Source organism: Musca domestica, unplaced genomic scaffold (genome assembly GCF_030504385.1).
Source record: "Musca domestica strain aabys unplaced genomic scaffold, Musca_domestica.polishedcontigs.V.1.1 37, whole genome shotgun sequence".
Lineage (NCBI taxonomy): Eukaryota > Metazoa > Arthropoda > Insecta > Diptera > Muscidae > Musca > Musca domestica.
The window spans coordinates 818,508-1,052,914 of record NW_026712321.1 but is presented as its reverse complement, the minus strand read 5'-3'; the positions used below and the strand labels follow the sequence as shown (position 1 = coordinate 1,052,914).

At 34.6% G+C, this 234,407-nt stretch overlaps 19 protein-coding genes across 31 annotated transcripts; 10 read left to right on the top strand and 9 right to left on the bottom strand.

The window, feature by feature from the left end:
• The first annotated feature begins 2,332 nt into the window (after positions 1-2,332).
• Positions 2,333-23,283, top strand: LOC101898487 (mucin-2). Of its 3 annotated transcripts, none has more exons than XM_059126221.1 (6): positions 2,333-3,312; positions 7,440-7,679; positions 15,532-15,669; positions 15,739-16,636; positions 16,766-17,318; positions 19,953-23,283. In XM_059126221.1, exons 2-6 carry the CDS (start codon positions 7,634-7,636, stop codon positions 21,006-21,008), a joined length of 2,691 nt encoding a protein of 896 aa, XP_058982204.1. In that variant the 5' UTR covers positions 2,333-3,312; positions 7,440-7,633; the 3' UTR covers positions 21,009-23,283. The 3 variants fall into 3 exon arrangements, with proteins under 3 accessions (XP_058982204.1, XP_058982206.1, XP_058982205.1); XM_059126223.1 differs by having other exon boundaries at positions 7,437-7,679; XM_059126222.1 differs by having other exon boundaries at positions 7,376-7,679.
• A 2,346-nt stretch (positions 23,284-25,629) lies between these two features.
• Positions 25,630-29,135, bottom strand: LOC101898189 (uncharacterized). 2 transcript variants are annotated; one of them, XM_005181884.4, is made up of 5 exons: positions 28,843-29,135; positions 28,741-28,750; positions 26,696-26,725; positions 26,100-26,142; positions 25,630-26,002 (listed from the first exon to the last, which is right to left on the bottom strand). In XM_005181884.4, the coding sequence occupies exons 1-5, from the start codon at positions 28,903-28,905 to the stop codon at positions 25,801-25,803; spliced, it is 348 nt and encodes a 115-aa protein (XP_005181941.1). In that variant the 5' UTR covers positions 28,906-29,135; the 3' UTR covers positions 25,630-25,800. The 2 variants fall into 2 exon arrangements, with proteins under 2 accessions (XP_005181941.1, XP_058982159.1); XM_059126176.1 differs by lacking the exon at positions 28,741-28,750 and having other exon boundaries at positions 25,631-26,002; positions 26,606-26,725; positions 28,843-29,133.
• An 8,770-nt stretch (positions 29,136-37,905) lies between these two features.
• LOC101898015 (23 kDa integral membrane protein) lies at positions 37,906-43,557 on the bottom strand. Its single transcript, XM_020036182.2, has 6 exons — positions 43,450-43,557; positions 42,896-43,272; positions 42,324-42,512; positions 42,031-42,216; positions 38,284-38,484; positions 37,906-38,205 (listed from the first exon to the last, which is right to left on the bottom strand). Exons 2-6 carry the CDS (start codon positions 42,959-42,961, stop codon positions 37,990-37,992), a joined length of 858 nt encoding a protein of 285 aa, XP_019891741.1. The 5' UTR covers positions 42,962-43,272; positions 43,450-43,557; the 3' UTR covers positions 37,906-37,989.
• Positions 43,558-46,142: 2,585 nt separating this feature from the next.
• LOC101897851 (small ribosomal subunit protein eS26) lies at positions 46,143-46,893 on the top strand. Its single transcript, XM_005181882.4, has 3 exons — positions 46,143-46,250; positions 46,415-46,592; positions 46,676-46,893. The coding sequence occupies exons 1-3, from the start codon at positions 46,164-46,166 to the stop codon at positions 46,834-46,836; spliced, it is 426 nt and encodes a 141-aa protein (XP_005181939.2). The 5' UTR covers positions 46,143-46,163; the 3' UTR covers positions 46,837-46,893.
• Positions 46,894-49,228: 2,335 nt separating this feature from the next.
• LOC101897680 (E3 ubiquitin-protein ligase RBBP6) lies at positions 49,229-56,859 on the top strand. 2 transcript variants are annotated; one of them, XM_011293525.3, is made up of 13 exons: positions 49,229-49,784; positions 49,858-50,092; positions 50,157-50,333; positions 50,400-50,545; positions 50,615-50,776; positions 50,840-51,306; positions 51,650-52,083; positions 53,306-53,443; positions 53,518-53,931; positions 53,990-54,064; positions 54,125-54,190; positions 54,385-54,474; positions 54,542-56,859. In XM_011293525.3, the coding sequence occupies exons 1-13, from the start codon at positions 49,619-49,621 to the stop codon at positions 56,832-56,834; spliced, it is 4,863 nt and encodes a 1,620-aa protein (XP_011291827.2). In that variant the 5' UTR covers positions 49,229-49,618; the 3' UTR covers positions 56,835-56,859. The 2 variants fall into 2 exon arrangements, with proteins under 2 accessions (XP_011291827.2, XP_019891732.2); XM_020036173.2 differs by having other exon boundaries at positions 49,230-49,784; positions 51,662-52,083.
• Positions 54,507-228,885, bottom strand: LOC101892536 (protein 5NUC). Of its 3 annotated transcripts, XR_009342866.1 has the most exons (8): positions 228,711-228,869; positions 210,423-210,699; positions 210,190-210,340; positions 209,868-210,124; positions 209,534-209,810; positions 209,165-209,465; positions 208,363-209,094; positions 54,507-54,517 (listed from the first exon to the last, which is right to left on the bottom strand). XR_009342866.1 is itself a non-coding variant. In XM_059126200.1 (7 exons), the coding sequence occupies exons 2-7, from the start codon at positions 210,668-210,670 to the stop codon at positions 208,472-208,474; spliced, it is 1,857 nt and encodes a 618-aa protein (XP_058982183.1). In that variant the 5' UTR covers positions 210,671-210,699; positions 228,782-228,885; the 3' UTR covers positions 208,271-208,471. The 3 variants fall into 3 exon arrangements, 2 of the variants coding, with proteins under 2 accessions (XP_058982183.1, XP_058982182.1); XM_059126200.1 differs by lacking the exon at positions 54,507-54,517 and having other exon boundaries at positions 208,271-209,094; positions 228,782-228,885; XM_059126199.1 differs by lacking the exon at positions 54,507-54,517 and having other exon boundaries at positions 208,271-209,094.
• On the bottom strand, positions 57,522-59,697 carry LOC101897285 (UDP-xylose and UDP-N-acetylglucosamine transporter). The gene is made up of 6 exons (XM_005181878.4): positions 59,480-59,697; positions 59,029-59,129; positions 58,748-58,964; positions 58,557-58,688; positions 58,258-58,449; positions 57,522-58,199 (listed from the first exon to the last, which is right to left on the bottom strand). The coding sequence occupies exons 2-6, from the start codon at positions 59,109-59,111 to the stop codon at positions 57,792-57,794; spliced, it is 1,032 nt and encodes a 343-aa protein (XP_005181935.1). The 5' UTR covers positions 59,112-59,129; positions 59,480-59,697; the 3' UTR covers positions 57,522-57,791.
• Positions 60,942-63,151, top strand: LOC101897103 (THO complex subunit 5). The gene is made up of 5 exons (XM_005181877.4): positions 60,942-61,124; positions 61,190-61,906; positions 61,967-62,173; positions 62,241-62,792; positions 62,856-63,151. The coding sequence occupies exons 1-5, from the start codon at positions 61,038-61,040 to the stop codon at positions 63,087-63,089; spliced, it is 1,797 nt and encodes a 598-aa protein (XP_005181934.2). The 5' UTR covers positions 60,942-61,037; the 3' UTR covers positions 63,090-63,151.
• LOC101896929 (cofilin/actin-depolymerizing factor homolog) lies at positions 64,578-66,670 on the bottom strand. Its single transcript, XM_005181876.4, has 4 exons — positions 66,510-66,670; positions 65,326-65,516; positions 65,062-65,167; positions 64,578-64,961 (listed from the first exon to the last, which is right to left on the bottom strand). The coding sequence occupies exons 1-4, from the start codon at positions 66,510-66,512 to the stop codon at positions 64,815-64,817; spliced, it is 447 nt and encodes a 148-aa protein (XP_005181933.1). The 5' UTR covers positions 66,513-66,670; the 3' UTR covers positions 64,578-64,814.
• On the top strand, positions 68,675-90,792 carry LOC101896758 (serine/threonine-protein kinase Genghis Khan). Of its 6 annotated transcripts, XM_011293524.3 has the most exons (17): positions 68,675-68,802; positions 69,397-69,639; positions 69,709-69,980; positions 70,038-71,282; positions 71,348-71,973; positions 72,032-72,174; positions 72,235-72,412; positions 78,985-79,091; positions 83,986-84,098; positions 84,371-85,123; positions 85,180-85,885; positions 88,297-88,500; positions 88,576-88,761; positions 88,828-88,921; positions 89,013-89,227; positions 89,368-89,480; positions 89,679-90,792. In XM_011293524.3, the coding sequence occupies exons 1-17, from the start codon at positions 68,787-68,789 to the stop codon at positions 89,727-89,729; spliced, it is 5,265 nt and encodes a 1,754-aa protein (XP_011291826.2). In that variant the 5' UTR covers positions 68,675-68,786; the 3' UTR covers positions 89,730-90,792. The 6 variants fall into 6 exon arrangements, with proteins under 6 accessions (XP_011291826.2, XP_058982177.1, XP_058982176.1 ...); XM_059126194.1 differs by having other exon boundaries at positions 88,576-88,921; XM_059126193.1 differs by having other exon boundaries at positions 72,032-72,412; positions 84,371-84,542; positions 84,600-85,123; positions 88,576-88,921.
• Positions 94,757-103,544, top strand: LOC101896222 (G protein-coupled receptor kinase 1). The gene is made up of 16 exons (XM_059126198.1): positions 94,757-94,943; positions 95,294-95,578; positions 95,683-95,759; positions 95,828-95,901; positions 95,980-96,081; positions 98,403-98,477; positions 98,545-98,606; positions 98,671-98,722; positions 98,781-98,972; positions 99,048-99,203; positions 99,270-99,596; positions 99,740-99,840; positions 99,930-100,148; positions 100,214-100,420; positions 102,978-103,140; positions 103,211-103,544. The coding sequence occupies exons 2-16, from the start codon at positions 95,466-95,468 to the stop codon at positions 103,391-103,393; spliced, it is 2,103 nt and encodes a 700-aa protein (XP_058982181.1). The 5' UTR covers positions 94,757-94,943; positions 95,294-95,465; the 3' UTR covers positions 103,394-103,544.
• LOC101895952 (coiled-coil domain-containing protein 25) lies at positions 103,973-106,591 on the bottom strand. The gene is made up of 3 exons (XM_005181869.4): positions 106,427-106,591; positions 104,556-104,647; positions 103,973-104,490 (listed from the first exon to the last, which is right to left on the bottom strand). Exons 1-3 carry the CDS (start codon positions 106,497-106,499, stop codon positions 104,032-104,034), a joined length of 624 nt encoding a protein of 207 aa, XP_005181926.1. The 5' UTR covers positions 106,500-106,591; the 3' UTR covers positions 103,973-104,031.
• LOC101899859 (uncharacterized) lies at positions 108,238-118,870 on the bottom strand. Its single transcript, XM_059126103.1, has 10 exons — positions 118,861-118,870; positions 113,228-113,634; positions 111,098-111,234; positions 110,936-111,032; positions 110,685-110,875; positions 110,528-110,610; positions 109,321-109,368; positions 109,181-109,268; positions 108,976-109,094; positions 108,238-108,373 (listed from the first exon to the last, which is right to left on the bottom strand). The coding sequence occupies exons 1-10, from the start codon at positions 118,868-118,870 to the stop codon at positions 108,282-108,284; spliced, it is 1,272 nt and encodes a 423-aa protein (XP_058982086.1). The 3' UTR covers positions 108,238-108,281.
• On the top strand, positions 120,460-128,567 carry LOC101899685 (hemicentin-1). The gene is made up of 6 exons (XM_011293522.3): positions 120,460-120,860; positions 121,006-121,482; positions 125,163-125,612; positions 125,890-125,967; positions 128,014-128,148; positions 128,218-128,567. The coding sequence occupies exons 1-6, from the start codon at positions 120,662-120,664 to the stop codon at positions 128,556-128,558; spliced, it is 1,680 nt and encodes a 559-aa protein (XP_011291824.2). The 5' UTR covers positions 120,460-120,661; the 3' UTR covers positions 128,559-128,567.
• Positions 128,838-146,490, bottom strand: LOC101895656 (neural cell adhesion molecule 1). 2 transcript variants are annotated; one of them, XM_059126203.1, is made up of 8 exons: positions 146,348-146,490; positions 145,584-145,752; positions 133,894-134,091; positions 133,355-133,677; positions 132,276-132,671; positions 132,058-132,219; positions 131,779-131,962; positions 128,838-129,182 (listed from the first exon to the last, which is right to left on the bottom strand). In XM_059126203.1, the coding sequence occupies exons 2-8, from the start codon at positions 145,672-145,674 to the stop codon at positions 129,007-129,009; spliced, it is 1,530 nt and encodes a 509-aa protein (XP_058982186.1). In that variant the 5' UTR covers positions 145,675-145,752; positions 146,348-146,490; the 3' UTR covers positions 128,838-129,006. The 2 variants fall into 2 exon arrangements, with proteins under 2 accessions (XP_058982186.1, XP_058982185.1); XM_059126202.1 differs by having other exon boundaries at positions 146,334-146,473.
• On the bottom strand, positions 155,957-187,549 carry LOC105261721 (uncharacterized). The gene is made up of 3 exons (XM_059126205.1): positions 186,916-187,549; positions 175,007-175,225; positions 155,957-162,391 (listed from the first exon to the last, which is right to left on the bottom strand). Exons 1-3 carry the CDS (start codon positions 186,983-186,985, stop codon positions 162,093-162,095), a joined length of 588 nt encoding a protein of 195 aa, XP_058982188.1. The 5' UTR covers positions 186,986-187,549; the 3' UTR covers positions 155,957-162,092.
• Positions 191,333-192,147, top strand: LOC101891906 (anaphase-promoting complex subunit 10). The gene is made up of 2 exons (XM_005175595.4): positions 191,333-191,830; positions 191,891-192,147. Exons 1-2 carry the CDS (start codon positions 191,473-191,475, stop codon positions 192,100-192,102), a joined length of 570 nt encoding a protein of 189 aa, XP_005175652.1. The 5' UTR covers positions 191,333-191,472; the 3' UTR covers positions 192,103-192,147.
• On the top strand, positions 192,965-194,542 carry LOC101892081 (cytochrome c oxidase assembly protein COX15 homolog). Its single transcript, XM_005175596.4, has 3 exons — positions 192,965-193,131; positions 193,207-193,484; positions 193,542-194,542. The coding sequence occupies exons 1-3, from the start codon at positions 193,021-193,023 to the stop codon at positions 194,392-194,394; spliced, it is 1,242 nt and encodes a 413-aa protein (XP_005175653.1). The 5' UTR covers positions 192,965-193,020; the 3' UTR covers positions 194,395-194,542.
• On the top strand, positions 202,369-203,811 carry LOC101892255 (procathepsin L). The gene is made up of 3 exons (XM_005175598.4): positions 202,369-202,737; positions 202,796-203,004; positions 203,076-203,811. The coding sequence occupies exons 1-3, from the start codon at positions 202,528-202,530 to the stop codon at positions 203,776-203,778; spliced, it is 1,122 nt and encodes a 373-aa protein (XP_005175655.2). The 5' UTR covers positions 202,369-202,527; the 3' UTR covers positions 203,779-203,811.
• Positions 228,886-234,407: the final 5,522 nt, after the last annotated feature.

Sequence of the window (234,407 nt, the reverse complement as noted above, 5' to 3'; positions counted from 1 at the left end):
GCTGCCATTTTTTAGACATATGTGGGAATTAATTTTATTTCCAATATAAGGCTTCCAAAACAAGGCTTGAGAACATTGATATGCCAAAAATATTTGATATTTTTTTTCAAGATATAAAAAAAAAAAACATTTTTTACATTTTTTACAAATTTGAATAATTTTTTACTCAAAATATTCACATTCAAAATTAGTTTCCTTCCTGTATTCTTCTACCATGAAAACATCTAAACTGGCATTTACGCGTTATTACCCGTTTCGATACAAATTATCTGGATTAACCCTCTTTACCATGATTTCTTAGTCCAGATTTATTCAACCTGACTTAGATACAAAATTTTATCCGGATTACGGGATTTTTTATGTTGCACATTGACGACATTTCAGTTGTGAAATACATGAGTAAAGTACATACATACATTTTCGATCACAGCGAGACCTATTTTCATCGGAAAAATATAATACAATCAAAAGTGTTGTTCGTTTGTTTTGTGTATTTCACAACAGAAATGTCGCCCATGCATCACACGTTGTGCATGGCTTCTACATATGGAAAATTTGACACTACATATGTAAAAAACCATATCGTCTGATAGAGCCTTAATCAGATGCTGTCATGGCAGAAGAATACAGGTAGATGCATCAACGCTTGGGAGCATTGATATGTCCAAAAAATTTAAATGTTTTTGCAAATATACGTAGATTTTTATATGTTTCCTTATACTACGTCAGTCGGAGGCTATTAAAATTCACGTTTTTCAAAATTTTTTATAAATTTAAATAATTTTTCATTCAACATTTTCAATTCCAAAGTTGATTTGACAGTTCATTGTCCTAGCAGCTGTGTCGACGCTTCTACCTATATTCTTCTACCATGGATGTTGTAGTAAAATAATCGTAGTAGATTCACTACGTTCACATTTCATGTTAATCTATCTATCGGTGATCCATGGTAAAGATAGGAAGGTAAAGTCATTTCAAATAAGACTACCCATGTCTGCATTTTCTGTAATTAATTAAATTTCACTGATTTTTGTGTATCCAATGGATTTATAAATATAAATTTCGACAATTAAATGTTGTCAAATGAAAATTTTTGAAAAAATTGTAAACATATGATTGCATGACTTTACCTTCTTAATTCTACCACCTTGATTTGGTCGCACAACTTGTGCAGAATAAAAAGTTATAATCTTGTTTATGGATTGAAATTCCCGTTAAAATTATAGATCGCAAAAAAAAAACACGGATCGCAGAATAGTAAAAAATAAATATTTTATATATATATGCTATAATGACTTGATCAGATTTTTTACTGTATTTATGTCATTACTTATTATTTTACAATTTTACAAAAAAATATGAGAGAAAAACTGTAATTTTACGATAAAGTCATGGTAGAATCAAAAAGGTAAAGTCGTAAGTTTACAATTTTTTTAATTGTTTATTTGACAACATCTCACTGTCAAAATATATATTTATAAATCCACTGTACATACACAAGTCAGAGATGGAAACCTGCTGTCCATGAAGTGAAATTTGACAAGCTAAATATCAGAAAATGCAAAGATGGGAATGAAATGACTTTACCTTCTTAATTTTACCGTGGATAAATTAACTTGATCAGATTTTTAGTGCATTTATGTTAATAGACACATGTGTATGTCATAAAGCAAAGAATTGCTCCTTGCAATCAACGCGAAAAAGTCAGCTGCAGTTATTTTTTAATATTTAAAAAAATGCCACTCGTTTTACGTAAATAGTTATGGAATAAATCACGGTACAATTACCGAAGTAATCTCTTGCCATCATACGATTACAAGGAACGCCGAAAATTAATGATAATTTTTCTTTTTCAAAATCTGCCACTCGTCATACGTAAATATTTTAGATATGAGAATAAATTTTATTTGTAAAATGAAAAGATCGAGTTCGTTAGATTTTACGATTTGGCATTAAGATTACATCTTTAATTTTGCCATGGAATAAATATTAAAGTTATTTGAAAATGATAGATAAATTCCAATATGAAAAAGGGTTGCCATTACCGATTTGTCTGATGAGATTATCTTGTTAATTCTTGCATGAGATTGTCAATTCTCTTGTAACGGTCTTTTTTCATTTGAGATTTGGAATAACAAATTGAGAAGAGAAACTGTTACAAGAATTCTTCTTTGCTTATTTCTTTTGCTTGCATTTTCCCCCCATTTCTATTCCTTGTGTGCCACCTTTTTTCCACCAAAACCAGATAAAATCTTTGTAGACTTTCAATTTCGTTTGCTGTGAACAAGATTTCCGAACAAACTACAAAAAAAGCTTAGAATGGTAAATGGTTTTTGTTTTTATGTAATGTGTTCTTGTGTTATTGTTGCAATAGTTTTACTTTTTGCAGAAAAAAATAAGAAACGTTGTATTGTTGCTTGGTTGGCCCAATGATTGTGTGATTAAAAGAAAAAAAAAAACCTTTTTATGGCTGGGAAAAAATGCTGTTTGCTTGATTTTAAACAACTAACAAATGCGCTCCCCCCACTCCTGTTCACATAACAGTTTCAGGCAATACTTTTCATGTTCATTTGAACACCAATACATTGAATGGATGGATTTAATATAGAGAAGGCAACAACAAAATACCAAATGTGTGGAGTTTGGAGCAGAAAAACAGATGAAGGAAAAAAACAACAAAACAAAACACAAAGCCATAAAGCAGTTCAGCAGCTCGCTGTTACTTTTTTTTTCATACATCGTCATCGTCAAACCAATAGTGCAATTTGTTTATGTTGTAACTAACGACGCGCTTGCTCTATGGTTTGCAAGGCGAGAGCAGCAGCAAGTTAGCTAAGTTAAGACGCTCTGTTTATTGTGGCTGTTTATTGTTGTTATAATGCTCACGCCAACACGGCGCTGCGCAGTTGCTTTGGCCTAACGCTTTGGCTCTGCATACGCTTTGATATTGTGAGCAAAAATTTAGCTGTTAGTTGAAGCACGTCAGTAACAGTAACACAGGCAACAACGAACGAAACAACGCGCAAAATCGGCGGATCACAATTAAAGTCCGCCTTATAAACGACGCTTGTAAAAAAAAAACAAATATAAAAAATTACTTTTTATAACCATAAAATAAAACTCAAAGGAGAAAAAAAAATAGATTTCTAATAACAATAACAACAACAAAAAACTGTGAAAATAACATAGAAAAGATTTATTTGCAGTAATTAATTTGCCAGACCCACAACAATACTTTTACTTTAATTTATGCTTATAACCAACTTTAAAAATGAGCCGTTATTGAATGGTTCTAAAAAAACCTCAAAGAAGGTAAGAAAGCCATTCCTTATACCCCCCATTCAAATGCCATGTCAACACTCAGCTATGTGTGCCTTTGGGCGCCAAATACAGAAATGCAAAGTGGCAACCCAAAAAAAAAAAAAAAACGAAAATACCACTCAACAACCAAAAAAAAAAAACATTCTTAACACAAACACCCAAAAAGAACAATACGGAAGAAGGAGGGCGTAACGTTAATTATTTCTGACCAAAAAAAAAAAAAACAAAAAATTGTTTCTGGTGGCAGTACCCCCACATTGGTGTACCCACAAACTCAAGTTGGATACTTGGCGTTCGCTTAAACCTTCTTTCGAAACCAAGCCAATGGTATGATGTTAAACTTCGAGTCATTCAGTGTCGCGGCTATGTCTGTCTTTCTGTCTCTTGACGTTAATATTTCAATTTGAACACACAAAACAACAACAAGAAAACATTTTCAAGAAAAAAAAAATAATATAATAATGATACATACCTGTGTGTTTTTTTTTTTTTTTTTGTTTTTGCTCGATGTATGTTTGAAAGTACATAACCTTGAGATAATGTTGAGTTGAACAACAATTATAACTGAAAAGCAACAAAAAAAAAAGCAAATGCCATAATATTGCCGCTGCTGGTGGTTGGTAAAACAAAAACAACAACAAAAATAATAACAAAAATACTTATTTCACAGAGTGGCGAATTATTTGAAACGGACACTAAACCAAAAAAAAAGATAGAAAAAAAAACGTTATAACAATATCATGTATATTGAACTATTCAACAGGTATTGTTAACTTTAATAATAATATTATTGGCCGGATCAATGAAATCCTTTTAAATTACCTACTACACAGTGCAACAATGTTTTGAGACACGAAATGAAATAGATTATACAACTTGGTGGGACAATTGAAGCATTTGAATTAACCGACTCATAGCTACCTATAAGCCTTTCACGGCAATGTGACATTTTGGTTGGCATTTTTGACAACTTAAGGTTCTATCAGACGAAATGTGTTTTTTTCATATGTTATGTCAAATTTTCCATGTGTAGAGGTTGCACATATCGTGTGATACATCGACAACATTTCAGTTGTAAACTACATGAGTAAAGGACATACGTACTTTTTCGATCACTGCGAGCCCTATTTTTATAATTTGATTAAAAGTATTGTTTGTTTTGTTAAAATATATAAAATGAAATTTGCGGTAAAAATACATCCATAAAATATTGAAATTCGTTATAAAACAGATTAAAATCACAATATAAGCAAATCAATTTAAAACACATATGCAAGTAAAATGGCAACTTTGACGTACACATGGATAATAAAAGTGACAGCAAATATGTAAAAGCCGTTTTGACTGATAATTTTTTTAGGTGACAAATGTTATTATTATAAGAATATAGGTAGTCCATGGTAGAAGAATTCAGGTAGATGCATCAACGCTTTGGAATATTTATATTTCAATTTCTTTAATGTTTCTTCACAAATAAGTATACTTGAATATGTTTTCCTATACAACGATAATCGGAGGTTGTTAAGATAAGCATTTTTTAAGAATTTTTACAAATTTGTATAAATTTTCATTCAAAAATTTCAATACCAAAATTGGTTTGACCACATGTATTATTACGTCTACATGTATTCTTCTGTCAAGAGGAAGTCGCATCGACACAGCTGCTGGGGCAATGAACTGTCAAACTAATTTTTGAATTGAAATTTTTGAAAGAAAAATTTGTAAAAAGTGTTGAAAATGCATATTACGACAGTCTCAGATTGACGTCATAAAAGAAAACATATAAAAACAATTTAAATTTTTAACATATCATTGTTCTAATGCATGGATTCTTCTACCATGGATGTTAACCATGATAGAATTAACAAGGTCATATCATTTGCCAAATAGGAAATGGCAACCTTTTGTATATCGGTACTCACCTATGATTTTTAAATATTTTTAAATTAAATCCATAACTATTAACGAAAGACAAGTGGCGTTCTTTTCGTTTTTCTCAAAAATCTCTTCAAGTCATTTTATCGGTAAAAGCATGGTAAAATTATGAAGGTAAAGTCATTTCAGATAAGCAAATCCATCTCTGCATTTTCTGTAATTTAACTTGTCAAATTTCAGTGCATGGAAAATAGGTTTCCATCTCTGATTTGTGTATATGCAATGGATTTATAAATATACATTTTGACAATTCAATTTTGTGAAATGTAAAATTTGGAAAAAATGGTAAACATATGATTGCATGACGTTTCCTTCATAATTCTACCACAACTGGGTAAAAGTAAGCTTTTTTCTATTCTACTATCCATGTTTCTCTCGCGTACTTTATTTGTTTTTATAAATAAACAATTATAAAATGCCACGAATTTGAAACCATAATAAAGTTTATAAATTTTGTCACAAAACACAATTTGTGCGTACATTTCAAAGGAGGTAGCTATCATTTCTGATTTTAAATGAAGGATGTTGTCAATGTCATACTATGAACAAATGTGAGATCATTTTCAGACTGCAAAATCCATTTCCATTGATTTTAAATGTCATCTCCATAGCGTATACGTTACTTAAATCGTATTTATAAATCCAGATCCAAAATGTATTTGATTTGATGATTTGATTTGGTAAATCTAAATGTACTTTTAACATGAGATTACCTTATATAATTTTACCGTGGATGTAAACAAAGACGTTTTGCACTTGTAAATGGATTATAATTATTATTGAATACCTTTTGAAGCAAACATAACTACCATATATTTCCATTATTTTGACGTAAAATACGTGAAAGTAAAGGTAAGAATACATAAAATGCTCATTTGACTAGCTTAAGTCATCGACTGGCTTCTTTGGAATAGAACAAAGGAGGGTAGGGCGAAAATCGAACTATGTCAACCTAAAACTCCTTTGACACAAGTCAAAAAAGTGTTTTATGTGTTCTCACCTTAAGAGGGACACTTAAAGCATTAACCTTACGTTTAGGAAAGGCAAGTGAACTGAGCTCACATATTCTACAGATTCGTTTAGAGAGTTAGAAGATCAATTATTAAATTTTGACATTGACATTAGTAAAAGAACGTAAGAAAAAAAAAAACACAGAGAGAAAAATTCTTGTTTATTATTATTTCTCTTTCGAGACGAGATTTTTTTTCATTTTTATTCATTTCTCAAGTATTTCTCTCTTTGCTTTTTTTCTTTCTTTTACTAATGTCAATGTCAAAATTTGTTACTTTTTTTGTCATTATTTGGAAAAGATTCAAAGAAAATGGTAATAAGATTTATTAAAACATCTCTTATATAAATAAAGTCTGTGTTTGCGACTTAAAAATGTTCAGACAGAATAAAAGCTTCGTCTTGGGCATTACGTCACAGATTACATTCTCTCAATCGTTTTCTCGTCAAACAACTTGGGCTGTTCTCAAATTGACTTTGCTCAGCATTGAAAAGGTTGAGAAACACATCCCTGATCGATCATGTGTACCCTACTTTATAGTTAAATTATGCTCTCTGGGCATACATCAAATTATCATACCTTACATGCAAATCATCAGAAAATTTATAGTTTTTTCTTAAAGTAACCATATTCAAGGGCATTTTGTCAACGAAAATATATATTTGAACTGAGTTTTTATACACTTTACGTAAAATAAATCATTATGGAGCTCATGATCACAGTAAAAGAATCACAGCATTTATAAGTAAAACGTGCCATTAGATTGTCATATCTTTTTTAAAATGTGTGTGACTATAGCATTCCGGAACCACGCTTTAAAGTATTAGCCATATTTCATTTCTTTCTTTTGTTGCCCTGTGTAAAGTAATCACCGGATAAATCTTTCCCTTTGGCCATATAAACGATATTTTAATAATCAATCAGCTGTATTGCTATTTAAAGAACAATAACAACAACAGTAATCCAGTATTGTTATAATTTTCAAAATCTTAATTGTTTTTATTGTTTCAATTACTACTTATCCGTTTGGCCAATCCAATTCAATCCAACGAACGATCTACTATGTGTGTGTGTGTATTTGTGTGCAAATATTTTCCAACAAATGGCCAGTAAATTATTTGAACTCTCGTTTTACCAATAAATTAAATCATATTTAATCGTTTGAAAAAAGTAGCAGTCAACAGCAAAACCACCAATAGCCAATAACTGGAGTACAACAACGACAATAACAAACGATTTGAACGACGAAATAGGACCAACATCACCACGCAACACAACCAACAGCAGCAGCAGCAGCCGCCAACAGCCGCAGCCCAATCAACGCCGCCGCCGTCACCACCAACAGCAACAACAACATCATCTCCAACAATGAAGAATTACTTAACAACAATTTTTGTATTTCTAATAGTTAATGGTAAGTCAAACTTAGATTATTGTTTTATTGTTTTGGGGAGGGGGCCGTTTGGGGATATGTATGATTCAAATGTTGAGAGTTTAACATTTGCGGGGGCCAAAGCCAAAAAAAAAAAGCTGAAAAACCAAAAGATTTCTTGACATTTCAAAAGTGAACAACTATAACAACAACAACAATAATAATAATAATGAAGCATGAAAACGAAATCACAAAACAACTGCTCTTGTTTGGCAACATAAAAAAATTAATGTTTTTTTGTTTTGTTTTTTCTTTTTTTGAAAAGTTAAGGGTTAAAGTAACTGATATTTGACCGACCCTGTGAGCTGAAATTTGAACATTAATTAAACACAAATACTAGGAAAATGTTATTTGTTGCTTTTGTTGTTTTTCTCATTGGCCATGTTGTTTTGTGTCAAGACATCTCTTGTAGGTAATTCATTTATTAATGAGTTGATGTTGGTTTGCGTCCCCCAAATATCATAACTCGGAAATGAAAGAGAAAGACAATTACCAGATATTAGGCAAATTTTAAAAATATTAGGCAATACATTATGAAGGGGGAATTTGAAATGGTCTCCAGCCAAAGTGTGTCATTGTTAATATATTCATATCATAAATATGTGAAAGGCGTCTTAATTACACAGTGTTTACACTTTGTATATTTACATTCAAATTATATATATATATATATATATATATATATATATATATATATATATATATATATATATATATATATCAGATACACAAAAGTGTATAGACAAAATGCATTATACAAATATAAGGCCTTTTGGTGCATTTTCGAAAAGCTGCATAAATTGCGCAACAGCTGTTGTCGATCAGCTGTTTGCAGCTGCTTATTTGTGGCTCAATTTGTTTGCAATAAATAGAAAAATCTATGATAAATTTAGTTTGTGAATTGAAATTATTATTCTAGCGAGTCTAAGCTGTGTTATTAACAGAATAAGAGGATTTTAAAATATAAGGTCTGTTCCAGAATTGCAAGAATGTAAAAGTTTTTACAACGATAACCGATTTTTCCTTTACGATATCGAAGAAATATGGCAAAACTAGTATATTTTTGAAGGTATTGGAACAAAGCAAAAAAAAGTGGAATTTATTACCACAAGAAATTTGCAGAAAGATATGAAAAATTCCAAAAGTTCACATTCATGAACAAACTTGCACTGTATACAAATTTTTCAAAATTATTCATTTGACAACATCTCATTGTCAAAATGTATATTTATAAATCCATAGTTTATACACAAATCAGAGATGGAAACCCTTTTTCTATTAAGTGAAATTTGATGAGGTAAATTACAGAAAGTGCAGAGTTGGATATTTTTATTTAAAATAACAGTAACTTCTTAATTTTACCATGCTCTGAATGTGCAGATACTTAAATTTGTAAATGTTCTCACTAGCATAAGCCATTGCCAGACTTCCTCTAAAACTACGAGCCGAAATTGAACTACGTCACCCTAGGACTCCGTTGTTATTTTAGAAAGAAGACAACCGACGACTTAAGCCAGTAAATGGCATCTACCTCCACCCTAAAAATATTAAAAACAGTGAAGTTAATGTAATAGGTTTAATACTATGGCTGAGAACACATAAAAGGTTTTTATAGGTGAGAATTCATAAAAGGCTTTTTTGACTGGCTTTTTCTGACAAAGAAGTTTTAGGTTGACTTAGTTCAATTTCGGCCCTTTTGCGAAGAAGTCAGCCGATGACTTTAAGGTGAAAATACATAAAGATGACAATACATAAAACGCTTTTTTGACTGGCTTAAGTCATCGGCTGGCTTCTTCGTAGAGGAAAAAAGGAGTTTTAGGTTGACTTAGTTCGATTTTGGACCTAGGCTCCTTTGTTCATTTCCGAAGAAGCCAGCCGATGACTTAAGCCAGCCAAATAAGCGTTTTATGTATTCCCACCCTAAAACGCTTTTTTGGCTGGCTTAAGTGATCGACTGGTTCTTTTTAGAGGAATAAAGGAATTTTAGGTTGACATAGTTCATGTTTTGACGCTTAAGCCAGTCAAAAAAGTGTTTTATGTATTCTCGCCTTTACTCGATGCAATGCATCACCCATGCAAAGGCATTATTAAACGAAATGGGCTTTACATATGTGCTGTCACATATCGTATTCATGTGTATTTCCGCGTTTATGTCAAAATTAATATTTTACATATGACTCATAATATTTGCTATTACACACTTGCATATGTTTTTCATATCCTTTGATTATATCATGGTTAAAAATTAAGAAAGTAAAGTCATGCAATCATATGTTTACGTTTTTTTTTTTTCAATATAATTCATTTGACAGCACCTCATTGTCAAAATGTATATTTATCTATCTGATCTAATGTACATACACAAATCAGGGTTGCGAACTTGTTTTCTATAAAGTGAAATTTGACAAGAAAAATTACGGAAAATGCAGAGATGGGGTATGTTTATTTGAAATGACTTTACCTTCTTAATTTTACCATGGATTATATTGTATTTTGTAAAAAATCATAGATAGATAGATAGATAGATAGATAAAAAAGTGATGTTCTCGGACACATAAATCGTTTTTCGTTCATATAAGTTTCATTTAAGTATGAACTGTCCGATAAGCAAAAGGTCAGACCATCTTCCCTTTATCTTTTAACATAAAGTTTACAGAATTCATGTTGCCATATTTTTCATTGATAATATGGCAATAACAGCTAAATTTATTTAAATAAAAAAAGGATAACGCAAATCGTTTATTTTATATTGAAGAACTGAATTGTAAATTTATTTCACGAAATTAATTACAAATTCGTATTTTGTTTATTATTTTTAAACTAAAAGGAAGATATCATTGTGAAAAAATGCAATGAATACCAGTTACTTTTAAAAACAGCTTGCCATATCTCTGTAAAAAATGCATATATTTTAAAAGAAAGAGGTGTAATAATAAGAACCTGATAATGTGAACTTTATACTATAATATTTTATGTGTGAATGTTTGCCTCAAATTTAACTTTTAAAAAACAATTTTGATTAAATTATATTTTTCCGATGAAAATAGGGCTCGCTGTGATCGAAAAAGTACGAATGTACAATGGTAGAAGAACACAGCTGTTGGGACAATGAACTGTCTAACCAATTTTGGAATTGAAAAATTTTGAAAGAAAAAATTATTTAAATTTTTAAAAATTGTTGGAAATCTATATAATAACAACCTCCGATTGGTGTCGTATAAGAAAACTAATAAAAAATATACATATTTTTCTTAAAAACATGAAAATAAATTTGAAATATCAATGCTTCCAAGCGTTAATGCATCTATCTATCTGTATTCATGTAGCATGGAATGTACTTAACTCACGGTAGAAAAATACAGACAAACATTGATACGTCAAAAAATTTTAAATGTTTTTTTTTTAATATGTTTTCTTATACGACGTCATTCGGTGGTTATTATAATTTTCGTTTTTCAACAATTTTTACAAATTTAAATAATTTTTCATTCAAGATTTTCTATTCCAAAATTTGTTTGACAGTTGATTGTCCCAGCAGCTGTGTCGATGCGTCTACCTATATTCTTCTACCATGGAATGTACCATGGCAGAAGAATATAATAAAAGAAGAATGAACTGACAAACCAATTTTAAAATTGAAATTCCTAGGCGTTGATCCATCTACCTGAATTCTTCTACCATGGAATGTACTTAACTCATGTATTTCATAGCTAAAATATCGTCTATGTAACACACAATGTGTGAAATTTCTACATATGGAAACTCTGACATTATGTATGTAAAAACATATCGTCTGATAGTGCCTTTAGTTTGACAGATAATCACAAAAGGTGAAAATTTTCCCCCGCCTTTGTAGTTTGGTGTAACTTTTAAAAAAGTGGGTCAAGAAATGTGTGCCATATGTTATTTATGACACATATATATATGTGTCTGTACACAAGATCAGAATTCAATGTCAATTCTATTGCCTAGACACATTCTAATTATTTTCTACACGGTAGGCTTTTTACGTTTAATTTATACAAAATTTAATATTCATTCATTCATCGCCATTCAATACAAATACCTATTTAACGTTTTGTTTTGAGCTATTAAAGCTTTTTAATATGTATACTCTGCTAAATGCTATAGATCAAATTCACAAAACCAATTCGGTGTACAATAATCTAATCATTATTAATTGCTTTGATTTGATGCCTTAATTTTATTGTTGTTGTTATTATGTTTTTGATTTTGTTGTTTTGAGTGTTTTTTGTTTAATTTTTTGTACATTAGTCTATTGGAAGCATAATAACATCAACACCTTTTGACATTGGAAATAATCAGTAACGGAAAGAGATTTTCAATGCATTCGTTTAACGTTCGTAGACGACGTGGATGCTATCATCCCAATCTCCAGCATTAGACTAATTAATGAAATTGTTATCATCGATCAATTTCACAGCCACAACACACTTGTGCGCCAAAAACCAGATGTCTGTTGTCTTCCTTTTTGGTAAATATTATTGCAATTGAGAGAGAGAGAGAGTGAGGGAGAGAGTAGGAAGATATGAATAAGAGGAATTAATGTGACTCGAAACAAATATCTTTGTGTCAATGCATTTTAGTGATGGTAAAAAACTAGAAAAAGAGACTGTTTAGATGCTGCAAGTCTTAAATATGCAATTTCTAATTGCACTCAATTATTTTACTGTGGCTTTCAGGGGAAAAACTTGGCCGCTTCTTCGATTCTTATATCTTTTTTTCTTCCACTTTTTTATCCCTTACTTTAGGAAAACTAAAGAATAAAGTTCACATTATCGGGTTCTCATTATTACATATCTTTCCTTTAAAATATATGCATTTTTTACAGGGATATGGCAAGCTTTTTTAAAAGTAACTGGTATTCATTGCATTTTTTCACAATGGCATCTTCATTTTTTTAGTTTAAGAATGATAAACAAAATGCGAATTTGTAATTAATTACGTGAAATAAATTTATAATTCAGTTCTTCAATATAAAATAAACGATTTGCGTTATCCATTTTTTTATTTAAATAAATTTTGCTGTTATTGCCATATTATCAATAAAAAAAATATGGCAACATGAATTCAGTAAAAGTTATGTTAAAAGATAAAGAGAAAATGGTCTGACCTTTTGCTTATCGGACAGTTCATACTAAAATGAAACTTGTATGAACGAAAAACGATTTATGTGTCCGACAACATCACTTTTTTATCTATCGGCAAGGCTGTATCCTGTACTTTTGTATTGAATAAACTATCAAAAGAAAGAATATATGAAATTCCGTCTGGGGCAACTAGTTTGCCCAGGAAGTATGAGAGCGGGAACCTGGAAAATTCGTAAAAGTAAATCTAAATGTCTGTCGGTCTATTTTTTAAATAGTTTTACTTGTTCTCATGGTAAAATTAAGAAGGTAAAATCATTTCAAATAAGCATTCCCATCTCTGCATTTTCTGTAATTTACCTTGTCAAATTTCAATGCATAGGAAATAGGTTCTCATCTCTGATTTTGTGTGTATACAATGGATTTGATTCATCTTAAGGTGAGAATACATAAAACGAAAAAGTACAAAGGAGCGTAGGGCCAAAGTCGAACTAAGTCAACCTAAACTCCATTGCTCCTCTACGAAGAAACCAGTCGAAAACTTAAGCCAGTCATAAAAGCGTTTTATGTACGCTCTCCTTTAGTCTAGAAAGTCACAGCAAAACAATAGAGGTAGTCTCATTTGCTAAATGGGATATGGCAACCCTTTTTCAACAAACATGACCTTGTCATTTTTCAAATAAAAATTATTTTCGCACCTAAAATATTTACGTATGGCGGGTGACATATTTTACAAAAATAATAAATAATATCTTATTTTCGGCGCTACTTGGCATGTAAAACAGCGATTTTTGGGTTGGAAAACGATTTCCTAGCGAAAAGTTGGAAAAATAGTTGATTTCTGTCTTTCTGGATCGTAACTATAAAATATCACAATATGTCATTAGGGTAGATCACATAAGATCATATATGTGTCTGAATTATGTATGAAACGATCTGGCCATATGTCAAATATTTTGTTCATTTCATACAGACCAGAGTTGCTTGAGGCGATCGACACTTTGGTATTTTTTAGTGCCAACCTTGCTTTCCAAAATACTCTAGACACAATAGTCCGACGGATTGGTATCCGGAAATTTTGTGGCCATTGTGCACTGGAAATGAAGCGAGGGACCTCATTTTGTAACACCCCACCCTTAATACACCCTCCAGAATATTTTCGCGGTAACATTCGGCATTTATTCTGATGGCACGGTCGATTAATACGAGCGGAGGGCGACTATCGCCTGTTATGGCGGCCCACACCATCACCATGGCCGGCGCTTGAGTTCTGTTGACCAACCGAAGGTGCACATTTTCAGCTGACGTCTTTGGCAGGTAAACACTATCATTTTGTTTGTTTACAAACTGCTGGGCAACGAATGTTTTCTCTTCGGAGAAACCCAAATTAGGCAGCTCACCACTTTCGGCCAAGCGAAGCAACTCTTTAGATCTCTTTTGATCATATTTTCTTTCTTTTGCGGTGTAAGTTCTTGTACTTTTTGGAATTTCAACGGCTTTACCCCGAGCTCATTTTTCAATATTTGCCGAATGGCAAATTTTTCGGCCACTTCGACGCGGGTTTCGGTTGTGGAAGCAACTCTTTAGCTCTTTTGAGTCTATTTTCTTTCTGTTGCGGTGTGAGTTCTTGCACTTTTTGGAATTTCAATGGCTTTACCCCGAGCTCATTTTTCAATATTTACCGAATGGAATATTGCGATATGTTCATCTTACGAGCCATTTTTCGGCCACTGCGATGCGAGTTTCGATCAAGTCGCTTCTTTACTTTTCGAACCATTTCTGCTGATGTTGCTGTTTTCTTCTGTCCACTTCCTTGGCGCCAGCAGTATCACGGTAAAGAGCGATGGTACGAGAAACAAAAGATTTATTCACATTTAAATGCTGGAGTGCTCGAACGATAGCCATTTGTGGTTTTCCAGCCAAATATAAATAAATCACATTATCACGCTTGATTTCCATCACGAATAACATTTTTCCGGGAAAATTCTCACCAAAATGCTTTTGTACGCTTGTAAAGAATGTAATGTGCTGTCACTGGAATAATTTTAACAGCTGTCGGACGAGTGGCTTAGAAATGACAGCAGACTGAAGTTGGTTGCAGTTGTTTGATCTCACCCTATACTGCACCGATTGCTTTCAAGCATCCCCAAAAACAAAATAACTTAGTCCAATTTCGGCTCATAATGTATACCTGTTCACCCTACGCTCCCTTGTTTTTTTTTGTGCGGAGAAGCAGCCAATAACATAAGCCAGTTAATTTTTTTCTATGTATTGTCATCGTGCGAAATAAACCACCATAATAATAGCACGTTTACACACATACAATTGTCATAAAGATTTGACAAAATAAGCCATAAAACTTAAAAAACTGGGTAACTATGGCCTACGTTTTATTTATTGTACCATGAGTGAAAAAAAGATGGCGCCAAAGTGCCGGGTTGATAGAGTGGCTAGGCCATACATCAAATTATCTCTCACACAATTAATTAACGGTAAAAACATACTCAACTTTTATTCATTGTTCCATGAGTGAAAACATAGGTTAAGATTAAGTGAATTCATAGAGCGGCTAGGCCATACATCAAATATTCTCCACCACACAATTAATTGCGGGTAAAAACATGTCGTCATAGATTTCAAAGTTTGTGATTTGAACAAATTTTATATTAAAAACAAAGACATATTAAAATTAACGCTCTAAAAACCCCTCTGCATTCTTTTAACAGCTCAATTGGATTTGTCCTCTTGCGATGGAGTTCCTCTACTAACTCAAACCATATATGGATTTTTGGATTTTACAACGACCATTGGTAATACGGTTATGGTATTTTCGCCACAGAGTGCCCCACCGCCAACACCAAACAGTAAGTCATTTTATTCTCAAAAATTATTATTCAACTACTCCATTGGCCACATTTCCCTTTTCCGTTTAGGTCCTCCTCCACCAGTTACAACCGAGCCACCAATTTTGATTAAAACAAATCCCCTGGAAACTGTGGCGCCCAAGGAGGCTGATGAAACTACAATTAACCCAACTAAACTGAAATCTTCTTCTACCACCACGACAACATCAAAATCAAGCCATAATGAAGAAAGTACAACAAAACCAAAAGCTACGGAAGTGAAAACATCAACTACTACGGCATTGACGACAACAACATCGACCAATGTACCGGCATCACAGGTTAGCGCACAAGAGCCAGCAACAACTACAGCAAAGGCCAAACCTGTTCAGTTGCCCAAAAAACCAACCTCAACATCTTCGACGTCGCCAACATCAGCATCTCCAGCTGCAGCACCAGCATCATCATCATCACAGCCATCAATTGTAATTGACAATGTTGTCCATGATCCGGAATATGATCTACTTTCACGACAACCACCCCAATATGTGGAGGAAAACTATCGAGTGGTCAGCTTAAGGCCAAATAATAAAAATTCCCGGCCCGCCGTGGTTGTTACACCGGAAAAGAACACTGCCTCTACCAGCAGTGTTTTGGCCACCAGAGTAACGGCCTCAGCCGCTTCCTCCTCCTCCTCAAGTCGGGCACATAAAAATAAAAAACACAAAATAAGGGCTTCCTCAACATTGCAGGTCTTAAAGACCGCTGCCCCGGTACAACATCCCAAAGTTACTGCCAGTTCTAAAGCACCAAGCCATCGCAGCAGCAGCAGCGGCACATCCAGCTCAAGTTCAAGAAAGAGCAGCAAAAAAGGTTCGCATCGCACAACCACCACCACCACAACAACACCCCAGCCCAAAGAAGATGTGGTCATTGTTAAGTCATCGTCTTCATCATCATCATCGAGTTCCCGTAATAAGCCCAAAAGGTATAATTTATTGTTTTTGTTTCGTTTCTTTGTTTTGGTCAAGAGATTCCAAATATTATGTAATTAAATCTTTTTGTCTGCTTTCTCCGTTTCTCATCTTTCATTTTCTTTTTCATTAACACTTTTTAGGAAAAACAAAAACAAACACTCCTCATCATCTTCATCATCGTCGTCGTCGTCATCGAGCACATCCAAACCCAGATACAGCAGCAGCGGCACCACAACCACCACCACCGAGGCCAGCGTTAAACGGGCATTTAAACCCAAACTTCAAATTTCAAATCCCGATTTAGAAAGTAACAATAATTTACATATTACGAAATTGAATCGCACCCCCGGTCGTTGGCAATACAAAACATCACCAAAGCCACGTGTCTCAATACGCAAGCCCTCGGTGGAGGTAAACGGTCCATTGGGTTTGGCCAATGTCTCGTCAGTGTATCCGGAACCAAGTCTAAATGATAATTTCCCCAATAATAATTTCCTCAATGGCAATGGAATTTATAATCAAAGTGATTTGGATTTTGAGGGTTCACAAAATGGAGCCGTTCTCAATAATATCGCTCCAGAGGGTAAACAGAAGTATTTCACGGAAACGATAAATGTTGAAATTTCAACACCGGCTGATTTTAAGGATACCTATTATGAAATAGCCACAATTAAGAAGCCGTTTACATTCCAGGTAAGGACAAATAGGGAAAGGGGGATATTTTTTTTGGCTCAATTCCAGAACTGCAAGAAGTTATTACTACGATAACCGAGGTTTTCTTTATGATATCGAAAAAATTGCCAAAAACTAGTAAATTCTTGTAGTTTTGAAACAGAGCATTTTTTGATTTAAGTATATGAATCCAGCTGGGCAAGCAGCTCATTAGGTCATCAGCTTAATTTAATTTCAATCTATTTGACAACTCGCGTCAACTTTCAGGACTGTAAACTTAAGGCTCTATCAGACGATATGTTTTTACATATGTATTGTCCATGGTAGAAGAATATAGGTAGACACGTCGACACAGCTGCTGGGACAATGAACTGTCAAACCAATCTTGGAATTGAAAATGTTGAATGAAAGATTATTTAAATTTGTAAAAATTGTTTAAAAAAAGTGTGTATTATAATAACCTCCGAACGACGTCGTATAAGAAAACAAATAAAAATCTACTTATATTTGAAGAGACATTTAAAATTTTTTGACATTTAAAATTGGTTTGACAGTTCATTGTCCCAGCTACTGTGTCGATGCATCTACCCATATTCTTCTACCATGCTACATTCCTACTTTTTCGATCACAGCGAGCCCTTATTGCATCGTCAAAATGTAATTTATTCAAAATTGTTGTTTGTTGTGTGAAAATATATAAAATAAAAAATGCGGTAAAAATTAATCCAATAAATTTATTTTTTTTATAAAATAAAATGTCAACATCAGAATGTAATCAAAGGAAATAAAAAACATATTCAAGCGTGTGATAGCATAAATTATGAGTCATATGTAAAATGGCAATTTTGACACACACCCGGAAATACACATGGAAATTCCGCCTGATAAAGTCTTTAGTTGAAAAACAAATAAGTATATACGTACTTTTTCGATCACTGCGAGCCTTATTTTCATCAGATAAATGTAATCTATTCAAAAGTGTGAAAATTTAGAGAAAGAAAATCATCCAAAAAATACTAGGATTTGTTATAAATAACAGTATAATCAAAAGAAATAAAAAACATATGCATGTGTGTGATAGCAAAAATTATGAGCCACATGTAAAATGACAATTTTGACACACACCCGAAAATACATAATAAAAGATAATGAATGTAAAATAATAATAAAGATAAAAGATAATAAAAATGACATATAAAGTGACATAATAAAAGATAATAAATATAAAATAATAAAAAAGATAAAAGATAATAAAAGTGACAGTTCATATGTAAGCCACATCCCGATTGATAATATCTTTAGGTGTAAAACACATAAGTAAAGTCTATAGGTACTTTTCGGTCACAGCGAGCCCTAATTTCATCAAAAAATAAAATTTATTCAAAATTTTGAATTTTTAAATTTAGGGAAAAAAGTATCCAAAAATATTAAGATTTGATATAAAATGCAAATAATAATCAAAGGAAATAAAAACACATATGTATGTGTGTGATAGCAAAACTAATGAGCCACATGTAAAATGACAATTCTGTCACACACCCGAAAATACACATGGTATACAACACATAAGTTCATACGTACTTTTTCGAAAACAGCGAACCCTATTTTCATCAGAAAAATTATTAGTTTCATGTAAAAAGGCAATTTTGACACACAACCGGTAATATATATGGATAAAAGTGACAGCACGTATGTAAAACCCATTCCGTCTGAAAATGCCTTTACTTTTACTTTGGGCAGCATCCATGGTAGAAGAATATAGGTAGTCGCATCGACACAGCTGCTGGGACAATGAAATGTCAAACCAATTTTGGAATTGAAATTTTTCAATGAAAATTTATTTAAATTTGTAAAAATTTTAAAAAATTGATATCGTAACAACCTCCAATTCGTATAGGAAAACATATACAAGTTTACTTATTTTTGAAGAAACATTCAAAAATTTTTGACGTATCGATGTTCCCAGCGCTGGTGCATCTACCTGTATTCTTGTACCATGACAGCATAATTTTCATGCTAAGCTGTCTGGCCACATATAAAGTTCATTTTTTGTAAATGGGACAGAGAACTACTTTGTGCGGAAAATATTGGAATACAAAAACAGCCCCATAAATTTCTTTTACTCAATTTTTTGAATAGGTTTTATACGCCCGAAATTTGAAGTATTCGGATCACAAATCATTTTTATATTGAACTAATTTAACTGATTTAAAAAGTACAACTCTGTGATAAAGAACAAACAAATATCCATTGGGATATCCAGTTTTTTATATAAATATGAATTATTTACAAAAATATGACAAGGAAAAGTAATTGAATTGCAATAAAAAGGCTCCTGTAGAAGTTGAAAAAAAAACAACGAAACGTTGAGTGAAAAATGAAATAAATTGAGAATTAAAAAACTAAGGAGCGTAGGTCAAAATCGAACTAAGTCAACCTAAAACTACTTTGTTCCAAGCCAACCGATGACTTAAGCCAGTCAAAAAAGCGTTTTATGTACCCTCAACTTAAGCCAGACAAAAAAGCCTTTTATGTATTCTCACCTTTTGTTTTCTTCATGAATTTTTCAAAGAAAAAGCCGGTTATATATTATTATTTTATATTATATATATAAACACGAAAAAATAATTAAATTTTTTTTCTACTTCTTTTCAGGCTGGCGTCTTGAAAAAGACACGCTACATTACGGTAACTTCGACCATTGAAAAGTTCCTAACCAGTGAACCATCGATTGAACCGCGCAATGATGATGAGCCCCTTACGGAGAATATTTTGGCAGCCACCGAGAAACCTAGCAGCGGCATTTTGATGGGAAGTGTTAGTACCTTGGCACCTATTTACGTTAACAATGATTCATACACACCCTATTTGGAAACGGTAACCGAATCGTTTAGTGTTGTCAATCAAAAACTAAAAACACAAATTCTGCCTGTCATAAATGAGTTACATAACCTAACAACTTATCACACTTTGGTCCAGACGATCGATATGACAAGTTTAATAACCGTGGTTAAGACCACTTCACCCGACATGGAAACTAAAGATTTTCATGGTTTCCAAGATTTTGTAGGCAATTTGGATGAGGCAGGTTCTGAGATTAATTTAGATTTGGAATTCGGTGATGAGGGTAATAATCAGGAGGCTAGCCATGAGTCTGGACATAAACATCATTTGGATTTGGATGGTTTGGGTCATGGTAATAAAACGGCAGCCATATTGCCAACCCTTTCCTCGGATCAACAAAATCTCCTGCAAAATGTCATTACCAATTCACGGCCTGTCATTAAATTGGAAACACAATGGGAATCATATGTGGTGCCCATTACAAATGGACCATCCACCTTCTATCGTACGCTCTCCAAGGCAAAGGGTGTTGTAGAGAAGACAGAATATGTTGTTGACACCACAACTGTACCAGCACCGATATTACCACCGACCACCCTACCAAATCCATTCCTATTGCCACAATTGCAACAGTTCCAGACCATCACAACACCCGTTGTACAACAGACAATTGTTACACAAACTGAGAGTAAGGTTTTGAAACTGACATTTGGAGCGAAAACCGCCTACACCACATTGTATTCGACACAAGTTGTGCCCACTCTGCAGACAACATATGTAACGACATCGGTGCCTGTACAACCCACAGCTAATCCCTTCCCTGGCTATTTCCCACCTGCCTATAATCCATTTGCATATTTAGGTTAGGAAAAGAAAACAAAAAAATGATTGTTTACAGATATCGATACCTATAGGGATTTAAAGGCCGATTTCTTCTTCATTTCGAACTGCTAAATTGGACATTAATAGTTGGACATAAATTGATCATAAGAGAGTAGTGTTCCGAATAAAAGGGTTTCAATGCAAATTATGGTAAAAGTAAACATGTAGATGCATCAGCGCTTATGTCAAAAATTTTAAAATGCTTTTTCAAAAATAAGCAGATTTTTATTTTTTTTTCTTATACGACGTTAATCGGAGGTCATTTTGATATGCATTTTTCAAGAATTTTAACGAATTTGAATAATTTTTCATTGAAAATTGTCAATTTCAAAATTGGTTTGACAGTTCATTGTCCCATCAGCTGCGTCGATGCGACTACCTGTATTCTTCTATCATAATATAAACATGACCTTAAAGCACGTTTAGATTTATGAAATTCACTCGATTTCAAATGTCAATTCGGCAGCGTAAACGTCAAATAACATCCACTGGATTTATATGGTAGAAGCAATGGTAGAAGAATTTAGGTAGACGCATCGACACAGCTGCTGGGACAATGAACTGTCAAGACAATTTTGCAATTAAAGATTTTGAATGAAAATTTATTCAAATTCGTAAAAATTGTTGAAAAATGCATATCATAAAAACCTCCGATTGACGTCGTATAAGAAAATCTATAAAAACCGATTTATTTTTGACAAAATATTTTAAAAATTTTGACATTTCAATGTTCCCAAGAGTTGATGCATCTACCTATATTCTTCTGCCATGCTATGTCATGAACGATTTGAAGTATATTTTTATGCATTTCATATTAAATAGATCATTTCAGAGCCTTATATCATAACTTCAAAATATGTTAAATATCCGAATTCCAGCTGATTTAAACTCTAAAATAGAATTTGTTCCAGAACTGCAAGAATTTTATGATGTCAGAATTTTTTCTTTTATGATATCAGAAAAAAATTTCGAAAATAGTAGATTTTTGCAAGTTCTGGAACAGAGCAAGAATATCGGTTACTTTCTCAATTATCCATTGTATATGCCTTGGTTCCGAAGCCGCAAAAAATGTAAAAATGTTACTACGATAACCGATTTTCCTTTATGTTATCGAAAAAAGTTTAAAATACCAATAGATTCTTGCCTGTTCTGGAACAGAGCAATAAAACGTTTTAATATAAACCCCCTTCAAACCCTATAGGTATCGATGTAGCCTATAATGTACAATATTACATATAAATATTATCCTTTGTATTTTCATCGCGTCCTACAGACGAAAAATACTTTCCTTTCTTAATTTACTCACATGGACTTGTTGGTGGAGACACATAACCAAAATTGAAAAGTTGGCAGCATTGTATGCAGGTATTTCTTCATACAATGCTGCCAAGTATTCCATACTGCTTATGTGCCTCCATCTTTATGAGGAAGTCAGACACAGAAAATTTTAATGAAAGGAAATTTACGAAAATTGCAATGTTTGATTTCTGAGATTCAGAATCTCTTATTATAAGCATTTTATAGGTGTCTGGACACAGCATAAATTTACTCCAAGATGTTTTTATATTATTGAGCTATCTCAAACATTTGCGAAACGGCATCTTAAAAAGAATTGCCAGAAGCAAATTTATTATGTGACCGGGAATCTATGAAAGTTTGTGAAAAATTGCCCTAAAACACATATGTATTTTATTACTTTTAAAAATTTCACACACTCACACACAACAACAACAGCAACATAAAATACTCAATATTCACAAATTATCATGCATCTATTAAATTCATTTATATACATATTTTGTAAATTTTATTTTGTTTAATTTATTATTAAAAAGTAAAAAGAAGAGAATCCTGTAAATCGAAAACTAAAACTCCACACAAATCACATGCATTCTAACCACCACACATTTTCATTATCACCGACACATTTTAGCTATTAATGTTCTCGTTTTTATTTTTTGTACAGTTAGCAATACAAACAGCTAAATCTACTCCATATATAAAAAAATTAAAGTTATATATAAATATTAAGCAACGACAATTATTATTATACCATAAAACTGTATTGGCTCAATAAGAAAGTAAATTGTAACAAATTGGATTTATATTTCGCCCAAAATCCGAATTTAAAATTTCCATAATGTATTTATGTATTTAATTGCAATTATATGTATGTATTTTTTTTAAATGTTTTTTTTTTGTCATTGATTATTGGAGCTCAAATTATTGAATAAAATTTTTATTTGTTGAAAAATTTAAATTGTGTAATTTAATTCGAACAATTTATGCATATAACAATGTAACCTTAAAAGACTGAAATTCGTGCCTTTAAAAAAATCTATGGAAATGACAATTTTTAAGTATTTTTTAAACGATACTTAATGTAAACCTAGCATTAGTTTGCTATATTCAAAAGACTCAAAAGAAATGGGTTCATATTTCACAACCATGGTAGAAGAATACAGGTATATACCAGCGCTTATATATTAACGCTTGGGAACATTGATAAGTAAAAAAATTTTAAATGTTTTTTCAAATATAGGTAGATTTATTATGTTTTCTTTTATTCGGATTTTTCAACAATTTTTAAAAATTAAAATAATTTTTCATTCAACATTTTCAATTCAAAAATTGATTTGACAGTTCATTGTCCCAGCAGCTGTGTCGATGCGTCTGCCTATATTCTTATACCATGTTCACAACTAAACTAATTTTAAACTCTGTGATCGGAAAAGTACCTATGTACTTATGTGTTTTACAACTAAAGACACCATCAGACGGAATGGGTTTTACATATGTGCCAAAATTGCCATTTTACATATGACACACACTTCCATATGTTTTTTTTTATCCTACAACTAAAGACATTATCAGACGGAATGGATTTTACATATGTGTGTGTGTCATAATTGCCATTTTACATGTGACTCATAATATTTGCTATCACACACTTCCATATGTTTTTTTTATATCTTTTGATTACATTTTATTATATTGTATTTTCTACAAAATATAATACTTTCAGGATGCATTTTTACCACAATTTGAATATTATATATGTTCATACAACACTTATCAATAAATTATATATTTCCGATGGAAATAGGGCTCACAGTGATCGAAAAAGTACGTATGTCTTTTACTCATGTATATCACAACAGAAATGTCGTCCATGTATCACACGATAGGTGGAACTTATATATGTATATGAAAAATTGTGCATTCCATATGTAAAACACAATCCGTCTGATAGTGCCTTTGGGAATGATAGAAATTACCATCAGCTGATGGTTGATTATGTATACATTCACAACAAAGATCATGTAGGCATCTGCAAGGAAAATAAATCATATTTCAATGTATTAGCCACGCTTGATTTAAGAAAGAAACCATGTCGACATTTTTTTTTTTTTTCAAAATTATACATATGACAACACCTTCTGCCAATATGTATATTTCTAAATGCATTGTATACACATAAATCAGATCATAAATCTATGCTGTGGGATTACAACAATTTTGACAGTTGAATTATTGCGAGTTTGAAAAATCTTAGCTGTTGTTTAGGTGTCTGAGTCGAGTGGATCTTAACTATCAAATCCATAGCGAATACGTCAAATGAGATAATCTCTCAAATCCCGTGGATCTAATTTGACGTATTCGCAATAAAATTGACAGTATAAATCCACTAGATTTATTATGTGAGTACGGTGTTATAAACCTTTTCGCCATGGCTCATCTGTTGGAGCTTTATTTGTTTTTTTTTTCATGTAGGGTATACAAGGCGTGAGAAAGGCAAAATATTTCGTCGGAAAAAAATGAAAAAAAATCTTCCCAGTTTCCCGGCTATGGAAGAACCATGGTAGAATAATACAGGTAACCGTATCGACATTTTTATATGAAAAATTATTCAAATTTGTAAAAAAAATTAATAAATAATAAATAAAATATTTACAACACTACTTTTATTTTATGAAAAAAATGAATGTGCAAAATTTTGACATATCGACACAGCTGCTGGGATAATGAACTGTCAAACCAATTTTGGAATTGAAAATGTTGAATGAAAAATTATTTAAAAATTATTATATTTGAAAAAAAAAAAAAAAACATTTAAAATTATTTGACATATCAATGCTCCCAGGCGGTGATGCTTCTACCTGTATTCTCTTACCACGGGATGAAATATAAAATATAAATTTTACAATAAAACAAAAATTGTAGTCGTATGATTGCATGGGATTACCATTGTAATTGTACCATGGGTTCATCCATGGTAGAATGAAGTAGGTAGTCATGTAAACATATGTTTATAATTTTTCTTTAAAAAATTATTCATTTGACAACATCTCATTATCAAATGTATTTTTATAAATCCATTGTGCATACACAAATCAGAGATGGGAACCTGTTATTCATGCAGTAAAATTTGACAAGTTTAATTACAGAAAATGTGAAGATGAGAATGCTTATTTGAAAAGGCTTTACCTTCTTAATTTTACCATGGGTTTTTCCTTAATATAACTTAATATTCTGACAGTTTATTGGATATTTAAAAATGACAACAAATTTAAATTATTTTTATTTTTTTTTTTTTTTTCATTCCATTTTATTAAATATTTTGTTTTCTATGTTAAATGTAAATTCACAACGTTGCTTGACTAAAATAAAACTAATAAAAAAATACCATAAGTTGATCTGTAATATTACATTGGACACCATTATCATCTCGTATGCATTTCTTCTACTTCAAATGTTCAGTTCGGTGGACGGCAATTTAAATCAATTGATTAAGAGTGCTAAAGCTAGCCGAGGCCTTGTCAATTTCATCAAAATTCTTTTTGATCTTTGAACTGTCAGAGGGGATTTGTAGTTCGGGTGTAAAGTAGACTTCCTCCAAAAGATGGGAGCACAAGTTGCTGCGCAAAGATTTGTTTTGATTTTCACATTGCGCGATTAGTTTGGAAAGTAACATTCTTCTGCAAAAAATATAATTTTTTTTTTTTCAAAAATACACACATTATTGTGAAAGGAATAGAAGAAATTGTAAATTAAGTGTAATATTAAATATACTACCGTAACATTTGTGTGGAGTCCGTATTGATTGAATTCAGGTAAGCTAAGGAAGAGAATTTATTACAAGAAAAAAAAAATACAAACAAATGTTTATGTTTATGCTTGTTATATTTTTTGTTGTTTTTCTTTTACTACTATTATTGTCATGCAAATTACCAGCTCTTTTCATGCTTATACATATGTTTGTCTTTTGGTTGCTATACACAATGAAATAGATTATAGATTAATTATGTTATCGATAAATAAACAAAAAAAATTGAAAGAAAGAAAGAAGCTAAATAAATATGCGATAACTTATTAATTAGTCACATGCGACATGCTTTCGGGGCGTATCAATCATTAATTCATATTTTTTATATATTTTTTTGTAATCCAAAATCAAAAACTGTGCAACAGAAGTTTTGTGAGGCCTTAAATCAAATGACCACCGCCGATACTATCCAAGCTTCGTTTATCTACCATCCTTTTGGAATATAAAAATGACAGCAAATCATTGTCATTCAAACCTCGTAAAGCATCTAAGCTATGTCGTTGGTGATCATCGGTGCGTACGGGTGCAATAACAAACATCTGGTAACGATCATGCAGTGTATTACCTCTAATGGCGCCAAATTCCTCTTCGGAAGCTAAACACAATAAAATGGGGAAATGGAAAAGTATGGAGAATTTATAATATTTTCAAAAAAAAAATAGCATTTAAAAAAAATACTATTTTTTAAAAAAATATTATTTTCATAAAAAATAGTATTTATCACATTTTTATAATTTAATACATTTTCTATGATTAAAAAAATTTTTTTTCACTTAACTAACTGCAATTATTTCGTATGAACATACTATTAGTGTTTTTTGGCACTCAGACCACAACACAAATTCGATTGTGCAAACCCTTTTCATAAAAAAAACATTTTCATAAGAAAATGTTATTTTCATAAGTAAATATTATTTTCTTAAGATATTATTATTTTCATAAAAAATATTTTTTATGACTAAAATATTATTTTCATAAGAAATTATTATTTTTATAAAAAAACATAAAAAAATATTATTTTCATAGGAAAAAATTACTTTTATAAGAAAATATTATTTTCATAAAGAAATATTTTCCAAATTAATATTCTCAAAAAAAATTTTTTTTTCATAAAAAAATATTGTTTTCATATTGGAAAATTTATTATTTATCACATTTTCATAATTTAATACATTTGAGTAAATGTATTATTCAATAAACAATTTTTTTTTTCACTAAACTAACAGCAATAATTTCGTATGAACATACTATTAGTGTTATTTGGAGACTCAGGCCACAACACAAATTCGATTGTGCAAGCCCTTTTCATAAAAAAATATTATTTTCATAAAAAAAATAAAAAAAAAATAATTTTATAGAAAATATTATTTTCATATGAAAGAAAGTATTTTTTTATGAAAAAATATTATTTTTTAAAAAAATATTATATTTTAAAAAATTATTATTTTCATAAAAATATTATTTTCATAAAAAAATATTATTTTTGTAAAAAAATATTATTTTCATAAAAAATATTATTTTTATAAAAAAATATAATTTTCATAAAAAAATATAATTGTCGTAAAAAATATTATTTTCATATTAAAATATTATTTTCATATTAGTTAACACATTTCTATAATTTTAAACATTTTCTATGAGTAAATGTATTATCCAATACGAAAATGCATTTTTTCACTTAAATAACACCACTAAGTTCGTAGGAACATACTATTAGTGTTACATAGGCACTCAGGCGTCAACACAAAATCGATTGTGCAAACTCTTACTTAAGCCGTTTTGCCAGCTTAGGTTACACTTTATGGTAGGGTTGCCAAGATTATTATGAGAATATTATTTCATAAGAAACCCCTTTTTTTCATAAGAAAATATTATTTTCATAAAAAATAAAATTTTTATAAAAAAATAAAATTTTCTTAAGAAATTATTTTTATAAAAAAATATTATTTTCATAACAAAAATCATAAAAAATATTTTCATAAGAAAATATTATTTTCACAAGAAAGAAAATATTTTGTTTATAAAAAAACATTATTTTTAAAAAATATTATAATTTTCATAAAAAAATAATTTTTTTATGAAAAATTATTATATTTTAAAAAAATTATTATTTTCATAAAAAAATATTATTTTAATAAAAAAATATTATTTTAATAAAAAAATATTATTTTCATAAGGAAATGTTATTTTCATAAAAAATATTATTTTCATAAGAAAATATTTTTTTTTGAAAATATTATTTTCTTAAAAAAAAAATTATTTTTATAAAAAAATATTATTTTCATTCCAAAAATATTATTTTCATTAAAAAAAGTTATTTTCATAAAAAAAACATTATTTTCATATGAAAGTATTATTTTCATAAACAAAATATAACACATTTCCATAATTTCATACATTTTCTATGAGTAAATGTATTATCCAATATGAAAATGCATTTTTCCCACCTAAATAACACCAAATAGTCCATAGGAACATACTATTAGTGTTACTTGGGCACTCAAGCCACAAAAAATCAATTGTGCAAACCCTTTCTTAAACCGTTTTCTAGCTTTGGTTACATTTCATGGTAGGGTTGCCAAGATTATTATAAGAATAGCCCATACTTACATAAAGGGGTCTAAGGCGATACATGAAAAAGAAATCAATTAAAAAAACGTGTCATTATCTTTATCAAATTAAAAAAATCAATATCAATATCAGAACACTTACCTTTTGTGGCATGGCCATGGTATAGGCAGCCAACAATAATACTGATAATATATAGAAATTCATTTTGCTTCAGTCGGTTGTTGGGCGGCTTTCTGTCAAAGTTGCTTCAGAAATTTCAAGGATATTTCGTTTTCGCTTCGTTTAGCTGGTCGTTAGTTGGTTGTTACTTCTAAAAGTGAACACCGAACACTGCATGAATTTTCACTGTGACGCCGGGCATTTATATACCATTTTTGCTGCAGCCAAAGGAGATGACAGTCTGTTTCAATTAACACATCAAACAGAATGAGACTGTGCTCCCACCCACCCCCACCTCCACTCCCATTGGAGCTGCCTCACCACAAATGTGTGTACTGTGACTTTTGTTGTTTTAAGGATTTGTATCATTTAGTAACCACTAACCGACGACCATTTAGCCATATGATCAAACAAAACACTAGAAAATCCTCGCCATTGACACCATCATCAACAACATCTACACAATCTGGCGATAACTGTCTATCGTTGGCTACATGTGTAAACATACATTTGTGAGCAGTTGTTGTGCGTGTGGGTGGGTGGGTGGCCACCAAGTGTTAACCATGTTCTGTTAATAACATAATTTACCCCTCATTTGATTTTGTGGTTACAAACCAAACATTCCGCCTGGCTTCCAGATAACATTATTTGCCGCACAACAACTGCTATCGTGAAATATGCTTGGTGGTTTTTAATTCCATTAGTCCAATATGTTTTCGGTCAACATTAAGTAATTCATTAGAATTAACTTGGTTAGCATTGCTACGACTACGTCAGCTACTGGTGATGTGAAGTACTTCAATTCATATGCACAAATTATTGGCTTTAAATCCTGACGACACTTGTTGCTTTTATTATTTATTGCAAAATATCGATAGAGGAATTCAAAAGGTAATACGAAAAAAATTCCTGATTGAAAAAATTGTTTTTGGATAAACAGTTTTTTTTTATAAAATGGTTCTGAAAACAATCTAAGGTGGGAATACATAAAACCTTTTTTCGAAAAAAAAAAAACAAAGAACAAAAAAACAAAAGGGGAGAAAGGCCAAAATCGAACTAAGTCAACCTAAAACTCCTTTATATCTCTTCAAGGAAGCCAGCCGCTGACTTAAGACTGTCAAAAAATCCCTTTATGTACTCTCACCTTTAATGTTTCTCATTAAATTTTGTGCTTTTAAAATATTTTATTCGAAAAATTAGTCGAGTAAAATTAACTGATTGACAGCTCCTAATTGATTGATACGTTGATTTTGATGAGTTGCCATCTTATTTTGACATTTTGCTCTTTTATTATTGTTCTATCTAAAGGTGAGAAGACATAGAAAGTTTTTTTTTACAGTCTTAATTCATCAACTGATTTCTTCGTAAAATATATGTTTTTTACACATGTAGTGTCAAATGTTCCATATGTAAAAATTACACGCATCGTGTGATACATGGACGATATTTCAGTTGTGAAATACACATGGCAGAAGAATACAGGTAGATGCATCAAAGCTTGGGAGCATTGATATGTCAAAAAAATTTAAATGTTTTTTCAAATATAAGTAGATTTTCATATACTTTCATATACTACGTCATTCGGAGGCTATTATAATTCGCGTTTTTCAACAATTTTTACAAATTTAAATAATTTTTCATTCAGCATTTTCAATTCCAAAATTGGTTTGACAGTTCATTGTCCAAGCAGCTGTGTCGACGCGTCTACCTATATTTTTCTACAATGGAAATACATGAGTAAATTACTTATGTACTTTTTCGATTACAGCGATCCCTATTTTCATCGGCAAAAGTTTGCACACATCGTGTCATACATAGACGAAATTTCAGTTGTGAAATACATGAGTAAACCACTTACCATGGTAGAAGAATACAGGTGGATGCGTCAACGCTTGGGAACATTGGTATGTCAAAATTTTTCAAATGTTTCTTCAAAAATAAATAGATTTTTATATGGTTTCATTATACGACGTCAATCGGAGGTTGTTATACCATGCATTTTTCAACAGTTTTAACAAATTTCAATAAATTTTCATTCAAAAATTTCAATTCCAAAATTGGTTTGACAGTTCATTGTCCCAACAGCTGTGCCGATGCGACTACTTATATTCTTCTTCCACACCACTTACGTACTTTTTCGATTACAGCGAGCCCTATTTTCATCGGCAAAATATAATTTAATGAAAAGTGTTGTTTGTTTGTTGTGTAAAATTTGATTTGCGGTAAAAAGTCATCTGTAAAGTATTATATATTTTTTTAAAAAATACAATCACTTGCTCCGATCCCGTACAAGCAAGAATCTACTAGTTTTGCGATTTTCCTCTATATCATAAAGAAAAAAGTCGGTTATCGTAGTAAAAGCATTTAAATTCTTGCAGTTCTGGAACGGTGCAAAAATGTAACCAAAGGAAATAAGAAAAACATATGCAAGTGTGTGATAGCAAGAATTATGAGTCACATGTAAAATGACAATTTTGACATACATACGAAAATACACATGGATAATAGAAATTGGTCGGTTCCAGATTTGCAAGAATGTAAAAGTTTTTACTACTATAACCGTTTTTTTTTTCCTTTATGAAATCGAAGAATGTTGCGAAACTAGTAGATTCTTGCAGGTTCTGGAACAGCCCCAAAAATGACAGCATATATGTTAACCCCTTTTCATCTTATAACAGCTAAAAATAACAAAGGAGTTTTAGGTTGAATTAGTTCGATTTTGGACCATCCATCTACGAGTCTATTCTTTTACGAAGAAACCTGTCCATGGTAGAATAATACAGGGAAATGCATCAACGCTTGTCAAAATTTTTCAAATGTTTATTAAAAAATAAATAGATTTTTATATGGTTTCGTTATACGACGTCAATCGGATGTTGTTATAGCATGCATTTTTTAACAGTTTTAACAAATTTGAATACGTTTGCATTAAAAATTTTCAATTTCAAAATTGGTTTGACAGTTCATTGTCCCAGCAGCTGTGTCGATGCGACTACCTGTATTCTTCTACCATGGACCAGCCGATGACTTAAAGACGTAAAGGTGGGAATACATAAAGCGCTTATTTGACTGGCTTAAGTCATTGGCTGGCTTGATTGGAAATGAACAAAGGAGCCTAGGGTCAAAATAGAACTAAGTCAAACCAAAATTCCTTTGTGCCTCTACAAAGAAGCCAGCCGATGACTGAAGCCAGCCGATGACTGAAGCCAGTTAAATATGCGCTTTATGTATTCCCAGTCTAAGTGTGTAAGTACAAAAGAAGCTTGAAGTCATGGCTAGGCATATTTTGTGACATTTTATAAAGGGATTACAGAGCCGCACTAAAATACTGCCGTCGTTTTCCATTATAATTTGACATTAATATGCCTAGCCATGACTTCAAACTTTTTATGTACTTGCACCTTAAGTTCATAAAAAGCCTGAAGTCATGGCTTGGCATATTTTGTGACATTTTATAAAGGGATTACAGAGCCGCACTAAAAAAAAACTTCCGTCGTTTTCCATTATAATTTGACATTAGTATGCCTAGCCTAAACCGCACCCTAAACCGTTGTTTGAATTTTTTTTTTTTTTTTGGTTTATATATTTTCACCTTAAGAGGGTAAAGTCATGCAATCATGTGTTTATAATTTTATATAGAAACAGTACTGAATATACATTATTAAAATCTATTCATAAAAATACATTTGACAGTTGATGAGAAAATATTGAAAAACCTCCTTCCCTTTATTAACATCAAAACTTATGTAAAGTACTAAAACACTTCATGCGAGTGTGTATAGCCCTTGCTATATTTCCTATATTTCGCTGATTCCCTATAATAGAGGCTCAATTTCAGAATTTGCAAGAATCTTCTAGTTTTGCAATTTTTAGATATTATATGCTCTGTTCTAGAACCTATAAGAATCCACTAGCTAGGCAAATATCTTCGATATAATAAAGGATATATTGGTTCTGAGCTGTCAAATTCTCATGGTAGAAGAATATAGGTAGACGCATCGACGCAGCTGCTGGGACAATGAACTGTCAAACCAATTTTGGAATTGAAAATGTTGAATGAAAAATTATTTAACTTTTTAAAAATTGTTGAAAAACGCAAGTTATAATAACCTGCGAATGGCGTCGTATAAGAAAACATATAAAAATCTACTTATATTTGAGAAAACATTAAATTTTTTTTGACATATCAATGTTCCCAAGCGTTGATGCATCTACCTGTATTCTTCTACCATGTAAATTATACACAATTAAGTGTTGTATACATCATGTAACTCTTACAAAATCAGTAGCCGAGTTAATCCTGATAGTTGACCAATCACAAATAAATTTTAACTTTGTTTTCCATTGTAAAATATATTGTGATCGGGCAATTATCAGGGTTGAAGTACGTTTACATACAAAATCACTACTATGATTAACACTTATAGATGACCAATCACAATAAATGTTATGCATGTTTTGTGTGGTCAAATTTATTGTGATTGATCAATTATCAGTGTTAATCTGGGTAGAGTTTTTTTTTGTAAACGTATTTTTAACCCGGATAAAGATTTGCATGTAAACGTACTGTAAGTTTCGAATCCTGGCGCAATCAATAGATAATGTATTTTGCGCAGCTGATCGTCTAGATTAGTTGTCAAAACACTCATTTTGAATGGAATTACAGTATCATGGCCCAAGTCCAAGGTCCCCCCTTCCAAAGTCAGCTGGCTACCGAATTTAATGTCAGCATGTATTATTATGATTAGAACCACATAACAAAAGATAAACAAATAACCACAAAAGTAAACAAATTTTGACATTAAATCTGGGTTTTAAAATTAGCAGGAACACCTTATTATTGTGTCATGTACAGTATGAAAGATTTAGGGCGGAAATACATAAAACGCATATTTGGCTGGCTTAATAATGGGCAATTAATTATCGCCTGGCTTCTTCGTAGGTGAACAAAGAAGTTTTAGGTTGACTTAGTTCGATTTTGACCCTAGGCTCCTAGGTTCATTTCCCAAGAACCCAGCTGATGACTTAAGCCGATCAGATAAGCGCTTTATGTATTCCAACCTTTATGATAGAAGAATACATGTAGTCGCATGAAAACAGCTGCTGGGACAATGAACTGTCAAACCAATTTTGGAAGGGAACTTTTTGAATGAAAAACTATTTAAATTCGCATCATAACGAAAGGTTTTTGTTGTATAAGAAAACCTATAAAAATGTACTTATTTTTGAGAAAATATTTCACAAAGTTCGACCTATCAATGTTCCCAAGCGTTGATGCATCTACTTGCATTCTTCTACCATTGGTGACATAAAAAGGCTTTCCTGACTGGCATAAGTTATCGACTGGCTTCTTCGTAAAGGAACAATGGAGTTTTAGGTTGACTTAGTTCGATGTTGGCCCAACGCTCCTTTGTTCTTTTCCGAAAAAGCCAACCTTAACCAACGTAAGCCATTCAAAAAAGCTTTTTATATATTCTCCCCTCAATGAACAGTAAGCAAAATATTACCTTATATACTAGACCATGGTAGAAGAATACAGGTAGTCGCATCGACACAGCTGCTGGGACAATGAACTGTCAAACCGATTTTGGAATAGAAAATGTTGAATGAAAAATTATTTAAATTTGTAAAAATTGTTGAAAAATGCATTTTATAATAACCTCTGATTTGCGTCCTATAAAAAAAACATTTAAAAATTCACTTATTTTTTCATAAAAAATTTTAAAATTTTTGACATATCAATGTTCCCAAGCGTTGATGCATCTACCTATATTCTACTACCATGATACTAGACATTGTGGTCTATCAAAAGACATGTGTGTAAACAAGGCTTTATTTTTTAAAAATATCAATCTTTTATAATAAAAAAAACGTGAACCACTTCATTGTAGATCAGATTCTTATCGTTCCTGTACAAATTTTCCATTCGAGTGTGGTCATTTAACGCATGTTTCGCATTGTATCATGATAATCTGCATTATCTTGATATATGACGTACATTATGTGAAAATTTACGTCATAAAGTCCATGATAGAGTAATTGTCATGATAATAAATTATCATTAAAAAATTTACAATCGAAACGCATTTACAGCAATTGAAAAGTTATGTTGCGTCATTAAGTGGACAGAAATTTGTGACCATACCAGAGGCGAGAGAGCGAGATAACTCAACATGAAGTTGGTGAGGGAATAGACGCCAATTTGTCATCAGTTGTCAATAGCGAGAGACAGTAACCTGAGGTTTAAACGCGTACACGCATAATAAATCCAAATGTTTTTCAAAAGTCAATTCCAATGCGTATACGTCAAATAATGGTAGAAGAATATAGGTAGATGCATCATCGCTTGGAAACATTGATATGTCAAAAATTTTAAAATGTTTTATGAAAATTAAGTGGATTTTTAAAAGTTTTTTTTATACGACGCAAATCAAAGGTTGTTATAATATGAATTTTTCAACAAATTTTAATAATTTTTCATTCACCATTTTCAATTCCAAAATCGGTTTGACAGTTCATTGTCCCAGCAGCTGTGTCGATGCGACTACCTGTATCTTTCTACCATACGTCAAATGAAATCCACTGGATTTAAGATTTGACATATACGAATGGGATTGACACTTGAAAGCCACTGGATTTAAAAAATGTGTTCAAGCCTCAACAAAAGAAAAAATAAGTGTATCTAGTCACTTTTTCTGCAACAATTGTCCAGCAACACCTTTTGCAGAGAGTAAAGATGAGAGTACATAAAACGCATTTTTGACAGGTTTAAGTCATCGGCTGGCTTCTTCGTAGAGGAACAAAAGAGTAATAGGTTGACTTAGTTCGATTTTTGTCCAACGCTCCTTTTTTCTTTTCCAAGGAGCCAGCCGTTGATTTAAGCCAGTCAAAATAAGCTTTTTATGTACTCTAACCTTAAGGTAGTTTTATTCTCTTTTGCAAAAAAATAAACTGCAAAAAGTAAACAGACGGAATCCCTGACTTCCAAGCAATCAGCTGATTTGTCAAAACAAAGCCATTTGTGTGGCATTAACAGAAACGAAAAAATTAAAATGGAGCCGAAAAACAAAATATTTACGCTTGCAATTTCCAAAATGCAAAACATATGAATTGTTTGCCCAAATATAAATCACTGGAAGGAGAAGAAGAAGAGTTGCAAGTGATTGCATGAAAAAAATTGTCCAGAAATATTTTGAAATCTCTCAGTGAAAAAAAAACTTCAAAATTTGTCTTGAGTTAAAAAGCAAGTAACAATTTGCAACAATTATTACAAATTTTAAGGTAACCAGACACACCTATTATCTTTAATCAGAGTTGTATTTTACTACAACATACGTACGGATCCGGTAGTTTATTCATTTGACAAAATCTCATTGTAAAATTGTATATTTATAAATCCATCGCCAGAGATCAGAGATGGGAGCCTGTTTTCTATGCAGTGAAAATTTATCAGAATATGCACAGATGGATATGCTTACTTGAAATGACTATACCTTCTACATTTTACCATTGATATGTGCGTTTACATATTTTTTGATAAATTTTAATAATGAAATTGCAGACGACATAAAAATTGACAAAATAGTGCATTTGGCATAGTAAAATTAAGAAGGTAATGTCATTTCAAATAAGACTATCCATCTGTGCATTTTTTTTAATTTACCTTGTCAAATTTCGCTGAACTGGTTCCCATCTCCGATTTCTGTGTATACAATGGATTTATGAATATAAATTTCTACGATGAGAAGTTGTCAAATGAAATTTTTTTAAAAAATTATTTATAATTTTTAATTATTGCAAGGTAAAGGCTCCATCCGACGAAATGTGTTTTACATATATAATGTCAAATTTTCCATGTGTAGAAATTGCACATATCGTGTGATACATGAACGACATTTCAGTTGTGAAATACATGGGTAAAGAACATATCATGGTAGAAGAATACAGATAGTAGAATCGACACAGCTGCTGGAACAATGAACTGTCAAACCAATTTTGAAATTGAAAATTTTGTATGAAAAATTATTCAAATTATTAATTTTTTTTGAAAAATGCAAATTATACCAGCCTCCGATTCTTGTCGTATAAGAAATCTTATAAAATATACTTATTTTTGATGGAACATTTAAAAAAAATGGCATATGTATTCTTCTTCTGTATTCTTCTACCATGGTACATATGTACTTTTTCGATCACGCGAGCCCTATTTCCATCAGAAAATATAATTTAATCAAAAGCATTGTTTATTCGTTGTTTGAAAATATATAAAATATAAAATTTACGGTTAAAATTCATGCATAAAGTATAATAATATAATATAATATAATATAATATAATATAATATAATATAATATAATATAATATAATATAATATAATATAATATAATATAATCAAAGAAAATAATAAAAACATATATAATTACATGGTTGGAAAAATTATAAGTCATATTTAAAATGGCAATTTTGAAATACACATGGATAATAAAAGTGACAGCACATATGTAAAACCCATACCGTCTGATAATGCCTTAAGTGCCAAAAACAGACCGGATTACTTGAGTTCTTTCTCCCCCATGATTTTCTTTGTCTTTCCCCCCTCAAACTCTCATCCTTCCACCCAGAATTTCCCTTCAAATCATTTAAGGAAAGATAAACTACACTTGATTTGTTTTTTGTTTGTTTTTGTTTTGGAATTTGATGAAATTGAATTCTAATTCTATGAGTTTTCTTTTTTTCTTTTGAGTTTATTTTTTGTTCTTAATTGAGTTTTTCATTTTTTAGTTAAATTTTGGTTTTTCAATATTTTCTCTTATTTGCTTTCGATTTTTTTGTTTTGTTTTGTTTAGTTTTGTACATTGAACATGACAAAATAACAACAAACATAAATTGAGGGCCACATTTATTAATTTCCATCTCAAATTATAATTAGTGTGAATGTGTTCGTGTTAGTTGTTTAGTAGTAGTTGTTGTTGTTCTTTTCGTATTTCTTGTATATCTGTTGAGAGATATTAGAGTAATCTAAAACATTTCATTTTTTTTTTTGGGTTTTGTTGATTTTTTTGTAGTTTTTTTGTGATTTTTTTTTTAAATAGTTTTAATTCAATTGAACACTTAAAAGCTAATCGTCTGTCATTTTTTACCACCGGGTGCTGAGGTTTTTAGCACACGATGCCCTGGTGCTGTGGGTGACAAACTCAATGGTGATGGTATATCCTGGCGTTTATCTTGTATGGAGAGTGGCAGAAACTGTTGCTGGCGTTTCTTGCTAAGCTTATTATTATCATAGACGTTGTCGTTTTTTCCATAGAGTATGGCCAAATGAACAACACAAAACAGGCCCAAACTCTGTAAGAGATCATTTTTTTTTCAATGGAAAAAGGTCATCAAAATGTTTGGGTGACGAAGAGATCGACTAGAACTTACCTGGAATATGGCTATAATGGCAGCACCAAATGCAGTTATTAGTAGTGTATATTTTATTTGTTCGGAGACAACGGCTAAACAGCCTCGTTTATAATGAGTATCGCAGGCTGATTCATAGGCTGTTTCAGGTCGCGAGCAGCAGGACCAGGGCAATGATAAACGGCGATAGTCAAGTGGTCCATCAACACCACAGCATTGCAACTAATGGGTTAAGAGGTATAGATTAAAATTGAAAAATATTTAAATGTTATTGGGAAGATAAAATAATGCTTAGGGTACGTTTACATTAAAACCCCTTATCATGAGTGGTAAATTAATTAAAAAATTTACACAATGGCAGTTTGTTTAAATGTATGTTTAGATACACGAAATCCACTCGATCTCAAAGAGATAGTAGACGCGTAGACACAGCTGCTGAGACAATGAACTGTCAAACCAATTTTAGAATTGGAATTGTTTAATGAAAAATTATTTAAATTTGTAAAAAAAAAAATGTTGAAAACGCGAATTAAAATGACCACCGAATGACGTCGTATAAGAAAACATATAAAAATCTACTTATATTTGAAAAACATTTAAATTTTTTTGACATATCAATGTTCCCAACCGTTGATGCATCTATCTATATTTTTCTACCACGCTTTTTGCTTTTCTTTCCATTCTGGCTAGCAGCTGATACCCAAAAAAGCAATTCATAGCAATTTGGCAATGCGAAATATGTATTTCTATTTAGAATCTAATCATGGAAGAAGAATACAGGTAGAACTTTAATATGCCAAATTTTTTTAAATGTTTTGTCAAAAATAATCTTGTTTTCTTATGCGGCGCAAATCGGAGGTTGTTCTGATACGCACTTTTCAACAATTTTTATGAAATCCGATTATTTTTCATTCAACAAATTTCTATTCCAAAATTGATATGACAGTTCATTGTCCCAGCAGCTGTGTCTTCTATCAATAACTGGTTTCAAATGTGGTGTAAATACGCCATTAAACCACGTTTACATTTAAGTCAACGTTGCATTTTCTGCACTTTCATTCTCAAATTTAACTCTAATGAAAAAAATATTTCCATCTGTGATTTTTGTATATATAAATAGGATTTGTGAAAATACATTCTGACAATGAGATGACAAATGAATAATTTTGGAAAAAAAATTGTGCCATTGTTTTAATTGTGTCATGAGTTAAGCCCTTTAATGTTACTCATGATTTAATGCAGTACAATTTGACAATTGGTGTGCATGATAACTCAATATTTCTCATAAAATAATGCAAAATATTTGACAACCCAAAAGTGCAACAACTGTCAGCTGATTAAAAAAACAGCTGTTTTGCGACCGATGCAGAAATTTTTAGAAATTTCAAGCAATTGTTTAATTATTTTATTCACAAAAACAGAACTAAATTTCCCCCATAAAATTTTCAGTTTGTTTTGCGTTTCTCAACTGTTTAAAAGTGTTACGCATACATTTCGCGAAACAGCTGTTTTCTTGATAGGTTTTACAGAATGTCATTTTCAATAACTTTTCTCAAAATGTGCACTCGAGAGAGAAAAAATCTCTCATAACAGGTTACTTATTAGTTTTTTTTTACTGGAAAAGTCATCGAACATATCCAAGGTAATTTATAGAAAATGCAGAGCTTGATATATTTGGGTATATGTCAATTCCATTTGGGTATATGTCAAATTTAATTCACTGGATAGTATTGACAGTTGAAATCCACTGGATTTTGTATTTATAACAAAAATCTATAAAACCTAACAGCCTAGTTTTTGTAACACACTGAGAAGGTCAAGAGAAGCCAGGTTCCAACAGAAGAAGACGACAGAGAATGAAATAGAAACAGAATAATAAAGAATGTAAATTTACTTCCTGATATGTTTACAATATTTTGAATTTTACAACAGCTCATTATAAATCCATTGTGTATATAAAATTAAATTTGACAAGGCATTTTACAGGAAAATTCCGAGCTGCATATTATTATTTGATATGAGGTTACTTTGTTTTAATTGAATGAAATACTAAATAATTCATCGTCGGTACCTGGCATAATTTAATGTTGATTTTACTGCTTCATTAAAAAAATGAGAACTGGCTTCTTCGTAAAAGAATAAATGAGTGTTATGTTAAATTAGTTCAATTTCGACCCGTAATTTATACTTCACCCTACGCTTCTTTATTCTTCTTCGAACAAGCCAGCCTATGACTTTCGATGAGAGTACATAAAAGACTTTTTTTGACTGGCTTAGGACAACAACTATCTTCTTCGTAAAGGAACAAAGGAGTTCTACGTTGATTTAGTTCCATTTTAGTCCTAGGCCAAAATTTTGAATACTTAAACCATCGAAAACAAAAAGGTTTATACCAAAAAATATTTAGCATTTTTCAAAGACAGTAAAGGTGAGAGTACATAAAAGGCATTTTTTGACTAACTTAAGTCATCGGCTGGCTTCTTCGTAAATGAACAAAGGAGTTTTAGGTTGACCTAGTTCGATTTTGGCCCTAGGCTCCTTTGTTCATTTCCGAAGAAGCCAGCCAAATAAGCGCTTTATGTATTCCCAGCTTAAGTCTTCGGCTGGCTTCTTCGTAAAAAAAAGTTTTAGGTTACCTTGATTCAATTTCGGTCCATAGTTTATACTTGTTCATACTATGTCTCTTTGTTCTTTTACTAAGAAGCCGATGACTTAAGTCAGTAAGACACTTGTTCTTTGTTTTCTGACCCTTAAGGCAGATAAAAAAACCTTCTGTGTATTCTCACCTTTCGGGTTTTAGGTCATCATGATAGCTTTAGACTACGTTTAGATCGAAGCCCTTAAACGTGATTCAATTATTACGGTAAAAGTACGTTTACATACAAAATCTCTACCAGGGTTAACCTTGATAATTTATCAATCACAATAAATTGAATGTGTGTGTTCTATAGCCAAATTTATTGTGAATGGTCAATTACCAGGTTTAACCCGGATTAAGATTTATATGTAAACGTACTTTAAGAAACTTTAACATAAATTTATTTTAACAAAATTTCTCGAACCCTTATTGCAATTTTATTGTGAATGGTCAATTACTAGGGTTAATCCGGATTAATATATGTATGTAAACGTACTTTAAGAAACTTTAACATAAATTTATGTTAACAAAATTTCTCGCGGAATGCTTTTTCGTTTAAGGTAAAAATACATAAAAAGATCTTTTGACTGGCTTAAGTCATCGTAGAGGAAAAAAGGAGTTTTAGGTTGACCTAGTTCGATTTTCGCCCTAAGCTCCTTTGTTATTTTCCAAAGAAGCCAGCCGATGACTTAAGGCTGTCAAATAAGCGTTTTATGTATTCTCACCTTTACATTCACTTGGTTTTAATTTAATCACACTATGTCACTTAATTTGTGAAATTAATTACTTGTCATCCACTAAATTCTTCTTTTGACAAGTTGTAAAAAAATGTTTTTCCTTCAACCTTTTTTGTTTACAATAACAAAAACAACAGCTCTATGCAATTGGTTAACCCCAATTCGGCGAGACCTTGGATGTTATTGTTTTGCATGCGTTACAACCCAATGTACATACAAAAAACACACACATACATACTTTCCCCACACACAGACACACTCACACACACAAAATAATTATGTATAACTCAACTCAATGACAATTTCTTTGTGTGTAGGGATGTGTGTGTGTTGTTGTTGTTATTCTTGCTACTGCTGCTGAGTGTATTGTGCATGTGTATGTGTCAAGGTTACCTGTGATTGCATCCTATTCCATAAATGTAGGTTATCAACCTTGGTCCTGGAGAATTTATCCAAAAATTCGACAAATGAATCATCAATGTAAATCTCCACCGATGATGGTAAATGTTCACGCATAGCCAGGGACCAGCCGCACAATAAGAACTGTATTAGAATGTTTATGACCAGGAATGTGGCGAACTTTTGTTGTTTTGGAAGGCGTGAAATGAAAAAACAAAAACAAGGATAAACCAATTATGTTGTTTTCAGACCTTAAGGCTAGAGACAGCTATGACAATGACACTTACCAAGCCCAAAAGACATTTTTTCTTTTGATTGGTGGCCTGACAGCCAATCCAACAAAGAATAAACGTTCCGGGACCCAAACACAAGAGCAAGGCTGCTGGGGCCCATAGCCTATTTTGTACAACGCCATAGTGGCCTGAATGTCCCCACAGCAGGGAAGTGCCCAAAAATATTTGTGCACAGCCAGTGACCTAGAGTAAAGAGGGAGGGGAAAAAATTGAGAACAAAGAAAGAAAATAACAACAACAACAAAAACAACAATCATGCAAAATTGTGTTAAAGCAGAATAGTCATCATCTGCACTTTGGCCATTGTTTGTCTAATGTTTTTATTTACATTTCTAAGGATAAATGTGCACACACACACACATACATACATGTGTAAATGCACTTGCCTTTGCAAACATAAACACATGTAGATATGTGTCAAAGTTGCGCAATCATGTTTTCACTACAATCCATTTTTTTTTTGTGTGCCACAACGGGACTTTAATGAGACAGACAATAGGGATATTGCTATGCCTACATGTGTGTGCGTGTGTGTGTAGTTGGTAGGAAAATATTAGTCCACTTACCGCTAATAGGACAATGTAACAATATACCATATATTTGAAACATTTTATACGTTTAGTTAATGCCATTTCATAAGCTGAACTTGAAGGTGGCGTATGATTTTGTTGATAAGCTACCAGCAGTTTGGCTTTTTCTCAATTTGCTGCCGCTGCTGCTACTACTGATGTTTGTTTATTATTAGATGGGAGTAAATTTTTTTTGCTCTGTTGTGGCTAGTCCGTTGTCGTTGTTATCTCAAATCTCCGTGTAGGTTTTCTTTTTCGTTTATTTATTTTCCGTTCCTCAATTGAGTCTCACATAATGGCCAACACAACCACACAGCGAACACTACACAGTGTTTACTTTAATTTTTAGAGTAGGTTCCACACCAGCTTTTTAGCTTTAGGAATTCCAACGATTTTCGATGTTATTGTTGAGGATTTTTCCTCACACAATAGTTTGTGTCAGGACAGGACACCACAAAATTAAATTAGGAAAAAAACAATTCAATTGAACCAAGAGTAATAAAATTTTAAAGAAAGCAGTTGATGCTGAAAGTAACCAGACTTTTTCTTACATGACATTGTTATACTCTTCTGATTTGAACAGTCAACGCATTATCTATAACCAAATTTACGCAAATACTCCACCGTTGGATTTGTTGTGACACTTTGTCGAATGTCGAAAACAACAAAAGAGATATATATATAGGGACATGGTTGTTTTTTCCATGTGTCAAATGCCGGACATATGTTATGGAAATATTATCCCTAGAAAACAACCCCTAAAATGTGTAATGGCGGGAGAATTTGAAATATTTGAAAGAATTTCAAATATTTAAAAGTTTGATGTTCTGCCGGAAATAATTTCAAAGGGATTCTCTAAGCTGCAATATTTCGCTTTCAACCAATTTACTTCCCGAATTAGTAAAACTAAATTGAAGAAGTAAAGGTGAGAATTTGAAGAAGTAAAGGTGAGAATACATAAAACGCTTTTTAGAAAAAGGTGAGAATACATGAAACTCTTTAGGTGAGCATAAATAAACCCCTTTTTTGGCTAGCTTAAGTGATCGGCTGGCTTTTTCGGAAAAGAACAAAGAAGCTTAGGTCCAAAATCGAGCTAAGTCAACGTCAAAATCCAAAAGAGGTTTTAGGTCGACTTAATTCGATATAGGCGCTACGCTGCTTTATTCTTTTCCAAAGAAGCCAGCCGATGACTTATGTCACTCAAGGCATATTAATGTCAAATTATAATGCAAAACGACGGCACGATTTTAGTGCTCTGTAATCCCTTTATGAAATGTCACAAAATATACCTAGCCATGACTTCAAGCTTCTTATGTACTTACACCTTAATCGTGAGTTTTTTTTTATCAGTTTTAAGACGGAATTTCAGAGTTGTAGTTGAACTTTTTTAACAATATTTTATGAAGTATTTTGCTTTATGAAGACTTGTGTTCATGGTAGAATTAAGAAGGTTAAAAATGAAAACAAACAAGTTTTTTTAATGGCTCAAGTCATCAGCTGACTTTTTTGCAAAAGAACAAAGAAACATGGGGTAAGAAAGTAAAAATTATTGCCAAAATTTAACCGAGTCAACACAAAACTCCTTTGTTCTTTTACTAATAAACCAGCCCATGGTTCAAAGGTGAGAATACATGAAATGTTTTTTTTTTTTGACTGTCTTCTTCATAAAAGAAAAAAGGAGTGCAGGGTGTACAAGTATAAATTACGGGCCAAAATTGTACAAAGTCAACCTAAAACTCCTTTGATCCTTTACGAAAAAAGCCAGCCGATGACTTAAGCTTGTCAAAAAAGCGTTTTATGTAGTCTCACTAAAAACCTCTTTTGGGATAATGAAAAAGGTAATATTTTGCAATCGTCAATCAATTATTCATTTAACATCATCAGAGATGGGAATCTGCTTATTATGCAGTGAAATTTGACAAGGTAAATTAAAATTATTAATTCTACCATGGAAAACATGGTAAAAATTAGAAGGTAAAATCATTTCAAATAAGACTATTCATCTCTGCATTTCCTGTAATTTACCATGTCAAATTCCACTGAATAAAAAAACAGGTTCCCATCTCTGATTCCTGTATATACTATGGATTTATAAAATAAATTTTGACAATGAAATGTTGTCAAATGAATAATTTCGAAAAAATGTAAATATATGATTGCATGACTTTAAATTCTTAATTCTACCATGATGGAAAATATAAAATTAAAAAACAATTAATTTTCCATCTCTTTTATAAAAATGTTCATATCACATTCTCATAGAACAAGAACTGAGCGCCTGTAGTTTTGTTTTTTTAAAGAAGTACTCTGGAAAAGCTGTCGATTTGTTTTCTTGAATGATTTTCATTGAAAAAGATATTGCAGATATTGCACGTCTATTGTTTACTTTTATGTATTCTGATAAGAATTTGACAAAAAATACACCTTTTATTTGACATATGGAATGATATTTTTGACACATTCGTTTGTAAACCGGCTATAATTTTTTATGGCCTTACCATGATTTATTTTATTCAAATTGCATAATAGAATAATACAGGTAGATGCATCAACACTTGGAAACATTGATATGTCAAAAATTGTAAGATGTTTTTTTTTTCAAAAATTAGTAGATTCTTATATATTTTCTTATACGAAGCCAATCAGAGGTTGTTATGATATTTATTTTTTAAACAATTTTAACGCATTTACATAAATTTTAATTCTAAATTTTGATTTATTTTATAAAATTTTCCATGGTAGAAGAATACAGGTAGTCGCATCGACAGCTGCTGGGACAATGAACTGTGAAACCAATTTTGAAATTGAAATTTTTGAAAGAAAAACTATACAAATTTGTACAAATTGTTGAAAATACATATTATAACAATGTCCGGTTAACGTTGTAAAGGAAAACATATAAAAATCTACTGATTTTTGAAAAAAAAAAAAAAAATAAAAACATTTTAAAATTTTTGGCATATTAATGTTCCCAAGCGTCAATGCATCTGCCTGTATTCTTCTACCATGTTATAAATGCAGCGTCTACAACATTTTGTACGAAATCTAGGCAATATGGTATTTTCCCCCATTTAATACCATTTTAATTAATAATTTATTATTATTATTAGTTAAATTACCTATAGAAAATTACCTATATTCTTTAATCTATATGTATTTTCATTTTCTCAAAAGAACTACCTAAAAGTGCTGCCAAGTTGAGCAAATACCGGTAATCATTTACAATACTAACGAATAACCACATGCAAATCTATTACAATACCAAATGTCAAAATGTGACAAACTACAACCAACTTCACTCAATAGATTTCTTTCTTTTTCTTTCTTCCGGCCAAAGGAGACTGACAAAATGGTGCGTGCAAAACCAATTATTTATTCAATGGAAATATGAAAAAATGTGATAAAATAACAAAAAAAGAAAACAAAAATGCCATAAGCAATGTGGAATATATAAACATAGTGTTGATGTGTTGTTTATTAAACATGCGTTTTTATCTCTTGAAACATTAATTGCAGACTAAGAAGCGTCGTAACGGAGGTCGCTGCAAGCACAACAGAGGTCATGTAAAGGCTGTGCGTTGCACCAACTGTGCCCGCTGTGTGCCCAAGGATAAGGCCATCAAGAAGTTCGTTATCCGTAATATCGTCGAAGCTGCCGCTGTTCGTGATATTTCCGAAGCCTCCATCTGGGATTGTAAGTTGTTTGAAATCGGCTGCGCCCCTTTTGTGGGGATTGGGGAAAACGAATACTAATTACTTTTGTTTTTCTTATTTTAGCTTACACTTTGCCCAAGTTGTACGCCAAATTGCACTACTGTGTATCCTGCGCTATCCACTCTAAGGTCGTAAGAAACAGATCCAAGGAAGCTCGTCGCATTCGTACTCCTCCAGTAAGAACCTTCCCCAAGGATATGGCTCGCAACCAACCAAGAAAGTAAAAATGCTGTTCAAAAGCATTAATAAACTTTAATTAAAAAAGAAAAAAAAAAACCAAATGTGTTCTTAATGGATGTGGATAGTATTGGTCTCATAGAAGATTGGCGCCCTCAAGAAAGGGTTATGGATGCTGTGGGCTACATGGGATAAGCCGTTTGGTATATCAATGGGCAGAATTGAAGGGAAAGCTTGGCTTTCATGGAATCTAAAAATTATTCAAATTGAGACACTAGTTCTACATAAACACTTTGTCAAAAATTTTAAAGTTTTTGGGTCTCGTTTGCAACATGGAAATGCTTTGTACTTAGAATTTTAGGTCATTTTCGTATGTAACGATGGCCAGGTGGTAAAATATACAAAAACAAGTTTTTATTTTTGAAAATCGCATGTCGATAACTCCTTGTGGTGTAGATTCTCATGAAGGGGAGAACAGGTGGCTAATCTTCAAAAAAATGAATTAATTTTAAACTGACAATCACTCAAATTTGAATCCAAACATGTTGATGCCGATGTGTTGCCATTGTTGTTGGTTACATTAAACTGTGCCGCTTATACAACAATTGCTTATTAGTGAACCCATTTTTGTTCTTAGGACCACTTTTTTTATACCCTCCACCATAGTATGGAGGGTATATACATTTTAGACCCCACAAAGTATATATATTCTTGATCAGCATAAAAATCTATGTCGATTTTGTTCGTCTATCTGTCTGTGGAAATCACTCTAGCTTCCGAACGGTATGAAGTAGATTTAAAAAATCTTACTCAAATGTATATTATGTTTGCAGGACTTTTGGTATTGAAAATGGGCCATGTAGGTTCACGCCCCCATATAACGGTACCTCCCGATATTCGGTAATTTGATGATTTTAGCGACATTAATCACCGGAATTGTTTCAAATTTGGCATTTGAAGTTCGTAATGGATACTATGACAGAAAATTGTCTGTGCAGGTCTACGTTTTGGTATAGCCCCAATATAAAATGTTCTCTTTATAACAGTATTTTGATGATTTTAGCGACATTATTCACCGGAATTTTTTCGAATTTGGTATTTGAAGTTCGTACAGCCTATGACAGAAAATTATCTGTGTACATCTTCGTTTTGGTATAGCCCCCATAGTAGTACCTCCTTATATTCGGTGTTTTGATGATTTTAGCGATATTATTCACCGGAATTGTTTCAAATTTGGTATTTGAAGTTCGTACTATAGCCTATGCCAGAAATTTATCTGTGCATATTGTAATGGCTTGTCACGTCGTATAGGCCCTACATTCGGTATTTTTAAAATTTTAACAGAATTTTTAACGGATTTTATTTTTTTGAGAATTGCCAAATTTATTTCAAATGGTGGAGGGTATTCAACTTTATTACTTATTTCATTTGAGATTGTTAAAAAAGTTTGTTTTACACAGTCTCTATACATCAATTTTTACATTTTAATAATTATGGTACCTTTTAACCTCCCGTTTTTAAGAATTTTGAAGAATGATTTCCATAAATATTAGTTATAAAATAGTATTTCATGCTCTCAGAGAATAAAACCCATCTGGCAGAAAATTGTCGATATTGATCGGCAGATCAAACTAATAATTTCCAATAGAATGGGCTTTAATTTAGTCTTATAAAATGGAATTTTTTTAGCGTTGCCTCATTTAACTCCTGTTTGCATTTTCCGCTTGAAATGTCTAAAGAATTGTAACCGTCAGGTTTCAATTTCGTACTTCGGATTTTTAAGAAATATTCACTAGCTTTGAAACATCGAAAATTTCATTTAAATTAATGTAATCAATGACTGTTTGAAATAACAAGCCATTCTAGAACTTCTGTTTGTATTAAATACCCATTTCGTTTTTTCAAATCCAGATGTTAGGTCTATAGAAAATGTTAATCACTATATTATTTTCTGACGTGTTAAAAATATCAGATATATATCCATTTGTAATAAAAAGACCTAACAGCTTCCTAAAACCTGAGTTACAATAATAAATAAAAAATAAATAATAATAACAAAAAAAAATAAATAATATAAAAAAAATTAAAAATTAATCATTTTCCATTATTTAAGTTAAGCAGGTACCATTTATCCAATACTTTTAATAAGAATTACACATACGAAAAGAATTCCACAAAAAAAAACTATAAGTTTAAGTCTTTTTATTTATTCGGGCATTTTACTAAGAAAAAGAATTCCACATATCATTCAGGCTTTTCGAATAATACTGATATTAATATGGGAAATTTAGTTAATTCTTATATTTCAACAACATTAAATGAATCACCTTGCAACTCTACACAACAGGGTGTATGATTTCATGCGTTTTCATTCCATTCATCTGGCAACTGTAAACATATTCTCATCAACGTGGCAACATTCCATTTTCTCCTAAAAGTAACCACTCACTTAGTGACTGGATTCAGTAGTTTGGGAAAAGGCATTTTTACAGATAAAACATTGGACATAATTGTGAACAACCTGTGAATTTTCCATTAGTTTAGCGGCATATTGGGATATTCATTGAAAGCAGTTTGCGGCGCTAAATATCGATTACAACATTTAACAACGCATGCGGCCGCAACAATAGTGATTGATGTGTGTTTGTGATTACTAAATACATCATTTTAATTTTTCTTCACATCACTAGAATTGTATTTTTTACACAATGAAGCAGCAGAAGATTTCACTTCTGAATTTTTAAGGGGCCGATTTGTTAACAAATTATTGCTATTTTTGTGAAAAGCTACAAGAAAAGAGTGTTGCGGTAATTCATTTCCGGCCACATAATGTCGGTACATTATAAATTCAAAAGTACCCTGGACTATGACACCATTACATTTGATGGCCTGCATATATCCGTGGCGGATCTCAAAAAGGCCATACTTCAACAAAAACGCTTGAGCAAAATAACTGATTTCGATTTGCAAATAATCAATGCACAAACAAAAGAAGGTATGCATAAAATTAACTAAAAAGTTTGTGCCTGAGTGGTTAATTAATGTTGGGAGTTGTTTTTTTTTTTTAGAATACCCCCATGATACAAGTCTCATACCGAAAAATACCTCCTTGATTATATCTCGTGTGCCGCTAACAAATCAGGCCAAGAAATCTTGGGATACCGCAAATAAACCCATACAGCCACGCATTGTTCCTAAGCCGGTGGAAAAGACAGATTTTGATCTGTCGAAAATGGAGGGTAGCGAAGAGGAGAAAATCCAAGCCATGATGATGCAAAGTACAGCCGAATATGACCCCAAAAGGTAAGCGAGAATGATAGATAGAAGTGATAAAATATTTTATTTCGGCTGTTTTCATTTCCCAAAGTTATCAAAAAATTCGTGGTTTCTCTCAAACGGGTGAGGTGCCACCCACTTATCGCTGTAATAAATGTAAAAAAGGTGGCCATTGGATTAAAAATTGCCCCTTTAATATAAGTAAGGAACACACTGAAGTGAAAAGGACAACAGGAATACCCAAATCCTTTATTGACAAGGATGAAAGGTAATTAAAAGCAACACTTTTAAAACTATAAAGGGCAACTATTAAAAATTCTTGAATCTCACCCAGAGCATTGATGATTGAGAGCCAGGAACCATTGCTGGAGGAGGAAAAGAAGCAAGAAATACCTGAGGATTTGGTGTGTGGTATATGTAATGATCTCTTTGTGGATGCCGTCATGATACCCTGTTGTGGTAGTTCTTTTTGTGATGACTGTAAGTAGAAATTGAAGCATAGCAGATAAAGAAAACCAAACGAATATAACCTAATCTTTGCTTAAACAGGTGTGCGCACCGCTCTATTGGAGTCCGAAGATAACGAATGCCCTGATTGCAAGGAAAAAGGCAGCTCACCGGGTTCTCTAATTCCCAATCGTTTTCTACGGAATTCGGTTAATGCGTTTAAAAATCGCACTGGCTACAAAGCCAGCAGTCAAACAAAAAAAGGTAAAAAATTATAAAATTACTTAAACTTTTGTTCAAAAATAATTAATTCTCAAATCAATTTAGAAATTAAAATTGATCCCCCACCACCAGCAGCAACAGCAGCAGCAGCAACCGAGGACGACAATGATAATGTGGCGGAAGAAAAACCCCAATTGGATGTAATTAAGAAAACAGAACCAAAAGAAGAGGCTAAGGAGCAACAACCAGAAGAAGAGGAACGAAGGGACAATAATGAGATTACAAAAGCAGTTAGTGATAACGAGCCAAAAGAGCTTGATATAAAAACAAAGGACGAGCATGTTGATGTGCCAAGCACAGATGTAAAAGAAGAAAAGAACGAACAACACCATCATGTTGCCCCAACTCATTCAAGTCCTGCTCATGAAGATTCTGATTATGAGGATAATATTGTGGTTAAGGTACCATCTGCTTCGGATACTCGCACTGAAAAGTATCTTAGCCGTCGTCATGCATCATCGCATCCAAAACCACCTGGCCTTGAGCCTCATTCGCCGAAAAGTAAACCACAGGTAAGAAAAATATTGTTTGTATTTATACTCATGTATATCAGACGCTGATTTTATTATGGATGAGAGATGAGTTTTAAATAATGTTGAGTCCGGTTAGAATTTCATTAAAATAACATCTTTCAACCTTGTTCCCTTGGTTGTCAATCTAAATTGTTGGTTGAAATTAAGAATAAAACTGTTTCAAGATACCACTAGCCTCTAACGAATTAAGTTTGCGACTCAAATGACCACAATTTCACTGTAATAAAATTAGCTATTGATAACTTCACTACTACTTTCCTGGTATATATCATGTTTGTTTTTGCCAATATCATTTAATGCTTCTTATTTACTAATTGTTTAGTATCCTCAACAGGAAAGTAATTCTCATCGTTCCCACGATCGTCCAAGCTCAAAAGATTGGGATCGATCACCCAGAGATCATGAGACTCCGACAACCGACCATTATGGCTATGAAAAAAATAGCCGACCGATCTCAACAACTAAACCCCCTCTGGAAAATATCCCACCACCTGGTGCGGCACCAGGTTCGGTGCAAGTACCACCACTTTATCCTCCCCATCAAGGGGGCTATGATATGCAACAACGTCCGATTAGGCCCATGAACATGCATGGAGGATATCACAATCATATGCATCGTCCACCGCTGTATCCACATCCGAATATGCCACCTCATCCCCATCCGCAAGTGGGGCCGCCACCATTACGTATGCCAATTGCTGCAATGGGCTCCTATGATCAACCACCCTACAATCCCATGGGCAACGTGGTACCAGGGTAAGTGTGAGACACATTGTAGTACAGTTTGTCATATTTCTTAGACGTATTTCAAGCAAAATTGGCCCAGAAAGCTACTATATATATAAACAACCAACCTACCTACACACATTCTTAGCTGCCATATTAATATTCTTTTAAGTGCAAAAAAGGAGTGCAGCAGGTGTGCCTTTGAATCCCCCAATATATACATATCTACTTCTGTATCTATTGCTCCGGAAGGTACAAATCAATACGAGTTGTTAATTTTAACAAAAAAAAAAAGAAAAGAAAAAAAAACAAACAAAATAACTTTTCTATTATCTTTGACCTATGTAAAGAGGATAGATAAAAAATAACTATATTCCTAAACTATTGTACTGCTAAGTTGTTGTAAATTTTTATTTTGTGATAAAATCAAATTTTATCCTTAAAATTCAAGAAGTAGACCACATTTTTGCACACATTATTTTGTAAGAAGAAACAAATGAATGTGATAATGATGATGATGATGATCTCTCAAACAAACCTTTTTGTAGACCAGTTTAAATTGTAAGCAAAACATAGAATTGTAGTCTAAGCTGTAAGCAAAACATACCATACCAATACCAAAATGAAACAAAAATCCAAGTTATTTAAGGATTGCTGATTGCATTTGTTTTTATAAATTGTTTATGCCATGTCTTAATTAAAAAAAAGCAATAAAAAGACTGATTGAACTCGTAATTATTTGTTATTGATATAAAATTTTGTAAAGAAAGTCATGAGATCGAAGATGAAGAAGAAGAAGAACAGGACAGGATATACAAATATCAGTTGTAACTAAATATTAGCATGGATTTGTGGTCTCACAAACTGAGGAATTTACGTGCAGCACGAAGAGGAAATCAAAACCAAACTCTTGGACCATGGAAGACTCATGTGGCCTCCCAAAGTCGTTATTGTGAAACACCATTTATTGCCCCCCATCTGCCTTGTTTTTCATGAGCCCATTTTGTTGTAGCCCTTTTGCTGATGGGTAAGTGTTTCCAGGTCTGTTTTGTCGTATAAAATCAGTCGCTGTTACAATGATGCGTTGCGGTTCCAACTAGGAGGACACAATATTTATCCTTTTGAATTGAAAGAAAGAAAATGGATTTGTTGGTATACGGTTTGCGAGCTTAACAATGAAAAACCACCTCCTCCATTTGCTCAGTTTCATAAATTGTTTTGTACCATTTAGATGTGCTTTTCTATTCCACAGATATCAACGTTTTCCTACCGCTAATATGCCCAATCGTTTCAATTATCCTGTAAGAGAACATGAAAACCCAAATCAAATGCGCCCCTTTAATAGCATAGCATCTGTGTATGAAGTGGTACAAGCCAAGGTGGGATCAGGGTAAGTTTTTAAGCTATACAAACAAAAAGGGAATTGTGACAAAATGTAATTGATTTCTCCATATCCATTGTTAGGATCATTGATGACCCCCTGGAGGCCTTTAATCGCATTATGAAAGAAAAAGAGAAAAAGAAAACCGAAGACAGACGGTCGCCAGATCGACGCCGCCGATCGAAAGAGCGACACATTAGAGGTAATTTTCGCACATCACCATATAATAATCGGAATTCTAAGGACCATGGAGGCGGCGGTGGTGGTGGTGGCAACAATAATAGTAGTGGCGGTGGAGGTGGTGGCTATCATGACAAAAGAGGTCGTTCCCGTGATCGTGATAATGATCGTCGTTGGCCACGCTATGAAAAACCAGGAGATAAGGAACGTGACCGAGAACGCGACAGAGACAGAGAAAGGGAAAGGGAACGTGATCGCAACAAAGATCATCTCTATAGGAACAGCAGACGTTCAAAGTCTTTGGAAAGAAATTCAAGGTATACCGAAAATTTGCAATTTTTAAAATAGGTATTCTCAATTAATATACCTTTCCAGATCGAGATCACATTCTCCCCCCAATAAACGCTATAGATCTCCGTCTAATCACAAGAGTCATTTCAATCAGGATAAGTAAGTATTTTAGCCATTGACAACGGTATTCGAAATAAAGCAAAATATGCATTTTTTTAGACATCCCCATCACTATCATCCCAAGTCACGGCCAGAGGATCATGAGGACACTATGCACAGTAACAGGTAAGAGTAGAAACGAATATATATCTAGGGAAACCCTTTAGACAATTTAAAGTCGTTTTTATTTATAAAAGGCACCCAATATGCCTTTAGAAGTTCAAACTTCTGATGAAGATATGTAGAAGAACTTCTGAAGTATAGAACATCTTGATATTAATTTTTTATATATTGTTCATCCTCTCCTTTACCACAAACAGACACAAACGTGAAGGCAGTCGGGGTCGTCATATCTCGAAACCATTTGAACCCAAGGGCATGCTCAATGATGATAGAATGGGGGATATGAGGTAAGTAGACTCATAGAAAAACTTATCATAAACCTCAAATTAACTAACAAACAAATCTCCTTTCCAGGAAACACTATAACATGAATGATGAAAACTCAGAACCACCGCCACCTGGCTTTGAGATACAAACCTCACGTAATCCATTCCATAGCAACATTTCAGCATCACCGTCAACAAATCTGCGCGAAATTCGTCGTAATCCCACACCAGATCTATATGAAAAATGTGTCTCGCAGGATTTGGAGGAGAATAAACTGTATAGCAGCAACACGGGAAATCGATCCGAAAGAGATTTACGATCGCGCTCACGATCAAGAACCAGATCAAGGTCTCGTTCAAGTGTTCGAGCCGCAGAGAAACGACGTAAAATGCAAAGGAGTACCACACCGAAAGGTAAGCCGGCATCATCGACATCCGATCACCATCATAAGAAGGATAAAGAAAGGGGCTCATCATCACATCGTAAACACAAAAGTGTTGATCGATATCATCCTCAAAAGGATAAGGAGTATCATGATCATGATTTTGATTCGAAAAGACGTAGTATGACGCCGCCACGGCAAAAGGAATCATCGAGCAATGTCAATGAACATAAAATTGTTAGTGGTGGCGAACATCCATCTTCTCCCGAGGAGAAATCAGAAAAGAAATCGGAAAAGAAACTCAAGGAACGCAAGAAGAAACGTAAAGACAAAAGTGAAAAGAAAAAGGTTAAAAAAGAAAAGAAGTCCAAAAAGGAGAGACATAGAAACAAGTCGGAAGATCGTCATAATGATGATGCAGCTAACGAGGAAGAAGACGAAGAAGATCAGCAGCAGCGGCGTGACGAAGAACACCAAGGTGAACACGACGACCAGCAACGTGGTGGTCATGCTAAAGAAGCAAATGACTCCAAGAATAGCAATGAGGAATTGAAATCATCCGACAAGGAATTCCATTTGTATGACGACCTAGAGGAAGAAGGAGAATATAGGAGTGTGGAAAAGGAACTGCAGCCCAATTCCACACCGAAAAATAACAACACAGCAAGTCCCCCGCCCAGAATGGAAGTTGTAACACCCAAACAGATGAAATCTCTTGATTATGGCGACAAGACACCACCCTCCTCGGATATTAAGTGCTTTGATGCAGTTCTGGACATCCATGAATATGAAACCGATTTTGATGAGAGTTTTAAATACCAGGACAGTGGCAACAATAAATTAGTGGCCCCCGAAACTTCAAAATGGGAATTAGATGACAATCTTAATAGCATGGGTGGTGCTGCGGGTGGTGGGCCTGACCATATGGGTGAGGATAAAAATGATGACAACTATGCCCACAACAACAACAACAATGGAGATAGCAAGGTGACCAATGAGGTAATTGTGCGGGCTGAAAAGGCGATTTTTGCCAGGGCTATCAATGCCATTCGGCCGATTGAGTTACACAAGAAATCCTCGTCAAAGGAGAGATCTTCGTCATCCAAAAACTATCCTGATGATCATGATAATATAAGGAATATTAAAATAACTTTGCCCGTTAATATTAGTAACGAACGTTCGGTGGAAGTGAGAGGTGGTGGAGGTGGGTCCGAAGGATCTGGTGAAAAGAAAAAATCCATCAAGGATAGATTGGGCAGTAAGGTGCAACAACCTCCAAGCTATGAACACAATGATCGCCACAGTAGACGTGGGCTGAGTGAGAGCAAATCCTCAAAAAAGCTGGGCGATAATGAGAAAAATAGTCGAGAACGTGACAGAGAAGCAGGAAGAGGTGATAGAGACCGTGAACGAAGAGACCGGGAACGCGAGAGGGAAAGGGAGAAAGAGCGAGAGCGTGAAAGAGACAGAGAAAAGGATAGAGAACGTGAACGTGAACGAGAGCGAGAAAGGGACAAGGAGCGTGAAAGGGAGAGGGAACGCGAAAGAGAAAAAGAAAAGGAGCGGGAAAGGGAGAAAGAACGCAACAAGGAAAGAGAGCGTTTGAAGCAACGTGACAGCGGCGGCAGAGATCGCGAAAGAGAACGTGACAGGGACCGAGAACGGGAACGAAATCACGATTACGACAAAGATCAGCAGCGTAACAAAGATTGTAAACCAAAAGAAAAGTCTGACAAAAATCATCACCCGCAACGTGACAACGATGGTCCGGCAATGTCGTCTCAGAAACGACATCATCACTCTCCTGTGTCACGCAAACGTAGTCCATCTACATCATCCTCGGACTCCGAAGACAGTGATGTTGAACGCAAGCGCAAACATGCCAAGACAGATAAAAAATCCCGCAAACGTTCCGAATCACCGGACAGCGATAGTAAACGGTCTAGCAAAAAGAAAGCCAAATCGGACAAGAAAAAGAAGAAGAAGAGTAAAAAATAAAACATAACTGTACTAATTGTAAAAACAAATAGAAACAAAACAGAAAAAGAAAAGCAGGAAATTAAGAAGAAGTTAAAGGAAATGCTCATTTTCAGCATTTACAATAAATACACACATACAAAGAATGAAATTTACAAATGATTACCCCCAAAACATAACATATATATATATACTTACTATATAGAAACAAGATTTCATATATATAAATATTTAATTTATACATTAAGGAAATTTGATTTTCTTTTTAATAAAAAAAAAAAACAAACAAAAAAATCTAAGAATCAATCCCCTTAACATCATAATTTCTTTTTAAGTGAATGATGTTTCAAAACAAACAAACAAACAATAATAAAAGAAAATAATAATTAATTAAAATGAATTCTCTCTTTTATAACATCAAACAAAAAAAAACACACACACACATTTAAGAACCTATTTTAGTAAAAAATATTGAAAATTTGTAAAAAGTTTGGTAAGCAAGGTCTATTTTTTAGTTGAAAAAAAACATGAAGTAGTTATATTTTTATAATTTTTTTTTATTTAAAAAATTGCATTTTTTGTTTACTTATGCATGGCTAAAAATATTTTCATTGAAAATTTATCAAGACCAATAAATTTTTGTTTTGGTTACAAATTATTTTAATAAAAAAAAAATTGTTTTCTCTTGGTTTTTTAACAAAAAAAAAAAAAAAAAAAAATAATAATGCAATGTAGTGGGATATTTGTTCTTTTCTTTTTGGATAAATGGGTAAAAAATGTAACTTGAACTAGGTATATAAAATATTGTCCGAATAAATTTTCTCTCTCTCTCTCCCTTTCTGTTTCTTCTAAATTCTTAAAGCACGGACATTAATTTGTGTTAATTTAAAACCTATTTGTATATATATACAAGCTTGTTAGTTGAGCTATATAATATCATAACAAAACAAAAGAACCAATAACAAACTGGTTTCATATCTAAGATGCCTTAACTTTTTTGCTAGCCTCTTTTTGTTCCTTTTTCATAAACATAGACTTGGGATAGGACTCAGTAAATATCATGGTACCGGTAAACACTAAAATTGTGCCAATCCAATGGTATAAAGTAAATGAGTTTTTAAAATACAATATCGAAAAGACCAACGATACAAATTTACGCAACGTAACAACTAGGGTGACCGTCAATGAGCTACATTCAGCCGTTAGGACATAAACGGAGCTAATGCAAACATATTGTGTTATCATATTACATATTAAATAGATTATTTGTTCCGGCACAAAGGTGTTGACACCCAACACCATTAGAGGTTCACTGGTGGCGCTAATCACAAGATGTTGCCAAATGTTTGAACCCATCAAAAGGAAACCGGGTAGGGGTAATAAATGCTGTAAAAGACAATTTTTTGGTCAAAAGAATTCAAGTTTGTTTAAAAATTCAACTCACCGTATAGTACAAAGCCTCTCTAGAACGTTTGCCATGTTTTTTATAGAGTACCTCTTGATAAATGCCCATGCAGGCTGAAATCAGTAGGGCAATAGTTAATATTCCAATGCCAACACACCACCAAAATACAACCGAGTAGGTATTTTCCTCGGACGGGGTTTCTTTGCGCAGTTTAGGATTACTGGTGTCTTCCTAAAATAGAGAAGGAAAAGTTAATATTAAGGTATATTCCATAAGAAAGCCACATAGCCTTGGATAAGGTTGTATACCTATAAAGAACTAAAAACTAGACAACATACCACTTTAGAAGCCGATACCATGGTGCAGGTAATAATACCAATTGTAATTAATATTACCGAAATATACTTGGAAATGCCATATTTCTTTTTAAGTATTAAAATACCCATAATCATGTTGGCCATCAGAGATCCCTAGAAAATAACAAAAAATACAGTATTTCTTTCCACCAAAAAAGATAATGTCAACTTACGGCCCGAAAGATCATATGCAATGGCATCGGTATATTAAAGTCAAATGCATAATTATTACAAACGCTGGTGACGAAGAACATCAAGACCAAAATCGCATAATCCTTAAAGCCAATTACCGGTTTGACCTTGCCGAATTTCGAAGTAAATATAAAACCTTCTATGGCAATGAATAAAAATTGTGAGAATGTTATGAGATTCCCCGAACCAGAGTCATATCTAACAAAAAAACACGAATTCAATTAATAAAAATTATTCTATTCATATGGATGTAAAAACATACTTGACAAGAAGCTCCAGGAATATGACATTACTGCAGCATCCTATAAATACTCCCAGTACTGCTGACCAGGCCTTTAGATTCATTCTCGTACACGTTTACTCCTAAAAGTGAGAAGGAGAAATGACTTTCTGTTAAAATGTTTACTGCTTACAAATTAAGTGCTACGTTAACATGATTCAGCCATTTTTCAATATTTGTTAATCTTAATGATCCAACAAACAACGAAAAATTACAACAACATCACAATCTAATAGCACATTAGATTGTTATTGTATCTGCCTGAGAAGATGGTTCGGTACGTGATAGTTTATATTGGGTGTTTATCTTTGCGTCGCCTTATCACTGTGTCCCAGCTGGTCGCTGGTCAATCACGAACGATATTGTATTGTAAACAATATTATTTTATTATGTAATTTTATAAAACAAACGAAAATATCACAAAAATATATACCGATAATAAAATGTGAATTTAGCAGCCAGATTTTTTCTCGTTGAAAAAAAACACACGTATTGGGAGCAATTGGTTAATTGAATAATTTGAGTTTGACAACACACGCAGAACAAATAGTATTGAAGTATTGTTATTGTTGTGTATAGCACAACAACATCTTAAAAGAATTAATAGAATGTTGAGAATTCCAAGGTAGATCTAAAAGGTAACCGCATCGGCGAATTGCTACAACAAAGCAACTTTTGCGGTACCCTCAAATGTCAAAATTGGCATCTAAGGCGAAAAATATATATTCGCCATGACATTTAGTTGTTACACTTCCTTTACACGGTGGCATTTTTAGCTGGCATTTTTATCAATTCTCTTTTAAAATTTCTGCGTAAATCTTCGCGCCTTTACACGGTAGCATTTTATGATATTAGTGCTGGGCATTTTTTCTGACATTTTATTTTATTCAGTATTTCGTATAGAGCTGTATTGTTGTGCTAATTGTTTGTAACAGATATTTATAAAGAAGTGATTCAAAATTAAATGTGTGAATCTAAAGAAGAAATGATGGAAAAAGTTATTGTATTTTAACTTTCTTTTTTTACTTTTTAAAACTTCCAATTAATTCTCATATAATTCGCTATACAATTCAATCACTAAACACATCACAATAAAAGAAACGCATCAAAAATTACAATAAAGAAACGATATGAAATGTCAAAATCATAAAAAATTCGGAAGAAGCAAAAAGAGAAATGCAAAGAAAATGGCATGTAACCCTGTGCGGTGGCTTATCGTGCCATTTTTTTTCTATCCTTCACTGCCTTTACACGGTGCAATTTTTAGCTGGCATTTTTATCAATTCTCTTTTAAAATTTCTGCGTAAATCTTCGCGCCTTTACACGGTGGCATTTTACGATAATAGTGCCTGGCATTTTTTCTGACATTTTATTTTATTCAGTATTTCGTATAGAGCTAATTGTTTGTAACAGATATTTATAAAGAAGTGATTTAAAATTAAATGTGTGAATCTAAAGAAGAAATGATGGAAAAAGTTATTGAGGTGTTAAATATTGCATTATTAACTTTTATTTTAACTTTCTTTTTTTACTTTTTAATACTTCCAATTAATTTTCATATAATTCACTATACAATTCAGTCACTAAAAACATAACATCACAATAAAAGAAACGCATCAAAAATTACAATAAAAAAACGATATGAAATGTCAAAATCATAAAAAATTCGGAAGAAGCAAAAAGAGAAATGCAAAGAAAATTGCATGTAACCCTGTGCGGTGGCTTATCGTGCCATTTTTTCTTCTCTACACCTTTTACCAACAAAAAAATGGCAGGGTTAAAAAATGTCACCGTGTAAAGGCAGTGTTAGTTGTTAGTTGCGAGCGTTGGAAACAAAAATGAAAAACGTCCCAACGAAACGAATATGAAGGCCACAAAGGAATACCCGATAAAAAATAGAAAGAAAGCAAAGACTCCGGGTACTTATTTATTAAAAAAATAAAATATATTGACTTCAAATTATTGAAAAATCAAATTAATATTTATTTAGAATGGCCAACATTCTAAATCAAAACTTTGATTTACTCAAAGTCCTGTTCACGGAATGTCTCCAGGCAAAAAACAATCCAAAAGACTCGGTATGTCAATGCATTTTCATGGATACCGGTACCATGACAAGAGATTAATTTCAATTTATTTGCAGCGAGTTGATTTGGAGGAAAAAATCAAAACCGGCTCTTTGCTGTTTGTGTTGATTAAAAAAGTTAATCGGCTGGTAAAGTATAAGGTGCGTTCTGGACGTGAGGAGCTGCAGGCCCAAAAGACCCTGGTGGATGCCAATCGTTTGCATTTGCAGAATCTGTTGTATGAAGTGAATTACCTGAAAAGGGAAATAAAGCAATGCTATAAATTCAAGAGTCAAGATGAAGATATTGATATCTATGAACCACCAGGAACTAAGGTTGCTTTGGCTGATTCCGACATGACACATAAGGAGCGTATAAATCGTTTGGAACGGGAGCTGAACTTACGCAAACAATTGTCCAATGATTGTAAAAATCTGCTAAATGATAAGACAAAAGTTTTCCATGAAATTATTAATAAAATGGAAAATCTTTCAACGTTTGCTCCATCGCTTAGGACACTGCTCAAAGCGACACGTCCCCTGCAAGAGGCGCTGCAGTTGCCAATTGAGCAAAAATGGACGTTGGAAAACAAGGTTCACATGTTACAGCATAATTTATATATGACTTATGTGAATTTAAGAGCCATTGAAATGCTGGAGGGTAGTATTAAGGTCAGCGTGAATGGCCATGAAGATGAAGTCCGGGAATATGAAGCTAAAATAAAATTGAAGTCTTCGGAAGAATTGGAGCAATCATTCCTAACGAAACCCCATCCTCTTTCATTGCAAATAAAGGTAGGTTGCAATGTTTTGGTGGCTATCCAAAGTAAAAAAAAAAAATCGATATATTTTCAGCTCAGTCAAGAAGAAACCTTGGAAGATTTTGTGGTGGTGGATATCTATTATTTGCCTTTATTGATGATTGCCACGGCCCACTGTGAGATACGTTTATGTGAAAATAACACCAACTTAATGGAGACAAATTTGCTGCAAGACTTTTTAAAATTTATAAATGAAGACGACTTGGGTGAATCTTTGCCATATTCCGAAACAAGTTTAAATGTGAGATTGACTGAATTAAACTTATTTTGTTAAAAATATTTATTTTTTTCGGCAAATATTTATGTAGTTACAGAAACACAACATCAAATTGGAAGACTTCAAGCATAATTTGGTTAAACACAATTTGGGTTTACCCTACCAATGGTTGCAAAAGATGATTGGAAACTCCTCGTTCAACAATACCAAATGTAATGACATGCAGAACCAAAAGCTCAAAGATTTCACATTAGAGTGTGTAAAACGTATACGCAATTACTTTCAAATACGCCATCAACTGATAACTCAAATACGAGCATTTATGAACAAGAATATTGATGAATACATTGCTGGTGGTGGTGGTGGTGAAAAAGTCAACCAAGCAAAACCAAATTGCACTCTGGTCCAGTGGTCGGCAGTGTCATGGGAGGAATATGAAAGTTCACCGTCCACCCTACCATTCGTTGCGGAAAGAATTGTCGATGAATATTGTAGTTTCTTTAGGGCTGTTATTGTTTTGGGATCGGCCAAAATGGAATGCCTTATCAGTTTATCCAATAAATATCCCCTTAATATACCACTGTGGTCCATAACTGTCCATTGGAATGGCCATCATAATGCATTAAATAATTCAGCCATTAAGGTAAGTTGTGGAATATAATTTTTGTCCATGCAATAAGTCATTCATTCTTCTCTCTTCTGTTAGGTTATGGAACACTACACGAATGCAATCAAAGATTGCAAGCAGGGAAATTTGTTGGCCTTGCAACTGTTGCGTACCATGTATAGCCTTGATATCTTCTTAGAAACGGAAGGCCCTCTTTATCAACCTTTGGAATATAATAAAGAGAAAAGTTTCATCAAATCATTCGCCAAACGTATACGCATGCGACCGTTTAAGCGTATTAACAAGGGTTCTGTGAACTATTTTAAGCAATAAAAATGAAGTAATTTTTTACCTATAAAATAAAATCCATGTTTTGGAAATGGACATACTTGAAATGCCTTTGCTCAAAGGAATTTATTTTCAAAAGAAAAGTTTAATTCTCCCATACAAATTATTGCCACGCGCAGCTGTTTAAAGTGATTTTGGTTTGAATGAATGCTATTTATAGAGTAATATCATTAGATACAAAAAAAACAACAACAAGAACAGCCTCCCCCACAACACAAAATCTATAAAATACATTCGACAAACAATAACAAACATTTCATTCACCCTAAATTGAATGGTATCTTTCATTCAGCACCACCACCACCACCAGTGTGGTTGAATTCAATTTTAACATACACATACATCGCACCCTGTACATTTTGTATAATTACCGAGATCGCCTAGAGTGGGAGAGAAATGTGTTTCTTCCAAGATTTCTTCCATTTCATTAGCTAATGTAAATAATATATTATAGAATGTTTTATAACCCCATAAAGAGTTCAGTGATTGCTGAGACAATGGACGTCTGCATGGCAGATGGATTATATACATACATACGTATGTATACGCCACAGATTTAAAATTTCCATTTTAAATAAAAATATTTCTTTGCTCGGAAGTCAAACACAAACTTTAGGGGATGAACCAAGAAAATGTTCCTTTCTCAGCGGTCGTTTTCCTGAAAAGGCTGTTTTTCTTACTCCTGCCCGTTAAAGGAGTGTAATAATGGAAGAAGATAGTATCACTCTACTTAATATTTTGGAAGACTCACGAGGTTTGTATATGCTATAAACTTCCTGTGAATGATTCTCAAGTAAGTCATTGATTACTAGCCGAAAATTTCGTATTCTTTAAATATATCTTTCTCAAACAATTGTCAATATCCTTTGGAATTCTCTTTTTTCCGAAATTATAATAGTTTTTCTTCTTTTACTCAAAGTCCATACCCAATAGCTGTAATGCAAAAGGACGAACAAATAATTCCTATCGCTCGACATGATTTCAAAATTATCCTTACTTTCTGTTTCCACATAGGTAATAAAGACAGTTCCCCAACAAGAAAACATGTCAACAATATTTACCCCACCCTCAAAGGTTTGATTCATTTGTAATTTTCCAATGCACTTGAAAATAACTCCAATATCTATTCCAAATAAAAAGATAATTTCAATCAATAATAAAATATGAATCAAGTCACAATCAAGCAACAACAACAACAAAATTCGCATGGTTTGTTCGCTCGCTCTCATTTCGTTTTTAACTCAAAAAAGTGACTAATTTTGTTGTGCCGTTGATTGGTTGTTGTCCGATGATAATGGGGGTAAAGAAAGAAAATGACTCATCGTCGTCATTTGTGTGTGCCGAAAGAAACCAAGTGAGTCACAACTCACTCAACTCTCTTCGTTCTGCTGATTTTGATTTTTTTTTTGTGCAAATAGATGAAGAAAACGCAAATATCAAGTTTGCCAATAAATAATAGTCCATACTAGAGAGTTTTCTTTTATTTTTTTCCTTTTTTTATTATTATTAAATTATTATTATTTATAAAAAGCTGAAATTAAATAGTTTTTCTTTTCATATTTCTGCTTCAAAATACAAATATTGGTTGTTGTTGTTGTTGTTTTGTGTTTTCTTGTTGTTTGATGTAATTGGATTCTGGGTAGAGTGGTTGTTTGTGGTGGTGTTTTTAATGATGATTTTTAAAACAGAATTCATTCATTCATCTTTATCTTACTGACGGTCAGTGGCGCGTAATTTCTCTTCGACCGCTTCACGGGAAGCTTCAGAAAGATCAGTGGCTTGTATGTATTTTTGTACACCGACAAGCGATTTCTTCAAGGCATCGAATGAGCTGGAGTACAACATCTTCTTCTTTACCTATCGAACGGAAATTGCAGAAAAAATTATTACATTAGTTTAGCAAGTCACAAGAAAAAGAATTAAACAGGCGATTTTCATATCAAAATACAAGACTTACTTTGGCGGTATCGGGGCACCAGGACATAAGGAAAAGTTTCTGTTTTTTGGAACTTTCTGAGGTACCTTGACATTGGTGCATGTACTCAAAGTCAAAAAGACCATAACTACAACAAAATAAACGGAAAAAGAAGCATAAAAAGGGAGGGTTGTTGGTTGGTTTTGTGTGTGGTGCGCATTAGAAACGAAACAGTAGTGAAGAAGAGTAACGCTAAGCTCTATACATATGTTGTTACATGGTGTGTTTGCTTTGTTGTCTACTTACCGGCATTCACCGGGACCGCATTTTTGGATATCCTCCAAGAATTGATCGTATTCGGCGTTACGTTCACCAACTGTTTCTACATCGATTTGCTTTTCATCTCTGATGTAGAAAATGACATATCTATGCTTCTTGTCCTTCTTGATTTCCTCGTAGGTCGTTTTGCAGACATCTGACACGGTGACTCCTGAAGCCTGGGCGGGGGGTAGCATAAAAAGAAAACACAAACAAAACAAGAATCAGTCAACATGAATTCTAACCACGCCCAAAACATCCTATTATATATAATACATACAAATATACATACATATATAATACGTGTATATATATTTACTACGATTTGCAACACCCCCAAAAAGACCGGGTCGGTGGCACTGGCGCTGTCGTTTTGGCAGATCACAATTGTCAAAAATGAAAGCACAGAGCTGTACAACTGCTGATGCAGCAGCAACTCATTTCCTCATTGCAATCAAGGGGAAAACGACCACAGATTGCAGCTTTTCCAACCGCATACATCAAATTCGCAATTTATTCCAATAAAAAAATTGGCAAAAATAAAACCCAAATATCTAATCAAGAAAAACGGCTCTTTTTTGTTTTTGCAAAAGCCGTGAATATAATGATAATTTCGCCATTTTTATTCTGGCAAAATGGTGAGAGGCGTCGTCGTTGCCGTACTCTCACTCTCTCTTGAGTTTTTGGTACAACGACGACGACGATATATTTCTGACCTTATAAGGCTATTTTTAAACGGCGTGTGGTCGTTGAATTTATGAATTTCATATATCTATACATATGGTGAACAACATATATATTTTTAGATATTATAACCTCCAAAAAAATGAAAACTGAAAGATATTAATCTATTAATTCCTTGATCAAATTGCTTAGAGGGGGTCGGTTGTCTTCCGTTAAAAAAATGTCTCATCTTTTTACTCCCCATTCGCTTTTTTTTTGCTTGTATGTATAACTATATTGTGCGCGCTTGTCGATGTATGTGTGCGGTGTTTGCCGTCTACATTTGCCATTTTCTTTCATTGGTAATATGCGGATTTCTCAGTACTTTTTTCACCGGTCATAAACTTTTTTATTTTCTTTACCGGGTTCTTCGGCCCACTAATAACAATAATTACACATAGATTTTGCCCATGGGCAATTATTTTCACCAGTATTTCTGTAAATCTTACCATTTTTCTTTAGATAATTTAGGGTGTGTAGACCGACGATATAAAAAAAATGCGTCGACGTGCAGCAGCGTGTGTTTCGGTCGATATAAAAATGAAAAATGCGACGACGTGCTCCGACGGTTGCCAAACGACTGTCTTGCTACATCAAACGCTTTTGCAAATGAAAACTCAAGTGTTGGTGCACAATTGCGTCGCCGGCCGTCAGCGTTTGTCGATAACTTCTCAAAGTGATATGAAGGTAAACGACAGCAATAAAATGACATGTCAACGATTTAATATTACCCTTGAGTTTATTTTGGATTAAACTATATTGTCCTATTATTTTAGGTTCAATCTTGTGAATAAACCCAAAATTCCATTTTTTTTCGCGTTTTTCCTATAATAATAATATAATATAAGAATTTTGTTAGAAATGAAAAATAAACCAAACCAACTGTTGCATATATAAAAATCTATTTGACACTAAAGACTCCAGCACAGAGTTGCAATTTTTTAGGTTCTTTGAAGTTGAACAACCTTTCTTATTGAACCACGGTTCCATACATGGTACAATAAAAAGGTAAGGTAGAGCTACCAGCTGATTACATTTTTTTTCTGAGGGTGCTTGATTTCTGCCAATTTTGTGTATGTGTTAAACGTTTTGACAACTAAAAACAAAATATTTTCAAAATCAATGATTGGAAGAAACGCAGATTGTGGGGCGCAGAATTTAAACCATGTCCGATCGTCCTTGCCGTATTTAATGCAAGATTATAGGCTACGTTTACATTGAAGACATTTGCTGAGATAATTGATTATTGATTTTGCGTCAAATTAATAATAAAATGACGCTTATCGTGACAAAGCGATTAAAAGTAAGCATAACCGATACAGAAGGTAAGACATGGAAGAGGAATACAGGTAGTCGCATTGACACAGCAAACCGTTTTTAAAAACCTTCAATTTGCGTCGTATGGGAAAACAAATCATATGGGAATACAAATCTAATTATTAAAAAAAACATTTGAAATATTTTGACATATCATTGTTCCCAAGCGTTTATGCATCCACCCGCATTCTTCTACCATGAGGCTGTCCAAATTTTAAAACTTATTTAAAGCTAGAAACAGATAACCGGAAAGTTACTAATAAAACTTGCTCGGTTGTCGTAGGAAAAACTTTTACATTCTTGCGGTTCTGGAACAAACCAATGCTATTTAAAACTATTTATTTATTTTTTGTAAATTTTAGAGAAAATTGTTGATAGGAACGTCAAAGGTTTTTACAATATCGAGCTCATCATATGATTCAAATGTTGTTTCATCTCAAAACTCAAAAATTGATTTCCCGTAAAAGCTGTAAATTGAAAATATTTAAATAATAATATTAATAATTAAAATATTTAAAATTATTTTATATATTACTCAATCCAATGCATATACATATGAAACAATAATTACAAGGTGGACAGATTTATTAAATTTGAAAAACACAACTCTGAAGCTAGATTTTTAATAAGGGCAAGGAGTTGTTCCTGCCACTATTTAAGAAAAAAATCACGAAACGTTATATGTAGCTGATTTTTCACAATATCGAGTTCTTAATATGGTCGCGTTTTATTTTCATTTCAAAATGCAGAGATTTTTTCTCTCCATGAGATGTAAGTATGAAGTTTAGTTTTAGCAAAATTTGAAAATATTAATTTTTTATTTCTCAAAACAGCACATACACATGCCCTGTTCCAAAACTGCAAGAATTTAAAAGTTTTTTTTCGCTTTATCTAGGGATCAGAGGTCTACCTATTACTGTGGTTTTGTCCCCAATAACGTAAAGAAAAATCTTTTTAAAGTACTTGTCAGCGATGAACCGGCCAGAATGCATGAGTTGTTATATGCAACTCTGACAGAAGACAATTGGTCTGATTCAGAACTGCAGGAACTGAATAGTTTTTACTACGATAAGCGAATTTTCCTTTATGAAATCGGAGAAAATTGCCAAACTAGTAGATTCTTGGCTTTGCAAATTGTTGTGTCGCCATGCCATGCTCAAAAATTTTCTCCCACAAAAAATTGGCATGTGTGCACCTAGTATGCCCACCCAAGTGTCAGAGTGATGACATCGATAGAATATCAATATTAAATAATCGATTTCATTTTCGTTTTTTTTTTTTTTTCATTCCCATGTCTCTCATTAATCGATTAGTTGAAGAATCGATTCGACTATAGATTTAGATCATAGACCCAATCTAAAAGAAAGAACAATTAATGTATATAAAGAACGTCAAATGTGAAAATAAAAATGTCAGAATTTTGTGGTAAATATTGCAATAATACCAAAGAATATAAATATTAACAAAGCAAAGCAAGAAATTGTTGTAAAAATGCCTTGGAAAATTGTTTCGATTTCACACACACGCCTACATAATAGCAAAATATTATTGGCATGAAAAAATTCACCCCCTTGACGCCTGCTGCTGTTGTGTGTCTTGCCGAAGAAACAATGAATGAATGAACAAAAAGTGAAGAAAAATGAATTCCATCGTTTTGGGGAATGCACATAAATATCGGGGTCAGATATTGCCTCTATTGGGCATTGATTGACTGCACACATCTATAAACTGCAACATTGTAAAGATCGATGATGGAACTCCCTTGTATCAGCCCAATATGACTGATTGAATGTGGTGTTGTCCCCAAAAATGAAAAAAATATACGTACCTACCTACATATATATATGTACACGCAGAGCTAGCTATATATGTATATTTAGACATCCCAACTATAAAAGACAACGAAGACGACAACGACACCAATTTTTTGGTCTACGAAATTAATATACATATTTACGTATTTTTTGTTTTATTTCATTTCTTTTACGATTTTTTTTTCGTTTCTGTGTTTTGCTCTAGAATCTCTTGAAGAATCGTCGTGTACAAGGCGATTGAAAATACTCGAATCGGTTATATTGGAACATGGCATGTCACAAGTTGTGGCCGACAATAAGGATAGGGATGGTGGTGAGGATGAAAATTTCCCCCATGGCAAAGCAATATCGGTGGAGACACTATTGGATGCCTTACTGTTGCTCTACGATGAATGTTCTAATTCATCGCTTAGAAGAGAGAAGACTGTATCAGATTTTATAAAAATTGGTAAGAGGATTTGAAATGGATATGCTGCTGCTATATTTGGATGTGTGTTTATGATCTGGACTGTTTCAGCTAAACCTGTGGTTTCTTTGGTTAAGAAATTACGTTTGTCTCGAGATGATTTTGAGATTATAAAAATCATTGGCCGCGGTGCTTTTGGAGAAGTGTGTGTGGTACGCATGATAAGCACCCAGAAAATTTATGCCATGAAAATTCTGAACAAATGGGAGATGTTGAAGAGGGCCGAAACTGCCTGTTTCCGCGAGGAACGTGATGTATTGGTCTATGGCGATCGCCAGTGGATTACAAATTTACATTATGCCTTTCAAGATGACACCAATTTGGTAAGTCAACTCTTTATAGCCAATGGGAATGATTTCAAATGCCCTTTTGTTTTGTAGTATTTAGTTATGGATTATTATTGCGGAGGCGATCTCCTAACATTGCTAAGCAAATTTGAGGATCGTCTACCTGAAGATATGGCTAAGTTTTATATAGCCGAAATAATATTGGCCATCCATAGTATACATCAGTTGCGTTATGTCCATCGGGACATAAAACCAGATAATTTGGTCATTGATGTTAATGGCCACATACGTTTGGCAGATTTTGGTTCTTGTTTGCGTTTGGGTGCCGATGGTAAAGTCCAATCAAATGTGGCTGTGGGCACTCCCGATTATATATCCCCCGAAATTCTAAGGGCCATGGAAGATGGCCAGGGTCGATATGGAGCCGAATGTGATTGGTGGTCTTTGGGTGTGTGTATGTATGAAATGCTCTATGGCGAGACTCCGTTTTATGCCGAAAGTCTGGTGGAAACCTATGGCAAGATTATGAATCATCAGAATTGTTTCGATTTTCCACCTGAAGATGGTCTGCAAAAGGTTTCAGATGCTGCCAAGGATTTAATAAGGCGTTTGATATGTGCCCCGGAATTTCGTTTGGGTCGCAATGGCATCGAAGATTTTAAGGCCCATCCCTGGTTTGAGGGCTTAGATTGGGACAATATACGCCTGGGACCGGCCCCCTATGTACCAGATGTGGACAGTCCCACCGATACTTCCAATTTTGATGTTGATGACAATACCATACGCCATTCAGATTCAGTACCACCTGCCGCCAATCCTGCATTTTCAGGGTTTCATTTACCCTTTGTTGGTTTCACCTTCACCCAGAATAGTTGTATGTCGGATTTGGGCAAGCTAGACATAAGTAGTCTAACCTCGACGAAAGAGGACAGTATTGAAGGATTTGATCTTTCATTTTATAATACCCTAAAACAAGAATTACTTAACGAGAAGAATCTCTCTCCCGAATGCACACGCCAAATTCTCAACGAATTGAAAATATTTACCAAAAAGAAACAAGAATTAGATAGTAGTAGCACTAACTCCTCAGGTGATAAAGAGAGCGACAATAGCATTTCAAAGGCCCGTCTGCAAGAGCTGGACAAGGAGCTGAACGAATTAAAACGCGAAAAGTTGGAAATAATCAAAGAATACAATGATGCCTTGGATCGAATAAAACAGCAGGATGCTGAGCTCAAGGATGCAATAAGCCAAAGAAATCTGGCCATGATGGAATATTCAGAGGTCACGGATAAGCTGTCGGAATTGAGAAGTCAAAAGCAGAAACTATCACGGCAGGTTAGTATATTTGGAATAAAAATATAAATTAACTTTGGTAAAAATATATATTTTGGGGTTCTTAGGTGCGCGACAAAGAAGAAGAACTGGAGACGGTAATGAAAAAAATCGACCAGCTGCGCCAGGACTTGAGAAAGTCCGACAAAAGTCGCCGTGAGCTGGAAATGCGCATGGAAGACGCCCTCACCGATATCGCCACCGAAAAGAAGCAACGAGAACGCACAGAAGAATTCTGCCGCCAACTCCAAGAGGAACTGAATAAAAAGAAAAATTCCGATGCCTCGTCTTCCTATGCTGCAAGTGGAGCTGCAAATAATTTCAATTCCGATGCAACACGCTACGAAATCGAACGCATCGAAATCCAGTGTACGGAGAAATTGAATCAACAACAGGCTAGATATAATCTGGAAATTTCGGCATTACGCGAACAGCTTAAAGAGGCGGAAAAGTATCAGGAAACCCTACTCAATGAACTGCAACAGTCACGTGAGAAATACGAAAGCAATAAATTGGAAACATTGAGTGATACCACAGACACAATAAGTGAGCTAAAAGAGGATTACGACAAGGATCGTAATATGTGGATAGAAGAGAAGCAAAGGCTGCTCATGGAAATGGAATTGCAAAATCAAAAAACTCTACAAATTCAGGCGAAGCAAAGTGAATATGAGGACAATATCGAAGAGCTAAAGTGAGTTAAATGTTTTTTTGTTATCACTTTTTTACTAAATGGTGTTTTTTGTTTACAGATCGAAACGCCAGGCCATTGGCCAGTGGGAGAAACAAATGTCAGAAATCATACAATGGGTATCGGATGAAAAAGATGCCCGCAGCTATTTACAGGCCTTGGCCACAAAAATGACCGAAGAATTGGAATATCTAAAACATTCTGGTAGGTACCTTGGAGATTTGCCGTTTTCTTCTATTTATTTGCGTTTTGTTTTCATTGCAGGTCCATTCTATAAAAAGAATAACGACAATAACAAGAATTGGCGCAATCGAAGATCCCAAAAATTGGATAAAATGGAATTGCTTAATTTGCAATCCTCTTTGCAATCCGAAATTCAGGCAAAGGCAGCTATATCTGATGAATTGAGTAAAACTCGTGCCGAGCTGATGGCAACACAGAAGTAAGCAAACGTATAAAACATAAGTTGAAGTTGAAAACATAAGTTGGAAAAGAGTTCTTTTTTGCTTTGGTTTGCATCAAAAATGTTTTGTAAGATAACAAATTTGGCAGAACGTTATGTTGCTTTCAAAACTAGATCAAATTTAAATTGGGATCAAATTTTCCAACATTTTCCGTACCTACTCCAGCAAAAATGGTGAAAATATTAACACGAAGGGATTCTCCAATTGATTTAAACTTTGTAAAGAGCTAAATCTTGGTTTCAAATCTAGATCTAATTTGAATTGGGATCACATTTTCCACCATTTTCCGTACCTACCTCAGAAAAAATGGTGAAAATATTAACACCAAGGCATTCTCCATTTGATTAAAACTTTGTAAAGAGCTAAATCGTTACTGTTCCAATTTTTTCTGACACGTACTAAACAACGGAATCTCCTAGCTTGCATCCAAACGTGTACCCAACAGCTAAGACCCCCCAACAAGTTATTAAAATATAACAATAGCCAAGATTCAGCATATTTGAAGCACTTCTTCCCTCCCATACATAGAGTGAACATTGTAAAAAAACTCGTACAGGACTGCCAAACTTATATCAGTACAGGGTGAGATATAAAAAACTGCAACAATGGCGTTGACATAATTTTTATACATTTTTAAATTTTATTGAATGAAAGCAAATAATGTCGGAAATAGCATCAAATTTTAAAATAAGTTTAGATTTGTTCGAATTTGTCACCTTTGGCACGAATTATGGCCTTCAAATGGCCAATTAACCCATCATACGCTGCCCGAATGTTGCTCTGCGGTATTTTGGCCCATTCCCGGCGAAGCGCTTGCTTGAGGTGATCGACACCTTGGTATTTTTAGTGCCAACCTTGCTTTCCAAAATATTCCAGACACAATTGTCCACAACGGATTGGTATCCGGAGATTTTGGTGGCCATTGTGGGCTGGAAATGAAGCGAGGAACCTTATTTTGTAACCATTCTTGGGTGGTGCGTGCTGATTGCGATAGTGCTGAGTCCTGTTGGAATGTCCAAGGTCTTCGGCACAAATGTTTGTGTGCCCAAGGCTTAAATACAACCTCCAGGATATTTCCACGATCAGCATAATCATATGCTTTCGTTGCAGTACCTGCTTGGGTGTTATCGTATGAGTCATCCTAACTATCATATGGTGAAAAGAACTCCCCCACCCAGGCGTGTCAGGAAGGACCTGCATGATCTAGAGAGATATGTCCAGCGATATAAGAGAGAGCCCCTAGATAAGGAAGCCAAGCCAAGCCATGATCTAGAGAGATATGTCCAGCGATATAAGAGAGAGCCCCTAGATAAGGAAGCCAAGCCAAGCCAAGTAAACAATTACAGTATGAATGCCATCCTCGGAGTCCACGCCCCATCCACAATCCCACGGCAGCGGGTTCTACGATACCGGATTGACCCGAAACAACAAGATTCCAGTTTCGGCCAGCGGCTGCCAACCCAGTATGTACATGTTTGTGTTTGTTTATTTTTCTGCATTGGGAGCAGCATATCCCGGAATGCTTGCTCCGGATTTTATTGGTCCGTGCCGGGATTGAGGAAAACCCCGGACCTTGGTTCTGCTCGGTTTGTCAGAACGTCATCCACCACAGATCTGTCTCGGTGCGATGTAATGGATGCAGAGAGTGGGTGCACTTCAAGAACTGTTCCGGATTAAGGCGTTTGCGAGACTACAGCGAAAGGGATTATTTTGCGACTTGCTGCAGTAACGTAGTCCCCAGCGAGTCCTCTTCTTCGTCGCCCTCGTCAGAGACGTCGTCGGAGTATGGCACTCCACCGCAGTCTCCAGAACAGCAACCAACACCGCAGCACCTAACGCCACATGTTGCTGTTCCAACTCCGGATTGTGCATCATTCTTGCAATTCAATTGCAACGGACTTCGAGGCAAAATAGATGAGATAGTGGAATTTATGAGTCGGAGGAATATTAAGATCGCAGCGGTGCAGGAAACCAAGCTGAATGAAAATTGCAGCCTACAACGTTGTTATGGTTACAACGTACTAAGGAAGGATCGCACCAGAAGTGGAGGTGGGGGATTAGCGTTCCTGTTACACCATTCTGTTCAGTACAGACCTATCTCGCTTGAGCTAGTCTCTAGTGACCCATACATGGAATGTATGGGGGTAGCAGTCAAGTGTGGAACTGCCGAGGTAGAGGTGCTTAATGTGTATATCCCGCCGATTAATAGCTGTGAACCGCGTTATTTGCCTGATATTAGCCCATTATTGGTAGGCAATAACCGCCTGGTACTAGGGGATTTTAATGCCCACCATGAGTTGTGGCATTCCGTCCTAGGTAATGACCAGAGGGGATCAGCGCTAGCAGAGCAGATTGACTGCTCCACATTTTGCACGGTTAACGAGGATGCCCCCACCCGAATAAGAGGAGAGTGTCACAGTTCGCCAGACTTAACCATAGTGTCACCCGGTCTGATAAATGACGTGACTTGGCAACCCGTCATTTCTCTTGGCTCAGACCATCTCCCGATAATCGTCTCCATAAGCAGGTCGCCCGATTTCATAACCTCTGAACGCCGCACTTTCCTTAACCATGGGAAAGCTCACTGGCCAGACTTCAGAGAATTCACCAACCGCCGCTTCAGAGAACTGCCCAACCCTTCTGATGTTCGGGTAGCAGAAAGGATTTTCCGAAACATCATCAGAGCTGCAGCCGCTCGCTATATACCTGCTGGTCGAATACCCGAGATAAGACCAAACTTCCCAGCAGAGGCAGCGGGATTAGCAAACGAGCGTGATGATCTCCGTCGTACCAACCCTACTGATCCTAGAATCAGTGATTTGACGGTTGAAGTCAACCGGTTGGTACAGGAGCATAAGAGGAAAAAGTGGCTAGACCATCTGAAGTGCTGCAACATTGGAACCGATATGAGTAAGCTGTGGGTAACGGTTAAGTCGCTCTCGAACCCTGGAAAAAAGGATGATAGGACCTCAGTCACTTTTAACGACGTAACGGTGACTGATCCGAAGAGGTGCGCGGAATATTTTAACCGACAATTTGTCGAGCACCCCGAGAGCGATAGGGCGAAGCGAAGAGTACTACGTCGTATCAGATCTCTTCCCGCCGAGGAGGAACCACCACAGTTTACGATGGGTGATGTTGCAAATGTCATCTGTAACGCTAAGTCATCCAAAGCGTTGGGCCCGGACGGAATCTCAATGGTAATGTTGAAGCAGCTGGATACGCCGGGAGTCGAGTACTTAACGAAAGTTCTCAATTTGTCGCTAGCCACCCACATAGTGCCCGAAACCTGGAAAATGGGCCGGGTGGTCCCGCTACTGAAGCCAGGCAAGGATGCCAGTAAAGGCGAATCGTACAGGCCGATTTCGCTTTTGTCGCCAGTAGCAAAGACTCTTGAGGCTTTACTCCTCCCCAGCATTAGAGGAAGCTATACAGTTGCCAACCACCAGCATGGATTCCGTCCACAACATAGTACCACAACAGCATTACACGCCATTTCCACACAGGACTGAACCAGAACAGGCCGTGTGACAGAACAGTGTTGGTAGCCCTTGACCTATCAAAGGCATTTGATACGGTCAATCATGCCACACTGTTTGAGGACGTACAGAGAACTACCCTCCGGCCAAGTTTGAAACGTTGGATAATCAACTATATGTGTGGACGCCAGTCGTACGTGGAATTCCGGAACAAGAAGTCCAAAGCCCGTAGAGTGAAACAGGGAGTTCCCCAAGGCGGGGTGATATCTCCGGAACTGTTTAACCTCTACCTTTCCGGAATTCCTCGCCCTCCAGACGGCATTGAGATCGTAACGTATGCGGATGATTGTACGATCATGGCGTCGGGTCCAGTGGTCGATGACATATGCGAAAGGTTGAACCCCTATCTCGCGGAGCTTGCCGCATACTTCCACGCGAGGAATATGAAAATATCCGCCACGAAATCAACGGCCACACTCTTTACCACATGGTCTGCGGAGATGAGAACACAGCTGAATGTTCAGGTCGAGGGGAATCTAATACCGACCACGAACTACCCCAAGATTCTTGGGGTAACGTTCGACAGCATGTTCAAGTCGTCCGCGCAAGCCACAGCTATCTGCGACAAGATGAAAAGTAGGAACAAGGTCCTCAAGGCGCTAGCCGGCAGCTCTTGGGGTGCGGACAAAGAAACCTTGTTGACCTCTTATAACGCGATAGGTCGGTCTGTGGTCAACTATGCGGCTCCAGTGTGGTCTGCGAATACTAGTGCTACGCAGTGGAAGAATATCCAGACCTGCCAGAACGCTGCCCTGAGAACTGCGACAGGGTGCCTCCTCATGACACCAGTGGACCATCTACATGAGGAGGCGAAAGTCCTTCCCTTACGTCAGCATAATCATATGCTTTCGTTGCAGTACCTGCTTGGGTGTTACCGTGAGAGTCATCCCAACCATCATATGGTGGATAACTCTCCCCCACCCAGGCGTGTCAGGAAGGACATACATGATCTAGAGAGGGAGGTCCAGCGCTACAAGAGAGAGCCTCTAGATCAAGAAGCCTATCAGGCAGGTCTGAGTGGCATTCACACCGATGCAGTCGCGGATGCTATGAGCAGTTATAAAGTGAATGCCGTCCTCGGAGTCCACCCCCCATCCATTGCAGCCGAAGAACGTCAGCTGCCTAGACAAACCAGGGTAGTTTTGGCGCAATTACGTTCAGGATGGTGTAGTCGCCTCAATTCGTATTGGGCACGAATTGATGAAGATGTGCGTGACGCCTGCCCGGCGTGCGATACAGGCCCGCACAATACGCTACACCTTTTTAATTGCTCAGCCAAACCTACCCAACTCACTCCAGAGGATCTCTGGCTACAGCCCGTTAAAGTAGCCGAATTTCTAAACCTGGAGCTGGAACCAGATTAGCAGAACACAAACACACACATGCACTACTGCTACAACAACAACAACAACGCCCCATCCATTGCAGCTGATGAACGTCGGCTGCCTAGACAAACCAGGGTAGTTTTAGCGCAGTCACGTTCAGGATGGTGTAGTCGTCTCAATTCGTATTGGGTACGAATTGATGAAGATGTGCGTGACGCCTGCCCGGCGTGTGATACAGGCCCGCACAATACGCTGCACCTCTTTAATTGCACAGCCAAACCTACCCAACTCACTCCAGAAGATCTCTGACTACAGCCCATTAAAGTAACCGAATTTCTAAACCTAGAGCAGGAACCAGATTGGCAGAAGGCAAATACATGCATGTACTACTGCTACAACAAGAACGACCATGGCCAGCGTTTGAGTTCTGGTGGCCAACCGATGGTGCACATTTTCAGCTGACCTCTTTTCAGCTATTTGCTCATCGGAGAAAACCAAATTCGCCAGTTTTCCACCTTAGGCCAAGCGAAGCAACTCTTTAGCTCTTTTGAGTCTATTTTCTATCGGTAGTTCTTTTTCTTTTGGAATATCAATGGCTTTACCCCGAGCTCATTTTTCAATATTTGCCGTATGGGAAATTGCGATATGTTCAGCTCACGAGCAATTTTTCGGCCACTGTGATGCGGATTTCGATCAAGTCGCTTCTTTACTTTTCGAACCATATTTGTTTATGTTGCTGCTTTCTTCTGTCCACTTCCTTGACGTCGGGCTACGCTACCAGTATTCGGCAGTTCACCACTTTCGGACAAGCGAAGCAACTCTTTAGCTCTTTTGAGTCTATTTTCTTTCTGTTGCGGTGTAAGTTCTTGCACTTTTTGGAATTTCAATGGCTCATGAGCTCATTTTTCGATATTTGCCGACCGGAGTCATTTTTTGGCCACTGCGATGCGGGTTTCGGTCAAGTCGCTTCGCCAAGTGGCTTAGAAATGACAGTAGTCTGAAGTTGGTTGCAGTTTTTTCATCTCACCTTGTGTATATCCGTATAACACAAAATAAATGATTCGGTTTATGAAGTAAAACTTTCGGAGATTTTTTAAACGGAAGAAAATCCCGATCTATGTTTGGAAGATTTTTAAGGATTATTTAAAAGCATATAAGTAGTTTCTAAAGCCCTTGAGTGAATAGAGGTCGTTTGCGATCTGTAAAAAGGGATACTTTCAGTGGCTTAGAAATGCAGGCAGTCTGAAGTTGGTTGCAGTTTTTTTTTCATCTCACCCTGTATAAAAGGTTCATTCCTTTGGAACCACCCATCTGAAAGGGTCACAAATGTTGGCAAATATATTTTATATATTTAGTTATTCTCAAAACAATAATACCATGGAATCTTCTCCACAAAATGGCTCTACACATTCCTATGGGCCCTGTGAATGTATTTCTATCCTAAACTTCTTCGAAAGTTATAATCAATTTGAACACCCTGTATAAAAGGTACATTCCCAATGGGATTAGTTATTCTCAAAACAATAACAAATGAAAATAGACCCTCGAAAACTTCTCCATAAAATGACACCACACATTCCTCTGACCGCTGTGAATGTATTTCTATCCTAAATTCATGTTTCTTCGAAAGTTATGATCAGTATGAACACGATTTATTTATGTTTCTTTTCTGTATTTTCCCAACAGAGATTTGAATGATTATCGCAAACGTTGTGAATCGGCCATGTATGAATTACATTTCAAGGAAAACCAAGTGAGAGAATTGCAAAAAGGTTTGGAGTCTTCCAAAGGATGTAAGTATTACTTTGATGACCGCATCAAATTTTTTTTTGAATTGTGTTAGCCTTTGAAGTGTTTTTATTTTGAAATTTTGTCTTAACCCACCCAATGAAGAAAAATCGCCTATGTTGTTGTTGTTGGCAATATCACGGGAAACCGCTTGACTACTTCTGATGCTCTAATCCTCAAAACAAAACAAAAAAAGTACTAAAGCGAAAAACGCTGCTACCAAGAGTTCATAATGCATGAATTTTGAACATTTTTCTCTACCTTTCTTCTTTCTCTTGTTCTTACACAAATCTCAGAAAAAAAACCAAAATTTTCAGTTGGCCTACTTCTCACACACACGCTCTACTCTACTCGATTTTCTTTGATTTAAATTTGATTTTTTTTTTGTTTTTCTATTTTGATTTGTTTTCTTTTTCACAAAAAAAAAAAAAAAAAAAAAAACCAAAAAAACAAACCAATAAAGCCCCTGTTTTAGATGCTACTAATGTCGATGAGTTGTTTAACGAAGATTTTAAGAATAACGAAAGAAACACTACCAACCTTAACGATAGAAAACCGAATCGTTCCAAATTTAATGTGTGTGCCAAGTGCAATCAGTATACGCGTACAAGTGAACAGTTCCTACCTCCTACTAGTACTAGTAGTAGTAGTAATACGAAAAACGACAGTGAGCCCCATGAGGGCGGCAGCTTAGATGCAACAATAAACCATGGCCAGCAACCACAAGAAACTGTTTCCGATTTTCACATTAGGCAACGACGACAAATTGATAACAACGACAATGTCAACGATGACGACAGGCTCAACAACGAACTCCTTGTTGTTCCTCATCATACGGCAACAACTTTAAACCCAACCGAAATCAGCCCAAGCCCAAGTCAAAGTGATGGCTTGAATGCAAATACTTCATATTTTTCTACTACGACGTCATCACTACCACCACCACCATCAACAACATCACATTTGACCACTGCGAAAAAACAAACAATGAAAGAAATAAAATCACAGAATAATAAAGTCTACACCTGGGTTGGATTTACTTCATGTTTTCTCGGCATGTTGTATCTCTTCTTTCGCAATAATGCAATACAATAACTAGATAAATAATCGAGCGCATAGAAAGCACTTAAGTACAATAGAATTATAAAGAAACATAGAATCCAAAAACAAGAGAAAAGTCACCACCTCGAATTGTATTACCAAAATCCTTGCAAAAGCTAACGAAATGAAACAAAAAAAATATAGCTGTTATAATTGTTGTTAAATTTTTCAAAAATTTCAAAATTTTATATCTTAATTTTTTTCTGTTGTTGGTAAATCGAAAAAAAAAACTGTCTTAAGTGTTTTTTTCTATCCCAGACGACCCAAGACCCCCCAAAAATCAAACAAGACTTTCATGGGGGGGGGGTTTAAGTCCTTCCACGAAAAAAGAAAGACTGTTTTCTTAACGGTAATGTATTCTGTTGTGTGAGCTAGGGATTGAAACCTTTTTTGAACTGAACTCCCCCTAACCATCTTATAATTGGATAAAAAGCCAAGCCACTCGCTCCCCCTTAACTGCCTCAAAGCCTAATGCCAACAAAATTTCTCAATTGGGTTTCAATTCCTGGCTTAATTTTTTTCATAATTTTCCTTTTCGTTGAGTTTAATTTTTATGTGCCTTCCATTCGTTCGTTCGTTTGTTTTTTTATTGCTTCTTGTTACATGTTTTGTTTCCTCTTTTTAACTGCCTATTTTTTTCAAAATCCTCCCTCTGTGGAAGTTACTGCCGCCCCAAAAAACAGCATTTCTGACTAGCTGCTGCCGCCACCGCCTTATTAAAGAGAGGAGGCCTAACTGAAAGTTATTGCAGCTTTAAGTGCTCATTACGAAATAAATTGCATTTTCAACATAACCTCAATTAACCCCCCCAAACAAGCTCAACTGCATATCTCGTTTTGATATGATCAAATTGTAATTTTGATATGATTCAAATAGTAATAATATTGTGTTTTTTGTTAAATTGACGTTAAACATTTTAAAATGAAAAAAAAAAAAAAAATGCAATCTAACATAACCTCTAAAAATGGTTTTGGACTTGTGTATTACAAGCGAAACTTGGCGTTACTTAGGGGCACCTTTATTAAAAAAGTGGTTGCTCCCTCGCCAAAGTCTGACTTAAAATAAAAAACAAAGTGAACTCTAATTAGAATGATTAACAAAAGTACATTTTCAAATCTAATTGAAAATCGTGCAATACATTGTGCCTTAGTTTTAGACTCTACGTTTCTTTGGGCGAAATCCGTTTCTCAGCATTTGGAGTAGATCTAGCGGTGTCCATCCGTCTGCTTTTTTAGTATGCAGGGTATATGAAGTTTGTCATTCCGTTTGTAACACCTCGAAATATACATTTCAGACCCAACAAATTGATCAGAATCAAATTCTATCGCGCTTTAGCGATGCCTGCCTGTCTGTGGAAATCACTCTAACTTCCGAACGAAATGAAGTAGGTTGATAAAATTTTACTGATATTTATATAATGTCTTTGGTATTGAAAATGGGCCATGTAAGTCCACGCCTTCGTATAGCCCCCATATAATGGTACTTCCTTATTTTCGGTGTTTTGGTGATTTAAGCGACATTATTCACCGGAATTGTTTCAATTTTGGTATTTGAAGTTCGTAATGGATACTACAGCCTATGACAGAAAATTGTCTGTGCAGGTCCTCGTCTTCGTATAGCCCCCATATAACGGCAACTCTTGCTATTTAGTATTTTGATGATTTTGGCGGCATTATTCACCGGAATTGTTTAAAATTTGGTATTTGTAGTTCGTAATGGATACTGCAGCCTAAGACAGACAATTGTATGTGCAAGTCCACGCCTTCCTATAGCCTCCATATAATGGTACCTCCCGATATTCGGTATTTTAATGATTTTAGCGGCATCATTCACCGGAAATATTTCAAAATGGATACTACGGCCTATGACAGAAAATTCTCTGTGCAGGTCCTAGTCTTCGTATAGCCCCCATATAATGGTACCTCCCTATTTTCGGAATTTTGGTGATTTAAGCGACATTATTCACCGGAAATGTTTCAAATTTTTGGTATTTGATGTTCATAATGGATACTACAGCCTGTGGCAGAAAATTGTCCGTGCAGGTTCACGTCTTCGTATAGCCCCCATATAGCGGCACCTCCCGATGTTTGGTATTTTGATGATTTTAGCTTCAGTATTCACCGATTTTTTTAAGTTTCGCATTTCGCATTCACGTCGTCGGTATATTTAAAATTTTAATAGAAAGAACAAAGCTATGCTTTCCAGTAGAATTAGATCTGTAGGTTCACTCTTTTTGGATTCTCCCAAAAAAGTCATACAAAAGTAAATAGTCAAATGCTGAGGGTGTATGTCGGTCTGTAAACCGACTGATACTATTTTTAACTTGTTATTCAACGTCTGAGGCCGTCTTTTGATGACAGTTATTCCTTAAAAAGTTTTAAAGCCCATCTTCGAGCTGAAAAAAGTGATTTTTTAGAATTTTTTCTAAAATCAAGTAGTTGATCTGTTTTTTGCTTCTCCTCCATCTTCGAGCTGTAAAAAATAATTTTTTAGTTTTTTTTTTTCAAAGATCAAGTAGTTGACCTGTTTTTTTAGCGTTTACTTCTCTCGGAAACCGTGGAAAATGTAAATATCGGAAAAATGACGACCGATCTTGGGTAATTTGTTTTCCTGAAATATTGAAATTTGACACGGTAACGATTCTCATCTCGGTAACCGTGGAAAAATATAGGTCCATCATCAAAATGGTGAATATCAAAAAAGTGACGGCAGATCGTGGGTATTTTGTTGTCCTGAAATATTGAAATTTGACACGGTAACGACAATGCCTATATAAGGTCGGCAAATAATCCTAGCTGACTACTAAGTTTGCTGTCAAAATACATAACTACTATTGTGTAAAAACTATGCCGACCTTATATGGGCCTTGCTGCTATCCAGAATCTACCCATATCCATAGTTAAAATTTTGCTTTATTATCACTCCTCCTCCAGTTGACTAAAAATCGTCCCCCACTCCCCAAATTTTATTTTTTTGGAATGTAAAACCTACTTTAATTCATTGCAGATACAACACATATCCATTATTCTTCATTGGGAACAAAAAAAAAATGATAGGAAACAAATTGGAATTTTACTCCGAGGACACAGATGGAAATGGGTTCACATGAAAGACCATTAGGTTTAAGGAAGAGTGCGGAAAAAATAAACATATCCTTTCCTCTCACTTTCTTTGGTCATAGACTAACGATGGATCTGTTATTGTGTGATGAATCCGAAAGAAAAACGTCACACCAAAAAGGAATTTTTTCAAATTTTGAAATTAGTTTAAAATCGAAAAATATGAAAAACTTATTTGGAAGTATATGTTTTTCCTTCGCATCCAATTTAGTATTGTCATACCGAAACAGGTCCTCAAGTGTTTCTTTCATTTGAACATTGTCCACCTGTGGCTTCGTTGTTTGTGTTTACAAGCACGAAATTCTAGATTAGACTATCATTCCCTTATCCTCCTATCAGATATGTCCATTGTGTTCAAACTTTTATGTAACTAAATATTTGTATCTTTGTTCTCTTTTTATTTAAATTTATACACACACACATATCCTTCGTTCGTTCGTTTGTTCTCGTTCATCACCATCATCATCACATCATCATTATCCATGTTTATTTGACATCCACAACAATACATCCGATTTATATCTGCTTGCACATAACAAACAATTGTGTGTGTGTGTATGTGTGTGCGTGTTCTCTTTGCAAACAAATCATTTATATCCATATCCATGCCAAAATCCACCAAACGTCAATCATCAATCAAAATCAAATCAAATGCAAATGCAATGCCTCCAAAATGCAGTTCTGGAAAGATCCAATTCACAGGTATCTTATAATTATTTCAATAAAGAAGCGGCAGCTATATTCAAGGAATCTGATCCAAATATTTGTGGCCTATCAATGGGTGATACTGTGGTGAGTATTAAATTGATCCCCCATTCCGTATTAAACGTCATTTGGGGGAAAGAGAGAGAAGAATAATTGCAAGTTGTCCCTTGACCAACCTTTTTTAAAAAGAGAATAAATAAAGCTTTTTGCTCCTCTCTCTCTCTCACTCTCTCTCCCTCAAAAATGGGTTTCCCTTACAAAACTCTGGGTGGAAATGTAAAAAAACAATGTTTTCTGATTCAGTTTCCATTGACCACCTAAAAAACTAATGCCACTTTTTCTCACCCCCCTCTCCTTAGATGAACTCATCCTCGAACATCTTCTTTTCGGATGACTCAGCGGCGGCGGCATCCTCGTCAGCCGATCAACGCCAAAGCGGCGGCGTCGGCGGCGGACAAATGGCCTATGGCGGCAGTTATCCCATGAACTTGTCACCCGAACACAATCTATCCTATGGCGGCATAGATGAGGGTAAATCGCTTATACGAAATTCCAGTTCAAAAAGTAATTTGAGTTGTAAATCAACAGACACCCAACACCATCATCAGCAACAGCAGCAGCAACAGCAAACGCCCAGCATGCATAAGCAAAAGATCCATCAGTTTTTGGTACGCACCTTTAGCAGTCCCACCAAATGCAACCATTGTACGTCCCTTATGGTGGGCCTAACCCGCCAGGGAGTGGTGTGTGAGATTTGCGGTTTTGCCTGCCACACAAATTGTTGTCAAAAGGTTCCTACAATATGTCCAGTACCAAATGATCAAACCAAACGGCCACTGGGCATTGATCCGACGCGTGGCATTGGCACAGCCTATGAGGGCTATGTCAAGGTACCCAAACAGGGTGTGGTCAAGCGTGGCTGGGTACGGCAATTTGTGGTGGTGTGTGATTTCAAGCTATTCTTATATGACATTTCGGCGGATCGCAGTGCCCTGCCTTGTGTGAATGTATCACAGGTATTGGACATGAGGGATACGGAGTTTGCCGTGACCAGTGTAAGGGAAAGCGATGTCATTCATGCAGCCAAAAAAGATGTGCCATGTATTTTCAAGGTAACCATAAACCGCAAATTTCTCTAAAGAAAATTAAAAATCTCTTTGCTTTTCAGATAAAAACCTCTCTCATCGAGGGTGGGCCCTGCCTAAACACCCTAATGCTGGCCGACAATGAATCGGAAAAAACCAAATGGGTTGTGGCACTGAGTGAACTACATCGCATTCTAAAGCGCAACAATTTACCCAACACCGCCATCTATAAAGTCAATGAAATCCTTGACAGTTCTTTGGCCCTAATGCGCAATGCCCTAAGTGCCCTAATCGTGTACCCCGATCAATTGTTGTTGGGCACCGATGACGGCCTTTACTGCATTAATTTCGAACAATATGAAATTGCCCGAATTGGTGATAGTAAAAAAATTCTACAAATCTGGTATATCGAAGAGGAACACATCTTGGTGCTGTTGTGTGGCAAACAACGTCACATTCGTTTGCTGCCCATACGAGCGCTGGAGTGCAGCGACGTTGAATGGATCAAGGTGGTGGATTCGAAAAATTGTGTGGCCGCCTGTACGGGCATCATAAAACGTATACCGGCTGTGGTGTATTGTTTTGTTGTTGCCCTCAAGCGACCCACCAATCAAACGCAAATCATAGTCTACGAAATTAATCGTAATCGCCTGCGTCATCAGAAGATGTGTGAATTTACGGTGGCCTACACAGTGCAATGTGTTCAAATATTGTCGGATATGCGTTTGGTAATTGGTCATCAAAGTGGATTTACGGCGTATCTGCTGCAGGGAGAAGCAACGGCAATGTGTAAGTGGTAGTGAATTTAGGTTAAGATTTCTAAGAAAGTTTTCGGAGGGATTATTATTTATTTTCATGGATTTAGGGTCTTCTAATTTCATGGATTTAAGGACTTTTTTGGCCCCTTGCAAAAGGTTTTCCAATCTTCAGTAGGAGGAACTTTTGGTATCTTAGGAGACTATATTTACGAAACGACACCATATGATTAAAAAAATGTCATAGATGATGACTGTTTCGTTTTCTCTGAGGGGTTCTTTAGAAGAAAACATTTTGTCGTCTAAAAAAAGGACAATTTTTTATAGAGGAAAAGAGATATTGGTATTTGAGAAGGGAAATCTATGCAGGCTATGATCCGTTGATAAGAACATTTTTTCTTTGACGAAAAAAACTTTTTGCTCACCCATTAGAAAACATGTCTTCTTTGCGGGAAGATCTTTGTGGTCGTCTATGTGAAGACTTTATTCTTTAAAGACTTGGATCCATTGATGAGAACATTTGGCATCTACGACAAAAACTTTTACTCCCCTCGGGAAGATTTTTGTGGCCGCCTACGTTAAGACCTTTTTTCATTCTATATTAAGGCGTTTTGGTCATCGAAGGTAGTCCATGAGAAGATTTTTTGATGTTTCTAAAAGAAATGCTCTTTTATAAGAAGGACGTTCATTTCTCTATTGCGATTTGTTAGCAATTGATGATCTTATGGATCATTCTGGTACAATATATGTCAGTCTTGTCATAGAAAAGAACCTCTTAGTTTTTACAAATTATAGAAAATCTTTTTTTCTGATGTTTTGGAAAATTTTCAAAACAAGATCAAATCAAGTCTGAGTTGTTATGGCACATCAATTCCATTTCGACGCTGACATTAGTTCAACTGGTGGCGTATACGCTATGACAATACAAATACGCCACCCGGTCTTTTTAATGATTATCCTTCAAGATTATTTCCTTCCTAGGCTTTCCTAAAAATTATTCCAAGATTTGTTCTCAATTAAGACGTCGGTTTTCTAAAAATAAGCCTGGAAGAATACATTCAGTGCCTTCTATTTGTACTCTACACCACAAGGTGGTCAGGGTATTATGTCTTTATGCATTTGTTTGTAAGAGGCAAAAGGAAATGAGAGAGACCCCATAGTTCCTTTTGATGATCTGCATAGAATCACATTCTGAGGCGATTTTTCCATGTCCGTCCGCCTGTCCATGTATTTTTGTAAACAAAGTACAAGTTGCATTTATTGGCCGATCCAGATGAAATTTTGTACAAATCATTTCTTTGGCCCAAGTACGAACCCTTTTGAAATTGGAGATAATCGGTCAAAATTTAGATATAGCTCCCATATATATCTTCGTCCGATTTCGCCTTTTATTGTGCACCAAACGTGTAATATTACTCCAAATGGAATGGAATTCTACACATACCACCAAATTAGGCCTAAAAATAAGTATGCCAAATTTAATCGAAATCGGTTCAAATATAGCTATGGGTCCCATATATATTGTTCATCCGATTTGTTATTTTTGTTCTCCGTAGCTGTAATATGCACTCTGTAACAACTATATTTGGGGAAATATGTCAAATACAGTTTAGAAATACGTTTGACAAATTTTATCGAAATCGGTTGGGATTTGGATATAGCTTCCATATACGATTTCGTCCAATTTCCCCCTTTTTTGTACACCAAACGTGTAATATTAGCCCGTTTGGGATGGAATTTGGCACTTACAACCAAATTGAGTTTAGAAACTAGTATGTCAAATTTGGTGAAGATGGGTTCAGATATAGCTATAGCTCCTATATATATTTTTCATCCGATTTGTTATTTTTATCCTCCGCAGCTGTAATATGCACTCTGTAACAACGATATTCAGGGAAATATATCAAATACAGCTCTGAAATACCTTTGACAAATTTTATTGAGATCGGTTCAGATTTGGATATAGCTGCCATACATATATCTTTATCCGATTTCAAGTTACTTGTGCTCCAAATGGGTAATATTAGCCCAAATGGGATGGAATTTGGTACTTACGACCAAATTGAGTCTAGAAACTAGTATGTTAAATTTGGTGAAGATGGGTTCAGATATAGCTATAGTTACCATATATATTTTTCATCTGATTTGTTATTTTTGTCCTCCGCAGCTGCAATTTGGACTCTGTAACAATGATATTTAGGGAAATATATCAAATACTGCTCAGAAATACCTGTGCTAAATTTTATCGAGATCGGTTCCGAATTCCCCATAAAAACTTATTTTTTTTTGTGAAGCTCTACTAAATATATAAAGTGGTGTAGGTTATCATAGAGTCGACCCCGCCCGACTTTGAGACATTCTTTACTGGTTTTTTTGTTGCCTTCCTTTCTATCCCCTTTTCCAATAAAAAAAATAATCTTAATTTTCTTATTTTATTATTTTCAGCTCTAATACATCCTGAAAATCAGTTGTGTGCCTTTCTCAATTACTCTGGCGTCGATGCGATACGCGTCATTGAAATCCAATGTGCTGGCGGTGGCTATGGTGAATATCTGCTAGTCTTTCAAACTCTGGCCATTTATGTTGATTTACAGGGGCGTAAATCAAGGGATCGTGAAATAATGTATCCAGCCCTGCCAACACATATAAGTAAGTTTCCATTTTTATTTTTTGATCTCAAACTCGCAGAGAAAATTCTAATTTTGTTATTTTTTCTCCCCTCAGCTTATTCCGATGGCCATTTGTTGGTGTTTTCCGAGACCCATTTAGATATTTTCAATACCCAAACAGCTGAGTGGGTACAATCGATAGGTTTGAAGCGTTCAGCGCCCCTTAGCCAACAGGGAAATATTGTGTTGACCCACATAAATGATACGCCCTATGTTGTGTATTTGGCAAATATTCATACAAGTAAGGGGTGGAAATTTTGGAATGTTTTGAAAAAAATAATTTTAATTTTGGTATTTTGTTTTCCAGAGGGTCTTTTCCAGTCAAAGAATCTCAAACGTATTAGTGGTGTCAATACCAAGCGCCGTTTTTCCATGAGAGAAATCAATAAAACCATTAAAAAGTTAGTTTGCGCTCACTCTCATCTCTCTCTCTCTCTTCATATTAATTTCATTGTATTATGTTCTTTGTTTTTTTTTTTTTTTTTTTGACAGCACGGACAGAAGATCCAAAATGATTTCAGCTCCCACCAACTTCAATCATATATCGCACATGGGCCCTGGTGATGGCATACAAAACCAGCGCCTATTAGATCTACCAACCTCCATTGAGAGTCCCAATGAATCTCGCAGTCAATTGCTAAGTATGATCCAACCGGATATGGCCTCATTGAAACAATTCCGCCAACTAAAAATTGGTCACAACAATGGTAAGTAGTCTCAAGTCAAGTGACGGACCTTTTCAATATTTTTCATATTTTTGTAATTGCTTTTGTTTTTGTTCCAATGCGTTTTCAACCAAACAACCAACCATTGTCGTTACGTTTATTACTCTATTATTATTACATAGGAGTAATGCAGAAAAGCACAATGCATGACCAGCAATCTGAGCTAAATTATTCAGAATCTCGATCACCCAGTCCATTTGGCAATGAATCATCTTCATTTAAAGACATGTTCGATGTAAGATCTCAATGAAATTATTACTTAATTCTCAATTTTTATATCTCTCATAACCAAACAAACATTTCTACTTAAATTTTGTGTAAATATATATGTATCTATTTCTATATTTAAATATTTTATTATGTGTCTGTAAACATGCCTCCCCCTCCCCCCTTCGCCTGCTGTATCTGTAATACTAATGTAATCTAATTTTAGGATGAATTATCATTCAGTGCTCAACTTATGAACGAGGGAAATCAACAGTGACATTCATTACGATCAATATTGTCCATATTTTCGGAGCAGCATACCTAAAGAAAAAACTGAGATTTTGTGCAATAGAATGCATGGACGTTTGTGTGTGTGTGTGAGAGTGAGTGTGTGCTAGCGTGACGTGTGTGTGTATGAATGCGAGCATGAGAGAAAGAGCAAGAAAGGTTATGCTAGAAGCCTGTACGTGCAGCCAGTCACCGGCCTTCCTTTCATCATTTTTTCATTTCATAACTTTGGAGACATTTTAAAAAATTGATCTCATCTCTTGGAACACACCACTACTACTCAACGTTTCGAAAAAGAAAACACAGAAGAGGAAGAATTGAATACTTGCTATCCAAAAAGAAAAGAAAGGAAAACATTGAACTACATACATATTTATATACATGCATATAAAACGAATACTTATACATTAAAAATTAATAATAATAATAATAATAATTATATTATATATTACGGTTATTTAATTATTATTATATATATTACGAATATTTTTTTCACATTATAATGTAACGAGAGCGATTTAAAAACAAAAAAATGATCCACAAAAATATTTATATACATACAAATTAATCTACATAATATATAATATGTTTTGTAATATATTGAGTTGGTTATAATTATTTTTTATATGTTTATTTTTTAATTTTTTTTTATATTTTTTAAATGCATCCATAAAAAATACATAATATAAATATATAAAAAAACATAGACAAGATAACTAATAATCTTAACTATCAGAGACAAAAACTATTACGCTACAAAAACATCAAACCCCACATACCTACATATATCAATTTCGCCCCCCTCCCCTTCCCCTCAAAAACAAAATTTCCACAATCGATAAATATCTAAAATCAAAATAGTAAGAAATCATATACAAACAATTTTTTTGTTCAACATTTGGTATATTCGCGTTAAAAAAGAGTTTTTAAAAAATTTCAAAAAGAATCGACAAAAATCGAATAAAATACGAAATGAAAAAAATAATGTAGACGTATTCTTAAAATTGGAATTAGAATGAAAAATAATAACGAAAGTATTTATTACAAAGAAACGCATGAGTTTTATTTTGGAAAAAGGATTAATTCAATCTTATTCGTTAATTAAAAAAACAATGAGATATTCCATTTGAATTTTTTATGGAAAAGCCTACTACCAAGCAAATGAGCTACGATAGGGAGCTTATACACGATGAGATGGAAAAACGGTAACCAACTTTAGACTGCTGTCATTTTTAAGCCACTCGTCGGACAGCTGTTAAAATTGTTGCAGTGACAGCTCATTATACAAAAGCATTTTGGTGAGAATTTTCCAAAAAAAAAAAGTTATACGTGATGTAATTCAAGCGTTAACAAAATGAGGTCCCTCGCTTCATTTCCAGCGCACACAATGGCCACCGAAAGCTCCGGATACCAATCCGTTGAACTATTGTGTCTGGAGTATTTTGGAAAGCAAGGTTGGCACTAAAAAGGACCAAAGTGTCGATCACCTCAAGCAAGCGCTTCGCCGGGAATGGACCAAAATACCGCATAGAAACATTCGGGCAGCGTGTGACGGTTTCATTGGCCGTTTGAAGGCCATAATTCGTGCCAAAGGTGACCAATTCGAACAAATCTTAACTTATTCTAAAATTTGATGCTATTTCCGACATTTTATGCTTTTATTCAATAATATTTAAAAAAATGTATAAATTATGGCGTTTGACATTTTGGCTTAACTCTAGTTTAGTAAAAACTCTTCAATTTTTTCAGTGGTAGGTATTTTAACCATGATCCCGGGAAACTATTTTTTTCTTGGGGGACGGACCTGGGACCCCAGATTTTTGACCCGAAAGTCCGGGTTCGAGACCCCGACTAGACCCGGATCCACTAACCCGATATAGACAATATGGGTATCGATTGAAAGCTTATGGAAATACCTTTCCAAAAAGGTTGAATTTGTGCTAATACCTTTACTGAGTCCAGAGATATGGGTCTTTCCATCCGCATAACCCGATTTTAACCAGTTCATTAAAATTATGTTTTTAATAAAAAAAGTGTTTATTTCGCGTAGCAGTCGTCTGAATAACAAAAGTTTTCTAAATTTGGCACTTTTTGTAAATAGCCGGCCTTTGGCCGGGGCTTGAGATTTTCACCTATGGGTATGTCCGACCCCGGCTAACGCGAACAAAAGTTTCATAATTTCGGCACTTTTTGTAAGTAGCCGGCCTTCGGCCGGGGCTTGAGATTTTCTCCTCTGGGTATGTCCTAAACCGGCTAACGCGAACAAAAGGTTCATAATTTCGGCACATTTTGTAAATAGCCGGCCTTCGGCCGGGGCTTGAGATTTTCTCCTCCTGGTATGTCCTACACCGGCTAACGCGAACCAAAGTTTTCCAAATTGGATACCTTTTGTAAATAGCCGGCCTTCGGCCGGGGCTTGAGATTTTCTCCTCTGGGTATGTCCTAAACCGGCTAACGCGAACCAAAGTTTTCTAAATTTGACACTTTTTGTATATAGCCGGCCTTCGGCCGGAGCTTGAGATTTTCTCCTCTGGGTATGTCCCACACCGGCTAACGCGAACCAAAGTTTTCTAAATTTGACACTTTTTGTAAATAGCCGGCCTTCGGCCGGGGCTTGGGATTTTCTCCTCTGGGTATGTCCCACACCGTCTAGCGCGAACCAAAGTTTTCTAAATTGGATACCTTTTGTAAGTAGCCGGCCAACATAATTTTAATGAACTGGTTAAAATCGGGTTATGCGGATGGAAAGACCCATATCTCTGGACTCAGTAAAGGTATTAGCACAAATTCAACCTTTTTGGAAAGGTATTTCCATAAGCTTTCAATCGATACCCATATTGTCTATATCGGGTAAGTGGATCCGGGTCCAGGCGGGGTCTTGATCCCGGACTTTTGGGTCAAAAATCTGGGGTCCCGGGTCCGTCCCCCAAGAAAAAAATAGTTTCCCGGGATCAGGGTAAAAATACCTACCTCTGGAAAAAATTTCGAAAAAATCTAAGAGTTTTTACTAAACTAGAGTTGTTCCGACATTTTTGCAGTTTTTTTATCTCACTCAGTTTCGATCTTTTATGTGATGTTTTTTTTTGACAATGAGATCAATATGAGATTTTAAATTGATGTGGAGTCTCAAACTAAACATGTATTAAACATTCTAAGCCTTAACGGCTTGGTATTCGTTCATTTTTATATTTTTTTACTCACATGTTGATCTTTGGAGTACATGCACCAGGTTAAAAAATAAGTATCTTCACTTTTATTCCATAAAAAAATAACGCTACACTTGTGAAATTCCTAAAACTTTCGCAAATTTTCAAAAATTACGCGATAACCGCAAATAGACATATATCGATAATGTGAAAGCTTATGCTGTTATCTGTTACTGTTGTGGGCAGGGTTGCCAAGCGAAAGCATTTTGCATAATTATCACAGCAAATATAAAAATGAAAGTAAATAAAAAGCTTTTTTAACTGGCTTGAGCTCTCATCTTAATGCTATGTTCTCATTACAGAATCATTTTCACGAATTAACCCGTTCATACGGCACAATTCGTAATTCATAGTAAAAATTCCTTTTTTCAAAAATTTTGTTTTTTTAATTTTAATGAGAATTTATACAACAATACATAAAATTCTCACTAATATAAAAAGAAATAAAGATTTATTATATCAGTAATTTTACAATTTTCATTCAAGTTTTCAACTTTTTGTGTAAAGGTTGACATTTTGAACATATTTTTGTATTTTTCTATTTTTAAATCCTGCCGGATACAAACAATTTGAAAATATTGCCTTCTTTGAATGTACATAGGTCATTCAACATTGTAGTTTTCATTCATAATTTTCAGTCTTCCCCAAATTTTTTTAAATTTCATTAAATTTTCCTATTTTTAATTTTTAAATGTCATAATTTATTTTTTCGATAAATGCTCTCTTTTGTTATGGATGGCACACATTTCTTCTTAGTTCTGAGAGTGATTTGAATAGAACAAAGGACAAAAATCTTTGTTCGCTCAGCAAATTTTGTGTGGGGAATAAAGTAGATATTTCTAATTAATGGTCGAACAAGGAATAGCGCTTGGTAAATAAGGAGGTAGAACAGCTTCCTGTCAGAATTATTCAAAATTATAGGCAATAAGTTGTTTTCATTTATTTGATATTTTTTGTTCATTTCTAAAATGAGTCAAATATCGAGAAAGATGAATGAAATGCCTGGATGTTATCTCAAAAATCTCGTTAATATTATTAATGCGCGCCCCGCTATTTAAGTTTCTTCCAATCAGTTAGAAAAAAATAGTAATCAGCTGGAAGTTCTACCTTACCTTTTTATTGTACCATGGAAGGTATAAAAGTTTTTACTACGATAACCGATGTCTGCAAATTGTAAGAATATTTAAATAATATGAAATAAAACGATTTTTCGAAAAAATGGATAATATGAAAGAAGAGTTCATAATATATTAAACAAAATATATTTAAATGAAAGACAATTATTTCTTTCATTAATTCTATAAATCCCATAATCATGCTAATTCATGTAATATTTAATATTGCTTTTTTCCAGAAGCTGGAAGAATGTAAAATTTGTTACTATGTTTATGATATCGACAAAAATTATATTCTTGCAGGGGCTGCATTCTTGTTCGATGAAAATATGAAAGGAAAAATATTTCCTTTACAATATTTTTCATTTTACATTTCTTCCCTCTATAAAAGTTTTCATTTCATACTTTCATAGAACAAGAATTGAGGCCCAGGTTTTGGAACAGATAAATATTAAAATATTACTTTGTTTTAAATTCAATGAAATCTAGTAAAGATGCGAAGAACCTTCTTCAAATACCAATGGAAACATGCTATTAAATACAGTTTCAAAATAGATAAGCCGTTACAATGAACTGCAAAATTATCGATTATTTGATAGCTACGTAAAAATCGTTTCATCGAAATGTGACTCAAAAGGGAGCCAACAAAAAAATGAGAATGGGGGCCATGCCGAAGGAGACCTAAGTATCCCTAAATATTATTCATTATGTTAGTATAGAGAGATATTAAATAAAAAAAGGGAAAAATAAATTAATATATGTGAAATGTTCTAACTATGAGTGCGAAATATAAAAAAAGAAACACCCTAAGAAATAACAACAACTAGTCTACAATCATAAGGAAGAAGTTATTATTGTTTTTGGGGCGACAAAAGAAAAATTGTGAGTTCAAGTTTTTGCAAAGACGAGCAGAGTTTTGGGAATTTCAGTGGATACCTGAATTTTTTTTATTTGGTGCATTTGTTGTTTGAGGTGTTGATTGAATGAATGTTGTGCGGGAGTGTGAGTGCGTGTCAGATGGGGAAAAAGGAGAATTTGTTTGTGTGTATGGGTGTGTGTGTTTGTAAGCAAAATTACAGAAGAAGAAACTTACATATTTTTATTTAATGTGAAAATAAAGTAAATAAAATAGTGTAATAAACCCTTAAAATAGATGAATGTGTTTTCTACTAAGTAAAAGAATTAAATCAAGGAAATAAGTAAAATATGTTTTGATTTTTTTATATTTAAAGAAATACGGTCAATGAATTTTCCCATTAAAAAGGAGCCACCACAACAGAAATCAGCACACCATCTATATCACCAGCCCCACCACCACCACCCAGCAAACACATAAATTGTTGTAAAGCACCACCACTATAATCATAATCATAATAACAATAATAATAATAAAACGACTTCGAGATGGCTGATCTAGAGGCTGTATTGGCTGATGTCAGCTACCTGATGGCCATGGAGAAAAGTAAGTGCACTCCAGCAGCAAGGGCCAGCAAGAAACTGATATTACCCGATCCAAGGTATGTGTAAATATAAATGATGTGTACAACATACCTACCTAGATGTATAAAAGGGTATGTGTTTTGAATGAATTTGGTGTGTTTTGTTTGTCTACTTTTCGTAGTGTTCGCTCAGTTATGTATAAATATTTGGAAAAGGAAAACGAATTGGAATTCCATAAGATATTTAATCAGGTTATAGGTAAGTTGCCCCAAAACTAATGGGTAGCAGTTATAATTATTTTGTTAAATCGTTTTTTGTTTGTTTAGGTTACAATCTATTTAAAGATTTTTGCGAAAATGATTCCGAAGAACCCATACAGCAATTTAAATTTTATGAACAGGTAGGATATATTTTTTTGGCAAAATTTTCAGTTGGGTCGTATAAGTGATATTAAATTCTTTATATCCGATTATTTCAGATCAAACAATTTGAAAAAACCGAATGCTATGAAGAGCGCAAAAAAATGGCACGAGAAATTTACGACAATTTTATAATGGAGGAAATGTTATCGCACACATATGTAAGTGGTGGAGTATTGAATTAACTATTCCAGAGTTTTAAGCGATCAATTTGAGTCTTGTCAAGATAGAAAAGATGTACCCATATGTCATATGTCCATATCGTCAATTGGACAGTATTTATGTTGAGAATTACTACAGCCATTGAAACAAGCCCTTGATCTAGATATGAGAATTGGGTTAAACACTCCAGAGTTTTAAGCGAGAGCGATCAATTTGAGTCTTGGCAGGAAAGAAAAGATGTATCCATATGTCATATGTCCATATCATCAATTTGATTGGATTTGTGTTGAGAATTACTACAGACATTGAATCAAGCCCTTGATCTAGATTTTAAAGGACTTAGTTATAGCTCCCCTATTAATGATCTTCGGTATCTATACATCTGTTGTCATTGCCACATTTAATGTCAAACTGAGAGGAAATTTGTACCGAGAATTACTAGAGCCACAGGACTATAGCCCTCTAATCTCGATTTTAAAGAACTTAATAAGAGTTCCTGTTTCAAAGTTTCTCGGTATTAAGGCATCAAACAATATCCTATATACGCATCCTAAAAGCCACCAAAGTCATCATGTGGCGGTGATATTTGATATAGTTTCTAAAAATCCAAATATCAAGTCTTCAATAATTGGGTTGTGATTTAGATATGGTGGTCCTTAAAAACATATTTTATGCGACTTGCAATTTTTGATTTAGCAACTATATTTTTGGAAACAATTCCTTAAAATACCCCTAGCCTTCATCCCCCACTTTGATTCTTCACCTACAGGGTGAGATAAAAAAACTGCAACAAAGTCAAACGCCATAATTTTATTTTTTTGTTTAATTTTATTGAATGAAAGCAAAAAAATGTCGGACGGAAATAGCATCAAAATTTAGAATAAGTTTAGATTTGTTCGAACTGGTCACCTTTGGCACGAATTATGGCTTTCAAACGGCCAATAAACCACGTCAGGCTGCCCGAATGTTGCTCTGCGGCATTTTGGCCCATGCCCGGCAAAGCGTTTGCTTGAGGTGATCAACACTTTGGTATTTTTTAGTGCCAACCTTGCTTTCCAAATTACTCCAGACATAATAGTCCAACGGATTGGTATCCGGAGATTTTGGTGGCCATGGTGCGTTGGAAATGAACCGAGGAACCTCATTTTGTAACCATTTTTGGGTGGCGCGTGCTGAGTGCGATGGTGCTGAGTCCTGTCCTGAGAATGTCCAAGGTCTGCGCCCAAAATGTTTGTGTGTCCAAGGCTTTAATACACCCTCCAGAATATTTTCACGATAATATTCGGCATTTATTATGAAGCCACGATCGATTAATCAGAGCAGAAAATGACCATCGACTGTTATGTCGGCCCACACCATCATCATGGCCGGCGCTTGAGTTCTGATGGCCAACCGAAGGTGCACATTTTCAGTTGACCTCTTTGGCAAGTAAACACGATTATTTTGTTTGTTTACAAACTGCTGGACAACGAATGTTTTCTCATCGGAGAAACCCAAATTCGGCAGATCACCACTTTCGGCCAAGCGAAACAACTCTTTAGCTCTTTTGAGTCTATTTTCTTTCCTTTGCGATGTAAGTTCTTGCATTTTTTGGTATTTCAATGGCTTTACCCCGAGCTTATTTTTCAATATTTTCCAAATGGAATATTGCGATATGTTCAGCTCACGAGCCATTTTTCGGCCCCTTGCGATGCAAGTTTCGATCAAGTCGCTTGTTCACTTTTCCAACCATTTCTGCTGATGTTGCTGTTTTCTTGCGTCCACCTCCTTGACGTCGGGCTACGCTCCCAGTATCACGGTAACGAGCGATGAGCGTTCGAGACACAAAAGATTTATTCACATTTAAATGCTGGAGTGCTCTAACGATAGCCACTTGTGGTTTTCCCGCCAAATATAAAGAAATCACACTATCACGCTTGAATTCCATCACGAATAATTTTTCTGGATAATTCTCACCAAAATGCTTTTGTATGCTTGTAAACAATATAATGAACTGTCACTGCAATAATTTAAACAGCTGTCGGACGAGTGGCTTAGAAACGACAGCAGTCTGAAGTTGGTTGCATAAATTTTTCATCTCACCCTGTACTTATTTGTTTATAACTATAGTTACTCTCAGGATAACAAATACCACAGCTGACGTAAAATCTCATCCTCTGAGGTTTCCATAAATATTCCATTTCATCCCGCAATTATAAGATACCATTGGCCAAAATAAGCCACATTCAAATGCATTGCAATACGTCTTGCGGTCAAAAATTTCCCCCCACAAAGAATGTATTAATCATCTGCGCTTTTTATTTTTTTTTCTTTCTTTCAGGATTATTCCAAAGATGCAGTTATAAGCGTACAAAAGTATTTATTAAAAAATGAAGTACCCACAAATCTATTTGAGGTAAAATTTCCATTCAATTGCTGAATCTAATTTTTCATTAATTAATGTTTTCATTTTTCCAACACAGCCATATATTGAAGAAATTTTTAGTTATTTAAAGGGTAAACCCTTTAAGAAGTTTTTAGAAAGGTAAGCTCACTGTAGGTGGTAAACAACAAGGGAGGGTAAATAATGCAATTTCCAATCATTTTAGTGATAAGTTTACTCGATTTTGCCAATGGAAGAATTTGGAACTCAATATACAGGTAATTTCTCTTAGATAATCCGATTTGTATCTGAAAATTAATCTTTCTTTTCTTTTAGTTGACAATGAATGATTTTAGCGTACATCGCATTATTGGCCGTGGCGGCTTTGGCGAAGTGTACGGCTGTCGAAAAGCAGATACAGGAAAAATGTATGCCATGAAATGTTTGGACAAGAAACGCATCAAAATGAAACAGGGAGAAATGCTGGCATTAAACGAGCGATCCATGCTGCAAGTGGTCAGCACTGGGGTAGGTTTTTTTCCAGTGGAAAAATGTTTAAGTAACTCTCAAGAAATTGTTTTTAATTTTTATTTTATTTTTTAGAACGACTGCCCTTTTATTGTTTGCATGACATATGCATTTCATACACCAGATAAGTTGTGTTTCATCTTGGATTTAATGAATGGTGGCGATCTACACTATCATTTGTCACAGCATGGTGTATTCAATGAGGATGAAATGAAATTTTATGCAGCTGAGGTGAGTAGTGATTTTTTCTCCACACTTTCCTCAGAAAGATTTTAATAAAATGATCTTCCCTTTCAGGTCATATTGGGTCTGGAACACATGCACAAACGTTTCATTGTCTATCGAGACTTAAAACCAGCCAATATTCTCCTAGACGAAAACGGCCACATACGCATTTCCGATTTGGGTTTGGCATGTGATTTTTCACGCAAAAAACCCCATGCATCGGTGGGTACACACGGGTATATGGCACCAGAGGTCTTGTCAAAGGGTACTGCCTATGATTCCTGTGCGGATTGGTTTAGTTTCGGTTGCATGTTGTACAAACTACTCAAGGGCCATTCACCATTTCGACAGCACAAAACCAAAGATAAACATGAAATTGATAAAATGACCCTAACCATGGTGTGTATTGTTTAAATGATTTAATATCCACTCATGTTTTTTGAATTAAAACCCTTCATTCATTTGTTTGTTCATTCGAAAATATACCACACCAAAATACACCCCAAAAAAACACTAACCACTTTTGTATTGTGCCGGTGCAGAACGTAGAACTTCCCGATACGTTTAGTCCCGAACTGAAAGATTTATTAGATTTACTGCTACAAAGAGATGTTGACAAACGTCTCGGTTGCATGGGTAATGGGTATAGTGTCGTTTTAATTCCCGCCATCTTCTCAATTGTAAAACAAATGCCAATTAATTTCCTGTAATTTTTATTTAAAAAAATTCTAGGGCCGAAGAAGTCAAATCGCATCCATTCTTTTCGGGCATAGATTGGCATCAGGTCTATATGCATAAATATACACCACCATTAATACCACCGAGAGGCGAAGTCAATGCTGCTGATGCCTTTGATATTGGTTCATTTGATGAAGAAGATACCAAGGGCATTAAATTAACAGAATCCGATCAGGAACTGTATAAAAATTTCAATCTGACAATATCAGAAAGGTAAGAGATCAATATGTATACATTCCCGAAAAAAATTTAAATAATCATAATTTTTCTCCCTGCAGATGGCAACAGGAAGTGATAGAAACCGTTTACGAGACCATCAACCAGGAAACGGATAAAATCGAACAAAAGAAAAAAGCCAAACAAAAGCAACACTTCGATGCCGATGAAAAGGAATCCGATTGCATTTTACATGGTTATATTAAAAAATATGGCGGATCCTTTGCTTCGTTGTGGCAAACCAAATATGCCAAATTATATCCTAATCGGTAAGTAATTGATGATGGGCGGCTGGGGGTCAAATACAAAAGTGTGTAATGTTCAGTTTACGGGGGCCATTCTCTACACTTATTTTTGAAGGGAATTAAGAGCGGATTTAATAATTACCAATAGAGTCGCAGGGTGTTGAGGTCATTTTTGTTAGAAAAAACTTAATTTGAGATAAATTGTGAATTTTCCTACCAAATAATCGCTCTGAAAGAATCTACTAATTGGCAACTTTTTCAATATTATAATTGAAAAATCGGTTATCGTAGTAACATTTTTGCACGTTCTGGAACAGAGAAATTTTAAATATGCAGTCACATTTTGTGGTAGATCCCATAGGAACATAACCTCAAATTTGGGGAAAATTAAAGCTATAAATAATTCTTCAATTCATTCTACCCTGATCTGGCACTTTAGAGTGTATCAAGGGTCATAAAACCAAACCGTTCTAGTAAAAATAATCAAGTTGGACCTTGGTTTTGATGTGGTCCCCATATACAGGGTGAGATGAAAAAATTGCAAACAACTTCAGACTGCTGTCATTTCTAAGCCACTCATCCGACAGCTGTTAAAATTATTCCAGTGACAGCTCATTATATTATGTACAAGCGTACAAAAGCATTTTGGTGAGAATTTTCCAGGAAAAAAGTTATTCGTGACGAAATTTAAGCGTGATAGTGTGATTTCATTATTATTGGCTGAAAAACCACAAGCGGCTATCGACAGAGCACACCAGCATTTAAATGTGAATAAATTTTTTGTGTTTCGTACCATCGCTCGTTACCGTGATACTGGTAGTGTAGCCCTGTGAGCAACTTGATCGAAACCGGCGTCGCAGTGGCCGAAAAATGACTCGTGAGCTGAACATATTGCAATATTCCATTCGACAAATATTGAAAAATGAGTTCGGGGAAAAGCCATTGAAATTCCAAAAAGATGCAGGAACTTACACGTCAACAGAAAGGAAATACACTAAAACGCAACTAAAAAGTTGCTTCGCTTGGCCGAAAGTGGTAAACTGCCGAATTTGGTTTTCTCCGATGAGAAAACATTCTTTGTCCAGCAGTTTGTGAACAAACAAAATGATCGTGTTTACTTGCCAAAGAGGTCAGCTGAAAATGTACACCTTCGGTTGGCCACCAGAACTCAAGCGCCGGCTATGGTGATGGTGTGGGCCGCCATAACAGCCAATGGTCTCCCTCCACTCGTATTAATCGGCCGTGGCATCAGAATAAGTGGCGAATTATCGCGAAAATATTCTGGAGGGTGTATTTAAGCCTTGGGCACGCCAACATTTTGGCCGCAGACTTTGGACATTCCAACAGAACTTAGCACCATTGCACTCAGCACGCGCCACCCAAGAATGGATACAAAATGAGGTTCCTCGTTTCATTTCCAGCGCACAATGGTCACCAAAATCTCCGGATACCAATCAGTTGGACTATTGTGTTTGGAGTAATTTGGAATGGAAAGTTGGCACTAAAAATACCAAAATGTCGATCACCTCAAGCAAACGCTTCGTCGGGAAGGGGCAAAATACCGCAGAGTAACATTCGGGCAGCGTGTGACGGTTTCATTGGCCGTTTGAAGGCCATAATTCATGCCAAAGGTGACCAATTCGAACAAATCTAAACTTATTCCAAAATTTGATGCTATTTCCGAATTTTTTTTCTTTCATTCAAAAATTTAAAAAAAAAAAATGTAAAAATTATGGTGTTTGACTTTGCTGCGTTTTTTTTTCATCTCACCCTGTATACATAACTTCAAATGTATAATATTTTACAGATATTAGACTTGCAGCTGATTTGCTTTTAATTTGATTCGATTCTCTAAACTTGTTTCCATTGATTCAGGTTTTGTGGCGCTGCCCTAATGAACATAACCTCGATTTTTTAAGATTAACATAAACATAACCTCAAATTTAGGGTATTTTTTCAAAGGATTTTAGGCACATTGTTCAGCAAAACTTTTTTTAAACTGGCATTTTGATTTCCAAGGGTCATAAAAATGTTCCGGGTAAAAATAATCAAATTGGACGTTAGTTTTAATGTAGTTCCCATTAATACATAACCTCAAATTTGAAAAATTTTACTGATTTCGGCTTAGTCTTTTACCTAAATTGAGTTAGATTTGGTTCTCATAGAATAAAATTGTCTTGCTTAAATTTATTGGCATTCGTTTCGATTTTTATGTAGCCCCCATATTTATATAACCTCAAATTTGAAATTTTTTCTTTTTTTTAAATTTTTTTAAATTGCTTTAGATTTGGTTCTTATTTAATAAAAAAGTGTCTTGTTTAAATTAGTATTAGTATTCATTTCGATTTTTATGTAGCCCCAACCTTAAAGTATTCGGAAAAAATCACAATTTTACTTTTAAATCATTTGTAAAAATTCTCTAAAGTTTATTTTGAAAATATTTTCAATTTTTTTTGATCCAAAACCTTGTTTAAATTTCGCCGCAAAATTAAACATTTTCCGGACCTAACCTCACTTTAGAAAATTTTGTACCAATAAATTTTTAATGAAACTAAATCATGATTTTCTTTCTTTTTTACAGCCTAGAATTACATTCAGAAAGTGGTAATAACAAACCAGAATTGATATTCATGGATCAAATAGAAGATATATCATCAGACTTTGTACCTTACAAAGGTGAACAATGTATTCAAATACGAGTCAATGATGGTTCAAGAGATGGACGAATTTTACTAACAAATCCCGTAAGTTTCATTTATATTCCAACATTGTAGCTGTAGGTGTCATTACAAATAGCCTATTTTTTAATTGCAGGATGAAATCGGTTTAAAAGAATGGGCCTATTCTCTACGTTCAGCGCACAAAGTGTCACAGGAGCTGTTGGGTTCGATGGCGAAAAAGGCCGGTAAAATTTATGGCAGTGAACGTGATGGCAATAAATCCATGTATATATTAGGAGGAAATTCAATGCAGAAGAATGCAAATGGTGCGAATTAGCATCAACTTTTAGTAGTATTAATTTAAAAAAAAAGAAAAAAATCCACACCCACACCCCCCACACACACACACACACAAACTCGAACACTCAACAAGAAAACATACACAGGTTTACATTTAAATGAACAAAAAAAAAAAAGAAAATAAGAAATCAACAACAAGTGAAAAGAATTAACAATAGTTTTAAGGCGTAAACGAAAAACAACAACAACAACAAAAAAGATTATATCATAGTAAAAGAATGGAAACACAGCATTATGATGATGATGATTATTATGATCATGATGAGACGATGGTACACATGCAGCTTCTCTTAAAAGAAACAAAAAAAAAGAAACTAAAATTTATATAAACAAAAAATCTTAAATGCCAATTAAATGTGTGGTTAAAAAACAACAACAACATGATTAAACCTAAAACAATCCTGTACACTAACAACAAACAAACAAACAAAAAGAAATCACCAACATGAGAAAAAAAATCTTAAAAAAAATAAACAAAACGAAAAAGAAAAGCATTTGTGTCAGTAATAAAGTAAATATCAAAGTAATCAAAACCCACAACAAGTATGCAAGATTATTTTTTAACAATTTGTTTTTTTTTTATTATTGAAACATATAAAAAAGATCTTTAAAACTCTACCAAAAATCATCGGAGTCATTGCCATCCTGATTTGTTGTCATATTTTCGGTTTTCAACAATGCCGTATAGCTACGCAATTCCTCTTCTTCTTTACGTTTCTTTTCCTGCTCCTTTTCGAGTTCTTTTTGTGCTCGCAGCTTGGCCTTTTGCTCAGCCCTGTCCTGGGCATCACGTTTCTCACGCTCCGCCCTTAAATCGGGATAGTCTTCTGTTTTGGTGCGATTCAAACGATTGATAATTTCGTTTTTTCTACGCTCAACGCGTATCATCTTGACAGCCTTTTCATTGTGATAGGCCACCTGGCCGGGTTCCATGTCGGGAGTCTTTTTCAAATTCTCCCACATGGTATAGACTACATCTATGTTGTTTATTTTGTTTCCCTGAATACTGTTGGCCTTGACCAGTTGAGCGGCGTCGGTTAGGACATCGGGTGGTATGGTATCAATTGTTTGGCCCTGGAAATATTGTCAATTAAATAAGTTAGCTTTTTTATTCCACAAATGGAATTTATGGGCTATACCTTTTCTAATCTAAGATAGACATGTGCCGATGAATAATTGTGTACATGAAACCAAACATCTTCTGGAAAGCCCCATTTTATCAAGTCTTCATCTGGAAAGAGAAAGTGAATAACAACTATTTAAAAATAGACACAAGTAAAGTAAATCATAAGCCTCAATTTCTTAAAGACATATATTATTTCATTCAGAAATAGATCTGTATTTAATATCTGTAGACATCAGATGAAGGATATTTAACCACACATTAAATATGGATTTATGTTACCGGTTGCGTATGATTAATGACATAATGATGGGATATTATGTGGTATTTGTGGTATATTTTGCATTTATGGGTTCACATAATTTAACTGTATTTGAAGATCCTCTATTTCAAGCCGTACCTGTGGATTTTGTGACCCTTGATCTTGGGATGAAAAATATATTAAGTTATTTAGAATCTTTCTCTAAATATGCGTAAAGTTTGTAAATTTTGCCCTAAGCGAAGATTTTCTTTCTCCTGTCATCTGGTGCGTATTAGTTATGTTTTTAATAGAAGTTATCATACGTCATTGAAACTTTCGGAATTTATGAAAATCGGCAATAATGCTTCACTTCAAATTTTTTAAGCAACTTAAATGTTGAACAGGGCCCTTGAAATTTGATCACACATCAAAACGTGTGAGACTTTGGATATGCAATATTAAATGGCCCATCGGGACATTTCAAAAATAACGAAATTATTGTTTTTATAGGTGAAGGGGTGGCCAAGCATTGTTCGAGCACCATAGATTGTGAAGTTCATCGTAAGGGGGTACACGCGACCATTCCTAGGCTCGGTCTTACTCTTTTTCTAAAGATTTAACTCTAGTTTAGTAAAAACACTTCATTTCATTTTTCCAGTGGTAGGTATTTTACCCCACCCCCATAATGGGCCATTTTTCGACTTTTTAGGGTTTTTATAAAAAATCCGGGTTCCAAAAATCAATAACTCGACTATAATATAACGATACAAATATTTTCTATATCGGGTAAGTGGATCCGGGTCCAGCTAGTTTAGTCTAGTTTGATAGTTTCCCGAGATCAGGGTAATAAATACATCTAGAAAAAATTTCGAAAAAATCTAATGCCATGTTTACGTTAGAACTTTTTGTAGGGTTAACCTACTTTGAGAGGATTTATTTGAAGTAAAAGTAATGGAAATGACAATTTAAATCCAAATCCAGTGGGTTAACCCTCATATATATAAACGTACTATAAGACTTTTTACTAAACTAGAGTTGTTCCAGATTTGGCACCACTTTGTGGGAGGTTAAACAAATGGTAATTCTCCACGCAAAAATAAGATCTCACTTTATTTGCTACCTTGTTGAGGATATAATGCCCCTTCGTAATTATTCTGTTTGATATTATTTAGCTTCATTTTCAAGCTTTCTGCTTCGTTTTGATCTGGAGCTTCATTGGTAAACTAGACAAGTTTTTTATGCTATTGGTAATATCTTCTCGACAAGGGTTATGGTTGGGTATATTTTTGCCAAAACAGCAACATGGGTTGAATGCAGGGTTAAAATTTGAAATGGTATCGTCCTCGAAGAAGATTTGGGGGATTTACACTTTTAGTAATATCTCTTTAAAGCCACATGCATGTCACAAACATGATGCGCTGTTGAATGCCGGTATCACGGCAACATCGCAAGGCAAACACGGCAACTGCCTGGCAACTAAACATGTCGCCACTCCATATTTGTCATCGCAAATCGTTTCCAAATCCTATCGTACTTCCCGGGAAAACATTTGTTGTTAATTCTATGGCGACATGGCGAAATTTAGCAGGAGCGCTTGGTTGCAAAAATAAATTTTAATTATTTTTCTTTATACAAATATAACATACTCTCAAACTTATCCCTTCCCATGTACAGCACAGCCGGTGGATCAACGACACAACTTTTAAAATAGAAGACCATTGTTCAGCTGGGAATTAATTGAAAAAAAAAAGTTCTAAAACAAAACTATTCACGCCGACCTTAAAAACTAGAGCCTTGTCGTCGTTCTGGAACGAGATGGTTCAAAGGAACTAGTTTGATTAATGGAACTATCGGATTTATATATCAATTTTGTTATTTTTGCCCCTTTTAAGCATGTTTACATATACGAAATCTAGTGAGCTTCAACTGAGTGATTTTTTGAATAGACAAAAAAATTTTAAAATCAGAGGATTTTATTTGATATACTCTGCCTTTACACGGTGACATTTTTTAACCATGCAATTTTTTTTTTGTTGGTAAAAGGTGTAGAGAGACAAGGATATGGACCAGATCGACAATAAATTTTTCTATCATTTCTTCTTTCGATTCACACATTTAATTTTAAATCACTTCTTTATAAATATCTGTTACAAACAATTAGCACAACAATACAGCTCTATACGAAATATTGAATAAAATAAAATGTCAGAAAAAATGCCAAGCACTAATATCATAAAATGCCACCGTGTAAAGGCGCGAAGATTCACGCAGAAATTTTAAAAGAGAATTTGATAAAAATGCCATGTAAAAATGCCACCGTGTAAAGGCAGTGATATACGCAGTAAATTTTGTACAAGTAGGCAAATTAATTTCCCTCACAAAACCACATGAATGTTTTAAAGGGATCTATAAATCAAATGTTGGCATTTCTTTAGTGCGCATATGAAAAAAGTGAATGCGTTGTTCATGACGCAAATGAAAGAGCTTAGAAATTATACATCTAAGTCCAGTAAAAAAATTGTTGATACTAGTTTAAATCATAAAATCGATGCGGTAGCACGCTATTGTGAAAAAATGCATGATAGAAGAATACAGGTAGTCGCATAAACACAGCTGCAGGGCCAATGAACGATTTTGGATAATAATGATTTGCGTCGCATAAAAAAAATATAAAAATCTACTTATTATTAACAAAACATTTTAAAATTGTTGTCATATCAATGTTCCCAAGCGTTAAAGCATCTACCAGTATTCTTCTACCATAAAAAAATGATTTTAAAAAGACAAACCTCCAATTTAAATTTTCTATATTTGAGTATTTATCTACTTTGCACTATAACAAAGCCCAATTGTCAAAATATATGTCCATAAATCCATTGTATATACACACATCAGAGATGGGAACCTGTTTTTAGTGAAGTCAAGTTACAGATATAATAAAGGAAAAATTGGTTATCATAGTAAAATGTTGTACATTCGTGCAGTTCATGGTAGAATTAAGAAGGTAAAATTATTCATTTAACAACATCTCATTTTCAAAATTTACAATTGTAAATCCATTGTACACGCAGGAAACAGAGATGGGAACCTGTTTTTTATTCAGTGAAATTTTGACAAGGTAAATTACAGAAAATTCTGAGATAGATATGCTTATTTGAAATAACTTTAATTTCTTAATTTTACATTGCTGCAGTTCTTGAAAATGACAACTTGTAAAGAAAATATCTTAAGTTAATTGTGCCATGTTTTCATATAAAGTCTTAATTGGATTGCGAATTCAAATAAATGGCATATTTTTCGTAGAACGAGTAATTTGTGTGCCAGTTTTATTAAAGACAAAAAAAATGAAAATATTAGGCTACAAGAATTATTAGCAAATCGCAAATATTATTGCTTAATATTAGGGTACTTTTTATAATCGCTAGATAGAACACTTTATTCTTATTTCGATCTTCAAATTTCATCTTTCCCGTTATATTTGGTCAAACTTCAAATGAAAATTTACAGTTTTCGGCGCAACAGCACATAGACAATTTCCAAAAAGTTTAAAGCAGATGCTCCAGCAAAAAGTCCAATAACACCGCCTACCGAAACTGAAAAAAAAAACGGAATCATAAAAGAGTAGTTAAAATATTAATAATTTGATAATGATTTTTAAAAAGGTTAAGCAAATTTTATTGAAACCGAGATTAGATTTATGGTACAAAACTACAATTGCTGCATAGATTGTAAGATTTTGATATGGCGTTTACACAAGACAAATTGCATTCATTCAGAGGTGTATTTTGCAAATCTCGTGGTCCTGCGTTTTTTGAGAAAGCAAACACTCATAATTTTTGGCAATAATAAATTTCGAAGTTAAAAAATGTCAATTTCGAGCAATAACTAAAGGTAAGAATACATAACACGCTTTTTTACCAGCCGATGAGTCAGGGTGAAAATACATAAAGCACATATTTGGTTGGGCTTAGTCATCGGCTGGCTTCTTCGTAGATGAACAAAGGAGTTTTAGGTTGACTTAGTTCGATTTTTGCCCTAGGCTCCTTTGTTCACTTCCGAAGAAGCCAGCCGATGACTTATGCCAGTCAGATAAGCGCTTTATGTATTCCCAGCTTTATGTATTTTCACCTTTATATTTGTTCACTCTACGCTCTTTGCCTTGATTTATGTTATATATGTAATACAATAACCTTACCAACTAAATCCAGATAGGTTTGAGTAACCACACGATTGTAGCGCACCGATGGCAAGTTCGTGATACTTATTTCAATATACAATGTATCTGTAATATCCAAACTTTGAATTTGATTTATTCTGCAAGCAAAATATTATAATAACAATATTAAATAAATAAAGTTGACATCTTCGGTGTAAATTTGTTGCCATAAAGCAAAACATACCCAACTAATGTAATTTGCTGTTCCACACATGATGGATAACATGCATTTTTCGATACCACATATTCTTTTACTTGTGATGTGATTTGAGCTGCAAATGAAAACATACTTTATAAAAGTTTTAAACAATAAATAATATTTACCATCCGATATGCATCGCAAACCCTTTGTATCGCAATAGTATGGTTTATCTTTAATAGAGACGGAAAGTAATTAGTGATTTTAAATAAATGCTAAATGGAGTGGAATTTTTATCGGACAACTTATATTTTTCGTGTCAGTTACATTTAGTGGCAGTTTTCAAGATTTTATTATCATTGTGTAAATGGTATATTACAGTTAATGTATTGGTATATTACCGTTAAAGGCTCTATCAAACGATATGTTTATATTACCATTAAAGGCTCTTTCAGACGATATGTAGATATGTAGTGTCAAATTCTTCATATGTGTGATACATGGACGACATTTCAGTTGTAAAATACATGAGTCAAGTACATATGTGCTTTTTTCGATCACAGCGAGCCCTATTTCTATGGGGAAAATATGTGGTCTGTTCCGGAACAGAAGTTCCACATCAGTTGTGAAATACATGTGTCAAGTACATAAAAAAAACATATAAAAATCTATTCATATTTGAAAAACATTTACAATTTTTTTGACATATCAATGCTCCCAAGCGTTGTTGCATGTACCTGTATTCTTCTGCCACGCACATTACGATATGTTATAGTACGTTTACATTAAACCAGATTTAGTGGATTTAAAAAGTCAATTTTAAATAAATCATCATAGGTGGGAGCAAAAAGCTATTCATGGTAGAAGAATACAGGTAGTCGCATCGACACAGCTGCTGGGACAACGAACTGTCAAACCAATTTTGAAATTGAAATTTTTGAATGAAAATTTATTTAAATTTGTAAAAATTGTTATAAAAAATTAATTTCATAGCAACCTCCGCTGGCGACGTATAGGAAAACATTTTCAAATCTACTTATTTTTGAAGAAACATTAAAAAAATTGGCATTCCCAAGAGTTGATGCATCTACCTGTATTCTTTTACCATAAAGATATTATATACTATTACAGTCTTTACATGCGTCTAATATTCTTGTCGATTTTAAAAATATACATAGAAAGATATATAATCTGTTAAGGAGGGAATACATAAAACGCTTTTTTGATTGGCTTAAGTCATCGGCTGGCTTCTTCGTAGAGGAACAAAGGAGTTTTAGGTTGACTTAGTTCGATTTTGGGCCTATGCTCTTTTGTTCTTTTCGAAGAAGTCATCAGCGTTTAATGTATACTCACCCTTAAGGGGATTTTCCACCCCAAATATTTCAAACTTACATTTCTCGGGCGATGTAAAATGTGTACAATTACACTGATCTAATTCAAATTTTATGCGTAAATATGACATGCATGTGGAAAAACTTGGAATTAAAAATAAAACACACATAACACATCAATACTCTGCTACATCAAACAAATATATGTCGCAACTTACCTATAATGCCATGGTGAGCCAGGATCTTTTTCATTGGGAAATTTACATGATCTTTGTTGTATAGCTTCTTCTTGCACATCGGGATTGTTGTCATATTCCTCAACATTAAAACGATATATTGTTGGATCCGAAAAGGCATCATATGTGATGGAATTAAAATATGGTAAATCATCGGGACTGTGTATGTACATCTTGAAACAAAAGGACAAAACATTTTCGTTGCTCAAACATAATATTCTGGGAAATTGTACCTCATATTTCCATATAAAACCACCCCTTAAATGGACTTTTAAATTGTTCTCCCTGTGGGATATGCCGAATTTTAGCGGTAGATTCTCAAAGGATTGACTGTAATTTAATTAAAACGGTATAATTTAGATAGCAATTTGATAACGTTTTGGGATCATACTTACTAGTCCAACAGATTATTGGCCAAATAGCAATAACCCATTTCCAATTGATGAAATTTAAAAATATCTTCACAATTCTCCACAACTTTTCCCAAATACGAGACATTGGCCATGAAAAATTGACAAGTGGGTGGTAGGAGCTAAAAACGATGGAAATTGAACTCATATTATACGTAAATACGTAATTTATTTGACTTATCCTTGATATATATGACACGCATTCTTCGTAATATATCATAGATTCATCAAAGCGGAGAACCTGTGCAGTTAAATGTAATAGGGGAAATTTCGGAAATATTTGAAAAAAGTAACCTTCTTAACGCTACCATTGATGTATAAATAATGCTACTATCTGACGATAAGGGTTTTACAGAGATGATAACTATTTTTCTAGGCAGTTAAATGTAATAGAGGAAATCTCGGAAATATTTGAAAAAAAAAGGTAACTTTCTTAACTCTACCATAGATGTATCAATAAAGCTGCTATCTGACGATAAGAGTTTCACACATGGTAAAATTAAGAAGGTAAAGTTAATTCAAATAAGAATATCCATCTCTGCATTTTCTATAATTTACTTGTCAAATTTCACTTAATAAAAAAAGGGTTCCCATCTCTGATTTCTATGTATACAATAGATTTATAAATATAAATTTTGAAATTTTGTCAAAAGAAAAATTTCAAATTTTCCATACATAAAAGTTGTACACATCGTTTGATACATGGACGGCATTTCAGTTTTGAAATGCATGAGTAAAATACATATGTACTTTTTCGATCACAGCGAGTCCTATTTCCATCGGAAAAATAAAGGTGAGAGTACATAAAACAGCTTTTTTGACTGGCTTAAGTCATCCCCTGGCTTCTTCGTAGAGGAAATATGAGTTTTAGGTTGATTTAGTTCGATTTTGGTCCTAGGCTCCTTTGTGCTTTTCCGAAGAAGCCCTCGATGACTTAAGACAGTTAAAAAAAAACATTTTATGTATTCTCACCTTGGAATTCAATCAAAAATTCGGTAAAAATGCATCCATAAAGCATTTGCTTTGTTCCAGAACTTACAAGAATCTACTGGTTTTGTAATTTTTTTTTCGATATAATAAAGGAACAATTGGTTTTCGTAGTAAAAACTTTTACATTCTTGCAATTCCGGAACAATATAATCACAATGTAACCCAAAAGAATTAAAAAATCATATGCAACGTGTGTGATAGCAAGAATTATGAGTCATATGTAAAATGGCAATTTTGACATACACAAATTTATGCAAAACCCTTAGGGTTGAAATACATAAAGCGCATATGGCTTAAGTCATCGGCTGGCTTCTTCGTAGATGAACAAAGGAGTTTTAGGTTGACTTAATTCGATTTTGACCCCAGGCTCCTTTGTTCATTTCCGAAGAAGCCAGCCGATGAATTAAGCCAACCAGATAAGCGCTTTATGTATTCCCACCTTTACCCTTATTGCCTGTTAGCAGCTTAATTTTATGGATAAAGGTGAGGATACATAAAACGCTTTTTTGATGGCCTTATGTCATCGGCTGGGTTCATCAGAAAAGAACAAATGAGCGTTAGGCCAAAATCCATGGCAGAAGAATGCAGATAGATGCATCAACGCTTGAGAGCATTGATATGTCAAAAATTTTAAATGTTTTTTAATTTATAAGTAGATTTTTATATGTTTTCTTATACGACGTCATTCGGAGGTTATTTTTACGAATTTAAATAATTTTTCATTCAAATTTTTCAATTCCAAAATTGGTTTGACAGTTCATTGTCTCAGCAGCTGTGTCGATGCGTCTACCTATATTCTTCTACCATGCCAAAATCGAACTAAGTCGACCTAAAACTCCCTTTTTTCTCTGTGAAAAAGCCAGTCGATTACTTAAGCCACTCAAAAAAGCGTTTTATGTATTTTCAACTTAATCCATGGCAAAATAATACAGGTAGCCGCATAAAAACAGCTGATGGTACAAAGAACTGTCAAAATATTTTTGAAATTCAAACTTTTAAATGGAAAATTATTTAAATCTATTAAATTGGTTAAAAAACACCCATCAGTGTTGCCAACTCGAATTTAGACTCTCCATTCATCATTTAAAATGAGTTAAAGAATCCCCTTACAGGTCCCTCATTTACCTCTCTTCTCAGGCGCAATATATCAACACCACATGTCGAATTCAGACCATCACAATACTCTTCCTTAAAATGGAAATTATTCGGATTGGTAAACATGTAGTCGTGTAGATTTTTCACATAAATTCCCCGCGACACAGCATGGGGTATATTTTCCGCTGCCACAAATTCACTGACTCGCCCACTCGAACGATTTTTCGTTAGACAAAACGAAACAGCGGGAAATGTATTATTCCATTGTAGATATGTTGTTTCAATGCCAATACTAATCGAATCGGAAAAATAACGTTTAATTGTCAGCACAAATATCGATAGAATATTCCAAGCGGATATGCTAATGATTATGCCCCAAAATATTCTGAAAGTGATGTTGTGTAAAAATTTAAGTGTGGTATGTAAAGCATATATGACTACTTACCTATAGTAGAGGCTTTCTTGCCGAAACCATTTGTAGAATTTTTCAAAAATTCGCAGAAACATATTATCGGTCAGTTTGCTTTGAAAAGAGCTGGGGTATTAATTTTGCATTCCAGGTTATGAGTATGATAAATTACTTGGGCTCGACACAATGAACTATGGGTATGCATATATTAGATATGCTTAACATACAATTGTGAAGAAATAAATAGCACATATTTTTTTTTTTTAAATATGACAATTCAATACAATAAATAATTTATGCTCTCTCCCAGAACGGCGAGAATGTGTGCCTATTTTTTCGTTATAATATCGAAAAAAAAAAATGCAAAACTCGCATGTTCTGGAACAGAAACAAAAAGAAAAAATAATGAGCGGCATGAATCCCAATAGATCTACTAAACCCAGTTGCTTAACCTTCAATACTTTTGAATAACCTCCTGACATTAGCTCACTTTATTAATCAATAATTAGGAACGACCCAGTATTAACTATGACCTTTTAGTATTCGTTTGCATGGCGCCCAATGGCAAAGTAAATATGGCTTGTGTTTTAAATGATTAATAAATGAACTTTACAAAGAGTTTGGATCAGTTTGAAAGTGTGGAACATAAAACCACTCTCTTTTGATTAAAATAATCTTCTTTTTCATTATTTTTCATACCCTCAGCCAGAGAGGGTATACAGAGTGAGATAAAAAACTGCAGCAAAGTCAAACGTCATAATTTTCAATTTTTTTTTTTAATTTTTTTTGGAACGAAAGGAAAAAAATCTCGAAAATAACATAAAATTTTAAAATAAGTTTAGATTTGTTCGAATTGGTCACCTTTGGCACGACTTATGGCATTCAAACGGCCAATAAAACCACGTCACACACTGCCCGAATGTTGCTCTGCGGTATTTTTGCCCATTCCGGGCGAAGCGCTTGCTTGAGGTGATCGACACTTTGGTATTGTTTAGTGCCAACCTTGCTTTCCAAAATACTCCAGACATCATAGTCCAACGGAATGGTATCCGGAGATTATGGTGGCGAGGAACCTCATTTTGTAACCATTCTTGGATGGCGCGTGCTGAGTGCGATAGTGTTGAGTCCTGTTGCAATGTCCAAGATCTGCGGCAAAAATGTTATTGTCAAACTTAGATCGTGTTCGGAGATGGACAAAATCGGCCCACTCCTTCTGGTACCTCCCCCACAAAATTTCAACATTTTCAAAGAAAATAATTTAATGCACAGAAAGAGAAAGGTTACTTCGATTTTGCTCAAACTTTGTGAATCCAAATATTTGCATCAGTGCTACAGCAGGTGCGAAAATGGAAATATCGATTCACTCCAACCAGTACCTCCCCCACAAAGGGTCAAAATTTTGAATTATTATAACTCTTATAAAATGTGAAGTAAGTATCCGATTGCCTTTAAATTACACACATCACAATATTTTTATTAAACCATGGTCTGGTGTAAAGATTGAATATATCGGTCCACTCCTTCTGGTACCTCCCCCACAAAGGGTCAAAATTCTGAGTATTCATAAAGCTCATAAAGGGCGAAATTAACATCCGATTTAATTCAGACTTGACAGATCTCAGTATTTCCCTCAACACAAGGTCTGTTATCAAGATGGTAGAGATCGGCCCACTCCTTCTGGTACCTCCCCCACAAAGGGTCAAAATTTTGAATATCCATGAAGCTCATAAAACGCGAAATAAACATCCTATTCCATTCAAACTTAGCACATCTCAGTATTTCCATCTATACAAGATTTGTTATGAAAATGATAGAGATCGGACTATTTCTTCTGGTACCTCCCTCACAAAGGGTCAAAATTTTGAATATCCATGAAGCTCATAAAACGCGAAATAAGCATCCGATTTCATTCAGACTTGACACATCTCAATATTTCCGTCAACACAAGATCTCTTATAAAAATGGTAGAGATCGGATCATTTCTTCTGGTACCTCCCCTTCAAAGGGTCAAAGTTTTGAATAACCAAAACCGATCATAACATCCGAAATAAGCATCCGGTTATCTTCATATTTCACACATCCTATTATTTTTACTAAAACTAGATCTGCTTTGAAGATGGAACATATCGGTCCACTCCTTCTGGTACCTCCCCCATCAAAGGGTCAAAATTCTGAATATCCATGAAGCTCGTAAAACGCAAAATTAACATCCTATTCCATTCAAACTTGGCAGATCTCAGTATTTCCATCAACACAAGATTTGTTATAAAGATGGTAGAGATCGGACCATTTATTCTGGTACCTACCCCACATAGGTTCAAAATTTTGAGTAACCAAAACGATCATAAAACCTTAAATAAGCATCCAATTATCTTCATATTTCACACATCCTATTATTTTTTCTGACACAAGATCTGCTATGAATATGGAATAAATCGGTCCACTCCTTCTGGTACATCCCCCACAAAGGGTCAAAATTCTGAATATCCATGAAGCTCATAAAACGCGAAATAAGCATCCGATTTTATTCAGACTTGACACATCTCAATATTTCCCTCAACACAAGGTCTGTTATCAAGATGGTTGAGATCGGCCCACTCCTTCTGGTACCTCCCCCACAAAGGGCCAAAATTTTGAATAACCAAAGCGATAATAAAACCCGAAATAAGTATCCGATTATCTTCATATTTCACACATCCTATTATTTTTTCTGACACAAGATCTGCTATGAATATGGAATAAATCGGTCCACTCCTTCTGGTACCTCCCCCACAAAGGGTCAAAATTTTGAATATCCATGAAGCTCATAAAAGGCGAAATTAACATCCGATTTCTTTCAAACTTGGCAAATCTCAGTATTTCCATCAACACAAGATGTGTTATAAAGATGGTACAGATCGGAACATTCCTTCCGGTACCTCTCCCACAAAGAGTCAAAATTCTGAATATCCATGAAGCTCATAAAACGCAAAATTAACATCCTATTCCATTCAAACTTGGCAGATCTCAGTATTTCCATCAACACAAGATTTGTAATAAAGATGGTAGAGATCGGACCATTTATTCTGGTACCTACCCCACATAGGGTTCAAGATAAATCCACTCTCTTTTGATTAAAATAATCTTCTCTTTCTTTCTTTTTTTCAAATGCTTTTTAAATTTCCCTTGGTATACATTTCTTTCTTTTGATCAACCCCCCCCCGTCAGTAATTATTTTTCAACACGCTTGTGATATTACTTAAATCCCGGCATATAAACAGGACAACATATGTTGCCGTTTAATAAGCGTTAGAGATACACTGTCAAAAAAAAAAAACAAAAGTGATTGACTATTGTTTGACAATTATTTATGGGCTTGTCTTTTTTTATGTTAATGGCACATTTTTGTTCCGTTTTCGAGAATGCAATAATAATAATAACTTTCTAGCTTTCTTTCTTTTTTTTATTGGCACCCTAAGCCCAGAATCTTTATTCGAAGAGGAAATAACTAATTGTTGGAGGAGTTTTTTTTTGTTCTCCCTTTGGTGCTGGTACTACGCTGCTACTGTGTTGGGTGCCATATCTTTAGATTATTTTTTCTTATTCTTTGACGGTTTAATTTTTTTCTCCAAATTTGAATGGCAATTCAAATGAGAAAGCCTCTATTACTCTCACCCTCACTCTCTTTCTTCCCAAACTCCCCCTATGGTATAACGGTGACATTGTTGCTGTCACAATGGTGATAGGTATTCTATTCTATTGTATTGTCATTTATTTTGTTTATTTGTTGCAATGCATCTTGAAAATTATTGTTGGATTGGACAAATGTTTGGTCTTTAAAAAAAGAAAACATTTTTCTCATTTAGATTTAAAGTAACTTAACTCACACACACACAAAGATTCTTAGCTTAACGTACGATAAGTTATTGGAGTCTTATTAAATGTGTGTGGCACTGCTGTGAACTGTGAACTGACCGCCCGGCTTCCACAAGAAGCCGTAGTGCGCACATACACACAGAGACGCAAAATAGATCGCGTATTATCTGCACATCTGCAACAAAAGCACGTCTTTAATTGAATAATAATAACAACAATAAATAAGAAGAGTAGCCATTCAGCCAGCCAAACAGTCGTCCAATATGTCACAAATGAAATGCGCAGGCGAATGATTGAATGAACGAACAGTTTGACAGTGAGTGTCAAAAGTGGGAAGTTGATGTGGAGAAAAGTAATGGTCTTTAAAAAAGTGGATGTAGATATTAGTAATGCAAAGACGCTGATCGCAAACGCTTTCATTGTAATTTATTGGGTTTATTGACATAAAACAGTTGTTTCTTAAGGGAAGATCACATGCCGGGAATCGTCTTTACTTTTTATGGAATCTGCGAATTATTTCTAGTTTTCTTTAATAAAAGTACAACTAGTAGCCGAGAAAAATGAAGTTGCGTATGGAAAAAACTATTCAGATTTAATCGAATACTCAATGGTAGAATTAAGAAGTTAAAGTCATGTAATCACATGTTTACAACTTTTTCAAAAATTATTCATTGTCAAAATTTGTTGTCAAATCACAGATGGGAACCTGTTTTTAATATTAAATGTGACAAAATAAATTACAGAAAATGCAGAGATGGGTATGCTTATTTGAAATGACTTTACTTAATTCTTAATTTTACCATGGGTAGAATGAAGAAGGTAATGTCATGCAATCATATGTTTACAATTTTTTTTTTCAAAATATTTCATTTGACGACATCTCATTGTCAAAATGTGTACAGAGTGAGATAAAAAAACTGCAACAAAGTCAAAAGCCATAATTTTTACATTTTTTTTAAATTTTATTGCATGAAAGCAAAAAAACTCCGGACACAATAGTCAACGGATTGGTATACGGAGATTTTGGTGGCTATTGTGCGTTGGAAATGAAGCGAGGAACCTCATTTTGTAAACATTCTTTGGTGGCGCGTGCTGCGTACGATGGTGCTGAGTCCTGCTGGAGTGGCCAAGGTCTTCGGCCAAAATGTTGGCGTGCCCAAGGTTTTAATACACTATCCAGAGTATTTTCGCGATTAACACGAGCGGAGAGCAACCATCGGCTCATCATCATGGCTGGCGCTTGAGTTCTGATGGCCAGCCGAAGGTGCACATTTCCAGCTGACCTCTTTGGCAGGTAAAGGCGATAATTTTGTTTGTTTACAAACTGCTCGACAACGAATGTTTTCCAATCGGAGAAAACCAAATTCGGCAGTTCACACCTTCGTCCAAGCGAACTAACCCTTTGCCATTTTGAGCCTATTTTCTTTCTGTTACGGTGTAAGTTCTTGCACTTTTTGGAATTTCAATGGCTTTGCGCCGAGCTCATTTTTCAGTATTTGCCGAATGGAGTACTGCGATATGTTCAGCTCACGAGCCATTTTTCGGCCACTGCGACGCGCGGGTTTCGATCAAGTCGCTTCTTTACTTTTTGAAGCATTTCCGCTGATGTCGCTTTTTTCTTCCGTCCACTTGTCGCTAAAATCATCAAAATACCGAATGTCGGCAGGTACCGTTATATGGGGCTATACGAAGACATGGACCTGCACACACAATTTTCTGTCGTAGGCTGTAGTATCCATTACGAACTTCAAGTGCCGAATTTGAAACAATTCCGGTGAATAATGTTGCTAAAATCATGAAAATAACGAGTATCGGGAGGTGCCGTTATATGGGGACCTGCAGAGACAATTTTCTGTCTTAGGCTGTACTATCCATTTCGAACCTTAAATACCAAATTTTGAACAATTCCGATGAATAAAGTCGCTAAAATCATCAAAATACCGAATATCGGAGGTACAGTTATATGTGGGTTATAGCAAAACGTGGACCTACATGAATCATTTTCAATACCAAAAATTCTGCAGACATAATACACGTTTGAATAAAATTTTATCAACCAACTTAATTTCGTTCGGAAGCTAGTGTGACTTCCATAGACGGACAGACGAACGGACATCGCTACATCGACATAGAATTTTATGCTGATCAAGAATATATATACTTTGTGGGGTCTAAAATGTATATTTCGAGGTGTTACAAACGGAATGCCAAACTTAATATACCCTCCACCATATAACAAGAAGTCTGGAAGAAAAAGAATATGACTATCAGGTGTTTTCTATTATTCAGGTCATTCGTCATTCAGATCATGGTACAATTAATTGAGGGTATCCCCACTTTAAATAATAATTTCCAGCTCTGAAAATCTGTAAATCTGTCTTGTGTACGTATTTTTTTTAAGTTTTCATTTTGATATTTGGTCAAAGTCATGGTTTTAAAAAATGGTATGGTAGAGGTACCAGCTGATGAAAATAAAAGCCATGGTAGAATAAAATGATAGTAATCCCATTTTAAATAATAATATCCAGCTCTGCATTTTCTGTAATTTACCTAATCAAATTTAACTTAACTGATAACATATTCCCATCTCTGTCTTGTGTACATACCATAAACCTATGAATATTCATTTTGACTATGAAATCTTGTCTAAACCCATAATTTTGAAAAAAAAAAATGTAAACATATAATTCCACGAGGTTACCTTTTTAATTCTACCATAATTCAGATTGCTGCTGATCACGAATAACAAGAGCATGTGACATCTTATGGCACTCACTGTAATGTGTCTTATTTTCGAGCTCTACCGTCTGCATGTATGCCTGTGTGTTTGTCTGGCTATGTGCGTTTCTTTTGCAATAAAAAAATAACAAAAAAAAACGGCAGAATATACCACACACATTTACAAACATTGCTACACATTGTTACGGATGTTTGAGAACATGGTCATTCCGGAGACAAGATCAAGATCTGACAACGGTAGTCAAAAATTGAAGAGCAGTTCTAATTGAACACTGGTCTCGGTCACATAAACACGGAATAACCTGGAAAAAAAAAACAGAACTGCAGTGCATTAAAAAAAAGGAAATTCAATCTAAGCTAATTAAAATCGCACTTTTGAGTGAAGACATTTTGACGTTCTTAATTGAAAACAAAAAAAAAGAAGAAAAAAAATACAGATAAACATAAAAATAATAGTTGAAATGTTGTTAAAACATTGGGCGCCACTTTCGCTGTGGCTGGTACTTTTAAGTCTAAGTTTGGTAAATTCAAACATTCTAAATCCCTTAACAACCGCCGCCGCCAACAATGAAGAACCGTATACGCGTGATTTTTACAGTGTACCCACCACCGTTAAAACCTATGAAAACGATACCGTGCTCTTGCCCTGTGACTACAAATGTAAGTGAATCCGAACACGGACAGGTGTCATCTTCATCTACGACATGCAATGTTGATGTTTTTCGAAAATTGATTTGTTGTGTTTTTGTGTTTTTTTTTGGTTTGTTATGTTCTAATCACCAACCTTCCCCCTTCCAACGGATAGCTTCTTATCGTTCCGTTCGTTGGCTACGCGATGAGGATTTATTAATGGAAGCTCCCTACATGGAAGAGATATCGCTGAATCGTTATCACCTCTTGAGCAATGGCAGTTTACTTGTCATGGATGTCCGGACCGAGGATACGGGTCGTTATTATTGTGAGATGTTAACACCATCGGAGAAGGCCGTACAGGCTCATTCCATTGAAGTACAGTACGCCCCAAAAGTTTATGTTACACCCAATGGATTTATTGAGTTGCCAGTTGGTGCGGTCTTGGAGATTATTTGTGAAACCGAAGGTGTTCCCCAGCCGGCGGTATCATGGAGTTATAATAATGAGACGGTCATCGATTATTTGGTTGGTAATCGTCAAACGCATATTGTGGAGATTAAATCGCGCAACATGTCGGGCAGCATTGAATGTGTGGCGCAAAACGGTGTTGGCCAGCCTGTAGCCGAAGGTGTGGAGTTGCTGGTTCTGTGTGAGTATAATGGGGAGATATATAAAGGTGGGAATACATAAAGCGCTTATTTGACCGGCTTAAGTCATCGGCTGGATTTTTCGGAAATAAAACAAAGGAACCTAGGGCCAAAATCGAACTAAGTCAACCTAAAACTCCTTTGTTTCTGTACGAAGAAGCCAGTCGATGATTTAAGCCAGAAAAACAAGCGCTTTATGTATTTCCACCTTAAAGGTTTAATTATAAGAGGAATTTTTCCTACCAAGGAGTTTAGGTTGCCTTAAGGTGAGAATACATTAAACGCTCTTTGGCTGGCTTCTTTGTAAAATAACAAAAGTGTGTAGGGTGAACAAGTATCAATTTCGGGCCGAAATTGAACTAAGGCAACCTAAATCTCCTTGTTTTTTTAAGAAAAAGCCAGCTGATGACTTAAGCCATCCAAAAAAAGCCTTTTATGTATTTTCACCTTTAGTTTAAACTTGGACGCGATGACTTATAGCCGATAAAAATTCTATTATGTATTCTCACTTATTTTCGCACATTTGTCGGACTTTTTAGGAAACTTACAGTACGTTTAAATATAAATGTCATAAATCCTCTTGATGCAGGTTAACCCTGTTAAACAGTTCTAACGTAAACATGACATTAGGCCGTGGTAGAATTAAGAAGGTGACCTGGAAAAATCAAGTTAACCCACTGTATTTTCACAAATCAGGGATGGGAAACTCTTTTGATTGAAGTTGAATTTGAAATTCCTGCTTGACGTTCAATGACAGATTCGAAGCTGTACTGAACGATTCAAACTTTAAATGAGCTGCAATTGATTGCTTCCAACTTCTGGAGAATATTTTCTCTTAGACTAAGATCATCGATTCATTCGGACATCTTTTGTTTTATCAAAAATATTTTCAATAAATCCCAAGATTAATTCAGACATCTTTGTAGCTACACTAGTTAGCTTCTCAATATATATTCTGATATCACTTCACTGGATGACGAACTTCATTACCCCGTCGAATCCATGGTACATTCGCACTTCATTCGAACGTCGTGAATATTCGGCGTTTGTTTCGGTCTTCTACTGATTAGCTCATAAACTACTGGGATTATGTAGATGAACTCTCATAATTTTTGGACATCTCCTGAACTTCCTATGATCGTTTCCGACCTGCATTGGTCTTTTGATAATCGTTTCGGGGTTATACTGAGTTCCTCATGAGATATACAGAACTTTACTGATATTTCCGTGTTTGAAGGTCTTTGGTCTTGTCATTTTGGATTCGGATCTCTAACGAACACTCATGGTGGGACCAGATTTTTTTGGAGAGCTCCTCATCATCAATTCTCATCTCAGCAGAACTTGTTATATTCGATTTGGTCTACTCTTGAACTCCTTGTGAGCGGTGCTTATGACTAAGGAGCTTCTGATGAATGACTCCGACTTATATTTCTCTCGATCTATTCTCTTTCTATCATTTCTTCGCAGGCCTAGCTATGTGGGAGAGTAACTAGGTTTGAGAAGAGCTGCTATTTTTAAACCCCATTGTTGCGCTAGTAATCAATTCCATCTCCTGAACACCTGATCATGGTTTCCGAGCTGTGGATTGGATTCGGATCTCTAATAAACACCAGATTTTTTTGGAGAGCTGCTCATAGACCATTCCAATATCAGCAGAACTCTTTATGTTTGATTTAGGCTATTGAAGTTCTTGCGATCGTTTCTTACGTCTACGAAAGTTCCGACGGACGACTCAGACTCATATTTCTCCTAATTTATTCTCTTTCGATCATTTCCCCACTGGCCTACCTATTTGGGATAGCAACAGAATTTGAGACGGGCAGCTCTTTTTAAACCCTATTGTTATCCTAGTAATCGATCCAGTCTCCTGAACACCCTATGATCCATTCCGAGCTGTATTAGGTATCCGATAATAATTTCAGGTTTACGCCGATTCGGTTTTACGCAGAGTTTCTTATGAGCTATTCACGCCTTTACTGATCGTTTCTATAGAGTTTCTGATGATCGACTCAGACTTATATTGCGCTTCGATCGACTAGACCTCCAATGGACTTTCCATGAAGCAGTAAAAGATGAATAAGACGCAAACCAAAGCCAATTTACAAAGGCCATCAGAATTCCAGAAGGGCTCTGATAATCTTGTATTTGACATTTGAAAAGCAAGAAAATAAAGCGAAGCCCTGAATGTGTTTTTGACCTCAATCTATCACTGGGAGAACGATCAATTCCTCGGACTAAATCAAATGTCTTGCTCCGTTTAATCCAAATCAAAATAGCCAACCACGTCAGAATTCAAGAGAGGCTTTGACATTTGAAATATTTTGGCAGTTGCAAAGCCAGAAAATAAAGCGAAGCCCTGAGTGTGTTTTGACCTCAGACGATCACCGGGGGAACAATCGATTCCTCAGCATGAATCAATTTTTTGTGCTTCGTTGAAAAAAGGCATCCGAATTTCAGAGGGTCTTTAACACTCTGACGTTTGCAAAGCTTTAAAAATAAAGCGAAGCGCTGATTGTGTTTTGGCCTTAATCGATCACCGGAAGAACGGTGCTTTACTGAATCAAATTAATTGCTTCGAAGAGATCAAATTAGAAAGGCCAACGGCATCAAAATTCCTGAGAGGCTCTGACATTTGAAATAATTTGACATGCGCAAAGCGAAGCCCTTATTGTGTTTTGACCTCAATCGAACACCGAGAGAACGAAAGAATCCTCTGCATGAAACAGTTTTTTTCTGCTTCGTCATCTCACATTCTGAAATTTTATATTATTTGACATTTGCAAAGCAAGAAAATAAAGCGAAGCGCTCTGTGTGTTTTTGACCTCAATCTATTATCGAGAGAACGATCGATTCCTCATTTCCAAATTAAAATTGCCAACGGCATCAGAATTCAAGACACAGAAATTCAAGGCTTTGACATTTTAAGTAATTTGGCATTTGCAAAGCAAGAAAATAAAGTGAAGCTCTGAGTGTGTTTTTGACCACAATCTATTACCGGGAGAACGATCGATTCCTTGGAGTAAATCAAAAGTCTTGCTCCCTTTAACCCAAATTAAAATGGCCAAATTCCAGAGAGGCTCTGGCATTTGACATAGTTTGGCATTTGCAAAGCCAGAAAATAAAGCGAAGCCCTTAGTGTGTTTTGGCCTCAGACGATCACCGGGAGAACAATCGATTCCTCTGACATCCTCATCACTGACTTCGACCCCCTTTTTGAATTAACATTTCTGACATCTTCTGAATTTGTTGAATTGAACTTCTTGCTTCGCTTGGACCAAATTATAAAGGCTAACGCAATCCGAAATCCAGGAAGGCTCTAGCATTTGAAATAATTTGGAATTTGCAAAGCCAGAAAATAAAGCGAAGCCCTAAAGCTGGAAATACATAAAGCGCTTATCTGGCTGGCTTCTTCGGAAATGAACAAAGGAGCCTAGGGCCAAAATCGAACTAAGTCAACCTAAACCTCCTTTGTTCTTTTACGAAGAAGCCAGCCGATGACTTAAGCCAGCCAGAGTGTGTTTTGACCTCAATCGATCACCGGCAGAACAATCGATTCCTCTGACATCCTCATAACTGACTTCGACCTCTACTGAACTTTCTGACATCTTCTGAATTTTCCATGCCCGATTATTGGAGCATCTAATAAACCTCTTTTGATTCCCCTATTTGTACCATTTTTCAGTCGCCCCCGAAATTCGTTCACCCCAAAAGATCTACTATTCCAAAGTGGGTGGTCGCGTCCAAATGGATTGTTACGTTGAATCGGCTCCCCTGGCCAAGGTACGTTGGTATCATACCGGCAAATTGATTGCCATGGGACCGTATTACACTCGCCAGGATGTGGAAATGCCATTGAACAACACCGGCGCCAGCACTCGTTACTTTTCCGATATGCGGCATTCGTTGATCTTGAAAAATGTCCGTGAATCGGATATGGGCATGTATGAGTGTCGCGCCGAAAATGCCCATGGTGTGCGCAGCAATTATATGGAGCTTACATTCCGTCCAATGCCATGTACCTTTAAGATAAGTCCCGACATGCAGAGCCCCACATCGCATACGCTGGTGTGGCAGACGGAAAGTTTCTCGCCGGTTATTGAATTCAAACTGAAATTCCGACAAGTACCATCTGGTGAGTATTTTTTATGGCTTTGAGAGAGAACACTGGGGAGATAGTGAGCATGATCTCTACCCCATCTCTACGGTCTTTCAATTGTTTAGCTGACACAGTCGGACTCCTTTGGGGTCATTATTCAATTAAATTAATTGAATTGTGGGTGTGAGGCGCACAGTGTGTGTGTGTGTCTGTGTTCGCGCTTGATTGCCCACCGTTTGTGTTTTGATATGTCTAGCATAAATATTTAATTATGTTGTTGTTGTTTTTTTGTGGTTGTTGTTTTTTATTGCAGAAACTACAGTATCGTTCACAACATTGGCAAGCAGACCGGAGTGGACTGAATTGACCATACCATCGGATATTTCTATAGGTAAGTCAATTAATGCGGGAATTTAAACAGTTCAGTTCAGCTAAATAGCTGAATGGAGTTTTCGATAGGAAAATGTAAAATAATACAGGTAGATACTTCAACGCCTGGCAACATTGACATGTCAAAAATTTTTAAATGTTTCCTTTTTCAAAAATAAGTAGATTTGTATATGTTTTCCTATGCGACGCCAATCGGAGGTTATTATGATATGCATTTTTTTAACAATTTTGAATAATTTTTCATTCAAAAACATGGTAAAATGAAGAAGGTAAATTCATTTCAAATAAGCATTCCCAACTCTGCATTTTTTGTAATTTACCTTGTCACATTTCTCTACTTAAAAACAGGTTCCCATCTCTGATTTGTGTATGTACATTGGATTTACAAATACAAATTCTGACAGTGAGATGTTGTCAAATGAATAATTTAAAAACAATGTAAACATATGATTGCATGACTTTACCTTCTTGATTCTACCATGTTCAAAAATTTCATTTCCAAAATTGTATTGACAGTTCACTGTCTCAGCATGTGACTACCTGTATTATTTTACCATGGAAATGTCAAATCAGTTCAGCTGTTTGATGTTTCCATGGGGAAACTATTATTCAAATCAGCTGATTTAGCTTATATCGTGTTTACATTTCGCTTTTTGTCTACATAAGTTTTGGGCTATTTTTTTGCATTCTCTTTTTGTTATGGATGTATACGTAAACAAAAATCAGCTGAGTGTCATTTTTATTCTCCTTATGATGTGTATAAACAAGAAAGGTTAACCCACAAGATTTATTAAACCCAGTTGCTTAATCTTCTGTAGTGTAAACACAATATTAGCTGATTTTAGATTTGCTTTTAGCAAAGCCAATACAAAGGTGAGAATGCATAAAATGTTTTTTTGACTGGCTTAAGTCATTGGCTGGTTTTTTTTTTCAGAAAAGAACAAGGGAGCTTAGGGCCAAAATCGAACTAAGTCAACCTAAAACTCCTTTGTTCCCAAATGAAGTGGCCAGCCAATGACTTAAGGCTGTCAAAAAAGTGTTTTATGCATTCTCATCTCAACGTCGGCATAGAAGACTACCTTTGACAACAATTTGATAATAAATTTATTAGTTTTTAGAATTTTAAATCACAATTATGTATTTTGACAAAAAAAACTGAGTTGCCAAATGGCCGTAAGTTGAGAATACATAAAATGCTTTTTTGACTGACTTAAAGGGCTAAGTACATAAGAAGCTTAAAGTCATGGCTAGGCATATTAATGTCAAATTATAATGGAAAACGACGGCTGGATTTTAGTGCGGCTCTGTAATCCCTTTGTGAAATGTCACAAAATATGCCTAGCCATGACTTCAAGCTTCTTATGTACTTAGTCCTTAAGGCATAGGCTGGCTTCTTCGCAAAAGAACAAAAAGTTTAAGGCCAAAATCGAACTAAGTCAACCTAAAACTACCAGCCTGTCAAGGAATCTGGCCTATCTTAGACTGGGAATACATAAAGCGCTTATTAGGCTGGTATAAGTCATCGGCTGGCTTCTTCTCTGAGGAACAAAGGAGTTTTAGGTTGACTTAGTTCGATTTTGGCCCTAGGCTCCTTAAGCGCTTTATGTACAGCTGATTACAATTTTTTTCTAAGTATGTCCGACTTCTGCCAATTTTGTGTATGTATTAATTGTTTTGAAAAATGAAAGAAGAAACTATTTTCAAAACAAATAATTGGAAGACACATTAATTGCGGCTCGCGCATTAAAGCTATTAACCAGTATAGCCATGAAATTGAAAGATTGAACAGTTGTGATCATATTTTTGAGAGAAAAATCCACGCATTTTATTCATTTTTCGCGTTGTTTAATTCATTTTAAAAATGAGAAAAAAAAATGAAAACGATAATTTTAAATGAGTCTGACATGAAGCAGGCATAGCCTCAGGGCTGTATTTTTGTAGTTTTACGAAGCTGTTCTACCTCCTTATTGTACCATATTCCCACCTTTAAGAAATCACAATAATCTCAAAAAAAAAAAAAAAAAAAAAAAAAAACATTTCTTTTAAGGTCCCATTTACACCACCACCTACACATTATATGGCCTGTATCCGGCCAGCATTTATCAGGTGGTGGTATTGGCAAGAAATCATTATGGCTGGAGTGATAGCAGTAAAATATTACGCTTTGCCACCGGCGGAGAAGGTATGTATGTCTCAAAGATGCTATTTATGTACGGCTGACTAATTGTGCATCATCATCAATGTTTTTCAGTTGAATTTCCGAATTACTCAACGGAATCGGATAGCGGTATCAGTGGCACCACTGACGAAGACCTCAACAATGCCGCCGATGGCGGCGATCATGATGACATGGAGATAACAAGTAACGATATTACCGAGAACTCAATTGTCGCCGAAAAAGATAAGACATTGTACTCAAGCATGTATGCGTTTGCTTCATCATCGTCGGCGGCGGCGGCCGCGTCAACAGCGTCCCCGACATTGTCAGCTAGGTCATACAATGATCTCCGACTAAATTGGTGTATAATAATAAATTGTTTTGTAATCATAATTGTGCACAAATGCCATATCAAACAAAACCTCCCCAACTAAGCTAAAGAATCATTTGTCCAGTTCCATTTTAAAATTCTGGGTGGTCGGAGGGGCAATCGTGCAGCGGCAGACCAGGCAATTTACTAAATGATAAACAAAAAAAAAAAAACAAAACCTTTTCAAATCTAATTCAAATGCCTTGAAGTGAAGAATTTGAGCGCACAGCACGACATAATGCCAAACACACAATTTGCCATTCAAGTGCTAAACTTGACACAATGGCAGCAGATTGAAATCAAAACTATAAGCTTGACTTTTTTGTTGTTATTGTATTTTTTCTTAAATATATAGGCTTATTATTAATCCTATTCACATTAATTTCAATTTGCACTAATTTATTTATTTGTGTATTTGGTTGTTTATATTAAATGTCTATTTTGTTATTTGTTCTTCCTTCTCTCTCTGCCTCTCTCGCAAGCGCTCGCTCTTTGGTTACAAGTCTCTCCCATTAATGCCGTGTAAAAAACCGTTGCCTTAACAGTGTTGTGGGTACTATGAGCAGAAGGGCATACAGAGATAAATGACACCTTGCTGAGTCCGATGCCTTTTGTTCTTTGGCACCGCCTCCAAAGCCGGCAATGACAACATTTTCCTTGTCATCGACAATGTCCACCATAGTGTCATCTGGAAAAAAGAGGAGAAAGAAGAAGGTCTCGTTTAAATATCACAAAGGAAATAAAATTAACAACACAGTAAGGGTGCGAATACATAAAAAGGCTGTTTTGACTGGCTTAAGTCATCGGCTCGCTTCTTCCGAAAGGAAGAAGGGAACATAGGGCCAAAATTGAACTAAGTGAACCTAAAATTCCTTTGTTCATCTATCGATGTTCCCCTACGAAGAAGCCAGCCAATGACTTAAATCAGTCAAAAAAGCATTTTATGTATTCTCACTTTAAATGATTTGATGGTCCGAAATTGAACTAGTCACCCTAATATCTTGTTATTTTACGAAAAAGCCAGCCGATGACTTAAAACAGTCAAAAAAGCATTTTATGTATTCTCACCTTAACTCCTATTCATCCGAGCTGCATTTGAAGTTTTCGCATGGAAAAACCGATTTAGTTTTCTTATTTTTTCCATGGAAAAATCTAGGAAAGTCGCCTTTCAGTCAACCTAAATTGAAGCAGTGCTAAATTTAATGATGAGAATACCTGGAACGTTTTTTTTTTTGCTGGCAGAAGTCACCGGCTGAGTTTTTCATAATATAACAAAGAAATTAGGGTGACCTAGTTCAATTTCGGACCATCGAATCATTTAAGGTGAGAATACATAAAATGCTTTTTTGACTGATTTAAGTCATCGGCTGGCTTTTTCGTAGAGGAATAAAGGAGTTTAAGGTTGACTTAGTTCGATTTTGGTCCTACACCAATTTGCTCGTTTCCGAAGACTCACCTCAAGAAGGGAGCATAGGGTCAAAATTGAACTAAGTGAACCTAAAATTTCTTTGTTCCTCTCCGATGAAGCCAGCCGATGGCTTTAGCCTATCAAAAAAATCTTGTATGTACTCTCACCTTAGCTCCTATTCATCCGAGCTGAATTGAAATTTTCGCATGGAAATACCCATTTAGTTTTCTTAGTTTTTCCATGGAAAACTCTAGGAAAGTAACTTTTCAGTCAACCTAAATTGAAGCTGTGCTAAATTTATGGATGAGAATACCTGGAACGTTTTTTTTTTGCTGGCAGAAGTCACCGGCTGGCTTTTCCATAAAATAACAAAGGAATTAGGGTGACCTAGTTCAATTTTGGCCCATCAAATCGTTTATGATGAGAATACAAAAAAAGGGTTTTTTTTTGGCTGGCTAAAGTCATCGGCTGGCTTTTTCGTCGAGGAATGAAGGAGTTTTAGGTTGACTTAGTTCGATTTTGGTCCTACGCCACTTTGCTCGTTTTCGAAGACTCACCTCAAAAAGGGAGTATAGGGCCAAAATTGAACTAGGTGAACCTAAAACCCCTTTGTTCCTCTACGATGTGGCCAGCCGGTGACTTAAGCCAGTCCGAAAATCATTTTATGTACTCTCACCTTAACTCCTATTCATCCGAGCTGCATTTGAAGTTTTCGCGTGGAAACACCCATTTAGTTTTCTTAGTTTTTCCATTGAAAAATCAAGAAAAGTTTCTTTTCAGTCAACCTAAATTGAAGCATTGCTTTATTTAATGATGAGAATACCTGGAACGTTTTTTTTTTGCTGGCAGAAGTCACCGGCTGGCATTTCCATAAAATAACAAAGGAATTAGGGAGACCTAGTTCAATTTTGGCCCATCAAATCGTTTATTATGAGAATACAAAAAAAAGGGTTGTTTTTTGGCTGGCTAAAGTCATCGGCTGGCTTTTTCGTGGAGGAATGAAGGAGTTTTAGGTTGACTTAGTTCGATTTTGGTCCTACACCACTTTGCTCGTTTTCGAAGACTCACCTCAAAAAGGGAGTATAGGGCCAAAATTGAACTAAGTGAAGCTAAAATTCCTTTGTTCCTCTACGATGAAGCCAGCCGATGACTCAAGCCAGTCAAAAAAGCTTTTTATGTACTCTCACCTTAACTCCTATTCACTTGAAGTTTTCGCATGAAATATCCATTTTTCCATGGAAAACTCTAGGAAAGTTGCTTTTCAGTCAACCTAAATTGAAGCCATATCAAATTAAATGGTGAGAATATATAGAACGTTTTTTTCCGGCATTTTCGTAAAATAACAAAGGAATTAGGGTAATCTAGTTCAATTTCGGTCCATCAAATCGTGACAAGGTGACAATTCATAAATCGCTTATTGGACTGGCTTAAGTCATTGGCTGGCTTCTTCGTTGGGGAATAAAGGATTTTTAGGTTGACTTAGTTTGATTATGGCCCTTCGTTCCTTTGTTCTTTTCCGAAGAAGCCAGCGAATGACTTAAGGTGAGAGTATACAAAAAGCTTTTCTGACTGGCTTAATTCATCAGCTGGCTTCTTCGTAGAGGAGCAAAGGGGTTTAAGGTTGATTTAGTTCGATTTTGGCCCTACACTCCTTTGTTCTTTTCCGATAGCCTTTGTTCTTTTCCGATAGATGACTTAAGCCGGTCAAATAAGCGTTTTATGTATTCTCACCCTTAAGCCAGACAAAAAAAGAGTTTTATGTATTTTCACCTTAAGTCCTGCGCTTTAAGTCTTCCTATTGAAACTCGTTTAAGGGGTGACTGAATGGAAACTCTTCCCAATTTTTTTTTTCGGAAATCTTTTTGCAAATTCTTACCTTCACTCTCCTCGCCAATGGTAAAGATGTAGGGCGCTGAGAATTTCGACCATCCCACTGTGTTTTTGGTTTTCATGCGTGTCTGCCATTCGCCAGGCAGCAGTTCCATTTCATGGGTTACCTTCCAGATGCCAGCCTCGTGGCGATGTGTGTGCAGTACTGTGGTTGTACTCCAGGTGTAGGCCTTAAAATAGATGAAACTTTAAAGATATATTTGTATTTTTTTAAGAAGAAAAAATCGTAGGCCTGTCCTGAAGCGTTCCAACATCAAATACATACCCCAGTCATTTTGTAATCCAACACAGCTTCCGACAAGGGTTGAAGACTGCGTACCAGCCAATACAGGGTTACCACGTTGCCGTTGATTTCGACACTTTCAAATTGGCCACGTTCCGGTTCCAACATCAGATGAACTTTCATTTCGCTGGAGCCAATGGTGTTCTGAAAACAGGGGGAGTTATATATTTGGATTAAAATGAAAGAATCTCCGAACATACCTCTGCTTGACATTTGTATTCGCCCAAGTCCTCCACAGCTACATCACGAACTGTTAAAGTGCTGCGATTGAAATGCTGCTCCGCCGCATAGCTCATCATGTACTTCTCCGACAAACTTAAATACTGATTATTTTTCAGCCATCTTGTAGTGGCTATGGGATGGCTGCGATAGTCGCAATACAGTTCAGCGATACCACCCAGTTCGGTATTGACATGATGACGGTGTGTCGACACCTTGGGTGCATAGTAGACAATCACCTCAAATCTGCCATGTTTGGGTGTGGGTGAACCATCATCATCCATGCACTGGTATATACCGGCATGATGTTCATCGACGGGGTCAATGAAAATTGCATTATCCTCAATCTCCAACTCAACGTCCGATGAACGACGGTTCTAGAAATAAAGAAAAATATAGTCAAAATTGATTTTTTCGTATTTTTGTCAGCCCGACTGGATAGAAAGAAGGTTTATTTTCAGACATTTAATCATCGAAATTTGCTTAGAAGGATTTTAAAAAATGAATTTCATTATTTCATTAAACAAATAATAATGCCTTGCGTCAATCTTAAAGGTGTAGTTTCACACGAAACAGGGTGACTACGATTAACCATTAGTTTTACGCTTAATATTATCTTTCTCAGAGTCACCCATTATTGCTGAAGCTAAAATGATCTTACATTCTTACGGTTCTAGAAATAAAGAAAATATAGTCGAAATTGAAATTTTCGTATTTTTGTCAGCCCAGCTGGATAGAAGGATTATTTTCAGACATTTAATCATCGAAGGCTTTTTAAAAATGAATTTCATTACGATTTGTTTAATAATGCCTTGCGTCAATCTTAAAAGTGTAGTTTCACACGAAACAGGGTGACTACGAATAACCAATAGTTTTACGCTTAATATTATCTTTCTCGGAGTCACCCATTATTGCTAGAGCTAAAAAGATCTTACACGGATTCGTCACTACTTATTGTTAGATTATCACAGAACCAACTCTGCCAGCTACCTACATTGAAGCTTTTTGTCAACATTATTTTATATTTTAATTGAATCGTCTCATTCGTTATTCCACTTACATTCAAAAACCATTTAATGTTGCTCTCCTCTCCGCCCGCACTCTTGCATTCACAAACATGAGATTCACCCTGCCTATAGACAATGCTGCGATCCAAGACATCGCGACCATCGCAGCGTATGCTAAATGCCTTCTCGATTGTCAGCACAACGTTTTGGGTGATATTCTGCGGCAGAACGGTGCAGAAGTAATTGCCCTCATCATCCAGTTGAGCACTTCGCAAGACAATTGAATTATTTTTTAAGGCCTCGAAGCGTTCGTTCATTGAGTGTTGGCCGTTTACAATGACAGTTTGATCCTTATACCAGATGACGACATTGTTTGCTGTCGGTGAGATAAGAAAGCAAACACACAGCCACACACACATACGTGTGTGCAGCACAGGAACATGGAAATCGAAAAAAAGGAAAATGAATAAATGAAACGGAAAAACACCGCTATCAAAGCAGTTCGCTTGCTATCAGTTAAACAAACAGTTAAATGATTTGCCTTTTTTCTGTATCTTTTGGCAACAAACTCCACTCCGGTTGGGTTACTTACCGTGAAAATTCTTGACGTCACAATTCATTAGCACATCCGCATTTGGTTCGGCCGAAATTTCAATTTCCGCTCTTTCGAAGTAAGGTGGGTCCACAAATATATTATCCAATTTAATTAAAGGCTCCGGCGGTCCACCACTGGCCGTTTCCAATTCATCATAATAATCGTCGTAGTAGTCGGGTAGGGCCAGACATGGTGCTTAAAGGATTCGTTGTAAGTATAAGATTTTTGGGGTTTTAATACTGAAGTTTTGCCATTAAGCAAAAATTACAATAATAACGAAACAAAGAAATGGCGGGCGAAACAAAGGGAGAAAGAAAAAAAAACGAAAGAAATATGTTTTTCCGTTATTATGATTATGAATGATTGAATGACAAGATGTAAGAATATGCTAAGGGTGTATGAGAGTCTGTGTGGTTGAGAGAGAGAGAGAAAAAAATCAAACATAATTGGAGCCAAATGCAATGTAAACACGAACAATGATTTGATAATATTAAAGTAATGAGTTGAGAAGAAGTTTTCCTGAGAGTAAAGCCCTATTTAGCCAGGATGCATAGAAGCCATGGTAGAAGAATGCAGGTCGATATTTATAATAAGCTATTCGGAGCTTATTGTAATATGAATTTTTCAAAAGATTTGACAAATTTCAACAATTTTTGATTGAAATTTTTCAATTCCAAAATTGGTTTGACAGTTCATTGTCCCAGCAGCTGTTTGGATTTTGCTACCTGAATTCTTCTACCATAATAGGAGTCGTGGTAGAAGAATACAGGAAAGTGCATCAACACTTGGGGAAACTAATATGTCAAAAATAAATAATTTTAATTTTTTTAATAAGTATATTTTTATATGTTGCCTTATATGACGTCAATCGGAGGTTGTTATGACATGCATTTTTCAACAATTTTTATAAATTTCAATAATTTTTTCATAAAACATTTTCAATTCCAAAATTGGTTTGACAGTCCATTGTCCCAGCAACTGTGTCGATGCGACTACCTGTATTCTTCTACCATGATAGAAGCACAGTGCAATAACAAGGTGTTCCCGCAAATTTTAAAAACCAGATTTAATTTCAAAACATGTTTACACTTTGTTGGATATTTGTTTACTTTTTGTTCTGTTATATTAATCACAATAATTTTGACATTACAGGTGGCAGTCAGCTGGCTTGGCAGGTAACCCTAAGCAGCTTGAAATCTTCGCATTGAAAAATTTTGTGACATATCATAAAGAGATGTCAGAGCCACATTCGAATGCAAAGAAGTTTCAAACCTATTCACGCCTATTCAGAGGGTAAGAATAAAAGTTTTCTTAATTACAACGATACTCAGGTAGGCTGATAAAGATAAGAGTACATAAAAAGCCTTTTTGACTGGCTTAAGTCATCACCTGACTTCTTCGGAAAAAATCGAACTAAAGGTGACAATACATACGTTTTTTTTTGACAGGTTTATGTCATCAGCTGGCTTCTTCGTAGAGTAACAAAGGAGTTTTAGGTTGACTTAGTTCGATTTTGGCCCTACGCTTGTTTCTTCTTTTCCGAAGAAGCCAGCCCATGACTTATGTCAAAACAGCGTTTTAAGATGGGAATACATAAAGCGCTTCTTTGGCTGGCTTAAATCATCGGCTGGCTTCTTCGGAAAGAAGCCCAGGACCGAAATCGAACTAAGTCAACCTAAAACTCCTTTCTTCCATGACTTACGTCAAAACAGCGTTTTTAAGTGGGGATACATAAAGCGCTTATTTGGCTGGCTTTTTCGGAAATGAACAAAGAATGCCTAGGGGCAAAATCGAACTAAGTCAACCTAAAACTCCTTTGTTCCTCTACGAAGAAGCCAGCCGATCATTTAAGCCAGACAAATAAGCGCTTTATGTATTCCCACCTTTATGTAATCTCACCTTAAGTCAACCTAAAACACCTTTGGGTGAGAATACATTAAGCGCTTATCTGGCTGGCTTAAGTCATCGGCTGGCTTCTTCGGAAATGAACAAAGGAGCCTAGGGCCAAAATCGAACTATGTCAACCTAAAACTCCTTTGTTCATATACGAAGAAGCCAGCCGATGACTTAAGCCAGCCAAATATGCGCTTTATGTGTTTCCACCCTTTGTTTCTCTACGTAGAATCCAGCCGATGACTTAAAATTGTCAAAAAACCGTTTTATGTAATCTCACCTTTATTCACCCGGGTTGAAAGGCAGACTTTAGTATTAAATCATCCAGGCCAATTTAAAAAAAACAACTTTGATTTATTCTTATCTATGTTTTCTTCCAAAAAAATAATATTTTGTTTTTAATTTTGCCACCTAAACAAATATTTGCTTGCCACAGTCCAGTGGTTGGTGGAAATGTGTCCATTAAAATCCACCCGCCTTTCCCCCCATTTCTCTGATCTCCCCTTTAAGATATGCTATCTATTTTTATATATATATTCTACTCTTTTTGGTTTCATTGTCAAGATACAAAATAAAATTCAAATTCAAGGTCGGCCACCCAAGCCAGTCGGCGGCGGTTGCTGGCTGGCTGGCTGGTGAACAGAAAAGTTGTGACATTTTTGTGTGTAGGTTGGTTTTCTTGGTCGTGTTGTGGGTAGGGTAGGTATGAGGGTAAACCTCTTTTTTTTTCTATAGGTTTTGTCTTTAATATTTTTGCCAAATTCAATAGCAAATATATTATATACATCACATACGTGTGTGTGTGTGTGCGAAAACACATAAATATATCTGTTGATAAAAATGACTGTACGTATTTGCCAAAGAACTTGAGGTAAGAAGAAAAAAAAAATATTATACCCTGAGTAATAATGTTTCTTGGCTTTAGCCACATAAGTACGCATGTACAAAGTATGTGTTCTTGAATTATTGTTGATATAGCCATAAAATAATAGATAGTGTGGATATTTATATTGTATAGAAAATTGTTTTGTCTTGGAATCCATATATTTACTCAGATAACGCTGAGAATGCTAAGATATCTGCAAAGAATGGCATAAAGAAGGTATTTTTGTGTACCAAAGTTTTTCAATTTCAGTACAACTAGTTTTAGAAGTTAGTTATGGCCATTAAAACTCTTTATATCCATGGATCAACAGTTAAATTAAAATGGGCAAAAAACGATCTATAGTACCCTGGATTCGTTTTTAATAATTCTTCTCAGGGCATTTTATAAGATTTCTTGTAAACCTCTGATTTTAGATGTGCGGGATATTAGGCAATATTGTTTGTAACACTATAGACTACTGTTTCCTGAGACAGTTTAACCCTATTTTTACTCAAAACAGTCGTTTTGTTTCTTTTTTAGGAAAAAAATACTAAAAGGCTTTAAAGCGGAATATTAAAGGCATAGCATATTTTGTGACATGTCAAAGGGAATGCCAGAGCCGCACTCAAATCCTGCCGTAGTTTTTTCCTTATAATTTGACATTAATATGTCTAGTCTTGATGCAATTTTTTCTACACCATTCAGAGATGGGAACTCGTTTTCAATAAAACTAAAATTTGACAGTGTGTCTGGATATTATTATTTGAAATGAGCCTACCTTGATTTAATTATACCATTGACTTAGTTCAATGTTCGCCCTACGCTCCTTTATTCTCTAAGAAGCCTTAAATTTACCTTAAATTTTCAGTTGACCCGGATATCATTAATGAAAATGTTTTACGTCACAGTTCACCTAAGGTTTGCGTACATAAGCAGCTTGAAGTTTTCGCATGGCAAATGTGACTATCATAAAGGAATGTCAGAGCCGCATTCGAATCCATATAAAACCTATTCCGCAGGTATGAATAAAAGTTTTCTCAATTACAACGCTATTCAGGTGGGCTGATAAAGGTGAGAAAACGTAAAAGGCTTTTTTTGACTGGCTTAAATCATCGGCTGACTTCTTCGGAAAAGAAAGAAGCGTGGGACCAAAATCGAACTAAAGGTGAACCTACATAAAACGTTTTTTTACAGTTTTCTTCGTAGAGTAACAAAGGAGTATTAGGTAGACGTTGTTCCATTTTGGCCCTAAGCTCATCAGTCATCAGTTGATTTCTTCGTAGAATAATTCACTGAAAAAAAAAATTGTTGTCTTCTACCGATATTTTCTTAAGTATCATTATATATTATTAAAATATCAGCGACAGTTTGGGTTTATAAACAAGAAATAATTTATTGTTTATTTGCCCGGTATTATTGTGTCACTTTTTTTTGATGGGATACATGACGGTTGCATTTAAACTTCATATTGGGTTTATGGTGTCAATGGGAAATAGATTTCCTATCATATTCATGGTAGAAGAATACAGGTAGATACATCAACGCTTGGAAACATTGATATGTCAAAAAAATTAAAATGTTTTTTTTTTTTTTTTTTCAAATATAAGTAGATTCTTATATGTTTTCTTATACGACGTCAAACATATTTGAATAATTTTTCATTAAAAATTTTCAATTCCAAAATTGGTTTGACAGTTTATTGTCCCAGCAGCTGTGTCGATGCGTCTACCCATGGTAGAAGAATATAGGTAGATGCATCAACGCTTGGGAACAATGATATGTCAAAATTTGCAAAATGTTTTGTCAAAAATAAGTAGATTTTTATATGTTTTCTTATACGACGCGAATCGCTGGTTGATAAAATATGTATTTTTCAACAATTTTTACAATCTTCAATAATTTTTCATTCAACATTTTCAATTTCAAAATCAGTTTGACAGTTCATTGTCCCAGCAGCTGTGTCGATGCGACTACCTGTATTCTTCGACCATGATCACATTTTACTATAATAGTATGTTTACATTAGAGTTTTTACAATTTTAGAGTAATTTAAACATATGCTAATCACATTCACTCTATAATGACGTTTACACGAGACAAACTCAAGAATCTCTTGTTTGTCAGTGTGACATTTTTCACAATATTTCCTAAAATTTTAGATAAACTTCTATTTCTATTCATTTTAACATATTCGTTATCATATTTGACTCAAAAATATGCCGAATTCCAGTTTTAGCTTCTTCAAAAAAAAAAAAAAAATCTGAAAACATTATTGTACAATTAATTCATGGTAGAATTAAGTAGGTAAAGTCAATCAATCATTTGTTTACATTTTTTTTAAATTATTCATTTTATTGTCAAAATTTATATTTACAAATCCATTTTATAAACAGAAATCAGAGATGGGAACCTGCTATTTTTTATTCAGTGAAATTTGACAAGGTAAATTACATAAAATTCAGAGATAAATAGCCTTATTTGAAATTACTTTTCCTTCTTAATTTTACCATGAATTAATTTATTTGAGGCTTGGAAAATCCATCGGAATCATGGTAGAAGAATATTATTTCTTTATTTTCCTGTCGACCGCAACATCAATTGATTCATTTTTTTTTAAAGAAACAAAATGGTACATGTGTGTATACATAAACAAAGAACAGCTGACTGGCACTTTATATCATATTAAACAAGTATCATGGTTGAAGAAACTGGTAGATGCATCAACGCTTGAGAACGTTGATATGTCAAAACTTTTTTTTTTCAAAAATAAGTAGATTTTTTATGTTTTCTTATACGACGCCAATTATTTTTATTATTATATACAGTTTTCAACAACTTTTACAAAATTGAATAGTTTTTCATTCAAGAATTTCTATTCCAAAATTGGTTTGACAGTTCATTGTCCCAGCAGATGTGTCGATACGACTACCTGTATTCTTCTACCATGACAAGTATGAACAACAAAGTAAACAAAGATCAGCTGACTGACACTTTATATCATATTAAATTAATCTAAAGAAGTATGATTTGAAAGTTTGATTTAGAAATCGAGTCAATTTAAAATGACTACTCTATAAGCGTACTTAAAAAAGGTAAAATGTGGCCATAGCTTGCAAAGAAATTACGAAAACGGAAAATTTGTCTAGTTAAAAATTTATAAATTCAACGTCATTCGCAGCAATTTTTTATTGGCTTCTATAAAAATGCTTTCTTGGCTGGTTTAAAGGTGGGAATACATAAAGCGCATATTTGGCTGGCTTAAGTCATCGGCTGGTTTCTTTGTAGATGAAAAAAGAAGTTTTAGGTTGACTTAGTTCGATTTTTGCCCTAGGCTCCTTTGTTCATTTCCGAAGAAGCCAGCCGATGACTTAAGCCAGCCGAATATGCGCTTTATGTATTTCCACCCTTAGTCATCGGCTGGGTTTTTCGAAAAAGAACAAAGGAGCTTTAGGTTGACCTAGTTCGATTTTGTCCTTACGATCCTTTGTTATTTTCCAAAGAAGCCAGCCGATGACCAGTCAGGAGTTCGTTTTATGTATTCTCACCTTTATGGTATGTTTCAGAACTGTAAGAAACTAAAACTTTTTGTCTACAATAATCGATTTTCCATTTATGATAGGGGAAAAAAATTGCAAAACTAGTAGATTCTTGGCTAAATTTTGTTAAGGTGGGAATATGTAAACGCTTTTCTGACTGGCTTAAGTCATCGGCTGGCTTTTTCGGAAAAGATCAAAGGAGCCTGGGCCGGAATCGAACCAAATCAACCTAAAACTCCTTTGTTCCACTACGAAGAGGCCAGCCAATGACTTAAGCCAATCGAAAAAGCTCTTTATATACTTCCACCCTTAAGGTAGGAATACATAAAGCGCTTATCTGGCTGGCTTCTTCGGAAATGAACAAAGAAGCCTAGAGCCAAAATCGAACTATGTCAACCTAAGATTCCCTTGTTCCTCTACGAAGAATCCAGCTGATGACTTAAGCCAGCCAAATATGCGCTTTATGTATTTCCACCCTTAGTTTTCGATCACAAACAGACAGAATATATTTTTATGACGACTTTATATAAATCTGATAACTATTGTACCTGTGGTGATATATGTGCGTCAAATAAATCACGATAAAGTCGTTATCACGATAAAGGGCTTGAGTGCTGCCAGATTTACAACATATGTTGCAATAATTGAGGAATTTAGACTCTCAGCTGATTTGGATAATCATTTCTCGCCATCTTTTTCTCAAAAATGTGTCAGAAAAAAAATTTGACATGTTCTCCCAAAAACTTTGTTTGTAAATTTATGTGAACTTGAATTGTGTAAACAAGCGTTAAGACATATTTACTTATGTAGTTATCTCCTCTGTTTGGCAACAAGAATGGGGAGTAGGGAGTGGGAGTGAGTGATGTCATAATTCATGACCCTGATTAAAACGTTCGTTCGTCTTAATACCTATGGCGAACAAACAAATGTCTGGATACCTATAACATCTGTTTTCTGCTTCTTCTTCTTGCTATGTTCCCTTTCGTTGTTTAACTTGGTTTTGTTAAGTGCTGAACAATAACAAAAAAAAGGCAGCAAGAACATAACTATCAGAGAAATAAGTAGGTTCTTCGAAACACATTTAATATTTGTTGTTAGCGTTTCCATTGTTGTGATGATAAAAAAGAAGAACAACAACACATGTATTTCAAACTTGTTGCTATTATTGTTGGCCTAAATGTGGGTACATAATATGTGCATAGACAGACTGGGGAGCGGGTAAACTTAATATTTAGGAGAGGACCGGATAAGCTTTAACTGTGATAAGATAAAAGCACAGTTAACAGCATGTGTGTGTGTGTGCGTGAGTGAACACACATCACAATGCGGAAAAACCCGTACTCTTCCCCCACAACATTTTTATTTAATTTTATTTTTATGTAATTTTTTCTTATTGTTTTTTTTCCTTTTCTCAGTTGTTGTTTTTTGTGTAAAAATATTTTCTAATGAAAACCGAAAGTGTTTTATTATTGTTTTGCAGTTTTTTTTGTTTGTTTTGTTTTCTATTGTTGACGTCTTGATGTAAAAGTCAAAACAGCAACCAACAACATTTCTATTTATTTTCTTTCCCCATGAAGAGGGCCAAGTGCAGCAGCAGCAGCAGCAAGTGTGAGAGGAAGAGTGATGAGTGAGTGGTTTGCTAGGGTTGCCATTGGTGATTTTCGGGATGCTGTAACGGTGGTAAATGATTGGGAATTCACATAATATAAATCCATATTCAAATGAGTTAAATAGGATTTTAGGGTTTTAATTGGTCTTAAAAGAACGTTTAGATTTATATATGTTTACAATTTTTTCGAAATGATTCATATGACATCTCATTGTCAAAATTTTTATTTACAAATTTATTGCATATACAGAAATCAGAGATAGGAACCTGTTTTGTATGCAGTGACATTTGACAACAGAAAATGCAGAGATAGATATTTTTATTTGAAGTGGCTTTACCTTCTTAAATTTACCATGTCCATTCCACGTCATGGTAGAAGAATACAGGTAGATGCATCAAACCTTGGGAACATTGATATGTCAAAAAAATGTATTTTCAAATATAATTAGATTTTTATATGTTTTCTTATACGACGTCATTCGGAGGTTATTATAATTCGGGGTTTTCAACAAATTTTACAAATTTAAATAATATTTTATTCAAAATTTTCCATTCCAAAATTGGTTTGGCAGTTCATTGTCCTAGCAGCTGTGTCGATGCGTCTACCCGTATTCCTCTACCATGGTAAATACCTTAAGGTTGGAATTGAAAATGTTGAATGAAAAATTATTAAAATTTGTAGAAATTGTTAAAAAAAACTCGAATTATAATAACTTCCGAATGACGTCGTTTAAGAAAACATTTAAAAATCTACTCATATTTGAAAAAAACATTTAAATTTTATGACATATCAATGCTCCCAAGATTTGATCCATCTACCTGTATTCTTCTGCCATGGTATTTACTATTCAGCCTGACTTAATAGGGTTCTCATGACCGGATTTTGTTTAATTCCGATGCTGAATATAAAAACCATGGTACAGTTAGTGGCATCGACGCAGCTGCTAGGACGATGAACTGTCAAACCAATTTTGGAATTGAAATTTTTGAATGAAAAATTTTTCAAACTTTGTAAAAATTGTTGAAAATCATAACAAACTCCAATTGGCGTCGTATAGGAAAACATATACAAATCTACTTATTTTTGAATGAAAAATTATTCAAATTAGTAAGATATTTTATAAAATGTAAATTATATAATTTATAATTTAATTATAATTATAATGTTGGTATCGTATAAGAAAACGCATAAAAATCTACTTATTTTTGAAAAAAAAAAAAAAAAAAACAAAATTTTAAAAATGTTGACATTTTAATGTTCCAAAACGTTAATGCATCTAACTCCATACATGGCATGATTCTGATTGAGCCATGGTACGTAATTTATAATGTTCTACATATGAAAAATTTGACATTATGTATGTAAAAAACCATGGTACAATCAAGGAGGTAAAGTTATGCAATCATTTGTTTACAATTTTTTAAAATATTTCTCATTTGAGAACATCTCATTGTCAAAATGTTTATTTATAAATCCATTGTACATACTCAAATCAGAGATGGGAACCTGTTTTTATGTAGTAAAATGTGACAAGGTAAATTACAGAAAATGCAGAGATGGGTATGCTAATTTCAAATTACTTTACCTTCTTAATTTTACCATGGTAAAAACATTTCGTCTGATAGTGCCTTTAGGAAAACTTATGTTCGGCACGGTTTAAACTTCTATCAGACGATAGAGGTTTTACATATGTGCTGTAACTTTTATTATCCATATACATGTGTATATATCAAAATTGTCATTTTAGATATGACTCATAATATTTGCTATTACACACTTGCATATGTTATGCTTTCCAATGAAAATAGGGCTCGCTGTGATCATAAAAGTACGTACGTACTTTACCATATTCTACATATGGAAAATTTGACATTATGCATATAAAAACTTTTCGTCTGATAGAACCTTTACGAAAACTTCTGTTCGGCATGGTGTAAGTTTCTTTCAGTTGATAAAAATTCGGTTGGCTTCTTCGTAGAGGAACAAAGGAGTTTTAGGTTTGCTAAGTTCCTTTGTCTTTTTTTTCAAGAAGCCAATCGATGATTTAATCCAATCAAATAAGCGTTTTATGTATTCTCGCTGTCACTTTTATTATCCATGTGTGTTTTCGTGTCTATGTCAAAATTACCATTTTACATATGACTCATAATTCTTGCTATCACACACTTGCATAAGTTTTTTTTATTTTCTTTGGTTACAGTGTGATTATATTGTATTGTTTCAAAAATTATAATACTTTATGGATGACACTTTACGGCAAATTTAATTTTAAATATAAAAACACAGTATTTCTCATAAAATAATATCTTTCCGAGGAAAATAGGGCTCGATGTGTGTGAAAAAGTACGTACGTTCTATACTCATGTATTTCACAACTGAAATGTCATCCATGTATCACACGATATATACAACATCTACGTATGGAAAATTTGACATTATATCAGCACTGCTCAAACCGTGTGATAGCACATGAGTCCAAAGTTCTTTATATTAATTCATTTATTTCAATTGTTTTTAAGCTTGGATGTTGCCCAAAAAATTATTAATAAAATGAATCTAAAAAAATTAAAAAAAATATTTTAACACTGGTTTTTCGATTATTTAAAAATCAATGAGAAATTGGAATGATGGGCGAGTTCTTGTTTTTGAGCACCCCAGCATTTTATCGTCTTTAGGAAAATTTCTTTTCTGCTGTTCAAAGGTGGGAATACATAAAGCGCTTATCTGGCTGGCTTAAGTCAACGGCTGGCTTCTTCGAAAATAAACAAAGGAGCCTAGGGAGAAAATCGAACTAAGTCAACCTATAACTCTTTTGTTCAATGACATAGAAGTATAAAGATGGGACAAGGCAGAGTCAAGATATGGCAACCCTGTGAAAGTAGCACTTTTGTTATGATATCGTAACAACATAACATAGTAGCAATGTTAAGCGATTAAAACCGCCGATGACTTAAGCCAGCCAAATATGCATTTTATATATTTCCACCCTAACTATGGAAAATTTGACATATCGTCTGAAAGAGTCTTTAGGAAAAAGCATGGTAGAAGAATATAGGTAGACGCGTCGACACAGCTGCTGGGACAATGAACTGTCAAACCAATTTTGGAATTGAAAATGTTGAATGAAAAATTATTTAAATTTTTAAACATTTTTGAAAACGCGAATTATAATAGCCTCTGACTGACGTAGTATAAAAAACATATAAAAATCTACTTATATTTGAAAAAACATTTAATTTTTTTTTTTTAATATCAATGATCCCAAGCGTTGATGCATCTACCTGTATTCTTCTGCCATGGGAAAAAGCAAAGTTTAACATTTTTTCCTAGGAAACTACGAAACAAAAATGCATTGGCAACCCTGGACCCCTGTTGCCCTTTAAAGATGATATAATATGTATGTATGGTGCCAGTGATGTTAGGATGCCGACGATGATAATGAGTGCCAAGCAATCTAAACAACTGAGGATGTTGTGCTCATCATCCGCGGCCAGAGAGTGGGAGAGAGAGTGGCATGAGTAATACAGATTTGCTTGGTGTTAGTGTTCTAGATGTGAAATCTTGCATGTTGTTCTTTTTTTGCATTTGTTGTTGTAATGCTGGTTGGCTGGCTGAGTAGCCTGGCCTTTACAAGACCACATGAGTACACTTGCGGGTAAAGAAGCAAAGAAGAAAATGTGCGTTATCTTGTGGCGATTATGTGTCAGTGTGTGTGTGCGAGAGTGTGCTGGCATACATTGTTATATCTTTAATTATGAACTGATGGCTAATTTTAACACTTACCATTGCTAATAAATCCTAAAACTAGGCAAATAAATACGCTTAAAAGCCAAGTTTGCTTATTTGCGATTTGTCTCATTGTATTCTGGGTCATATTCTGGGTAATTTTCGTATAATTTTTTTTTTCAATTTTTTTTCCTCAATTTTTTTGCTGTTATGTGATTTTTGTTTGCTAAAATAGTGGGAAAATAATTTTTCGTTTTGTAATTTATTATTAAATTTTACAATTTTCAATTTTTCACAATTTTCATTTTTAATATTTTTAAAGCATGAAAATAATTTTTGTTTTGTTTAAAAAAACTAATTTGCATTTTTTGCCAACACTTTTTTTGTGACATTGAGAGACATAGAAAAACAAATATTTATTTTTATTAGCCCCTCATCATTAACTAATTAATTTTGTATTATTTTCATGTTTTTGTTTATTTTACACTTGGAGCACCATTCGTTTACAAAAAAAAATGTAAAACAACAATAAAACAAAACACACACACAAGCTATTCACGATCCGTATGCAAATTATTTTCGCATTTGTTGTTTTAAATTCAAAATAAATTTGTATTCGTTTTTTTTTTCAAATCGTTACATTATCGATCGATCAGAATAGCGCCAGCCCGGTCGCCATCGTCACTCATTTAGTATTTTGAGCTCATTATTACACTGTCAGGTGTGGTGTTGATATTTTCAATTTTCAATTTTTTTTTTGTCAACACTTTTGAAAGAAATAATCAATTTTGCCAATCGGTCACTCACTCGATATCACTCACGTATTTAACTAATCCAATTTTCTCCCTGACACCTTCAATAGAAAATGCATTCTGTAAATGTTCGACCAAAAAAACAAAAATACGTTATACGTTGTGGCCGTACTCGTCGTTCGCTCTAACAGAATTCAACTAAATTGTAATTGCGCCAATAAGACGATTTAGAGTACTCCTTCACTACTAGAGTGTGCTGTGGCAATAGTGATATCTACATACATACACACAAACATAAGCATGTAGATACGTAGTCAAAGAGATATGGGGAATGAGAACGTCGACTAGCCACATATGATCGGAGTATAAATTGTAGGTAGTTGGCAGTTTTAAATGTTGTTGTCCTCCATACTATGGAGGGTATATTAAGTTTCTCATTCCGTTTGTAACACCTCGAAATATACATTTTAGACCCCACAAATTCTATGTCGATTTAACAATGTCCGTCCGTCTGTGGAAATCATTCTAGCTTCCGAACGAATTGAAGTAGATTGATACAATTTTACTCAAATGTACATTATGTCTGCAGGACTTTTGGTATTGAAAATGGACTATGTAGGTTCACGTTTTGATATAGCCCCCATATAACAGTACCTCCAGATATTCGGTATTTAGATGATTGTGGCGACATTATTTACCGGAATTGTTTCAAATATTGCATTTGAAGTTCGTAATGGATACTACAGCATAAGACAGAAAATTGTCTGTGCAGGTCCACGTCTTCGTATAGCCCCCATATAACGGTACCTCCCGATATTCGGTATTTAGATGATTTTAGCGACATTATTTACCGGAATTGTTTCAAAATTGGTACTTAAAGTTCTTAATAGATACTACGACTTAAGACAGAAAATTGTCTGTGCAGGTCCACGTCTTCGTATAGCCCCCATATAAGCGTACCCCCCGATATGCGGTATTTTGATGATTTTATCGACATTATTTACCGGAATGGTTTCAAATTTGGCACTTAAAGTTCGCAATAGATACTACGGCTTAAGACAGAAAATGGGCTACGTAGGTCAACGTCTTCGTATAGCCCCCATATAACGGTACCTCCCGATATTCGGTATTTTGACGATTTTAGAGACATTATTTACCGGAATTGTTTTAAAATTGGTACTTGAAGTTCGTAATAGATACTACAGCATAAAACAGAAAATGGGCCATGTAGATCCACGTCTTCGTATAGCCCCCATATAACAGTACCTCCCGATATGCGGTATTTTGATGATTGTAGCGACATTATTTACCGGAATAGTTTCAAAATTTGGTATTTGAAGTTCGTAATAGATACTACAGCCTATGACAGAAAATTGTCTGTGCAGGTCCACGTCTTCCTATAGCCCCCATATAAGGGTACCTCCCGATATTCGGTATTTAGATGATTTTGGCGAAATTATTTACCGGAATTGTTTCAAAATCGGTACTTAAAGTTCGTAATAGGTACTACGGCTTAAGACAGAAAATGGGCCATGTAGGTCCACGTCTTCGTATAGCGCCCATATAACTGTAGGTACAGCATGCGGTATTTTTATGATTGTAGCGACATTATTTACCGGAATTGTTTCAAATTTCGCATTTAAATTTCGTATTGGATACTACAGCCTGCAACAGGAAATTGTCTGTACAGTTCCACGTTTTATAACCCTCATGGTACCTCCAGATATTCGGTATTTTAATTTTTTCGTCATTATAACAGATTTTTTTTTAAGTTTCGCATTTGAATATTGTAATGGCTTATGACAAATGTTACCTACGCAGGTTCATGTCGTCATATAGACCCTAATATAATAGCTATATTCGGTAATTTTAAAATTTTAACAGAATTTTTAACGGATTTTATTGCTTTTGAAAATTGCCAAATTTGTACCAAATGGTGGAGGGTATTCAAAGTTCGGCCCGGCCGAACTTACAGCATTTTTACTTGTTTTTTTTTTTTTTTTTTTTTTGTTTTATCTCTACAGATGTCAGCGGCTGGCTGGCAGCGAAAAGCCGCCAACAAGACTGGCAACATGTATCCAAGGGAATAGTTTGCAAAATTCCCTTTTCCTGACAATCGAAAGAGCGGCAACAAAATTTAGATGATGACCAATAATTTTAACATTTCACATGTGGCAATATTAAAACCCCTTTCCTAAAAATTTGCCATGGTAAAATAATAAAAGTAGGTCTATTTGCTAAATATGGAATATGGCAACATTATCCAAATACAAACTACTGGGTGAGAGCAAAAAACTGCAACCCAATTCAGACTGCTGTAATTTCTAAGTAACTCGTACGACATCTAGACTTATTCTAAAATTTGATGCTATTTCCGACATTTTTTGACTTCATTCAATGAAATTTAAAAAAAATTTAAAAAATTATGACGTTTGACTTTGTTGCAGTTCTTTTATCTTACCCTTTATTTTCATATTCAAGTATGACTAGTGGCATATTATACAAAAAACTTTTACACCACACTGTTGGAAAAATGTAAACAACCGCACACACACACCGTTATATTTTTCTCCCCCACATTTCTCACATTTGTTGTTTATTCAGATTGTTCTACAAAACAGTATCACCTGAGTTGAGATGAGAGCGAAAGAGTGTCAATTGTTCAGTTAAGTATTGCGGTACCGTGTTGTACTCAATCATTGGTGTTTACATAGGCAAATGAAAATATAGACAACGAAAAGTTAGTTTTGTCTTTTTTTCCAGGTGGCTCTCATCTTGTTTTGCATAGTCAACATGCTGATTTACGCGTTCAAGCCACTCGACTACGAAAACACATTTTATCGTTTTTCAAGAATTTCACTGGAATATTCCTATATTTTTCGATGTCATCACGTACTTTTCACATTTCTTTTATTATGAAATAATTTTCAACTGGCAAATATCCTACAGTTTTTGTTATTTTTAACGTTTTAGAATTGAGTGACTTCAATATTCCCACTCAAACCCCTGAAACGATATGAACGACATCTGCTGATTCGATTTTTTTCGAAGATAAACGGTGAGAGCATTTCGTTGTCTATATTTTCATTTGTCTATGGTGTTTATTGGCAAATTGTGCATAACGGCGGCGTATGTGTGGGTTTTAAGTTAAATTTTATTGATTTTAAACCCAGTGAACGATATTTTACAATTTTCAAAAAAAAAAAAAAAATTATATTCATGGTACTATTAAAGGTGAGAATACATAGAACGCTTTTTCGACTGACTTAAGCCATCGGCTGGCTTTTTTGAAAAGAAACAAGTGAACAAGCTGTATGTTCGGCTTTGAATATCCTCCACCATTTGGGACGATTCTCGATTCTCAATAACAATAAAATCCGTTTAAAATTCTATTAAAATTTTAAAAATACCGAATGTAGCTGTTATGTTAGGGTCTCTACGACGACATGGACCTGCATAGGTAACATTTGTCATAAGCAATTACAATATTCAAATGCGACACTTGAAAAAAAATCGGTGAATAATGTAGCTAAAATTATAAAAATACCGAATATCGAGAGGTACCGTCATATGGGGACTATACGAAGACGTGGACCTGCACAGACAATTTTCTGTCTTAGGCTGTAGCATCCATTTCGAACTTCAAATACCAAATTTGAAACAATTCCGATGAATATTGCCGCTAAAATCATCAAAATACCGAATATCGGTAGGTACCGTTATATGGGGGCTATACGAAGACGTGGACTTAATTGGCTCATTTTCTCTCCTTGGATGTGGTATTCATTACGAACTTCAAATACCAAATTTGAAACAATTCCGGTAAATAGTGTCGCTAAAATCATCAAAATACCGAATATCGGGAGGTACCTTTATATGGGGGCTATATGAAGACGTGGACCTGCACAGACAATTTTCTGTTATAGGCTGTAGTATCTATTTCAAACCTCAAATACCAAATTTAAAACAATTCCGGTAAATAATGTCGCTTAAATCATCAAAATACCGAATATCGGGATGTACCGTTATATGGGGGCTACACGAAGACGTGGACCTACACGGCCTATTTTCTGTTTTATGCTGTAGTACGTATTACGAACTTCATATACCAAATTTGACACAATTCAGATGAATATTGTCCTTAAAATCATCAAACTACCGAATATCGGGAGGTACTGCTATATGGGGGGGTATACGAAGACGTGAACCTGCACAGACAATTTTCTGTCATAGGCTGTAGTATCCATTACGAACTTCAAATATTAATTTTGAAACAATTCCGATGAATATTGTCGCTATAATCATCAAAATACCGAATACCGGAAGGTGCCGTTATGTGGAGGCTATACGAAGACGTGGACCTACATGGCCAATTTTTTGTCTTAAGCCGTAGTATTTCTTACGAACTTTAAATACCAAATTTGAAACAATTCCGATGAATATTGTCGCTATAATCATCAAAATACCGAATATCGGGAGGCACCGTTATATGGAGGCTATAGGAAGACGTGAAACTACATGTCCAATTTTCAATACCAAAAGTCCTGCAGACATAGTATACATTTGAGTAAAATTTTATCAATCTACTTCATTTCGTTCGGAAGCTAGAGTGATTTCCATAGACGCACAGACGGATAGACGGACGGACATAGCTAAATCGACATAAAATGTTATGCTGATCAAGAATATATATACTTTGTGGGGTCTAAAATGTATATTTCGAGGTTTTACAAACGAAATGACAAACTTAATATACCCTCCATACTATGGTGGAGGATACAAGGAATGATCGTTAGACCAAAATCGAACTAAATCAACCTAAAACTCATTTGTTCAAGACTAGACAAAATGCATTCTGAGTAGATGGTTTGTGTCTATACTCTCTAGAATAACAGCTCATGACAGGGCCATGTTAATATAAATACCACATTTATAGAAAAAAATGACAAATAAAAGTTTGAAAAATCCAAAAATAGGATTTGAAAATTCTATTCCATAGACTTTCCCAATTAATTCCATATCGCCTAAGCGGTTTAAATCACCTAATGCCATGTTTACGTTAGAACTTTTTGTAGGGTTAACCTACTTTGAGAGGATTTATTTGAAGTAAAAGTAATGGATATGACAGTTTAAATCCAAATCTAGTGGGTTAACCCTCATATATATAAACGTACTATAACATTGCTAACTATGTTGCATGGCAGAAGAATACGGGTAGATGCATCAACGCTTGGAAGCATTGATATGTCAAAAAAATTTAAATGTTTTTTTAAAAATAAGTAGATTTTTATATGCTTTCTTATACTACGTCATTCGGAGGTTATTATAATTAGCCTTTTTTCAAAAATTTTTCAAATTTAAATAGTTTTTCATTCAACATTTTCAATTCCAAAATTGGTTTGACAGTTCATTGTCCAAGCAGCTGTGTCGACGCGTCTACCTGTATTCTTCTACCATGCTATGTTGTTACGATATCATAACAACAGAGGTATTTTCACATGGTTGCCATATTTTGACTCTGTCTTGTCCCATCTTTATACTTTTATGTCTTTGCTTTGTTCCTATACGAAGAAGAGTTTCACTTTTACATGACGTACAGGTGTCGCTCCATGAAAATAACTCACAGTTATTAAATTTCCCATTAAATCTCCGGTAGGTCTTATTAAAAATGTTTGTTGGGACATTTATAGAAAATGCAAATTTTCATTATGTCTCAAAACAATTTTGCCAAAAAAAAAAATTGCTTAATTTTTACGATCAATTTAAGTTCTACGAGGGTCGTGTGTGAAGCTTTGGTATGTAAAAATAACAAAGAAGTTCTAAATACCATTTCGCCCAAAAATAAATTCATTCAAGTCGATTTGATATGTGGCCTTGTGACATGAAAAAATGATGATTTTTAGCAAGTTGCAACTACTTTTATGTAGGCAAGAAACGGATAATCTTGAATCTTTGGCCCTCAATCTATATTAAGTTTATTCCAAACTAAACTCCCCAAAATGGGTAGCAATGACACTTTTTTCAAAAACAAAAAAAGAGCAAAGATTCCATTTCGAAATCATTAAACACCACTCTAAGGGCTACCTGATTAAATGCATTTTAAATTGGCTGATGAAACGAAACGTTTAATCCCCTGCATTTCAAATCGTGACTATAACCAGTTAATGGCTTTTGCGGTTTATTGTGTGACAAGCAGCCAGCCAGCCGGTCAGACAGACAACAGGGACTCCATTTGACACAGGTGTTTCCGCTAAACATCACGTAACTCATTTGTAACAGCAGCAGCAGCAGCACCAGAATTCATTCTATTTCATTTCAAAACAAAGACTTGAGAATTTTTACATCATTTCAATATCATTTGATTGGAATGCAATTCGACGCCAGGCATTTCAACGATCGCTAAAGACACATTGCGTTGAGAATTTTTAATGTGAACAAAATTATAATTACTGTTTCGAAATCATTGGAGAAAAATGCCAAATGTGAACATACATATGTATGTGTTATTCGCCCAGTATTGAAATGGTATTGCCAAAACATGGTCACATGTGTATCAAATGTCAAATGTGAATTTGAAATTTTAAGAATCATTTTAAAAATTCAAACAAAAAAATAATAATATTTTCAAACATAAAAGTAATATATAAATGGCAAAAAAGTAGGTTCTGAACGAAATCTCCCTTAAAACACATTGTGTTTTATGTGTAAAAGCCAAAAATGTTGTTTACATTTGTCTTGGGTAAACCACAGGTAAAGGTTAGACTCCACATCGTGTTAGTGTCATATGTAAAGTGATTTTGTTTACATTTTGTAATTACCAAATTTGAAGCAGAATTTTAGGCGTGGCCAAGAACCTTTAAACTTAAGGAAGCGCTATAGTTTTTATACCCTCCACCATAGTTTGGAGGGTATATTAAGTTTATCATTCCGATTGTAACACCTCAAAATATACATATTAAATTCCATATATACTTATATTCTTGATCAGCATAAAATTCGATGTCGATTTAGCTATGTCCGTCCGTCTATCCGTCTGTGGAAATCACTCTAGCTTCCGAACGAATTGAAGTAGATTGATAAAATTTTGCTCAAATGTATATTGTCTTCAGGACTTTTGGTATTGAAAATGGGCCATGTAGGTCCACGTCTTCGTATAGCCCCGATACCTCCGATATTCGTTATTTTGATGATTTTAGCGACATTGTTAACCGGAATTGTTTCAAATTTGGTATTTGAAGTTCAAAAGGGATACTACAATCTAAGACAGAAAATTGTCTGTGCAGGTCCACGTCTTTGTATAGCCCTTATATAACGGTACCAACCAATATTCCGTATTTTGATGACTTTAGCGCCATTATTCACCAGAATTGTTTCAAATTACGTATTTGAAGTTCGCAATGGATACTACAGCCTATGGCAGAAAATTGTCTGTGCAGGTCCACGTCTTCGTATATCCCCCCATATAGCGGTACCTCCCGATATTCGGTATTTTGATGATTTTATCGGCATTATTTACCGGAATAATGTGTTTGAAGTTCGTAATGGATACTACAGCTTATGACATAAAATTGTGTGTGCAGATCCAGGTCTTTGTTCAGCCCCCCATAAAACGGTACCTCCCTATATTCGGTATTTTGATGATTTTAGCGCCATTATTCAACGGAATTGTTTTAAATTTGTTATTTGAAGTTCGTATTGGATACTACAGCCTAAGACAGAAAATTGTCTGTGCAGGTCCACGTTTTCATATAGCCCCCATATAATGGTACCTCCCTATATTCAGTATTTCGATGATTTTAGCGACATTATTTACCGGAATTGTTTCAAATTTGGTATTTGAAGTTCCAAAGGGATACTACAGCCTAAGACAGAAAATTGTCTGTGCAGGTCCACGTCTTCGTATAGCCCTTATATAACGGTACCAACCAATATTTTGATGATTTTAGCATCACTGTTCATCGGAATTGTTTCAAATTACGTATTTAGAGTTCGTAATGGGAACTACAGTCTGTGAAAGAAAATTGTCTTTGCAGGTCCACGTTTTATAACCCCCATGGTACCTCTATATTCGGTATTTTGACGAGTTTAAGTACAATACCCATCGAAATTTTTTGAGATCTCGTATTTGAATTCCGTAATGGATGCCACAGCCTGTGACAGAAAATGTAATCTAAATTGGCGCCCAACCAATTTTACGATGTTGAAATCACGATACAGCCCACATTATTTGACGTAGAACTTCAAAATTTTGGAAGAACAATTTGTATTATGTCTAGGATGGTTGGTATTGAAAATGAGATATTTCGATCCATGTTTTGGTATAGCCTCCATAAAACGGTACCTCCCGATTTTCGTTATTTTGATGATTTTTGTCACATTTTTTTACGGATTTTTCTGAAAATTGATATTTGTAGGTTATATTGGGTTTCTAGCTCCGGTGGCGAAACATTGCATGTATAGGTCCACGTTTTGGCATAGTCTCCATATAACGGTACCTCCCGATATTCGGTATTTTGATGATTTTTGCCACATTTTTTTTACGGATTTTTCTGAAAATTGATATTTGTAGGTTATATTGGGTTTCTAGCTCCGGTGGCGAAACATTGCATGCATAAGTCCACTATTTGCTATAGCCCCCATATAACGGTACCTCCCGATATTCGGTATTTTGATGTTATTTGCCACATTTTTTCACGGATTTGTAGGTTATAATGGGTCCTAGTTCGTGTGGCGAGTCATTGTATGCATAGGTCCACGCTTTAGTATAGCCCCCATGTATCGGTACCTCCCGATATTCCGTATTTTGATAGTTTTTGCCACATTTTTTTACGGATTTGTCTGAATATTGGTATTTGTTGGTCATAATGGGTCCTAGTTTGTGTGGCGAAACATCGCATGTATAGGTCCACGTTTTGGTATAGTCTCCATATAACGGTACCTCCCGATATTTGGTATTTTGATTGGTTTTGGGACATTTTTCACCGGAATTGTTTCAAATTTGGTATTTGAAGTTCGTAATAAATACTACAGCCTATGACAGAAAATTGTCTTTGCAGGTTCATGTTTTATAACCCCCATGGTGCCTCTATATTCGGTATTTTTATGATTTTGGGCTACCTTATAAACAGATTTTTTTCAAGTTTCGCATTTGAATATTGTAATAGCTTGTGACAAAAGTCGCCTATGCAGTTCCACGTCATCGTATAGATACTAATATATGGCTACATTCGGTATTTTTAAGATTTTAACATAATTTTTAAGGGATTTTATTTTTTTGAAAATTGCCAAATTTGTACCAAATGGTGGAGAGTATTCAAAGTTCGGTCCGTCCAAACTTACACTTTTTTTACTTGTTTTTTTTTTTTTTTTTTTTTTTTTTTTTGAAAAAAGGCCAACTCTAGATAGTGGCGCCCAATGAAGGGATGCAATGAGTTTGGTTTGTAATCTGCACAAGTTTGATGTAAAGCGTCTCTCTCCCACTGTATTCTCTTTCAGCGGACTTTCCACAACATATAGGGTTGCCATGTTTTCATCTAAAATAAAACAACATTATTTTTTTATTTTTATCGTTTTATTTGTAATATTTCTTTATTTAATTTGTTTTGGTTTTGTTGCATTTTTAATTTCAGTGTCTTAAGAGAGAGAGATTCATCTATATTCGATACAGCTGGTTTGTTGTTGGTTTTTGTTGTTTTTAATGAATTAAATAGTCTTATTTGGAAGTATTTAAACTATATAACAGATTTTCTTGGAGTATTGTTGTTGATCTATGGTATTTGTTGTTGTTCGTTTTTTTTAAATCAAATATTATGTGTTTACATCCACATACACACATTAATGTTTTCAGGAAGTTGGGGAAGTGTGAGGGTGGGGGGGTTGTTGTTGCACAAAAGATTAGATTTGTTGTTGGAGATGGCGAGGGAGGAGGAGGAGGAGTTGGATAAAATTCATTTCTATTTATTTGATTTTCTGGCTGTTTAAAATATAAACATACGCACATCTGTGTGCATATGTGGTTCGTTCCAGCCACGTTAACAACATTTATCTGACACATCTGTCCAAAATATCATAATTTTTTTTATTTCGAGTTTTTGTTTTCTTCTTTAACGCATAAAAGGCGACAGGCACTAAAAATAACACTGGGGGGCTTTTGTTTTTTTTTTTTCTTTTTTTTTGGTAAGGGCCAGGGGGAAATTGATGGATGGACTGTAAAGAGAGATTGCATAGAGATTTGCACTTTGTGTGGAGGGAGGGAGGCAGAGATTGGGGAAATGTGTTTTTTTGTTTTTGTTTCGATTCTTTCTTAAGAGTTCTGTTATTACATATAGCTACTATTTATACATACTATAAATATGTATTTATGTACGAATGCAGTAGGTGTAAATTTAATTTATATTTTAATGTAAAACTTAGCAAGCATGCTGCTGTTTTGTTGTTTTTTCGTTATTTTTTATATTATTTTTTTGAAAATTTTTTCTATGGAGGCACTCTAATTTAACTTTGGCTTTGATTTTGCGACAAAAAAATGCAATGACAAAATCACAAAAAATATGACATTTGTATATAATTTGGAAAACTAGAAAAATATTTTACAAAAAATAAAATTTGCGCGTTTTTAATTATTACTAATACATCTTACTATATATAATATAAAATGCAAAAAAAAAAAATACAAAATTACATTGTTTTGTAGTTCACCCAAAAAAATATATATTTTTATAAAACTGATCAATATCCAAGCCTTAAACAATTTGGAGTTAACTACATTTGGCCCGGGTGTTTGTTTTTTTTTTTTTTTTTTGAATTTTTATTTTTAGTTTTTTTGTTTCGCTTGACTTGACTAATTTTAAATTATGAAAAATTTTGTTTAACAAAATAAAATCTACACATTAATATAATACAATTTACAAAATAGAAAAAATAATAATAAAAATAAAACTGTTGACGAGAATTAACTTCAATGAGGCAAAGAAGAGAGCTAAAATCAAACATACATTCATGGCAAAATTAAGAAGGTAAAGTCATTTCAAAAAAAAGCATACCCATCTCTGCATTTTCTGTAATTTACCTTGTCACATTTCTTTACATAAGAACAGGTTCCAATCTCTGTACAATGGATTTTTAAATTTCAAATTTTGACAATAAAATGTTGTCAAATGAATAATTTTTAAAAAAAAATGTAAACATGTGACTACATGACCCTACCTTCTTGATTCTACCATGCATACATCATATAATTTGGAAATTATGATTCAATTTTACCTTATCGCAACTAACTATACTCTTTTGGCATTGATTTTAAGCATTAAATGGTCATATGGTTGTAAATTCATTTTTCAAAAGTAATCATGTAAACGTTGTTTAAGGGGAAGAGGGAGAGAGAAACGTTGTTAAGAGAAAGTAAGCAAGCAATCATGATCAGCTGATTACATGGTAGAAGAATACAGGTAGATGCATCATCAACGTTTGGATATATTGATATGTCAAAAATTTTAAATGTTTTTTTCTTATACGACGTCATTCGAAGGTTATTATAATTCACGTTTTTCAACATTTTTTCAAACTTAAATAATTTTTCATTCAACATTTTCAATTCCAAAATTGGTTTGACAGTTCATTGTCCCAGCAGCTGGGTCGATGCGTCTACCTATATTCTTCTGCCATGCATTCTAAAGAGAAATCATGATCAGCTGATTACCAGACTGATGGTTTGTTTACATATAATAGATTTCGTGGATTTCAATTTTCAGTGGCATTGCGTAAATGTCAAATCTTAAATCCCGTGGATTTCGCTTGACATATACACAGCTGATCATCTAGGTGAGTTGTCAAAACACTTATTGTTATTGAAATCACAGTACAAAAAAAGATAAACAAACCGTAAACACATTATGACATTTTGTCTGATTGGTGTAGCGCCTTATTATTTCTCCATGGAATTGACATTTTAAAACCTTTGTTTACGGCTTTTAAACATCTGATGATCAGCTGAATTTAATCTAAAAGTACATTTACATATATTTTTTCAGGATTAATTTTGACAATTGATCAATCACAATAAATTTGAGTAAGCTTATTGTGATTGGTATATGTCACTATTAAATATTTGCAAAAAATCTATATGTAAACCAGCTATAAAATTTAAAGATGAGAAAAACCGGTGAGTTGTGTTGCATTGATTCTATCATGGTCTGTTCCAGAATTGCAAGAATGTAAAAATTTTTACTACGATAACCGATTTTCCCTTTATGATATCGAAAAAAGCTAAACTAGTGGATTCTTACAGGTTCTGGAAAAGAACAATACTTAGCTACTTATATGAAAGGTATCTAATACTGGGTACACACAGAGAAAAACTTCACCAAAACCAACCGGCCACACATTAAATTATATTATTTGTTATTTCACAATATTCGAAAATATTTTCCACAAATTTTGAAAATATATGGAACTGGGATTAATAAAAACCAACAGTGAATTTACATGGTACAATTAATTCAAGTCAGTCTCATTTCAAATTAGCATACCCTACAATTTTCTATAATGTACCTGTCAAATTTGACTTTAGCAAAAGCAAGTTCCCATCTGTGATTTGTGTGTACAGAATAAATTTATGAATACACATTTTGACAATTAGATGTTGGTAAAAAAATAATTTCGTCAAAAAAGTGAATGAGCTACCTTCTTGATTCTACTGTGTCCAGAAGTATATTTTGGAACTTTTTTAAAATGTTATCGACTTGTGTTTACACAAGACAAATTGTCTCCAACCAGAGTTGTATTTTATTATAATAACATGCACCCAATTGTCTTGTCTTTTGGTTTAATTCACAAAGAAAGTAGTTCAATTCAATAATTCACTACGCAAACTACGAAAGAAATGGATGAGTCTTTCTTAAGGTGAGTATACATAAAACGCTTTTTTGACTAGTTTAAGTCATCAGCTGGTTTCTTAGAGTAGAGGAACAAAAGAGTTTAAGGTTGACTTAGATTGATTTTGGTCCTACGCTCTTTTGTTATTTTCCGAAGAAGCCAGCCGATGACATAAGCCAGTCAGGAGAGCGTTTTATGTATCCTCACCTTTAAGGAAAAGATAATTCTAATTTGGTCATATGTAGACTGATACATACTAATACAGATAGTCGCATCGACACAGCTGCTCGGACAATGAACTGTCAAACCAATTTTGAAAATGAAAATTTTGAATGAAAAGTTATTCAAAATTATAAAAATTGTTAAAAACGGCATAAAATAATACCCTGCGATTATTGTTTTATAAGAAAACTTATAAAAAATATTTTTGACATATCAATGTCCTAATGGTACCTTATACAATATAAAAATTGTACTGCATTAGAATAGAACTTTTACATATCTCCATTAAATATATTTGGCCATTTACAATTTTTAAACTTAACAACAGATTTGCTTGATTGAATGTGTGACCAGCTAGCTTCAATAGATTTACTAAACATTACAATAATAACAGATTTTCTTGATTCAATGTGTGACCAGCTAGCTGTAGTAGATTTATTAATTATTACGAGATTAAAGGAGTATACCATTTACAATTATCAAACATAACCACGATTTACTTGATTGAATGAGTGGCCGCAGGTAGCTTTAACTGAATTTTTAATCATTAAGAGAGTTTAAAAAAAAACCTTTTTGACATATCAATTTCCTAATGGTAATGCTATACAATATAAAAATTGTTCTGCATTAGAATAGAATTTTAACATATCTCTATTAAATATATTTGGCCATTTACAATTTTTAAACACGACCACAGATTTACTTGATTGAATGTGTGGCCAGCTAGCTTTAACTGAATTGTAAATCATTTAAAGGGTTAAAAAAAAACCTTTTTTAAAATTTTTGACATATCAATTTCCCAATAGAACTTTTACATATCTCTATTCAATATATAATAAACATAACCACATATTCACTTCATTAAATGTGTGGCCAGTTAGCTTTAGTAGATTTATTAATTATTAAGAGATTAAGGGGGTAGATCATTTACAATTATTAAACAAACAGATTTACTTGGTTGAATGTGTGGCCATTTTTTAATGGATTACACCTTTTTTCAAATGTTTAACCAAAGCAACAAAATTACTTGAATGAATGTGTGGCCAGCTAGCTTTAACCCTTAACTACAGATGACCGGTATTTTTTAGCGGTAAGCATTTACGATTTTTCAATTTCGGGGATAACTGAATGTATTTTGTTTAAAAAAATGCGCGGTTTTATAAAAGTAAATAGTTTTAAAACTTTTTCAAGATCTTGATATACAAAAAATATATAACAGACATATATTAAACAAATTTTCCAATTGTTTTACAGAAATTTTATGTGTTTTATATAACCGGTAACAATTACCGGTGGTCTGTAGTTAAGGGTTAATAGAGTTGCAATAACTACGAGAGTTTTCTACCTATAAACCCCTACAAAAGGGAATTTTCTGAGATATTTAAGAATTCAATGTCTGGCCATGCTACCCTGTAAATTGCAAATAAATATGAACCCTGATAGCTAATTATATGAAATTTCATAAATCTAACAGAAAAACAACTGATCTAAACATCTCTTTTTATGGTTTAAACCATTTAAGAATATTTAAACAGATTTTCTTGATTGAATATATGGCCAGGTAATTTTAATCGAGTTTTTAATCATTAAGAGAGTTTTCTTCAACAAAATTACTTGAATGAATATGTGGCCAGCTAGCTTTAGTTGAGTTTTAATAACTACGAAAGTTATCTACCTATACACCCCTACAAAAGGAAACTCTGAGATATTTGAGATAATTGAATGTCTGACCATGCTAACCTGTAAATCGCACATAAATGTGAACCCTGATAGCTAATTAATATAATTTCATAAATCTAACAGAAAACAAACTGATCTAAACCTCTCTTTTTATGATTTAGACAATTAAAAATTGTTAAAACAGATTTACTTGATTGGTCAGCTAGCTTTAATTGTGTTTTTAATCATTAAGAGAGTTTTCTACCTATAAACCCCTACAAATGGAAATTCTTTGAGATAATTGAATGTCTGGCCATGCTACCCTGTAAATTGCAAATAAATATGAACTCAGCTAGCTAATTATTATAATTTCATAAATCTAACAGAAAACAAACTGATCTAAACCTCTCTTTTAATGATTTAAACAATTTAAAATTCTTAAAACAGATTTACTTGATTGATGATGTGTGGGCAGCTAGCTTTAATAGAGTTTTAATAACTACGACAGTTTTCTACCTACAAACCCCTACAAAAAGAAACTCTCTGAGATATTTAAGATAATTGCATGTGTGGCCATGCTCTCCTGTAAAACGCACATAAATGTGAACCGAGCTAGCTAATTATCGTAATTTCACAGATCTAACAGAAAACAAACTATTGTTAATTGTTATTTCTTCTAAAGAAAAAATCTTGCTAATTTCTTCGTATATAAGTACATTTGTGGTTCTTTTTTTGTTCTTCTTTTGTTTGTATATAATTAGCATTGTATGTCAGTGGTTTCGTTTAACATGATAAGATAAAGAGATATATGTTGGTAGGTTCGATGCAATGAACGTGTTATATGATGTGAAATGTGTTGTTGTTGTAGTTGTTTCAGCCTCTTTTTACACTCGTATATAATAATAATTATAAATTTTGTTCCATTTGTTGATAATGTTGTCTGAGATTTCCTAAAAATGTTTCCTTTCGATTTCTTTTAGTTAGGCAGATACAGGACAAAAAATATATATGTATGTATATATATATATATGCACACAAAAAAAAAACAATTCTCTTAAATTTAATACCAAATTGATATGGCCATGATGATCATCATGATTATGGTATTTATGCCACTCAAAATCGAAGCTCCACCATTCATTTCGGTGATATTTTCAGGTGCCTTCAATTCAATCTTCACATACTGACGCACATCGGCCGGCATAACGGAACACGAGAAATTACCGCTCTTTGTGCTGGTATAATTATAAATGGTAAGGCTGTGCTTGTTGTCCACATCGTACATGCCCACCACCAGTGTGGTGTTGCCATTTGTAATGGGCAATTCATCGCGGTACCACATGATCAAGTTAACGGCTTCTGTAATTAAAGAAGTAATGAAAAAAGAGGGTTAAATTTGTCAAAATGTTGAAGGAAGAAACAAAGAATTGAAATATTATTCAAGTTAATCAAAATTAAAAAGCTCCTTTTTGGAAGCAACCCAGCAGCAGCACGTGCCAGTTGAAAAAATACCCCCATCATCGCCTGCAGCAGCAGCACACGATAATGCCATAAATACTCCCACCAATTATTAAATGCGGGTCTATTATCAAGTAGTAATTAAAAATTGAAATGAAAACAACAACAATGAGAATCACATATTTTTGATAATGGACAGAACAATAGGGCAAGCAGACATGAATGAAAAAAAAAAAAACACAACAAAAAATAACTTTATTACAATGGGAAAATCTAAAGTGGTCTCATAAAGAGGGTCTTAAATTTGAGACGAAATACTTGACTTCAAATCGATGAAGAGTATGTAAATGATTCAGTAAGACATAATTAGAAAACAAAAAAATTAGGGATTATGGCGGCATTGTTTTATTGAAAAAAAATGCCAGGAGAAGAAATCAATTTAAATGTCTAAAAAATATTTACATCCATTTTAAAAATTTGTTAAAAATTATAGAATCAAGCTAATAATCCGGTATTTCTTGATTGCAAAACTCTTTGGAATAGTTTTGGATAAAAAAACGTACTTTACGAAAATGGTGATATAAAAAACAAAACTCAAAAAAAAAAATAAATAAATAAATAACTTTATTACAATACGAAAATTCGAAGTGGTCTTTTAAAGAAGGTCCTTAATTTGAGACTTCATATCGATAAAGAGTTTCTAAAAGATATAATTAGAAGGCAAAATATACGGATCATAGCGGCATTGTTTTATTGAAAAAAAAAAATCAGAAGAAGAAAACAATTTAAATGTCTAAAAAACGCTGCCATTCAGCTTCCAATTTCTTTTTTAGAATTTAAGGAATATATGCGGATAATCCGGAATTTCTTAGATGCAAATTTCTCTGGACTTGTTTTGGATTAAAGACGAATTTTACGAAAATGGTGATATAAATATACAATTAAGAAGAGATCAATTTAAATGTGTAAAAAAATGATGCCCAGCTAACAATTTTGATGAAAAGTTATACGAATATTAGATGGAAATCGAGGATTACTTGGTTGCAAATCTCTTTGGTATAGGTTTGGTTTAAAAAACGTACTTTACGAAAATGGTGATATAAAAAACAAATAAAACTCAAAAAAAAAAAAATTATTAAAGTGGGGAAATCTGAAGTGGTCTTATAAAGAGGGTCTTCAATTTGAGACGAAATACTTGATTTCAAATCTATGAAGAGTATCTAAAAGACAAAATTAGAAAACAATATATACGGATGCCAGAAGAAGAAAGCAATTTAAATGCCTAAAAACGCAACCATCAACCTTCCATTTTTTTGGATTTAAACAATATATGCGGATAATCCGGAAATTCTTAGTTGCGAATTTCTCTGTACTTGTTTTGGATTAAAAACGTATTTTCGAAAATGGTGATATGAATATACAATTAAGAAGAAAGCAATTTAAAAGTCTGAAAAATTATGTCTAGCTAACAATTTTGATGAAAAGTTATACGAATATTAGATGGAAATCCAGGATTTCTTCGTTGAAAAACTCTTTGGAATAGTTTCGGATAAAAACCCTACTTTATAAAAAAAAACTCTAAAAATAAATAACTTTATTACAATGCGAATATCCAAAGAAGGTCTTAAATTTAAGACGAAATACTTGATTTCAAATCGATGAAGAGTTTCAAAAAGACATAATTAGAAAACAAAATATACGGATCATTTATTGAAAAAAAGCCGGAAAATAAAACAATTTAAATATCTAGAAAAACGCTGACATTCAGTTTCCAATTTTTCTTTTAGAGTTTAAAGAATATATGCGGATAATTCTTGGTTGCAAATTTCTCTGGACTTGTTTTGGATTAAAAACGTACTTTACGAAAATGGTGATATAAATATACAATCAAGCAGAAGCCTATTTGTGAAATGTCTAAAAATCCAGACACTTAGCACATATTTGATTATTTTGACGAATATTAGATGGAAATCTAGGATTATTCCTCTAGAATTTCTTCGGATGAAAAACGTACTTTACGAATATGGTGATATGTATAAAAATAAACGAAACTCCAGGACATTTAAATTAACAATTGCATATCTTCATTTTATTCGAAGAATAGACTAAGGCTTATTTAATAAGGTCACACAGAAGACAAATTCAGGCCTTATTGTGAGAATACATAAAACGGTTTTTTGATTGGATTGCATTGTTTTATTGAAAAACATGCCAGATGAAGAAATAAATTTAAATGACTAAAAAATGCTGTCATTCAGCTTCCAATTTTTCTTTAAGATTTTAAAGAATATATGCGGATAATCCGTAATTTCTTAGTTGCAATTTTTTTAAACCTGTTTCGGATTATACACTCAAGAAGAAACTTTTTTATCTAAAGTCTAAAAATCCAGAGACTTAGCTCAATTTTGATTATTTTGACGAATATTACATGGAAATCTAGGATAATATTTACTGTGGATTTGTTTCGGATGAAAAACGTACTTTACGAAAGTGGTGATATATATAAACAAACAAAACTCCAGAACATTTTCATAAGCAATAGAATTTATTCATTTTTTCGAAGAGTAGACCAAAGCTTATTTAATAAGGTCACACAGGAGACATAAAACGCTTTTTTGATTGGCTTAAGTCATCGGCTGGCTTGTTCGTAGAGGAAGAAAGGAGTTTTAGGTTTACTTAGTTCGATTTTGGCCCTATGCTTCTGTGTTCTTTTTCGAAGAAGCCAGTCAAAAAATAGGCGTTTTATGTATTATCACCTTTAGACTTCTTTTTCCGTAAAATATTTTTAACGTGGAATCTATAAAAAACACTAAACAATATTTGAAACATTATACCTTCCAAGTTTGGTCAGAAAAATATAAAATTTTTATAAATTTGAATTAAAAAGTTTTATTTTGACCATAAACGATGACAAAATTTAGCCCTACCTTGTCATCCTTGGTCTGTTCTCGAACTGCAAGAATGTAAAAGTTTTTACTACGATAACCGATTTTCCCTTTATGATATCGAAAAAATTTGCAAAACTATCAGATTCTTGCAGGTTCTGGAACAAAGCACCTGTAAATACACCTTGGCATTGAACAGCTTTCCTTTGCGACACGGAGTTCTGACTTAATTAACAATAAAAAAACATTTTCTTTACTACCATCGTGATACAAGATTTAAGAGAGCTTTTGCAATTTTCTGAAGCATAGGTCACAAGGATAAAAATTGTTATTTGAAAAAAAAAATACATAAACTGAATTACTTCGTCTTTGGTAATGCCAGTGTTAGTTCACAATGGAACTAGTTCCAAGCTTAATAGAAGAATACAGGTAGATGCATCAACGCTTGGGAACATTGATATGTCAACTTTTTTTTCAAAAATATGTCAATTTTTATATATTTTCTTATTCCACGTTAATTGGAGGTTATTATAATATGCGTTTTTCTACAAAAATTAGTTTGACAGTTCATTGTCCCAGCAGCTGTGTTAATACATCTATCTTTATTCTACTATCACGACACCTTTCCTTTGCGACATTGGAGTTCAAAACTCTCTGGTCTAATTAACAATTAGGAAATATTCCTTACTACCATCGTGATATAAGCTATATGAGAGCTTTTACACCTCTTTGAAGTATAGGTCACTTGAATAAAAATTAATATTTGGAAAAAGAATACATAAACTCAATTACTTTGTCATTGGTAAAGCCGGTGTTAGTTCACTATGGAACTAGTTCCAAGGTAGTTTCGAGTGATTTACATGAATTTGAACTCTACTTTATCTTTATATCAAAAAAATGTGTTTACGAAAATGGTGATAATAACATATTTTAAAGAAATTTAAATCATAGAATTCCCGGCGATACAAGGTCTTTCTATCTTATTACCAAAAATCAGATACAGAATTACGAAAGGTAAAGTCATGATATGTTTACAACATGGTAGAAGAATATAGGTAGATGCATCAACCTTTGGAACATTGTTATGTCAAACATTTTAAAATGTTTTTTTTTTTTTCAAATATCAGTAGATTGTTATATGTTTTCTTATACGACACCAATCGGAGGTTATTATAATATGCATTTTTCAACAATTTTTATAAATTTGAATAATTTTTCATTCAAAAATTGCAAAATTTGTTTGACAATTAAAATTTACAAACGTTTGACATCTTATTGTCAAAATTCATATTTATGATTTCATTGAACGTACTCAAATCAGGGATGGGAACCAGTTTTCTATGCAGAGAAATTTGACAAGGTAAATTACAGAAAATGCAGAGATGGGTACGCTTATTTGAAATGACTTTTGATTATCTCTTATTTCAATTAAACTTTATCCAAATATTTGAAGAAAAAAAGTTTTCTTTTTTTCAAATTCAAAGTTCTGCCATTGAACTTAGAAATATAAGAAATGTTTTCAATTACTTTTGCGCATAGCATGATAGCGCCAAACATAATGGTCAGAAAAAATATTTCCAGAATGTTTTCATTCATTCGCACTTTAATTACTTTCGCACCCACCTCCCTTCCCCGCACCGCTGAAGAAAGAAACCAAAGAATGTTATCTTAACAAGTGGTGGTCGAGCTATTATTTGACTTTAAGAAAAGAAAAATGAGAAACAATAAAAAATTGACTTTGAAAATAACAACAAATTGAAAAACTATAAAATATTCAAAAATAGAAACGCTGAGGGATTACCAAGTTCTTTTACCAAAAATTCCAACGTTCGGGAGCTGAATGTTTGTTTGCAATAACTCATGGACACAAGGTAATAAAATTTTGAGATATATGAGAAATATCACAAAGACACGTAATAAAATTCAAGATAATTAAAGGGAAAAATAAATAATGAAACAGTAATAGCAACACCAACAACAACACCTAACACGAGAAATCATAATTAGAATATTTTATCGCTGGCTAAACAAATTCCACGTTTTTTTTCTTCTTCCTGTAGATTGATAAGATATGCATTACCTCATTTAAATGACGTCAGATACCATTTAACACGAAGGTCGATGATACATCTTTTTAATGGACAAACAAACGAAGAAAATTATTATCGTGAAAAAGAAGAAGGAACTTCGCGATAAGTACTGCTGCCAAGTACTTATGAAATTATTCAACAATTCGTGTGTTTTTTGCCACGATAAGAACTTTCACTTACCTAAAGCGAGGAGAAATTAAAAATCAACGTGGCCATAAGTTCAGTAGAGCAATATGTGGCCACCAGTTTTAGAATTTTTGGTTTTAATAGAAATAATTATTTTTAATTGTCAGATGGCCATACCACTTTAAGCGTACCAATGAAAGTAATGCTATGTGAACAGGGCTTAGTTAAAAAGATCGTTTTTATCTCTTTCAGAAAAAAAAATATTTTTTTTAAATTAAAAATTAACCATATTCTTCTACCACGACAGCTTTTCTTTACGACAAGCTATATGAGAGCTTTTGCACCTCTTTGAAGTATAGGTCACTCGGATAAAATTTTATATTTGGAAAAGGAATACATAAACTCAATTACTTTATCTTTTGTAAAGCCGGTGTTAGTTCCCTATGGAACTAGTTCCAAGGTAGTTTTTAGTGATTTACATGTATTTCTACTTCCTCAATTTTTTACTTTGTTTTATCTTTATATCAAAAAAACGTAGTTACGAAAATGGTGATACTAACATAGAAAATCATAGAATTCGCGATGATACAAGGTCTTTTTGTCTTACTGCCAAAAATCAGATACAGAATTAAGAAGTTAAAGTCATGCAATCAATCATATGTTTATAATTTTTTCCAAACTACAACATCTTATTGTCAAAATGCATATTTATGAATTCATTGAACGTACACAAATCAGAGATGGGAAACTATTTTCTATGCAGTGAAATTTAACATGGTAAATTACAGACAATACAGATTTTGAGAATCCTTATAAAAATGCTATCCAACACTCGTGAATGACTTAGATATTATTTACATACATTAAGTTATATCAATTCCACACAATTGAGTAAACTCCATGCATAAACTCTAGCTAAGTCATTCATGGATAGCCTTACGATAAGCTATATGGCAACAGGTGAAACCGATCTGTACAGGGTTCTTAAGAATGGTTAAGTCTCTAGCATGGTAGAAGAATATAGACACACCTGCTGGGACAATGAACTGTCACACCAATTTTAAGATTGAAAATGATGAATGAAAAATTGTTTAAATTTGTAAAAATTGTTGAAAAACACTAATTATAATAACCTCTGAATGATGTTATATAAGAAAACATATAAAAATCTACTTATATTTGAAAAAAACATTAAATTTTTTTTACATATCAATGCTCCCAAGCGTTGATGCATCTACCTGTCTTCTTCTGCCAAGGTCTCTAGTTAAAAACTCAATGTTTTCAGAATCCCAATCTGTTTTAAATAAATCATGTTCGAAGTCGAATAGAAAATTGATCCTTGTTCTTAAAAAATGTTTTGATGCCATGGTAGAAGAATAAACGAAGTCGCACCGACACAGCTACTGCGACAAAAAATGCACTTATTTTTGAAGAAAGATTTTTAAAATTTTTAAGATATCAATGTTCCCAAGCGTTAATGCATCTACATGTATTCTTCTACCATGCTTTGATGCCTTATATAAATACTATTTTGATTTGTTTTGGCTTTTCTAGGTCTGAGAGAATGGAAAACATTGCCTCCATTTGTTTTTTTGTTAAATGTCAAAAACGATCTATACAACCCTATATTAAAGCTGGAATGACAACGTGTACCATTCCAGCTGTAATATAGGGAGGTGTGGATCGATTTTTGGAAATTATCAAAAAACACAAATGGAGGCAATGTTTTCCATTCTCTCAGACCTAGAAAAGCCGAAACAAAGCAAGATATCTGAGGAAAAGTTTAAGTAGGACTATTATCCTTTCCATAGATAAATATGTAGGATTTTTTTAAAGATCATCACATAGATTATCTACTAGGAGGTGTGTTATGGTGAGTGTGTTATGGCATATGTCAGAGACTGGTTTTTTGGTAAAAGAATATATCAAACTACTGTTGCATTCTGACACCGTTAAGGTGGAGATATATAAAATGTATTTTTTTCAGGTATAAGTAATTGACTTGCTTTTTTTGTAAAAAATAATTAGGTTGATTTAGATCGATTTTTGCCGAAAAACACAGCCGATGACGTATGTCACAATCTTACCTCACCTTTACTCGTTTCAAATATGGTTTGACCTGGTGCAGTAATAAAGTTACCAGCTGTTTAAAATCAATAAAAATGTCAAATGTAATTGGAAATGTATATTTTGAAAGTTTGTCTGATAGTTGTTTGTTCGATATTCGTTGTTCGACCTTTAATTATTCGGTGAAAAAAATTCATTGAATAATTTAACTAAAATCATCAAAATACAGAATATAGGGAGGTACCATTATATGGGGGCTATACCAAAACGTGGACCTGCATAAACAATTTTCTGTCACAGGCTGTAGCATCCATTACGAACTTCAAAAACCAAATTTGAAATAATTCCCGTGAATAATGTCGCTAAAATCATCAAAATACCAAAAATAGGGAGGTACCATTATATGGGGGCTATACGGAGACGTGAACCTGCACAGACAATTTTCGGTCATAGGCTATAGTATCCATTACGAACTTTAAATACCAAATTTGAAACAATTCCGGTGAATAATGTCGCTTAAATCACCAAAATACCGGAAATAGGGAGGTGCCATTATATGGGGGCTATACCAAAACGTGGACCTACATGGCCACCATTTTCAATACCAAAAGTCCTGCAGACATATTGTATATTTGAGTAAAATTTTATCAACCTACTTCATTTCGTTCGGAAGCTAGAGTGATTTCCACAGACGGACAAACAGAATTTTATGCTGATCAAGAATATATATACCTTGTGCGGTCTAAAATGTATATTTCGAGGTGTTACAAACGGAATGACTAACTTAATGTATCCTCCATACCATGGCAGAAGAATACAGGTAGATGCATCAATGCTCGGGAGCATTGATATGTCAAAAAATTTTTAATATTTTTTCAAATATAAGTAGATTTTTATATGCTTCCTTATACGACCATATTTACAAATTTAAATGATTTTTCATTCAACTTTTTCAATTCCAAAATTGGTTTGACAGTGCATTGTCCCAGCAGCTGTGTCGATGCGTCTACCTATATTCTTTTACCATGGTACATACGTACTTTTTCGATCACAGCGTGCCCTATTTTCATGAGAAAATATAATTTAATGAAATGTGTAGTTTGTTTGTTGTGTGAAAATACATACAATTAAATTTTCGATAAAAATCTATACATAAATTATTATAATTTTTTATAAAATTACAATATAAACACAATGTAACCAAAAGACATAAAAAAACATATGCCAGTGTATAATAGCAAAAATTATGAGTCATACGTAAAATGACAATTTTGACATACACATAGAAATACACATGGATAATAAAAGTATCAGCCATTAGGTCTTGTAATTCCTTAAGTGTGAACACAGTCTAACTTTAACTACATATTTGCCAACTAACGCACTTCTTCATTGCAGAGTTCTTTAGTTACAGAGATAACTTTATTTCTATTAATTTGTTTTGTTTGTTGTAGTCTTTAGTTTAAAAATTCTTTACAATACCCCCTCAAAGTACACCCCTGCACATTCCCATTTTCAAATTAAAATCTGCCTATTTTTTAATTTGTTTAGCAAATGTTTGCCTGGGGATTAAAAAAACAGCGTCTTTCATTCCATGGGGAATAGATCATTTTATTTCCACATTTTAACTTCAAAAAACAAAAAAACTCTGCCTAAATGTGATAAATTATTTTGAAGAATGCCATATTGCCCCCATTGTCCCCAGAGACAGAGAGGGAGAGAGTGACAGTTATTTGATATTTGCCATTTGGCAATTGGCATCATGGACGCAACGCATAGGCTAGTCGGTTGACTGACTAATCAAATGGTAAAACAAGAACACAAACAAACAACAACAACATTTTCATTTATACAATTCACTTTTGTTGTTATGCCCTGGAAAAAAAATTCGGACTATCAACATTCTTTGCTTAAAAATTTCGTGCAAAATATTCTCACATTGCATATTTTTAGGAGTAATGTAAATATTCGTTTTGCATGGAATGCTTTTATTTATTATCATTATCATCGTCGTCGCCATCATCAGCCATCAGCCAACAAACAAAAATTTTAATGTTCACAAATAACAACAACAACAACCCAACTAAAACAATATAATTAGTCCTGTTCTTGTTGTTCCTTTTTGTGCAAGAAATTCTCATTGCATTACTGACGTCCTATGCGTCGATTTTTATGTCCTTGACCAGCTTTCCATGGAAATGCTTTGAAATGACTCAATCGAAAAGTACAATAATTCAAACGTTATGTCCAATTAAACTGGAATTTAGAACGCCAAGCATTTCAAAAAAAAAAAAAACGCAGCAAAAAGGTCGCCGGTTGGTTTTCCAGGTGAGTGGTTTTCAAGGGAAAATTTTAGAAAAAAATTAAAAAAAAATAATAAAAATATGTTGTTGACCTAGTAAGAACATCTTTCTGCAGGAAATATAAGACATATTTATACATTAAAAAAGGTCTCTTCTCCATAAGACCCAGTTCACACGCACTAAGTTTGCCAGAAAGAAATATGGGTTTTTGTTCAAATTGCGAAAAAAGTGGTGCAATATAGTCAGGAATAAAGCCTTACGTTCCGCAGCAATAAAAAACTTTCTCAATCTAGACTAAGGTGGGAGCATGGTAGAATGAAGAAGGTAAGGTCATGCAATCATATGTTCACAATTTTTTTAAAATTTTTCATTTGACAACATTTCATTGTCAAAATGTATGGATTCAGAATAGATTTGGGAACCTGTTTTCTATGCAGTGAAATTTGAAAAGGTAAATTACAGAAAATTCAGAGATGGATATGCTTATTTGAAATGACTTTACCTTCTTAATTTTACAATGGGTGAGAGGATGAATAAAGGGTAGAGTTTGAAAATCTATTTCATTTCACTGAACGCACCATCTTGTTCTGTTCCATTTGAATGAACTAGTTCCATCTATTCATAGTTCACACTTCAATCGTTTGATTCAGAATAATTCACCGAGCCATATTTGCTAGATAAGTGTGAACCATGGTAGAAGAATACACGCGGACGCATCGACACAGCTGATGGGCCAAACCAATTTTGGAATTGAAAATATTGAATGAAAACTTTATAAAAATTTACATCCTAAAAAGTAGAAAAATAATTTGAAAATAAAAAAGGCAAAACTATCTGCTAGTAAAGTTTGGTAGAACTTGTGGAAGGACTCGTTCAGAATCAAAGATAATAAAAAGTGACGTAACAAAAAACGATTTTTGTTTTTAAAGACCTAAAACATATTTCAATTCATGCGGCCTTAAATAGTGTCTGGCCATGGTAGAAGAATACAGGTAGATACAACAAAGCTTGGGAACATTGATTTGTCAAAAAATTTTAATGACTTTTCAAATTTAAGTACTAGATTTATATGTTTTCATATTCGACGTCATTCGGAGGTTATTATAATTCGGGGTTTTCAACAATTTTTACAAATTTAAATAATTTTTCATTCAACATTTTCAATTCCAAAATTGGTTTGGCAGTTCATTGTCCCACAGCTTTGTCGATGCAACTACATATATTCTTCTACTATGGGCCGATTCTAAGTTCTGTGCATTAGAATGAACAAGATTGACAGGCCTAGTTTATACGCTCTTAATAAAGAATCACTCAATGGAACTAGTTCATTCGTGAACTATACAACCCAAATAATGCACAATGAAAAGGTACTGAATTTTCTGCAACTAATTATGTAGATGTTCGCAGTGGATATAAAATAAATTCGGTCTTAAGAAGATCTATTTATGTATGGTAGGAATCTGTAGTAAATTTCTCTAACTCTTTTTTGAGTTACCAACAAATATCGGTACGTTTACATTGTACTGAATATATGTTGCCTAGTAAATTAAGCTTATTTAAGCAAAAAGTCTTAAGGTGTGGGTACATAAGCAGCTTAAAGTCTTCACAAGGCATATTTTGTGGCACACCATAAAGGGATGCAAGAGCTTTAAAATTGGCATTAATATGCCTAGCCAGGATGCCAAGCTGCTTTTACTTACACACCTTAATAATCAACCTTTGGTTTCAACTATACATCTCTACACATTCACCCGAATTTTGCATAAGGCTAAAACAGGTTAAAGCTTAAATCGTGACTTCGGCGTGAAAATACAACACTGTAACTGTCACATGTAACTGACAACAGTTTTGCATTTCCACGTTTCGTTCAGCCAAAATGGCAAAATTCGCGGCGAAATCACGATTTAAGCATTGCTTTATTTAAACATTTAGATACTTCAAAAAATATCAGATTTATATGGAAATAGTTGTTCCCCCTCCCAACAGCTAAGCGCATTTTTAGGTGAGAATACATAAAACGTTTTATTGACTGGCTTAAGTCATAGACTGGCTTCTTCGGAAAATAACAAAGGAGCATAGGGCCAAAATCGAACCAAATGAAATGTGAAAGTGCCCCTGACAACATCAGAAAGGATACCGGTCTACGGTATCAGAGTGGGCATCATAGCCAAATGACTCCAGTTTGAGTCCCATGTGATCAGTGTCTTCATTCCTGTTCTATGAAAATGTGAAATGAAAAATATTTTCCTTCTAAATACTATCATTTGAACCAGGAACCAGGTTTAGTTCCCTCTATTACAAACCACAATTAATTTAATTGTGAGGGTGCTCCTGACAACCAAAAATACTTCGATTTGGATATTATAACCAAATTAGTTTCAGTTTGAGTCCTATGTGATTAGGGTTTGCATTCCTGTTTTAGGAGAATGTGAAATTAAAAACTATTTTAGTTATACTTTAATTTGAACCAGGAACCAGGTCTAGTTCCCCTTTTTTTCATTTGACATGTCTTGCCTTTAAAAATGTTTTTTAGTTCACTTTTTTTCCATAAAACAAGAATTGAGCCCCGGTAGACTAAGAACGCTTCACGCATGAGTTCGCTACACGTTCGAGTCCTATGTGATCAGGGTTTGCATTATTGTTCTATGAAAATGTGAAATTAAAAACTATTTTCTTTATAAATACTTTAATTTGAACCAGGAACCAGGTCTAGTTCCCTTTTTTTTCATTTGACATGTCTTGTCTTTAAAAATGTTTTTTAGTTAACTTTTTTCCCTAAAACAAGAATTGAGCCCTAATAGGCTGAGAACGCTTTACGTATGGGTTCCTTTTAGTTCTTAAAAAGCCACATTTAAAAAAAAAAACCGCTTTCCTGTCTCCCATTATCTGTGTAACTTAAAACCATTCTGACTAGGTCAACGTTGTGTGCTGCTAAACTGGGTTATTAGCAACAATTATTTGCTTACACACTTTTCTTCTCGCTGGCCTTGTGTTTTGTAGGTTATGTATTAAGAAATAACAACAATAACAAGAAAACATATTTACCATTGAAATTTTTTGGCGCACAATTTAAGGTTATGTTTTCGCCCTCATGCGAATAATAGACAACATTTAATTTATTTTCAAAATATGGTTTTGATGCCATTGTTGGGGTCACATCGCCGTTGGTGGGCTCAGGCTCAGTTTCTTCGCTGTAATCGAATTCGTTGGAGGCAACATCCTGTTTACCCTTTTGTTGTTGTTGATTTTCCACAGCATCAATGCCTGCAAGGAGAAAGAGAAAAAAGAATAAAAACACAATGAATACATGAATGGAATCAGAGAGGGAGAGAGAGGGTTACAAAGGGAGAGCTAGAGAGAGAGTTATGAATTTAAGAGATAAGAAATATAACAACGGTTAGGTCTTAGCATACAAAGAAAAAGGATTTGGGTTTTCTTTTGCACAAATTTTCTTGCTAAGTCAGGCAAAAAAAAAACGGACAACAAAAATGATCACAACAAAAAAATAAAACGTCTTCTAAGGAGAATGACATATGAGAAGCAGCAAAAATATTAATCCATATTTTGAATTGGTGTGAGTGAGTGTGTGTAGATGACGAAGATATTCGTATGACAGTGAGATGGGTGCATTGCCACACACAACAACAATAACAACAGCAACAACACCACCAAAATGAGGAATTTAAGGAAATTCATGCTGATGCTGACTAAGAAGGCGGTTATGCACCGAATTTTGATGCTGATGATATTCCAAACAAATGAATGCAATTTTTTTACTCTGGCTGCAGTTGTTGTTGCTGTTGCTCGATTCTGTTATTCCAATTTTTCTGTTTAAAAAAAAAATACACAAAATCTCACACATATCCCAGCCATCCAAAACATTCATCGTCCATATGGATGAACCTGGGTATTGGAATCGAGAAGAAAAAAAAAAACATATATCCACCCATACTTATGTGCACATGTAGTGTATACCTAGATATGTATGTACACATGTATGTGGGTACGTGCGTGCTGGTATTCTTAATACAATTTCTTCTTCTTCTACTTCTGCGGCCTCATCGAATATTGCACACGCATTGTATAACTGTTGGATGTTGGCCCGGTTTGTCTGACGGACTGGCAGACAGACATTACGTATCGTCATCAGCGCCGGGCGGCCGTCCCCTTCGTCAATGGGTGATTGTGTCGAAAACAAATCCAACAATATTAGGGTGGACAGACACCAAACGTCATGTCTGTCCATCAGCAAATGTGTGTGTGTGTGCGTGTGAATGAATTTGGCTCCGTCAGTTAGTATACATTTTCTTGCCGCGATGATGTCAGAGCATAAAGTCAGAATGTAGTTTTCCAATATTTAAATGTTCATGCATTCCAACCAAAATAAAGTAAAAACAAAAAAAAAAAAAAAACAACGACAAACGTCGGCCAAATGTACAAAAATATTGTTTGTTGTTGTAGTGACTTGTCTTCATGCCGAACAAAAATAACAACAACAACATTGACACATGACCGTATTGGCAACAATGTTTTCAAGGGCCCTAACAAAAAGAGAACTGGCCATAAAATTGAAGCACAAAGAAATGAACGTCTACAAAAGTAAACCATTAGACCTTTGACCTTTATAAAAAGTAGTTTTATTTCGAAATGCAGGGCATTCTATGTGTATTCTTTTTTCTATACAAGAAGTATACCAAAAGGCCTTTAGCGAATAATGACGGAATGAAGTGTCAAAAAAAAAAAAACAAAAAAAAAAAGAGTTTCCAATTTGTTCTCCGGTGAATTCTATAAAAATTTGAAAAATATAAAAAACAAGTAAAAAAGCTGTAAGTTCGAATATCCTCCAACAATTTGGCAATTCTCACAAACAATAAATCCGTTGAAAATTCTGTTGAAATCTTAAAAATACCGAATGTAGCTGTTATATTAGGGTCTATACGACGACATGGACCTGCATAAGTAATTTTACGAATTCCGAACTTCAAATACCAAATTTGAAACAATTCCGGTGAAAAATGTCGCTAAAATCATTAAAATACGGATTATGTGGGGGTACCGTTATATAGGGGCTCTACGAAGACGTGGACCGGCACAGACAATTTTCTGTCTTAGGCCTTAGCATCCATTACGAACTTCAAATACCAAATTTGAAACAATTCGGTGATAATGTCGCCAAAAACATCAAAATACCGAATATTGGGAGGTACCGTTATATGGGAGCTATACGAAGACGTGAACCTGCACAGACAATCTTCTGTCATAGGCTGTAGCATCCATTACGAACATCAAATACCAAATTTGAAACAATTCCGGTGAATAATGTCGCTAAAATGATCAAAATATAGAATATCGAGAGGTACCGTTAAATGGGGGCAATACGAAGACGTAAACCAGCACAGACAATTTTCTGTATTAGGCTGTAGTATCCATTTCGAACTTCAAATACCAAATATGAAATAATTACGGTGAATAATGTCGCTAAAATCATCAAAATATTGAATATCGGAAGGTACCGTTATATGGGGGCTATACCAAAACGTAGACCTACATGGCCCATTTTCAATACCAAAAGTCCGGCAGACATAACATACATTTGGGTAAAATTTTATCAATCTACTTCAATTCGTTCGGAAGCTATCGTGATTCCCACAGACGGACGGACATCGCAAAATCGAAATAGAATTTTATGCTGATCAAGAATATACATACTTTGTGGGGTCTAAAATGTTTATTTCGAGGTGTTACAAACGGAATGACAAACTTATTATACCCTTCATACTATGGTAGAGGGTATAAAAATAGAAGTTTATGGTGTCGGTGGTATTATGGTTTAAGGACGATGGTTATACTTCAGCAGAAAATTAAAGCACAGTATGAAAACTATTGAGGTATAGGAGGTCCATTTCAAATAAGATCATCAGCTGATTTTGTTTACAACATTTTGAAGAGTAATTCAGTATTGCAACCCATGGTAGAAGAATATAGGTAGATGCAACAACGATTGGGAACATTAATATGTCAACAATTATAAAGTGTTTTGTCAAAAATAAGTAGATCTTTATGTATTCTTATACGACGCAAATCGGAGGTTGTATGGATATGTATTTTTCAAAAATGTCAACAAATTTCAATAACTTTTCATTTAAGATTTTCAATTCCAAATTCGGTTTCACAGTTCATTGTATTCTTCTACCATGATTGCCATCTTAAGGTAAGTAGCAATGTCAAAGTTTGTTTACATTTTGTTTATATTAGAGTTCAATAGTTCACGAAGGAACTAGTTCGATTGAACGATTAATTGAAAAGAGCCTGTGAACTAGGTCAGTGATCGAACAATGACCAATCTAGTTTAGCATTTTATTTAATTATAACCGTTCTCTGTGCTAAGAGATGTTTTAGATACAACCATGATAGAAGAATACAGGTAGATGCATTAATGCTTTGGAACATTGATATATCAATTTTCAATTTTTAAAATATTTTTTTTTTCAAAAACTAGTGGATTTTTATAACTTTTCTTATACGACACCAATCGGAAATTGTTATGATATGCCTTTTTCAACAAATTTTACACATTTAAATAATTTTTCATTCAAAATTGGTTTGACAATTCATTGTCCCTACAGCTGTGTAATGCTTTAGAATTGTACAATTTGGTTCATTGTACAGAGAACTCGGAACTAGTTACATTAAATGATTGACTGAAAAGAGCCTATAAGCTAGGATCTAGTTCATTGAACTAAGAAGGTCAGTAATTTAATTATTACCAATCTGTTTAAGAATTTCATGTACTTAAAAAAGAGACGCCGTCCTCAAAATTACCCAATATAAAATTTTAAAAGAGAACGTGCCTGTGTCTTCATTTTGCCTATAAGTAAAAATGTTTAAAAAGAGTGCAATATAGTACCATTTTGCGGGTCCCGGAACAGAACAGAACATATTTGAACCTTACCATATATTTTAGCAAAATTTTGACATTTACACGCATCGTCTTTCAAAAGTATATCTCGCTGATGCGGCATAAAGTTTTGCATTTACATACAGCGTCTAAATCTTTTAATGACTTCAAATAAGTTTAAGAGTGAAATGTTGACGTCTTTCAAATTTATCCATCTGATGCGGCATAAAGCTTTGCATTCACATACAGCGTCTATATCTTTCAATTGTCAATTTCATGTCATATATATGAAATAAATCCTTTATAAAAGAGGAAGTTCTAATTTAAACATACAATAAAGGCAAGTTTAAACACCATGTTCGAGTCATATATGAAGTGACTTTTTTTAACATCTATCTATCGTATCATTATAACATATTTGAAAACTATAGTGTGTTGTTGAAACTAATAGTGTGTTTTTGCTTTCTATAATAGTAGATTCACACATTATGCGATTTAGTTAATCCACTTGATTTAAATTGACAATTCCATTGCATATACGAGCACATCAAATAAATCTCTTATAAAAGAGGTCTAACCGGCAGGAAATTCTAATGTAAAGATACAATAAAGGCTAGTTTACACGTTATGTTGGAGTAATATTTCCAACATTTAACTTTAGTATTTTTTTACCATATTCGTAGATAATACTCACAATTTTAAAACGAAGAGTAGGTTTACATTAAAATCTTTTTTACCAGGTTAACTTATTTTATGTGGTTATGCTTGTCGTATAAAACCATTAGGTTTATTAAATCCAATCAAGTGTAAACGCATGATGTTTTAATCAATATGTTTACATTTTTCCTCCAAAATGACACCTTCGACGACATTTCATTTTTGAAATGTGTATTTTTAAATCGAATTCGTCTGATAATTTGAACCAATGATCAAACCATGGTAAAATTATGAAGGTAAAGCCGTTTCAAATAAGCATATCCGTCTCTGCATTTTCTGTAATTTACCTTGTTAAATTTCACTGAATAAAAAGAGAGGTTCTCATCTCTCAATATATTTATAAATAAAAATTTTGACAATGATGTGTTGTCAAACGAGTAATTTTGAAAGCAATTGTGAACATATGATTGCATGACTTCACCTCTTTTAATTCTACCATGTATCAAACTATATAGACCTACTAAAGACTTTACGTCAGATGAAATCGAAAGAAAACACAAAACTTTGCATTCGCATACAGCCTCTAATCAACAATAATGGAAGTACATCCAGTAAAGTGTAAACGTACCATAAACATGATTGATGTTGTAATATAAGTTACTATCATGGTAAAAATATATAAGTAGACGCATCGACACAGCTGCTGGTACAATGAACTGTCAAATCAATTTTAGAAATGAAAATGATAAATGGAAAATTATTTCAATTTGTAAAAATTGCTGATAACGCGTATTATAATAATCTCCGAATGACGTCGTATAAGAAAACATTTAAAAATATACTTATATTTGATAAAACATTTAAAAATTTTTGATATATCAATGTTACCAAGCGTTGATGCATCTACCTGTATTCTTCTACCATGTCAACTACATAGACCTACTTTCTACATCCAGTAAAGTGTAAACGTGCCATAAACACGCTTGATGTGGTAATATAGATTAGTGTATAATATGTATGTAAACATATTATTATTCTACCATGGTTACGTATGTAAACATATAGTATTGTAGAGAATATTTATTGAATTTTATGGAGTGTCTTTTAAGGCGGGAATACATAAAGCGCTTATCTGGCTGGCTTCTTCGGAAATGAACAAAGGAGCATATGGCCAAAATCGAACTAAGTCAACCTAAAACTCCTTTGTTCATCTACGAAGAAGACTGCCAAATATGCGCTTCATGTATTTCCACACTTAATTTGTTGGAAGTTGATATTCTTTTTTCTAAAAAAATGTTCTGGCCAACAACACCTTCAGAGGACTCAGTCTGCATATTGTTATGGAGAAACAATTAGTTACTTCAAAAAATTTAACATATAAGCATAGAAATCTTAATCCGGAATCATTCAATTATTTTGGGAAGAAATTCCTTCGCATATTTGAGGTCCGACAAAATGACCTTGTCCACAAATAAACCTTTCAGACAAAGGCTGTAAGACTCTGAAATTTCCTAAGTGTGCATTTGTTAAAAAAAATGTAAATTCCTATATGGAAATGACACTTCCCTTCCGCATTCTTTTTTTTTTTTTTTTGTGACCAATCAAGCATTGGTCATGACCTCTACCAAAAACCAAATTAAAAAAACGACTAAATTAAGCCTAAATTACAAGACAAACTATTTTTAAATTAAGGAATGGCCATTAACGAGTTAAATATTCACCATAAATGGAGAAATTTTGGGGCGCCCTTGGTAATTTTTGTGTATTTGTTGTAATTTTTATTACAAATGATGACATTATACGCCACTGTTGCTTCCACAAAAAAGAAAAATACATTCCTCCCCCACCTTACAACCTGCTACTCCACCATGAGATACCGAGGAGCAGCAGCAGCAGAAGGCACCCATAACCAATAATAACAATAATAATATTGTTGTTGTTGTATTAATAATACCAAAAACACATTTAGTCACGTCCAAAAAAAAAAAAACAAAAAAAAAAAGATGATATTTTTTAATGAGGTTTTACAGCAACAACAACAACGGGAATTGCTAAAGAATACAACAACACACAAAAATATAGAAAATTTTATTTCAATTACTTTAATTCATTACACGCTTTTTATGGGAGTGTCATCGTATCCAATGGAAATGAGCGCTAACGCTTAGCGCTAAAACGTCGTCTAAACGCTGCGTGTTTGCTGGTTTGAGTAGTGTAATACCCTCTCTGGTTTCTAACATTTATGGATAAATTTGACCAAATATGTACGATGTGTGTGTTTGTATTTATGGTTATAATTATCGAAAACAAAACTTCATTATCATGATCATTATCATCATTAGCAGAAGCAGCAGCAGCAGTATTCATTTTTTATTATTGGCATAACTATGCTTCTGACTTCTGGGTTTCCTTCTTCACCACTCTCTCACTGGCTGGCTCGCATAAAAATTACTTTGTTTTGGTTCAATTGATTGAAAAGCAACAACAAAACAGCAACAATTTACAATAAAAAAGTTATGTGTGTGTGTGAATATGGGAAAAGGAAGCAAAAAAAGTGTTCTTTTTATGTACTTTGTGGTTGTTGCTATTTGAACTTTAAAAGTTTGAAAATTAAATCAAAAAAACGACAAAAAATATTTTTTTTGCCAAAATTGGCCACAAATAAAATGTCATAATATTTTATTGATTAATTTTGTTTAGCTAGTTATTATTCCTTATATGCAATTCAGAGACAGTGGCCATTAAAACTCTAAAATAATTTGACAGCTAAATTGGGCGTTTTACAAAGATATACAATATTTTATAAGTATAATTATAGGAACTGACATTCTAAATGGGGAGGTTTTATTCAAAAGCAGATTTAATGTCAAATCCACTGGATATTGGATTTGACACACTCGCAATGGAATTCACATTTAACAGGTAGATGCATCAACGCTTCGGAACATTGATATGTCAAAAATTTTTAAATGTCGTTTCAAATATAAGTAGATTTTTATATGTTTTCTTATACGACGTCATTCGGAGGTTATTATAATACGTGTTTTTCAACAATTTTTACAAATTTAAATAATTTTTCATTGAACATTTTCAATTCCAAAATTGGTTTGACAGTTCACTGTCCCAGCAGATGTGTCGACGCGTCTACCTATATTCTTCTATCATGCTAGATTTACTGCAGCTGATTATCTAGATGAGTTGTCAAAACCCTTATTGTGATTGGAATCAGAGTACGAATGTAAAACAAATAGTATATCCATGGTAAAAATGAAGAAGGTAAAGTCATTTCAAATAAGCATTCCCATCTTTGCATTTTCTGTAATTTACCTTGTCAAATTTTCACTTCATAGAAAGCAGGATTCCATCTCTGATTTTTATATGTACAATGGATTTATAAATAAACATTTTGACAATGATAGGTTGTCAAAGTGATTATTTGGAAAAAAAAATTGATAGCATGACTTTACCTTCTTAATTCTACCATGAGTATAACCAGCAATTTTGACATTCCATTTGATTGGTGTTATAATTTGTATTGCGCCATGGGAACCTGACTCTAACATAAACATGTCATTAAATTTGAAAAGTTAAATGCAGAAAATTATCACTTGAAATGAGATATGGAAAGACTACAAAGCATTCTATTTTTGGAGTATTTTATGAAAAAAAAAATTTTACGATTTTATGAATATAATGCCACAGTCAAAAAAAAATTCAATAAAAATAACAGCGTTTGTAAAAATAATAGAAAAGTGAGTCCAATTAAAGTCAAATCCGAAGAAAACGCAGAATAAATGTAAGTTTCTTCTAATCACCAATAATCGAACTACATAGACCTATAATATACCTTACGTCAAATGGAAGCGGAACGAAACACAAAATCTAGTCTCTAATCAGCAATAATCGAACTACATAGACCTACAAAAGACTTCACGTCCACGTTCACGTAGAAGAATACAAGTAGTCGCATCGACACAGCTGCTGGGACAATGAACTGTCAAACCAATTTTGGAATCGAAATATTTGAATGAAAAATTACTCAAGTTTGTAAAAATTGTTAAAAAAATTCATATAATAACAATCTCCGATTGGCGTCGTGTAGGAAAACATATATAAATATATTTATTTTTTAAGAAATATTTAAAAAAATTTGCCATATCAATTTTCCCAAACGTTGATGCATCTACCTGTATTCTTCTACCATGCACAAATCCTAGTCTCTAATCGCCAATAATCGAGCTACATAGACCTACAAAAGACATTTCTCTCGATGAAATCCAAAAGAAGCTCTCAACCATGGTACAAGAATACAGGTACGCCTGGGAACATTGATATTTAAAAATTTTTAAATGTTTTAACATAAACAAGTAGATTTTCATGTTTTCTTATACGACGCAAATCGAGAATTGTTATGTATTTTTCAAAATTGTTTACAAATTTCAATAATTTTTCATTTAATATTTTCAATTCCAAAATCGATTTGACAGTTAATTGTCCCAGCAGCTGTGTCGACCCCGCATTTACACATAGCATTTAATGACCAATAATCGAACTACATAGACCTACAAGACTTTCCTGCCAATGAAATCTAAAGGAAGCTCTTAGAAAAATCCAAAGAAAACGTTTAAGGTTTATTAGATGAAATGGCAGAATATGAATTTTGCCATGTTTTACGAGAAATATTGTGGTACGATTTCAAATAGCATTTTTTTACAAAATTAGATGTGATCGGTTTATATAAGCCTAAATTTTTATTTAAAAATGATCTCAAATCCTCTCCCAAATTAAATTTAATTATAAAATGAAAACTGGGGCTGGATTCTTGTTCTATGAAATATATTTCCTTTATAACATTTTTCATTTGACACTTCTTTGATTTTTAAAAGTTTTTATTTCACATTTTCATAGAACAAGAATTGAGGCCCTAGTCGCTTTTGTTATTCTCTCTTGGAATCGGTTTATGTAAACGCTGGTATATCTTTTATCAATCGGGTGTTTTTTTTTCGATTTTAGTTAATATTTCCCTGCTATGCTTTCCTTCTATGGGTGAAAAAAAAATTTGGTCGAATTTTTTGATTTAGAAAATATTTTATACCTTATTATCAATTTATAAAGGTGAGAATACATAAAACGCTTTTTTGGCAGGCTTAAGTCATCAGCTGGCTTCTTCGTGGAGGAAAAGGAGGCAAGGTTGACTTAGTTCGATTTTTGCCCCAAGATCCTTTGCTTTTTTCCGATGAAGTTAGTTAGATGACTTAAGTCAGTCAAAAAAGCGTTTTTATGTATTCTCACCTTTAGTAACTTTTTTGAAAAATTAATTTACGTTTGATTTCTTATAGTATGTTTACATTTGACCGGATTTAGTAAAACTATTGGATTTAATTTGCCATTTCCATATGCGTCAAATAAATCCTCATAAAGAAGGCTAACTGGCAAAAGGGTCTAATCTAAACATACTATTATCCATGGCAGAATTAAAAAGGTAAAGTCATGCAATCATATGTTTAATTTTTTTTTTTTTTTTTTTAAATTATTAATTTGAAAACATAAGTTTTATTTATAAATCCATTGTATATTCAGAAATTAGAGATGGACTAAAATTTGACAAGGTAAATTACAGAAAATGCAGAAATGGATATGCTTATTTGAAATGACTACCTTTTTAATTTTACCATTATCATTGCTTTTGAAAACAGTTTTTTGTCACAAAAATTGGTCGACATTGTTTTATGTGACAAATTATAACTTGAGGAAAATTTTTTGTATTCTTGTAGTTTTTTTTTTTTTTTTGGTAGAAAAATAATTTTGGTATAATTTTTTTTTTCGAAAAAAAAAATTTTGGTCTAATTTTGTGGTCGAAAAAATATTTTTTTTTTTGGTCGAAAAGTCATGATTATCAGGTGCAATTTTTTGCAAAAAAAAAAAAAACATCCACGCCTGTCCTAAAAGGAATTTGCAATTTTTGTGAGCATAAGCAATCGGATTTCAGGTAAACAGGGTGTAATAACGTCAGTTTACTATCCATGGTAGAATTAAAAAGGTAAAATCTATCATGTCTTTACATTTTTCTTTCAAAATTATTAATTTGACAACATAAGTTTTATTTTACACAAATCGGAGATGGGAACCATATTTCTTTGCATTAAAATTTGACAAGGTAAATTACCGAAAATGCAGAGATGGATATGCTTATTTGAAATGACTACCTTTTTTATTATACCATGGTATTATCCTTGCTTTTGAAAAAAAAAAATTCTTTTGTCACAAAAATTGGTCGGCAATGTTTTATGTGACAAATTATAACTTGAGGGCAATTTTTTGTATTCTTGTATTTTTTTTTTTTTGTTTTTGGTCGAAAAATAATTTTGTTCTAATTTTTCTTTCGAAAAATATTTTTGGTCGAAAAAAAAAATTTGGTCGGATTTTTTTTTGGTCGAAAAAAATTTTGGTCTAATATTTTTTTGTCGAAAAATCATGATTATTATGATGCAATTTTATGCAAAAAAAATCCACGCCTGTGCCATAAATTCTTAAAAGGAATTTACAATTATTGTTAGCGTAAGAAATCGGGTTTCATGTGAACATGGTGTAATAACGTCAGTTTAGCCTAAAAATATGCTTCATTTTTTAAATAGGTCATTGTCCTTTTTTTGCAATTCTCTTAACTAATTCTATGCATATGACGACTTTATCGATAAAAATAATAACTTTCGATTCAATTTTAGTTCCTTTTTGTCATAATCCTTCCAGAATTCCTGTATACAAAACTTCTACATTGAAAATGTCCAATCAAACAACCAGCAGCATTTGTTGTTCATAATTATTGTCAAGTAGTGTAATCATGCAACCAGAAAATCGAATAATTGTTATACGTATTTCCATAGCGCCATCTCCCAGTGCCAAAATCCATAGACCAGTATACCAACCAACCCAACAAAAAAAAAAAAAAAAAAACAAGAAAAGCCTATCCTATGTTTATGCTTTTGCTGGTGTTGTTGTTGTTCTTGTTATTATGAGTAGTGGATGGATGGATGGTGTGGTGGTGGTGCTGAATGAATGGCTGGCTGACGGTGACGGGTATTATGGTGGCAATGTTAATGGCGGTGGTGTGTCTCTATGTGAATTCTAATGTTTTTGTTGTTAGGGAAAACACCCCTTTTTCCGAAAAAAAAAAATATGAAATAAAAATTCTTGACAAAGATTTTCCATTAATAATTGAAAGACAGCACGCACGCAGGCACTTGTACACACACACACTGACACACAAATAATCTCACATTAATTAATTATTATTAATCTTAATATTGTTGTAATCCTTTTCAAGAAAAAAAAAAAACAACTAAATAAGATTAAGAAATTTAATAAATTAATAATTTCAATTATTTTTTTATATTTTTACCTGAAATTATCACCAAGCCCACAATGAAGAGCAGAGGCAATAGCAAGGTATTCACTTTGTGGAAATGCATTTTTTTATTTATTTTTTCTTTAAATTTGTCACTTAAAAACTTTGTTTTATTTATTTTTTTAATATTTTCCAGTTGTTTTGAATTTTTTTTCGGTGTTGTCTCTTTCCTTGCGTTTTTGCACAATACTATTTGAAATTTGAATTATTTATAGTTTCTTGAATTTTTTTTGAAGCAATGTTGTTTCTGTTTTTTTGGAATGGCCAGCCGTGCGTTGTCCTCCACTTGTGTCTAGTCGAATATTGTTGGGTTGTTGGTTGGTACGTTAGAGAGGATTTAGGTATTTTTTGTAATTTTTTTCTTTCTTTTTTATTTCTAAATTCTGTTGCTTCTTCTCTTGTACGGTGTGTGTGGATTAAATGTGAACCACGCTGGACTTGACATAAATACAAACTGATGTGTGGTAATACATTTGCTTGGCCACAGAGCCAAAGAAACAAAAAACATTGGTGGCGCGGATTTTTTATTGCTGTCGTTGTTGTTGTTGTCGTTGTCTTTGTTTTGCTCTCACAACAGGGTTCTACATATTTTCCGGTTTGGTTTGCACACTTCAAACAACCATCCAACAGAAACGAATTCATTCAAAAGCGCCTCAATTGTTGTTTTTGGGTGTGTGTGTGTATTTTTTAAATGCAAATATGCAAAGGCTAACTTTTCTCTCTCTCTCTCTCCCAATATAAATATCGATTGTGTGCTCACCACACTTGGCCAATTTCTCTGCCATGGAAAATACTTGGAACATTTGTAAACTATTAGAAAATTATTAGTCAGAGAGCCTGACTGCTCAGAGTGATAATATGCATGGAAAAAGAGAGACCAAGAGAGAGAGAGAGCGAGTGTGTGCCATAGACGCACATTTGCCTTTTTTGCTTGGAAATGAAAGCCATATCATCATATCATCAATCAATCTAACAACCACCCCACTTAATGTACAACACTGGAAAAACAATGAAAAATGGTTCTATTGTCTTCCGCTTAATAGCCATAGGGTTGCCATAATTTCAAAGGAAATAAAAAAAACAAACGGATAATAAAAGTGAACTCATATGTAAAACGCATTACGTCCGATAGCACCTTAAGTAAGAAGATTTCATTTGTACCAGGTTCCGATGCATTTTGATTAACCAAAAAAATTTTTTTTGTTGAAAATTAAATTCATAGAGGAACGCTTCACCGGGAATGCCCGTTTGAAGGCCATAATTCGTGACAAATGTGACCCATTCGAACAAATCTAAACTTATTCTAAAATTTGATGCTATTTTCGACAATTTTTGCTTTCATTCAATAAAATTTAAAAAATGTAAAAATTATGTCGTTTGACTTTGTTGCAGTTTTTTTATCTCACCCTGTATGATTGTAGATAACCAATTTTAGCCTATCATTTAATACTTCAATAATGCTTAAGGTGAGACTACATAAAACGCTTCTTTGACTGGCTTAAGTCATTAACTGGCTCTTCATAGAGGAACAAAGGAGTTTTAGGTTGACTTAGTTCGATTTTGTCCCTACGCTACTTCGTTCTTTTTCGAAGACGCCAGTATTGAATTCTCCCTTTATAGCGCGATATGTTTATCCAAGATCACATTGATATGTCAACAAACTTTAAATATTTTTTCAAATATAAGTAGTTTTTTACATGGTACAATAAGCAGGTAGAACAGCTTCGTAAAACTACAGAAATACAGCCCTGAAACTTTGCCCACTTCCTGTCAAATTTGCATGCAAACAAGTTGTTTTTATTTATTCAATAATTTCCTCATTTTTAAAATCAGTTAAACTGCGCGAAAAATAAATGAAATGCTTGGATTTTCTTTCAAAAATACGATCTAAATAGTTCGATCTTTCAATTACATGGCAAAACTGGCGAATAGCTCTAATGCGCGTCCCGCAATGTACGCGACTTCCAATCATTGGTACTTCGACTTCCAATCATTTATATGTTTTCTTATGCGACGTCATTCGGAGGCTATTATAATTCACGTTTTTCAACAATTTTTACAAATTTAAATAATTTTTCATTCAACATTTTCAATTCCAAAATTGGTTTGACAGTTCATTGTCCCAGCAGCTGTGCCGATGCATCTACCTATATTCTTCTACCATGACCACGTTATACAATTTTAATCTGTTTAAATTTTTGTTTTTTAAATTAATTTTTTGTTTTTTGTTCTTATTTTAATCAATGGCAACCCTATGCTCAGCTCACTGTGCCACTCAATTAGAAAACCGTTGCTCTTTTCCTTTATTTGCCTTTGTTCCTTGTGTGTAAACAATGGCCGTGTATTGGTGTGAGTAAATATGTTGTTGCTTTGAGATTTTTGCGGTTTGTTTGTTGATGTTTTACAACATTTATGTAGCTGCTGTTTCAACGACCACCATTCATCCAAGCAGCCAGCTAGCCAGCCCAGCCTGCTATCCATTCATTTCACCCCTGAAAATGCCTTTCTTATTAACTTGCCGAGAAGAGAACACAACATACATTTTGCCACTGGCTGCTGTTAATTGTAAAGTTGGCGCTAAATCCCTCTCTCTCAAACACACACTATTTCTCCTCTTCCTCTCACCGATTGTGTGCCACACAGGGTATTGTGTTCTTTGCTTCATATTTACATCGTTGGTATCATATCATCGTCATCATCAGCATTGCTAATGTTGTTGTTATTGGGTTATGATGTTGCTGTTTTTTGTGTGTGGTTTTATATATGAATGACAGTGATGACTCACTCCAGGAAGGATTTTTTATGGTTTTTCGTCGTTTTGGCGTTATTGCAGCTTTTTTGGTGGCCATGTAGTTGTTCGCTGCACATTGTTACGCTTTTTATTAAAAGGGTGTTGGAGAGTATTACAGAGTTTTTTTTTCCTATAAATTACGAATAGTGTCGCCCCAAACTATGACGCCGACTCCAACCAAAAGCGACGCCAGCCAGCCAGCCATGCTTTTGGGGTTAAATGTTATTTTTGTGGGAGTGGTGGAAGTGTTAAAACAGGAAAATAATGGGTTTGGCAGAAAGAGAGTAGATATTAAAGTTTGAGGTTATTGTTATTGTAAAGTATTTTTTGTGTTTGGAAATATGTAGAGGTAACCTCTGATGGTGATGATGATGATGACAGAGATGAGCATGCAGACAACAAGAGAGCGAGAGAGAGAGGGAAACCACCCGCTGTGTAACGGTGCCAGCAATCTATGGCAAAAGTATTGCGCTGACATTGCACGACTAGAACAACGACATGGGTGATGTCTTCCATTGGAATTGGGTCAAGGACGGGTTGAAGAAAATAGAGAAAAAAATTTGTTTTACATTTTTGTACTTTCAACTTTCACTCCCTTCCTTTCACGAGAGAGCGAGATGCAAAGAGAGTGTGAGTAAGTGATTTTTGTGGCTGATGTATGAGTTGCCACTTGTAAATGTGTAATTATCATTTAAAGATTTATTACTTATTCGTTATTTCTTTTTTTTCATTCGTTAAAGTAAAAAAACAAAGTTAAGCCAATGACATCATGACCGACCCAGCTTGTTGTCTATCGATGGCTAGTTTTGTGCCGTGCAATGAATATTTGATTGGTTGGTGATTCATTGCTAATCCACGTTCGGAATTGTGTAAGTGAAGTGCATGGAACGTGTTACATTTGACACTTGAAAGTAAATTCTCTTACATTAGCAAAGAGCTAATGATAATCAACAGCTGTTTACCTTGGAAAGTCATTTGCAAATTCCGATGTCAAAGTTTAGGGGAAGGAGAGGCAAACTTAGTGACATTTACATATTGATGTTCCGGAAAGAGATAAAATGCAGCTGTACAACTATAGTTATATGAAACCAGTTTTTTCATTTATTTAGATTCTCAATTCCTTTGTTCATACGTCAAATAAATTACGTACTCTCTCTGAAATTACGCTAAGTGTAAAAGACGTTTTAATCTAACGATATGCTGGCAAACTGCATTTACTATGAGAACATTAGAGATGAAACGGGATGAAGACATTGAAAACGGGAAGATGACAGTGAGGGCCTTAAATAAGACGCGCTCCACAAAGATTCGTCACTTATTTCACATATAATCAAATTAAATGGTCATCTAAACAACCCGTTTTATAAAAACGTGTTCAATATTAATAAGGCGTTAAGGTGAGAATACATAAAACCCTTTTTTGTGCCATCTTGCATATATTTTTTTAAATTTAACATCCTTAATTAACAGATTTACGCCATCATTCTTTGCATTACATTTACGTTACGTTCACCACTAACCGTACACTACTATCAACTCAATGATTTTATTTCTTTGTGCTATCAGTTCATTTAGCATACCACATAATTTCATTGCAAAAACGAGGTAAGAAGAAGCATTGTTTTGATTCCCCAAAAATTCACACAAACACACATCAGCCGTCATTGTTTTGCCTAATCGGCTTACAATTAAAACAAAACTAACTTTGTTTCAATTTGTAAATTTGTAAAACATTTGCAGCAACTCCAAATTCTCGCCAAATGAATAATGAAGAAACTGAAAAAACTGATACCAAAGAAGATCCATTGGAGGAGGAACGTAATGGCATGGTAAGAGAGGTAGGCAATCAAGCAGTCTGGAGTTTATCATCATGCAAACCCGGCTTTGGTGTGGAACGTTTACGTGACAACATTATGGATACGTATTGGCAATCGGATGGCCAATTGCCACATTTGGTGAATATTCAATTTCATCGGAAGACGAACATTAGTCAGATATACATTTATACCGACTATAAGCTGGATGAAAGTTACACACCGTCACGTATCTCCATAAGGGCCGGATCACATTTTAATGATTTGCAGGAGTTGCAATTGGTTGATTTGTATGAACCCACTGGTAGGTTACTAATTATTTGTATTGTTTGGAGGAATTAAGTGCTAATATCTTTTGTTGTAGGTTGGGTTACCATTCCCATCAAGGATGGCACGGTGAAATGTATACGCACCTTTATGCTTCAAATTGCTGTCATATCCAATCATCAAAATGGCCGTGATACTCATATGCGCCAAATCCGCATACATGCGCCCGTAGAGGATCGCCACTACCCATTGGAATTGTTTGGGAAATTCAGTACTGTTAATTTTCAAAAATTCGCCACATTACGTTAGTTGTTTTTATAAAAAGTATTTTATTTAAGAAAATTTGTCAAATAATTCATTAAATCCTTTTTTTTTTGTATTCAAAATATAGTTTTTAATTCAGAATGAAAGGTGCTTGTTAGAAATCTTGTAGTTATATTCATTGAAAAAAATTTACTCAGTAGCTGAGGAACACTTCACCAGGAACCAGGACCGGAAACCGCCAGGTATTTTCCTAAATCCCATGGGCCTTGTTATAGCAGTATGTCGTAACAGATAGAGCTATGGTCTCGTTCGAGTGGCGATTTTCATTGGAAAAATGGATGATATATGTACCAAGATTCTGCCGTAGTTTTATAAGATTCTGGCTCTCCTTGTCTTAGCTCATCAATTATTTCGTTTGATATGGACACTCGTGTCTTATTTTTTTAGCCAGACAAAGGGATTTTGTTATATATGATGGAAAAATTGCAATATATCAACTTGCAGGACATAAATCCAAAATAATTTAAAAATAGTCTATCTACTTTTATAAAATATACTACATTTATTAAGGATTTTTGCCCATTTTTGAGGGAAACGTTAGTTTAAAAAAGTAAATTGAATTTTTCATTAACCACCCTGTGTTGTTAGGGAACACCAATTCGTATTATTCATGGCCTCTAGAAACCTATGTTCAAGTACTTGATAAACGTGAGATTGGAAGAATGTTTAATTTAAAATATATTTAATTACGAAGATCGTGAGAGGCAGGTGAGATAAAGTGAGGAGATGAAAATGTATAATACCTCTTCTTTCTTTGCGATGTTATGGAAACAATTTTCATATGAACGAAACGAATTGTATAAAGTGAATAATACAAAGAAACTAGTTCACATAGTTCAATTGTGTGAATATATTGCCACATTGAACTTAAATCTCCTTGTGATTGGATAACTTCCCGAAACAATGAGCCGGCTTTTAAGGGCAGCTTGCAGTGTTATCACTCCCCAAATCAGGTGTAATCCCCACCTGGTGCACAGGGGAATTAGGAATCTATCAACTGGTATTACAACAAAGGTAATTTTAATTTATTATTTAAACGGTTGAAACATTGTGAAATTCAATGTGTTGTCTTCTTTCGTCACATTGTAGACACTTTTGAAACCAAACACCTTTAAGGCTCCAATAGTGAGGATATGCCATAGTCAAAGTCAACAAATTGCCGTTCAAAGCGAAAAGGCGGTCGGCAAATGGTTGATGGTATGTGGTGGCATGGTATATTTGGCCGTGGCCCTGGGTGGTGTTACACGCTTGACAGAATCTGGCCTGTCTATGGTCACATGGAAGTTGTTGGGTGAGAAATTTCCCACATCCCAGGCTGAATGGGAGGAAGAGTTTCGCTTGTATCAACAGTATCCGGAATTCAAAATGTAAGAGTGGAAGATATATATTTTCATTTATAATTACCCTTTAATTTTTTTTTTCAGGAAAAACCAAAATATGACTGTGGATGAATTTCGTCGCATATTCTGGATGGAGTACATACATCGCATGTGGGGTCGAGCCATTGGCGCAGTTTTCTTACTACCAGCCATATACTTTTGGTCCAAGGGACGCCTGAATTCCACCACCAAGAAATTTGTACTTCTCATGGGCAGCTTGATCGGTGCCCAAGGCCTAATGGGTTGGTACATGGTCAAATCGGGTTTGGAAAATCGTTTCGAAGATGTCAACGATGTACCACGTGTTTCACAACATCGTTTGGCTGCCCATTTGGGTGTTGCATTTGTTCTTTATACGCTATTTTTGTCACAGGGCCTCAAGAAATTGCTGCCCGCCGAACAATTTCCCACTGCCAGTTTGAGTACTTTGCGTTTTAAACGTTTTGCCTATGCCGCAAAGGGTTTGATATTTTTAACTGCATTTTCGGGAGCCTTTGTTGCGGGTCTAGATGCTGGTTTGGTGTATAATTCCTTCCCAAAAATGGGTGATAAATGGTTGCCCGATGATATTTTGGCATTCCAACCGATCAATAAGAATTTAACGGAAAATCCTACAACGGTACAATTTAATCATCGCATTTTAGGTGTTACCACCTTGACTTTGGTCTCAGCTATGTGGCTGTTGTCCAGACGTACTAGACTACCCAAGCGGGCATATTGGGCCATGAACTCGGCCGCATTTGTTGCGTGGCTGCAAGTAACCTTGGGTATTAGTACACTGCTAAATCATGTACCCGTCCATTTGGCTGCTGCCCATCAATCGGGTTCACTGTTGTTGCTCTCTTTTGCTGTTTGGCTATGTCATGAAATGCGATATTTGAAGTACTTGCCGAAGTAGAGGCAGACGCGTGGGGTGAGATAATATTAAGTTTAATCATTTTTTGTTTTCAAGTATTATAAGATAGAGAATTAAAAACTAAATGAATCATTTTGTTGAACACAAATTGATTATATAAAAAATAAATGTTATGCTTTTGTAAATTAAACTTCTATTAATTTTTTGTTTTAGCTCTTGTCATTTCCAAAGAACTATATCAGGACGAAAATTAAAAAATGGCTTAAACAAGGAATCTGAGGTTCGATAAATACATTTGTTATTCAATGTCCACTTTATCCAGGAACCCCGTACCCAAGACACCTCCTTTGAATATAGATGGGAAAACCATCCTAAAGATCTATGCTAAAATACATTTCAAATATAACCTTTTAAATAGGAATTATAAAATGTTTCGAATGTAGATAAGAGAAGGAATTCTCTAGATATACAGGTCTCTATAGACACAGGGTTTGTGTAGGGAATATAAACAGAAAACTGGCCTTTTAGGAATAACTTTTAGTGCCACATGTAGAGTATAAAAATGTCCGAGTTTTAAAAATGTCGAAATCTCTGCACCAACCTTAAAAGTTTACAAAATAAGGGAGCCCCGTACCGAGTCGCATTCTTTTGCCACAGATTCCCATAGGATTAACACCTAAACAACGATTTTTACTACATTTAGGGTCTGCTGTAGACATGGACAGAATTCCTTATTCTATGACAAGAATATCCAAGAAAATCGGTAAATAGAAGTCTTTTTGAAGTAATTTTATGGATAAAAGTTCTATAGGTATTCTATGAAACAATTTAATACTTAGTAAAATGAAATAAGAGCATTCTAAAGGGTATGGACAGAAGTCCTTAAGCTATGAAAGAATATCCAAGAAAATCGGTAAATAGAAGTCCTTTTTGAACTTATTTTATGGATAAAAGTACTAGAGGTATTCTATGACACAATTTAATACTTAGTAAAATGAAATAAGAGGAAAGATATGGACAGAAATCCTTATTCTATGACATAAATATCCAAGAAAATCGGTAAATAGAAGTCCTTTTTGAAGTAATTTTATGGATAAAAGTTCTAGAGGTATTCCATGAAACAGTTAAATACTTAGTAAAATGAAATAAGAGCATTCTAAAGGGTATGGACAGAAGTCCTTATTCTATGACAAGAATATCCAAGAAAATTGGTAAATAGAAGTCCTTTTTGAAGTAATTTTATGGATAAAAGTTCTAGAGGTATTCTATGAAACAATTTAATACATAGTAAAATTAAATGCAATTGATTTTATGTAAAATTGTGGTCCAAAGAGAAGCTGTTTGTAAAAGACTGAAAACTGATATTACGCCTGAAAGTATGCTTAACATTTTATTGTAATGTTGACGATAAATTACACATGGTGGGTGTTAATCAATAAATTGAACAAACGAATGACTGTTTACTAAAGCCAAGAAAAAGGTGGGATTATTTCATAATTTTCAATACCGAGTGGAGACCTTCTACTGGAAGTAGATCTTATACAGGGATTTTAATAGAAAGCATTTTTAAGGTCTTCTGTAAGTCTCAAGGAGAGTAGATGTTTTTAAAGTTCTACTATAGACCAAGGATTGTTTAAGGGGGTTTCTATAAACAGATAGACGATCTTCGACGTATACCACCATGGACGTAGGACATTTGATTTGGGCCCTTTATAGCTAGAAGTATTTCCAGTATTTTTTTTTAAGGAAAAAAGATTTTCTAAGAATTCTCAATAGAAAGAAACCCTTCTCAAAGAATTTATTTCATAGCAGTCCTTTAATACAATAATAAATAAATAAATAAATAATAAATTAATAAAACTTCTGCCGATGTACAACAACCGCTTTAAGTCAGTTTTTTCTGACACATATTAAATCAAACGAATTTGCTACTCTTTGTTTCATATCATCTATTATACGAAATTTATTTTGAAATTAAAAACAAATCAGTTTGGAAAACAAGTCACCCTCCATATAATTAATCTCCTAACCGGCTAGCATTTAATATGGTAGTGTTTCTGTTTCAAAAATAAACAGGGTTCCAAAAAGCCGCACTATAAAGACGCTTATAATAAAGACAGCTGTTCTTTTTTATTCGCCAAAATAATCAACGGATTTTGAAATCCTGTTATAATTTTTAATTGATTTTAATCCGTTTCTCTGAAAAAAAAAACAATTGATTATTCAGTATTTCCCAAGCAGAAACAGCACATTTTTTTCGTCAAAGATTAATACGAAAATTATTACTGAGATAATTTGGACGACGTAAAAGATCGCTACATATACGACTTACTTTGCCGAAATTTGAATATTTATTATACCCTCCACCATAGTAGGGAGGGTATATTATGTTTGTCATTCCGTTTGTAACACCTCGAAATATACATTTTAGACCCCACAAAGTATATATATTTTTAATCAGAATAAAATTCTATGTCGATTTAGCGATGTACGTCTGTCTATCCCTCTGTCCGTCTGTGGAAATGACTCTAGCTTCCGAACGAAATGAAGGAGATTGATAAAATTTTACTCAAATGTATATTATGTTAGCAGGATTTTTCGTATTGAAAATGGGCCATGTTGGTCTACGTTTTGGTATAGCCCCCATATAACGATACATCCCGATATTCGGTATCTTGATGATTTTAGCGACATTATTTACCGGAATTGTTTTAAATTTGGCATTTGAAGTTCGTAGTGGATACCACAGCCTAAGACAGAAAATTGTCTGTTCAGGTCCACGTCTTCGTATAGCCCCCATATAACGATACCTCCCGATATTCGGTATTTTGATGATTTTAGAGACATTGTTCACCGGAATTGTTTCAAATTTGGTATTTGAAGTTCGAAATGGATACTACAACCTAAGACAGAAAATTGTCTGTTCAGGTCCACGTCTTCGTATAGACCCCATACAACGGTACCTCTCGATATTCGGTATTTTGATGATTTTAGCGACATTGTTCACCGGAATTGTTTCAAATTTGGTATTTGAAGTTCGAAATGGATACTACAACCTAAGACAGAAAATTTTCTGTGCAGGTCCACGTCTTCGTATAGCCCCCATATAACGGTACCTCCAGATATTCGGTTTTTTTATGATTTTAGCGGCATTGTTCACTGGAATTGTTTCAAATTTGGTATTTGAAGTTCGAAATGGTTACTACAACCTAAGACAGAAAATTGTCTGTTCAGGTTCATGTCTTCGTATAGCCCCCATATAACGGTACCTCCCGTTATTCGGTATTTTGGTGATTTTAGCGACAATATTCACCGGAATTGTTTCAAATTTGGCATTTGAAGTTCGTAGTGGATACCACAGCCTAAGACAGAAAATTGTCTGTGCAGGTCCACGTCTTCGTATAGCCCTCATATAACGGTACCTCCTGATATTCGGTATTTTGATGATTTTAGCGACATTGTTCACCGGAATTTTTTGAAATTTGGTATTTGAAGTTCGAAATGGATACTACAATCTTAGACAGAAAATTGTCTGTCCAGGTCCAGGTCTTCGTATAGCCCCCATATAACGATACCTCCCGATATTCTGTATTTTGATGATTTTAGCGACATTATTCACAGACTTTTTTTTAAGTTTCGCATTTGAATATTATAATGGCTTATGGCAAAAGTTACCTATGCAGGTCCATGTCGTCATATATACCCTTAAACAACAGCCACATTCGGCCTTTTTAATATTTTAACAGAATTTTTAACGGATTTTATAGTTTTTAGGAATTGCCAAATTCGTTCCAAATGGTGGAGGGTAATCAAAGTTCGTCCCGGCGGAACTTACAGCTTTTTTACTTGTTTTAGGTATTTTTTTTTAATAAAACATATCATTCAGATCCTAAATTATTTATATCCCATGACAAATAAATGAGGGCCATCCTCATAAGACGTGTAATTTAGGTGACAATGTGTCATGACACATGTTTGGAATCGAAATATCGATAAAATTTATCCCCCACACAATCTCATAAACTCCAACTAAATCAAATATATTGACTAGCTCTGGCAAACCAAACGATTAGCAATAAATGCTATTTTCTATAGCTGCTGTTTAATTGATAGTTTTAAGGAAACATTAATATTCGTCTGTCTGTCCATCTGTCCAATTTCATTTCATTAGAATTTGTGGGTGTATTCCAAGAGCAAGAACGGACCGTGCGAACGTAATCCGCAAAACAGGTTTGATCATTAACGGCAAACGTCAAAAGCAAGTTTCAGCTGGTAATTTAGCTAGCCACTGTTTATTTTTGTTGATTTGTTTTTTCTGTCAGTTACAAATTTACAAAACGAAAAAAAAAAACAAAACGAAATCTTTAAACAAATCAACAAAATCAATAGGTAATTTAGTTAATGTTTTTTTATTTTTATTTTTATTGAGAGTCGGCACAGTGTGAGGAACGGGAAAATTATAAAAAAAAATATAGCCACTATAAATAATCAGTTAATATGATTTGGATAACGGGGAGAAATATGGATTAGTAGGTTATCCTACTTATATCATATAAACAGCACGAATAATGCATTCAGACTTTTCGGTAAGTCGGCTAGGCCATTTGAACATTTTATGGTGAGGATTGGTGGCTCTTTCCGAAAACTAGGTATTCCCTGCCTTACCCCCTGGTAAATATTACCATCGTTCTCCACTAATAAACAAACGTTGTTTTTATTAAAAACAACAATAAAGGTATTAAGCCTGACCATTTTGCAACAACAAAATACTATGGTATCCCGAACAAATAAGCCAACACTGTTCCATGGATATTCTGGATAAGTCGGTTGGACTATTTGGATAAGTTTTCTACAACATTTATGCCATGTGGATAAGGTGGATGAGTTATTTACATTTTTGGATAACGTGGATAAAGAATTTAGGCCAATTGGATAATGTGGATAAATAGTTTAAAATATTGGATAAAGCGGATAAAGAATTTCAACCATATGGATAACACGGATAACGCATTTAGAACATTTGAATAACGTAGATAAATCATTCAGACCATTTTGATAACGCGGATAAAGCTTTTAGACCATTTGGATAACGCGGGTAAAATATTTAGAGAATTTGGATAACATGGATAAATCGTTTCGACAGTTTGGATAATGTGGGCAAAGCATTTAAATCATTTTGATAACGTGGATTAAGTATTTATGACATTTGGATAACGTGGATAAAGCATTTAGTTCAATTGAATAACGCGGATAAAGCATTTAGTTTAATTGGATAACGCGGATAAAGTATTTAGATCAATTGGATAACGCGGATAATGAATTTAGACCATTTGGATAACGCGGATAAAACATTTAGAGCGTTTGGATAGGGTGCATCAATAGTTTAGACCATTTAGATAACGTAGATAAATCATTCAGACCATTTTTATAACGCGGATAAAGCATTTAGATCAATTGGATAACGCGGATAATGAATTTAGACAATTTGGATAACGTAGATAAATCATTTAGACCATTTGGATAACGCGAATAAAACATTTATAGCATTTGGATAGCGTGGATAAGTCGTTAAGACCTTTTGGATAACGCGGATAAATCGTTTAAACAATTTGGATAAAGTGGTTAAAGCATTTATGCCCTTTGAATAACGTGGATAAAGCGTTTAGTTTAATTGGATAATGCGGATAAAGCATTTAGTTCAATTGGATAACGCGGATAATGATTTTAGACCATTTGGATAACGTGGATAAATTATTTAGACCATTTGGATAACGTGGATAAATTATTTAGATCATTTGGATAACGCGGATAAAACATTTGGAGCATTTGGATAACATGGATAAATAGTTTAGACCATTTGGGTAATGTGGATAAAGCATTTAAACCATTTGGATAACGTGGATAAAGCATTTAGATCATTTGCATAACGCGGATAATGAATTTAGAGCATTTGGATAACGTGGATAAAACATTTAAACCGTTTGGATAATGTGGATAAACCATTTTGATGACTCGGATAAAGTATTTGTGCCATTTGGATAACGTGGATAAAATATTAAGTTCGATTGGATAATTCGGATAAAGCATTTGGTTCAATTGGATAATGCGGATAAAGCATTTAAATCATTTGGATAACGCGGATTATGAATTTAGACCATTTGGATAACGTGTATAAATTATTTAGACCGTTTATTTGGATAATGAGGATAAATCATTTAAGGCATTTGGATAACATGGATAAATCGTTTAGACCCTTTAGATAACGCGGATAATGAATTTAGACCTTTCGGATAACGTGGATGAAATATTTAGGGCATTTGGATAACGTGGATAAATCATTTAGACCATTTGGATAATGCGGATAAAACATTTATAGCATTTAGATAAATCGTTTACACCATTCGGATAATGCGGATAAAGCATTTAAACCATTTGGATAACGCGGATAATGAATTTGGACCATTTGAATAACTCGGATAATGAATTTAGACCATTTGGATAACGTGGATAAATTATTTAGATCATTTGGATAACGCGGATAAAACATTTGGAGCATTTGGATAACATGGATAAATAGTTTAGACCATTTGGGTAATGTGGATAAAGCATTTAAACCATTTGGATAACGTGGATAAATCTTTTAGGCCATTTGGATAACACGGATAATGAATTTAGACCATTTGGATAACGTGGATTAAGAATTTAAACCAATTGGATAACGCGGATAACGAATTTAGATCAATTGGATAACGTGGATAATTAATTTAGACCACTCGGATAAAGTGGTTCTGAACCATTTGGTCATTCGAATGATGCGGATTAGTTTTTTCGCCATTTGGATAACGCGGATAATGAATTTAAACTATTTGGATAACGTGGATAAATTATTTAGACCATTTGGATAACGCGGATAATTAATTTAGGCCACTCGGATAAATCATTTAGACTATTTGGATGACGTCAATAAAGATTCTGGGCCATTTGAATAACGCCAATAAAGCTTCTGAACCATTTGGTTATTTGAATGATGCGGATTAGTTTTTTTCGCCACTTGGATAATGCGGATAAAGCTTTAATTTTAGATTTTAATATAAAGCTTTTATGTCATTATAAAAGCTTTAAAGTAATTTACTGAGAGTAAAACTCTTTTATTATTATTTTATTATAAAGCTTTTTGGCCACTTGGACTTCAGGATATAGCTTTAGGGTAATTAGCTTGTTGTGTTTAAAGCTTTCTGGTCATAGCAAAAGCATTTAAGTAATTCTCTTAAAATACATAGAGCTTTTATGCAATTTTCATATTGTGCATTATTCACATCGAGCTTTTTCCCATACAGGGCCTGTGAAAGCTTTAAGCACTATATAAAAGCTTTAAAGTAATTTCCTGAGAGTAAAGCTCTTTTATTATTATTTGATTAACGCTGATAAGTATTTTTGGCCAGTTGGACTACGGGACAAAGCTTTAAGGTAATTAGCTTATTGTGTTTAAAGCTTCCTGGTCACAATAAAAGCTTTAAAGCGATTTCCTTAAAATACATAGAGCTTTTATGTAATTTTTTTCCCATAAGGGGTGTGTGAAAGCTTTAAGCTCAGTTATTATGAGCTGCAATTTGTTTTTGCCCATCTCCAACCACTGTGTCCAAGATTTTCACCACTACATATGGCACTACTCGAACTCGATGAAGATCTATTTGAATATCATTATGAAATGTGTATAATTTTAGGTTCTTCCCCCGCCGGCCTACTGTAGGGTGTAGACGCTGTGGGGGAGAAGAAATTCAGCAAAGAGATGGGGAAAATGGCAAAACAGTAGCTCTGGGTAGCCCGTCAGCTAGCCAGCCGGTTGGTTGGTTAGTTAGCTGTTGGCCACAAATCAAATCAAGCTAATTAATAAACACGAATCGACAATTAACGAATCTATAAAAGATGCTGTTCAAGATCGCGTCTAAATATTATCGGTGATTACATACGAAAGGTTAGTTTGTGCGGTCCGGTTCGGCGCTTAATTTCTTAATCAGTTTGTTATTCAACAGCAATAACAATAATCATAACAGCGAAATTCGAGCGGAATTTTGAAACCAAATAATATTTTAAATATTTTACTTTCTTTTTTTTGCGTTCGGGTGGAACAGGTGTTTGGATTAGAGTCGCAAGTTAGAAACAAAGACCCAAGAAATGAAATTGATTTTCTGCATCTTGCCATTGTGCTTCGCCCTGGCCTATGGCCAATTTGGAGGATTTGGTGGCTTTGGAGGTGGTGGTGGCAGTCTCAGTGGTGCTGGGGGTAGTTTCAGCAATGTCCTGAATCGTGGCGTTGGAACTTTTACTTCGGCCCTTAAAAAGGTGCCATTGGTGAATAATGTCAAGGATTTTGCCGATTTTGCGGTGAGTAAAAGCGGGTTTTGAAATTTCGGAAAGTTTTCAATCCCGTTCTTCTCTTTAGCAACAAACTGGCAAAAAATATGCCTCCGCCGCCGAAAAGACCTTGCGTGAAGGCCTCTTCAAGGATCGCCTGAATTTGGTGGACAACAACAATAAATTGTTTGCTGCCGGCAAATCGACTTTCGAAACCGCCATTAATGCTTTTGCCGATCTTACCCCTGCCGAATTTGTGAAGCAACTTACGGGCAATGTGAAATCCGCCAAGGGAGAGTAAGTGTGATTCAGTCTCTCTCTCGCTCTCTTTCTCCAAATACTCATGAAATTTGTTCCCATTGTTTTAGGGCTGCAGCCAGCAAACATCGCCAACGGCCTGCTCCACCGGCCGCTGCCAAAATCCCCGACTCCTTTGATTGGCGCGAAAAGGGTGGTGTCACCCCGGTGAAATTCCAAGGGGAATGCGGTTCCTGCTGGTCATTTGCCACCACGGGGGCCATTGAGGGCCACTATTTCCGCAAGACCGGCCAATTGATTAATCTTTCCGAACAGAATCTCATTGATTGCGGCAAAGAGGACATGGGTCTGGCTGGCTGTGATGGTGGCTTCCAAGAGTATGCCTTTGAATTTATTACCAATCAAAAGGGTGTGGCCAAAAACGAAGTCTATCCATATCTGGACAAGAAGGATACCTGCCGTTATAAGGCGAATTTGAAGGGAGCCGAAATTACTGGATTTGCCAAAATCGATGAAAAGGATGAGGCCACAATGAAAAAGGTTGTCGCAACTCTGGGCCCCCTCGCCTGTTCGGTCAATGGCCTGGAATCGTTGTTGCTCTACAAACGTGGCATCTACTCCGACGAGGAATGCAACAAGGGTGAGGTAAATCATTCCGTTTTGGTTGTGGGCTATGGCAGTGAAAATGGCCAAGACTATTGGATTGTCAAGAACAGTTGGGACAAGGCCTGGGGTGAGGAGGGCTATTTCCGTTTGCCACGTGGCAAGAATTTCTGTGGCATTGCCATGGAGTGCAGTTATCCCATTGTTTAGATTTTGAAGAAGGTGTAGATTTTGGAAGAAAAATTCTCGAATAAGGATTCCGGAGCCATGAAAAAGAGTTTGTAATTTTTTTATTTAATTTAAGACGAATAAAAAAATTGAGAAAAAAAGACGAATAAAAAAATTTAGATAACCTGGATAACATTTCTATGATGTTTGGATAAAATGGATAAGGTTTCCACATGATTCGGACCAGGTCTAAGTGTGGGCAACATGGATAAGATTTGTTGGGTATTTCGATATTGCGGATAACGAATTTATGGCGTTTGGATAAAATGGATAATTGTTATATGATATTTCCATAATGGAATAAGTTTTTTATGGCTGTCGAATAATTCGGATAGCCATAGTTTTTTATGGCTGTCGAATAATTCGGATAGCCATAGTTTTTTATGGCTGTCGAATAATTCGGATATCGTGTATAAAACATGTAGACCATTTGAAGAAATGTTATCCTTTGACCAAGGGGTCTTCTCATAGAAGACAAAAGGACCTTCTCCTAGGAGACGGAAAGGTCTTCTCCTAGGACACCAAAAGGTCTTCTCCTAGGAGACCGAAGGGTCTTCTCCTGTTACAACAAAGTGTCTTCTCCAAGGAGACCATAGGGTCTTCTTATCCCTTTGGAAAACACGGTAGAGTCTTTAGACTGTTTGGGCCGATTTTTGTGAAAATTGGATAATATGGATAATGCGTATATGGTACATGGAAAATAGATGTTAGACCTTATGCATAACATGGATACGGGTTCTATGACATTTGGATAATACGTCTGAGGCATTTTGGTCATTTGAAGAAATGTGGATAAGGCATATTGAGCCATTTGGATAACGCGGATAAAGAATTTCGAGCATTTGGATAACAAATATAACAAATCGGATGAACAATATATGTGGGAGCTATGGCTATATCTGAACCGATCTTCACCGAATTTGACATTCCAGCTTCTAGACTCAATTCGGTCATGAGTGGCAAATTCCATCCCATTTGGACAAATATTAGACGTTTGGTGTACAATAAAAGGTAAATCCGACGAAGTTATATATGGGAGCTATATCCAAATCTGAAGCGATCTGGATAAAATTTGGCAAAGATATTTCTGAGCTGTATTTGATATATTTCCCCAAATATTGTTGTTACAGAGTGCATATTATGGCTGCGGAGGACAAAAACAAAACAAATCGGATGAACAATATATGTGGGAGCTATGGCTATATCTGAACCGATTTTCACCAAATTTGACATTCCAGCTTCTAGACTCAATTCGGTCGTAGGTGCCAAATTCCATCCCATTTGGACAAATATTAGACGTTTGGTGAACAATAAAAGGTAAATCGGACGAAGTTATATATGGGAGCTATATCCAAATCTGAACCGATTTCGATAAAATTTGGCAAAGATATTTCTGAGCTGTATTTGATGTATTTCCCCAAATATTATTGTTGCAGAGTGCATATTACGGCTGCGGAGGACAAATATAACAAATCCGATGAACAATATATGTGGGAGCTATGCCTATATCTGAACCGATCTTCACCAAATTTGGCATTCCAGCTTCTAGACTCAATTCGGTCATGAGTGGCAAATTCCATCCCATTTGGACAAATATTAGACGTTTGGTGTACAATAAGAGGTAAATCGGACGAAGTTATATATGGGAGCTATATCCAAATCTGAAGCGATCACGATAAAATTTAGCAAAGGTATTTCTGAGCTGTATTTGATATATTTCCCCAAAATATTGTTGTTACAGAGTGCATATTACGGCTGCGGAGGACAAAAACAAAACAAATCGGATGAATAATATATATGGGAGCTATAGCTATATCTCAACCGATTTCGATCAAATTTGACATACTTATTTTTAGGCCTAATTTGGTTGTATGTGCAAAATTCCATACTATTCGGGCTGATATTACACGTTTGGTGCACAATAAAAGGCAAATCGGACGAACATATATATGGGAGCTATATCTAAATTTTTACCGATTATCTCCAATTTCAGCGGGGTTCGTCCTTGGGCCAAACAAATGATTTGTGCAACATTTCATCTGGATCGGGCAATAAATGCGAACTGTACTTTGTTTACAAAAATACATGGACAGACGGAGGGACGGACAGACGGACGGACATGCATAAATCGACTCAGAATATGATTCTATGCAGATCATCAAAAAGAACTATGGCTCTATCTCGTTTCATTTTGCCTGTTACAAACAAATGCACAAAGACATAATACCCTGACCACCTTGTGTTGTAGGGTATAAAAAGGGACAATTTTTTGGATAACGTGGATAAAGGTTTTGTGTCACTTGGATAACGTGGATAAAGCCTCTCTGTCATTTAGATGGGTAGGGTACACCTTATGAGTCATTTGGATAACGGTTTTCTGCCATTTGGATATTGTGGATAAAAGTTTAGTGTCATTTGGATAACGTGGATAAAGGTTTAGTGTCATTTGGATATCGTGGATAAAGGTTTAGTGTCATTTGGATAACGTGGATAAAGTTTTAGTGGCATTTGGATAACGTGGATAAAGTTTTAGTGGCATTTGGATAACGTGGATAAAGGTTTAGTGTCATTTGGATAACGTGGATAAAATTTAAGTGGCATTTGGATAACATGGATAAAGTATTTCCGTCATTTGGATAACGTGGATAAAGTTTTAGTGGCATTTGAATAACGTGGATAAAGTTTAAGTGGTATTTGGATAACGTGGATAAAGGTTTAGTGTCATTTGGGTAACATGGATATAGGTTTAGTGGCATTTGGATAACACGGATAAAGATTTAGTGGCATTTGGGTAATGTGGATAAAGGTTTAGTGTCATTTGGATAACGTGGATAAAATTTTAGTGTCATTTGGATAACGTGGATAAAGGTTTAGTGGCATTTGGATAATGTGGATAAAGTTTTATTGGCATTTGGATAACGTGGATAAAGTTTTAGCGGCATTTGGATAACGTGGATAAAGTTTTAGTGGCATTTGGATAACGTGGATAAAGGTTTAGTGTAATTTGGATAACGTGGATAAAGGTTTAGTGGCATTTGGATAACACGGATAAAGGTTAAGTGTCATTTGGATAACGTGGATAATGTTTTAGTGGCATTTGGATAACACGGATAAAGGTTAAGTGTCATTTGGATAACACGGATAAAGATTAAGTGTCATTTGGATAACGTGGATAAAGGTTTAGTGTCATTTGGATAACGTGGATAATGTTTTAGTGGCATTTGGATAACATGGATAAAGGTTTAGTGGCATTTGGATAACATGGATAAAGGTTTAGTGGCATTTGGATAACATGGATAAAGGTTTAGTGTCATTTGGATAACGTGGATAAAGATTTAGTGTCATTTGGATAACGTGGACTAAGTTTTAGTGGCATTCGGATAACTTGGATAAAGTCCTTCCGTCATTTGGATAACGTGGATAAAGGTTTAGTAACATTTGCATAAAGTGGATAAAGTTTTAGTGTCATTTGGATAATGTGGATAAAGTTTTATTGGCATTTGGATAACGTGGATAAAGTTTTAGCGGCATTTGGATAACACGGATAAAGGTTTAGTGGCATTTGGATAACGTGGATAAAGGTTTAGTAACATTTGCATAAAGTGGATAAAGATTAAGTGTCATTTGGATAATGTGGATAAAGTTTTATTGGCATTTGGATAACGTGGATAAAGTTTTAGCGGCATTTGGATAACACGGATAAAGATTAAGTGTCATTTGGATAACGTGGATAAAGGTTTAGTGTCATTTGGATAACGTGGATAATGTTTTAGTGGCATTTGGATAACGTGGATAAAGGTTTAGTGTAATTTGGATAACGTGGATAAAGTTTTAGTGTCATTTGGATGACGTGGATAAAGTTTTAGTGACATTTGGATAACGTGGATAAAGGTTTAGTGTAATTTGGATAACGTGGATAAAGGTTTAGTGTAATTTGGATAACGTGGATAAAGGTTTAGTGTAATTTGGATAACGTGGATAAAGGTTAAGTGGCATTTGGATAACGTGGATAAAATTTTAGCGGCATTTGGATAACGTGGATAAAGTCCTTCCGTCATTTGGATAACGTGGATAAGAGTTTAGTGTCATTTGGATAACGTGGATAAATGTTTAGTGTAATTTGGATAACATGGATAAATGTTTAGTGGCATTTGGATAACATGGATAAAGGTTTAGTGTCATTTGGATAACGTGGATAAAGGTTTAGTGTCATTTGGATAACGTGGATAAAGTTTTAGTGGCATTTGGATAACGTGGATAAAGTTTTAGTGGCATTTGGATAACACGGATAAAGGTTTAGTGTCATTTGAAAAACGTGGATAAATGTTTAGTGGCGTTTGGATAACACGGATAAAGGTTAAGTGTCATTTGGATAACGTGGATAAAGTTTAAGGTCATTTGTCTAAAATAAAAAGCTCTTGTGTCATCTGAATACAGGATAAAGCTTTTATATAATTTGAATAAAGTCGAAAAGTCTTTTTTAAATAAAATGTTTTAGAAACTTTTTATTTCACATTCAATCTTTTTTTTTTTTAAATAAAACTTGAGCTCAAATTAAAACAATACAACTGAAATTTTCCTGAGTTTTTTCTTTTCTTTGGCTATTCTAATACAGCTCAGCTCAGTTCTCTCACAAACACACACTCTCTGCATCTCTCGCTCTCTCTCTCTCGCTTTAATTGAACAATCTCAGGGACAGCAATGAGCACACAATCAATAATCCCGAACTGACAACAGCAAAAGCACCATCTCCACCACCATCGCCATTGCCGTTGCCATTGCCGTTGCCATTACCATTGCCATTATCCTCCTCTTCCTTGGCAATGATGGTAATGCGTTCCTCCACCTGGGGATAGACGAAATCATGACGTCTCAAATAGTCCATCAGAGCTTCGGAATCTTTTTTGGTCATGCGCATGGGTTCGGGACCACCTTTTTCGACGAGCGTGTGACCGTCACCACCGTCCAGCAGAAAGAAAGGTACAATGACATTGTACTGTTTCGTTTGGTCCAAGGGTTCGAAAGTGGGCACATTGCAGGCAGCACAACGTACTTCGGCGCTGACGACACGATGGCCAGCGTCCCGGTTATAGTCATAGGTCACATGAACACCGGACATTTGTAGGAAGCCACCGCTGGAGTCGCGTTCATGCATGATGGCTGAATGCTCGAGGGCGTCGAGCAGAGTTTTGCCTGAAATTTTCGTAACATACAAGTCATTGTTGAAGGGCAACACACCCACAGCATCGGCGGCTAGAATGGAACCATCCGAACGTTTTTCAATGGAATTGCGAATGCCTGGGAGGGGGAGAGGGAGGGGAAAGAAAATGAAAAAACTTATCATTACTTTCTTATGTCTCCAACTTACCTCCACCCTGAATCAAAGCAATGGCAGCATCAGTCCAATAGGCCCCACCCAAATCCTCCAAAACTCGGGCATGGATCATGGAGTCGGCCACAAGATTTCCCAGATTACATTCCTCAGAGCGGCAGATTTCCGAGCGACCCTCCAAATGCACCTTGGTATGGCCAATAATGTCATTTTCCAAGGCTTCCACCTGAGGACGATAGGTTTCCAAGAGCTGCAGCACATCATCTTCGCGTGGAACCTCGGCATTCAAGAGGATGGGAGTGCCATCGAACTCTAACAGATTGCCATCCTTGTCGAACTATAATCAGAAAAGGGAATTGCGAGGGATTAAGGATCAATGGAATTCGGAATCCTCGCGCCATTTACCTGGACATGTAGTTTACCCAAATATTTGGTATAGGCATAGGCCTGGACCACTGGCACCTGTTTGCCCGTTGTCTGATTGACCACAGTGGGATAGGGGCCATCAATGCGCTCAGCATCGGGTTGTTCGCCATTGTACAAGAAGGTATTGGTATGGCCACCAATGACCAAATCGACATCGGGACATTGGGCTGCAATTTCCTGATCTCTCATATAACCCGAGTGGCCCAGGGCAATGATGATGTTAATACCCTCCGACTTTAGGCGAGCTGCTTCTTTGCTGTAAAAATCAGCAATCAGAAATGATGTCGTATAAATGCCTTACTCAACTACTTACTTAATGGCTTCCACTTCATCAATGAATAGAATATCCTTGGCTTTGGTCAGATTCTGGGTTTCTGGTGTCAAATAACCAATGACACCCACCTTGACACCATTGACATCCAAGATCGTGGAGTTTTGGAGATTTTTAGCTGCCCTCAGTTCGGGTTGATTGGATAAATCCAAGTTGGCGGTTAGCACAGGGAATTCTGCCTTGTTCAAGAATGGCACCAAACCCTCAACATCTTCATCGAATTCGTGGTTACCCAGAGACTAGGGAACGAGAGAAAACCTTTGATTATTTTCAAAATAAAAATGGAGGAGAGCATTGGACCTACAATGGCATCCGGTTGCAGTTTATTCAAAAAGGCAGCTGTAATGTTATCCTTGAAGACATAGAACCAGGCTGTGCCGGTATAGGTGTCACCGGCATTCAAGTACAAGACTGGAGGTCCACCATTCTTGGCCTCTTCACGGAATTTGCGTACTCTGAAAAAGAGAAGAAAAAATGACACATTTAATACTTCCCATTTCTTCTCTCTCTTTCTCTCAGCTCCCCAAAAACACTCACTCATAAGCCACTCGGGCAAATCCGCCATAGCATTTATTGGTATTGGCCATTTCCTTGGTACACTTGCCGCTATCCACACTGGTCTGTTCGAAACGGGCATGCATGTCATTGTTGTGTAAAATTATAAATTCGGTCACCCCCTCCGCGGCTCTCCTGATGGGATTAGCATGGCTCGCCGGAAGTGCTGAGATTAAAGCCAAACCCAGAAGGGCCAGAATTGAGAGTCGAAACGCTGCCATATTCAACATCAATTATTTTGAGAGATTTTGATAACGAACTGAGGAAAAGATGAAAGAGGAAAAAAAGAGAAGATATTATTTGTGGTATTCGGAAGAGGTGGATATAAGTGAATAATGGGATAAATGGGTTATGTCTGGTTGCCGTGAAGAAAAATAGAAGAGAGCAACTTCTGAAGAAGAACTTCGTGATTTCTAAGATAACGCATTTCTGTCTTCTAAGAGAAGGCTTCCCCGTCTTCTAAGAGAAGACTTCCCCGTCTTCTAAGAGAAGACTTCCCCGTCTTCTAAGAGAAGACTTCCCCGTCTTCTAAGAGAAGACTTCCCCGTCTTCTAAGAGAAGACTTCCCTGTCTTCTAAGAGAAGACTTTCCCGTCTTCCAAGAGAAGACTCTCTCGCCTTCCAAGAGAAGACTCTCTCGTCTTCCAAGAGAAGACTCTCTTATCTTCCGAGAGAAGGCTACCCCGTCTTCTAACAGAAGACTTCTCCGTCTTCTAAGAGAAGACTTCCCCGTCTTCCAAGAGAAGACTTCCCCGTCTTCCAAGAGAAGACTTCCTCGTCTTCCAAGAGAAGACTTTCCCGTCTTCCAAGAGAAGACCCGTCTTCCAAGAGAAGACTTTCCCGTCTTCCAAGAGAAGACCCGTCTTCCAAGAGAAGTCTTTCCCGTCTTCCAAGAGAAGACTTACCCGTCTTCCAAGAGAAGACTCCCCCGTCTTCTAAGAGAAGACTTCCACGTCTTCTAAGATAAGACTTGCCCCTCTTCTGTGAGAAGACTTCCCCGTCTTCCAAGATAAGATTCCACGTCTTCCAAGATAAGATTCCACGTCTTCTAAGAGAAATCCTCCGATTATTCTATGGAAGAACTCCGATTCTTCTATGAAAAGACCTCCAGCTCTTCTAGGAGAAGACCTTCAGCTCTTCGAGGAGAAGACCTCCACTTCTTCTATGAGAAGACCTCCAGCTCTTCTAGGAGAAAACCTCCAGCTCTTCTATGAGAAGACCTCCAGCTCTTCTATGAGAAGACCTCCAGCTCTTCCAAGAGAAGACCTCCAGCTCTTCCAAGAGAACACCTCCAGTTCTTCTAGGAGAAGAGCTCCAGTTCTTCTAGGAGAAGACCTCCAGTTCTTCTAGGAGAAGACCTCCAGATCTTCTAGGAGAAGACCTCCAGCTCTTCTAGGAGAAGACCTCCAGCTCCTCTATGAGAAGACCTCCAGCTCTTCTAGGAGAAGACCTCCAACTCTTCTAGGAGAAGACCTCCAGCTCTTCTAGGAGAAAACCTCCAGCTCTTCTAGGAGAAGACCTGCGGTTCTTCTATGAGAAGATCTTTCCCTCTTATATGAGAAGTGCTATCGCTCTTCTATGAGAATGCCTTCTCGTCTCATATGAGAAGTCCTAACGCTCTTCTATGAGAAGAACTTCTCGTCTCATATGAGAAGAAATTCTCGCTCTTCTATACGAAGACATTTCTCTCTTCTATGAGAAGACCTTCTGTGAGAAGACCTTCTGCTCTTCTCTGAGCAAACCTTGTTCTCCTCTCTGAGTTTTTTAGTTTTTTTTCCTATTTTTTCTTTGTTTGCATTTCGACCCCATCTACTGCACTCTCACTCTCTAGGGTCTTAACTTATTCATAACTTGTTTTATGGCTTTGACGCAAGATCTTGTGAATCATATTACGGTTTTAGATATTTAAAATTGAAAACCGGTTACCAAATATTGATGGATTTTTGTTTTGTTTTTCGTTTCTGAATTTTTTTTCAGCTGTTTTGTCTCAAAAATAGATTTTGAATAGATTTCTTTGCGGGTAATTCAATAACAATTCGATTAATAATAGTTTGTTAAGTGTTCGATTGACAATCGCACTTGACATCATCCACCCACATCGGAGGTCTCCTTTTTTGATTATTTCTATTATTATTCAATTTCAAGCACTTCATCTGAATTTGGAGATTTTCAAGGAATATTCATCTCGAGATGAAAGATACAAATAATTATTATTTTTTTTTTTTCAATTGAAAATTATATCATAATGAACGCACTCTCACTACTTATTTGGATTTGAGATTTTTTTGGGTTTGAGATTTTTTTGTTTTAATTTCAATTAAGGAACAAGATTTAATGATGAGCGACCGCTAGACACAGATTACTCTCAGGGAATGTTAATGAGTGAATAGATGAACATATTTAGATATGTGTGTAGCTGCGAACGATGATGATGATGTTAATTTGTACCCAATTAAGTTGTTCGCAACAAAAATGGAAAATTTAGAAATAAAAACATTTTTTGTATTTGCTGTTGTTTTTTAGGGGTTGTTGGGACAGATGTTTGCCAGGGGGAATCCCTTGGACAAAGGCACAGGTAAAATTGAAAAAAAATACCTGTTATGGGTTTGTCCATTTCAAATACAGTTACAAACCAGTAAAGAAAGTCTTAAAGTCGGTAGGGGTCGACTTTATGATACCCTACACCAAAGATATTTCTGAGCTGTATTTGATGTATTTCCCCAAATATTGTTGTTACAGAGTGCATATTACGGCTGTGGGTAACATATATAACAAATCTGATGAAAAATATATATATGGGAGCTATTGCTATATCTGAACCGATCTTCACCAAATTTGACATACTAGCTTCTAGACTAAATTCGATCGTAAGTGTCAAATTCCATCCCATTTGGACAAATATTAGACGTTTGGTGCACAATAAAATGTAAATCGGACGAAGTTATATATGGGAGCTACATCCAAATCGGAACCGAACTCGATAAAATTTTGCAAAAATATTTCTGAGCTGTATTTGATGTATTTCCCCAAATATTGTTGTTGCAGAGTGCATACTACGGCTGCGGAGGACACAAAATAACAAATCTGATGAACAATATATATGGGAGCTATAGCTATATCTGAACCGATTTCGATCAAATTTGGCAGAATTATTTTCAGGCCTAATTTGGTTGTATGTGCAAAATTCCATACTATTCCGGCTGATATTACACGTTTGGTGCACAATAAAAGGCAAATCGGACGAAGATACATATGGGAGCTATGGCTATATCTGAATCGATTTCGATCAAATTCGGCATACTTATTTGCAGGCCTAATGTGGTTGTATGTGAAAAATTCCATACACACAATAAAAGGCAAATCGGACGAAGATAGATATGGGAGCTATATCTAAATTTTTACCGATTTTCTCCAATTTCAGTAGGGTTCGTCCTTGAGCCAAACAAATGATATGTGCAAAATTTCATCTGGATCGGGCAATAAATGCGAACTGTACTTTGTTTACAAAAATACATGGACAGACGGACGGACGCACGGACATGCATAAATCGACTTAGAAAGTGATTTTATGCAGATCATCAAAAGGAACTATGGGTCTATCTCGTTTCCTTTTGCCTGTTACAAACAAATGCACAAAGACATAATACCCTGACCACCTTGTGGTGTAGGGTATAAAAATTGACCACAAACATTTGAGTGATAGTCACTACGTCTTAATGCCTATCAAACTTTTCAATTTTCTTTTTTAAATTTTAAATTATTATCATTATTTTGTTATTTTCCAAATTTAAATAAAATTTAGATTTTTTATTTTTTTTTCAGAATAACTTATAAATTATGTTTTTTTTCTTACATCGTTTTCTCAAAATTGCATTCTAAATACTTCATATTTCTTCGTTTTGTTTATTTATGTTTGCCGACTGATTGATTCCAGACTGAGTTTGCCAAATTTGGCAACAAATTATTTTGTGTTGTTGTTGTTGTTGCTGCCACCGTTGTTGTTTGTGCGGCATTCTTTATTTGGCAAAACTATAACGTCAGCATTTTGAATTTATAAATGATTACATAACTGTCGGTTTAATGATTAGTAATTTGTTGTTGTTCAATACACAAGAAAAAAAAATTAACAACAGATCAAATTTAACTCCATAAATAATTGTTTTCAGATCTCAAATGAATAAATCATGACCAGTGATTGCTTTTCAAACATTTTTATGGGTTACACAGCGAATACAGTGAGATCTCGTTTTATGGGAAGATTTTAAATTGGATTTTAGTGGGAAAAAGTGCTAGAAAATATCGACTTAAAAATCTACGCCTAAAAATGCTTTAAAATATCCACGCCATCCAAAAATGCTTTAAAATATCCACGCCTTCCAAAAATGCTTTAAAATATCCACGCCTTCCAAAAATGCTTTAAAATATCCACGCCTTCCAAAAATGCTTTAAAATATCCACGCCTTCCAAAAATGCTTTAAAATATCCACGCCTTCCAAAAATGCTTTAAAATATCCACGCCTTCCAAAAATGCTTTAAAATATCCACGCCTTCCAAAAATGCTTTAAAATATCCACGCCTTCCAAAAATGCTTTAAAATATCCACGCTTTTAAAAAGCCTTAAAATATTCACGCCTTTAAAAAGCCATGAAATATTCACGCCTTAAAAAATGTTTTAAAAAGCAAGCTTAGAAAAATGGCTTAAGAATCCACGCCTAAAAAATAGTCGAAAAATGTATGCCTACAAAAATACTTTAAAAAATCCACGTTAAGGAAAATACGTTAAAAATCGACGCCTAGAAGAATGCTTTAAAATGCATGCCTAGAAAAATGCTTTAAAATGCATGCCTACAAATATGCTTTTAAACTCCTTTCGTAGAAAAATGTTTAACAATCTACGCCTAGTAAGAATTGTTTAAAAATCCACGCTTAGTAAAAATTGTTTAAAAATCCAAGCCTAGTAAAAATTGTTTAAAAATCCACGCCTAGTAAAAATTGATTGAAATAAAATTGAAAATCGATGCCTATTTTTTTTAAATCCACGCTTAGTAAAAATTGTTTAAAATTCCACGCCATTGTTAAAAAATTCACGCCTAGTAAAAATTGTTTAAAAATGCCTATTTTCTTTAAATCCACGCCTAGGAATTGTTTAAAAATCGAAGCCTAATTTTTTTAAATCCACGCTTAGGAATTGTTTAAAAATCGAAGCCTAATTTTTTTTTTTAAATCCACGCCTAGTAAAAATTGTTTAAAAATCGAAGCCTATTTTTTTTTTAAATCCACGCCTAGTAAAAATTTTTTTAAAAATCGAAGCCTAATTTTTTTTTAAAAATCCACGCCTAGGAAAATTTTTTTAAAAATCGATGCCTTATTTTTTTTAAAAATCCACGTCTAGGAAAAATTGTTTAAAATTTGTATCTAATTTTTTAAGTCCACGCCTGGAAAGAATTGTTTAAAAATCCACGCCTAGTAAAAATTGTTAAAAATCCACGCCTAGTATAAATTGTTAAAAAATCGATGCCTAATTTTTTTTTAAATCCACGCCTGGAAAGAATTGTTTAAAAATCCACGCCTAGTAAAAATTGTTAAAAATCCACGCCTAGTATAAATTGTTAAAAAATCGATGCCTAATTTTTTTTTTAAATCCACGCCTGGAAAGAATTGTTTAAAAATCCACGCCTAGTATAAATTGTTAAAAATCCACGCCTAGTATAAATTGTTTAAAAATCGATGCCTAATTTTTTTTAAAAATCCACGCCTAGGAAAAATTGTTTAAAAATCGATGACTAATTTTTTTTTAAAAATCCACTCCTATTAAAAATTATTTTTTTAAAAATCCACGCCTGGTAAAAATTGTTAAACAATCGATGCCTACATATTTTTAAATCCACGCCTAGGAAAAATTGTTTAAAATTTTATGCCTGGATTTTTTTTTAATCCACGCCTAGTAAAAATTGTTTAACAATCGATGCCTAATTTTAACAACAATAATAGGATTTGACGATTTTGCAACAACAATTTTTTTTTTTAAATCCACGCCTAGGAAAAATTTTTTAAAAATCGATGCCTATAATTTCGGTAAGCCAGATCCATTATTATCGCCCTTCTACCAGTCTTTTTAACATCCTAAAATTCTTTGATTTTAAAAGCGATCAAATAAGTTAAGTAATTGGATGATTTACAAATTTATAGCCTTAGAATGTAGCTAAACTGTTTAGATCCCTTAGACTTTATTTCATTTTGACATTTTGAGTCGTAATTTAATTAGGTGATATGGCGCCCAATGAAAAGAGTTTTACTCAGTGACTTGATTTATTGTATAAGGTCTTCTATACTTTTTATCTGTAATGGAACCCAATTAAGTTTTTTCTTCTTTTTTGAAGAGGTACATCCTTTTCAGTTATGGATTTATATAAAGCCAGTCTTTATTTAGTCCTAAATCTACCATCTCGGAATTTTCTTCAAAGGTGGCGCCCAATTGGAAATTTAAAAATTTTAATAATAATTTTATGAAAATTTTAAAATCTTTAGAAAAGATGCTAAAATGAATTCCTCAGTCATTTTTTATTGTTTCCGGACTACTATTATTTTTCACCATTCAAAATTTCACGTCTGTAATGATGCCAGACTGAAGATTTTTTTTTTATGATTTTTCCAGAAATTTTACTGTTTGTTACACTTCAAAGGTAAATAATCAGATTGCTAGTAAAATATTTTTCGCATGGATTCGGAGACCTATTCTATGGAATACAACGCATCCATAGCAACAGAAATCCATCTCCACTGGAGATGGATTAAAATTGTCATATCCATTACTTATACTTCAAATAAATCCTCTTAAAGTATTCTAACCCTACAATAAGTTCTAAAGTAAACATGGCATAAGCTTACTGCTACAATATCCTACTTCTTCCTTTGTTTATGAAATTCCTCCTTCTTCATGTATTCAATCATTTTAATTGTGGAATGCTTCAGATATCATGCAGGCTTCTAGTCTTACGTAGTATTGAATAACATTAGCAACTTAAACTTCGCTTAAAAAAAAAAAAAATAAAAAATTAATAAATAAATAAATAAATAAATAAATAAAAAAAAATAAATAAATAAAAAATAAATAAATAAAAAATAAAAAATGGCGCCCAAATGGATTGCTTTTTCTAGTAAATAATGAAACAGGTTTTTCTTAAATTTTAAGTGAGAAATACCCCAGACGTCACGTGGACTTTAAGCCTTACCAAGTATCCGGAGTAGAAAAGCAACACAAATTCATCTTCCGAAAATGGCGCCAAAATGGATATCTTTCTTTCAAGTAATGGAAGATTTTTTCTTTAATTGTAAGTGGGAATACCACAGACGACATAGTACCTTCTGGTCTTAAATATTATCCAGTTATGCTCAAAAGTCTCTTCATCACATTTCGTCATTGGCAAAGTTACATTGCGAAAATGTGGCTACCATCTGTTTATATTTAAGTGCCATTAAGTTTGTCTACTTTGAAATTGAAAAAAAAAAAAAAAAAAAAAAAATAGCAACATATGTAAAGCATACATACATTTTCACATAAATATGTCATCATTAATGTGACACATTAAAACCAAACCGAACATGACATTTATTGGGACAACTGTCCCATTAACAATTTTCGCTTTTCTTTATGAAGATCCCTTAAGAGAGACAGAGAGAGAGATACAATGTGGAGTAGGTTGGGTGTTTATTTATGTATGACTGGGCAAAATCATGCGAATATTTCGATAAGGAATGATTATCGATCAATGGAAATAGCTCAAGTGGTTTGTTGTTGGAATTTTTGGGATTGTCATATTTTGAAAGACACTGACAAGTGGTAAACAATATTCAATTGACAAAAATATTAAACTATTTGTTTGACACATGTCAGCTCATTATTTTTTTATTACCTCAAAAAGATTAGCAGCAAATGTTCTCACATGCTATTGAGATTATCACTTTGATATCTTTATCATATCATATCATGTTTTGAAGTTCTATCATAATTTCCTTTTCCCTTTCCACACCCAGGGTATTCGATTATACAATGACTTTTTAAAAAAAATACACACAGATCCAGTATTTCGCAAAAGAGAACTCTCAAATTATAAACTGATAAACTTTTTATAAACTAATCTAATCTCAATAAAGTGTAAACACTCAATTTAAAACCCCTATAAAAAGTATTGACACACACACGCGCGCAAACCCAGGGCAAAAAATATACAACAATGTCAGCGCAAATAACAATTTACGATAAACGTTGAGAGTAACACCAACTTGGAAATGAGTTAAACGCAAAGCAACGCAACACAAGTGACAGACGATAGTTGTCGTTCAGAGATTTGAACTATGTTGGCTGGTTGGTATGTCTTTCGGTTTTGGTTAATGGTAATAACCAGTTGCCAAAATTGGCCATTATCTTGACATAACGAAACTTAGCGTTAATTTATGGTAAAATTTATTAAATAGTATTAATTTGGAAAAAGTAATATATATTGCAATAATGCCATATTACAGTTTAGCGAAACCAATCGATGTGTTATCTTGATGGGTATTTTACCCGATGGCGCCCAAATGAAAGGGTGTTTTTTTGTTGTGGTAAGTGTAAGTGAGGTGGAGTTTAGATGCCCCAGAGGATTCTAGTCTTACAAAATTATAGGGGTTTTTAATATTTTACTTTCCTCATCAAAAAAAAAAAAAAAAAAAAAAAAAAAAAATGGCGCCCAAATGAATAGCTTGACTTTGCGAGTGATGAAGTTCTTTTTTTTTTGTAATTTTTAGTGAGGAATACCTCACGCATCATGTACGCTTCTGGTCTTACGTAAAATTCAGTTATTCTTGAAAATACAATTTTTCAAAAAAAAAAAAAAAAAAAAAAAAAAATGGCGCCCAAATGAATAGCTTTGCTGTCCAAGTGATGAAGTTATTTTTTTGAAATTTGTAATGAGCTCAGACATCATGTATACTTCTGGTCTTACGTAAAATTTTGTAATTCTTAAAACTTAAATCTCTAAAAAAAAAATAAATAAATAAATAAAATAAATAAATTGGCGCCCAAATGGTTTGTTTATTTTTACAAATAATAAACAATTTTTTTTTGTTATTTACAGTGAGGAATACCTCAGACATCATGAAGGCCTCACTTATTATACAGTTTTCCATCGACACAAATTTCTCTTCAAAAAATGGCGCCCAAATGGTGAACTCTGTTTTAAAAATGGCGCCCAAATGGATTGCCTGGCTTTGCGAGTGATGAAGTTCTTTTTTTTAATTTTTAGTGAGGATACCTCTCGCATCATGTATGCTTCTGGTCTTACGTAAAATTCAGCAATTATTAAAACTTCAATTTCACAAATCAAAAAAAAAAAAAAAAAAAAATGGCGCCCAAATGGATTCTTTGGTTTTATAAATAATAAACGATTTTTCTGTTATTTAAAGTCAGGAATATCTCAGATGTCTGGAATATCTCAGATGTCTGGAATATCTCAGATGTCATGCAGGCATCTAGCCTCGCGTAGGTTCTAGTTATTCTATCAACACAAATGTATCTTCCAAAAATTGGCGCCCAAATGGACTACTTTGTTTTACAAATATTGAAATATTTTTTTTCTTGAGTTTCTTTTGAGTGAAGGATAGCTCAGACTCATGTAGGTTTATAGTCTTAGTTTGTACTGAATTATCCCATAAACTCAAAATTTCTCTAAATTATTGGGGTTTTTAGTGTTTTTATTTCCTCATCAAAAAAATGGCGCCCAAATGGATTGCTTCTTGGCTTTGCCAGTGATGAACTTTTTTATAATTTTTAGTGAGGAATATCTCAGACATCATGTATGCGTCTGGTCTTACGTAAAATTCAGTAATTCTTGAAACACCAATAACTCATCAAAAAAAAAAAAAAAAAATAAATAAATAAATAAAAAAAAAAATAAAATAAATAAATTGGCGCCCAAATGGTTTTGTTTGTTTTTACAAATAATAAAAATTTTTTTTTTTGTTATTTAAAGTGAGGAATACCTCATACATTATGAAGGCCTCACTTATTATCCAGTTTTCCATCGACACAGATTTCTCTTCCAAAAATGGAGCCCAAATGGTGTACTCTGTTTTCAAAATGGCGCCCAAATGGATTGCTTGGCTTTGCGAGTGATGAAGTTCTTTTAAAATTTTGAGTGAAGAATAGCTCAGACTCATGTAGGTTTGTAGTCTTACTTTGTACTGAATTATCCCAGAAACTCAAAATTTCTCATTTCAAATGATTTTTTTATTGTTGGTGCCCAAATTGACGATTTTCTGCAATTTTAATTGCGGAATAACTTTGTCAGCAAACAAACTTCTAGTCCTACGCAATATTCAGTTATTTTAGCTTCACAGAATTACTTTTTTTGTTTTTGCAAAATAGTTAGGCCAAATGAAGCTGAGTTTTTGTTTCGTGGAGGCATCTAGCCTCACGTATTACCAATTATACTATCAACACAAATTTCTTTTCCAAAAATGGCGCCCAAATGGAATAATTTAGTCATCAAAGACAAATTTCAAATCTTACTAAATATTCTCATTATCTTGGTAAGTGTAAGTGAGGAGGAGTTTAGATGCCCCAGAGAATTCAAGTCCTACAAAATTATGGGGGTTTTTAGCGTTTTTATTTCCTCATCAAAAAATGGCGCCCAAATGGATTGCTTCTTGGCTTTGCGAGTGATGAAGTTCTTTTTTTTAAATTGTTAGTGAGGAGTAGCTCAGGCATCATGTATGCTTCAGGTCTAACGTAAAATTCAGTAATTCTTGAAACATCAATAACTCACCAAAAAAAAAAAAAAAAAAAATTGGCACCCAAATAGTTTATTTGTTTTTTTTTCTCAAATAATAAACGATTTTTTTTTTTGTTATTTAAAGTTAGGAATACCTCAGACATCATGAAGGCTTCTAGTCTCACATATTATCCAGTTATTTCATCGACACAGATTTCTCCCCCAAAAATGGCGCTTAAAAATATTGACATTTTTGTAATTTAAGATGCGGAATAAGCTATATACCAACCAGACCTCCTGCCTTACGAAATGTCCACTTATTTTAGCTTCTAAAATGTCTTATAAAACTGGGGACAAAATGGAGCTGATTTTTTTCTGTAATTTTTTGTTTTACAAATATTGAAAAACATTGACATTTTTTTTATTTTTGGGTGCGGAATAAGCTAGACACCCACCAGGCCTCTAGTCTTACGAAATGCCCAGTTATTCTAGCTTCCCCAATATCTAATAAAAATGGCACCTAAATGGAGCTGACTTTTTTCTGTAATTTTAAATAAAGATGAACAACGTATCCAGTTATTTTAGCTTTCCGAATCTCTCATAAAAATGGCGCCCAAATGGAACTGATTTTTTTATTCTGTATATTGAAAGCAGGAATAATTCAGACGTCATGCAGGCTTCTGGTTTAACGTAGTATACAGTTAAACATGCAATCCATTTTCCCCTTTTTTTAAAATGGCGCCCAAACGGAATTTTTATGTTTGGCGCCCAAATCGATTGCTTTGTTTTGCAAATAATTGTAATTTTTTTGAGAAATACCTTAAACGCAACTGTAGTATCCCGTTTTTTTTTTTGCAACTTAAAATTCTTATGTGAAAATGGCGCCCAAATGGATAGTTTTATTTTGCAGGCAGTGAAAGGATTTTTGTTGTAGTTTAAAGTCATGAAAATCTCAGACGTCGATTAGGCTTCTACATTCAAGTTCTTTCCAGTTATTCAAGTAACTCAAATTTTTAATTAAAAATGGCGCCCAAATGATTTTTTTTATGTTTGGCGGCCAAATCGATTGCTTTGTTTTTGGAAATAATGAAAGAACGTTTCTGTAATTTTGAATCAAGAATACCACAGATGTCAAGCAGGCTTCTATAATTTTAGTTGAAGTCCAGCTCAGACATCATTTAAGCATCGGGTCTTATAATTTATCTATTAATTCTACCATCTCAAATTTCCCATGATTTCGTTCAAAATTGATTCCTTATTATTGGCTCCCAAATGAAATAATTTGTTTAGTAAATAATGATATAGGTCAAACGTCATGCAGGATTTAAGACTTATGTAGTAGCTTTTTATTTAAGTGACTCACATTTTTTTTATAAAAAATGGGGCCCAAATGATTTTTGTTTTAAAATAATGATAGTTTTTTATGTGAGGAATATTTTAGATGTCATACGGACTACAAGTTTTACGTGATAACCAGATATTTTGGCAAATTAAAAGTCTCCTGAAAATGGCGCCCAAATGAAGCAATCTATTTTTGCAAATGTTTTTTTTTGTAATTTTAGACGAAAAATAATTCTGAGGTTTTGAAGAGCTCCCGTTTTTGATTTTATCCAGTTATTTTACAAAAAAAAAAAAAAAAAAATAATAATAATTAATAAAATTCTCATTGTTAAGAAATAAGCGGTTTCTTTAGTAAATCATTATGCAAATACTTCATAGACTCCAGTAAACTAGGCTATTTTAATTTAAGTTTTACTCAGACGTCATGCGGATTAAGTCTTAAGTGGTATTCAGATATTTTGGCAAATTAAAAGTCTCTTGAAAATGGCGCCCAAATGAAGCAATCTATTTTTGCAAATAATGAAAAATAACTCTGAGGTTTTGAAGAGCTCCCGTTTTTGGTTTTATCCAGTTATTTAAAAAAAAAAAAAAATAAATAAATAAATAAAAAATAAGCGGTGACTTAAGTAAAGCATCATGCAAATACTTCATAGACTCCTGTAAACTAGCCTATTTTTATTTAAGTTTTCCTTAACGGCGCCCAATTTGTGTAACTATTGACATTGAGCTATCAATTAGTCCCCCAAAAAATATGTCATCTTAGTAGTCGCTGATAGGTCCTTAATTATCAATATTCTTTAGTTTTTCTTTTGTATACCATTATTTCCCAATCCTCATTTCCCCACCCCTCGTATTAGAATGCTGAATGTGTTAATAGATATAAATCACAATGAATTATTTACAATTATTATTATTGTAATTATTTTCTGTGACAAAACTACAATTGTCAATTAATTTTAAAGACTTGTCATTTGTTATTTGCCGTTTGCTGTCGCCGCTACAAAGCGGGGAGAGCGAATTAAAGCGAAATCGTGTTGGAAAATTTCAATATTGAATTATTTATAACAAATTCCTAGATAATTTTACATGAGCAATTAATATTTGAAAAATGTAATATGGGATTGAATAGAAAGTACAGGAAAGGGAGTAATCAACGATGAGTCACAAATTGAACTATAGTGCCCTACAATAGTTGGTAGTTAATTAGAGATTATTTCCATTGCAAAAAACTAAGGTTCTGTGGAAGTTGTTACATTAGATAAGGGCATTAACATATGTTTTAAATTCATGTACCATAAAAATTAACCATAGCCGTCACCTCCCACAAAAATAGTTAACCCCTAGGTAAAATCAATCGATAAGTTATATTGGCCTTCATTTAACCCTATGGCTTACAATGAAAGTTATCGTTGGTGTTTTATTTTATGAGAAATAGCGATTTGGGCCGCCTAAAAAGAGAAAATTGGGGTTGTCCTCCAAAAATGTTTAATTGGGCACCAAAAAGGCTGCAGAATATAAAATAATACTTTACTGAAGCGCCCTTTTTGATAAGAAATCGACGACATTGAAAGGCTAGACAAGTTGAGTCTTGAAATGATAAAAACACTTTCCTAAGAATACTTATCGTGAGAAAGAAAATGAATAATACGGAATACTGAATGATTTCCTTTCAAAAAATTATTTGGGCGCCATTTTATATAATAAATTTGGGACCTTAATTAAAAGTCGGAATTTTTTCAAAAAATAAATTATTTATCAAAATAAAAAATTTAAAATTTATTAAAAAAGCATGTTATGCAGATCCTACTTTAAAAAGTTAAGGAGTTAACTTTAAAAAGATATAAAGAAATACCCTTGTTATGTGTTATTTCGTAGCTGAAAAAAAAAATGGCGCCCAAATGAAAATTTGAAACCAAAAACTATAAAATCAAAGCTTAGCATCAGAAATAAGAATTTCAATGAGAAGTTTAATGTAACACAAAAACTGCAAATTAGAAAAAATCCTTTCTAAAAAATATGTAAATAAATCCTATCGTTGGGCGCCACTTCATGAAGGCACAAAACACATTCTGTTGACTAAAAAATGGCGCCCATGGCGAAATAATCATTCATCCAAAATGGAACCCAAATGAAAATTTGAAATCAAAAACTATAAAATCAAAACTTAGCTTCAGAAATAGGAATTCCATATGTAAATAAATTCTATCGTTGGGCGCCACTTCCACATACAAGGTACCAGTTTAAAGGCACAAAACAAAAATGGCGTTCAAATGAGGTTGAAAACTATAAAATGAAAAACGAAATATAAAAATAGAATTAGTTGGGCGCCATCACAAAATCCTGGTCCTCCAACTCGTCTTTGTACAGTTAGTGGCCTTCACCTGTTTCATATGCACTTCTTTAGTTTTAGCTCTGCTTCACAGAATTCATGGATCATTAATTGACTAAGGTGCCTTAATACTTCGTTCCTATAGATGCTTCAGTTGGCCGGTGTGGATTCTCTAGGTCGTTTTTTTTGAAATCTATAAACCATAGAGAAATCTTCTTTCAGAAAAACTACCTACACACCGACTATTTGGATTCCACCCCTAAATGATGGAAATAATAATTAACTGAAAGATTTCTATACTTAAAATAGGCAAAAATTACATTTGGGCGCCATTTATACAAAAAATAGCGAGGCAGAAAAGGCTTACAATTTTGAGTATTGAAAAAAATAGTCTTTCTCCTAAGAACACTTAACGGGAGAATATGGAAATAATGTTTAACTAAAAGATTTCTGTACTCAAATTATGCAAAAAATACATTTGGGCGCCATTTATAAAAAAATACGAAGTAGAAAAGGCTTCAAAATTCGAGTCTTCAAAATAAAAAAATAAATAAACTGTCTCTCTCTCTCCTAAGAACACTTAACGGAAGAATATGGAAATAATGATTGACTAAAAGATTTCCATTCTTAAAACAGGCAAAAATTACATTTGGGCGCCATTTATACAAAAAATTGCGAGGCAGAAAAGGCTTACAATTTTGAGTATTGAAAAAAATAGTCTTTCTCCTAAGAACACTTAACGGGTGAATATGGAAATAATGTTTAACTAAAAGATTTCTATACTAAAATTATGCAAAAAATACATTTGGGCGCCGTTTATAAAAAAATTATGACGTAGGAAAGGCTTCAAAATTTGAGTATTGAAAAAACTGTATTTTGAATACGAGGACTCTTTGATAGACTCCCTGCCTCCTCAGAGGTTCTATGAGAACTTTGTGGCTTTCAGCCGGTCTATGTTGACTTCATTGAATCTAGCTCGTCTTTCGCTAATCTATGGGTCATAGATGGTCTAAAGCAACATCTTACACAAAAAACGTCTACATTATCCCCTTGGACTTTATATAGAATCCCTGGACTTTAGTTGGTATTTATTCACTCTCTAGAGGTTAGAGGGTTAATACGAAGGTCCCTTAATGGATTCCCTGTCTTCATTGAATCTAGGGGCCATATATCTAAATTAACTTCTTACACAAAAAATCGTCTATGTTGACCCTTTGGATGACATGTTTCCTATATAGAATCTCTTGGAGGTTTATTTGGACTCCCTGGGCATTAGAGGGGAAGACATTTTAGCCCTCCATGAGAAGACATTTTAGTGTTCCATGGTCTTCCATGAGAAGAAATTTTTTGTTTTTTTTTATGAGAATGGTTTTTGGCTTAGTATGAGAAGTCCTTTTGATCTTTTCTATGAGAAGGTATTTTGGCCTGGACTCGTTTGGATTTTTTTAGGTGTAAGGTATTAAAAGCCCTCGAAATATTGGTCCCACGATGTTATCTATCGATCTTTCAATTTCTCTGAGCTATGTGTGTCCGTCCGTCCGTCTGACAATGTTAATTTGGTGGCATGTTAATAAAGGTCGCAATGATGGTACGATCCTCTGTTATTTTTCATGGATTTAGTCTCAGAGTCAGAATAGAAGCCTATTGTTGGGGGAGGTGATAAAATGGATAAAAAATTGATTTTTGGCTTATTTTGCAAATGCTCTATAGATCACAATTATGTATCGATCGAAACATTATATATTCTTGATCAGCATAAAATTCTAAGTCGATTTAGCCATGTCCGTCTGTGAGTCTGTCTGTCCGTCCGTCTGTGGAAATCACTCTAGCTTCCGAAGGAAATGATCATGTAGGTCCACGGCTTCGTATAGTCCCCATATAACGGTACCTCCCGATATTCGGAATTTTGGTGATTTTAGTGACATTATTCACCGGAATAGTTTCAAATTTGGTATTTTAAGTTCGAGATGGATGTTACAGCCTAAGACAGAAAATTGTCTGTGCAGGTCCACGTCTTCGTAGAGCCTCCATATAACGGTACATTCCGATATTCGGTATTTTGATGATTTTAGCGACATTATTTACCGGAATTGTTTCAAATTTGGTATTTACAGCCTATGCCAGAAAATTGTCTGTGCAGGTCCACGTCTTCGTAGAGCCTCCATATAACGGTTCCTCCCGATATTCGGTATTTTGATGATTTTATCGACTATATTTACCGGAATTATTTTAAATTTTGTATTTGAAGTTCGTAATAAATATTACAGCCTATGACAGAAAATTGTCTGTGCAGGTCCACGTCTTCGTAGAGCCTCCATATAACGGTTCCTCCCGATATTCGGTATTTTAATGATTTTATCGACTTTATTTACCGGAATTGTTTCAAATTTTGTATTTGAAGTTCGTAATGGATACTACAGCCTATGCCAGAAAATTGTCTGTGCAGGTCCACGTCTTCGTATAGCCCCCATATAACGGTATCTCCCGATATTCGGTATTTTAATGCATTTATGGACATTTTTTCACCAGAATTGTTTCAAATTTGGTATTTGAAGTTCGTAATAAAAACTACAGCCTATAACAGAAAATTGTCTGTACAGGTCCACCTCGTCGTGGAGCCCCCATATAACGGTACCTCCCGATATTCGGTATTTTGATGATTTTAGCCACTTTATTAACCGAAATTATTTCAAATTTGGTATTTGCAGTTCGTAATGGATACTACAGCCTATGCCAGAAAATTGTCTGTGCAGGTCCAGGTTTTATAACCTCCATGGTACCTCCCTATATTTTGATGATTTTAGTTCCACATTATAAACAGATTTTTTTTTTCAAGTTTCGCATTTGAATATTGCAATAGCGTGTGACAAAGTTGCTCATGCAGATCCACGTCGTCGTATGGATCCTAATATAATAGCCACATTCGGTGTTTTTAAGATTTAAACAGAATTTTTAACGGATTTTATTTTTTTTCGAACATTGCCAAATTTGTTTCAAATGGTGAAGGGTATTCAAAGTTCGGAAGCTTTTTCACTTGTTCTTTATAAAAAAAAATATTGAATTTTAGTACCTCTTAAATTTCTCTGAGGCTCAGCCACTAACTCCACACCCCAAAACAATAAATTACCAAACCTCGTTTTTATTTATTTGCAACCGTTTTTTTTTTTTTGTTGTTTTCGAAATTTGATCATTATCAAAATTCATTGAAATTTCGATTTCGATAAGTCCTCCACACCCCTGAGCAACAGTATCGGTTATCCTCAGCCAAAAAAAAAAAAAAACAAAAAACCTTGAATCAAATAAAATTATAAATCAGCAGTAAAGCCGATAATAGAATGCCAGTTCGTTAATATTAGATTATATATTAATATTTCGGTGAGATTAGGCTTTGTTGTTTTTGTTGTTGTTTTGTGATTATTTTTGTTGCATGTGACATGTGATTTAAAAAAAAAAGAATATTTCAAAAATCACACATTTCTTCCAACGAACACGCAACTCCATCTGGGAATATTTTTTTTTGCAGTTTTTCAAAATTTTCCCATTGCCAGAACACTTTTCAATATTTTTATATGTTTTTTGATTTTTTTCTGCACTTTCTAAATTTTCAGCGGGGATTTTTTTTCTGTATTATTTTTGAAGTGCTATATTTTATACAAAACATCAAAACAAAAAATCCGAGAAAAAAAAACGTTCTGCACTTCTGCAAATTAGCCGCTAATTAACGAATGAAATTAACCAGACACACCAGACACTGGGCGCATTTTCTGGTTCTTTTTTCTATGCCGTCTTCGTCTTAATGATCATGTTTTTTGTGAACCTCTTAAAATTGTAACAGAAAATAGAATAATACCCTCTCGTCACAAAAAAAGAATGTATTCCCGAATTCACGTTACTTCAGTTCCGATCGCCCCAGTAACTCACACACAAAACTTTCAATTTCGATATAGCACGCGTTCGATGTCTCAAATCAAACTGACGGAAAACAAATAGCTGGCCAGGAATACAGCCAGCCAGCCAGCCAGTCGGCCAGTCAGTTAGATCAACAACATCCATACATCGGCAGTCGTAAACAAGAAAACCGACGAGCATTTCAGTGAGTAGAGTAGAGTGGAGTGAGTATCGGAATCAATGGATGAATGAACTAAAGAGTGCATGTGTGTGTGTGTGAGTGAGTGAGGGTGTGTGTGCATAGTGTAAATTGGCGTTCACAGTCAGGGGAGGTTGAATAAAGATAGATAAAAACACACCAGACTTCAGGTGTCAGCAGCTCGACTTTATAGGGTACCTGGGTTGGAGCTTGACTGCAGATTCTCTCTGGGTCATAGTAATTAAAAAATGATTTCCCTGGACCTTGCTTCGTCTACAAGACTTCATGGCTTTCAGCTCAACAATCGGATATATCTCAGTAAATTTAGTGACCTTGGACTGGCTAAATATTCAAGGGCTAGATAATCTCCTTGTCTTCTCCGCTTCTCTTCAAAGAATTCTTGACTTTCGTTTTCTCTATAAGGACTCACTGCTTTATATGGCCTCTATGCCCCTTACCTCTACAGGCCATCCAGCGCGCCACATCTTCAACGGAGACTCACTGGACCTTCAGTTCTTCTTCAGAGACCCCCTGAAATAATTGACCAATTAGCTGGTCCATAGGGGCTGATGGGTCCACTAGTGACTCAGTAGGCCTTCAGCTCGTTTATGGACTCAATCGTTCGCCACCTGGGTACATACCAGCCCGCCAGTACTTTTTATAGGGACTCTATGGGCCGTCAGCTCGCCTATGGAGAGTGAGGGAGATAGAGAGATATTAAGAGAGAGAAAAAGATAGAGAGAAAAAAGATAGAGAGAGAAAATATGGAGGGAGAGAAAGATAGAGAGATATATAGAGAGACTCAGTCACCGGGTCCCTCATGGGAATTCCTTACTAGCCCGCCAGTACTTTTATAGGGACTCTATGGGCCGTCAGCTCGCCTATGGAGAGTGAGGGAGATAGAGATATTTACAGAGAGAAAGATAGAGAGAGAAAAGATAGAGAGAGAAAAAAGATAGAGAAAGAGAAAGATAGCGAAATATATAGAGAGACTCAGTCACCGAGTCTCTCAATGAAATTCCGTACTAGCCCGCCAGTACTTTTATAGGGACTCTATGGGCTATCAGCTCGCCTATGGGGGTGAGGGAAATAAAGAGATATTTAGAGAGAGATCAATATAGAAAGAGAAAAATAGGTATATATAGAGAGACTCAGTCACAGAGTTCCTTAAGGGGATTCCCCGGGAACCTCAAGGGGATTGCCCCGGGAAACCCTTCCATAGAGACTTGCTGGCCATTTAGCTCTGCTATAGAGATCTTCTACTCAGCTGGTCTAGATAAACTGCTTGGTTCCTCACCTCTTCTAGAGACTCACTGCCTCCCAAGCTCTTCTCTCCTTCCCTCATATCTTGAATAAAACCTCATGGTCCCTCAGATCTTTAGTAGAGACTCCCTATCCCCTCAGCTTTACTATAAATACTCGCAGTCCTTCAGCTTGTCTATGGGGACGGCTTGTCTATAGAGACTCCCTGGCCTTAAACTCGTCTATGGAGACTCCCTGGCCTTCAACTCGTCTATGGAGACTCCCTGGCCTTCAGCTTGTCTATTGAGACTCCCTGGCCTGTCAGCTCGTCTATGAAGATACCCCCAGCCTTCAGCTCGTTTATAGAGACTCCCTGCGCCTTCAGCTCGTCTATAGAGACTCCCTGCGCCTTCAGCTCGTCTATAGAGACTCCCTGGCCCTTCAGCTCGTCTATAGAGACTCCATGGCCCTTCAGCTCGTCTATAGAGACTCCCTGCGCCTTCAGCTCGTCTATAGAGACTCCCTGCGCCTTCAGCTCGTCTATAGAGACTCCCTGGCTTTCAGCTCGTTTTTAGAGACTCCCTGCGCCTTCAGCTCGTCTATAGAGACTCCCTGCGCCTTCAGCTCGTCTATAGAGACTCCCTGCGCCTTCAGCTCGTCTATAGAGACTCCCTGGCCCGTCAGCTCGTCTATAGAGACTCCCTGGCCTTCAGCTCGTCTATGGACACTGCCTGGCCTTTAGCTTGTCTATGGAGGCTCCCTGCGCCTTCAGCTCGTTTATAAAGACTCCCTGCGACTTCAGCTCGTCTATAGAGACTCCCTGGGCCTTCAGCTCGTCTATAGAGAATCCCTGGCCCTTCAGCTTGTCTATAGAGACTCCCTGGCCCATCAGCTTGTCTTTGGAGACTCCCTGACCCTTCAGCTCGTCTATAGAGACTTCCTGGGCCTTCAGTTTGTCTATAGAGACTCCCTGGTCCTTCAGCTCGTCTATAGAGACTCCCTGGTCCTTCAGCTCGTCTATAGAGACTCCCTGGTCCTTCAGCTCGTCTATGGAGACTCCCTGGGCCTTCAGCTCGTCTATGGAGACTTCCTGGGCCTTCAGCTCGTCTATAGAGACTCCCTGGGCCTTCAGCTCGTCTCTAGAGACTCCCTGGGGCTTCAGGTCGTCCTAAGAGACTCCCTGGGCCTTCAGCTCGTTCTAAGAGACTCCCTGGCCCTTCAGCTCGTCTATAGAGACTCCCTGGCCCCATCAGCTCGTCTAAAGAGACTCCCTGGCCCCATCAGCTCGTCTATAGGGACTCCCTGGCCCTTCAGCTCGTCTATAGAGACTCCCTGGCCATTCGGCTCGTCAGTAGAGACGCCCTGGCCGTTCAGCTCGTCTATAGAGACTCTCTGGGCCTTCAGCTCGTCTATAGAGACTCCCTGGGCCTTCAGTTCGTCTATAGAGACTCCCTGGCCCCATCAGCTCTTCTATAGAGACCCTCTGGCACTTCAGCTTGTCTATAGAGACCCCCTGACCCTTCAGCTTGTCTATAGAGACCCCCTGACCCTTCAGCTTGTCTATAGAGACTCTCTGGCCCTCCAGCTCGTCTATAGAGACTCCCTGGCCCTCCAGCTCGTCTATAGAGACTCCCTGGCCCACCAACTCTTCTACAGACTTGCTGGCTTTTCAGTTCATTTATAGAGATTCTCCGGACCTTCTCTTTTTCTTGTTTTCTCGCCTTTTCTATAGAGACTCCCTGGCCCCTTAGCTCGTCTATAGAGACTCGTTGGTTCCTCCACACTTCTATAAAGACTTCTTGGCGCCTCAGCTAGCATATACAGACTCCCTGGGACCTCAGCTTGTCTATAGACGCCCATAGAGGCTCCCTGTCCTTTCAAATTTACCCTCCCACTTTCCACATTTTTCTTCGAGTGTACCTTGAATCTTCATCTCCATCTGTTCGCAAACAACCAAGTGAGAACTCACTTTTAAATTGTGCCATTGTGTTGTTGTATTTATTAGGAAAAACACTTGTTAATTGTAACAACAACAAGAACAACTAGTAACACGAATTCCGGACAGTTATCTTAAGATCTGCCTTATTTATTATCCGATTGGGGGCGACAAGTGTGTGTCAAGTAAGGCCATCAAACTGAGCAGAGCAAAACAAACAGATGCTCGGGTTTTGCTCTCCAATACCAGTTCCAACCAAGCCTCCTCCACCACGTCTTCGGCCATATCTAGCCTGAGAGGCGTGAAGAGACCGATAAATATCTCTAAATGGAATTGTTGTAGTTCATTTGCATTAATTTTTGTTGTCGAGGGGGAGGGGGTGCTTTGTTGTTCTTCAAGTTTGGCCTATCTTTCGCACCGATGTCAACTAAAGACGCGACGCGAAGCAATCGAGCTAACAAATGCGTCTTGAAAGGCCAGACAACGTGACATTTGGAAAACTGAAATGCACAACAACAACAAACTATAAAAGCAATGACAACAACAACAATAATAGCAACAACGATACATCAGTGCAATGAAAATTTACTGAATGTCGACACAACAAAACGCCCACTATCCCGCATAGCAACTTCGCCAAGAGTCACAGATGGCGGAGATATTCTTCCACTTCTGAGTATTTGTCAATTTTGAAATGTTTTTGTTTTCTTTTCTTCGGAGGTGGATGCTATTGCTTATCTAACCACAATGAGAAATGAGTAGAAAAGAAAGATTGGCTTGCCTGAGGGCATGTTGTTATGTTTGAGTTCGATGTCTGGTAAATTTGATAACAACATCTTAAAAACAATAAAAAAAAACAACAACAACAGCAATAACAATAAACCGAGATACAAAATAGAAAGTAAATAGTGTAAAACATAATTGCGACTAATGCTGCTACAGTCTATGGTCAGTGAATGAAGACAGGCTGATGCCCAGGTGGTCTACATAGAGGATCAGGGGGGCCGGGGAGTCTTTATAGACAAGCTGAAAGCCAGGGAGTCTCCATAGACGAGCTGAACGCCAGGGAGTCTTCATAGACGAGCTGAAGGCCAGGGAGTCTCCATAGACGAGCTGAAGGCCAGGGAGTCTCCATAGACGAGCTGAAGGCCAGGGAGTCTCTATAGACGAGCTGAAGGCCAGGGAGTCTCTATAGACGAGCTGAAGGGCCAGGGAGTCTCCATAGACAAGCTGAAGGCCAGGGAGTCTCCATAGACGAGCTGAAGGCCAGGGAGTCTCCATAGACGAGCTGAAGGCCAGGGAGTCTCCATAGACGAGCTGCAGGGCCAGGGAGTCTCCACAGACGAGCTGCAGGGCCAGGGAGTCTCTATAGATGAGCTGAAGGCCAGGGAGTCTCCATAGACGAGCTGAAGGCCAGAGAGTCTGTAAAGACGAGCTGAAGGCTAGGTAGTCTGTAAAGACGAGCAGAAGGCCAGAGAGTCTCTATAGACAAGCTGCAGGGCCAGGGAGTCTCTATAGATGAGCTGAAGGCCAGGGAGTCTCCACAGACGAGCTGAAGTTCAGGGAGTCTCCATAGACGAGCTGAAGGCCAGGGAATCTCTATAGACGAGCTGAAGGCCAGGGAGTCTCTATAGACGAGCGGAAGGGTCAGGGAGTCTCTATAGACGAGCTGAAAGGCCAGGGAGTCTCTATAGACGAGCTGAAGGCCAGGGAGTCTCTATGGACGAACTGAAGGTCAGGGAGTCTCCATAGACGAGCTGAAGGTCAGGGAGTCTCCATAGACGAGCTGAAGGCCAGGGAGTCTCCATAGACTAGCTGAAGGCCAGGGGGTCTCCATAGACGAGCTGAAGGCCAGGGAGTCTCTATAGACGAGCTGAAGGCCAGGGAGTCTCCATAGACGAGCTGAAGGCCAGGGAGTCTCTATAGACGAGCTGAAGGCCAGGGAGTCTCTATAGACGAGCTGAAGGCCAGGGAGTCTCTATAGACGAGCTGAAGGCCAGGGAGTCTCCATAGACGAGCTGAAGGCCAGGGAGTCTCCATAGACGAGCTGAAGGCCAGGGAGTCTCCATAGACGAGCTGAAGGCCAGGGAGTCTCCATAGACGAGCTGAAGGCCAGGGAGTCTCTATAGACGAGCTGAAGGCCAGGGAGTCTCCATAGACGAGCCGAAGGTCAGGGAGTCTCCATAGACGAGCTGAAGGCCAGGGAGTCTCCACAGACGAGCTGAAGGTCAGGGAGTCTCTATAGATGAGCTGAAGGCCCGGGAGTCTCTATGGACGAGCTG

Coding starts and splice junctions, on each gene's coding strand:
- LOC101892081 (XM_005175596.4), top strand. CDS start 193,021: ATGAGCCGGCTTTTAAGGGCAGCTTGCAGTGTTATCACTCCCCAAATC. Junction 193,132..193,206: donor CAACTGGTATTACAACAAAG/GTAATTTTAATT, acceptor GTCACATTGTAG/ACACTTTTGAAACCAAACAC. Junction 193,485..193,541: donor CAGTATCCGGAATTCAAAAT/GTAAGAGTGGAA, acceptor TTTTTTTTTCAG/GAAAAACCAAAATATGACTG.
- LOC101898487 (XM_059126221.1), top strand. CDS start 7,634: ATGAAGAATTACTTAACAACAATTTTTGTATTTCTAATAGTTAATG. Junction 7,680..15,531: donor TGTATTTCTAATAGTTAATG/GTAAGTCAAACT, acceptor TTCTTTTAACAG/CTCAATTGGATTTGTCCTCT. Junction 17,319..19,952: donor AGAAGCCGTTTACATTCCAG/GTAAGGACAAAT, acceptor ACTTCTTTTCAG/GCTGGCGTCTTGAAAAAGAC.
- LOC101896222 (XM_059126198.1), top strand. CDS start 95,466: ATGGCTGATCTAGAGGCTGTATTGGCTGATGTCAGCTACCTGATGGCC. Junction 95,902..95,979: donor AATTTAAATTTTATGAACAG/GTAGGATATATT, acceptor CGATTATTTCAG/ATCAAACAATTTGAAAAAAC. Junction 96,082..98,402: donor AAATGTTATCGCACACATAT/GTAAGTGGTGGA, acceptor TCTTTCTTTCAG/GATTATTCCAAAGATGCAGT.
- LOC101896758 (XM_059126192.1), top strand. Junction 72,413..78,984: donor GAGCTGATGGCAACACAGAA/GTAAGCAAACGT, acceptor TTTTCCCAACAG/AGATTTGAATGATTATCGCA. Junction 88,922..89,012: donor ATCAATAAAACCATTAAAAA/GTTAGTTTGCGC, acceptor TTTTTTTGACAG/CACGGACAGAAGATCCAAAA.
- LOC101898015 (XM_020036182.2), bottom strand. CDS start 42,961: ATGGCATTAACTAAACGTATAAAATGTTTCAAATATATGGTATATTGT. Junction 42,513..42,895: donor GTTACATTGTCCTATTAGCG/GTAAGTGGACTA, acceptor TCTTTACTCTAG/GTCACTGGCTGTGCACAAAT. Junction 42,217..42,323: donor AAAAATGTCTTTTGGGCTTG/GTAAGTGTCATT, acceptor AAACAACAAAAG/TTCGCCACATTCCTGGTCAT.
- LOC101897285 (XM_005181878.4), bottom strand. CDS start 59,111: ATGAATCTAAAGGCCTGGTCAGCAGTACTGGGAGTATTTATAGGATGC. Junction 58,965..59,028: donor TTCCTGGAGCTTCTTGTCAA/GTATGTTTTTAC, acceptor TTTTTTTGTTAG/ATATGACTCTGGTTCGGGGA. Junction 58,200..58,257: donor GAGAGGCTTTGTACTATACG/GTGAGTTGAATT, acceptor TGTCTTTTACAG/CATTTATTACCCCTACCCGG.
- LOC101896929 (XM_005181876.4), bottom strand. Junction 65,168..65,325: donor TGCGGTCCCGGTGAATGCCG/GTAAGTAGACAA, acceptor ATTTTGTTGTAG/TTATGGTCTTTTTGACTTTG. Junction 64,962..65,061: donor GGTGCCCCGATACCGCCAAA/GTAAGTCTTGTA, acceptor TCCGTTCGATAG/GTAAAGAAGAAGATGTTGTA.
- LOC101892536 (XM_059126200.1), bottom strand. CDS start 210,670: ATGTTGAATATGGCAGCGTTTCGACTCTCAATTCTGGCCCTTCTGGGT. Junction 210,341..210,422: donor TTTGCCCGAGTGGCTTATGA/GTGAGTGTTTTT, acceptor TCTCTTTTTCAG/AGTACGCAAATTCCGTGAAG. Junction 209,811..209,867: donor GATGAAGTGGAAGCCATTAA/GTAAGTAGTTGA, acceptor TGATTTTTACAG/CAAAGAAGCAGCTCGCCTAA.
- LOC101898189 (XM_005181884.4), bottom strand. CDS start 28,905: ATGAATTTCTATATATTATCAGTATTATTGTTGGCTGCCTATACCATG. Junction 26,143..26,695: donor GGAATTTGGCGCCATTAGAG/GTAATACACTGC, acceptor TCTCTTCCTTAG/CTTACCTGAATTCAATCAAT. Junction 26,003..26,099: donor GACTCCACACAAATGTTACG/GTAGTATATTTA, acceptor TATTTTTTGCAG/AAGAATGTTACTTTCCAAAC.
- LOC101899859 (XM_059126103.1), bottom strand. Junction 109,369..110,527: donor TTTTACATCGCCCGAGAAAT/GTAAGTTTGAAA, acceptor TCTCTATTAAAG/ATAAACCATACTATTGCGAT. Junction 109,269..109,320: donor TTTGCGATGCATATCGGATG/GTAAATATTATT, acceptor TTTCATTTGCAG/CTCAAATCACATCACAAGTA.
- LOC101895656 (XM_059126203.1), bottom strand. CDS start 145,674: ATGACCCAGAATACAATGAGACAAATCGCAAATAAGCAAACTTGGCTT. Junction 133,678..133,893: donor TGACGTCAAGAATTTTCACG/GTAAGTAACCCA, acceptor TCTCACCGACAG/CAAACAATGTCGTCATCTGG. Junction 132,220..132,275: donor AATACAAATGTCAAGCAGAG/GTATGTTCGGAG, acceptor CCCTGTTTTCAG/AACACCATTGGCTCCAGCGA.
- LOC101899685 (XM_011293522.3), top strand. CDS start 120,662: ATGTTGTTAAAACATTGGGCGCCACTTTCGCTGTGGCTGGTACTTTTA. Junction 120,861..121,005: donor CTTGCCCTGTGACTACAAAT/GTAAGTGAATCC, acceptor TCCAACGGATAG/CTTCTTATCGTTCCGTTCGT. Junction 128,149..128,217: donor CTTTGCCACCGGCGGAGAAG/GTATGTATGTCT, acceptor AATGTTTTTCAG/TTGAATTTCCGAATTACTCA.
- LOC101897680 (XM_011293525.3), top strand. CDS start 49,619: ATGTCGGTACATTATAAATTCAAAAGTACCCTGGACTATGACACCATT. Junction 50,546..50,614: donor TAGTTCTTTTTGTGATGACT/GTAAGTAGAAAT, acceptor TTGCTTAAACAG/GTGTGCGCACCGCTCTATTG. Junction 53,932..53,989: donor TCTTTGGAAAGAAATTCAAG/GTATACCGAAAA, acceptor ATACCTTTCCAG/ATCGAGATCACATTCTCCCC.
- LOC105261721 (XM_059126205.1), bottom strand. CDS start 186,985: ATGCATTTCCACAAAGTGAATACCTTGCTATTGCCTCTGCTCTTCATT. Junction 175,226..186,915: donor GGGCTTGGTGATAATTTCAG/GTAAAAATATAA, acceptor TTCTCCTTGCAG/GCATTGATGCTGTGGAAAAT. Junction 162,392..175,006: donor TGCGCCAAAAAATTTCAATG/GTAAATATGTTT, acceptor CTTTAATTACAG/AAGCCGTTAACTTGATCATG.
- LOC101897851 (XM_005181882.4), top strand. CDS start 46,164: ATGTCAAAATGTGACAAACTACAACCAACTTCACTCAATAGATTTCTT. Junction 46,251..46,414: donor CAAAGGAGACTGACAAAATG/GTGCGTGCAAAA, acceptor CATTAATTGCAG/ACTAAGAAGCGTCGTAACGG. Junction 46,593..46,675: donor CGAAGCCTCCATCTGGGATT/GTAAGTTGTTTG, acceptor TTCTTATTTTAG/CTTACACTTTGCCCAAGTTG.
- LOC101891906 (XM_005175595.4), top strand. CDS start 191,473: ATGAATAATGAAGAAACTGAAAAAACTGATACCAAAGAAGATCCATTG. Junction 191,831..191,890: donor TGATTTGTATGAACCCACTG/GTAGGTTACTAA, acceptor CTTTTGTTGTAG/GTTGGGTTACCATTCCCATC.
- LOC101892255 (XM_005175598.4), top strand. CDS start 202,528: ATGAAATTGATTTTCTGCATCTTGCCATTGTGCTTCGCCCTGGCCTAT. Junction 202,738..202,795: donor AGGATTTTGCCGATTTTGCG/GTGAGTAAAAGC, acceptor TCTTCTCTTTAG/CAACAAACTGGCAAAAAATA. Junction 203,005..203,075: donor GTGAAATCCGCCAAGGGAGA/GTAAGTGTGATT, acceptor CCATTGTTTTAG/GGCTGCAGCCAGCAAACATC.
- LOC101897103 (XM_005181877.4), top strand. CDS start 61,038: ATGGCCAACATTCTAAATCAAAACTTTGATTTACTCAAAGTCCTGTTC. Junction 62,174..62,240: donor ATTCCGAAACAAGTTTAAAT/GTGAGATTGACT, acceptor ATATTTATGTAG/TTACAGAAACACAACATCAA. Junction 62,793..62,855: donor TAAATAATTCAGCCATTAAG/GTAAGTTGTGGA, acceptor CTCTTCTGTTAG/GTTATGGAACACTACACGAA.
- LOC101895952 (XM_005181869.4), bottom strand. CDS start 106,499: ATGGTCTTCTATTTTAAAAGTTGTGTCGTTGATCCACCGGCTGTGCTG. Junction 104,648..106,426: donor GGGAAGGGATAAGTTTGAGA/GTATGTTATATT, acceptor TTCTCTTTCCAG/ATGAAGACTTGATAAAATGG. Junction 104,491..104,555: donor TCTATCTTAGATTAGAAAAG/GTATAGCCCATA, acceptor CAATATTTCCAG/GGCCAAACAATTGATACCAT.